Source organism: Halichoerus grypus, chromosome 3, assembly GCF_964656455.1.
Source record: "Halichoerus grypus chromosome 3, mHalGry1.hap1.1, whole genome shotgun sequence".
Classification (NCBI taxonomy): Eukaryota; Metazoa; Chordata; class Mammalia; order Carnivora; family Phocidae; genus Halichoerus; species Halichoerus grypus.
In genome coordinates, this window is record NC_135714.1 from 13,615,604 (window position 1) to 13,903,961 (window position 288,358).

At 35.8% G+C, this 288,358-nt stretch overlaps 3 protein-coding genes across 15 annotated transcripts; 1 reads left to right on the forward strand and 2 right to left on the reverse strand.

The window, feature by feature from the left end:
* Positions 1-10,504: 10,504 nt before the first annotated feature.
* DCAF16 (DDB1 and CUL4 associated factor 16) lies at positions 10,505-13,257 on the reverse strand. Its single transcript, XM_036072095.2, has one exon. It carries the CDS (start codon positions 12,994-12,996, stop codon positions 12,346-12,348), a length of 651 nt encoding a protein of 216 aa, XP_035927988.1. The 5' UTR covers positions 12,997-13,257; the 3' UTR covers positions 10,505-12,345.
* Positions 13,258-22,185: 8,928 nt separating this feature from the next.
* NCAPG (non-SMC condensin I complex subunit G) lies at positions 22,186-73,277 on the forward strand. The gene is made up of 21 exons (XM_036072093.2): positions 22,186-22,443; positions 23,358-23,561; positions 24,256-24,484; positions 26,641-26,786; positions 27,071-27,155; positions 28,375-28,567; positions 29,043-29,192; positions 32,943-33,083; positions 34,069-34,192; positions 35,382-35,468; positions 35,786-35,965; positions 38,304-38,414; positions 41,500-41,619; positions 47,994-48,221; positions 67,063-67,244; positions 67,520-67,694; positions 69,518-69,679; positions 69,972-70,110; positions 70,508-70,594; positions 72,049-72,118; positions 73,057-73,277. The coding sequence occupies exons 1-21, from the start codon at positions 22,333-22,335 to the stop codon at positions 73,178-73,180; spliced, it is 3,048 nt and encodes a 1,015-aa protein (XP_035927986.1). The 5' UTR covers positions 22,186-22,332; the 3' UTR covers positions 73,181-73,277.
* On the reverse strand, positions 71,091-239,562 carry LCORL (ligand dependent nuclear receptor corepressor like). 13 transcript variants are annotated; one of them, XM_036072083.2, is made up of 8 exons: positions 239,210-239,562; positions 196,288-196,353; positions 184,733-184,812; positions 183,716-183,845; positions 131,915-132,166; positions 110,543-110,636; positions 90,324-90,350; positions 71,091-75,851 (listed from the first exon to the last, which is right to left on the reverse strand). In XM_036072083.2, the coding sequence occupies exons 1-8, from the start codon at positions 239,358-239,360 to the stop codon at positions 75,671-75,673; spliced, it is 981 nt and encodes a 326-aa protein (XP_035927976.1). In that variant the 5' UTR covers positions 239,361-239,562; the 3' UTR covers positions 71,091-75,670. The 13 variants fall into 13 exon arrangements, with proteins under 13 accessions (XP_035927976.1, XP_035927977.1, XP_077924565.1 ...); XM_078068439.1 differs by lacking the exon at positions 90,324-90,350 and adding an exon at positions 101,856-102,553 and having other exon boundaries at positions 75,697-75,851; XM_078068433.1 differs by lacking the exons at positions 71,091-75,851; positions 90,324-90,350 and adding exons at positions 102,418-102,553; positions 108,295-109,201.
* Positions 239,563-288,358: the final 48,796 nt, after the last annotated feature.

Sequence of the window (288,358 nt, forward strand, 5' to 3'; positions counted from 1 at the left end):
CCTATTTTTTTTTTTTAAAGATTTATTTATTTATTTGAGAGAGAGCGCATGCATGGGGAAGGGGCAGAGGAGAGAGACTAAGTGGTCTTTAATAATTTTTTAACACTTGATTACAAGATCTTTCCTTGTAGGGGCTTTTAGCACTGGGCCTATGATATATATATTGCAAACATTTCACCTAGTTCGTGATTTATTTCGGCTTTCTTATGCTTGGAAAAGGAGATTTCCAAGGTAAAGCAAGCAAGCTTAGCTAAGAGAGTCTCTTTTTAAAATAGGGTTGGGAGGGGTTGCCTGGGTGGCTCAGTCTTTTAAGCATCCTATTTTGTTTTTTTTAAGATTTTATTTATTTATTTGACAGAGAGAGGGAGAGAGAGGGTGCACACAAGCGGGGGGGAGCAGCAGGTAGAGGGAGAGAGAGAAGCAGGCTCCCCGCTGAGTAGGGGGATCATGACCTGAGCAAGGCAGATGCTTAACTGACTGAGTCAACCAGGCACCCCAAATCTTACTCTTGATTTCAGCTCAGGTCATGATCTCAGGGTCATGAGACCGAGCCCCCAGTTGGGCTCCATGCTGAGTGTGGAACCTGCTTAAGATCCTCTCTCTCTCCCTCTGCCCCTCCCCCCTGCTAAAGTGTGCACTCTCTCTCTCATTTAAAAAAAAAAAAAAAATATATATATATATATATATATATATAGGGTTGGGAAGCCATAGGTTATGCATGTCCTCAACTTAGAAACTGTGAACTTTTCAGCTAGCTGCAAGCCCTCAGCCTGGACTTAACTTCCTCCTCACCATGACACCTGAATCATCTGCACTCTTCACTTCCAAAGAGTCAATGTGTTTAGCAAATTTCAATCCCTCATTTTCAGATTAATCCAACCAATCCCAGTTACCCTAATTCCAATCCCTCCTTTGCATAGAGAACCTGAATGAGAACTACACTCATAGCCTTTTGCCTATATAACTCTGCTCTCTGTCTTCCTTGGAACACAATTCAGGTTTCTATCTGAATCTGTGTCTCCCAAATTGCAATTCTAATTGCCCAGATAACCGTCTGTTTGCTCAAATTTTCAGTGAATTCTTTTCTTGGTTGACATGCTCTATAAATATTTTCAATTTTTATGTAGGCAAATCTATCGATCTTTTCTATTATATTTTCTGGTTTTTACATCATGCTTAAAAAGCTTTTCCCATCTATTAGTTTCTCCTAGCACTTCTGGGGTTTTTTTCTTTTTTCTTTTTTTTTTTTATGGTTACAAATTTGATCTAGCTGAGAGTTATGTTGATATATGGAGTGAGGTTGGAATACAGACCTGTTTTTCCAGATGGCTAGGCAGTTGTCTCAACAGGTATTGAATAATTCATCTTTACCACACTGATAATCCAAGTGCTGCCTTAGGTGATCTCTTTAGTAGAAATTTACTAATCTTTTAGCCTTTGCTTAGTCAGAGTTTTCTTTCGTTATCAGTTAAGTAGCATGGGTAACTTGATTGTCATTACTACTAATATACTTCTACTACTCATCTAAAACCAAGATCACATTCTTCAGTGTTTATTTCACTTAATCTCTTTAAATAGAAGGCGATTTTCCCTACTCTGCCTTATTCCTACTGTTAAAAAGAAAACCACAGGCCCAAAATGGCGTCACTTAGGTCAAGTCACCAAACCAGGGCTTAATGTCTAATATTAATCGTGGTTTCAAGCTCCCCCACAAATACTGTCTTAACTGGTCAGTCAGGAATTTTCTGTTAAGAACCAATAAGGTAATCTGCATGAAGACACCCCCTGCCATTCCCCCGCAAAGGGAAAGTGACCTTGCCTGGAAGAATCTTTTCTTTCTTTTGCTGATAACTTCCTTGCTTCACGCTCCTTCCTATAAAAACCTTCCATTTTGTACTACAACTTCAGGATTCTGCCTAACTCATGAATTGCTTAATAAAGCCAATCAGACCTTCAAATTACTCGGTTGAATTTTTTTTTTTTAACACTACTCATCTTTCAGACTAGTTTGTAAGTCCGTAAAATATGTGCTCAAGGCTCTGCATTTTTGGGTAGCACCTATATCATATTTTTAAAAGCTAAAGTTCTCTCTCAAAGATCCCCTCCTTTTTGAGGGAAGAATGCAAGAAATGAACACAGAGCTTAAATTGGCACTTTGCCTATATTGTAATTCTCACACACATTAACTAGTACCAGGGTTTCACTAAAGGTAGTGTAGAGGCTGCTTTCAGGCAACAAGCTTGAGCAATGGACATCTGAGTAAGGTAAAAGGGCCCACAATGACCACCAAGCTGAATGCAAACAGGCTCATTCAGTGACCCACCTTGAAACTGCCATAGTCCCTAACTGACTAATTACAACCAGGCACAGTTACCAAAAAAGGGAAAATTCCATACGTTCCCATACCTCCTCACTCTGCCCTATATAACTCTAGCCCCTCACCATCGCCTTGTGGCAGACAGCCTATCCTTCGCTGTCCTGCTCACTGCCCCCTTGTAGTGTATTCAATAAGCTTTTATCTCTCTCTTTTTTTTTTAAGATTTTATTTATTTATTTGACAGAGAGAGACACAGTGAGAGAGGGAACACAAGCAGGGGGAGTGGGACAGGGAGAAGCAGGCTTCCCGCGGAGCAGGGAGCCAGATGTGGGGCTCGATCCCAGGACCCCCGGATCATGACCCGAGCTGAAGGCAGACGCCCAACGACTGAGCCACCCAGGTGCCCCAAGCTTTTATCTCTTTTATTCTGCCTTGGGTGAATTCTTTCAAAGGCCTCCCCATCAGATCGCAAGTCCCACAGGTAGCCTGGGATCAGGTCTTATATCTCATCTCCACAGGAGTAAAATAAAGACAAAACCCCTTGTCAGAAAAATGACAACACTTGCACTGATATTATAGTTATCTCAACATAACACCACAGGACATGACACTTTGGAATAAAATGATTTGTGGCAATATTATAGACGGATCATATTGTTGCAGGGGTGTACAATGCAAGGGCCAAGAAAGAATTCTTGAGACATTGTATGGTGCAACCTAGTAAGTTTATTTAAGTAAGTAGCATGGGGCCAGGACTCCTGGGCAAAGGAGCTACACTTACGCTGTATGAAGCTGGTGGTTTTATGCTTAGTGTTCAAGGGGGAGGGGACGTGCAGGGAGTATTAAATCTTAAATGTCTTCTTCAAATTTTTACTCGTAAACCAACTTTTGAGAGATTTCTCTGGTGCTTACCGTTCAGTTATACATGCAGTCATGAGATCCTTTAAGAATGTAGCCATCAGCAAGTATTTGATCCTTATCAGAATTATATAGGCTATAGGTCAGCCTTCTGGGCTAAAGGTGAACATTCTTCTGCTTCTATTTCTCATCAATATTAATATTAATATGAACACCATGAGCTCCACATGGTTCTGGAAACAGCTTGCGGGAAATGAGTCTAGGAACTCTAGCATTGGTAGTCATTTTTTTTCCATCTTCCTACCTTAAAATTGTGTTACTGGTAACAAAGGTGTGAAACACAGAGATAAAAGAAGAGTTCGGTACAGGAGCTAAGAGCAGTTTGTGGCAGAAGTAGTCTTTTTTTTTTTTTTTTAAGGTTTTATATATTTATTTTGAGAGAGAGAGAGAGATCACGAGCAGAGGGGAAGGGCAGAGGGAGAAGCAGGCTCCCCACTGAGCAGGGAGCCCGATGTGGGACTCAGTCCCAGGACCCTGAGATCATGACCTGAGCCGAAGGCAGACGCTTAACTGACTGAGCCACCCAGGGGCCCAAGAAGTAGTCTTTTCAATACCTGAAACGGTTAACAACCAATTTGCAAAGTACGTCCAACTTTGCCTTAGGGAAAAAGGTAGGAAGTGAATCCAGCGTCAATACTGTTGCCTTTCTGGTCTTTTTCTGGAGTTCAGAGATAATTAAACAATACAACTCTCCAACACTCAAAAAAGGAATGGAACTGATGCTTTTTAATTCTCTTGATTACATAGCAGTAGGGTGCTCAGTACTCAATGGACATGCAAATGTTTTTAACTGAGTTAAGTATTGGTAATATGGCTGACCTATCTATGGTTGAATATTTCAATGTAGCCATTTCTCAATTTCCTATTTGGAATTGATCACTTTGCCTCTGCAGTACAAACCCAAGTATTGTCTAGAGTATTTACATGGATTTAGAACTTTTTTTTTTTTAAAGTAAGCTCTATGCCCAGTGTGGGGCTTGAACTCAGGACCCTGAGATCAAGAGTTGCCACGCTCTATCGACTGAGCCAGCCAAGCACCCCCAGAGTTAAAACTTCTTAAATTCTGGTTAACATAGAAATTACCATGAACTTGGTAAAAATGAGCATTTCAGACTCCCCATAGCAGAAATTTTGATTTAGGAGGTATGAGTAAGGCATTTAAACAACCACTTCAGTGATGCTGTTGTGGATGGTACCAGGTCCTACTTTGAAAATTGCTTTAATGGCTCTAACAAACCTTCTCAGTTCCCTCTAGGTCTTGCTTTATAATGTCCTTCTTGTCCTCTCTCCTATTTCAATCCTGTCAGCTGTCAAGTTTCAGCTCAGATCACACTTCTGAGGCAGTCCTGACCTGACTATTCTAGTCAGATACTCTCTCTGAGCTCCCTGGCAATCAGTATAAAAGGGACATCTCCAAACTTTGACCAAGCAATCCGTCAGCAGGAACTTTTTGAGCATGCATTCCCAATAATGTACTTCTTAACCTAGGAATCAGTATTATAGTGTACTAATATTTTACATACACTATAAAATATACACAGAAGTTAACAGATGAATTAAAGAAAATAGGGGTGCCTTGGTGGCTCAGGCAGTTAAGTGTCTGCCTTTGGCTCAGGGTCCTGGGATCGAGTCCTGCATCGGGCTCCCTGCTCAGGGGGAGCCTGCTTCTCCCTCTGCCTTTCTCCCTCTGCCTGACACTTCCCCTGCTTGTGCTCTCTCTGACAAATAAATAAAATCTTTAAAAAAAATACAAGTGTATACATGTGAAAAATCATAAAGTACACTTAAGATTAGTGTACTTTTATATTTTACTGTAGGTATGTTACTCCTTACTTAACAAAAAAAGGCAGATAGACAAATTGACCTGGCATGGTTTACTCAACAGATTTGATGAAAGAGAAAACATATATCACCACACATAATAATTTGCAATTAAATAAAATTTTATTTGATTATATAATAATAATATAAACAAATTATGGGGAAAATCCTCAATCGTAACTCAGAGAAAAGCCCTAAAGCATTATCTGGGAATATATTATGGAGCTGTCACTGGATTTAACTATATCTTGATAGCAAAAACAGTATGGAAGATGAAAAACAGTATGAAATTTCAAAATATTTTTAAAGTAGGTAATTCCTTATGCTTTTGAGTCAACAGAGGCTAAAATTTAAATGAAAGTGCTGTTGACAGTACTGCTATAGACTACACATCATTTCTGTAAATAAGAAAATTCTGAGATTTGCCTAAGCAATGGACAAAGTTCCTTTTCCAAAAATGTTATAATAATAATAATAATAAATATATATATATATATATATTTTTTTCTTCTTTCTGAAAAAGCCTTCTGCAGTGCACGGCTTACTGGAGCATCTATTGCAATTGTGGAGTATGAACCTGAAGAAGCAATCTAATTGCTGACACGACCACAATTTTACTATATTTTTAATGTCAAACTTCTGAAATCTGACTACTAAAATTGTAATAAAATAACTAATGAAATAAAATAAAACTGAAATAAAATTTGAGATTTATATTTGTGACACAGTGACACTCCAGAATGTGTCCATCATCCAAAATCCAAAAATGTGTATTTGGTGTACTTCTAATTGCCTCATTTTAACATTAACCTAGTATCCCATGTACTCATCCTTTTGATTTTCCCCAATATTCCAACATCTGTCTCACTCCTTTCTGCATTTTCCATGTACTCACTTTGTTCCCAGTTTCCTAGAGACCTACTTCCCAAAACCCCCATCCTACTTACTTGACATGGTAGCCATCCCAGCACTTTCCTTCATTGCATTCCTTAGTGAGGTCTTGTTTTCAGGATCCCAAGCCTTCTTATTTAGATTTACTCCTTTGTTTTGGTGAAGCACATTCTCCAGGAGCCTCCTAAGAAAGGGTACATGGTAAGATAAAATTTTGAGACTATGCAAGTCTAAACTTTATTTTAGCCCCATACTTGATTGGATTGTTGGGGTACAGAATTCTACATTGGAAATAAATTTTCCTCTTATATTTGAAGGCTTTGCTTTCATAGTCTTCCTTCAACCAGTGTTGCTACCTAGAAATCTAAATACCAGGGGTGCCTGGGTAGCTCACTTGGTTAAGCAGCTGCCTTCAGCTCAGGTCATGATCCTAGGGTTCAGGGATTGGGCCCTGCATGGGGATCCCTGCTCAGCGGGGGAGTCTGCTTCTCCCTCTGCCTCTCCCCCTGCTTGTGCTCTCTCTCAAATAAATAAATAAAATCTTAAAAAAAAAAAAAAAGAAATCTAAATACCATTGTGAAAATTTTTTTTAAAGATTATTTATTTATTTAAGAAAGAGAAAGAGAGAGCAGGGGGAGGGGCAGAGGAAGAGGGAGAGAAAGAATCCTTAAGCAGACTCCCCACTGAGGGCAGAGCCCAATGTGGGGCTTGATCCCAGGACCCTGAGATCATGACCTGAACCAAAATCCAGAGTTGGATGCTCAACCGACTGAGCCACACAGGTGCCCCATGAAAATATTTTATGTAACTCTTGTTTCGTCCCCTTTGGAAACTTTTAGGACCTTCTTTAATCCTGTCATCCTGAAATACCATGTTATGCTTTTCTGTGTTTTAATTCATTGTGCTGGGCACTCAGTGGATCCTTTCAATTTATGTGACTCAGGTCCTACATTTTGGGGAAATGTTCTTTGTTATCTCTTTTCACCTCCTTTCTCTGTTCTCATTTTGGAGCTCTTACTAATCAGATGTTGTATCCCATTCTGATCTTCTAATTTTCTTTTCTGTTCTTTCCTATTCCCCATCTCTTTCTGTTCTACTTATTGAAATTTCTTCAACTTATCTTCTAACACAACTACTGAATGTTTAATTCAAGCTCTATTTTTCCAATATTTTTATTATCTGATTGTTCATTTTTTCTAGCATCCTGTTCTTACTTCATGGATGCAGTATATTCTCCTGTTTCTGAGAGTATTTTATGTGCCTTGCATTATTTCCAGGTTTTTGTTCATTTATTTGTTTTGGTTCTTTTGTTTTGGTCTTCATGTTTCATTGTTGAAGTTATTCTCAAATGTCTATTGATCCTTGGCTATCAGTGTGTCATGATTATCAGAGACTGGAAGACATGTACAAGTGGGCAAGGCTTGTGGGCTATGGGTTTCATTGCAACCAATAATCAAGTGGCAAGTTGTTTTTATACTTGTTCATCTCTCTGGGTGGGGTGGGCAGGGCTGGGTATTTAAACTCAGTGCCAGATTCTGTAGCCAGGTGGAGAAGGGGACTGAAGGCTCATGTTCAGAATACTGACATTCTCTCCATCTCTTGTTTTCAGTATAACACCTCACTGCCACCACTACTCTCCCCCAAGTCCCAGTTCTAATCTGTTCGGTTTGATTTGTCCAGAGAATAAGCCTCCCATCTTTGGCTAGAAAGAGGGATAAGTAACCTGCTTCAAATCCTTGAGTCTTTGGGGGGTTCTGGAAATGTTCCAATGTGTGGATCTTTTCTGCAATGCAGAATGGTTGCCCAAAATATCAAGTATTTTTTTTTTAAAGTAATGCTTAATCTTTTCCTTCGTGATAAAGCAAAGTGAGAAATTAACTGCTTAGGGGCACCTGGGTGGCTCAGTCGTTAAGCGTCTACCTACGGCTCAGGTCATGACCCCAGGGTCTTTCTGGTTGTTCAGGGTGCAATCACAAAGCCAATCTAGGGTCTTTCATAAAAACTGGCCATACCCTTGGACTGTTCCAAATGTTTGGGTGCCTCCCAAAGGAAGTTGTCCCTTCCAGACTATTGCCTAATGAACACATTGTAAAACATCAGTTGATACACTGGGGTGTCAGGTCCCACACTTGACACCAGGGATGGAATGTTAGCATTAAATAAGCATAACTTTGGCGGTTAACCCAAATGTAATTTTCCCTGAAGTAACAATGAGCTCCTGAATTTACAAGCTGCAACACTGATTCTGACAATTTTATCTGGTTTCTGCTGAAATCTAATTTGATACCACACCAACTTGGTTTCTGTGTATACTAGGAACTTAGTTTTAATCTAGTCAGGCTGACCAGGATCCTGAGTCTCCTAGATGATTACAGATCATGTTCTACTCCAGGGGAACAGGGCATCAATTCCCAAATGATCCCAGGAATTTTCACATTGTGTGTCAGGGTCATCTATGTCTTCCCAAATAAATTGCCCAAACTCCAGTCAACTTGTTTTATGATCCAACCCTAAATTGTCACTAGCATTTTAAACGGATTCCATGCTGTTTGGAAGCAACAATTCTGGGACCCTCTGCTTGCTATATTAAATTATTTTTAAAATCAGGCATTCCTTTCCCACATCTCACTGAGGAGCTGGCCATAGTTCTCACAGCCAACAGGAGTTGGGTAGCCAGCAAGTGTCAGGTCATTGTGTTACCTTCATCCTTTCCATTTTCTTGGTCTCACATCCAAAACTGTTATATAATCCCACTGATGCCACCAATTGAAAGGAAGGATGTAGAGGACTGTATACAGTGATTGGACTCAAACATGTAACTGTTAACTAAACTTTGTTTAAAATTGGCAAAGATACACCAGAGATTTTCTTTTTGGTAACAGCAAGTCGACACAGGAGAAATACTGGTGGTTGGTGTCAGCTAATACAGCTCCCTCAATTTCCCTCAGTCCAGTGGATATTGCTCACTGGTGGGCTCATATGCCAGGAGCTTGCATAGACTTGTATCATGAAGTCTGACAAGTTACCCAAACTTTCTGGGCTTTTCTATGTACCCCAGTCATATGAGCAAAACCCTCCTGGCCCTGATCTTTATGCGCCATTGCCTCGTGAACTTATCAAATACAACTTAAATCTGGGTATAAAAGGCCTCTTTATCTATTCCCTTAGGTGACTACCCCTTTTGGGGTTTCATTGTTGGAGTGTGCCCTCCATGTAACTTTCCACTACACTTGGATGGCCACACATTTACAAATATCTAAGGGTCTGTATAAGGATTAGGCTAGTTTAATGTGACCCTAGAGAGCAAAAACAGCATCAATGGCCAAAAGCTTTGGGGTAGTTTACATTGGTTCAATATATATTATTATTTTTATTATTTTAAAAAAGATTTTATTTGAGAGACAGAGAGAGCAAAGCAGGGGGGAAGTGCAGAGGGAGAGGGACAAGCAGACTCCCCACTGAGCAGGGAGCCAGATGCAGGGCTCAGGCTTGATCCCAGGACTCTCAGATCATGACCTGAGCTGAAGTCAGATGCTTAACCGACTCAGCCACTCAGGCGCCCTGGTTCAATATATTTTAAAACTGATTTCTTATGTATAGTATCTTATTTAATTTTGCACTCCCAGGGTCTGGATTATAGTAAGCACTCCATACTATTATTAGATGAATGACTAAATTTCTAACAAGAGACATTTAAAAGTAATGGGCTGCTCCAAAAGGCATTAAATTCTCTAATATGGAAGCCAAAAGTAGAAAATAATTTATTAGAGACAGAAGAGAGAATTTATGTATCAGTAAGAAAATAACCCAAGTGATTTCTAAATTCCCTAACAGCTTTAATAATCTACTCTAATAACAGAACATTATATTCATCATAGAGAAATTTTTTTAAATGGATACTTGTGATAGGAGCCCCAGCAGGATAATCCCCGAAAGGCGACTTAAATCTGTCCCTCATCAGACATGTATCAATTTTTTCCTTCTCTTAGGAAAGCTGATGGGTTTAAAAGACATGATTATGGTCTTCTGTGCTCAAAGTATCTGGACCGCTTTAACAAAAAAAGGCTGCCTATCTGCATTGCAAGAGAACAGTACCTTTATAACATTAATGTCTCTTGGTTTAGAAATCCTGTTTCCTTAGATAAATATTTCTATGAAAACACAGTAAATTTGTCATTTCTCCTAATCCCTTGGAGGGAGAGTGTGCAAGTGGTAAATCCACCCCTAACCCCACGTCCATGGCACACAAAAAGAAGTAAAGGCTTAAGGCTTTTCCAGTTATCTCTCATTTTGTGTAACCCGTAATTACCTAACATATACAAACAAATGGGTTCAAATCCGGGTCTTGACTGAATATCTGACATTTTCTTTTACAAGTACGTTTCATTATCTAGAGCTCCCAAGTCACCTCCTATCAGAGACACTATATTGTATGTATGTATGTATCTATCATCTATCTGATCAGTTGACTCTATTTAGCATTTAGTGAATGTTGAATATGCCTTAAGCAAAGCAGGATCTACTTCATTTGTTGAGAACAAATGACCATACTCTTCAGCACGTACAAAGCTGTTGGTTTATTCAGCTGCAGAGCTGGGGAAAGGCTTCCTTTCGGAGTGAATAGCAAAAATGCTTCAGGAGCAAGGCACTTTTATATACACACACAGAGAAAAAGGAACATATTATGGTTACATAAACATCAATATATTTTAATTTTCAGACCTCCCTACCTCTTCCCACCTTCCCCTTAAGGAAAAAAAAAAAAAAAAGGGAAACAGGTTTTTATAACATTTAAAAAACCCAATTTCACAGAACATCTCTACATAGGAACAGTTTCTGATACATTCAATTACACTAACAGTATGGTATGTTTTCAGTTCAGTAATTTTCCATTCACAAATATCTTTCCTACCTACTACAGGTCCCTCTTTTTTCCTTAAGACATGACAACTAAGGCTCAGCAGAAATTCTCATTGGATTATAAACATTCTCCTCTCTCCTTAAAGTTGCTATACATGTATAGAATTTGTGATTCCATTAATGCTTCCATTTTTTTGATGCCACATCATATACAGCACTTAATTATGGAGAATAGGAAAAAAGTAAAAGTAAAATGAAAGGATATAGGATCTTTAACAATCTATTTTCTGATTCCTTTTAGATGCCCAGTCAACCAAGATCACACACACAGGTTTCACTCTATTGTAGGTGTGTGAAAAGATTTATTGGTCCCATGAATCTTCTTTTATGTATGATTTCTATGTTTTGACTCATTTAAATAAATGCAGCAAGATTCATTTATAAGGGTACATACTCTTACTTGTTGAGCTAGAAGAAAATCTAAAGCTAATCTATGTAGAAAAACAATGCTGCTAAAAACTCCAACTTCTGATTGTATTAGGCTGAGATTTTCTGTAGTGCTAAGTTCTTTAAAGTTAGAAGAGTTCCTGAAAAGTTTGCAATGGATGTAAACACTGCATAAAGTACTGCTGAGAACATTATGCAGATGAAATATTTTAATTCATTAGCAGTTAATATTGAAAGCATAAATGCTTTTAATCCTTTCCCATTGGTCTTTTAAAATGTGATCTGCTCTTGACCAAAGTCTGAATGCCCAGATGCAGGAAACCTATTCCCTGCAGAACAGGTGTCTGTTTAACCCCTGGTTACAATTTTTAGGCCAATGTAGCTAGAGACAGCCTGGTGGGAGCTTAATGTATAAAGGTTTATACTGTAACTGCAGGTACTGTAAGAGGCCTGAAGCAGTGCAGCCTTGGTTTGAAACTTCACTCCCTCCCCTCCAAAATAGGAACCCTAAAGGGTGCCATATATAGGCCTATCTGTATAAAAGCTGGGAGATAAATTCATAGCCCCACCATTTTCTTTTGTCTAAGGAATTCCAATTAATGCAACTATCTCATAGAAATTGTTAGAAAAGAGTATGCTCAGAGAGGTGTTATTGGGAATAGCTAAGTTCCCTCCTCCCCAGTGGCTATTCTGAAGATTAGGTAACAAAAGGGGTAGGGACCTACTACTTCTTCCTTCCCGTTCACAATGAGATATCTGGTTAAGAGTCCATTCAGAAAGGCAGAATAAATTGGGCGGAGAGGGAGAACTGAGTGTGGACAACAGTCAACTAAACTTTTGTAATATGGTCCCTTTTGTCTAATTTTCTACTCAAGCTTTCATTTTATCCACAGGGTCTGTCAAAGGGCATGATCACCATGCATTTTTTGTAGCTGAGTTATGGTACCACTGTACTTGGTAGTACTTAAGGGCTTGTTAGGACAGGGTATGGTTTGGTTGAGAAGGCATTTGCTTCTCAACTATGGCATGTGTGACTTTGTACTTCCTTCTCAGTTAGCAATATGAGAGATAGCAGAACAAATGGTGGGTCTTTAGAGTGATGCAGTTAGGAGTTTGTTAACTGCCTTCTGGAAGTCAGTGTACGAGTAAGTAGTGTTGATGGGTTCAGTGCGGGTTGTTTCCTTAACTGTTTTAGTTAACCAGCCACAGCAACAACCAGAAACACATGAATTAGGGATCTGTTTTAGGTATTCAGGTATGGGAGTGGCTCTACTCAATGTCCGGCTTAACTGTTTGGTGGCAAACTGCAGTGCTCCGTTTAGAGTGGCATGATCTCTAGAAAGCCGACTGGCATTTGTAAGGGGCCTTTGAAAAGGTGGGACTCCACAAGAAGCCAGAGGAGGCCATTCGGGAATTGGTTCCAGTTTGGGTACACAATGGGAGCAATGGGAGAGTCTTAGACCTATCTCCCGAAGTATATGGACTGGTGTGCTTGGATCCAAGAGTTTAGCGTGATATAACCAGGAATTAGGATTTAAAGGTTTCCAAGTTGTAGAGTATTTTAAAAGGCACTTAACCTGCCAGGCAAGACTCTCAAGAGGTGTGAGGTTGGGCACCACAGGGTCTTCTTCTTCAGAGGAATCCCACTCTTGACCAGAACTCTCATTTAGGTAGTTAGCATTTTCTTCTTCCTCACTTTCTGATTCTGATAAAGGGTCAGGAGAGGGATTTCTGGGACCCATTAGATTAGAAGCAGAAACCAGAAAAAGGTAACAATCTAAGCCAGCAAAATACTGACTAAAACTAGCAAATAGAAACAAAAGATGAAAAATCCTTCAACAAGATTAATTTGTCAGTCCATTACACACACACACACAGTATGCCTCTGGCTCATATCACTGTGCAGTTCTTCAAGATTATGTTGTATATTCTTCACTTACAAAGAAGACATCTCAGTTCTCAGGACCAGTTCAGTGTGTAAAAGTGTTAAGTCACTTACCAGTGGTACAGGTCAGAGTCTCTCCTTCAAATCCTGGCTACCCAAGAAGAGAAGGGGTCCTCATCTAGGCAAGCTGATTTTCTTAGCGTGTTCTCAACTGGTCGTGATACTGTGAAGAGACACTTTGTGTATTGTTTTGTTGGCAGGGATGTTATATCTACTTGGTAATAAAAGAAACAATGGTTGCCTTTCTTGTCTGCTGTTGGTGCAAATTTTGTTCAGGGAGATGGTGGGATAAGTTGTCAGGGACATCTGGTGTACACGGATCCGACGTTTTCCATAGGTGGTGCAAATGCCCTTGGAAACTGGTGACTTAGTTGTTGAACTATCTGGAAAGGTAGCTTTAACCTGTGAATGAGAAGACTAGAGAAATGATATTAAAGCTTGAAAGCAATGGGTAACATTATTGTCCCTCTAACTTTATATAGTATCTAAGAACACAGATGCTGAACATGAACACTTACTGGGCTTTTCCATCTCTAGCTCATAGTCTTAGGCAGATTTTTCTACTGGGAATGACTCCTGGGAAGGAGAGCCTGGTGTCATTCTAATCATTTATTGGTACATATCTGGGTCAGTTTATTTTTTAGTACACTGTTCTAGCCCAGAAAATTACTTCTGCAAGAGCAGTTCCCTTATGCCCCAAACTCAATAGAGAGCTGTAAAAGGTACTTTTTTCCCTTTAGATGTGCTTATTGGGATTAGTTTTAGGGGACCTGTCCTGGTTATAGAGCTGCGTACGACTCTTGTTGGGACCCAAAGGTTGTGGTCATATAACCATACTCTATAGATATGAGAGAAGATGGCAGGTGTAAATTTTTTTTTTCTTCCAGGTGTAATTCTTAATATAGTAGAAATTACAATGAATATAAACAGTTTAAACTCACAGTTAAAAGACAGACACTCTGATTGGATTAAAAAAACAAAACAAGATTCAATAATATGCAACTAACAGAAGATACTTCAAAGCAAAAAGACACAGAAAGGCAAAAAAATAAAAGAACGAAAAAAGATGTATCAGGCAACTGTGGACCAAAATAAAGCTGAGATAGCAATCTTAATACCCAACAAAAAAGATTTCAAGTCAAAACATATAAGGGACAAAGATGGACAATAATATCAGTAAAAGGAACGGAATAAAATTATATAGTACTCATCATAAATGTTTATGATCCTGAAAGCACATCCTCAAAATTTCTCAAGTAACAATGGACAGAACTATGTAAGCAGGAGATATAAGAAGCCTGAAAACAATCAAAATATTAATACACTTTAGGTATTATATCAGTAGTCAGAACTCTATACCAAACTGAATAGATGTTTGAGAGTGCACATATACACACATGAAAATAGATCATGTATTAGGTTATAAAGTATAACCAGTTCTAAAGGGTCTATTTCGTTCAGACTAAATTCTCTGACCAAAATGCAATAAAGGTAAATATTAAAAGATAGTTAAAAGTAATCCTATGTTGGGAAGCTAAATAACTCATGGGTTAAAATGGAAATTATAAAGGATATTAAATACTAAAACCGAATAATATAAACCATACAAAGCAAAATTTGTGGGACATGGGAAACACATACCTGAAAGAAAATTATAGCTTTGAATACACTGATGAGGAAATGAGGAAGTTTAAATATCTACAAGTTAAGCATTCAATTCAAAATAATGGAAAAGAGCAACAGCAAAATAAGCAGGAAGGAAAGGCAGAAATGAAATAGCATATGAGAATAGAAAAGACTGACAAAACTAAAAGATGGTTTTTGTGAAAATATGAATAAGAAAAATGAACTAGTGAAACGTACTGAGAGACTTAAGAACACAAAAAGAGATTAAAAATAAAAAAACAGAGGACGTCTGGGTGGCTAAGTTGGTTAAGCGTCTGCCTTTGGCTTAGGTCATGATCCCAGGCTTCTGGGATCAAGTCCCGCATTGGGCTCCTTGCTCGGTGGGGAGCCTGCTTCTCCCTCTGCCTGCCGCTCTCCCCTGCTTGTGCTCTCTCTCTGACAAATAAATAAGTAAATAAATAAGTCTTAAAAAAAAAATAACAAATATATACTAAATGTGAAAATCTAGGTGAAATGGCTGAATTCTGGAAGAAAATACTAAAACTCACATAGGAAGAAGTAGATAACTTGAATAGAACAAACCAGTAAGTGTTAAAGAAAATGAAAAGGTACCAACCTCCTTTTAAAAGCACCAGGCCTATACGGTTTTATAAGTGAGTTCCACTAAAATTCCAAGGAAATTAACACCTATTTGTTTCTGAAAAAAGAAAAAAGCATATAAACTGACAAACTCCTTTTATAAGGATAATGGAATATTAATTCCAAACCTAAAGATGAACCAAATAAAAAAAGTACAGACTCATTTCACTTGCAAAAATTCCAAATATTACCTAACAAAATCTAATAGATTAAAGAAAAAAAAGAATATGCTATCACATAGAACTTATCCCAGGGAAAGGAAGAATACCTCAACTTCAAAAAATTTATAAATATATGTCACCATATATTAATTATTAGTAAGAAAATAAAGGCAAAAAAAAACCCAAACAAACGATTATTTTATCAACTGTGTATATTTAACCTTTCTTAGTTCCTTCAAAAACAAAACAAAATACTCTTACCAATCTAGGAAGAAAAGTTACCCTCTTAACTTGGTAAAGGTTATCATCAAAAACTTTCAGCAAATATAACCTGAATGAGAAATTTTAGGTATATTCCCTCTAAAAGTAAAATCAGATAAGGATAACCATGATGCCTGATATTGTGTGATCAGTACCAAAAGTCCTAATCAATGTTACAAAAATAAGAATAAAATAAAAAAAGAATAAATGACAGGTGTCAGAACTGGAAGAAAAGAGATATGGTCATCTTGGGTACCTGGGTGGCTCAGTTGGTTAAGCAACTGCCTTCGGCTCAGGTCATGATCCTGGAGTCCCTGGATCGAGTCCCGCATTGGGCTCCCTGCTCCACAGGAAGCCTGCTTCTCCCTCTGACCCTCCCCCCTCTCATGTGCTCTCTCTCTCATTCTCTCTCTGTCAAATAAATAAAAAATCTTTAAAAAAAAAAAAAAAGAGATATGGTCATCTAATTAAAAAAAACTAACATATAAACAATTAGAGCTAATAAAAGAGCTCAACGAAGTTCCTGGATTTAAGAATAATCTATGGATATACATTATTATTTAGTATATACCACTCACTATTCTAGGAATTGCAAATGTTAACTCATTTAAAATTCTCCTAACAACCCTACAAGACAGGTACTTTTTTAAGTACCTCATTTTAAACATGAGGTTTAAGCTACCTGCCCAAGGCCATACCTCTACTAAGTGACAGGATGTGGATTTGAACCCAGGAACTTTTAACTTCTACACAAGCAGTACTAACTAAAAAAATGTATTACACATATACCCTTCACCACAGTGAGAAAAAAAAAAAAAAACCCCAAACTTCTCAAGGATCTAGGAACTACTTAATAATATATAAGACCTCTATGAAAAATGTAAAATTCTAATAAAGGACATAAAGATGATTTAAAAATCTTGGATGGAACAAATGAATATTATAAAAAGTTTCTCCAAATTGATTTATACAATCCCAATATGAAAAGAATAAAATTGCACATGCAGCCAAACCAATGATTTAAACAGAAGAGTGAAAGGGGTTCTTGGCCTACAAGATATTAACACATACTACAAAAGTCACAGAAATTAAAAGAGGGTAGAGTTAGTGTATTGGAACAAATAGTCCAATCGAACAGAACAAAACTCAGAAATACAGCCATATAAAGTTTTGGAATGTAGTACAAAATAAAGTTTGCAAATAAATCAAGGGGTAATGAAAGTATTTAGTACATAGTATTGGTAAAGCTGGCTCATTACATGAATAAAGACCAATGTTTAGTGTTTATATATATATATAATTTATATATATATAATGCTACATACAAAGGAGAACTCACGTTGGATGAAAGACCGAAGTGACTGGTAAACTATGAAGTTAAAGGAATATAATACATGAATATAGAGTATCATTGTGACGTGGGGCCAGGGAGACTTTTATTTTTATTATTTTAAGATTTTACTTATTTTAGAGATAGAGACGGAGAGAGAGAAAGAGAGAGCATGAGTGTGCGGAGGGCAGGAGGAGCAGAGGGCGAGGGACAAGCAGACTCCACATTGAGCAAAGAGCCCCACGTGTGGCTTGATCTCATCACCCCGAGATCATGACCTGAGCCGAAATCAAGAGTAGGCGGCCCAACTGACTGAGCCACCCAGACACCCCCCAGGAGACTTTTAAATCAAAAAACCATAAAGCACAAGACCAAAAAATGATGAATTCAATCACATCAAAATTATTTCTGGATTGAACTAAAGATATCAAGAACTAAGTTAACTACAAATCCACAACAAAAAGATAGCAACCTCAATAAAGAAAGGGCAAAGGACAAAAATATTCAATTTACAGAAGAGAAAATCAACCGGCCATTAGCCATATGATGAGTAAAGAGTTATCACATTATTCTATTTGGTAAAAATTAGAAAGCTGGAGACAATGCCAAGTGTTAGTGAGGAGACAAAGGAACAAGACCTGTAGGAACCAGTACTGCTGGTGATATTATAGTCTGGGGAAGAGAAATCTGGCTGTACCATTTGGCCAAACTATTTGCACATCTCATGATCCAGCAATTCTACTCTTGTGTATATATATAGTAAAGAAGTTCTCCATAAGACCAACATGTACTCTGAAGCTTCATCTTTGATGGTAAGGAATTAGAAGTATTGTAGGTTTCCGTCACTGAAGGAGTGGATAAGCAAAATGTGGTAAAAGCACACTAGACGTATACGTCGCAACATGGATGTACTAAAGGCAGAACTCTAAATGAAAAAAGCAAAAACCAAAATATCAACATCCCATTTATGCCATTCTGTAGGAGTGATTTTCAAAATGAGTTAGTAAACATCTCTAGTTTCAAATACACACTGAATTGTGGTAATAACATCATATGGTATGGCTTCAGGTCAATACTCCTCTGAAGAACATTTCTCTGGCTTCTACACATTCTTTTTACTTAACTCTGTTCCCCAAAATGTCTGGCACATATTACGGCTTAGGATGTCTTTTGAAAGAAAATGAGAGAATGACAAAGGTCTGCTGTAAGTAACTATACAAGCATGTTCTATTTTTATTCTATGAAGATAAAAATTCCCAATTATATTCAGGTGATTGGGTAATATGTTGCACAAAGACAAATGAAAAAAATTTTAAAGCAGGATCAATATTGCTACATTTTTTACTAGATTCCATCTGCAAGATTATTATTGGGCTATTCTTGTTATTGTGTTACTCAAAGCGTTCTTTAAAAGGCCCACTCTACTTTTTTAGCAGAAATAAGACAAAGTCTCTTTGGGGGCACATGTAAATTCTAGAGTGAACCCATCACTGTTACTCCTTTATAATCCACGTGTATAATTTTCCCACATCAAAACTGAATTAAACACAGCTATTCCATTTATTCCTATGTATAATTTACCTTTAAAGAATGATTTTACCATAATTTCAGAACTACATAGCCTTACCTTACAAAATCTTCAGTTTTGTTATATCTTCAACTAAACTAAGTTTACCAAGGACAGGAAGAAATTTATTCCCAGGTATCACTTGTTCTTTTTTCCCACAAAACTAAAAGCAAAACTCAAGAAACAGGTGAGCTTTAAGGTAGTGAGACTAGAATGTTTAAGTTTAATATAGGATCTTTTTTTTTTTTTACCAGCTTTGAGGTATGATTGATAAGTTGTATATATTTAACATGTACAATGTGATGTTTTGATACATGTATATATTGTGCAATGATTACTGCAAACAAGCTATTAATACATCCATTACCCCACAGTTACCATTTTCTTGTGTGTGGTGAGAACACTTGAGATCTACTCTCAGCAAATTTCAGGTATACATACATTATTACTAACTGTAGTCACCAGGCTGTACATTAGGTCTCCAGAATTTATAACTCCAAGTTTGTACTTTGTCCAACATCTCCCAATTTCCTCCATCCTCCAAGCCCCTGATAATTTCCATTCTACTCTGTTACTAGGAGTTTGACTTTTTTAGATTCCACCTATAAGCAGGATTATACGATATTTGCCTTTGTGTCTGACTTATTTCACTTAGCCGAATATCCTCTAGGCTGACCCATGTTGTAGCAAATAGCAGGATTTCCTTCCTTTTTAAGACTGAAGACTATTCCATTATATATAAATCATATCTTCCATTGATGGGCACTTATCTTGTTTCCATATCTTGGCTACTATGACTAATGTTGCAATAAACACAGGAGTGCAGATACATCTTTTGAGATATGATTTCATTTCCTTTGGATATATACCTAGAAATAGGATTGCTGGACCACACTGGGATTTCTCTTTTTAATTTTTTGAGGAAACTCCAGACTGTTTTCTATATAATGGCTGTATCAATTTACATTCCCACCAACATGTATAAAGGTTCTCTTTTCTCCACATTCTCACTAACACTTTTTATCTTTTGATTTTTTTCTAATAGTCATCCTAACAGGTGTCAGGTGATATCTCATTGAGGTTTTGCTTTGCATTTCTCTGGCGATTAGTGATGTTGAGCACTTCTTCATATACTTGTTGGCTGTATGTCTTCTGTGGAAAAATGTCTATTCAGGTCTTTTGCTCATTTTTTAATTGGGTTTTTGCTTTTTTGCTATTGAATTGTAGGAGTTTCTTATATATTTTGGATACTAACCCCTTAAGGGAAATATAGTTTGCAAATATTTTCTCCCATTCCAAACGTTGCCTTTTCATTTTGTAATCCATCTTTTTATGTTCAAAAAATACTAAACAAAAACATGTTATTAAATCCTAAAAAAAGCTAATCAAAATAGTTAGGCTGACCTCTGGTGGCCAGATGCCTCATCCCTCAGTAACTGACAAAATGATACAAAGTCATCTCTCATTTGTGGAGAAATCACCAAATAAAATACAGTAAAGGAAATAATATTGTTAGAAACTTCACATTCAGAGGAACATAGGTAGCAGGGACCCAGGGCATAAAAAGAGCTGAGCAATTAAAGGCCACAAAATAAGAAAAATGTCTCCAAATGTTAGTTTGTTCTAATTTTTAGTTTGCCAATTTTACATGAAAAACAAACGGCATATACAGTGGTTCTCAAAATAAGAATCGTTTCACACTATCCAATAATGTAGTCACTGGCCCCATGTGTCTATGGAGCACCCAAAATGTGGCTAATGTAAAATAACACCGAATTTCAAAGACTTAGTAGGGAAAAAAGAGAATGTAAATCATTTCATTAATAATTTGTTGATTATATGTTGAAATAATAATATTTGGATATTTGGTTAATAAATTAATGCCCTTTCTAGCTTTCTCCACAGCTTTCCAGGCATTCTACATTTTATCTATAGTGAGATTATGTTAGCAGTATATCCTATAAATTCTTGGGCCTCTATGCTTTTGTTCCAGCTGATTAAGCTAAAATACTCATCCTTTTTTGCCTTTTCAGAATTGGACCTCCTGATAATTTTGAAATTATAGGCAACCCAAATGCTACCATAGTCGTTACTTTAACTAGCATTTGAATACTTATGTTGTATGTATATATAATATGAAGCAAGAGAATGGATGAATAAATTATCAAATATTCATAGAACAGAATACTATAGAAACCCGTCTGTGCCTCAGTTTCCTCATCTTAAAAGAAGCTAGAAGTTACCTTATTGGGGCTGTTTGTAAGGACTGAATGAAGTAAAGTGCTTACAACAGTGTCTGGCAAATAAGGGTCCATAAGGTGTAAGTTATTATTATGAAAGTAGCCATATGAATAAACCTCAAAAACAATATTAATTGAAAAAAGCAAGTTGCAAAGGATTATTTTGTTTGCAAATGATGATTTATATAATGTTAGAACATGAAAACAATACAGTATATTTATTCAGAGACTTATTCATATGTCATTAATACATAAACAGTTGAGTTCAGAAAAGCCGTTAATGCTGGAGAAAGAAGGTAATTCAAAAGGAAAAAGGTATACAGGCGGCTTTGTAATCTTCTATTTCTTTGGTTGGCTGTGAGTACAGAGATGTTCGTTTTTGTCTGATATAATACCATTTTTTCTTTTTTTTAAGTTTAAAGACCTAGTTCCTGCTCGAAGGCACTACAAATTTCTTTATCTTTACCACGACCCTAAACACCATCCCCTGTGTTCTCCTTTGTTGAATACATTGTCGTCATGCACCTTTGTAAACTAGGCCTCGAAAGCTGGTGCCTCTAGAGTAAGCTAGGTCTAAATTAAATCATGCCTCTCTTCGCAGCTCTTCCCAGACTGCCTCCCTCTTGCAGACCCTCCGCCAGCCGAGGTCCTAAGGTTTAAAATGACAGAGGCCCGCTTCCATCAGGACACCTCGTAACGTCCCCCTCAGCAGATCGGGAACGTCCGCTTTCTCGGTGGAAGCCGGGACGCTGCCCAGCCTCCAGCACGCCCTCTTTCCCTTCTCGACGGATCTCCACACGAACCCTTACGCCCGGGATCCCCTGCTCCCCTTTAGCCGGAGCAGGAATTGTTCCCCTCAGCAGATTCCCTGTTCTCACCCATGGAGGATCCTTTCTTCTTTCTCGCCCCACGCCCAGCTGCACGACCCAGCTAGGTCTAGCACCACGAGCTCCGTCCGGACGGTAGCACCACCGCTCGGCAAGTAGCCGACACCACTTCCAGACGAGCCGACGCCCCCTCCCCTTACAAACGCGACTTCCCACTCGGAAAAGCGCGGCGCAGATCCTAAGCGCATGCGCCCAAACTGCCGTAATTCAGGGAGGGATCCATCTCTTCCCGCTCTCGCGGCAGTCTCGCGGTATTTCCTTCTTCCGCGGGAGTTATTTGAACGCTCTGGCGGTAACTCCACCGTGGGTGCTCAGCTGCCGGCTGACCGGAACCCGAGGCGGCTCTGTAAACTTGACCTGCGGGCCGTAGGGACCCTGCAGCCCGGAGCGGACGAGGCTCGTCCCGGCCGGGTGCCGGCGCCATGGGGGCGGAGAAGAAGCTGCTGCCGGTTAAGGAGGCCTTTCAGCTGGCGCAGCAGCCGCACCAGAACCAGGCGAAGCTGGTGGTGGCGCTGAGCCGCACCTACCGCACGGTAAGCGCGGCTCCGGGCCTCGGCCGCCGCCCCTCGCCCTCCCCGGACCAGCGTCCCCCAGGGGCCTCCCGTGGCCCTCCGGACTCCAACCTTCTGAACCTCCCGACCCAGTTCGGGGAGGTCTGGAGACCTGCCCCAGGTCGCCCGGGCACCGCCTCTCCCCAGCGGCCTCCGGCGCGGACCGTTAATTCTTTGTGAATTTGGAGAGCAACGTTTACGAGCACCGGGGCGACCTGGCGCCAAGTGTTGGGCCGCTGGGTGGATCCTGAACGGGGTGGTTCAGCGGTTGTTGTCCCTCAGGTCACCGCCCACATCAGGGACGCCAGATTATTCACAGTTAAATAGAATCGAATCACCAAATAACAAATTAACCATTAGGACCCGGCTCTTCCTATTTAAGTAAATACTGTTTTGAGTGGTGCCGTGAGAAGAATAGGACAGTGAGTTTCGGGAAAATTATCTTGAGGTCCAAGAAAAATTGTAAGTCAATATAATCGGATTTAAGGATATGAGATAGGATGTGAACGTTATATCAAAAGGAAATCGCTGTGTAAGAATAAGGCTAAATGTGGTAAAATATGAAAGCCGTTGTTGATTTTGAGTTGTTTCATGAAGAAGCATATTTTTACTAAACTGGCACCAAGGCATATTGAGAGTTTAAAGGGTATTAAAGTCAAAGGGATCCTTTCACTGTCAACATTCACATTTGTTTTCTTCCTTGGAGAAGTACATTTCTCTGGAGAGAGATTTGTGCAATTTTTTTTCCTTTGATAGTTTGGAAACTCACCTGAGAGTTTACTAAATAATGATTTTAGTTTGAGTTACGACTAGTACTTTAAGCAGTCTTAGGGTACTGTTGGGAAGAAGGGATTGTATCAGTGCAGTTTGTGAAGGGTTTCTCTTTTGTCTTTCAGATGGATGTTAAAACAGTTTTTCATGAGGAGTTTGTCCATTATCTTAAATATGCTATGGTGGTCTATAAACGTGAACCAGCGGTGGAGAGAGTAATAGACTTTGCAGCCAAGTTTGTTACTTCATTTCACCAGTCAGATACGGAAGATGATGAGGAAGAGGAAGATGGTGGCATTTTAAATTATTTGTTTACCTTTCTTTTAAAGGTATGAAAACTGGAACTTTGGGGAAGTGTTGTAGAAAACTTTATTATATTAAAAGGGCCATGGGAGTTTGTATGTTTTAGAGAATGAAGTATTTAGTAACTGAGAAAATGTGGATGAGTCTGCCTTTTATAGGAAATACTAGAACTGTCATTAAGATTAAAAAATGGACTTAAAATAAATGCAGCGTTAAGTTTTTAATGACCTCTCTTTGCCAGTTCTCACATCATTTTAAATGAGTTCTTTATTTTAGGGGCGCCTGGGTGACTCAGTTGGTTAAGCGACTGCCTTCGGCTCAGGTCATGATCCTGGAGTCCCGGGGATCGAGTCCCACATCGGGCTCCCTGCTCAGCAGGGAGTCTGCTTCTCCCTCTGACCCTCCCCCCTCTCATGTGCTCTCTCTCTCTCTATCTCATTCTCTCTGTCAAATAAATAAAATCTTTAAAATAAATAAATAAATAAATGAGTTCTTTATTTTAGAAGTAAAGTAAAAATTCCTACAAAGAGAAGTATGCTCTTGTAATTTAGCTTATACTTACTTTGGATTGTGTATATTTTAATACTTTTAGTATGCATATGGATTAAGGTAGCATTGTAGTTTCTCTGCGAGTAATGAATTACTTTTGTAACTTCCTGAATTCTAAACAATTCAAATGGTATGTGATTGTAAATAAATTTTGATTTGTTCCTGTTTCAGTCTCATGAAGCAAACAGCAATGCAGTTAGATTTAGAGTGTGCCAGCTCATAAACAAGCTCTTGGGAAGTATGCCAGAAAATGCCCAGATTGATGATGATTTGTTTGATAAAATTAATGAAGCCATGCTTATTAGATTGAAAGATAAAATTCCAAATGTGAGGATACAGGCAGTTTTGGCTCTTTCACGACTTCAGGATCCCAAAGATGATGAATGTCCAGTCGTTAATGGTATGTGTAGCTTCCTAAAATCTTTTTCAGTTTCCTTGACTTCGTTAAATTCTCAGTAGAGAGGTGTTTTGTTTTTTTTTTCTCTATGTGGAATAGTATAGGTCATATATATATATATATGATTTTTAAAAATACTCAAGTAGCCACCACCCAACTTAAAAAAATAGAACATCATCAGTGCCTTTGAAGCCTACCTTACGTCCCACCCCACTCTCAGAGTTAACGATTATCCTGAATTTTGGGTTAATTACTCTCTTGTCTTTCTGTTTAAACAATTAGCCACATGTGTGTGTCTCTAAAAAGTTTTGCCTATCGTTTTGTATGCTATATGAGTCATACTTTTCTGTGCTTTCTAATATTTATAATTGTAACATTCATCCATGTTGATATATTTACTGTCTTACAGCATTCTGTCGAATGAATTGTTAACACAGCTAATTATTCTAATAATGACAGACTATCTGGTTTCCAGTTATTTTGTTCTGAAAAAAATGGTGTTGTTGCTATGAACTTCCTTATCATGGCTTCTGGTGCACAGCTTAAATAGTTTTTTCTGGGGTGTATACCTAGGGTGGATTTGTTAGGATATGTGCACATTCAGCTTTATTAGATAAGGTACAAGTGTTCTACAAAACAGTTTACTAATTAATACTCCCAGTAACAGTGCATAAAAACATTCATTGATCCATATTCTCTCCAGTGTTAGATATTGTCAGATTTTAAAATTTTTGTTTATCTGGTTGTATGTATGAAATATATCCTTTTATGCATCTTTTCATATATTTAACAGTCAATTGTATTTCTTCTATATAATGCCTATTAATGTGTTCTCATTTTTCTGTTTGTCATATTGATTTACTGGAGTTCTATATTCTGGAAAGAAATTTTGGAGTTGTGTGAATTGTAGATTTTTTTCAACTTTAGATGGCTCTTTGTTTCACCCTCTTTGGGATATCTTCTGTTAGACAGAAATTCCTAATGTCAAAATTAATCAGTCTCTGCCTTTATGACTTGCACTTTTTTCCCTTTTCTTCCTTTCTTTCTTTTGATTTGCACTTTCTTTTATTTAAGAAATTTTTCTCTACCTCTGGGCTCATAAAGATAGTCATATTCCACTTTTCCGTCCATGCCTAGCTACATTTTGGGCACATTTTCATTTTTCTCTTTGTCCCTGTTACTAGCTTTATAATCAGTTTTGATAACTGATGATAGTTAATATTTTTTGGTGTTAAATGGTACACATAATAATATTGTACAAAATAAATGTTTAATAGTCAACAAGTACTTAATTATAAAGCTGGGGAAAATTTGAGAAGTAGAGGTGAATAAACATTTAAATACAGGAAATGGATTTTGTTTCAGGGAGTAAAATTAGAAGTTACATCCTTCTTTAGGACTCATTAAAAATCAAAATAATGAGCCCTTTATAAAACCTTATTACTTTAAAATAAACTGCCTGCTATACTAGGCTTTCTTTTAGATCTTGAAGAGTAACAAAGACATAATCTCGGGGCGCCTGGGTGGCTCAGTTGGTTAAGCGACTGCCTTTGGCTCAGGTCATGATCCTGGAGTCCTGGGATGGAGTCCTGCATTGGGCTCCCTGCTCAGCAGGGAGTCTGCTTCTCCCTCTGACCTTCCCCCCTCTCATGTGCTCTCTCTCAAATGAATAAATAAATAAAATCTTAAAAAAAAAAAAAAAGACAATCTTATTGATGGATTTTCCATGATCTTTAGGGCTCTTTGTTTTTAGTTTTAGACTTTGTGCCTAGTCTATTGACAAATTTCTTAATTTATTTTTTAAGGGAAGTTGGCAGGAAAAAAATCTTCCGCTAAAATTAAATGTGTAAGACTAAAAATTGATTATTATTTTTTTTCTTTTTTTTTTCATTTTTTATTGTTATGTTAATCCCCATACATTACATCATTAGTTTTAGATATAGTGTTCCATGATTCATTGTTTGTGCATAACACCCAGTGCTCCATGCAGAACGTGCCCTCCTCAATACCCATCACCAGGCTAACCCATCCTCCCACCCCCCTGCCTATCTTTATTATTTTAAAGATATTGTCAAATATCAAAATGTGGGCTATCTTATGACTGTGGTTAAATAAATAATATTTCTTTAGTGTACTAAAATGTATTGCTCTATTTTTAGCATATGCTACTTTGATTGAAAATGATTCAAATCCAGAAGTTAGGCGTGCAGTGTTATCATGTATTGCACCATCAGCAAAGACTTTGCCAAAAATTGTGGGGCGCACCAAGGATGTGAAAGAGGCTGTCAGAAAGCTGGCTTATCAGGTAAATAAGCCTAATAACTTGTGTAGACATATTCTTAAAATACTTTTGAAAAATATTTGGCATGTAATAATGATTTCTTCAATTTTTATGGATTTTTATGAGATTTTTATGGATAGAAAGTATAGATAATTTAGGTATACTCTTATTACATTAAATGTGTTACCAGATATTCGTTTTGGAAATTCTGGGTTATTTTCTTAGATGAAGGAGATATTATTAGTTATGAAATATGTAGACTATGTTGAGTTTAATGACCACCTTATTATTATTACTATCTCTTTAAGGTTTTAGCTGAAAAGGTTCATATGAGAGCTATGTCCATTGCTCAGAGAGTAATGCTCCTTCAACAAGGTCTTAATGACAGATCAGGTAAGATAGACTTCTGTATATACAAAACATCAGTAGATTTTGGTTTAGTAGACTTAGAAGATTTAGAAAACATGTGTCCTTAATTATATCAAGTAAGCCCATCAATGACACAGCCTGTCAAAATTTAGCTTGGTACACCATGTAGAAAACATTTCAAAGGGTTAAAGATCCTGGTAGTTAAAGGAGCAGTGTTTGTTTTAATTTTCCTGTGTTTTACAGATGAAACTATATCTGAAGGCTATATAGCTAATTTATATCAGAGGGCAGGAACTCTTTTTCAACTCTCTCTTCTAAAAAAGTGCTATCTATTCCCTTTGTGTATATCTTTTCTTTCTTCCTTTTTTTTTGTATTTGAGAGAGAAAGAAAGAAAGCATGAGAGTTGAGGGAGGAGCCAAGGGAAAGGGAGAAGCAACCGCCCCGCCCCAGAAGGCCTGATACAGGGCTTGATCCCAGGACCCTGGGATCATGACCTGACCTGAAGGCAGACTCTTAACTGACTGAGTCACCCAGGCACCCTCCCCTTTGTTTATAGCTTGATAAGAATGTGTGCTGTACTGTGGAGACAGAAATTAGGAATGATCAGACTAGCATAATTTTCCTTTTTTTTTTTTTCCTTTTTCTCTCTGTTAAAACTAGAGACTGCTCACAGAATGATGAGGAACGATATATCTTAAATTTCCAATCCCCATGAGAAGACTAAGATAGCTTAATTTTGCTGTAGCAAGAAAACTTGAGTTTCAAAACATTGTCAGAGGACTAATGACTGGGAGGATGACTTCTTAAAAAACTAAGAATAAAGTTTGTTCAGTCATAAATGCTTGTATGATTCACTACTGCAAGTAACAATCGTGTAATAGATGAAGTCAGGCATCAGGTGAAATAATCGCTATCATAATGTCAGGACTAACACTGAAGCCCCGTGAACCCTGGGGAGAAGGAATGCAGATATTTTTGTAGGCCGTGATAGTGATTGGGTATTGGTTTGGGCCTTTTCCATTTTTATTAGAAGTGAGCAGCATAGTGATTTTTGCAATATTATTGTACCTTTTTTTTTCCTTCGGTATTTTTCTTTGTTGTTCTTAGTCTCCTCTCATTTTTATTATAAATACTGATTTTATGTTAACATTAATCTGATAAAAGGTCATTAATACAGACAAAATATAGGAAATGGAAGCTAGAGGGAGCCTCTGTTCACTTATATTTCAAATGACTTAACAGATGCTGTGAAACAAGCAATGCAGAAGCATCTTCTCCAAGGCTGGTTACGTTTCACTGAAGGAAATATATTAGAGTTGCTTCATCGGTTAGATGTGGAAAATTCTCCTGAAGTGGCAGTCTCTGTTCTCAATGCCTTATTTTCAGTGGCTCCTCTTAATGAACTGGCAGAAATCTGTAAAAATAATGATGGCAGGTATACATTCGTTACTTGAAATGTGATACTCGTGAACTTCTCCAATTAAAATTAGTCCTTTTCTGATTACTTCGGATTGTTTCAATAGCTTTTATCTACCTCACTTGTGTTTTCTTTACTCTGATGGATGTCTTTTCTCATTTATCCCTCTTGTGTAAGAACTCACTACCTTATCATAGACTACTTTAGCTGCATTCTTTTTTTTCCCATTTTGTTACTTTGATTTTTGCATTAGCTTACCATGGAAAGTCCAACGACATGCTTCCCTATTGTATGCTTGCTTGTTTGATTCTTTTTTTTTTTCTTTTGCTCTAAATATTTTCATTTGTGTGTGGGTGGATAAGTTAATGACTTTGCAATTAAAAGGATGCTGGTTATAAATCAGGTCTGCTTTTTATTTCCCATTTTTTATACTCCATTCAAATTTTTAACTTTAAGATTATTCTTTCTCTTATTCTCTCCCTTTTAAATGAAGGAAACTGATTCCAGTGGAAACATTAACTCCTGAAAATGCTTTGTATTGGCGTGTCCTTTGTGAATATGTGAAATCAAAAGGAGATGAAGGTGAAGAATTTTTGGAGCAAATTTTGCCAGAGCCCATAGTATATGCAGAGTATTTACTAAGGTAAAATTTTTTCTTTTTGTTTGGATTGTACTTTTGTTCCTGTGTGTGTCAACCGTGAAGCCCCCTCCCTCAAAGTCGTGCTTGATCAGGGGTCAGTTATTTGGCTAGGCAGGGATAAATAAGAATGTGCATTGAGTCTTTCTGAAGAATATTCTGTGCTGGACAGAACACTGAAAGAGTAAAAAGTCAATATGTTTAGGGACATTCCTTAAAACCGTTAGGATGTGATTATGAACATTTCTCTGTAAAGTTGATAATGATGATATGTTACTCTTTGAAATTGGTTGGCAAACCTTTTCTGAGGGTCAGATAGTAACTATTTTAGTCTGTGGACCTGTGTCACAATGACAGCTCTGCTGTGGGTGTGCAAAAGCAGCCAAAGAATATATGATGAATGATTGTAACTGTTTTCTAATAAAACTTCTTTCAACTTTTATAGACACTAAAATTTTAATTTTATGTAATTTTCATCTGTATATATTTTCAAATGTATTTGTATATACATCCTGTATAAATAAGCTTCCATTTAGCTTGCAAACTGTATGAAAACAAGCAGCGGGCTGTATCTGGTGCGTGGGCCATACTTTTCCAACTGACAAGGTGAACCTTTTTGGCTAGTTTAATATTAATTAAAACTGTCACCATTTGGCTTTTTGTTTTTTAAAAAGTTTTTTCAAAATATACCTTTTTCTTAATTATTCTCATTTCACTTTAAAATTACCAAGTAAAACATGAATGCAATTCTTGTCAAAATTCAAATACAGAAATATATAGAAGAAAAATGTGGAATTTTCCTTTCATCTCCTAATTCCTCAATTCCATTTATCTTAGAGTTAACAATTTGGGGTATACACTTTCAGACCTCTCTCTCTACATTTATATACACATATATTAAAATACATAAATATTTTTAAACATAGCACACTATACATATTTGGGTTTTTTCCCCAGCTACTTATATCTGCGATCATTATATGTTGGTGCATATAAATTTATCACACTCTTAACAACGTATCATCCCATAGTACAATGGCAATCAGTTGGCAATCATAAAATCAATTTATGATGGCAATTAATTTACTTCTCTGTCAATGGACGTTTAGCATGATTCCAGTTTTCACTGACAAAGTTGTGTTAGACCATACATTTTATGTATGTTGGGATTTTGTGGGGTTGATTCCCAGAAGTGGAATTGCTGGGCCAAAAGTTATATATATTTTGATAGATTTTGGTGTGTAGATTTTTAACTTTATGCTTTTGATGCATTTTTTAAAAAGCTTCTTCCATATAACATGAATTACAGGCCTGAATTCCCTTTGTATGGAATGTAGTATTCTGCTTTTGCTTATAATGATTCCATGTAAGTTAGGAGGCAAAACTATAAGTGCATTTTAATTTGTATGCAAAATATTGAATCAAGGATAAATATCTTAAATGTGAGCCAAAATGGAAACTTACAACCTGAGTTCATAGTAACAGCATAAAAAATATGTGTGAATCTCCTGTTTCAATAGTAATTATTTCAGATTTCAGTATTTAGAGTATTCGTTATAATGCTGTTTGAGCCATGTTGTAGTATGTCCAAAACGAATGAGTTTGATGCAATGCTTAATAATATGAATTAATATAAAAGTAATAAATGCTCATAGAAAATAAAGAAAATATGAGGAAATAAATATTTAAGTAACAGAGGGAGAGCCTCTCCTCAAGGATTACTTCACAGATTAACTCTTAGTTACTGAAATCAACAGGTAGGGAGCTTGGTTCTTCTGGCTCTGAGAAGTCAGGGATTCTTATATTTCCTCTGTCACTTAATCTGTGAGTTTTGAAATAGGTAACTTTTAATCAGCTTTTTTTCATTTATAAAGAAGAAAACTTTAAAAATTGTATTTTAATTATTATTGAAAAATACTTGAGAAATAGAGTGGTTTTCTTTTTGGAGCAACATCACTAGATAGGATTAGCTTATTCAGGTACAGAAACAAAATTAAATGGAAAAACTACTTCCTGATAATCTCAGAGATATATTTTCAGACATTTTGTAGCAGAAAGAGGTAGTGACTCAGAATTCTGATATGAAACAATTTCCTGTTAACTGAGGTATTCACATAAAGGAAGAAATCAGGGATATTAAATTAGGCTTGTCAAATTTGAGGAAGAAAAAGAGACACCAACATAATTTTTAGAAAATGACCTTAAGTTTAAATTCTTGGAGAGAGCTTTAAGAATAAGAAAAAGGCTTTCTTATTCTTGAGTGGTCTCTTCATTGTAATGAATATGTTTAAAAATGGTTAAAAAGATGCTTTCATGGTAATTAAAATTGGTGGGTACATTTTGAGTTGTATTTATGCAGTTCGAGATTTGTAACCTATTAATGAAACAACTACTCTTTGAATTTATTTTAAAAAATACCCTCTGTCTTAATGCATGCATTGTGCTAAAGCTAGAGTGGAAAAGTACTCAAAAGGGGAGGGGAGGATTCAAAGATGAGTGAAGGTTTTTTAGCTTGTCAGAAACCAGCAACTACTAAGCTAATGATTTTGATAATTATTAGTTTCTTTCCTTTAGTTTTCTGCTAGAACCCAGAGTGCTGATACCATTGAAAGTCCTAATCTCATGGCCAGAGATTTGTGAGCTTTTATTTACTCTTGGTTGTCATTTTAAAGACAAGTCAGTTTATTCATCAGACATAGTTCTGCAGTTTTTATAGCTTGATTTTTGTTGACATTTTAAAAATGACATTTTTCATCAGGATTGTTTTTCATATTACTTTTAGCCTAAAAGCACCTACTTGTCTAAGCTTAAACTCCTAATTCTGCCTTTAAGTAACTTTTTTTTGATCACACAAAAAAGGGAGACCTTTTGATAGGCTGTTGAATTTTATCTAGGTGAGGTTTGTAAAAGGCTTTAATTTGGGCAGTGATAGTAAGAATAAAAGGGTAGTAGATGGTGCTTGTTTAGGAATATCTACACTAAAATAAGAACAATACAGGTATTAGTAGGGCCCCTAAGCAAGGATAATACAAATTCATGAAGGTCTATTTTTCTGATTTTTTTAAAAGGTCATTGTATTCATGGATTACTTGCATAATTGGTATTAATTATTACTATTCTTTTTTTTTTTTTTTAAGATTTTATTTATTTATTTGACAGAGAGATAGAGAGAGAGCACACGTAGGCAGAGAGGCAGGCAGAGGGAGAGGGAGAAGCAGACTCTCCACCGAGCAGGGAGCCCGACGTGGGGCTCGATCCCAGGACCCTGGGATCATGACCTGAGCCGAAGGCAGCCGCTTAACCGACTGAGCCACCCAGGTGCCCCTAATTATTACTATTCTTTTAAGCAAAAGAATAATGGTCAGGGATGATGAGTGAAGACTAGCTCTTTATGAAAAACTGAGTTTTTATTAAAGGGATCCAGGACTAATTGAAAATATTGGTGACATTGAAAAAATGTTATCAATTTGAGAGACATAAATATGTGCCTTTTGAAAATTTCCCATAAGAAATTTGAATCTTTATTGGGTATATTTTCCAAATTCTTTTTGATTCAAGCCCATATGTTTGTTTGCAAAAATTCATAGCAATAGCATAGAGTTTATTCTTTAGGCCAAATTAGAATAATGTGGTATAAACATCCATATATTTGAAGTAATATGAACTGAAAAAGACCCTTTTCTGACCTCATGGGGAGCTGTCTAATGTTTTTTTTTTTTAACAGATTTTACATTTTATTTTTTCTGCTTGTTTTAGTTATATTCAGAGTATCCCAGTTGTTAAAGATGAAATGAAAAATGATTTTTCTTATATTGGAAATTTGATGTCAAAAGAATTTATAGGTCAACAGTTAATTCTAATTATCAAGTCTTTGGATACAAGTGAAGAAGGAGGAAGGTATGTCTAAATATTAACCCTTGCCTAATTTGCTCTTCTAACATCCTGTATTGAAATATAGTCTTGTTACGGTATGATTAAGTATATTTATATTTAACCTAGCTCTCTAAAGTACAATAAAGAGTTTTCTTTTTCCTCTTACACATGTAATATCTAACAGGAAATACACCCTTTCTCTCTCTCTCTCTGTCTCTCTGTGTATATACATACATTTATGTGTGTGTATATATATATACATACACACACACATACATACATATAATTGACTCTTGAACAACACGGGGAGGGGGTAAGGGTGCTCGTCCCCCATCCCCCCTCTGTGGAGTCAGAAATCCACATATAACTTTTGACCTCTCAAAAACCTAATTATTAATAGCCTATTGACTAAAAGCCTTACCAATAAGCATAAACATAAAAATTGACATAAACAGTTGATTAACATGATTTTCTATATTGTATGTATTATATACCATATTCTTAAAATAAAGTAAGCTAGAGAAAAATGTTATTAAGAAAATTTAAGGAAGAGAAAATAAAGTACTGTATTGTATTTCTGGAATTGTGCTATACTATATTTATGGGCAAAAATATGCATATAGGTAGACCTGTGCAGTTTGTATCCATTTTGTTCATATATATGGAAATACATGCAATTTTTTCAGAATAAATCAATAAAATTGCAGATTTTGCTTCAAAATCTCTATTACAGAGAAGGCTAGTAATGCTCTCTAAAGATTTGATTCACTTCTGATGTTTTTCATTTCATCATGTTGATTTATGACAGATTGTAGGGTCTTTATAAAAAATTTTTTTTTTTTTGCAGAACATAAATTTTTGACCTAGTCTATACATAATTTTTTTGTACCTATGGTGATAAAAAAGAACTGAGATAAATAAAATTAAGTCTGCAGAATAAATGAAATGTTAGAGATAAAATGTGTTTCTACCATCATGTTTAAGTGAAAATAGTTCTTTTTGAATGCAGGAAAGGACTACTGGCTGTTTTACAGGAGATTCTTACTCTACCCACAACCCCGGTATCCCTACTTTCTTTTCTTGTTGAGAGATTGCTCTGCATCGTTATGGATGATAATAAGAGAACACAAATTGTAAGTAATTTTCTTAATTGTTCATAAAGGTTAAAAGGTTTTGGTCAATGATATTGAGGATTGTCTTGTTTTCTTTTCAGTATTTTTTGCTTTATTTATCTTTAATTGCCTTTTGTTTTAGTCTTGTATATTAAGTTTTCAGACTTCTTAAAACTAAATCTCTCTCCCACACACACATTTGAAAAATCATCTCCTTCTCTTCCTATCATTCTGTTGAATCAGTTTGAAATAGAACAAGTTAGGGAAGAGGGGACACATGTGTCTTAGTCACTAGAGTGTTTGAGAGCTGGCTCAAATTAGACGCACTTAGGTTCAGATCCCTTCTGCTACTTTCTAGCTTTGTGACTTTGAGCAAGTTACTTAATTTAGCCTTTTTACTTGTCTGGAAAATGAGAATAACAATAAAATCTACCTTGTTCAATGAAATAGTGTTCATCAAGTGCTTGGTAAATACAGAAATAAATGTTATCTATTATAATACTATTGCCAAGTATTACTTTTTCTGGGCTAGCCAAAAAGACACGTATCAGTGCTTTTCATCAATTCATACAATCTCTCAGTTACAAATTAATTCAGGGTTGTCTTTTCCAACCCCTTCTTATACATACTTACACATAAATCCTTTCTACAACATGCAACATTCCCAGTTAGTGGTTATCCAACATCTGCTTAAGTACCTTCATTTGGGATGTAGCCTTTTCCTGAATCAGCCAACTGTTGTGTCCCAGTGGCTCTGAAAGGAAAGTCTTTAGTTATGCTGTCATTATTTATGCATTGTATACCCAAAGGAAGAATAAAAGAGTATTCTGTTTTTCTGTATTTAACTCCCGTGGAGCTAAACAAGGGAGGGAGTTGAGGATTATAGACAGAGAATTCTAGTTTTTGGTGCCTAAGATTAGATACTATATTCATTTTTCTTTGTTTTTAAAGCATTATATGAGAGAATTTATCTTCAATGTCTATGTGCCTGTTTACCTTCTCATAATCTTAGAGTTTTTAGTCAGGTATATTGTTTGGTCATTTCTTTCCCCAAAATTGTCTAACAAGTAGAATGTGTGCTGTTTTACTCTGTTTTGCTCTATTTTTAAAGAGATTGTGGATACTATTTGGAGTTCTGTGTAGCAGTTTGATTTCATTTTATGATATAGAACATATATTAAAGCATGTACTCTGAATTATAACTTATCAGGTTACAGAAATTATCTCAGAGATTCGGGCGCCCATCGTTACTGTTGGTGCTGGTGATCCAGCTGATGCAAGAAAGAAAGAACTCAAGGTAAATTTCTTCTAAATTAAATAAATGCTTGAGTATAACGTAGCCGTGCAAGTCTTTTCTTTCCTCTTGCTCTACATTTTCAAAATTGTTCTCACAGAGTCAAATTATTGATTAACTATTAAACTATAAGAGTATCTAAAATGTTACCAGATTATGCAGTCTGGAAGATTTGCCCTTCTTTGGATCAGGAAGACTACGACTTTTTTGTATATGGCTCTTGTTGTATATGGTTGTCATGATGTTAAGTATTACTCTTTAGTTTGCTATAGATGTTCATAATAATAGTTTTTGTTAAAGCAATTTATATCTTTCCTTAGATGGCAGAAATAAAAGTTAAACTTATTGAGGCAAAAGAAGCTTTGGAAAATTGCATTAACTTACAGGATTTTAATCAAGCATCAGAATTAAAAGAAGAAATAAAAGCATTAGAAGATGCCAAAATAAACCTATTGAAAGAGACAGAGCAACTTGAAATCAAAGAAGTCCATATAGAGAAGGTATAGATTACTTTATCATACTAAATTTCAGCTGTTATTAATCATCTCAACTACACTTTGTTTTCTTTCTTAACTCAGAAATCTGCCAGAATATATTTATTTGGAGGACTTTTTAGCAGTATCATGAATTAACATGAAAATAATTTTTTTCTCTTGTTTCTTTTTATCTTAGACTTTGAAAGGCCTCAGTTAGCTTTAATTATTATAACTAGGACTTTATTTGCTCCCTTGTCATGCTAATCTCTGTAGTCTATATAGTCTTTCTTCCTTGCTAAGGAAACTTACCTTCTAGTGTTTTCCTTGTGTGTGTGTGTGTGTGTATGTGTGTGTGTGTGAGAGAGAGAGAGAGAGAGAGATTGAGCGAGAGAGTGTATGTGTTTTGAATGCTTTAGAAAAGGAATATGCATCTATCTATCCATCTTTTTCTTTGTGGAAGACTCCTGACTTCTCTGAGCTAGGAAAAGAATTTCTATAACTATACCATTATACATGTAAATTTTTAAAGCTTAACTACACTTTTGTTTTTAGAAAAAGCTAAGTAGTTTTGTTATTTTAAATGAAATACTAAGCATTTTATCTAGTAACACTTAAAGCTGAGTTTCAGCATTCATTTTTTTTTAACCTTCATTGTGTTTGATAAACTTGTCATATTTTATCATAAGATAGAATGGTATCAGTATAATATTTGATGTTAACTTTCAGGGGGTCTTTTAGAATTTTGCCTTTTGTAGTAAACATCATTATTATTTTACTTCAGTTTAGAAAGTGCTGATTGGAGTATGCTCATAAGTAGAATACTGAATAGGGAAGAGTTTACTATACAGGAGCATTTTGTAAGTTGTGCTATGTCCTTGTGCTCTCTAGCCATAGACATCCCTGCTCAAACACTCCACTTTTGAGTATGCCTGAATTTTATTTTCCTAGCTAGTACCTTATTTTGTTTGACAAAGTCTATGGATTATTATAGGTTCTTTAATTTGAGGAGCAGATTTAAAGTGAAAAATGAAAATATAAACTGAAAAACAATATAAACTCCAGGTCTGAATTGGAAAAATATGAACAAATATGTTCTATCGTGATTAATATCATCTGTTTAACTTGACTTCCTTTGATCTTTTGTGTGTTCATTTGTCCTATTTAAGGGTTATAAATTTATTATAGTATAATTTACAGCATGGCATAATAGATGGTATAGGCGGGGAAGTTATAGGGGTTGAATGGAGAGGCATCTAACCCAGGTAGGCTGTTGTTGGCTTCCCCAGGGGAAGAAATGTTTTCACTTGACATTTGAGTAAAAATAACAACGTAAGCTAACATTTACAGGATGCTTTTTCTGTGGTAGTCACTGCTTCAGGCACTTCACAAGTGTTTGATTCTCACTATAACCTTATGGGGTGGTGCTATTTTCATTTTATAGAGGAAAAATAACTTGCCCAAAGTCACACAGATAGTAAATTGTAGAGGCAGGATTCAAATCCAGGCAAGTCAGGCAAGTGGCTTTAGATTTGTGCCTTTAATGCACTCTGTTGTCTCTCCCTGATGAATTGTTAAAGGAATGCAGGCAGATGGAAAGGCATGTGTGAAGGCCCAGAAGTTAAAGAGTACCTGCTGTGTTTGAAAACTTCAGGTCCACATGACTAGAGAATTGAGGGGGGAGAGGTAAGAGAGAAATCTAGTGGAAAAATTAATGGCCAGGTCTTGTAAGGCCTTATATAAGCAATATTGGAAACTTTCTGCCTTAGCCAAGGATCATGGTGAACCACTAAAGGTTTTAAGTGGTAGGATGAGATTTATATCTTCGTCAGAAAATGGGTTGCAGCGTGATAAGAGCCTAGGCAGGCATAGTAGTTGAAGACTGTTAAATTAATGTAGGCTTGATATGATTACAGCCTGAACAAGATAATGATGGTGGATGTGGAAAGAAGTGATGGATTTGAGAAGTATTTAGGAATTAGTAACAGGGAGAAGAGTGAGTCAAGAATGTATTGTAGGTCTTTTGGTTTGGACATTTGGGTAGATGGCAGTGTTATTTATGGAAATAGCACAAGAAGAGGGATTGGGGTAATGATAAATTGGTTCTCTTTTGGACATTTAAGTTTGAGAAGCCTGTGGAACATACAAGAGGAAATGTCTTATAGCAATTGTATATATGAATCTGAAACTTAAGAAATAGCTGGGTCAACTCATGTATTGTAAATGGAGTTGGATGATTGGATAAGATTGCCAGGGAGTGTGTCTAGAGACAATATGCCTTAGACAAAGCCCTGAAAAAGCTAACATTTAAGGGATGGACAGAAGATATTCTTACTAATGCAGAATATTTTGTGTTTCATTTTAGAATGATGTTGAAACACTACAGAAGTGTCTTATTTTGTGCTATGAACTGTTGAAGCAGATGTCCACTTCGACTGGTATAGGTGCAACCATGAATGGCATCATTGAATCTTTGGTATGTTTGTGGCCTTTGAGGCTTTATGTTTTAGCCCATTCCTTCCTCATTTCATAAGTAATATGTTCCTTGGAGTTCCAAAGAAGAAAAAGATGACCATCTTAAACATCTGATAAATATAAGTGGTAAAAAAAAATTATATAGTGACTACTTCATATTGTGAAGATTAAATTAAGATAATGTATATAAAAGACCTGGTATATAAGTATACTTATTCCTTTAAGAAGTATGAAAAAATTATGCTAGAAAGAGATGTAGAATATCTTCATTCTTTGATAGTAAGGGGAAATACTGAAACACATCAGGAATATTTAAATATTGGAATCTTGCTATATAGAAAGACTATGAGACTGTTGACATTGTGAGTCCCATGAAAGGAATTTGTTTTTTCCTGTATATTTAAAGGACTTTATACTTAAGTAGCTCTTCAAAGGTAATTTCCATATTATTGAGCATAGGGACATAAATACTGCAATCTGTAGTAAAACAACATTGTCTGATAACAATGTAATGCAAACCACATGTAACTTTACATTTTCTGTAGCCACATTTAAAAATTAAAAAGAAACGGGTGAAATTAATTTTAATATATTTAACCCAATATACCCAAAATGTTTTAATGGCATCATTTACTCAATATTAAACTACTGAGATATTTTACATTCAGTTCTTCATACTAAGTCTTTTTTTTTTTTTAAGTAAAAAAAGCATGGAGCCCAGTGCAGGGCTTGCTTGAATTCACGACCCTGAGATCAAGACCTGAGCTGAAATCAAGAGTCGGACGCTTAACCAGTTGAGCCGCCCAGGCGCCCCCATACTAAGTCTTGATAGCACATCTCAGTCTGGTGTAATCACATTTCAAGTGTTCTGTAGTCACATGTGGTCAGTGGCTACAGAATCACGTAGTGCAACTCTAGGGTATTGTTTTTACCAGCACTACTTATCCAAAGCAAATTTTGAATGTATCCAGGCTCTTCCAGGATTCTCCCCCAATTGTTTTTACTTGGGATTAATGAAAAACAGCCAATGAATATAATCTAAAATCAAGTTCCTTGGATTGTCATGAGTTTCTAAAGTCAGTAAAGAAGACCAATTATTGTTTACAACAATGTAGAACTTCTGATTGAAAGAAGATTTTACTAAGCCATTAGAATTTTAGCTTTATTCTTAGTGAAGCAAATGTCTTTAGTGAAAAGTAGTACTTTTAAAGTTCTGTTTGCATACTTTATGTCTGGTCCTGTTGCAAGAGAATGGTAAACTATTGTATATGACACAATTGAAGTAGTAAATATGAAGACTGTATACTTGTTGGAAAAGATACACAATTTTGAGTGAAGAAAGAACACAAAATTGAATGATCATAATGATTTTAAGTATACAAAAACAATTTATGTCTAAAGATGAAAAGAAACTAGACGGGGGTGTCTGGGTGGCTCAGTTGGTTAAGCAACTGCCTTCGGCTTGGGTCATGATCCTGGAGTCCCGGGATTGAGTCCCGTGTTGGGCTCCCTGCTCAGCAGGGAGTCTACTTCTCCCTCTGACCCTCCCCCCTCTCATGCTCTCTCTCTCATTCTCTCTCTCAAATAAATAAGAAAGAAAGAAACTAGAGGGATGTAAATGAGTAGGGTATTTAGAGGAGTTATAATATTTTAATGAAGTTACCATTTTTAAGTAAAAACCGTAAGTTACTAATTGAACAAATATTTATTGAACATCTACTATATACTAAATGCCAGTGATAGAGTGTACATGGTATACAAAACATGTAGACTGCCCTTGTAGATCTTCTGGTCAAGTGAGAGGGACATCAATCAAATATAAGTAGAAGGTTATGCCATTGATAAGTGCTATGAAAAAGAGCTATATGGTCATATGTGAATTTATAATAGTGGGATTGGCTCTATTCAGGGAAGATGACATTGATCTGATTTTTGAATAGACATTAAGTATGTGAAAAAGGGAAGGAAGAATATTCTAGATTTGCTCTCTCCAGTACAGTTGCAACCAGCCACATGTGTCTATTAAAAACCTGTGTCTAGGGGCGCCTGGGTGGCTCAGTCGGTTAAGCGTCTGCCTTCAGCTCAGGTCATGATCTCAGGGTCCTGGGATCGAGTCCCATGTTGGGCTCTCTGCTCAGCAGGGAGTCTGCTTCTCACTCTCCCTCTGTGTACTCTCTTTCTCTCAAATAAATAAATAAAATCTTTAAAAAACAAAACCTGTGGCTATTAACAGTTAGTCCAAACTGAGATGTGCTGTAAGGGTCAAAATACATTGGGTTTTGAAGACTTAGTACAAACAACACAATGTAGATTATCTCAATTTTTTTAATATTGATTACATGTTGTAATGTTAATAATTTGGTTATATTGGGTATAATAAAGTACACTAAAATTAGCTTCACATGTTTCTTTTAAATTTTCTAGAAAATTTAAAGTGACCTATGACTTAACATATTTCTGTTGAATAGCACTGAATGGAAGGCATCAAAATCAGACCATTGTATAAGCAAAGAGCAAGGGGTAGCATAATATAAGATAGTACTAAGAGAGACTACACAATGAGATATATGTCATGTAAGGGAGTTTTATCTTTGTCCTGTGAGCACTGGGAAGCTATTAAGTCACTTTTAGCAGGTGGAAGGGGAGGTGTCTTGTGATCAGACTGTATTTCACTCTGGCTACATTTTTCTGTTTTAGCAATTTAATATTTACCTTTTTTTTTTTTTTTTAAAGATTTTCTTTTTTATTTATTCATTTGAGACACAGAGATAGAGAGAGAGTGCATGAACCAGGGGGAGAGGCAGAGGGAGAGGGAGAAGCGGGCTCTCCGCCGAGCCAGGAGCCGGACGTGGGGCTTGATCCCAGCACCCTGGGATCATGACCTGAGCCGAAGGCAGACGCTTAACCATCTGAGCCACCCAGGCGCCCCTACCTTTTTTTTTTTAACTGAAAATTGTTAGACAATATGGATAAGAAGTAGATCTGTGATATCATACAGAAATTATCTATTTCACCATGTTTTTAATATACTGTTATGAATTTCTTGTCCTCGTCAAAATTATTTTAATTAAATTTATTTAATTTAGATTCTTCCTGGAATAGTAAGTGTTCATCCTGTAATAAGAAATCTGGCTGTTTTATGCTTGGGATGCTGTGGACTACAGAATCAGGATTTTGCAAGTAAACACTTCGTATTACTGTTGCAGGTAGGATTTATCCTATGACAAAATCTTGGTTGTATTTCCTGAAATAAGTACTCAGAATCTGTGGTGATAATTTGAGTGCTCTGAATTTAATTTATTCCAGGGCTTATTAATGATGATGACTGTTATGGATGACTTTTAGGGACTGGATGATTTTTATCTTTAGATTTCTTTCTTGTTAAAGTAGAAAAAAAGATGAAATGTCAATTATTTAAGATATTTTTAAAAAATTAAACATATAGCATATTCTGTGCCCAGCATTATTCTAGGCTTGGAAAATAATAAGATAGGTAATGAAAAAAACCAAGATAAAAGTTGCTGTCCTAATGAAGCTTACATTTTAGAAAGGGAAACACAATGAAAAATAAACAATACATAGCGTGTCAGATTGAAAAAAGCAAAGAAGAGGAGTAAGGAGTGGAAATAGGGAGAAGGATCTATTTCTTAGAGAAAGGCCTCACTAATAAGTTGAATTTGAGCCAATACCAGAGGAAAGTGGGAGAATGAACAATGTAGATATCTGGGTAAGATGTTTCTGAGGAGAGGGAAGAACAGGGGAAGGGCCCCTGAAGTAGGACTTTGTTTCACATGTTCAAGGAGCAGGGTAACTACGGCTAGGGCAAATTGAGCAAAGAGGAAAATAGTAGGAGAAAGGATTTGCAGGCAACAGGATGTCCGTATCTTCTAGGGACTTAAGAGACTTCACTGTGAATGAAATGGGAAAGAACTGGAGGATTTTGAGTAGAGGATTATTATGATCTGACTGGGGTATAGTGTTGATGTAGACCAGGGGTTGACAGACCTTCTTTGTAAACGGCTAGAGAGTAAATATTTTTGACTTTGTAGGCCATATGGTGTGTCTCGAGTACTATTCTGCGGTGCAAGTGTGAAGACACCCAAGACAATATGTAAATGAATTAGTGTGATAGTAGTTTAGTAAAAATCTATTTATGGACAGTAAAATTTAAATTTCAGATAATTTTCACATGTAATGAAATTGTTTTTTTTAACCATTTAAAGATGTGTAACTCTTCTTAACTTGAAGTCTGTGCAAAAACAGGCAGCAGACTGGATTTGGCCCCTTACCCATAGTTTGCAGGTCCCTAATATTAACTGTAGGGGTACAAGTATGGAAGCAGAGATACTCATAAGGAAGGTATGCAATTATCCAGGAAAGAGATGATGATTTGGACCAGTATTCAAGTGGTTATTGGGGTTGTGAGAAGGGGTGGTAATATAAGTTTGGAAGATGACATCTTTAGAATTTGGTGATGAGGGGCGCCTGGGTGGCTCAGTCGTTAAGCGTCTGCCTTCAGCTCAGGTCATGATCCCAGGGTCCTGGGATCGAGTCCCACATCGGGCTCCCTGCTCGGCAGGAAGCCTGCTTCTCCCTCTCCCACTCCCCCTGCTTGTGTTCCCTCTCTCGCTGTGACTCTCTCTGTCAAATAAATAAATAAAATCTTTAAAAAAAAAAAATAGAATTTGGTGATGAATCTGATGTAACATGTGAGAGAAAGAAATTGAAGATAGCTAAGAATTTTAGCCCAAATAATTGGAAAGATAAACTTGCCCTTTCCTGTGATAGGGAAAACAGAGGAACAGGTTGTATGGCAGGTGGATGAGATAAGGAGTTCAATTTTGAGCATGGTAAATTTGAAGTTTGAGTTCCAAGTGGATATATCAAATAAGACATTTATATGTGAGTTTGGAGATAGGAGGGAAGTGCAAGTTGGAGAGATTAATTCTAAGTCTTTATAATAGTATCCAGTGCTTAGAGATTGGATGTTATGTGAGGGATGAGTGTAGATTGAGTAGAGATCTTGACTTTGTAGTTCCCTAGGGCTTAGGCCACATTTCAAGGAAAGGGGAGATAAAGAGAACCAGTAAAGGCTAAGGCGAAGTAGACAGTAAGGGGAGAGTGTGATGTCATTCCTAGAAGGCAAATGAAGATGATATTTTACAGGGGCTAGCATCACCCGACTGTCCAATGCTGGTGACAGGTTGATAAGGATTTATAATTGACCATTTGGGGCAAATAAGGAAGTGTTTGGTGACTTTCATGAGAATAGCTTATGTGAAGGGCAAAGCTTTATTGGAGTGGTCTGAAGAGAGAATTATGAGAGAGGAATTGGAGATAGCCAGTGTAGACTACTCTTTCAAGATTTTATTTTTGTTAGGAGAAATAGAAATGGGGAGGTAGCAAGAGAAGGGTTTGGAATAAAAAGAAGAGGTTTTTGGTTTTGTTTTAGATTTTTTTTAAGATGGAGAAGATTACACCATGTTTGTAATAAATACTAAGGACAATGGCTCTGTTGAAAGGAAAAAATTGATAATACAAGAAGAGAAGGCACTTGCTAGAATGCTACTGAATAGACAAGAAGGATGAAATCTAGTGTACCAATGGAATGTATTTGACTTTTTAACGTCTTTGAACATCTATCTTTTAACATTTGGGCCTGGCTTAACTTCAAAAATATACCTCCCTCCACTTCTCCATATGAAAAGACAATGTGACTCAGGTAGCATCTAGTATTGCCAAATGTAATGGTATAAAAAAGCTGCAGGGAATTTTAGTGCAAATTGCTTGCCAGCGGTAAATGGGAGTGCTTTGTGTGCTCAGTTTGAAAATAACGTGACAACACAGATCATCATTTTCATGAAAAGATTATTTTAAAAGACTGAACTCTGGGGTGCCAGGTGGCTCAGTTGGTTGAGCATCCAACTCTTTATTTTGGCTCAGGACATGATCTCTCAGAGTCCTGAAATCTGCCAGTGTTGGGCTCCATGGGAGTCTGCTAGAGATTCTCTCTCTCCCACTGCTTTGCCCCCTGTTCGCACGTGCTCGCTCGCTCTCTCTCAAATAAATAAATAAATGTTAAAAAAAAAAAAAAAAAAGACTGAACTCAAGCAATAGTAGAGTATTCCCTCAGCATGAAACCCTTATCTTGGAGCATGCTTTAATTTGCAATCACATTACCAAGGGAAAAAAAGCATACAATTAGAACTTGGGGAAGTCATGTGTTCTGGAAATGGTCAAACTGCTCGTGGCTTTTATCAGAGGAAGAAAATTAAAATCATACTTACGTCAAAAGATAGTCATTAGGAATTTCAGGGTTTTGTTTTAGTTTCCTTTTTTGGAGCATTTGGCATCTCATCAATTTATTTACTGTGCAGTGATGAAATTCCTGTTGATGCTCTGTTTATATTTATCATCCCATGCTGCTGTTGTCTTAGAAAAATTTCTGTTATTGTTAGATCCTTTTGGAAACTTGAAATGTCAGTATTATCTTTTTTATTATTATTATTATTTTTTAAAGATTTTACTTATTTGACACAGAGCGAGAGATAGCGAGAGCAGGAACACAAGCAGGGGGAGTGGGAGAGGGAGAAGCAGGCTTCCCCCAGAGCAGGGAGCCCAATGTGGGACTTGATCCCAGGACCCTGGGATCATGACCTGAGCCGAAGGCAGACGCGTAACGACTGAGCCACCCAGGCACCGTCAGTCTTATCTTTAAAAATGATGTGAAAGTTCCTTTCTCAAAGAAACAAAAATTTTGGTACTTTGTCCAGATGAATCATTTATAGTACTTGGCCCTACATCTGGTTTTGCTCTAAGATGTAGAGTGAATCTGCATGTGTTATAGTCATTCTTTCTCAGTCAGTTGGCATCAGTGATTCTGTTAGTAATTAGAAGGAAGTCTTGTTTACTATTGTGAAATTTTTTGGCTTAATATAGGTGCCCAGAGAATAAAATCCTGTATTTTCAAAGAGGTTTTGCTAAGAAATACTGTATATATAGTAAGCTCTCTACTTGGGTTTCCTGGCTTCCTAGAAGATGGGTCTTGAAGTGCTAGATTGATCTCTGGTCATTACTCTTAAGTGGAAGAAAAATCTTATTAGAACATTCAGTAGTGAAGAATTCATTTATGTCTAGCTTAAGTAGTTTTTTTTTTTTTTTTGGCTCTAAAAATGGGATAAAACATTCATTAAGATATTCTATATACCATTAAGAATGCTGCTGAAAAATTGTGAGTTGTAGTCAGGTTGGAACTCTAATTGAGGAGATTAAAGGTAGACAGTTACATAAAATTTCTAGTATTGCAGCAAAGGAAACACCATAGAACTTTTCTAAAAGATAATTAAGTTCACTTAGCCTTTGAAGATGAAATGTGGATTTTGATCCTTTTAATTTTTGCTGGCCATAACATCAGTAATAAGTGCTGTGGTCATTGCAGCCAAAGAAATATAGTATGATTGTAATGCTTAAGCGTGTCCTGGAGCATTCTGATATGTTTAATACTAACTCATGCTCCACTTGACAGAGCGTATAGGAGCCTTGATACTGTTTATTTTTATATTTGTACTTCTCCGTCGTGGAAAGGAATTGTCAAAATCAAGCAGGTGTGAAAGATAAATGATGTTTCTTATCAAGACCATTCCACAATTTTACCCTCTTCCAAATCAAACCAGTCAATAGAAAAGCAGCCTTGTCATGGAATTAAAGTTTTAAAGAATTGAAGTTGCCCCCCTCTTTTGTAATATAAACAACTGAGATCCCTAAACTTTTTTTGAGGACTAGCTATTAATATTTGCCTGAAAAAAAACTATATCTATACATATATATATATATATATATATATATATATATATATTTTTTTTTTTTTTTAAAGTAGGCTCCATGCCCAATGTGAGCCCAGTGCAGGGCTCAAACTCATGACCATGAGATCAAGAGTCAGACACTGACTGAGCCACCGTGAATATCAGGTTCAAATGCAGTAAAATAAATTATATGTAGGGGCTTCTGGGTGGCTCAGTCAGTTAAGCGCCTGCCTTGATCCCAGGATCCTGGGATCAAGTCCCTTGTCGGGCTCCTTGCTCAGCAGGGAGCCTGCTTCTCTCTCTCCCTCTGCCCCTCCCCCTGCTTGTGCTCTCACTCTCGCTGTCTCTCTCCCTCTGTCAAATAAATAAATCTATAAAAAAAAAATAAAAAGTTATATGTAAAATTTTGTCCTTTTTTTTTTGTATGTTATTCTGCAGTGGGGTTTTAAGCTCTTCTCATGTCCTTAAAAGGGTTTATGATCAAAAGAAGTTAACCACTGAATGAATTCATTTGTTCATAAAGTTACTTTTTGGGCTCTCATTAGAAGATTTTAAATTAAGGGAAAATAGCTATCTTTTGGGGGAGTAAGAAATCAGTTCTTTTTTAAATCAAGCCTTAGTAATACAAATTGATTTAAGACACGTATACACACTTGTTAGAAAGGTAAGAGAGAGAAATCCTTCCTTCCTTCCTTCTTGGCTTCATGCCCAACATGGGGCTCAAACTCACAACCTCAGGATCGAGTCACATGTTCTACTGACTGAGCCAGTTAGGTGCCCCAGAAATTATTTCATTTTAAAGTCTTGCTTAGATAAATACAGTATTGAGAGCTATTGCTAACCAGTAAGGAACTGAGAAGGACAAGGAAAACCAAGTTGCTGCTAAAAGAGTAGCATGTTTAGAAATCTTATAGAATAGTCCTTACATTGCATTTGTCTCTGGGAAATTTGCAGGTCTTACCATCATAGATAACATTTTGAAATTTCTTTCAAAGATTTGAGCTATTTTTCTCAATTCACTAACTTGACCAACTTGTGATTTTTATTCATTCTAAAGGCTAAGCCATATAGCCAAGTAGTGGATCAATGTCCAAAATTTAAATGCATTAATAATAAAGCTTTTCATAATAGAAATATTCAGCTCTATCTTTTTCATGGCTTTGAAATTTAGTATATAGGAATTCAGTGTTCTTAACCTAGGACAGACTCATACAAACTGCTGGATTTTATAGTTTACCTCCTTTTATAAAGGAGTCCAGTTCATTGAGAACTGAATTTACTTTTAATGAAATTTGAATTTATTGAACTAATAAAGAAAATTTTATCTTTAGTAAAGCTTGCTAACCTGGAAGAGTACTGATATTCTAATGAATGCTTTTTATTGGTTAAAATGTAATGTTTTTTACTTAATGGATGGCCATAACAATTACAATGTAATTGAACAGTTTTTCTAGATCTTAAAAAAAAAATCATATCCAATATATTCATTCTTTTTCAAATAAAAGGAACAAATAATATAATACAGCCTGATTCTAGTTCTAGGAATTTTTTTTGTACTGAAGATGAACTTTTCCTGAATGAAATAGAAGTCTAAGTGTTATGGTACAAATGAAAATAATAACGTTAAAACAAATTTTAATTTTTGAAAAATGATGTTTCATGTGGACTTGACTGTTGGAATTAGACTAAGAAAATAAGGTACATGTTAATTTTATACAGCATAGACAATGAAAAGTTTACTGAATTTACTTTTTTTGGCGGGGGATGTTTCAATTTAGGTTTTGCAAATTGATGATGTGACAATAAAAATAAGTGCTTTAAAGGCAATCTTTGACCAACTGATGACGTTTGGTATTGAGCCATTTAAAACTAAAAAAATCAAAGCCGTACAAAGTGAAGATGCAGAAATAAACACTGATGGAGACCAAGAGTTCAAAGAAGCTGAAGAAGAGACTGCTACAGCCAAGAATGTTCTGAAACTCCTTTCTGATTTCTTAGATAGTGAGGTAAGAAATAATCACAGCCTTGTTATTATGAAATTTCTTTTTATTGTGTATGTTTGTGCTCTTTATTTTTTTTAGGCTGAAGCTTAAATTTGACCAACATTTAAAAATTTTGCCTTTTAAATATGATTAAGTTCCACTTTCATTCCTAATATACCTTGTTTCTCACTGTCGGATTGTATATGCAGAGAATTGAAGTGAAAACAAAAATGACTATTAGAGGGGGTTCCGGTTTTTTTTTGGATTTTTTTTTTTAATCTTTTCCCATGTCTTTATGATTTATGACTTAAAGTTTTTCCCCGGAGTCTTAAGAAATAATTTAAAATAATTTTACATTGGGTTGGTGGAAGGTCTGAGATAGGGTATGGAATTAGATTTTTTTCCTTAAGGTACCCCTGAACTACATTTTTATAGCATATATAAGCAATAAAAAAAAAAATTTTTTTTTTTAAGATTTTATTTATTTATTTGACAGAGAGAGACACAGCAAGAGAGGGAACACAAGCAGGGGGAGTGGGAGAGGGAGAAGCAGGCCTCCTGCGGAGCAGGGAGCCCTATGCTGGGCTCTATCCCAGGACTCTGGGATCATGACCTGAGCCGAAGGCAGACGCTTAACGACTGAGCCACCCAGGTGCCCCAACAATCAAAAATTTTTTGTATTTTTTTTATTGAGGTGAAATTGATATAAACAGTTTTAAAGTCGACAGTTGATTGGCATTTAGTACCTTCACAATGTAATGCAACTGCCACCTCTATATAATTTTTAAAACATTTTCACTATCCCAAAAGGAAGAACTGTATCCTTTAAGCAGTTGCTCCCTATTTCTCCTTCTCCCTGTTCCTTATAGTCACCAATATGCCTTTTGTCTCTATGGATTTAACTTTTCTGGATATTTCATATAAATGGAATCATATAGTATGTGACCTCATGTCTGCTTTCTTTCACTTAGCTTCTTTTCTTTCTTTCTTTTTGGATATATTTGTTTATTTATTTGCTTTATCTGTAAGTCCCATGGGGGAGGGGACTATGCTTGCATGTTTTTGTTTTTTTGTTTTTTAAATAGCCAAGGTATAGTACATCATTAGGTTTTGATACAATGTTCAGGATTCATTAGTTGAATATAACACCCAGTGCTCATCATATCACATGCACTCTTTAATTCCTATCACCCTGTTACCCCATTCCCCCACCCACCTCCCTTTCTGCAACCTTCGGTTTGTTTCCTGTAGTCAAGAGTCTCATGGTTTGTCTCTCTCAATGATTTCTTCCCGTTCAGTTTTCCCTCCCTTCCCCTATTGTCTTCTGCATTATACCTTATGTTCCACATGAGTGAAACCATATGATAATTGTGTTTCTCTGATTGACTTATTTCACTTAGCATAATACCCTCCAGTTCCATCCATGTCGATGTAAATGATAGATATTCATCCTTTCTGATGGCTGAGTAATATTCCATTGTATATATGAACCACATCTTCTTTATCCATTCATCTCTTGAAGGACATCTCGGCTCCTTCCACAGTTTGGCTATTGTGGACATTGCTGCTATAAACATTGGGGTGCGGGTGCCCCTTCTTTTCACTACATCTGTATCTTTGGGGTAAATTGCTGGGTCGTAGGGTAGTTCTATTTTTAACGTCCTGAGGAATCTCCATGCTGGTTTCCAGAGTGACTATACCAGCTTGCATTCCCACCAACAGTGTAAGAGGGTTCCCCTTTCTCCACATCCTTGCCAACATTTGTTGTTTTCTGTCTTGTTAATTTTAGCCATTCTGACTGGTATAAGGTGGTATCTCATTGTGATTTTGTTTTGTATTTCCCTGATGGCAAGTAATGTGGAGCATTTTTTCATGTGTCTGTTGTCCATTTGTGTGTCTTGGAGAAGTGCCTGTTCATGTTTTCTGCCCATTTCTTGACCGGATTATTTGTTTTTTTGGATGAGTGTTGAGTTTGAGAAGTTCTTTGTAGATCTTGGATACCAGCCCTTAATCTGTAATATCATTTGCAAATATATTCTACCATTCCATAGGTTTGTTGATTGTTTCCTTTGCTGTGCAGAAGCTTTTTATCTTGATGAAGTCCCAAAAGTTCATTTTTGCTTTTGTTTCCCTTGCCTTCAGAGATGTGTCTTGGAAAAAGTTGCTTTGTCCAAGGTCAAACAGGTTGCTGCCTGTGTTCTCCTCTAGGATTTTGATGGATTCCTGTCTCACATTTAGGTCTTTCATCCATTTTGAGTTTATCTTTGTGTATGGTGTAAGAGATTGGTCCAGTCTCATTCTTCTGCATGTGGCTGTCCAGTTTTCCCAACACGCATTTGTTGAAGAGACTTTTTTCCATTGGATATTCTTTCCTGCGTTGTTGAAGATTAGTTGACCATAGAGTTGAAGGTCCATTTCTGGGCTCTGTATTCTATTCAATTGACTTATGTGTCTGTTTTCATGCCATATCATGCTGCTTTAATGATTACAGCTTTGTAATAGAGCTTGAGGTCAGGCAGTGTGATGCCCCCAGCTTTGGTTTTCTTTTTCAACATTCCCCTGGTGATTCAGGGTCTTTTCTGATTTCATAGAAATTTTAGGATTGTTTGTTCCAGCTCTGTGAAAAATGTCAGTGGTTTTTTGATAGGGATTGCATTGAATGTGTAGATTGCTCTGGGCAGCATAGACATTTTAACAATGTTTATTTTTCCAGTCCCTGAGCATGGAATGTTTTTCCATCTCTTTGTGTGTTCCTCAATTTCTTTCATAAGTGTTCTGTAGTTTCTAGAGTACAGATCCTTTACTTCTTTGGTTAGGTTTATTCCTAGGTATCTAGTGGTTTTTGGTGTGATTGTGAATGGGATCGATTCCTTAATTTCTCTTTTTTCTGTCTCATTGTTAGTGTATAGAAATGCAACTGATTTCTCTGCATTGATTTTGTATCCTGCCACGTTGCTGAATTGCTGTATGAGTTCTAGCAATTTTGGGTTGGAATCTTTTGGGTTTTCCCCATAAAGTATCATGTCATCTGTGAAGAAAGAGAGTTTGATTACTTCTTTGCTGATTTGGATGCCTTTTCTTTCTTTTTGTTGTCTGATTACTGAAGCTAGGACTTCTAGTACTGTGTTGAACAATAGTGGTGAGAGTGGGCATTCTTGCTGTGTTCCTGACCTTAAGGGAAAAGCTCTCAGTTTTTCTCCATTGAGAATTATAATCGCTGTGGCACTTAGCTTATTTTCGAGGCTCATTCATATTGTAGCTTGTATCAGTACTTCATTCCTTCTTATGGCAGAACACTCATTTTATGTATATATCACAATTTCCTTAGCCATTCATCCATTGAAAAATATTTGGGCTGTTTTCATCTTTTAGCTATTGGGTATATAATCCTGTTATGAACATGTGTGGGCATGTATTTTCTGTTCTTTGGGGTATATACCTAGGAGAGGCTTACTGGGATTTATGGTAATTTTTTTTTTTTTTAATGATTCACCCCCAATCTAGTTAATTAACACATCCCAACAATTCACATATTTATTTACTTGTTTTAGTGAGAACATTTAAATTCTACTCTCATAGCAAAGTTCAATTATACAATACAGTGTTACCAGCTAAGGTCACCATGTTTTACATTAGGTCTCCAGAATTGTATTTATTTATTTATTTTTTTAAGAACTTGTAGCTGAAAGTTTGTACCCTTTTACCAATGTTTCTGTATTTCTCCCAACCCCCAGTCCTGGCAGCTACTTTTCTACTCCATTTCTATGAGTTTGACCATTTTTTTATATTTACTTTTTTTTTTAAGATTCTACATTTAAAGTGATACATACAGTATTTATCTTTGTCTGGGTATTTCACTTAGCACAGTGTCCTGAAGGCCTATCCATGTTGTTGATGGTAGGATTTCCTTTTCTTATCTGCAAATATATTCTGTTGTATATATTCATATATATACCACATCTTCTTCATCCAGTCATCCATCAGTGGGCATTTAGGTTGTTTCCATATCTTGGCTATTGTAAGTAATGCTGCAGTGAACATGGGAGTGCAGATATCTCTTTGAGATTCTGTTTTCATTTCCTTTGGATATATATCCTGAAGTGAGATTGCTCTGTCATATGGTAATTCTATTTTTAATTTTTTTTTTTTTTTTTTTAGGATTTATCCGTTCATTTTACAGAGAGAGTGTTTGTGTGAGCATGGGAAGGTGCAGAGGGAATGGGAGAGAATCTCAAGCAGACTCCCTGCTGAACGAGGAGCTGGGTGTGGGGTTTGATCTCAGGACCTGAGCTGAAGTCGGACACTGAGCCACTCAGGCACTCCTGTTTTTAATTTTTTGAAGAACCTCTATATTGTTTTCCACAGTGCTGCACCAGTTTACATTCCCACCAGCAGTGCACAAGGCTTCCCTTTCCTCCACATCCTCACCAATACTTAGCTCTTGTTTTTTTGTTGAAAGTCATTCAAACAAGTTGAGGTGATAATGCATTGTGGTTTTGATTTGCATTTCCATGATGATTAGTGATGTTGAGCACTTTATCGTGTGCCTGTTGTTGTTTCTATGTTTTTGGAAAAATACCATTTCAACTCCTCTGCTCATTTTTTTTTAAGTTTTTATTTAAATTCCAGTTAGTTAGCATACAGTGTAATGGTAGTTTCAGGTGTTCAATATAGTGATTCCACATTTCCATACAACACCTGGTGCTCATCACAAGTGCACTCCTTAATCCTCATCATCTATTTAACCCATCCCCCACCCATCCCCCTTCTGGTAACCATCAGCTTGTTCTGTATAGTTAAGAGTATTTCTTGGTTTGCCTCTCCTCTTTTTTCCTTTGCTCATTTGTTTTGTTTCTTAAATTATATGTATGAGTGAAATCATACAGTATTTGTCTTTCTCTGACTTATTTCACTTAGCAAATACTCTCTAGATTCATCCATGTCTTTGCAAATGGCAAGATTTCATTCTTTTTGATGGCTGAGTGATATTCCACTGTATATATATACCACCTCTTTTTTATCCATTCATTAGTTGATGGACACTTGGACTGTTTCTATAATTTGGCTACTGTAGATAATACTGCCATAAACATTGGGGTGCATGTATCCCTTTGAATTAGTATTTTTGTATTCTTTGGCTAAATTCCGAGTAGTGCAGTTGTTGGATTATAAGGTAGTTCTATTTTTAACTTTTTGAGGAACCTCCATACTGTTTTCTAGCGTGGCTGTACCAGTTTGCATTCCCACCAACAGTGCAAGAGGGTTCCCCTTTCTCCATATCCTTGACAACACCTGTTGTTTCTTGTGTTGTTGATTTTAGCCATTCTGACAGGTGTGAGGTGCTTTCTCATTGTAGTTTTGATTTGTATTTTAATTGGATTGTTTGGGTTTTTTTGCTGTTGAGTTATATGAGTACCTTATATATTTGGAATATTAACCTGTTATTAAATATATAATTTGCAAATTTTTTTTTGCAATATGTAGGTTATCTTTTCATTTTGTTGATGGTTTCCCTTGCTGTGCAGAGCTGTTCAGTTTGATGCAGCCCCACTTATTTTTTGCTGATGTTGACTTTGCTTTTGGTGTCAAATCCAAAAAATCACCAAGACCTCTTTTCTTCTAGGAGTTTACGGTTTCACGTGATAATTTCTTTAACTTCTTTGAGGAACTGTCAAACTGTTTTCCACAGCAGTCAAACCATTTTACATTTTACAACATTGTACCAGGGCTTCAATTTTCCCACATTCATATCAACACTTGTTATTTTCCATTAAAAAATTTTTTAGCCATTTTATTTATTTATTTTTTTTTTTTTAAAGATTTTATTTATTTATTTGAGAGAGAGAGAGAGCGAGAGAGAGCACATGAGAGGGGGGAGGGTCAGAGGGAGAAGCAGACTCCCTGCTGAGCAGGGAGCCCGATGCGGGACTCGATCCGGGGACTCCAGGATCATGACCTGAGCCGAAGGCAGTCGCTTAAACCAACTGAGCCACCCAGGCGCCCCTTTAGCCATTTTAGTAGATTGAAAAGATACTTCCAGTGGTTTTGAATTGTATTTCTCTAATGACTACTGATGAGTATCTTTATGTGCTTGTTGCCTATTTGTATGTCTTATTTGGAGAAATGTCTTTTCAAATATTGGGTTGTCCCTTTTGGAGTTCTTCATATATTCTGAGTAGTAGATCCTTATCAAGTATGTGATATGCAAATATTTTGTCCTATAGGTTGTCTTTTCTTAAGAATGTCCTTAGATAATATAAAACATTTGTAATTTTGATAAAGACTAAGTTGTGTTTTTTACCCTTTTATTGCTTGTGCATCTTTTGGTGTTCTAAGAATATATTGCCAATCCAAGTTATGGAGATTTGTCTCTGTGTTTTCTTCTAAGAGTTTTATTTTTAGCTTTTTATATTTAGGCTTTTGATGAATTTTCAGATAATATTTCTACATGGTGTGAGGTAGAGTTCCAACTTCATTGTTTTGCTTGTGGACATCCAGTTTGTCTTAGCACCATTAATTGAAGATACGATTTTTTTCCCACTGAATTGTTTTGGCACTTTTGTTGAGAATCAACTGACCCTACTTGTGTGAGTTTATTTCTGGACTCTCAATATTATTACATTATCTGTGTCAATCCAGTACCAGACCATTTTAATTTGTGTAACTTCATAATAAGTTTTGAAATTGGGGAGTTGAGTTCTCCAACTTTGTTCTTTATTCTCAGTATTGTTTGGCTACTTGGGGTCCTTTGCAATTCTTCGTGAATTGGAGGATTGGTTTTTCCATTTCTGCAAAAAAGTCCATTAGAATTTTGATAGGGGTTGCATTTGGACATGTAGATCACACTGGATAGTATTGCCGTCTTAATAATGTTAAGTCTTCCAATCCATAAACTTGGATGCCTTTCCATTTATTTAGGTCATCTTTCATTTCTTTCAAAAGTGTTTTTGTAGTTGTCAGGTTATAAATCTTTGATTTTCTTGGTTAAATTTATTCTTATATATTTGGATGCTATTGTAAATAGAATTGTTTTCTTAATTTCCTTTTTGGGTGGTTGGTTCACTGATTTTGTATAGAAACTTAATTGGGTTTTCTGTGTGTTTATTTGATTTGGTATTCAACTTTGCTGCATTCACTTATTAACTCTTGTAATTTGTGTGTGTGTGAATTCTTTGGGATTTTCTCTATATAGAATCGTGTCATCTGTGAAGAGACATTGTTTCAATTCTTACTTTACAATTTGTGTTTTATTTCTTTTTCTATTTCATTTTCTTTTTCCTGCCTAATTGCTCTAACTGGAACTTTCAGTACATTGTTGAGGCAGCAATGTTGTTTCGTCTCTAATCTTAAGGGAAAATTTTTCAGTCTTTAACTATTTAGTGTGATGTAGGTTCTTTATAAATGACCTTATCACCTTGAGAAAGTTTCCTTCTATTCTTGTCTGGGTTTTTTTCATTGTTTTGGCTTTGTTTTGCTTTTGTCATGAAAGCGTGTTTAATTTTTCAAATGCTTTTTCTACATCAGTGAGATGCTCATATGGGTTTTTGTTCATTTGTTTTATTGATGTACGTTACTTTGCTTGATTTTCTTCTGTTGAACCACCCTTGCATTCTTGGGATAAGTTCTACTTGGTTATGGTGTATATGGTGTATAATCTTTTTAATATGTTGTTGGATTTGATTTGGTACCATTTTGTTGAAGATTTTTATGTCTGTATTCATAAGGGAAATTGGGCTGTTGTTGTCTTGCACTGTCTTTGTCTGCCTTTGGTATCGGGGTAATACTGACTTCATATACTGAGTTAGGAATTGTTTGTTCCTCTTCTGTTTATTGGAAGACTTTGAGAAGATTGCTGTGAATTCTTCTTTTATTACTTGGTGAGAATTTACCAGTAAAGCCATCTGGGGTCAGACTTTTCTCTTGGGGAGGTTTCTGATTACTTATTCAATTGGAGTATAATTAGAGGTCTATTTGGATTTTTTTTTTTTTTTTACTGAATCAGTTTTGGTAATTTGTCTTTCTAGGAAATGTCCATTTTATCTAAGTTACTTAATTTTTGGTGATCAGTTTATAGTATTTTACAATTCTTTTTATTACTGTAAGGTCAGTTGTAATGTTCCTGTTTTCAGTTCTGATTTCAGTTGTTTGCATCTTCTTTCTTTTATCTTTGTCACTCTAGCTGAAGGTTTGTCAGTTGTGTTCATATTTTCAAAGAACCAACTTTTGGTTTCATTGATTTTTCTCTTTTTCTCTCTCTGTTTTGTTTCTCTTCTCTAATCTTTAATATTTTCTTTCTCCTTCCTTCTTTAGGTTTAGTTTTTTTTTTTTTAAGTTCCTTAAAGTATAAAGTTAGGTTATTGAGGTGTTTTTTTTTGTTTTGTTTTGTTTTTTGTTTTTTTAATTCCAGTGTAATTAATGTACACTGTTATATTAGTTTCAGGTGTACAGTATAATGATTCAACAGTTCTGTGCTTTACTCAGTGCTCATTATGATAAGTGTACTTTCAGCTCCTTTCACCTATTTCATCCACCCCACCCCTCCCCCCTTTCCTCTGGTAATCACGAGTTTGTTCTCTTTATTTAAGCGTCTGTTTATTGGTGTGTCATTTTTTCATTGTTCGTTTGTTTTGTTTCTTAAATTTCACATATGAATGAAATCATATGGTGTTTGTCTTTCTCTGATTGACTTTTTTCTTTTTCCTTTTTTTTTTAATATTTTTTTTTTTTTTAAAGATTTTATTTATTTATTTGAGAGAGAGAGAATGAGAGACAGAGAGCATGAGAGGGAGGAGGGTCAGAGGGAGAAGCAGACTCCCTGCCGAGCAGGGAGCCCGATGCGGGACTCGATCCTGGGACTCCAGGATCATGACCTGAGCCGAAGGCAGTCGCTTAACCAACTGAGCCACCCAGGCGCCCCTCTTTTTCCTTTTTTTTAATGCGGGGCTCAAACTCATGACTGTGAGATCAAGACCTGAGCCAAGATCAAGAGTTGGACACTTAACCCACTGAGCTACCCAGGCACCCCACTGATTGACTTATTTCATTTAGCATTATACCTTCTTGATCCATCCATGTTGTTGCAGATGGCAAGATTTCATTCTCTATTTTTATTTTTGGTTGAGTAATATTCCATTGTATGTATGTGTGTATATATATATATTTTATCCATTCATCTACTGATGGACACGTGCATGGTTTCCATATTTTGGCTATTGTAAATACTAGTGCAGTAAATATGTGTATATATCTTTTTGGAATTGATGTTTTTATATTCTTTGGGTAAATACCCAGTAGTGGAATTACTGGATCATATGATAATTCTATTTTTAATTTTTTGAGGCACCTTCATACTTGCATTCCCACCAACAGCACATGAGGGTTCCTTTTCTCCACATCCTTGCCAAACTTGTTGTGTCTTGTGTTTTTGATTTTAGCCATTCTTACAGGTGTGAGTTAATATCATTGAGGTTTTGATTTGCATTTCCCTGATGATAAGTGATGTTGAGCATCTTTTCATGTGTCTGTTGGCCATCTGTATGTCTTCTTTGGAGAAATGTCTGTTCATGTCTTCTGCCCATTTTTTTTTTTTTTTCTTCTGCCCATTTTTTAATTGGATTATTTTTTGGTGTTGAGTTGTATGAGTTCTTTATATATTTTTGATACTAATTCTTTATCAGATATGTCATTTGCAAATATCTTCTCCCATTCAGTAGGTTATCTTTTAGTTTTGTTGATTATTTCCTTTGCTGTGCAGTAGCTTTCTGTTTTGATGTAATACCAGTAGTTTGTTTATTTTTGCTTTTGTTTCCCTTTCCTCAGGAGACATATCTAGGAAAGTGTTGCTGCTGCTGATATCAAAGAAATTACTTCCTGTGTTCTCTTCTAGGGTATTTATGGTTTCAGGTCTCACATTTAGATTTTCATTTAGCATTAGCATTTTGAGTTTATTTTTGTGTATGGTGTAAGAAAATTGTCCAGTTTCATTGTTTTGCATGTAGCTGTTTAGTTTTCCACTTGTTGAAGAGACTTGTCTTTTTCCCATTTGTGTGTTTTTGCCTCCTTTCTTGAAGATTAATTGACCATATAATTGTGTGTTTATTTGTGGGCTCTCTATTTTGTTCTTTTGATGTTTGTGTCTATTTTTTGTGCTAGTGCCTTACTATTTTAATTACTACAGCTTTGTAGTATATCTTGAAATCTGGAGTTGTGAAACCTCCAGTTTTGTTCTACTTTTTCAAGATTACTCTAGTTTTTTGGGGTCTTTTGTGGTTCCATACATATTTTAGGGTTATTTGCTCTAGTTTTGTGAAAAATGCTATTGGTATTTTGATAGGGATTGCATTAAATATGTAGATTGCTTTGGGTACTATGGACATTTTAACAATATTGTTCTCCCAATTCATGAACATGGAATCTCTTTCCATTTGTTTGTGTCATCTTCAGTTTCTTTTATCACTGTTTTATAGTTTTCACAGTACAGGTCTTTCACCTTCTTGGTTACATTTATTCCTAGGTATTTTATTCTTTTTGGTGCAATTGTAAATGGGATTGTTTTCTTAATTTCTCTTTCTGTTACTTCATTATTTGTGTATATAGGAATGCAAACAATTGCTGTATATTGATTTTGTATCTGACCTTCCTGAATTCATTTATCGGTTCTAGTAGTGTTTTGGTGGAGTCTTTAGGGTTTTCTCTATAGGATATCATTTCATCTGTAAATAGTGAATTTTACTTCTCCCTTACTGATTTAAATGCCTTTTATTTCTTTTTGTTGTCTGATTGCTATGGCTAGGACTTCCAGAACTATGTTGAGTAAAAGTGAGAGTGGATATCTTTGTCTTGTTCCTGATCTTAGGGGAAAAGCTCTGTTTTTTTTGTTTTTTTGTCTTTTTTTTAACCACTGAGTATGATGTTAGCTGTGGGTTTTTCATTTATGGCCTTTAGTATGTTGAGGTATGTTCCCTCTAAACATACTTTGTTGAGGGTTTTTATTATAAATGGATGGTTGTACTTGTCATATGCTTTTTCTACATCTATTGAAATGATCAGTAGATCAATAGAACATTAGCCTTTGTCTTATTGATTTGATGTATTGTGTTGATTTGCAAATATTGAGCCACCCTTGCAACCCAGGAATAAATCCCACTTGATCATGGTGAATGATTTTTTTTTTTAATTTTTAAAAGTAAAAAAAATTTTAATGTACTATTTCCATTTGCTAATATTTTGTTGAGGAATTTTGTATCTATGTTCATTAGCTATAATATATTATTTTGTAGTGTCTTTATGTGGTTTTGGTATCAGGGTGATGCTGGCTGGCTTCATAGAATGAATTTGGAAACTTTCCTTCCTCTTCTATTTTTTGGAATAGTTTGAGAAAAATAGGTAATAACTTATCTTTAAATGTTTGGTAAAATTCACTTGTAGGGCCTAGCGGCAAGTGGCCCTGAACTTTCGTTTTTTGGGAATTTTTTTTATTATTGACTCAATTTCATTGCTTGTAACTGAACCATTCATATTTTCTATTTATTCCTGATTCAGTTTTGGGAGGTTACATATTTCTAGGAATTTATCCGTTTCTTCTTGGTTGTTCAGTTTGTTGGCATATAATGTTTCATAATATTTGCTTATCATCTTTAGTATTTCTGTGATTTGCTTGTTATTTTTCTTCTTTCATTCTGATTTTGTTTGAGTCCTCCTTTTTTTCTTTTTCTTTTTTTTTTTGATGAATCTTGCTAGAGTTTGTCAGTTTTGTTGGTCTTTTCAAATAACAAGCTCCTGGTCCTGGCTTCATTTATCAGTTTTATTAGTTTTTATTTCATTTATTTTTTCTCTAATTTTTGTTATTTTCTTTCTTCTACTGGTTTTGGATTTTGTTTGTTCTTCTTTTTCTAGCTCCATTATGTGTAAGTTTAGGTTGTTTGAGATTTTTCTTCCTTCTTGAGGTAGGTCTGTATTGTGATAAACTTCCCTCTCAGAGTAGCTTTTGGTGCATTCCCAAAGATTTTTTTCCTTTTCATGTCTCTCCATTTTACTTTTTGATTTGTTTGATTTCTTGGTTGCCTCCTTAATTGTTTAGTAGCATATTATTTAACCTCCATATATTTGTCTTCTTTCTAGATTTTTTTCTTGTGGTTGATTTCTAGTTTCATAGCATTTTGGTTGGAAAAGATGCATGGTATGATTTCAGTCCTTTTGTTGAGATTTGTTTTGTTGGCTAACGTGATCTTTTCTTGAGAATGTTCCATGTGCACTTGAAAACAATGTATATTCTGCTCTTTTGGGATGGAATGTTCTGAATATATATCTATTAGATCCATCTTGTTTAATGCATCACTGAAAGTCATTATTTCCTTGTTTATTTTCTGTTTGGATGATGTATCCATTTCTGTAAGTGGGGTATTGAAGTCCCCTACTATAATTATATTGCTATCAATTACTTCCTTTTTTGTTGTTGTTACCTTTTGATTATGTATTGTCCTTTGTCTCTAGTTGCAGACTTTGTTTTAAAGTCTGTTTTGTCTGATATAACTGTTTCTAGCCCAGCTTTCTTTTCACTTCCATTTGCAGATAAATGTTTTTCTATCCCTCACTTTCAATTTGCATATGTCTTTAGATCTGAAAAGAGTCTCTTGTAGGCAGCATTTTTTTTTTTTAAATCCATTCTGTCACTATATGTCTTTTGATTGGAACATTTAGTCCATTTACATTCAAAGTAATTATTGATAGGTATGTACTTACGGCTCTTCTTTTACTTGTTTTGTGGTTGTTTTTGTAGTTCTTCTCTGTTCCTTTCTTGGTCTCTTCATTCACGGTTTACTGGCTTTCTTTAGTGATATGCATGGATTCCTTTCTCTACTTTTTGCTTATCTGTTACCGATATTTGATTTATGGTTACCACCAGGTTTACATATAACCTGCTATATATGGATATGGCAGTTTATATTAAGTTGATGGTTGCTTAAGTTTGAACCATTTTCAAAGTACTAAATTTATACTCCTCTCTCCCCACATTTTAGATACACGGTGTTATACTTTATTTCTTTTCCTTTTGTGAATTCCTTGACTGATTTTTAGGTATACTTAATTTTACTCCTTTTGTGCTTCCTAGTTTTCTTACTCCTGCTTATGGTGTTTCTTTTCCACTAAAAGAATCCCCTGCAACATTTCCCATAAGGCTGGTTTATGGGGATGAATTCCTTTAACTTGTTTGTCTGAAAAACTCTTTATCTCTCCTTCTATTCTGAATGATAGTCTTGCTGGATGGAGTATTCTTGGTTGCAGGCTTTTTCTTTCAGCACTTTGAATATATCATGTCATTCTCTTCTGAGCTGCAAAATTTCTGCTGAAAAAGCAGCTGATATTCTTATGGGGTTTCCCTTGTGTGTAACCTTCTTCTTTTCTTTTTCTGCTTTTAAAATTCTCTTTAAAGTCAATTATCATATGGTTTCACTTATTTATGGAACATAAAGAATAGCTTGGAGGACATTAGGAGAAGGAAGGGAAAAATGAAGGGGGGTGGAAATCAGAGGGAGAGATGAACCATGAGAGACTGTGGACTCTGGGAAACAAAGTGACGGTTTTAGAGGGGAGGGGGTGGGAGGGATGGGTTAGCCTGGTGATGGGTATTATGGAGGGCACGTATTGCATGGAGCACTAGGTGTTATACACAAACAATGAATCAGGAAGACTACATCAAAAACTAATGATGTACTGTATGGTGACTAACGTAACAGTTTAATAATAAAAATTAAAAAAAATAAAATTCTTTATCTCTACTTTTTGCCAATTTTTAAAAGATTTAATTATTTTAGAGAGCATGTGAGCGAGGGGAGGGGCAGAGGGAGAGGCAGAGAATCTCAAGCAGACTCCATGCTGAGTGTGGAGCCCGATGCAGGGCTTAATTCCATGACCCTGAGATCATGACTTGAGCTGAAAACCAAGAGTTGGGCACTCAACCGACTGAGCCACCCAGGCGCCCCACCACTTTTTGCCAGTTTAATTACTATGTGTTTGGTGTGGACCTCCTTGGGTTGATTTTGCTGGGGGCTTTCTGTGCCTCTTGGGTCTGGATTTCTGTTCCTTTCCCAGTTTTGGACAGTTTTCACCTATTCTTCAAATGAATTTTCTCCTCTTTTCTCTCTCTTCTCCTTCTGGGATCTCTATAATGCAAATGTTATTATGCTTGATGGTGTCACTGAATTCCCTTAATCTATTCTCATTTTTTATTATTTTTTCTTTTGTTCATCTTGATTATTTTCCATTACTCTGTCCTCCAGTTCACTGATCTGTTCTGCTTCCTCCAGTCTACTGTTTATTCCCTCTAGTGTATTTTTAATTTCAGTTATTGAGTTCTTCATTTCTGATTGGTTCTTTATTTTTTTCCATCCTTTTGTTATGGGTCTCACTGAGATCTTCCACTCTTTTCTCAAGTCCAGTGAGTATCTTAGTGACCATTACTTTAAATTATCTATCAGGCATATTACTTATCTCCTTTTCATTTAGCTCTGTTGCTTGTGATTTTGTCTTGTTCTTTTATTTGGGACATATTCCTCTGTCTCATTTTGTCTAACTCTGTCTCTGTTTCTATGTGTTAGGAAAGTCAGCTCTTTGTCTTCTGCTCTTGAAAGTAGTGGCCGTATGAAGAAGAGGTCCTGTAGTGTCCTGAGTGCAGTGTCCCCTGCTCACCAGAACCTGGTGCTTCAGGGGTGTCTCCTTTGTGTGCTACGCACCCTCCTGTTGTGGCTGGGCCACGTTTGCCTTCAGTCCAGTCATCTGCAATGGTTCCCTTTGCTTGTTGGCAAGCTTTAGTCCCTATATTTTTATGGGCCAGTCTGGGGCTACTTTAGGCTTGATTGGGTCAGCGTGGGTGTTTGTCAGAGATGTGTTCACAATGAACTGAAATGGCTCTCCCGGTGTTGTCCCCTGGGAAGCTTTCATTGGTAAGCAGGGCTGGCAGTCAGATTAGATGTGTGCCTTCACCCCACTGCTTTAGCTGCTTTGGAGAATTCCTGTTGTGGGTGGGTTGGAATGGGCAGGTCTGGAGAATTCAGGAGTAGGGTGTGCTGTTAGCAAGGTAGGTGGAACATGTTCATCCTGGGCTGATTCCCTCAAATGTTGGGTATCTGGGCTGGGGGCCAGAGGAGGGAAGTGGCACTGCCAGCTCTTTTGTTCTTGGAGAAGTCTCCTAAAGATCCCTGTCCCTCTAGCACACATTCTGAGATTAGTAAATAAATCTTCCTGTATACTCCAGGCCTTTTTCAAATTACTGCTTCCATGCTGTATCTTAGCAGTGTTCTTTGTTATGCTCTCTCCTTAAGGGCAGGGACTGAGTTTCCTATCTACATTTGTCTCTCCCAGAGCCCAGTTGGCTGATTTTTTAAGGTTCCAGGTGTTAAGCCCCACTGATTATAAGCACTCACAGTGTTAAGTCTCTCTGGTTTTCAAAGCCATATGTTACAAAGGGGATTCTTCCTTCCAGTGCAGTTCTCCGGTACCTGTGGTGCATGGGGTGGGGTCTGCTCCTCTCCTCTGTCCAGGGGCTGCAATGTCCCTCCTGTGGACAGTCCCATGGGTCAGTTTGGTTCATGGCCATGTCTCCACCCTTCGTGCTCTTCTCTACATTTAGCTGTGGAGAGTCTGGGTCGTTTTCTGGGTGATTTACAGTGATGTGGGTATTACCTAGGTATATCCATGGGAGGAGGTGAGCTTAGGATACTCCTACTCCACCATCTTCCTGGAAGTCCAAGATTTTTTTTTTCTTTTTCACTGTAGGCATTTACTGCTATACATTGCCCTGTGAAGACAGCTTATGTTGCACTTCCTAAGTTTTGGGTTTTTGTATTTTTCATTTTAGTTCATTTCTAAGTGTTTTCTAAATTTCCTTTTTATGTCTTCTTTGACTCATTGGTTTGTAAAAAATATATTGTTTACACATATTTGTGAATTTTATAGTCTTCTTCTGGTATTGCTTTCTAGGTATATTCTCTTGTGGTTTGAGAAGATATTTTGATGTTTTAATTCTTTTAAAATTTATTTCGAGTTGTTTTTGGCCTAACATAGTGTCAGTCCATGAGGATATTCCATGTGCCCTTGAGAAGGAAGTGTATTCTACTATAGTGAGGTGGAGGGACTACATGTTTGGTGGGTCTGGTTGGTCTGTAATATTGTTCAAGTCCTTATTGTTGTTTTCCTACTGATCTGCCTGGGTGTTCTGTCCATTCCGGAAAGCTCTTCAGTTATTATTGTTGAGCTATTTCATTCTGCATTTCCGCCTATGCTTGTTTATGTATTCTGAGGCTCTGTTTGTTTTATCTATACTTTTAATTATCTTTTGATGAATTAACCTTTTTAATATCAGTATTTATCGTTCTTTGTCTCTTTTAACAGTTTTTGACTTACCACATTTTGATTGCAAAATTGTGGTAATCAGTCCTTCCTTATCAGTGATTTAAGTGTAAATAAATTAAACTCACCAATCAAAAGGCAGATGTTGGTTTTAAATTTTGAGTTAATATTCAAGCAATATACTAATTTCCTGTTGGGAATTACCCAGTGCTGTGGGCTTGCTGACATTGCATTGGTAGAAAATGACTGAGCAGTAAAACTGTGTGACAAAGGAATGAAGCTTTTTTTTTTTTTTTTAATAGTACTGGTACCTTAATCTCTTTATGGCTATATTAGATTCTGTGATTTTAACTTTATTTTTGTCATTACCACTAAACAAAATCTGACTTACTTCACTGCCCTCTGGGCCATAATAAGAATTTTTTTACATGCTTTAAAGACTTGCAGTTCTGTTTCATTTCAAATTCCTGACATTCAACTTCAGATGGATCACTATTGCTATCAGGAAAGTATGTCACAGTTAAACATTTTAAAGAGATGGGGAGCATGCAGCCTTTGAAGTTGTAGACTTGTACATTTGTGTTCTGGTTGCATTTGTGTGAATCTTCAATAAGGTGTTTACTGTCTCTGGCTTTTTTCCTCATCTGCAAAATGGGGATAATGACGCCTATTCACTGGATGGTTCTTTAATTAAGTCAACAAATATTTGAGGGTCGGGGGCACCTGGGTGGCTCAGTCGTTAAGCTTCTGCCTTCGGCTCAGGTCATGGTCCCAGGGTCCTGGCATCAAGCCCCACATCGGGCTCCCTGCTCCGTGGGAAGCCTGCTTCTCCCTCTCCCACTCCCCCTGCTGGTGTTCCCTCTCTCTCTGTGTATCTCTCTGTCAAATAAATAAATAAAATCTTAAAAAAAAAAACAACAAATATTTGAGGGCGAATTATGTGCCAGTCACTATGTTCTTGAGAGTACAGTGCTGAGTGGAACAAGGTTTCTGCCCTCTGGTTGTTGTGAGCCCAAAATGAGTTAGTGTGTGGAAAGCACGTGCTAGTGCCCTAGCACTTATTAATCTTGTTGGCCTCTAAATCTTTATTTTTGTGTTTTGGAAAAATTTTTGATATAGTTCTTGTATTTGCTTGTTCCATTGTTTTTACTTCTGTCTCTAGTTTAGACTTGTTTTACATTCGTAGATTATAATCTGCAAAGATAATTTTCCTAAAATCTCATATAAGTCTTTATTTCTCTGCCATTTCAAAAACCTTAAGTGGTTCCACATCCTGCCTCACTACAGCTGAATGTTTTTGCCTGATTTTCAGGATCTCTATAATGTGATCACTGAGCAAATTTACTGTTCTTCAGTAATAATAAACAATAACTGATATTTGTTGAGGATTTACTATGTGGCTAGCACTTTTTAAAAAAATATTTTATTTATTTATTTGAGACAGAGCGAAAGAGTGGGGGAAGAGCAGAGGGAGAGGGACAAGCACACTCCCTGCTGAGCTCTGAGCCCAACTCAGGTCTGGATCTTGTGACCCTGAGATCATAACTTGAGCTGAAACCAAGAGTCAGACACTTAACTGACTGAGCCACCCAGGCACCCCTATGTGGATAGTGCTTGTAAGAGTTTTATTTGTAGTATTTCTTTATCTTTGTAACTGTAATTTTATTATCCTTTTTTAAAATTCAGAACTTTTTATTTTTGAATGAAAAAAGTAGGGTACATGGGGTGCCTGGGTGGCTCAGTCAGTTGAGCGTCTGACTCTTGATTTTGGCTCAGGTCCTGATCTCAGGGTTATGGAATCAAGCCCCACATTGGGGGCGCTGCACTTAGCGGGGAGTCTGCTTGAGATTCTCTCCCAGTGCCCCTTCCTCCACTCACATGTGCTCCCTCTCTAAAATAAATATGTAAATCTTTTTTAAAAAATGGGGTACAAAGTTAATATGCACAGGATCATGCAGCTAGGAAGTGTCGGAGGCTTGACTTTAATAATTCAGTCTCAATAACTAGTATTTTTAGTTACCTGTCTTTATGCCTGTACCTGCATTTGAATATCATTGTATCTTCTTTTCCATTTTCTTCTCTAAGCTTTGCTTTGGTTACTCTTTCTAGGAATTCCTTTTTCCACTTGTACACCTTCTATTCCCATTTCCCCTTTATTCATACACATTGTCACTCCCACCTCTGGAGATTCTGTTTATAGGTCACCTTCCTCTCATGGTAGGGATTATTACTGAGTGTTTTCTATATCTTATCTCATGAGAAGCATGTAATACATTACTGTTGTAACTTTTGATTTCTTCTAAAAAAATTTTAAGGGAATTGAAGTTTTCTTAGCTAGACTAATAATTTGTCATATAGTCTTAACCTAAAATCTTTTTATGTATCTTTAACAAATTCATAGTATGAGTGATTTTTTGATAGTTCATGGAAGAATATTGTAGGACAGGCTACATTGTAAGGCTTTAGAAGGAAATACAAATTTAAAAAAATTTCTTTTAATGAAAGTCATTTTTATTAGGTGTCTGAACTCAGGACAGGAGCTGCAGAAGGACTAGCCAAGCTGATGTTCTCAGGGCTCTTGGTCAGCAGCAGGATTCTTTCTCGTCTTATCTTGTTATGGTACAATCCTGTGACTGAAGAGGATGTTCGACTTCGACATTGCCTAGGCGTGTTCTTCCCCATGTTTGCTTATGCGAGCAGGTATTTAGTTATATTGATAAATCCGAATCTGACTTGAAGTTAAATTCAGGCTCCCCATGAGTTATATCTATAAATATAATTTTGTTATTGTTCCTTTTTTTTTCAGTGGTTAGTAATGAAAATGAGAACTTACCTAGATTTTATTTACCTGAATTACTTGTCTCTTTCCTAGATGAAAATATACTGTATCTTGATGGGGTGAATTTTATACTTTTTTTTTTGAGAATCCTATGCCTTTTCTTTGCTCACATACTTTTCAAATTGTTTTTCAATAGGACTAATCAGGAATGTTTTGAAGAAGCCTTTCTTCCAACTCTGCAAACACTGGCCAGTGCTCCTGCATCTTCTCCTTTAGCTGAAGTAGATATCACTAATGTTGCTGAGTTACTTGTAGATTTGACAAGACCAAGTGGATTAAATCCTCAGGCCAAGAATTCACAAGATTATCAGGTGGGTGGGTATGTTAGCCTATGGATGGTAAAGATGATGACTATCATACAGGTCACTGTTGTTTTTGATAAAATAATCCTTTTCATAGGTTCTTAGAAATAGAGGCCACGGTTTGATCTTGAGATTTCTGGTCTGTATGGTGGCACACAACACAAAGGAAGAAAAAGATCTTTTGGGAAATGTGATAATCATATAAAGATAGAGATAATTTGCTACTGAAATTCAGAACTTAGCAAAAATTCATCTCTCTCACTACCCCCTCCCAACCTAGTGCTGGCTATATTTAACATTCTGAAAAATGTCCTGTGTTTATCTAGGACTCATTGAATCTTCAAACATTGGCTTATCTGCTTTGTTTCTGATACAAGGAAGGAGAATTCAAAGAATGAATTGGTCACCTCAAGCTCATTTTTGTTTTTAATTCAAAGAAGATAAGTTAACTGCAAACTGTCCCATAAATTAAACTTAAGCTGGGTTTTGGATCCTTTAACTTAATCATTTAATTAAACTTGTTACCATATTGAAAATTAATGTGTTATTAATGATTTCAGATGCCAGCTAATTAAGTTGAAAGTATAGCTTTTTAATTTAATTAATTTAGTGACTGCATACTCCATTCAAGTCATTATGTTACATGTTATTGGAAAGATGATTATAAAGGATATTAAGGCAAAATATAGTAAGGGTAGGTGATAGAGCTACTAAGTGCTTAGGACTTAAGAAGAAGGCAGGGTTCATGTAGTAGGGGTGACGAGTACAGCATTACTAGTAAAATTCACTTCGGTCTTATTGGGAATGAAAAAGACTTTAGGTAAAAGTGATTAAATGTAGCTGGTTGTCCAAGTCATGCAGGGGACTGTGGAAGAATCATTCTGGCTAAGGAGCCAGAATGGCCCTGTTGAGGGCAGAACATTAAGGTGTAGGGAATTTGGAGTTGGCCGTATTTGCCATAATGATGTAGGGTATATATTGAAAGGCTTAATGGGATGAAAATTACCTATTAGGAAGATCAGTTTGGTGGTCAGTATTGTTATATGAGGTGAACTGGTGAGAGGAATAGAGAGTGAATATTAAGAGAGCAGTTGGAAATCTGTATAATTAAGAGATAAAAAGCTTATAGAAAAAAGATAATAGCAATAGAAAGTAGAAAGAAAAGAATAGTAGACAGTGACATGGAAAAAAAAAAAGATGGGTATAAAGACATGAAGAAAGAACTTAGGGAGGCAAGGAAGATGGAGTCCAACCAAGATAATTCTTAAGGTCCTGAGTATGGGTTACAGAGGACTTCAAAGAAGCTGTTGACATCTTTTAATTGCAAAGTTTTCTCCTGATCAACATCCTGGAGGAGTGAGGGAAGTAGGTTGGGGCAGAGGAAGAACTTGAACTGTCATGCAGTCTTAAAGCCCCAGCTCATCCCACAGGAAGCTCCAGAACTGGGAAAATCCCTTGAGTTGTTCAGATGGAGACAAGGCTGGGCTGTTGACCTGCATATCTTCCAGCCACTGAAGGAGGACTAACGTGGCAGGCCCCACTGTCTCCAGCCTAGATCAGTTCTGCACCTGAGAACTTTTAGCCTCCAGAATGCAGAGTAGCTGGAGATGATTGCTTCATTCATGAAGGGGGTGGATCTGGACCCTGTACCACAGGATCCTCTATAAGAAGAGGGGGAGTTCAGTTTGGGAGGAATATGTTAAATTTGGATTTAGACATTTTGCATTTGAAATTATGGCAAGATAATTAGTTGGAAATGTTTGTTAGATATGTAGGAACTATATTGTAATACCATTTCCAGTTTACAAAACCTTTTTCTCTTGATTTTCTAGGCCTTATCAGTTCATGACAATTTGGCTATAAAAATTTGCAATGAGATCTTAACATGTCCATGTTCACCAGAAATTCGGGTCTATACGAAAGCCTTGGGTTCTTTAGAACTCAGTAGCAATCTTGCTCAAGATCTTTTGGTTCTGTTGAATGAAATTCTGGAGGTAAAGTAGTTTCTAATTACTCTGTATATAAATTACTGTGAACAAATTTTTTATTAAAGTAGAATTTACATGGTTGTATTAAATTATTGTTGTATTAAATACATTACATGGTTGTATTAAATTATACATATGTCGGCAAATTGTGTCTGCTCATTTGAAGTAAATATTTCCTTCATAAATTTAATAGAATTTTTTAAATGTTTTTAAACATCTTGATACCCATATATAGCTTTTCTGAAAGAAGATTAGAAAATGCTGCATTAAAAAACATTAATGATGTTTTCTATTATAGCAAGTAAAAGATAGGACATGTCTGAGAGCTCTGGAGAAAATCAAGATTCAGTTAGAAAAAGGAAATAAAGAGTATGATGACCAAGCGGTAGCAGCACAGGATGCCAACATGACTATGACTGCTTTTCAAATTGAAGATGGTAATAACATACTAACCTGAGTATTTGTAAGATTCTGTCCTTTGCATCTTAAAGAGGCACTTTTTTTTTCTCCTCTAACATGTGTTTGGATTTCAGAAATGAAAGAAAAATGTTTCTAATTAATTCCCTTGGAAAGTGTATTACTGATAAGTGTTTATTCTACTTTCGTAGTTTTTTTATGTGTACATTTTTCACCATATGACCATGCATACTGTCTTAGGTTTTGTTTGCTTTCCAGTATTCACGTTTTTTGGAACACTGATTTATGATAATTTTCAATAGCTGCTAATGGTACTGGTGTCATTTCTGTTTTATGAAAAATTGACTTGGAAAGACCATTTAAAATATTTAATGAAGCTTTTTAAAATTTACATTGTTGTGTCATTTCCTTTAATAGAAAAAAGTAAAGAAGCATATAAAACTCCTCTCAGGGATGTAAAAGCAACCCGAGCATCAAAATCCACTCAGCAAAAGACTAACAGAGGTAGTATATGGATCTTTATAATAAAACTTTTCAATTTTGTTTTCCAATGAAATACTCACTTTGCAAGTTTCCTTGTTGATAAAGATTTTTAAATGTCTCAGGTATCCTTTATTTTCAGTTCTTACAGCTGATATTAGGTTTTGCTTTGTGTCTAAAAGATTCTAATACCAGTGTTGCTCCAAGTGCTTTTGATTGAAAGAGTTATGATGCAATGTATCATATTGCAAAGGACTATTTGGGTTAAATTAAGATTTTTTTTATCAGATGATCAATGATGATTTTCTATTATTAGCTGGTTATATTCTGTCGTTTATATGATTAAGCACTTTTGAAAACCTTTTATCCCTGTAGTACTTGTCTGGGCTTCTGTTTTCCTTTTTCCCATTTTATTTCATAATTTTTCAACATCATTTATTTCCCAAGGGGTATCCAACAATAGGGGATTTGTTGGAATAAAGAAAATGTTGACAATTAGGGGATCACTTGGAAAAAAATCTGAAATTCAACATCTTTTTATTGTTTTATTATTATTACAAAAGCAGTTCATGCTTATTACAGAAGAATCAGAAAATACATGCAAGCAAACTAATATAAAGAACGCTAATCATCCCACCCACGAGCCAACCATTATTTTAATTCTTAAAAAACAATTTTGAGGCCCTATGCAGATTTAATTTTTTTCTAAATGGAATCTGGCCATAATATTTTTGTAGCCAATCACTTATTTACATGCTTATTGTTGGGTATTGTTCCAAATTAGTCCCATATTGTTGGATGTTTTCTTGGGGCTAGCTGCATTATGAGCAAATATGTAAGGTTGTGGAGAAAAACAGTTAAGTCTCACATGAATAATAAATAGGGTATATAAATTTCAACCAAATGTTCATACTGAGCAATTTGATCAGATTCTCATCATAAATGAGGGAGCATCATGGGCTAAACTTTATCTTCTTAACCTTGGAAGTTGCTAGCAAGTAGAATTTTTGCAACCTTCAGCATATTGTTAGAAGGTCTAGTTTTTATACTGAAAAATGTTTTATAACACATACTTGAATTGGCCATGTATACATTTGAATATTTTGTAAGAAGCCATTACCTTACTGATTAAAGTTCTCTCTCTCCCGGGTCTGCTGATGGGCATACCCCACTTTTCTCCCCTTAATTTTCATTAGTTTCTCTGCAGGTCATGTGCTATAGCAGAAGTACTTCTCTTTACATAGCATGTTTTTCACATTCTTCTTTCTCCCAAATATATTTAACTAAAATTTGCCTCCTTATAATTTGATTTCCATATTTTCCTTTGCCTATTACCCAAGCTTACAAAAGAATAAATGGCTGGAAACTAGGAAGAAATTTGTTGCAGAGGGAAAATGAAGGATTTGGGTAGGTCAGAAAATAGAAACAGTAAGCAATTGAGAATAAATTTTGATAATGAATTATATACTGTCTTGAAGGACGGAGAAAAGTGACAGCTTCAGCTAGGATGAACAGGAGACGTCAGACTGTGGAGGTTGACTCTGAAAGGTATGCCATGTACATCTAGAAAATGGATGTGGTGTTTTTTTGGGTTTTTTTTGGTCTAGGAGTAGAAAAGAAATTGTAGTTTGCTAACACTGTGAAGGAGAGAACTCAGTATGTATAAGATACTCAGTGAAAACTGTAAATCGCAAGGTCTTGGATATATATAGTCTAGAATTCCATTATCAAGAGCATTTGACGTCCCATGTCTTGTGTGCTTTTCCTACTGGGATGGCCCGTAGTCTTAGGTGGTCATCTTTAATATGTCCTTTCAGTTTATATATCCATGTGTGCTTCTAACTACATGATTGTGTGTATGGCTCTCCGATCTTGAATTAGCAAACTCTTAAAGGATTTAGATTTGGGTTCTTGGCATTTATAAGCAGGATTACTCTATCATTGTAAATTATATATATTTGTCGTGTAGTGTTTATTTTTAGATTCTGCCAATTAAGCCACTGTCGTAAGCTGAAAGTTTGTAGTTGCCTTGTGTTCATCTATTGGTAAAATTGTAATGTGTGTATTTTCAGTATATAGCTTTAGGTTAAGTTTTGACTAAATTTAAAATGTTTTTTGGAAACCTGCTGTTTACAGAGTGTTTTAAGAATGTATTACCTAAATTAAGAGAATGTAAGATGTTTTTTCACTTTGTGTTGTCCTCCAAAATTCTTTTGGGCAGTTTTCCTGTTTAATCACTTCATTACAAAATGTTGTTTTTCCTTATAATACCAGGTTCCATATAGAAATAAAAAGCAATTAGCTAGGTTTTCCATGATTTACTTGGCAGGATAGCCAATAAGTCTTTTTTGGTTTTAGTTTTAAAAACTTAGTAAAATCAGGATATCAATTACACACTGATAAAATGACAGAAACAAAGTTTTATTGATAAATAAACTTGTTTTAAAGCTTGTATTTAAATTGGTGTATTTTCAACATCCATTTAGTGACCCTGAAATTCCAGAGCCAGAATCAGAAATGAAGATGAGATTGCCAAGACGAGCCAAAACAGCAGCACTAGAAAAAAGTAAACTTAACCTTGCAGAGTTTCTCAATGAAGATACAAGTTAGAAGAGATGATGGAGGTGAAGTCCTTTTAACCATGTCCTTTAAAATTATGTTCAGTTTTCTGCTTTAATAAAGTTACCCTTGTATCAAAATCAGAAAATGCCTGATAGCTTGTAGGACTTTGTGCTGTGTGACTCCATGTTACTTTGGCCTTTACTGAAACATTAGGACAGCACCTGGCTGGCGCTCCACAGAAGCCTGCAGCGGACCCGGGGGTGTAACCAGCGTCTAAGGTGGGCCTAGGAACCTGCTTTGCAAATCGGCTTCTCAGGTGATGCGTGAACTCTCACATTTAGTATATGGCGTTCTGGACAGCTTCTCAGTGTAACTAGCTAGTAGCTTGCATTTGAGAAGCTTATGATTTAGATGGGGCACATCCAACACAGATGAGAACACTTCAGAACACATTTAAAAAGGGACATCTCAAGGGCAAATGAAGTACCACAAACTGGCTAGAAAGGAGCTTGCTTTCTTTTCCTTCAGGGAGGAGGACTACTACAATGACTCCAAAGTTCCCAGCATCTAAGCTGAACAGTTATTTTGATAATTTTGTGATTCTTACACTAAAAACATTTTGGTAATGCTATCTGAATGGATAATAATTTCTCTTCTTACAATATTTGCATATGAGAGCTCTAGTTTTCTTATGTTTCTGATGGCGTTTCTTGGGTTAGGAGATGTTCACATGTACTTTTTTTTTTTTTTAAGTAATCTCTACACCCAGTATGGGGCTCGAACTCATGCCCCAAGATCCAGAGTCACATGCTCTCTCTACTGACTGAGCCAGGCAGGTGCCCACACTTACACATGCTAATTATGGAGTTGCTTTCTACGTTTTTGGCATAACAAAATAAATACTGTGGATAATAAAAGACAATTCTAGTAGGAAAAGCATGACAGGAAGTCCTTTATATACTAGTTTATGAGCACTGTTTCTTCATTGTCAATCTCATTTTTCTTCCCAAATTGGCACTTGCCTCAGTTGTGGAACGGAGTATGAACTCAGTCCTCTTTCCGTCTGCAACACCCAGCAAAACATGTTTTCTTATCCCTCTGATTACCTTTTCTCTTTATTATCCAGAATAGAAATGTCCTAACATTGGATCTGTTTTATTAATAATTGTGCTTTTTAAGGTTTATTTAGGCCATTTATTTAAGGTGATGTTCTAAGATAGAGCTAAATTAAAATCATTGTGCTTTTTAGAACCAAATTGCTATATTACATACATATATGTGCTTTATAAAACTCAGAAATATAAAAGGAGTCTGAAAGTTACAAAGTAAGAATGCTTATTAAGCAAAAGGAAAAGGCAGATGTGGTCGTAAAAACAATAAAAAATAGATGATTGTTTTTCATTCTGTTGGCTCTGTGTCTTCCTGTGCTTCAAATTCCTTATGTAAGTCTTATTTTGTTAAATCCCTGTCACTTTAAAAATAATTTTTTGGGGTGAGGGATAGGGAGAAATAGGACTTAAAGTGTACACAGAATGTGCTATAAGGAAAAGTGTTTAGAAACACCATAGACTAAATCCCATTTACCCCACAGCCAGGCTATCCAAAGGGAAGGAGCCATGTTCTTACATACTTCCATGGACCACCATACCAGAGCTTTTTTTCTCTGGCATGGGAAAAATAAATTTAAGCACCAAACCTTTAGTATTCTTACTATTCAAGTTTTAGACACAATCACGTAGCCATTGCTGAAGCTATGCTTTTGCACTATTATAGTTAAAGGTAAGGAATTTTATCCTGATTTTAAAAGACATTTTACACTTAAATGGCTAAAATACAATAAAATCAATAGATGTAAATCCATTTACCATTTTTTCATTCAAAACTGGTAACTTACACCAAACAGTATTCTTGTCTGCAAGAGGCACAGCTTTGCTGAAGAGTAAAACATGCAATTGTGCCACTGATCTTACAGCCCACAGATTTTATAGGTTTAAAAGTACAGAGAAAGAACTGATCAGCTCAAATTCTATGAATGAAAACATGCTACTTGGTGATAAACTATGATCAATTTTTCTATACATATATAACTTTGAAAGAGATATACTTCTAAGAGATACCTTTGCCTTTTACCAGTTTGCTTCGAGGTAGTTGGTATCCACCTATTATACAACTGTTCATGGTCAGGTCATCACAAATCTTTACAATACTAGCCTTCTAAATCACATAATGCAGTATATATTAAAACTTTGTGCACAGAAATAAAACCGGGGACAATTATGTATTTAAACTTAGGGCATAAAAAAATTCACAAAATACCTTTAAAAAGAGAAACATCAAAATCCATTTGTACTGCAAAATTCCACAACGGTCCGGTGTAAAACGTAAAAAAACATACAAAGAATATAATCCAAATGATTAATGCTAATGATTATATTTAATATAAAGACATCACAGGACTAGAAATATTTCAAGATCAATTGATAAATGCAGAAAGAATACTGATGTACAAAATAAGGATAGTGCAAGAAGAACTGCAATCTATTTCTCTTCACTTTTGAGGTTTTGGTTGTGAACTGTACAGCTCGCTAGAGATGCTGCTGTCAAATTCAGATTCCATTCAATGGGACGATTAAGGCACATCTTAATGGGGCTCAAAGGGCAACTTGCTGTATTCCCATCGGACAAATTCAATTTCTCATCAGTTTTCATTTGTAGCATGCTGGAAAAAAAAGTGCAAAGCATTTTAGTTTAACTTCAAAGAAATTATCAACCTTGTAAAAGAAAATTCAGTCATTTTTATTGTTTGGACCTCTAAACAGAGTAGATAGGGCATTTTATTACCCTGAAAGTACAAGAGTTTTGTTCTGTTTCTTAGCTCCAGCCTCCTTACTGAACTGAATACATTACATATAGCCAGGTACTTAAGACGTCACCCAGATAGCGCTGGACGACAAAACCACTGTGTATGTGGATTCCATAAGTATACTCATGACATTTAACCTACTGAACTTGGCAGGATTCAACCCTTTTCATTTGTCCTTTAACTTACCAGGATCAGAGCCACTTTGAGACAAGAAGGAAATAACCTTTGTTTGAAAGTCTACCATGTTCTAGGCACATTCACATGTATTATCTCATTTAAATTTCATAACAACCAAGCAAGGTTGGTATACTTAACCTGATGATAAACAATAAAAGTGAGTCTCAGACTCAAGTACAAATATGTCTGAAGTTATAGAGTCACCCAACGAATTGGAATACGGTCCTTCCTCTTTCCCTTATGCTTGTCTACTAGCTCTCTGATGAGAATCTTTAGAAACAGAAACTTAAGAGTCCAAAGGGTAGCTAGTCCACATGTAATGGACATGTAGTCCTGAATCTTAAATAATATTCATGATAGTCTATTCACGTTTTCAGATGTGAATCCTTATGTTTATAAACTAATAGCTTGCTGTACAGTAGCTCATTTGATGCTTAACTGATTAGTTTGGTTGGACTACATCATTCCTAACCTTTCTCCAATGACAGATCTAGGATTCTTTCTATTAGTGAAGAGGAAATAGGCATGTAGTATTTAAGTGACTTGTTACAAGCGGCAGCTTCCTCCAGACCTCAGTAGCATTTTCCTGATCTTTCCTTGCAACGTCAAAAACGGACTCATTTGCCATTCAATAAACCAGAGAGATTTAACCTGTTATAGCATATTTCAATGGCTATCATGTTGCCACTGAGTTCTCCCCAGGCAAATGGTCCCAGTTTCACTGAATAACATAGTTTCAGCTTCATAGATATGAAGCAAAATGACAAACTACAAGTAGCTTCAAAGGTTACTCATCAAAAATAGAAAATCACTTAAAAAGCCAAAAAACAGAGGTGAATACATAAGAATATATTTAAAGTAGGTCATGGCCTGATAAATGACAAAGAGATCCAAAATACAATATTCTCATTCATATCAGAAATCTTAACTGATTTTTGAAAATATTTGCATCGGTTACTATTATTAGACTGATGGCCTCATGGACCTCAAGATTTTTTGTTTTTCAAGTTAGCAAAGCTCAGATAAAGCAGTAATGTTTTTCCTTCTTCCAAGGACTGCTAGCCTTCGTATTTGTATTATTTGTATATATACCTCTTTGAGAAACTCTAAGGCAAGCTATAAAAATACAAATATATTTATTAAGATAGCTTGGTAGATCAAGTATCAATGCCAAAAGAAGATGATGGCATGAAGCAACAAATGGTGATAAAAACAATTTTTGCTAAAAAAAACCTAAAAGACCCCGATTTTTGCTGTTTGATTGACAAAGGTATATTCATCAGAGAATAATACTTTAATAACTACATTGTTCTTTTTAAGACCTTCAAAAACATTAAAGTTACTTTTCTAGAGAGTGTACTCCAAATTTGGGTACACAAACTCCAGGAGTGCACAAACTATACACATGCATGGGAAGAAAATTCCAGTTTTAAAAGAAATATGTTAGTACTAATACACAGATTGACATACTTAATTCATAAATATACACTTAAAACTCAGTGTGCAAAGTTTGGGGCTACTAATCTATAGAATACTAAGAGTAGAAGAATATACTATCTTCAAGTGCTAGAAACAGAGGCATTAGAACAATAGAGCTAGAAGGGACCTTTCTAGACACCACCCACCCACCCCTTTTTTAAGATGGGGAAACTAAGGTATAGGAAAATAGAAAAATAAACTTCTTTTCTCAGAGTGTTCCAATCAGATGTACGTGGACTAATATAAGAACCTGGATCTCTTAAGTAATCTAGTAATAACCAAAGCACTTCTCAATTCCATTTTCTGTACCAAATTATTTAACATTGGGTACCCACTAGAAAGCACCTCTGAGGTACAAAGATGAGGGAGCATACACAGTGCATGCTTTCAAAGAATTTGCAATCTAGAATTTTTAACAAATAATCCTTTATATTTGGAAGTTGCAAAATTGACTAGTTAGGTTTAATGTCAGGAATTTGTAGTACAATCATACATATTTGTACCAAGTGAAAGATTAAATATTCCTCAACTTTTTTTTTTTTTTTTAAGTAATCTCTACACCCAATATGGGGCTTGAACTCACGATCACAAGATGAAGAGTCCCAAGCTCTACTGACAGAGCTAGCCAGGTACCCCCTCAAATTTTCTTGATGTACTTTTTAAACTCTTTATTTTGTATGTTTTTAAAAATTAAGTTGAATACTCTTGTATGTGTCTGTGTATTCAACTGTATCTATAGGGTTGATGTCTAGGAATAGGATAAATTGAGTCACAAGGTGCTTTTAAAGTTCTGATAGATATTACCAAAATATCCTTCATGGATTACGTACCATTTTACGCTCTTGCCAACAACGTGTGCAAATGTCTTTCATTTTCTTACCAATAATGTATAATAAAACGGATCTTTGAAAAAAATGATAGGTCAAAAAATGATATTTCATTGTTTAATTTGCATTTCTCTTATGAGGAAGGTTCAGCTTATTTTCATATTGATATGTAGTTAAGATTGGTGCTCTGTTCTATGTGATTTACAATCCCACTCCCCTCCCTACGCGGCCTAGTTCATTAGTGTTTGTATCTGCTTATGGTGATTTTGTCATGAATCCATTCTAAATTTTGGATCATCAAATGTAGCAGTCTTTTATTTCATGGCTTCTTTGCCTTACGTATGATTAGAAAGTTGAAGCAGCAGCATTTAAACTTATCAGATCAAGTGGCTTTATATATCCATATCAAGGATTCTACTGAAAGCTCAGTGACAGTGTATAAAGAACTGGGGAGAGGAACATAAAGACTTGAGTCCCAGTTCTGAGAAGATCAATCATCAGCCTTATGACCTTGGACAAGTAACCTTAGTCTCTTTCATTCTCCTTTTCTCATCTTTAAAAAAAGATATTGAGGGGCGCTTGGGGGGCTCAGTCAGTTAAGCATCCGACTCTTGATTTTGGCTCAGGTCATGATCTCAGGGTTGTAAGATTGAGCCCCGCGTTGGACTCTGTGCTGGGCATGAAGCCTGCTTGAGATTCTCTCTCTCCCTCTTAAAAAAAATGAAACATCATCCTGTTTACCGTTACATTTCTGAATGATTTAATGAGAGCCATTTAACATGATTTAAAAACCATACGGAGCTATCGACAAATGCAAAGGTTTAATTTAACACTGTGTCTTTTGGTGAATGGGGGACAAAGCTGGAAGAGAGGTACTCACCCTAAGGCCTCTTCTATCAAACTAGCAACCGAGACAGACGGTAGGTGAGGAGTGAATGAGGACAAGGAAGGGGCACTGAAATGATCATCTGGACATACAAGCCTATTTTCAATACTTCTGTAATTTCATCCACCCTAAGTAAGGTAGAACGTCTCTCCAGAATGTGAATGGAGGTTTACAAGAATATGTGCATTTGGGAAGTATAAAAGATGAAAATCTTTTGTGGGTCATGGAAATCCAAACAGTTACAATGTGTGATTTAAATTAATGATTACTGGGGTGCCTGGGTGGCTCAGAGGGTTAGGTGGCCAACTCTTGATTTTGGCTCAGGTCATGATCTTGGGGTCTTGAGATCAAGCCCCACATTGGGCTATGTGCTTGGCGCCCAGTCTACTTGAGATTCTCTCTCTCCCTCTCTGCTCATGAGCTCACGAATACATAAAATCTTTAAAAAATATTTTAAAAAATGATTACTGATAATTCTAACAAAAAAATTTTAATATATCTAGCCGTAATAATTCACACTTGTTTTACTTATTACCAGAGATATGGGATAGTTCATTTCTGTCATAGAGACAATAAACTTTAATGTAAGCTAGCCAAATCGCAGGAAACAAATTTTAGTGTGAGCAAGACAGTTCTGAAAAGATCATTTCTAGAGCAGTTGCTACATGCTAGGCACTATGCTAAAAATCTTTCCGATAATATTGCATTCAATTCCAAAAACCACCACTGAGGCTCAAAGAAGTAAAATGATGCATTAAGGTTCACTCAACTAATAAATGCAAGTTCAGAGTCTAGGATTTATTACCCTATCCTGCATACTAACTCTTGGGCTGTAATTCTGTCATGATTCTCCCTTTATGTTAATACCCATTTATCTATTTCTTCAGAATACTTAACATATGATAAGTGCCTGGTCTACAGATTTCAGACAGACAGACATTCTGAAGGGCTACAGCCACAACCGTATCTAGGAAATTATATATGTAGAGCATGAAGTTTCCTCATATTTAACTAAATAAGTAGTAGTCATATCTTTCAATTTCTCAAGATAAAAAAAAGAAAATATGTTAGGGCACAGACATGTTTTTTGAGAGCTATCATAAGAGTGTTTTTTTTTTTTTTTAAAGATTTATTTTAGAGAGAGAAAGCTGTGGGGAAGGCCAGAGGGAGAGGGAGGGGGAGAGAGAGAGAATCTCAAGCAGACTCCTTGCTGATCTCGGAGCCCCATGCAGGGCTCGATCCCACAACCCTGAGATCATGACCTGAGCCAAAATCAAGAGTCGGACACTCAACTGACTGAGCCACCAAGGCTCCCCTACCATAAGAGTATTGTTTAGGTTAAAGGTTTTAAGAAACATAAGTTCATCTTTTCAAAGGGAGAAAAGTCAGCTGTATGCATGGATAAACAAATCTGGTATAGGATTTAGAATGTGAATAGTTACTATAAAGTACCCGAAACTATCGAATTTGAACTCATCTATTTAACTCCAAATTCTGAATGACTGGTTTATTTCCTCTGGCAATAGCGTCATCTTATGTTGTGAAAATTTACTGAATAGCTATTATAGCTATACCCTTGAGCCTGATTCTCCACAAGTCTATCCAAATACCACAATAGGGTTGTTAAATGTGTAAACTGGATCAGAGAACATTTATGAAGTCAACAAGCATATTCCCATGGTTTTGATGTAGTAAGAAGTTATAAAAATGAAATCCTTGGTCTAGTGGACTCTAAATTTGATAATTCCAGGGTTCCCAGAGGCCAATACCAAGGACTTCGCCACCTATCAAAGTGTTTCAGTTCTATGACGAGCTGGCATGCATTTATAAGCCAGGTCGGCTGGTTACCAAAGTTAGTATTCACTCATTCTTCCCTCAAATCCTTAACCAACACCTACCTAATGTATTTAGAATATAAAATACTGTGATGGTGTCTGTCTTCAAGGGTTTTGCAGCTTGGTAAGGAGGCAGAAGGGAGAAGTATTCATAAATTATCAAAATAAATATATTTATTTTATTATAAATAGATATAGAAGAGGTAACTGAAGACTAAGGGATTACAGAGAAGGGAAATTAATCCCAGCAGTGGGGAGGTTGGGGAAAAAATATTTGAAATAGGTCTAAAGTAAATTCTTTACTAAAGGATTTTAGTAAATTGGGACAGAGGGAAGCTTTCATAGAGCCTGAGTTTTGATTCCGAATTAAATCACTCACCTGCTAAGTGTACATTCCTTAACCTCTAAGCTTCAATTTAACTGAAAAGTGAAGATAATGAGAGTACCCACCTCTTAAGGGTAATGCGATTATTACATGAGTTTATGTAAACAAAGCAGTTGGTATAGAGAATGCATGTAAAATGCCTGGCTGGACACATAGTAAGGACTCGATAAATGTTAATATTAGTACTACTAACAAAAAGTCAAAAGGTACACATGTGGGGATACAGGATGACAGATATGTGTATGATTTGTTTTTGCACTAGTACAGCCATTTAATTTTAAATCTCTGGGCTTTAAAGGGGAGGAGGATTCAAATGAAAGAGCCATAGGGATCTAGCCAGTTACACATGGTCTACCAGTGGAACATGATGTCTAACGTAAATCCTTTCTCTTGTTGGCAAACTCTGTAAGAGTTAGGTTATACAGGTTTTTTGTTTTTAAAGACTTAATTTATCTCAAGAGAAAAATTTCTCTTTGGTAGGATACTGGTGAATTTAAGGGCCCTGGCAGATTAAGTGGTAGATTTTAAGTCGGACATTTTTTCTGACTTGCTTTTGATTATTTGATGTGGTTATTTGGAGGAACAGAAGAACCTGGTGGTTAAGAGTAAGACTTTGAAGTCTCATATTTTTGGATTAGAATCGCAGATTTGCAGTTTACTCCAAACAATTTCAGGAGAACTACTTTTTTTAATATAAAGATTAGCATAGTATGTGCTTAACTAGTAAGTGCTATCATGATTAGTAGAGCAAACCATAAAGATTCACAAGAAAACATCTAGAATAAAAAGAATAGTTTCTCCTGAGAAATAGGATATCTACCTGAATTTTTAGTTGGATGGAATAAAGGAAATTATAGTCCGATTAAAGGCACAAAACCAATTCTCTTCAGAAATCAATGAACAGTTTGCAGTGCTATGTGATTTACAAGTGATCATTGGCCAGGTAGGGCCAAAAAGAATTTACCTGAATTTCTTAATTAACTTGTATATTAAATTAGTATAATGCAACTGTGCCTAAAGCAGTATCTTAAATATAATAGGTATTCAGATATTCAATAAACACAAATGTGACTCACATACATTTATAAAAATAAAATAGGAAATTTTAGTACTAAATTAAAAACACTTAGCAAGCTATTGATCTAAAATAATGCCAACCGACTAACTGTGAAAGAGTGTGGAACCTGACAGCCCTTAGAAAGATTTTGGATCCTGTTCCCATTTGCCTTCTGAGGAACTTAAAAATGATTATAATCAATGATCATAATCAATGATCCCTTCCTTTTTTTTTTTTAATATAGCTGCATCTACAGCCCAAATTCTTCACCCCTCCCTATATTCATCTCTTTGCCCTATTATTTTGCAATGTCCTCTCATTCTAGCCTCACCCATGTGACTTGCTTTGGCCAACAGGATGTTAGCAAGTATGAACTCTAAACTGGCTGAGGCCAGTGCAAGCTGAAGCTTGAGAAACTACTTGGGCACTTATGCCCCCTTGTGTATTTCTGTTTTTGCCATGAGAACAATGCCTGGGCTGGCCTGCTGGATGGATGTGAGACGCAGAGAGGGGCTAACCTGGCTCACCTGATAGCTAGCTAGTACAAGGCATGTGAGGGAACCCAGCCAAAGCCAAAAGAACCTCTTAGCCTTATTTGCCAGTCAGAGATACAGGAGTGAAATAAGTGCTTAATTTACTTAAGGGAGTAAGTTTTGGGGTGGTTTGTAAGGTAGCACTGTTGTGGCAATAGATAAATACTAGAACATGTCTTCTCCTCACCATGATGTGCAAGGTCTCTCATTCCTTAAAAATAAAAACAAACAAGTGCAAGGTCTCTCATTCCTAAAAACAAAAACAAAACAAAACTTCACTCAATCTTTTATTTTCCTCAAAATAACATTTTTAGAGCTAGGTTATTTTAATGAGTTATCCTATACTTGCTATCACCATTTTCTTCTCTCTTATTCTTAACCTACTCCAATCTGGCTTCCAGGTCTTTCACTCCATGAAAACAGCACTTACTAAAGTCACCAATGAATTGATAAGTCTGATGAATGATCTTTAATTTTCAACTTTTTTGCCTTCCTAAGAACATTAAACACTATTGGTCATTTCCTCTGCTATAGACTGAACTGTGTACCTCCCTGTTTTATATGCTGAAGTTCTAACCCCCTATATTAAGAGATATAGGGCCTTTAGGAGGTAACTAAGGTAAAATAAGGTTACAGGGTGGAGCCCTAATCTGATGGCCTTGTCTCCATAAGAGGAGAAGAAGATACCACAGAATGGGAAGGTAGCCATTTGCAAACCAGCAATAGAGACCCACCAGAAACTGAACCCTCCAGACCTTGATCTTGGACTTTCCAGCCTCCAGAACTGTGAGAAAACAAATCTCTGTCATTAAGACACGCAGTCTAGGGGTGCCTGGGTGGCTCAGTCGGTTAAGCGGCTGTCTTCAGCTCAGGTCATGATCCCGGGGTCCTGGGATCGAGCCCCGCATTGGGCTCCCTGCTCAGCAGAGAGCCTGCTTCTCCCTTTCCCTCTGCCTGCCACTCTGCCTACTTGTGCTATCTCTCCGTCAAATAAATAAATTTAAAAAAATCTTTTAAAAAAAAAGACACACAGTCTACAGTATTTTGTGATGGCAGCCTGAGAAGAGTAAACCTCTTTCTTGAAACTCACTTTTTTTTTTTGGCTTTTGAGACAAAACACAATATTGGCTTTCTTCTTCCTCTTCCCTTCACTGCAAGTCATCCTCCTCTTGGATGGCTTGGAATTTCTCAAGCCTAAGTCCCAGGCTTCCTTTTCTTCTTCTATAATCTTTCTTTAGGGGTTCTCATCCATACTCAGTTTCAGTTATCAATGACATCTCAGACATCTCAAATCCTCCCACTGCTCACCACATTACTTCTTCAAAAAGGATTTCCCTGAGTACTCAACCTAAAGTTATTACCACTAGAAACTCTTTAGATCATCTAATTTCATTAACACAGAACTTACAATTGCTTATGTTTTTCCTCCCTCCCATTAAAATACGAGCTTGATGACAGAGTACAACATATTGGTCTTGTTCAACATATTATTTCCAGTACCCTGCATATAGAAACTGGATAAATATCTGTCAAAAGAATAAATCTAGGACTTCTGCTTCCGGCTATGATGAAGTAACAGGAATCAGATTTACCCTCTCACTTTAAACAACTTAAAAAATAGACAAAAATATAAGCAATATATATAGTAGGCTCCACATCCAGCATGGAGCCCAATGTGGGGCTTGAACGCACGACCCTGACATCAAGACCTGAGCTGAAATTGAGAGCCAGATGCTTAACTGACGGAGCCACCCATGTGCCTCTGAAATATTTTTAAGACAATGGATGAAAGAAAGTACCGGGTGACTGTGATCCCTGAAAGAAGGGAACAAAGGAGGGAAGTCATAAAAATTGCTCTGGCTTACTGCCTGAAGAATTTCCAGCCTGCAGTTTCAAGAGAGGGACCAAAAGGAGCTTGGAGATCTTCCTGAGATGAGAGGACAGTTTGTTGCTGAGGGAGACCAAAGCAACCAGAATCTGTGGGGCAGAGATCTGCACTGGCTTCCCTCGAATATGTAGATAAATACTGATCAGTGCATGATAAATGTTGCCCAAATCTGTGAAAAAGACCACTGAAAAGGACCAGGCGGAAAATCGCTAGAGGCCATACAGGACTGGATATAATTTGTGTTCCCACCAGCAAGAACGGAAAGACCCCCTGACACATATGACAGTAAATAATTATTGGTAGTGCCTCACTAGTGGGGTAAAATTAGCACTACTGACATTTGGGGCCAAGTGATTCTTTATTGTGAGGAGCTGTCTTATTATGCACTGTAGAATGTTTAGCAGCATCTCTGGCCTCTACCCACTAAGTATGACAATCCAAAATGTCTCTATACATCCTCAAATATCCTCTGCAGGTCATCCCCAGTTGAGAACCACTGTCCTAGACCAAAGGCTGTTCCAACTCTGCCTATCAATGCCCAAAAGCAAGATTTGAAACAATAAAGTTTTCTTAATGAGTTAATAGTGTCTCAGAACAGAGCCACAAAACATTGAAGACACTGGAAAAACAAAACAAAAAAACCCCAGCATACAAGGTAAAATCGACAATGTCCAGCATCCAATCCAAAATTACCAGGCATGCAAAAAACAGGAAAATATGATCCAAAATGAGGAGAAAAATCAATCAGTAGGAACTGATAGCACACAATGTAAAATTGGCACACAAGGATTATTAGTGCAAGTACTTTCAAGAAGCTGAGGAAAGCATAAGCATGAGGAGAAATATAGTAAATACAAAGAAGACTAAATTTATTTATTTATTAAAAGGATTTTATTTCTTTATTTGTGAGAGAGAGAGACATAGCAAGAGAGAGAGAGAGCACCAGCAGAGGGGAGAGGGAGAAGCAGGTTCCCTGCTGAGCAGGGAGACCAACATGGGGCTCGATCCTAGGACCCTGGGCTCATGACCTGAGCCGAAGGCAGACACTTAACCAGCGGAGCCACCCAGGTGCCCCAGAAGACTAAATTTAAATCTCTGGAGATGAAAATATAATTTCTGAAATGAAAATATCCTGGCTGTTACTAACAGCAGATTAGACAATCCAAAGAAGAGTTTATCAAACTTAAAAACATGAAATAGCATAATCCAAAATGAAACAGAGAAAAAAATGTAGAAAAATGAACAGGTATCAGTGTTCTATGCGGCAAAATAAATGTGATTGGAATCCCAAAAGGAGAGTAGTGACAAGAGAGATAGAAACATATTTCAAGAAAATATAGCTAAAAGATTTCCAAATGTGATAAAAACTAAACCCCCATATCCAACTAGTTCAAAAAACTCCAAATAGAAAAAAACATGAAGGCAACAATGCCAAACCCATTTATAATCAAATTGCTGATAACCACTGATAAAATCTTATAAGCAACTGGAGGGAAAAAAAATCCAGTACATACAGAGTAGCAAAAAGAAGAATGACAGCAGACTTATCTTCAAAATCTGGAAGGCAGTGGAGCAACAGGTTCAAAGTACTAAAAGAAACATATGGTCAAATCTGAATTTCATATCCAGCTAAAATATCTTTTCAAAAACAGAAGTGGGGGGAAAAAAAGTGAAATAAGACTTTTTCAGACAAAAAGGCAGGGCTGAGTGAATTAATAAAGAGCAAACCCACACTACAAGAAATGCTAAAGGAAGTTATTCAGGCAGAAGTAAAATAATATCAGATAGAAGCCTGGATTTGTACAAAAGAATGAAAAGTACCAGAAATGGAAAATTCATGGGGAAAATACTTTTCCTATTTTAAAAATCTCTTTGAACAACTGTGCAAAGGAAAAACAGTAACAACATATTGGGAAGATTATAACATTTATAGAAGCAAAATGTATGACAATAATAATAGCACAAAGGCTTGGAGGGAGGAAATGCAAATGTACTGTAAAGTTCTTAGACTATACATGAAGTGGTGTAACATTATCTGAAGGGAGTTACTGCTAAGTTGATATATAGGGTAAACTTGACAGCAAGTACTTCTTAAAAAAACAATTAAGAGAGTAAATAGAATAATAAAATACACTCAGCTTATCCAAAAGAAGGCAAGAAAAGAGAAAAAAGGAAGTAAATAATAGCTGGGACAAATAGAAAATAGAAAGTTGGATGGCTATTATCAAAAAGATAAGAAATAACAAGTGTGGGTGAAGATGTGGAAAAAAGGCAAACCTTGTGTACTATTAGTGGGAATATAAATTGGTATACCCACTATAGAAAATAGTATGGATGTTCCTCAAAAAATTAAAAATAGAACTACCATATGATCCAGCAATTCCACTTCTGGATATCTATCCAAAAAATGAAAACAGTAAACTTGAAAAGATATATGCACCCCCCCTCCCCGTTTTCACTGCAGCATTATTTACAATAACCAAGATATGGAAACAACTTGTGTCTATCAAAGGATGAATGGATAAAGAGAATCTCTCTCTCTCTCTGTCACACACACACACACACACACACACACACACACACACACATCCAGCCATAAAAAGGAAATCTTGCCATTTGCAATAACATGAATGGACCTTGAGGGCATTATGCTAAGTGAAATAAGTTAGAGAAAGACAAATACCAGATGATTTCACTTATATGTGGAATCTAAAAATAACAAAAACTAACCAAGCTCACCAATACAGAAAGCAGATTGGTGGATGCTAGAGGCGGGGGCAAAATGGGTGAAGGGGCTCAATAGGTACAAACTTCTAGTCATAAAATAAAGAAGTCATGGGAATGTAACATACAGCACAGTCGCTGACTATAATTAATAATACTGTGTTACATATTTGAAGGTTGCTAAAAGAATAGATCATAAAAGTTTTCATCACAAGAAAAATTCTATGGTGACAAAAGTTAACTAGACTTACTGTGGTGATCACGTCACAATACATAACAAATACCAAATCATTATGTTGTACACTCAAAACTAAGATGTTGTATGTCAGTTATACCTCAATTAAAAAAAAAACAAAACAAAGTTGGCTGACTGAAACTCAACCACATCAAGTCACATGAAATGAAAATGGTCTATTAAAAGGCAGAGATTGTCAGATTGGGTGAGAAAGCAAGCCTCAACTGTATGCTGCCTAAAAGAAACTCACTTCAAATACAGAGACATATAGATTAAGAATGAAAGTGTGGGAAAAGATATACCATGCTAAAACTAGTGAAAAGTAGCTGGAATGACTATAGTAATATCAGACAAAAAATGATTTCAGACCAAAGAATATTTCCAGAGATAAAGAGGTTCATTTCATATGAAAAAGGAGTAAATTCATCAAAAGTACATAAAAATTCTAAATGTATATGCACCTAATCACAGAGCTTCAAAATACATGAAACAAAACCACAACTGAAAGGATAAATAGGAAAATCTAGAATCAAAGTTGCAGATTTCAAAACCTCTCTCTCAAGGATAAATAGAATAAGTAGACTGAAACTCAAGAAGGATGTAAAAGAGTTGAATAGCACTATCAACTTGCTTAACTGACAAGACTCCACCCAACAGCAGCAGACTACACATTATTTTCAATAACACGGAGAACATTCATTAAAGTAGATCTGGATAGGCTCTTGACCATAATAAAAAATCTCAATAAATTCAAAAGAATTAAAATCATACAAAGTATATTTTATAACCATAACAGAATTAAACTAGAAATCAGTAACAGTATCTGGAAAATCCTCAAAATTTGGAAACTGACCAATATATCTCTAAGTAATCCATGGGTTAAACAAGAAATCACAAGGGAAATATGAAAATAGTTCTAATTTAATGAGAGTGAAAATACAGCAGAGCAAAATTTGTGAGATATAGCTAAAGTAGTGTTCAGAGGGAAATTTATAACATAATGATCATATTAGTAAGGAATTCATCTTCTTTCTACTACAACCCTCTACACTCTATACCAATAGTTCTCTAAGTGTGGTCCTTGGAGCCCAACCATCTCTTTTTTAATAAGCCCTCCTGGTGATTCTGATGTACACTAAAGTTTGTAAAGCATTGTTGTAAAGTAGTACAGTTCTCATTTGGACCACATAACGGTCTATGCCTTCACTCTTGCAGTCTACCATTCATTTTCCACAAGGCAGTCAGAGAGATCCTCTAGGGAGAATCTGATGATGTCATATATCTTCCCTATCCAATCTCTACTCTAAGAGCAATAGGAAGCCACTGAAAGTACATAAACATGGCTTATGGGAATCTACATGGTCTATCCTTCATTTACTTCTCAATCCTCACACCTGATATCATGCTCCTCCTTTCTCTTTTGACTCAAGACACACCAGTCATTGTCTTACCTGCAAAGAATACCATGCTGCAGTTTTCCCACATGCAAGTCTTTCTTTCTGGAAGTCAGTCCTCCCCTCCCAGTTCTTTGCTACTTGGCCTAATTAATTCCTACTCACTCTTCACAGCTCAGTTCAATGGCCATTTCCTTAGAGAAGTCTTCCCCCCCATTTCTCTGACTTGATAAAATCTCCCTATAAGGAATTCTTATAATACCACCTACTAATTAAGAACTTGTAAGATTTGTGTACTTACTTACTCAATGTCTGCCTCTCTTAATAAACTTGAACCATGAGGGCAGAACAATACCTGGTTTTGTCCCCCATCCTATCCTGTATGTCTAGCATATTGCCTGGCACACAGGAGACATTTTTTAAAGAATAAGTTAATGAGGTCTATCTAGCTTTCTGTTTCTATGTACAGAAACAAAGTAGAAAACAAATGAAATGTCTAGGTTGCCTGGGATTGGAATGGGAGTGGGGTAGCAAAAAGAAGCCAAGGTCTTATTAAAATTAAACAAGAACAACCAAGAAAAAACCTGGCAGGATGAAATCATTCAGACACCTGCTCTGTCCCCCCCGCCCCCTGCACGTAATTAAACAACAGATGAATTCAATAGACTTAACATTATAATCACAGAATGCTCAGCTCCACTGCAAACTGTTTACTGCCCAGGAAAAATGAGGGTGGGGGGGAATGGTAGCCGGGAGAGCTGAACCAAGAATTCTGAATCCCTAAGTGAAGAAATTGAGAAGAAAAAAGGAGAACATTTGAGGAAGGAATGTAAAGCACTGAAATCAATCTTTCTAACAGGTGGTAGCCACCGGTGAAGGAAGAGAAGAAGGGCGACCCTTGGACTTACCTCAGATAGACAAAACAGGTCTGGAGGCTGCAGGGAGAGAATAAAGATTTACAAAACAGAATAAACTGCCACTCATGGCTCCCCCAGCACCACTCTGCTGGATAAAGATAGGTCTTGTCCCATACAGATAAAACAAAACAACTACAAGTCAGAAATATATTGCATTGTGTGGGAAGAGGGAGAGGATGGGGTGTTCAGAATAAACTGGATATAATAACTTTAATCTATTTTTAAACAACCCAAGGACTTTCTAGCCACATACCAAAATTCTACTGATATATACAGGTCAGCAAACTTTTTTCCACAAAAGGCCAGGTAATAAGTATTTTAAGCTTTGTGGGCTTTATGAAATTACTCAATTCAGCTTCAGTGGCATAAACAGCAATGACAACACCTAAGTGAACTTGGAGTGTTACAATAAAACTTTACTTACAAACAGGCCATGGGCCAGGTGCCCCAATTTAGAGAATTAGTTTTATGTTTGAAAATAGTTCTGTACTCCATATCCACTAGTATGGAGAATCAATCAAATTATCTTTCTTCAAATTATACTGTGCTGCCAAAGTAAAAACAATTTGACATACTTTTTTATAAGTTCCCCGAGTTCCTCTGTGACTCTAATGTCTAACACAAAGCCTAGTAGATCAAAAGAAAAAGTATCCAATTTGTTGAGTAAATTAGATGGTTTTCCATGAAAGATGTGGGGTAATTAGTCAAGTAGAATACTGTGAAAAACTCAGTAATGGTTAACAAAGCAATAGGATATAAAATAGTCAAGAAAAACTCTAAGAAAAAAAAATCAAGACAGGAGATTATCAAAGTAGCTCTTCTATATTTTAATAAAGCATTATAGCAAGAGTTAGAAATGCGTCAAAACCTAAAACTCTTCTCCTTACTCAGTTCCTATGAAAGTTATGCTGATAGGGAAGAAACTCAATTATAAATAGAATGGATTTTTATTAAAAATTTCTGATTTCATTAGAATACTTCAAATAACCAAAAGTTTTAACAGTTTCACTTGTGGCACTGTCAATTAGTAAAGAGGTAATATGAAGTCCAAATAAAAAAGAATATGCCAATGAGTTTTTTCATTTTTCCATTAAAATATCTATCTTCACTTCATCCAGTTCTGACCAAATTAAGATGGTGTAAGGTTAATTAAGACTTGAGGAGATACTGATGTCATATGAAATTTAGACTTGACAAAACACTGATCTCATATGTTTTCCTAAATTCATAAGATATTTTCTCATGGTTTGTAATATCTATGGTAAAGCTACCTGAATTGACTGCTACCACCACTCCTCCTTTCTTAACATGAAATGAAAATCTAATATACAAAAATGAGATTTACAAAATGGACTCATTAGAATGTGATCATCTTTGGCTTATAGGTATTTACCACAGTGTTCTTTTAATGGTGAATGTTAATAAAGCACTTACAACTTAATTTTGATTACTCTAATTTATGTCCAAGAACAAATCTAGTATATAAATTAACATGTTTTTATAGTCATTGCATTTTTCTGGGAATATGACAGTAAATATAAAGAAACCCTAGCAGGAAACTATATAGAGCAGTGTTTTCCAATTATGTTCCCCAAACTGTGGGACATAAAAAGCTATGATATGATATATGATATGATATGATATATAAAGTTTGAAGAATGCTTAACATGTTAATGGGGCATAGTGATTCAACAAGCACAGGACTGAGCATTTCCCAAAGTTATTAGACCATAGAACCCTTTTCCCACAGAACATCTTGGAGGACTAGTGCTTCTTGGACTATATCTCTGGAATGCTTGTGTGGCAAACTAGATGAAGGTGACGAGTCATCTAGCAATGTGTTTCTGTCAAAATGAAATTTAGAAAATCATCTACTCTATGCTACATAGTTCTTCCATTAAATGATAATTATGAAGCTGAATAATAGCACATGAAGAAATGCTAACTCTAAATTTTATTTAAACATGTTTAAGGATATTCTGTGCCAAGGTTTGCCTCAACCATACAAATTTAAAAGGATATTTTGAGTTAGGATGCAAAAAATGTGGTAAACCATTCATGAGCAGGACCAGAGGAGGATGCATGGTTGGTTTCAGTTTTAGGTAGTTGAATGAGTATACTATTAATTAAAAATCACCCATCAGTTAACATACCTGTGTGAAAACCACAATTCTAAATGGAAAAATTGTATTCAGTCATTTTTGAGGATAGATGACAAAACAGGAGAAGCTGACAAATTGACTTTTTTTCAGTCAGCTCAGAATCTAATTCAAAGTATCAATTTGAATTCTGAATTTTTATGGCAAAATTCAATGTTTTAGGATGAGTACAATGAGTATAGCTACCTCAAGTCCACATTAGTTATTCTAGTCTTAAAACTTCCTTAGATGTGTCCAAAGTAAGCTTATTTACATCCAGATATTTATCAATTAGGAAAGGCACACATTTACTTCGGTAACTCAAAAGACACTGATATGCAAAAGTTCTATATTATTATTTTCAATAGTCACTCCATTTTAGGCCATTATCACCTCAAAAATCATCTCTTGCAGCTAGCCTTTCACACACCCCATTTTGTCCTTCCCCTCAAAAATCTATACTGTGTGCTATCATTAGAAAAGATTCCCTAGAATTACACTTTATTTAGTTTCTCACTATTCACGGAATGAATTCTCGGCCTGATCTCTTTGTCCTTTTGTTATACCCACTTGGTGAACCCAATTAACCCAATTAAATCTAAGGGCCCACCTTTCTCCAAGCTTACATTCTGGCGGCTGAGATAAAAATCACAAAACTGTTCAACCCCGTTATTTCTTGAGAGAGTATTTCAAACGTTATCTACATTGCACAATACCCACCATATTATTCTTAAATTACCTCTGGACTCATAGAAAATATCTCTAATATTCTCAATATTCTGCCCATGAATTTGTGAACTAACGTGCATTCCCATATATTGTTTCCACTGTTCTCATGTTTTAAGAGAGAAGTGATTCTTCTCACCGAAACTATCTAATGATGGCCCATAATGTCCAATAATTCACTCTGGGGCTTCACTCCATTTCCACTGCTTGCCATCTTGTTTGTATCTTCAACCTTTCATTCTCTACTGGCTTCTCATTGGCAGCTAAACTTTTTTTTAAAAAACAGTCTTCATGAGGGCTTCCTCTCACTATCTCCCTATCTCCTCTCCAGTCAGAGCCATTTAGTTTTCTGTGCTAATTTTCTTCATTTCCTCTTCCTGCATTAACTCAATCATAAGATTTCTGGCTGCGTACCAAAACTACGCTCTCCAAAATCATTACAATAACCTTTTGTGCTATCTTCAGTGGAAACATTTCAAGGCTTAATTAACCTCTTTTCAACATTTCACACTGTTGTTTTATCCCTTCTTAAAACACATTTCCTTTCTACCACACTCTCCTGGCTTTCCTCTTACTTCCTGACTACCCTCACCAGTCTCCTTTTGTGTACTTTTTTTTTTTTTTAAGATTTATTTTAGAGAAAGAGTGAGTGCGCGTGTGCACTCGAGTGGTGGGCAGGGGCAGAGGGAGAGAATCTCAAGCAGACTCCCTGTTGAGCATGGAGCCTGATGCAGGGCTCAATCTCACGACCCTGAGATCATGACCTGAGCCAAAATCAAGAGTTGGGACACTTAACCACCTACGCAATCCATGTGCCCCTGTGCACAATTTTTTTTTTCCTCTATATCTTTGGGGCTCTGAGGTCCTAGGCTCTTCCCATTTTACACTGAGCAATCCATTCCACTCTCATGGTTTCAATTATTTATGGACTCCAAAATCTTTATCTCTAGCTCAGACCTCTTTTCTGAGAAACAAACACATATTAACCAAAGCTGACCTCTTAATAAGACAGGTTTAAACTGCGTAGGTCCACTTACACGCAGATTTTTTTCCCCATAAATATACATACAGTATTGTAAATGTATTTTCTCTTCCTTATGATTTTCTTATAAAATCTTCTTTTCTCTAGCTTACTTTATTATAAGAATACTGTATATAATACATATAACAGAAAATATGTATTAACTGTTCATGTTATCAGTAAGGCTTCCGGTCAACAGGTTATTGGTAGTTAAGTTCTTGCGGAGTCAAAAGTTATATGTAGATTTTTTTAATGCACAGGAAGTTAGCACCCCTAACCTCTGCATTGTCCAAGGGTCAACTGTGATTGCTTCCTAAACATCTTTTCTTAGATATTCCACTCAAACTGCTTACGTCTAAAACTGCACACTCTTAATGTTCTCTTATATCTCAGTGAATGTTACTACCATCTATCACTTAGATGTTCAAGCTCAAACCTGGACATTACCCTTTATTCCTCTACTCTCTAAGATGTACTGACTCTATCTCATAGACCTCCATCAAATGTATCTGTTCTCCATTCCTGCCACACTAGGGCTCCAAACACTTTTTCATTAACGGATGCTGGCCTCACAATTTGGGCTATGCTTCCCTCAGTAGCTTTATCTTTTGCCATTTTTCTGTCCACCCCCTGCCCCTTTCTTAATTTCTCTTTTATGCCTCAGCTATATGAATTAAATTACTCAGAGTTCTATAAGCCTGTTCTGTCGCCCAAATTTTCCACATGCAGTTTGCTCTTCCTGAAATACTTCTCCCCTGACTTCTAATACTTCGGCATCCTTCAAATCTCAGCTTAGATGTAACTATGTAAGAATCCCTGCCTAATTTTCTAAACCTGGGTTCAACCTCCCTCCTTGGTGCTCTCCCCAGTCACAGTACTCTACTTTCTACTGGAATTGCCTATTCACTGTCCCCTATGAAATGATAAGCTCCATGAGAACACAAACCATGACTTTAGCCATTCTATCCCCTTAATGTAATTAATAATATCATATCTCACTTAAAACATAAAATATACTCTATTTACTGAATATATGTACATGATGCAAGTCTTGTTTTCTTACTCAGATGGAAAGGGAACTTTCTGAACTTTCTACAGTATCTAAGAGCATGTTGTAGGCATTCATTAAGTATATATTGAATTAAGAATAGGACAGAATTGCATTTCTTCTTTCCTTTCCATGTCTACAGTTGATACACAGCAGTACAAATGTAGTGAAGTATAAGTTTTAAAACTCCTATGTATTAAACTATATCTAGACAGTAAATCTTGAAATCTACAAAAACAAGACGTTTATGGCAGAAGCAAAACTTTTCATCAATAGAAATATTCCCTAATTCATTATATACATTGCTTTATGAATTTTTCTAGAAAAGTCCTTGTTGTTAAAAATCTCTCTCAAATCTCCAGTCACTAATTACTCTATGACGAAGAAAAACACATATAAAACTGATAATGAATTTTAGTGTCATTTCCAAAAAGGCATTAAGAAGTATGGAATACCAAGAATAATGAGAAAAAAAATAACACCTTAAGAAACATTTTAAAATCAGATAAATATAACAAATGCTACTATAAATACAACTTTGTAAAAATAATGTCCTTGATTAAAAAAAAGAATGTTAAATAAAGAAGGAAAGTTATCAGTAAAAGATAAATAAAACTTTAAGCAGAACAGGAAATAGTACTAGTAATTTTAAAAATGAGAAAAGGTGTAAAACAACAATGCTAAATTTTTTTTAAAATCACAAAAGGATTTTGAGATTAATTTGAAAAAGTAATAATGAGGCATTTTCCATCTGATTTTTCCAGGGTGATCTCATATTTAGTGAGATAAAGAATCATATTAATATAAATTTTATATTCATACCTTAGGAAGATACAATGGTTAAGAAGCTAGAAGGACAAAATACGGTTCTGTTGTAAACTACCTTTGGTAAACGCTAACAGCATGAAATGAGAATGAAAGAATTAAAAGTGAAACACTGCACTTTCTACTCCATTCATGACAGTCTTTCAAAAAATATGTGTATATATTTTTAGGTGAATTATAAATTTTTTTTTTTTAATCACTATCAGGCTTCTTCCCTCTTTTTTCCTGACATGCTATTTGTCATGTTATTTTTAGTTATCCTAAGGACAAGAAACAAAGGACATTATTTTTCAATTTGATTCATCTTTCATAATGGAGACTCTAATTTGATTAACATTAAAGCTTTAATTGTCACATGTTACAAAGTTAAAAATTTTTAATTAATGCATGTTAAATATTACTGAAATAGGCATTTTAAAGTCATTCAATTAATTGAATGTTGGGGTCATTATAATCATCTAACCTATTAAAACTTGAGTTTATTGCTTTTAATATTTTAATAGAAAATTTAATAATTGTTTCTTAGCTTTTAAAAAAGTTTTAAAAAGGTAACAAAAATAAAGCCATCAATACCTCCATAAGCCCCTAAAATATACAATGTAACAATGCAACCATACAATAAAATAGCCTTAAATTTACAAATGTAACCTGGCACTCTCTCGCATGTCCAGGAAGCAATGAAATGAGCATTACCATACTTCTACAAATCCTGAACTGTCTAGCACCTATCAATAAGCTGAGATGGAACTGGCTACATTGGCAACTACAGTGTTCATATCCCATCTTGCTAGGGTCTGAGGGGAACAGTCTCCCTGAGGCACCAAAGTCAGGCCAGCATAACTGAGTAAAGCACATAATTACTTACTAAAGTAATTTCAGTTTACATTCTAAATTTAGCATTACCTTAACAGCATCTGCATATGATTTTCTCCCTTGTTACACTATAGATTATCTCTGGAAAGAAATCCTCATCTTTGTATCTGTGGAATCTAGTTCAATGTCTCATCTGAAAAAAACCTATTCAACAAGTTTGCTTATTTATTGAAGAAAATATCTTGTTCCTTGACACTGTTTAAATAAGCAGAGTCTTAAAATGGTTCTCAAAGCAGTACCAGAGGGCATTAACAATTTGATGGTGAATGTGAGATTGATTTACTAGAATTATTATATATGTTACAGACCTCATCAACTTAGCAGAGACAGTCTTTACTTCTTTCCACATGGTCTCAAAGCTATTAATTTATCAAGACAATGAATACATATTATCCTGTAGTGTAGCAGTTAATTTTTAGATAGCTCCTTGGGCATATTTACCATTCACACTGTTTTCTATATTTTATATTAGATCAAATACAAAAACAGATAATATAACTTGTACATTAATGATATATGTTTAGGAGCTTTCTATGTCTCTACTAAATATATTTTAATTTGCTTAAAATCCTGGACACATTAAGATGTAGGGAAGTGCATGGGTACATTTAGTAGAACCTAATTTCGTGAGTTTCATACTAGGTGCCAAGAAATTAGGTTGTCCAAATATTTTGGAAATAAATTGAAACTAAATCAGCTGTTCCTTTTCTACCCATTATCTCATACTTTACTCAAGGCACCTACAATGAAACTTTAAAATTAAGTAGAGAAAAACTTACCTAGTTGGGATTTTGAATAATAGTTTGCCATTTGTCCACTGTTGCAAGACTGTCGTTTATGTCTTTTTGTTGACATTTCTGTGGTCTTCCATGGTGGTCTTTTTCTTTTGTTCAATTTGCTAAGAACATCAGAACTATCAGGATTCTTGTCATAGTTAACACATTTATTTAATTTACTGTTGTCAAGTTGGCCAGGAAATTTATTGGTTGAAGGACTATTTGTTTTAGCATTTTCTATTTCTTTAGATTGCTTTTTAAAAGAATTTTGCCTAGCAGAATGGGATCTTAAGGTAAAGCACTTTGATTCTTCTCTATGAGTCTGATGATTACTTCCACTGTCAATAGATTCAGGAGAGTAAATGATTGTATTTAGCTTAAAAGTATTTCTGTGTTCAAGATAGTTGATCTTCCTCAAAAATATTCTACAATCTTTTAAGGTTTTTGACCTCCAATTATTTGGACATACATTTCCTAGTCTTGGTCCCTTTTCAAAATCTTTTTGGCTGCAATTTGTTCCATTCTCCTTTGCTTCTGACTTAAAGTTATTCTCTAAACTAGCATGTGTTTTCAAGTCAGACATCACCACCTTCTGTTGCAGAGAGTCATCCCTGATCTCAGGTGGCAAAATAAACTGATTATCTATTGTGTTTTTTCCTTGGAGTGGGATGTCAGCCTTTGTTCCCCCCTCAGTCTTATTTAAAAATTGGTTCTGGCAGAAAAATCTTAAGTTCCTCCTTTTAGAGATCCAATCAATTGTTCCATGGTTGTGCAGCTTTCCCTCTCTTTTCCACTTTGCATGTTGCAACCTCTTAAACTCAGTTCTTTTTAATCTAGCTAATGTTAAATTACTTTTCACATTTAACAGTGGAGAGCTAACCATTTTATGCAGTATATGCAACTTCCCTGCTGATTTTGAAGGAGAAGATAGTGCAAATTTTTTAAAGTGCTTTCTGAAGGGGCTGATATTAAAATTAGAATATTTGGTCCCTAATTTAATTCCTCTGGTATTTATTACTTCCAAAGGGTTTCGAGCATTTGCTTTTCTAACTAGTGAAAGAGACTGTGTTTCTGTTGTTTGCATAAACCAGATACAGAGTTCATTCAAATCATACTTTTTCCGAAAAAGCATTTTTACAGGTGAAACTTCAAGTTCTAAAAGACAGGTTTCCAAAGGGTTTGCTATTTTGAAATTATCATTTTCAGTGCGTTCTCTTTTTTTATGAACACAGTTTCCAGCTTCATCTCCACTCACTTGTACCCAAGCATTTGTTATTTGCTCAAATCTATTGTTTAATTCCTCTAATAAGGAATCGTTTGAAGTAGAAGCAGCCCACCACCTGAGCAAAGGATTTGATGAAATTATAGGGTCCAAGGATACTTCAGAAATGGGTATTAATTTGTTATCTTCCAAACACATTTTTGCATTCCTTGAATTTCTAGTTGCTGGGGTACCTTTCGAAGCTATTTTTATCCTTGACTGCCTATGTTTTTCCTTCTGACTTTTACCTTTCTGCAAATGGAGTTTATATGATTTACGGAGCAGAGCATTTCTATAAATAAGTGAGCTAGACGATGCTAATGGATGTAAGAAATGGAGAGATGGTTTGCTATCCCTAATAGAATGTCTCAAAGGTATAGTAGCAACCATACTTTTTGATCCATTCTTAAATATGTCAGCTTCAGTGTGCCTTGTATCCATCTTACTGCATTGGTAATCATACTTTTCTTCAGCCAGATTTTTTTCTAATGTATTTTCTTGTTCTAAAGGAGGTAAGCAGCTGCTAATACTTACTTCTCTCTCCTGAGGTGAAACTCTATTAATAGTCACAGATATGCCAGAGATTTTCACTTTTGCAGGTCTACCAGGCTTCCTAATTATTGCAAAAGGCTTCTGATTTGGTCGAATAATGTTCTTGGAAGGTTGAGGTATCACAGACTTGTTCTTGATAGGCCTAACATATTCAAAGCCAGACCCCAAGATCTCACTTTCAGTAGTCAAACTTGAAACAGCACTTCTTTCACCTGAGTCAATTTTGTATTCTCTAATATTTCTGAGACTGTTACATTCAGTTGGAAAATCAGCAACATTATTGCTGAAAGACATAATATTGCTTATGTTTACAGTTCCTTCAGAAACATGCCTTCTACTTCTTCTTGATCTTCCATAAATAACAGTTACGGTAATACTCTTTTTATAAATACCTTCTTCTACTTCTGATAGGAGAGATTCTGGACTTTTCTTTCCAGCACTAGAAGACTCATTTTGGCAAATGGTGATGTCTGTTTGATCAGTTTTAGGTTTTGGTGGTCTTCCAATTGGCCGCTTAATTTGTTTCACAACCTGGGGACCTATTTTTTTAGGTCTACCTGGTTTTCGTTTAAAAGATGAATCAATACCATTGCTTGGATTTTCCTTAGGTTCATCTTGTGGCTTATCACTATTCATATCATCTATAAACATTGCAGGGGATTCTGTAGTTTCTTTTGCACAATTAAATTTGTTTAGTTCTCCCTGTAGAGTGTCACTATCATTAAGATTAGAACTATAATTTTCAAAGTTAGCATTTGGGACATCCTTATTTGTTTCTGTTTTTTTTTCAATTACATGATGAGTTGGACATTTTTCAGAAGGAAGATCAATATTTGATTTGGAAGTACCAACTGAAGTTAAAGTATATTTGACTCCTTCACTGCTTTTAACCTCAGATAAAAACATGAGTTTGATAGGGCTAGAATAGCTGGAAAAAGAGCTTTCAATGGCTTCATATTTTGTTGGCACACTTTGAACATTGGAAATCAAGCTACTCGTATCTAAAATAGATGACTTTTCCAGATTATCAAGTCTTTTGCTATTCATATCTATTGTAGGAATATGACTGCTTTTGATATTGCTGGCTGCTACCACAGATTTTGATAAACTCTGTTCTTTGCATGTCGTTCTGCTTAAAGTAAGAGTCATACTTCTACCTGCAGTTTGATCTTTACCATTAATTTCTATCAATTTCTTGGATGCCTTGCATCCTTCAGATAATGAGTGATTATTCAAAGACTTTTTGGCCATATTTATTGTGTCTTCCAAACGCTCCACAACAACTTGTAAATTAGAATTCATTGCAATTTTGTTTAGATCTATATTGTGTGAGCTTTCAATTTGAATATTTTTCACTGGGTCTTTTTTTTTTGTAGATTCAGAAAGTTTTTTGGCCTTAGGGGATTTTTTAAAAACATAATTATTTGTTACATATATAGAATACCACCCTGGGGGCACAATATTTCGTTTAGTTCTGCTCAAAAGTCCAGGAACATCACTTTTCAAAGGAGTTTGAGTATTCTCCAGTTTTGGATTCTCCTTGTGATTTTGCAAAAGTTTTTTTCCAGCTGCAGATTTCTCCTGTGACTTTATGCTCATTTTCCCAGGGGAAGTTGTTTTAAAGCTTTCTGAAAATGCATCAAAAGCCAAGTTAGTTTCTAAACTATGAAGAGGTAGTTGCAATGATTGTAATGCACAATCTGGTGAAAATGATGTTTCTGCATGATTATTATCTTGTAAGCTTTCAGAATTTTGTAAAGACCCTTGGCAATGATAGAATTCCTTTTTGTCCGTGGAAAATATCTCATCATTGCATGTCAACTTCCTTGAATTTTTTTCAGTGTATTTTTTTCTTACAAAATTTTCATCAAGACTAGCAAGTTCTCTTTTTATTTGTAAAGACTGCCTTCTAAACATGGGTGAATCAGGAGAGTTGTGCATTGAAAATAAGGTTTCTTGACGCTTTCGAAATCTTGTCTGAATAATTTTATTTTCTACCTTTTTATCATGTTGACTCAGCAATTCCATGAAACTGTAATCACTGGCCTTGGCATTATTCAAGAGTGAGGATATTAAATCTCTCAATTTTAAATCATTATCTGTATTACAATCACTGCTAGATAATTTTATAAGGTTTGTCACATCTGTAGTTTCTATTGATTTTAGTTTTTCATTAATACGATCCATTAAATCTTGAAAAATTATAGTAGTTTCACCTTTTTCACGATTTGTAGTACAATTATCGCTGTCTTCCAGAAGCAAATAATCAGAGTTACTGGATTTTTTAGTTTTATGTATTTTACCTTCAGGATCACCCTTGTCACTGTTTATTTCTGCTGGTATGAGAGATGGAGGCTGGTTAATGTTTATTTCGAGTCCATTATTTTCTAAGGCTGAAAGCTCTGAGACGACATCTTTCAATTTTTCAAATCCTTCAGTCTGTACAGGTGATAATGGTGGAGGTGACGGACTTCGAGATCTACAGAAATCCTTAAGACTGACTGAAACATCACATACTTCCCTTGATGAAAGAGGAGCATGAAACGTTGATTTTGTAGAGTGAATGTTTGGTAACAGTCCAGAACAGCACCTGTGAGAATTAGAACTGTTTGCAATTCCTCTATTCACTACTGTCTTAATGTGTTCAATAGTTACAGTTTGGCAAGATAAACAATGTAAATCTTTAATACAGACTGGCAGAGGCACAAAACCAGGGCTTTGTCTTTCATTTTGTAAACACCCTCTTTCTGCCAGCCTATATTCATAATTACAGAATAGACCATGTAAACCATCTTCAATTAGGGGCTTTTGAGATTCTGAAGACACAGTATATGATGTATTACAAGAGCAAAGAGAAGCAGCATTCTGCTCTTGGACTAATTTCAACATGGCCAAAACTTGTTGCTGGTGATGTATGCACAAAGATTCCAAAACTTTGCTTAATGCTGATTTTCCTTTTTCCATTTTAGTAGCTTCCTCTGATTTTGCATCAACAGTTGAACTAAAAATAAAAATCAAACAAAAAATGAATTACAGCAAAAATACCAGTATTATAAGGAGTTACAATTTTAACAGAGTTTGAACAAAAGAAATTTTGGTATTGCTGGACTCCTAACTCCTATAGAGCTGCACTAATGACATCTTGATTATTGTTCAGCAAAAATATAATGAAGCACGATGATAATTAATTTCCCATGGCAAGTATCATAGTCAAAGGAAAGCCCTAGTTTTGTGATATAAAAACTGATTATAGGTATGATTATATTTATAGATTGCTAATGTTTAGTGCTTTGGATGTATTAAGAATATTTAATGGAAAGTGCTTCAGAAGGAATTACATTTTTGAAAGTAGACATTTTGTAAGTTATTTTGATAATTATCAATCCGTATTAGTGCAAATAAGAAAAATAAGATGTAGGAGAAAATCTTATCTTTATTTAAAATAGATATTTTTTCAAGGTAGTGAAAATAAAAATTATTGATAAAAGAAAGCTTTGCATACTCACAAGGAAAATTAAGGAATTTAGATTTCATATACATAACAGAATATCTTTTCTAAGATTAAGCTGCAGGCATTTTAACCTAATAATAAAAAATCTAAGCTATTTAAAAATAAAATCTATTTTTAATTTATTTTAAATACTAAAGTAATTACATGAAGACTAAAGGCATTACTTACCTAATTATTTAATTTCAAATGCTGGAAAATGTCCCACTGAAGAAACTAATATACATCTAATTTTAACTAACACCCAGGATTACTTAGCAACCAAGGCAGAAGTCTACAAAAAAAATTTTTTAATCCAATACCAGCAGCAAGAAGAATAAAATATATTAAAAGAATTCTGTTTCAGAAAAGTATCTATTTAAATTAAACATATCACCAAACTCTGTACATGAAAATAGCCTCCCATTTATGATTTCTTATATTTGCTATTATTGTTAATAGTTCCTGTTTTGTAGAAATTTTATTTAGGGTTGGAATTGGGATATACTGATTATGAATTGCTATAGGAGATTGTATTTTGTTTAAAGGGTTATTATATTCATATATATTAAAAAGGATTTTTATTTTAAAATGAAAAGTGAAATTAATTTTATTTTGCTCTCTAAAACTGACTTAACCTGGTTCACAGATAAGTATGCAATATTTTATCTACATTTTATAAATATTGTTGAGTAGCAAAAACACCAAAGCAAATTCTGAACATTAGATCAAAAATTTTCTAGAGAAACAGTAACTTTACTAGATTCAACCAATATTTCACCAAAACTAATATGTGATTTGACAAAAAGCAGTTATCAAAGTGAGAAAAAGAAAGGAAATTAATAATAAAACGTTTAAGTCCACAGACATGACCCCAATATCCTTTCCTTTCTGAAAATACTTTTTTTTTTGGTCAGTTTTATCATGATTGGGAGTAAATGATGGAACTGATTCCCAAGATTCACTATTAGATAACTCAAAAAATATATGGAGAACAAAGACATGAGGAAATGTTAACTATCAAATATGAAGATATAAGTGATATTATACTCTTCTAGCAAATTAAAAATTATAATTTTCACATAAGCAAAAGGAAACCCAAGAGTTCTGATAGATGCACTTCAACAGTTTCTTTAAAGTTATGTTATGGCCTATTAAACATATCTGTGATTAAATAAAAAGAGATTTTGTTTCTTAGAAAAATTCATTGCATCATATTTTAAAGATTAATTTGCTTAGTTCCTAAGTTTTCTAAAATGCTTAAATGTTTTTTCTGTTAGCAAAGTCAAATAGAAAGTAGAAATAATTAAAACTAATGATTAGTGTTAACTATTCTGAAAACCACCCCAAGATTTTTACATTTGTCTTCTGAGATTTCAAGGAAGTCTATACTTTAAAAAAGTTTCTTATTCAGTTAATTACTTTTGGGGTTTTTTTTCCCATTTTATTACTTTATTATAATAATGGAACTTCCAAAATACCACAGTGGTCAATAATTTCCATGTAATGGTATATGAAGAATAGCTTCATAAAGTTACTAATTGGATATTAAGGCATTAGATTATATCTAATACACACATATCAGATATTAGCTAACTAAATTCTCAAATTATAAAATTCCATAATGCTTATTTGGCTCCAAATTTTTCTTTTTCATATTTCTTGCACGTTAGAGGCTCAAAGAAAAACCTAGTATGAGTAAGTAATAGTTGAATACACATAGGTCTCCAATCTAGTATTCTCAAGTAATTATGTAAAGGTTCTATAATTATATCTTTCATAGCTCCCTTGTTTCTAATGTTAAATTTTTTTCTAACCTTTTCCAGTTTGATTTATAAACCAAAACATCCTGCCTATTTTTTATATGTTACTATCGGTTTTGCTCATCACAAGTTTTGTTGTTCTTTGGAGAAGTCAATTTTTCATATTAATATAAATAAAACTCATTCCTACAGTGAATCAAAAAAGTCAGTGTAGTCAGTTTTTTTCTTTTCTTTTCTTTTCTTTTCTTTTACTGAATGAGTAAATCAATCACACACCAACAGTGTTGTAAATTTAAGTGCAAAAGCATTGAAGTGCTTTACTACAAATTACAACCTAGAAACACGTTAACTGAACAATTAAAATTCATACAATCAGATTTAGATATATAACAACACAAAGTAGGAACAGAATTACAGTACATTTACAACACAAGACAGATACATGAATTCATTAGAAAATATTGTAATAAATAATTCATGAATTATAGTGCAATTGATTTATGCATAAATATAACTAATTGCCTAACAATCAGTTTATATTAACAAAATCTGTCAAAATCAAGGCAGCCACAGAGTTTTACTAAATTACTGCGACAATGGAAATACTGCAATTAAAAAACAAATACAAGTATTTGTACTGTAAACAACTAAAAAAATCAGTCTCACTAAAGTTAGTATACAATTTAATATAAAATTGTCATTAGCTACCAGAAATGGTTTAAACAACTTTACTGAGCAGTAGTTTTCTAAAAACAGAGGCACTGTTTTTTCTTTTCCTTCTTTTTTTTTTTTCTTTTAAATATAAAATACTTGAGGAACATTCAAATAAGTAGAAAGCATATAAGGGTTGCTTTCACCTTCATTAAAAGTCTGCTGAAACTGGATTTTTCAGAAAACTGTCAATTAATAAGTAGTAACTGGTAACTAAATTTATAAAGTACTTTGAAAGTTTAACGTAAAGAACATCTTAATAGAATCACTGGGGAGAAGGGGAACCCATAAATTTCCCTGCCTTTCCTAGTTTGTATAATCAAAAGTTAACTCAATAATTAGAAACATTTTGTTTCTTTTAAAAGTTATGGGTTGATCATTACCTATAAACTATCAAAAAATATTTAATTTACTATTTCTGACCAAAAATAAATAATACAAATACTAAATGCTGCAAATTAACTATAATATTACCTATAAAACTACTGATCACTGTGAAGTCAATAGCAAAATGATCCCTGATTTTATGAATCCTGTAAAGTTTTTGGTCAGGTCATCTTTTAAATGATATAAAAGTGTTCTGTAAGTATCCCTTTACTATAAACTTCTCAATCAATTTATTAATGTAAATATAGTGTGAGGAATAAAAAAGCTCAATATAAATATTATGTAATGCATTCAGGCCCCCAAATTTTTGCAAGTAAAATTCTGTATAAAGAGGTCAATAAAATTGTGTTGAAACATTTACTTTATTTTTTAAATTTGTTTTTCAATGGGGGAGGAGGGGAAATATATTAAATAATCCAAGTTCTGGCCCTCACAAAATATGGCTTAATTCTTTAAAAAGAAAGATGACCCTGACATCTGCTGTTTTGCAATCTATTATGTATACTTACTTGGAAAAAAAAAAAAAGAGAGAAGAGGATTCATACCCTAGTATGCAGGTAACGTTAAGCTGAAGAGGGTTCAGTATAGATCTAAGAGACCAAATAACTACCTGGTTGTGTAGTGTCCCACTCTTCAGTTTTTTAAAACATATGTAAGCAGTTTTTAAATGTAATAGCTGAAAGTCTCTTTAGTATTACACGTATATGTGATTATTAGATACACACAAACACAAGTGTAAAAACACAAGTATTTGACAAGGTGCACTTATTTTTTAAATTCAGCTTTAAGTATTCCTTTTGGACTTAGGAAAATTGGCTTAGAAAAATGATCAGAACCTGAATTTTAACAGAGAAAAGGGGCACTCGGAGAATTCTGAATATACGAAGCAAATCCCCATTCTTTATATGGAGGCACATGCTTTATAACATTTTACCACTAAAACTGCATACTCCATAAATCCAACATGGATACTCTGAACCACATTTTAAAACTGCTATATAAAAATTATTGGTCTCTCTTATGAGTCTAGTAAAAGTTAAAATGCACTGCCCAGCTTCTAACTACCCAATTAGTAGAGAGTTTACATTACTGAAAGTTCAAAACAGCTTCAGTGTTAAATATCTGTAAATCTATTCAAGACCCTGAACAAACTGCAAATTTGGTTATTAGCAAAATGATAATGTATCGCCCACCAAAATGAAATCTGTAATTCATTTTGATAAACTGAAAATGTTTTGAAATGTCACAGCAGCAAATATATTAAAGTTACACTGAGGTTTTTCAATAGTAGGAGTGTGTCACAATCCTTAAAATTTAAAGTAGTCATAACATCAACTAACCAGCACATTTAAACCAAATATCATTCTCAAGCTTTTTCTGTGCACATTATAAACATGCTCTAAGTTGCATTCCAACTTTCTTTTCTAACCTTACACATTAGCTTATTTTTCAAATGAAAAACAAAATTAAATTATTTTAATAATTAAATTTAAATTACTTTTTGTTCTTAGTATTCCATCTTATATTAAAGGATTCTATAGCTGCTGGGGTTAACTATGTGTCAGTTTTTTTTTAAAAAGTATATACCTTATAAACCCCAACTTCCTGTAAATCAACTATTAAATGATAAATATTAAATTTCATTATACATATCATTTAAGGTTTTCTTTTCTATTCCTGGTGGATGCACTTGAGTGCATTTCATATTTCATAGAATACACTGTAGTGTACTAATACTGTATATATTAATTTTTCTTAGTATGGAGATAGCTGTCTATTTAAACTTTGATTGGTTGTTTGATGTACTTACAATAGCTGTAAGTGCAGTATGTAAAAATGTTTACAAACTATTAATATCATATTTCCATTATAAGATGGTTCAACTGAATGGCTGGAGTGGTCTTTCACCAATAAAAATGTTTCACTTGACAATTACTTGTTTTCCCACAAAGCTTTATGCTATTGACTACTAAAGAAAACCTGGATCTTTTTCACCTATTTATACAAGGATTAAATACAAACTATGAGAATTTAGTAAGCAACTATATAATTCTGTCCACAGTGAAAACCCTGAATAAAACTTTTTTTTCAAAGGCATGTAAGTGGTTTTTGAACTGTAAAATTTCATGTCTCCTGTCAGAGTGAGCATCTGTAATTCCGTGTGTATATAGACACACAAATACACACCTGTGCACATACACACACACACACACGCAAACACACATACACACACGCACATACACACATACAAACATTTTCCTAACAAGTAATCTACACAGGCTTGCTGTTTTTGCAGCTGCCAGTCCCTGAATCTGTCATATTATATAACCCAGTGTCTGGTAATCGGAGTTTCTTCTTCGGAGGAGTCTTCAGTGTTCCAGATCTTTCTTTTACCTTGTATTCTAAAGTGCTGTGAGGTACCCCATAAATTCCTTGTGCTTTGGAAACACTCATTTTTCCGCTCATTACCATTGCAATAGCCTCTTCCATTATTTCATGATCATATTGGCGATAACGGCCACGTTTTTTCCTGGGCTGTTTGTTATCTTTTCGATCCAGTCCATCTTCAGTATTTTCAGAGGTTCCATCAACTGTTCCATTTTTAGAATTAAGACACAAAGGAGAGAGGTCCCCATGTAGAAAATAAGAGTCAACACTTGAGTGAGTTACAGGCCCAGAACATTCTATTTTGTTCTGTTTAGGGAGTATATTTTTCAGTTTTTGGAGAGCTGATCCTTCTAGGACTGGAGAGGTTTTGGAAACTTGATACATAACATCCAGCAGACCAGGACCATCAGGTTGTGGTTTTGAAACAGAACTTACTCGGAGCTGAGGAATTTTTAACTGTACAGTAGGATGTGAAGTTTCATATTGTAGGCTTTCATTTTTTTCTTTAAATTGAGTAACCATTTTCTGTAGAGTTAACTGATGGAGGTAACTGGAAGCTGTTGGGAATTTTAATTCTGAGGTTTCAAGTAGATTGAGTTTACTTTTTTCTGTGCGCTCTGCTTGAGCTCTTGCCCACAAGGCTACTTTTTGCAGCACTGCACAAGTTTCTTTACTGTCTTTATATGAGTAACTATCATTGAAATCTCGAGTTTTGTTTTTAAAAGATGCAGGCTTCCCTGCTGGTAAGGCTTCTAAGTGGAGAAGTAAAGTTTTTTGAGGTATGCCATAAAGTATGCCTGCTTTATTTATGTCCAGTGCTCCAGACTGAATGTCTTTCAAAGCTTTTGAGAGCAAACCATCTGCAAACTCAGCACTTCTTTCCACATAGTCCTCTCTGTTTCTGTGTAGTCTCCTGGATGGATGGAATGAAACGATGGTAAACTGATGCATGAGAGACTCTCACACAGCTATGGAAGGGGAGGGTCCACTCCTTTATTATACTCCTTGCTTAGGTAACATCACTGCTTATGACTCTTTTTAAGTCTGTGAGATGTAGTAGTTACTCCTTATCAAAGCAAACGCTACAGTCCTGGTAGGACAATGTGTCAATCATACGGTGGCCTCAACGGGCAGACCTTCCAAGAACTTAAAATCCTAACTCAGTATTTGTAAAAATATTCTCATGATGTTGCTATTCCTCTGACAGATGCTTGCAGAGCAACACTTATAATTTTTATTTGTACAATTAGAGTTCCATTATAAAAAATACCCAAATCCTAAAGGAGTTTTTGTTAGTAGAAACGTGACGTTACCGCTAAACAAGTAATAAAAGAGTCAACCCCTTTAAAGGAAATTTGTAGCAGCAAGAATATTTCCAAACACAAACATCCCATATTTCCACAAGACTAATTTTTCTCTAGACAAAAACTTAAAATTTTGAAACAAGTAGATAAGTTATATTTGGGTAAAATAATTTGATACTATAAATGTTATTTCTATTTCAAATATATCATTGTAATTTTCAGTTTCTCAAACAGAAGCTAACTATACTTTATGACTCAAAAGCTACTACAGTCTTAGTTGAAACAAATCACACTCTATATCTAAGATTTAATTGTGACAAAAAAGCTTCCTATGCAGTTTGTTAATGGGAAGATGCAAAAGTTACTAAATAAAAATCCAAAAATCCAACAGAACAGCATTTCACTGCTAATTATTTATTTAATTAATTTAATGAGAACTTTCAAAGCATGAAAGGACTTTCTGTGGTGCTTACTAGATATATATTATATATATTATATAAAGTTTGCCACCACACCTAAAGCACAGTGAAAAAAATGTAAACACTATAAGCTAGCTCTAAGAATTAGTAAGTATGGTACTTTTAAAATTTGATTGTTTAAAAAAATTAAATAGTGAAATCACATATTTTCCTTAAAATTGCCTCCTGAATATTGAATTTTAAATTTTCTTTACTCGTCCCGCTTCTTAGTTTGTAGCCTATGATTAAGTTGGTAGTTCATTTTAGTAACATGAACTAAAGTTTGGTGATTGTTCTGATAACTTTTCTTTAACAGAAAGAATAAAAAAGAAAGAGAAAGGACAAATGAAAGGTATGAGAGACACACACTTATGAGTGACAAAAATTCTGGAAGAAAGCTATATATGTCAATCTACTCAGAGTAGTATTAAGAGTTCTCTGTAGAGATAACTTTATATTAATATTAAATTATATTTCCTAGATATTGCTTACCCAGCCATTGAATTTTCAGAAGAAGGATCACATATGGATGACTCTTCAGATTTTATGCTGGTTTTCTTTGTAGAGAGATCTAACACTCCATCCCCTATAATTTTTGCAAGAGAAAAAACTTTATATTTGTGACAGATAGGTAATCCTTACATTTTAACATTTCATATTTTTGCTGATCTACTAATTCATGACCTAAAAATTAACACTTGTATTTGACATGTGGCTATTCCCAACTCATCTTGTGGTTTTAGGAACAGGACATGACTGGGAAGGCACTACATAGGAAAAAAGAGCAGAGAAGGCATTGCCGAATGATATGAAGAAACAAACAGGCTATGATATAAAATCTGTTTAAAATCAACCTTTGGCCACTTTTCCCAGTGTTCTGCTATGAACAGCCATTAACTGCCTATCCACGACTTTTTTCTAATCAAGGCTGCCCAGATGATGCTTCAAGAAAGTAGGAATGATGTAAGTTGTACAAAACAGAGACCACAGAAAAAATGATGATGAATAAGAGAACAATAATTAGCATTTACTAGGACTAGCAATATGTGGAACATATGCTTTAGGTAAACTGTGACTCTATATATAATCAATGTATTTTTTAGAACTCAGTGTAAAATTTTACTATTTTAAATAACTGAAATATATAACAGTTGAATCACTGCTTATGTAATATATTGTGTTTACAACTGTGATTGAATGAAGACATAACCTATAACAATATAACATTTTAGGAAAAATAGGCTGTTAGAAAACAACTGCCTAAGTATTTATTAAAATGTAGTTGTTTTTATTACTGTTATAACATTGAATTTACATAAATAAAACCAATGATTCAGACATGTTAATCTGAAAAACTTAAGGATCGAAAAGAGTAAAAATAAACTATGAATTTAAAACACAGCACTAAGTAATACTGTGACTATTTTTTTACCGATAGCTAAAAAATTGAAAATTTAAGTTATAAAGAATCATTATAAGAAAACACATGTTTAAAAAATATAAAAATTCAAGTTGGTTTAAAAAAAAATCAACTGGGTTTTATTGTTACCATATAAATTTACCTATCACTTAGGTGCTCTGGCAAGACACAAAGACATAAAAATAAAATGTCTATCTCACAACCTGCTATATGTAATTCAATAATTTTATTGAGTGCCTACTATGTGCAAAGCACTATTTTAGGAATTTGGAAGCAGCAGTAACAAAGGCATAAATAGTACCTATTGTCATGATGCCAACCATGACCAACCAAATATGTTATCGGGGGAAAGCTTCTCTAAGGAACAGTGTATGCAAGGGCTGCGACACGGAATCATTTCTGAAATGTCTGAGGAATAGCAAAGAGGCCAGGGTGGCTGGAAGCCAGGCTGACTGAAATGAGATCAGAAATGTACGAAGGCAGATCACATTAGGCCTTGTTGGCCATGGTAAGAAATTTGTATTTTGAGAGACAGGAAACCACTGGAGGATTCTGAGCATAAGACTGACACGATTTTAATTTGTGCTTTTAATGGATCAATCTGCTGTGGGGAGAATGACTGCAAGGGCTAGAGGTGGAGTAGGGAAACCTGCTGGGAAAACACTATCATATTTCTCAACTCTGGGTTTCACACTTTCTTAGTTTCCTCTGTTAGAAGACTCCTAATCCTTTCCTTCTATCCCCACATTCACCCTAATTCTCACCAAATCTTACTCATCATTCAATCATTCAGGCCACAACTTGAATTTGGTTGTCATTATTCTAGGTTCCTATACCTGCCACACTTACCTATATTATTTAGCATTTAGCATGCTATATTCTAGTTGCTTACATACTTACCAGTGTTAGCCATGCAGACCATCAGCTATGTGAAGACAAAGACCATGTCTATTTTATTCACCCATGTATCCCCACTGCCTAGAATAGTGCCTGGCATTCAGTAAATATTTGCTGAATAGAATTTTGAAGAATTAAAAGAGAAGACTGGAGAGGTAAACAAAGCATATGGTACACAGTACCTTGAAAAATTGTTAAATGAAGCATCTTGCCCCAGGTTATCTGTCCAGCTCAATTTTTTATGCTTTGTCTCCAACTCAACCCAACCCTCATACTTCCCGTGTATCTAACCACTTACAGTTCCTCAAACATGCTACTTGGTGTCAGGTCTCTCAAATTGCAGTTCATGGTTCCCTCTGCCTAGAATGCTCTACCTTTTCAACTTGTCAAACTCCTACTCATCTTTAAAGATCCATATGCCCCCAAGTAGAAGCTGATTACTGTCTCCCTTGTGTCGACACTTATAACACTTAATGACACTTATGATACTGTCTTGCAATTATTTATTCCTGAAGACTGAATTCCTCAGGTCAGGGATCTTATTTACTTGTATTTCATAAATAGTAGAGTGCTGTAACCTACTAAAAGAAAAAACTGAATGTTGTCTTCTCTTTTACTATCTCATTTCTCTCCTTCAGCAATTAAAATTTTATTATTTCAAGACCTTATAAGATCATCTTCAAAAAATCATTACTATCTAATCCATATTCAGATTTACCCCTGAATTCACCAGTTTTGATTCTGCTCATGTTTTACGTAGTATGCAGCACATAAAACACACTCTCCATAAATCTATTATTCCTAGTCAATGTTACAAAATGAATTAATGAAATTTTTCCAATTCTAAACTTTTACACTTTTGATAGTCAATTTAAAGTTAATTATTTCACAGACCAGAAATAAGAAAAGGAGGTCTGGGAACTCCTCTCTCTCCTTTACATTAACTATGCAAATTAGGCTATAGCTCCCTATCTAGGGCAATAAAGGTATTCTTGTCCTTTTTGGGCCATTCCTAGACACATGGCCCTGTTTAGGGATAATTTGAATCTGAAGGATGAACTAGACCTAAGTCCTGTTTCATCTTTAAGAGAGCTACTCAAATCAAGCTTATACTCCTGACTCTTCTTTCAGAACTCTAAACAGTTGACCGAGGTGAGAGATGCTTTAATTTTTTCCCCACAGCCTTGTCTCCATACTTAGGCTACCTATGTTAATAGTTTTGCTCTAGAAGTAACACACTAATCTGTTATCTAGTGAAAACAAAATATACTCCCTCAACATATTTCTACCACACAGTAAAATTATGTAATCAATGAGCATCTATGTAGTGAATACAAGATACATAAATATATAAGTAAAGAACTTTTAGAGAAATTTTAGTTATCATAGAAAATCTCACATTTTGTTAGCAGTGCTTTGGCCTATACTATTTTGCTGATACCATTACTCCTTTATACATCATAAAAGCTGTAGCTCAAGAGCCAGAAAAATCACAGAGTTATCTCTAGGATTATCCAAATTAGAAAAGCAAAAACAGTAACAGAAGGGAAGAGATAGCCTGGGAACAAGGATTCAGGAAAAAAAAAAAAGATCAGGAATGGGGATAAAGGGCATTTTCTTGCTCCTGCTGCTGATTTAGATCTAGCTGAAGTGATTACATCTATAAGCATCACTCCTTCAACAATGGAGATAGCACATCATAACTAGATTATTTCGTGTATATATTTCCAAAGTACTAATGATTAACTTGATGGATAGAAACTAAGCACTTTTTAAAAAAAGATTTTATTTATTCATCTGACAGAAAGAGAACACGAGTTGCAGGGGGAATGGCAGAGGGAGAGAGAGAAGCAGGCTCCCTGCCGCAGGGAGCCTGACATGGGGCTTGATCCCAGCACCCAGGCACCATGACCCGAGCTGAAGGCAGATGCTTATTAACCAACTGAACCACTCAGGCACTCCTTTTTAAAATATTTTATTTATTTATTTGAGAGAGAGAGCAAGAATGAGCAGGGGTGAGGGGCATAGGGAGAAGGAGAAGCAAACTCCCACTGAGTAGGGAGCCCAACATGGGGCTTGATCCCAGGACCCTGAGATCATGACCTGAGCCGAAGACAGATGCTTAACCAACTGAGCCATCCAGGCGCCCCCAAAACTAAGCACTTATTATGCTCTAGGGCAATATAAAATAAGTAGAAGACAAGGACTGAAATTTATTTACCATTCAACTATTGGTAGGTACCTAGGTTGTTTTTGTTTTACACTTTACAAAAAATACTGAAATGAAAATCCTTTTAAATGCTTTCTTGTGTGCATGTATAAGAATTTTTCTAAGATATACACCTAGAAGTGTTAAGTGCTGGACTTTACATTTTGGAATTTAGTAGGTATCACCAAATTTCTTTCCCACATCCTTGATGACATTTGGTGGTGTTGAGATTTTTAATTTTTGCTCATCTGGTAAGAAAAGCAAGTTGTAGGAATAAATTAACAAGAGTGCATCTAGTATGCATTATTGTGAATTTTTAAAAAACACAAAACTATTTTACTTATAAATGCATAAACAGGCATTATCAGAGGTTGCTTCCAAGACTAAACAAAAGGATGTGATAGTTCCTTAAGAGAAAGCATTATCAGAAGCAAACATGATCAAATAACACATTTATTAGTTCTGGGTAACAGGAACATGATTATTAAGCAGTATATTTCTCTATATTTGAAAACTACTTAATAATAAATACAAATTATTCCCATTTACTGATTATAGACTGGGTCTTAAGACTATAATTTACTTTTGATCAAACACTAATGCAAAATGTATAGAGAGGCCAGTGGAATCTTTCAACAAGGTCAGGTAATTGTATATACTACCAGATATAACTTTTAAAATGGACTGATCCTTGAAAAACTGAAACCATGACCAAACTGGGCAATTTCTTGATATCAATACTTCACTGGCTTAATTTTTTTTAGAATTCACCTTCTGTTAAAATCAAGATTTGAATTTTCATTTACAAATTGTTTTCAGTTCCGTATTTTCATGCAAATTCCTGATCAAGGATCTATTCAAAGCAGACAAGTGCAACTGTCATAATACAGAATTGTTTTTCACACCTCCAAGGATACCATTTTTACTTTTTTTTTTTTAAGATTTTTTTATTTATATATTTGACAGAGAGAGAGAGAGACAGCGAGAGAGGAAACACAAGCAGGGGGAGTGGGAGAGGGAGAAGCAGGCTTCCCGCAGAGCAGGAAGCCCGATGCAGGGCTCGATCCCAGGACCCTGGGATCATGACCTGAGCCGAAGGCAGACGCTTAACAAATGAACCACCCAGGCACCCCGGATACCATTTTTTCTTATCTCTCATCTTATGGCCTTTGTCCATTCTTCAAAGTAGGTTCTGTGTTCTCTTGGCCTGGCAAGTTAATTTCTACACATCCTTCAGGATCATCCATCCCCTCAAATATTTTCCAAATTTCCCAACACCCTTTATATTCTTCTATACTGTATTTATGATGTGTTATTATAATTTGCTTAGTTTAGCACCTCAAGTCTAATATGGGAGTTAGTAACTACTTTTAGAATCTATTTAAGATTTATATGTAATTAAGCATAATTACCTGGCTGATTTTCTCACAAGACTCCCTCCCTAAGCCAGGGCCTGAAAGGAATAGTACCTCAGTAAAAACTTATTCACTGACTCATCAATATCTTGTTCAATTTTGTCACAACAATCAGCATTGCATACAAAAGACTCTGACTAGCAAAACAGTCATGCAATCAACTAACTTTGTTCAGCTATCCAGAAAACAACAACAGTCAAAAGGCTGATATCTATACAGAAGAGAGGGTTAGCTGCACATAGAGAAACTCCGCTTAAGTTAAAGAACCTAAGAACGGTTTTAATCAATTACTGTATTTTTTAGGTTCTAATAATCATACAGATTTTTCTTCAGAAATTGTCAAGACTGATCATTAATCACTTAATTATGAATATTATTAACTCCTCACAATACTATTGGTCTTCAGTTGCTGCACGAGACAAATCATGAAGCTCAGTCCATAGGAGGGAATATGAGATAAAAGGTCTTTGAAACCAAATTATCTCTCATCAATATTAAATATGTAAATATTAGTAAGATTCAGTATATGAAGGCAAGTGCATTTTAATGAGGAGAAAATATCACATAAATTTTATATTGTCTAGAAGGGGGAGAATATTCCAAATTAAATTTCACAGAAATGGCAATTATTAGCAGTAAAACTTTCATCAAAATCACTGCTACTTAACATTTAATAATGTTTGATGCAAACTGCAAACTTATGCTACAGTTTTAATAAATACCTTAATGTTATTTCTACCTTACATCTCTCATCATTTCTTGTCCATCTCCTTATATGGATCTTGTCTTTTTTTTTAAAAAAGATTTATTTATGAGAGAGAGAGAGAGAGCAAGCGCACCCACGGGTGGGGAGGAAATAAGAGGGGCAGAGGAGAGGGAGAGTGAGAATCCCAAGCAGAGTCTGTGCTGAGTGTGGAGCCCCATGCGGGGCTTGATACCATGACCCACGGCCATGACCTGAGCAGAAACCAAAGGTCGGATGCTCAACTGACTGCACTACCCAAGCACCCGGGGTTTTGTCTTTATTTTAGCCCCTCAAGGTATTGTCCTAGTCAGCCTCTGGCTCTTTCTGGTCTTTTCTTAACGTTACTCTCTAGGAGATTCCTATGATTTAAATTATTAATCCACTTATATTCAACTGATTTCTAAAAAATATTAGTAACTCACAAAAAATCTACATATATAAAACTAATATTTTTCTATAGTGCACATAAAGTGTGTGAAACACTACACTAAGAGCATTTCATGTCTTAACCCATTTAGTGCTTACACAACCCAATACAGAAATAGGTTTTACTAATTTGCAAATTTAAATGATAAAACTGAAAGTGAAAGAGAGGTTAATTGTCCTACCCACGGTCACACAGTTAAGTAGTGAAAATGCCATTCAAACTCAGGCAGCCACGTCCCAGAGTCTGCGTTTATCTACAGTTCTAATCTGTGATGTTTTGAAAAGACAAATTACAAGGTTGGTAATGGTGTAATAAACTTGGCATGGTCAAACATTACTAGTTCAGGAACACAACCCTTTTGGAAACATTACAGCAATATGTCATCAAAAATCTTAAAAATGTTCACACTTTTCTAGGTATCTATTTTAAGAAAATATTTAACAAGGAAATGTTTTCATGTACAAAGATATACCAAAGATTTCAATATTACTGATCAATACAATTTTTTTTTACAACCCTGAATATTTAAAAAATGGTTATATAAATTATGGTAGTTTCACTTGTTTGAAAATTAGGTCTAACATATCCATTAAGGTAATTAATAAAACACTGAACACTGCAACTGCTATTACAGTTTTTTTTAAAGGTAGGATATAAACTTGAATAGAGATATGGACAACTAACCATATAAAAAGCCAAAAAAATCAAATATAGAATAAAACCTGGAAGTAAATATACCACATGACAACAATGCTGATCTTTGATAAGGAGCTGAGCAGTTAAAATATGTGTGTGGGCCATACTTGCATACACATACGAAAACTTATTAACACACACTTAACAAAACTTATTAACGCAATAATACCAAAGCATAAAAGCATTCTCTTGGGTTTACCCAAATTTTATTTTTAAATTGTTTTTATTGTTACTGGTTTAACCAACGAGTTAAAGTTTCAGAGTCATGGGGGAATAACCAATAAAATATTAGAGTAGCATATCAATTAAGTTTTAACATTGGTTTTTCTTCCCTTATTTGCCTCCCTCGACAAGCAAGCGTTCTAAAAAGGGAAAGTTATAGTCTTCCTGATGTTTTATTTAGTGCATATATAGCTGAAACCCATAGGATTCATTCATCTACTATTTATTAATAAAAGACAATATAAATTGTGAACTTAGGATGTAAAAATTAGCTAAGCACTTCCACCAAATACCATTTTAGAATTTCATTGCAGTTTTTTTCTTTCTTCAGTTATTCCTATAAGTACTGAATTGAAACAAAATTTCAAAAAGCTTCAAGTCCATACTTAAAAAATATTTTAAAAAACAGGTTCTCTTTTTTATCCCATGTATTGCACTACCTTATTCTATAAGTTCAAGTTTTAACCAAACATTTTACTTAAAACGTGGGATGTATACTTATTACAACAATGTCATACTGGAAGACTTTACATTTGTTGACCATACATTTGATAGCCTCTGTCATGCTTATCCAAAAATGATTTATATTTTAAAAAGCTTTTTATTGAAATATGACATTCATAATAAAAATGCACACAAGTATAGTTTAATGAATTTCCACAAACTAAACAGTCCTATGTAAACAGCACCTAGATTACCACCATCAAGCAAGAAACACCCCCCATCCTATTTTCCCTCTGATCACTCACTCACTCCCACACTCACTATCTTGACTTCTAACAGCTTTATGCATGTGCATCTCGATGCAGCAATTTTACTTCTAGGAATGCGTCCTATGGTAAAAATTAAGATTGAGGGCAAAGTCTTAGCTCACGCATGTTTACTTATATACCTAGAGACAGAATTAAATATGTGATACTTCCACACAACAGAATATTATTCAACTAAGTAAATGATTTTGTAGAAAGGTATCTAGTAACAAAAGGATGTTTAAAAATATTATTTTAAAAACCATAAGTTGCAGAGGATTATATAACGTAGATTTGTGGGAGTGAGCTCTGGGAAGACAGAGAGTATATGTGTCTATGTATTTTTTTCCCAGAAAATGATTCAGAAGGATTGAAAACTTAACAGGAGCAGTTACTGCTGGGTAGGTAAGAAAGGATAATTTTTATTTTCTTCGTTTATTTTCTAGTTTTCCTATAATATATAGCTTTTATGTTCATTTATTCAATTAATACTTATTGAATGGATACAATATGCCAGTCATTTTTTTAGGCACACAGGAAACAGTAAGGGAACAAGATAGAAAATGTTCCTGCTTTCATGGAACTTACATTCTAGAGGGGAAGACAAAGAAAAGATAAACAAATCAATAAAAAAAAATTTCCCAAGGTGGTAAGACTTATAATGAAAATAAAACACAGTAACAGGACACAGTGGCAGGTGGAAAGGGGTTACTATGTTGGAATAAATTATTAGGCAAAGCCTCTGAGAAGTGATCTGCTTTTTAAAAAGATAAATTTTATTAAGATAAAATTCAAACATACAAAAATATAGAATGATTCTCCCTTATATCCTCTCTTCAGTTTCAACAATTACCTAGATTTTTGCTATATTTGTTCCATTTATCCCTATTTACCTAAGTATTTTAAAGCTAATTCCAGATGTTACATCATTTCAGTGTCATGAATCTTTAAAACATATAAACATTTTCATACATAATTATACCAATTCCTTGCTATCGTCTAACACCTGGTTTGTACTGAAATTTCCTCTAGTGAGTCTTCATGACACTTTTTCAAGTTTATTTTAGTAATCTCTACACCCAATGTGGGGCTCAAACTCACAACCCTGAGATCAAAAGTCACATGCTCTTCCAACTGAGCCAGCCAGGTGCCCCAACACTGACTTTTTGAAGAAGCTAGGTCATCGGTACTACTAGAGAACATTTTACATTATGGTTTGTTCTGTCTCCTGTGATGTCATTTCCTTTGTTCTATTTACCAGTAATTCTGATAAACTTGGAATTAACTCTAAAGCAAATGGTCTGTAAGCTTTTGGATCTCATAATTTCTTTTTACTCTTAAAAAATACTGTGGGGGCGCCTGGGTGGCTCAGTCCGTTAAGCAGCTGCCTTGGCCCAGGTCATGATCCCAGGGTTCTGGGACTGAGCCCCAGCATTGGGCTCCTTGCTCAGCGGGAGCCTGCTTCTCCCTCTCCCCCTCCTTGCCACTCCTCCTGCTTGTTCTCTCTCTCTCCGTCATATAAATAAATAAAATCTTAAAAAAAAAAATACTGTGAACTTCAAAGAGCTTTTGTTTAGGTGAGTTACATCCATTTATATTTACCATATAAATTAAACTAATAAGTTTAAAAAATATTCCTAATTGATAACAATAACTATAAATGTTAATGTTTTTAAAAACATTTTAATGAAAAACAACATTTTCAAAGTAAAACAGTGAGATTTTTAAATAATTTGCAAATCTCTTTAATGTCTAGCTTAATAGAAGATAAGCAGATTGTCACATATGCTTCTGTAGTCAATATATTTAGAAATACTAGTAGTCTCTGGTGGACTTAATTACATACTTGTGAGAGAATGAGAGTGAAAAGGACAAATAACATATTATTAGTTTTGACCTGGGGTATCCCCTGAAAGTTTCAGGGGCTCCAAGAACTTCCTGAACCATATTTGAGAACCGCTGGCCTAAAGAACTGCTTAGATTCCTATTCAAACATATTCTTGTTTTTGGCAAGAATACTTCAAAAGTGATGCAACATATCACAAGGCACATAAAGTCTAATCTCAATGATGCTCAAGTGATCAGTGTGTTCTGATGGTGATAATCTGACCATGCCCTACATTGTACAGTTCCCCAAATAACCTTTCTTCTAATAGTTTTATCTTCTGATGATGATGTTTGATTCAATTATCTTATTAGGAGTTGCAAAGTAGTACTATTTTTAATCTATCATGTTTTCCATATTTATTAGCTGAAATTCTTTAAGAATCCTTTTTTTTTTTAAGATTTTATTTATTTGAAAGAGAGAGTACAAGCAGGGGGAGCAGCAGAGGGAGAGGGAGAGGCAGACTCCCCACTGAGCAGGGAGCTTGGGGCCTGGCTCTATCCCAGGACCCTGGGATCATGACCTGAGCTGAAGGCAGCTGCTTAACCCATTGAGCCACCCAGGTGCCCCTTTAAGAATCTTTTTTTTTTTTTTTTTAAAGATTATTTATTTATTTATTTATTTGAGAGAGAAAATGAGAGAGAGAGAGAGAGCACATGAGAGGGGGGAGGGTCAAAGGGAGAAGCAGACTCCCTGCCGAGCAGGGAGCCCAATGCGGGACTCGATCCAGGGACTCCAGGATCATGACCTGAGCCGAAGGCAGTTGCTTAACCAACTGAGCCACCCAGGCGCCCAAGAATCTTTCTTAAATGATGGCTATTTGGTCCTGAAATACAATCTGTAGAAAGAAAAGAAAAGAAAAGAAAAGGAGAGAGAGAAAGAGAAAGAGAAAGAGAAAGAGAAAGGAAGGAAGGAAGGAAGGAAGGAAGGAAGGAAGGAAGGAAGGAAGGAAGGAAGGAAGGAAGGAAGGAAGGAAGGAAGGAAGAAGAAAGAAGACGAATACTTAACTTTTCCCTTTAATTGCTCATTTGCGCACTACGGTACACTATGTATCCCCAGGGTGGACTAAAGACTTTGAGGGGCACTTCTGTTTTCTGATTATCATAAATGAATGGATTTTAAAACATTCAGCATGCTTCAGTTGCAACTGTTCGTTTTGATGCTCAAATGTTCTCATACTGGCCAATGGGGAACTCTTAACATTGGCTTCTGTAGTCTGTTGACAAATTAGTCTTTGGAGCTTCCTTGCTTGCTGGCACAAGATGTTCTAGGCTCATTTTGTACACTTTCTGATCCACACAAGGATTGCAAGGAGGCCAGCTTCCTTTTAAAGGAAAATAATGTTTAGAGATCATAATCCGGGTCTAGGTTCAATTGAGCTGTCACTGCTTTTAGAGTACTTCAGTAGTCAGACTAGGAAATGAAAATTTTTGAAAAGAAAAAAAAATTGTGAATTTGCACTGACATTTCAATATTACAGCATTTTTACTTCTTTGTTTTTACTCCTGTGTTTCTTCTCTTACCCTGGAAATCTTGGTTCCCTAACAATGTTACATGATTACATATTATCTAGATTCAAAATAATATACAATGGCAATATTATTACTAATATTACCAAAAAGATTTCTTTGAAGCACTCTTTGTCCTTAGGATATATTCTACTAAGAATGTACAGTCAAAATATTGGCTAAAGTTACCTGACGTAATTCTTTCCTCAGTGTCACTACGTTACTAAAATAATGCAGCCAGATTTGTTATATTCTTTCTCAAATTTTAGGGATTGCTTTATTTTAAAAAATGTATATTCTTTGGAATATGTAGAATATTTACATAAAACTACATAACAAAGTCTATTCACAGCACTTTCATCCTGTCTCCTCTGCCTCATCTACTTCATCCCCTTATAGGGAACCATGCTTTTAGTTTTTATCCTTCCTGCTTTTTTTGCAAATGAGAATATATTTCCAACTCTTTGCTATTATAAATAATGCCCCCAATGAATAACACACACACACACACACACACACACACACACACACACACGTATTCTATATATAAAACAGAGAGGTGGGCAGGGACAAGATCTTAGCAAAGTCATACAAGTCATGGAAATAAATTTTGTTCTTCATGTAACAGAAAACTAAGAGGAAGGTTTTAAATACAGAAGTAATGTAAGCTTTACTTTTATTCAATCTGAGCACAAGAACACAATTTTGACAAACTGATAACTTCAAAGTTATATTAAGATATACATTATGAAAGTTATCTCTTTAGAGGGAAAAGAGATGAAAAAAATTACAAAGGAAACTAAAATCCAAAGTATCGTCACTTAAAAACCATGTGGTGCTACAGTGGCCAACTTTCTATCAAACTATAACAAATATTCAGGAAAAACGTAATGGCTATAAGGAAGTTAATCTTTTTTCTTTCTTTCTGCTTCTTTTTTTTTCTCTTCCTCTCCTTCTTTCTTTCTTTTTATGCTTCATGCAGCTAATTAGGTTAGTCAAGTGTTGGTTTGCTTACATGGCAACATTTAAGGAACATCTGACTGTAAAGCGTATGGCTATTTGTTTGTGATATTCTTTACAAGACAGAAAAACGAAAAATCCAGTTCATACGTTCTGTGACAATTATATTTCTTCACACTTTATAATCTGACTTTATAGAAAAAGCTTTGAATAGTCTCCTGATTTTTAAGTAACTGACACAATCTTCATGCAGTTCCTCAAACATAACTGATCTGTTCCTGCCTTTTTTGCCTTCTGATATTTTTGTCTTTGTATTTGATATTTCTTCTTCCTAGAATCCCTTGCCCTCAGATCTTCATGTGGAGGACTTCTCATTATTCAAGCCTCTGCTCAAACTCATTTCCCTCAGGGAGACATTCCTGACCACCTTGCCTAAAATAATCCTCCTAGTCACTCTTGGTATCTTGCTTATTGATTCTTTTGTAAAATTAGGGGCACGCTGACAGGCATATTTCTAAAAATGTTACAAATAATTCTGGAAATGAAAAATGTAGTAACAAATTAGAAATTCAAGATACAGGTTAAACAGTAATCAGAATAGCTCAGGAGAGAATTAGTGAATTTGGAGATTGCTCTAAATACACTAATCAAGATGCAACAAAAGGAGGCAAAGAGATGGAAGATATAAAAGAGAAGATAAGTGATACAGAGGATAGAGTGAGAAGATCCAAAAAATGTCTCAGTAGATTCTGACAGGTGATAAAGTGAGAATTACAACACATTTGAAAAGATAATGGCTAAAAAAAATCACAATTGATGAAAGACATTTGTCCTAAGTTATAGAAACCATATGATTACCAATCAGAATAAAGAAAATAAATCTATACCCAAACATATCCAAGACAACCTACAGAACCCATAAACAAAACACACATACAGAGAAAGAGAAAGAGAGTTGCTGAAAGTACAGAGTATAAAGATTACCTATAAAGGAAAGCCTACTAGTTGTAGTTATAGCAACAATGGAAGCCAGGACACTCTCAGAGTAGCAGTAAGCCTAAACTTGTGTACCCAGAAAAATAATCTTTTAAGAACATACATTAAAAAAAAAAAAAGAAACTAAAAAAAAAAAAAAACCTGGGAATTTGCTATCAACAGAATTAAGAAAATTCTGTTTATTAAAAGAATTTTTGTTCCTAGAGGAAAATCTGAGATACAGGAAGGAATGGTGAGCAAAGGAAAAGGTCATCATATATGTAAATCTAAACAAAAACTGATGATATGAAACAGTTACAATGCTTAAACTGTGGTGTCATAAAAAGAGAACTAAAGCACTGATAAAATAGCTCTATGTGTCGGGATAGGTGGCAACTTAAAATGCTCTAAGTTATTTATATTAACTGTTCAGCTAATTACACACTTAAGAATTTCTGGTGTAACCACCAACAGAATAGCAGTGAAGTATATAACTTGAAAATCAGCAAAGGAAAAAAAAGTGAAATAAAGGGAAAAATGCAACCTAAAAGAAAATAAAGGACAGGAAAAAGCTTAACAAACAGAAACCACAAAATAAATGATGGAAACAAATAATTAGAAGGGTGATAAGTGCTACAAAAGAACACATGATGCTATGAGAAAATATAAGAGACCCAAACTTAAATTTTGGTGGGAAATTAATAGAATGTACACACACACACACGTGTGTGTGTGTGTGTGTGTACATGCAATTTAGGAAGTGTGAGGGAGGTTTTGTTAGAGAAGTGATGTTTAAAAGACCTGAAAAAAAGAAGAGTAAGTTTTATTTAGAATAAATTGGTGGGGGTAGAGAGTGGTTTCTATAGAGAGGCACGAGCATGTGTGAATGTTCTGAGGCCAGAGTGTATGACATATTGAAGAAAATGAGAGATAGCCAGAAAGAGGACCAAAACGAAAGAGAGACACAAGATGAGACTGGTAGACAGGAGCTGGATTTTGGCAAGTTCAGGATTTTAGATTTTATCCTAAGGACAATAAGAAGCCATTAAAAGATTTTAAAGCAGGTAAGTGGTATGCCTCGATTTGGAATTTTTAAGTATCACCTGTTTCTTCTATGCCTAGAGTCAGAGAATATTAGATTGAAAGCGACATGGATAATCTAGATATATTGTTTTATTCTTCAGGTTTAATAAAATATGGTATCATCTTAAACACAGACATAACATTTTCTTTTATGTCTTTAGCCTTGGAAAACAAAAGCTCAGCACCGAAAAACAAGATGGATAATTTTATTGCCTTCATTGGCGGACACAGAAATACCTTCTGAACTGAACTATAAAAACTGTTCCGTATTTTCCTCATAGAACAACAACAGACTCCATTTATAAACAGCATAAACATCACATCACAAAACCATAAAGGCTCTCTTAATTACAGTTTAACATCTCAGCTGACAACTTCACCTACCTTAATTTCAGCCAAGAAACCAGACTAGTAGTGACAGTAGCAGCAGCAGCAAGAGATACTTAATAAACATATCCGTGAAAGTCATGTAAGTTATTCAATGCAGTCTCTCAAATGCTCACTTGAAGCCTAGTTGATATTAGTCTCATACATAATTTTTTTTTAATCTTACTCAAACTAGAGGATGTGATTTCTAAAGGTTAACTTATTGGTAGCGCTGTGTAGTAGTAATTTCTGAAAATATTTTTTTTTTACTTATCTGTTGCCAATTAGCTTGAGGGAAAATAATTCTAAAATGTCAAGATATTACAAGGCAGTGCAATAACTAATGTTCATCATGACACTTAATGTTTCATGTGTTCGTTTAAGAAAGTATTAAGGCATTTTCCATTCAAAATTATTAAAATAAAAAATTTCATTGCTAAAGAATCATAAATCCAATGATCAAGTCTCAATTCTCATTTTAGTTGTCAGTAGCATTTGAAAACAATGAAGATTTTAAATCTAATAAATTGAACATGTCATATATCATACATGTACTGGGAATACAAAAATGAAAAGACAGGTTCCTGCTTCCAAAGATATATTATAGTGGAAAGATAAACATGGAAACAATTGCAATGCAGTGAGAAATTATAAAGAAAGCTCTAGGAGAGTATCACTGGACCTCATGGCAGAAATCTACACCAACAGGGCCAATGACATGCTGTTTCATCTCTGCCCATATTTGATCTTGTTTTGTATAGGACTGGTAAATTCTTCATGAGTATCACAATAATGATAAAGTCTATAACTTGCAAATTTCTTCCTGTACTTTAGAATTTAGGAGAAGTTTTTAGTTTGGTCCCAGATTAAGAGTGAAATTAAAAAAAAAAAATGAGGGCGCCTGGGTGGCTCAGTTGGTTAAGCGACTGCCTTCGGCTCTCAGGTCATGATCCTGGAGTCCCGGGATCGAGTCCCACATCGGGCTCCCTGCTCAGCAGGGAGTCTGCTTCTCCCTCTGACCCTCCCCCCTCTCATGCTCTCTGTATCTCATTCTCTCTCTCAAATAAATAAATAAAATCTTAAAAAAAAAAAAAATGATATGCGAATGTTATTTCTACCTGTTTTTTAACTTAGTGTGCCAGGGCAAAAAAGAATCATTGGTATAAGCAATGCATGACTTACTTCCTCCCAGTTTCTGAGTCTCAGAGTATTTATACAAATCTGTAGAAATGAAAGTGCACAAAGAAATATCTCTAATATTTCAAATACCTTGTTAGAAAGTACAATGGAGAAGTAAATGCCAATGTTCCCCTCTGGGTAACTACATTTTAAGCCAGTCTAGAGTTTGTAGAAGAGAGGGAAAGGAAAATGAGGAATATGGAAACTGACTTATGAAGAACAATTAAAAAAGATGAAAAGATTTGCCTGGAAAACAGAAGTTTAGAGAGACATAATAGTTTCAATAAATATTTACAGCACTAGTAGAAGGAGTAAATTTTCTCATATTGCTGCAGACAGGGGAAAAATCCCCAAAAGAGAAATCTTAGAGTTACAATAATTTCTACAAATATTTATAGTACTGTTAAGCAAAATATTGTTGCAGATAGAAAAAATATAAAACAAGGGGTGGATATTTCAGAGATATGAGCTTAATTATCAGAGCTATCAAAGATTTTTTGCAAGTACTTATTATCAATCAGTGGTTGAATTACCATCTCTTATATGATAGAATAAAAGAACCCTATACTGGGGCAGAGGCTGGGTAGGATATTCTTTTGAGTATCTTTTTCTTTCCTTATATGGCTAACTCTGTTCTGACAAGTGTTTTGCCTATTTTTCTACATAGCTGTGTTTTTCTCATTCACTGTAGTTTCGTTCTGTTAGTTGAATGGGTTGCCAGTTACATCAGTTATAATACGGTCTCCATTTGAGGCTTGAATTTGCCCTCTGTTCATAGTGACTTTTATAATAGTTAAGTTTATTTTAATACAGTCAAATTTACAAAATTGTATGGATTGTTATTCTTGCAATCTTAAGAAAGTCTTCCTTATTTTGAGTTCATTAGGATTTAATCCTATATCTTTTCTTTTAGTTTTTCTTTTCACATTTAGCCCTATAACCCACTGGAATTACTTTTGTGAGTGGTGTGAGGTAGGAATCCTCTTTTTTGTTGTTGTTGTTGCCCTACATGGATAACCAGTTGTCCTGGAACCATTTATTCAATAGGCCATCCTTCCCAGTGATTTATAATGACATCTCTGTCTTGTACCAGATTCCACTAACATCTGGAGAGTTTCCAGACTGCTAATCTGTTCTACTGATTTGTATATGTCCAACAGCACCATGTTTTAACTGTATTGCATTAAGTAAGTCTTGATATGTTTTAGAGGAACTCCCCCAATCACCTTGACTTAAGTTATGCTTAGCTCTTTAAGTATTGCCCATAAATTTTAGGATTGGCAAGTCATTTTTCACAATAAACCCAATGAGAATTTGACTGGAATGACACTGAATCTACAAGCATATTAAGGATGAAATGCCATCTTTTAGCATCTGTCCATTCATTTAAAATGGAACTTATTTTGGGAGTCTCATTTTCCATCCTTCAATAGTATTATGTTATCCATAATGTTTGAAGCAGTTTATTAGTTTCATTCTTCGGTGTTCTGGTGCATTTCTGCTTTGTTGCTATTGTAAATGAGATTTTTTAAAAACTGGATTGTCTAACTGGGTGGTTGCTGATTTGCAGTAATATATACTGATCTAGTGAGCAGTACCTTTTCTGAACTTTTTATCAGTTCTAAAAGTTTACCTAGATATTCTTTCACACTTTCTACATACACAACCATCCTGTTTGTAAGCAACCACAATTTTGTTCATTCTTGCCTTATAACATATTTATTATTGCTTATTTTCATACTTCTATTTTTTTTCTCATCATGCTACTTAAGTCTATGCTACTCTATGGTCTGGAAAATGTTGAAAATTGGTGATCGTGTGCATTGTTGTCTTGTCCATTACATCATTAGGATATGATATTTTTGGTAGTGGCAGTGCACATTTACTCTTAATTTGATAAACATTTTTTATTATAAATGTGTCAGCTTTTGTAGAATTTTTCTGTAACTATTAGGATGATATGTTTCTTTTCTCTTTTTTTTTTTTTGGTAATGTGGAAAATCATAGAGGTTTTTCAAATGTGGAATCATCTTTGCTTCCCTGTCATCATTTATTATGTTTTTATACTTCACTATATTCATTTTGCTAATATTTATTTAGGATTTTTATACCTATGTCTGTAAGTAAGACTAGTTTGCAACTTTTCTTTATTTTGCTATTTTTGTCTGTTTTTGGTATAAAGATTATACCAACATTTCTCTTTTCTATTCTTTAAAATAGTCTGTAAAAGACAGAAATTATCTGTTGCTTTAAGGTTATATGAAGTTTACCTACAAAACCATGATTGATAATTTAAAGATTTATAAGTTACACTACCCATAAATTATTCACATTATTTATGGTTAGATTAGCCATTAGATTTATAGATTACATTATCTAATTTGAATAAAGTAACACACAGAATGAACAATGGGCTTAAATGAGTAGTGTTAAGACATCATAAAGCGAGAATACTATGAAAAATGTAAGCACTAGCAAATAAAGGCAGAACACAGCTACTGCTAGTATGCTAGTATAAGCACTTAATTGATTATAGGTAAGAACAGTGAAATCAGGCCAAAAATTTTAATTCTTTTTTTAAAAGATTTTATTTATTTATTTGAGAGAGAGACAGAGAGACAGAGCGAGTGAGCACCAGTGGGGGGAGGGGCGGAGGGAGAAGGACAAGCAGACTCCCTGCTGAGCAGGGAGCCCCAACTGGATGACTGGACGACTGGATGACTGGACGCGGGGGCTTGATCCCAGGACCCTGAGATCATGACCTGAGCTGAAGTCAGACGCTTAACCAACTGAGCCACCCAGGCACCCTCCAAAATTTTAATTCTTAGGAAAACCATTTGAAATATGGATTTATATCTTCTATCATCACTAATAAAATTCTCCCAAAGTCTATACTGTGTAATAACATACCAGCAGTGAAGTCACAATTAGCAAGATACTTAAAAATTGTTTATAACATCTTTATTTCAACCTTAAAAATTTTAATTTATGGAAAGATTAGTACAGATATTGGTGTATATACATACACACACACACATGCACACACAAATGCATCAAAGGATATGTGCTCCATTTTTTTTTAGGATTTCATGTGCAAGTATGCAAACTTAGAGCCTACCCAATCTATACCACAGAATGGCTTTATTAAAAAAAAAAAATCTAATTTTATTACTCTCTGCTTGAAGCAATCTGTGGCCCTAAGAAAGTCAAAATCTTTAATATTTCCTGTGTAACTTTCTCATAATCTGGTCTCTATCTATTTCTTTGGCTTAATCTATTAATATTCTCTCCCTTGCTCTCTATACTACAAGCCACACTAGACTAAATGATTCCTATAATCATATAAGATAAGAAGTAATCCACCAAAATCATCAAGAAGACTATTTATTTAAGGTATAGATTTATATCCACTATCATTACTCTTTTTAATCTTCGGATGAAAAGGATGTTCACATATATTATCTGTGTACTTTGCCAAGAATATCACAGTAATTTAAAAAATTTACATTACTTGTTTTCTGTCTATACTTGGGTTTGCCTTATCACTTAAGTTCATAGAATCATAGAATGTAAGGATTGGAAATTGACTTTTAAAAATGTCACTTATTCCAACCACTCATCTAATGCTTTTGAATACCTCTAATGATAAGGCAACCACTTTTCACTTGGAGAAATGTCTGATCCTTAGAAATATTTCTGTTTCCACCTAATTTCTAGATCCTAATTCTACTCACTGGGCTATTTAAAGAAAGTTCTGCCCTACTTTAATGTAATAGCCACACAAATATTTACAGATAACTATCATGTTACTTCTAAGACTTCTCTTCTGTGGTAGTAAGGAAAAGCAGGTACAGAGCATGGAGACTAGTGTTCGACTATCCTTTATGAGTTCGTTACTTCATATTTAATTTTCACATTGCTCTAATGAGTTTGCTATTATTAATGCCAAATAACAAATGAGGAAACTTAAAGCTCCAATAGGTAAAGTTACTTGTTCAAGTAATTAAGTAGCAGAGCTGGTCAACCACAAGTCTGTCAGATACCAAAACCTTTTAGTCTCATTAGAACACTGAACTGCCTTTGACAAAGAGCTCTAAGAGGATATGAAACACGGAAAAGCAAAAAAAAAAAGCAAAATTCTAAAAATCCTATGCCTTCTACTTTCCAAAATTCTGTGTTGATATATTTTTTCCTCAAGCCTCATATCATAGTCATCTTTGACATTTCTGCTTATAAACTGTCTAATTATTATCTTAATATTTCTCAGATCTTTCTACATAAGTAAACTCCCACAACCTAAAATTAGGGAGGCAAAAAGAGAAAATCATTCCATATTTCATCCACTCTCAATTTTAATCTGCTTTATACAATGAAATGACTATCTTCTTTAAACACTGACTAGATACTCTAGAGCCCAAACACACACTGCCCTCTGTGATCAAATCTAATGATGATATTTTCCTGACTCCAAGGACTGACAACACTATCCCTAACCTGTGTTAACAAAAGATACCTGTCCTCTCTTCTCCAGGCAAACAATATTTGGCACCCCCCACAAGCACTCAAAAGGTCCTTCCTTCCTTTCCTCTGTAAATCATGGCTCTTCTTCAATTAACTGTTAGATAAGTCCAACATAGCCTTCATCATTCAGACTTCTTATGAAAAATGTATCTCTATATACTTAATTGCATGATTATATTTATCACATATATTAACTTTTCTTTTTCCTCAGTTACATCATAAATAATTGAAAAAAAAAATCTATTTTTTATTTTTCACCTAAGTGTAAAAAACTGAATAGCAAGTGCTTAGTGTTCTCAGCTATACATTTTAAAAATAATTTATACAGCTATTTGTATTCTTTGCTTTTAAGCTGCTTGTTAAGATTCTCTCACCATACATTTTATTGTGAAAAGAGACCAAGAGCAACTCAAATTTCCTCTTTCGTAAACAAAGTCAAATACAAAATTCAGCACTTCTCTCTAGTTCATATCACATAGGTTAATTGCAAGTAATATTACTTCTAAAATAAATTTTCTTTATGAATGTAAGGCTTTATGTATATTAAATACTAAAACATAAAATTATGAATCACACACACACACATACACCACACACAAAATCTTACCTTGCTGAGTATTTTGTTCTTGCATTCGATTCACAGTGAGGTCTAAGGGGCCTTCCTGTTCTTCCTGAAAGGAGTTTTCTGCTTGATTCATTTGGATACTTTTACATATTAGACTTGGTCCAATTGAACCATTTCTATTTTCTTGAATTTTACCACTTTTTGAAATATACTCAATTGCAAACTGACGTATCATCTTTTTCATTAATTCCTGAGCAACTAAGGGAATGTTAGGATCACAGTTCTGAGGAAGATCTAGGGAAGAAATAAACATGATAGGCATTAAAAAAGAGAAATGGAAAATACCAATACTTAAACTTATTTTTATTAAAAATTAATGGTTTCAGAAGTCTTCAGTTCAGTCCACAATTGCTAATGGCTTCTAGGACTTAGCAATAGAAACCTTGTAGATTTAATTAGTATTATATCAACCCAAACTTGGCATATTTAATCATTTTTTAAAAACAAACATTTTCCAGGGCACCTGGGTAGCTCAGTCAGTTGAGCATCCCACTCTTGATTTTGGCTCAGGTCATGATCTCAGGGTCGTGAGATGAATCCCCAAGAAGGGCTCCCTGCTAAACGCGGAGTCTGCTTGAGATTCTCCTGCTCCCTCCCCTTTTGCCCCCCTACCACATGCACCTGTGTTCTCTCAAATAAATAAATAAACAAATAAATAAAATCCTCGAATGACAACAACAAAAAAACCAAACATTTTCAGTCCCAAACTTAAATACAGACGAAGAATTAGACATAGAAGAAGAACAGCTTATTTTCAGGGTTTTAATTCAAATGTATTCTACTAGATATTAAAACACTTAGAATGTGAACATAACTGGTGCAGCCACTCTGGAAAACAGTATAGAGGTTCCTCAAAGAGTTGAAAATAGAGCTACCCTACGAGCCAGCAATTGCACTACTGGGTATTTACCCCAAAGATACAAATGTAATGATCCAAAGGGACACCTGCACCCCAATGTTTACAGCAGCAATATCCACAATAGCCAAACTATGGAAAGAGCCCAGATGTCCACCTACAGATGAATGGATAAAGAAGATGTGGAATATATACACACATCCACACACTGGAATATTATGTAGCCATCAAAAAATGAAATCTTGCCATTTGCAACAACGTGGACGGAACTAGAGGGTATTATGCTAAGTGAAATAAGTTAATCAGAGAAAGACAATTATCATATGATCTCGCTTATATGTAGAATTTGAGAAACAAGGCAGAGGATCATGGGGAAAAGAGGAAAAAATGAAACAAGACAAAACCAGAGAGGGAGACAAACCGCAAGAGATTCTTAATCTCAAGAAAAAAACTGAGGGTTGCTGGAGGGGAGGGGGGTGTGGTAGGGATGGGGTGGCTGGGTGATGGACACTGGGGAGGGTATGTGTTGTGGTGAGCGCTGTGAATTGTGAATCATAGACTTGTACCCCTAAAACAAATAATACATTATATGTTAATTAAAAAAAAAAGAATGTGAACATAAATTGTAACTACCCAATTTGTAACCTAATATACAAAGTAAGTGCATGCATTAACTATTCAACAAAACATCTAAACTCTTATAACTATTTATTACCATTAAATTGTTCAATTCTGTCAAATATGTATTCCATATATAACCCAAATGTCATCATCAAAAATTTTCCTTTCCTCAACTTATATTGAGAAATTTCAATCATAAAGAAAAAATAAAGAAAATAAAGTGATATAGGCAGCCTCTACCAAGATTCAAGAATTGTTAGTATCTTCCATATTCACTTTTTAAACTTTTTTTAATTTGCAGAACCGCTGAAAGTATAGTGTACAATTACGACATTTCACTCCTAAGTATTTCAGCATGCATCTACTAAGATTCTCCTATAAAACACAGCAATACCCATTGTTGAGGGTCTTAATCAATCCTTGACCCCAAAACATGTTGATCAGCTACAACTATAATGAAGGTCAGTAGTGATACACACTTCTACTTGAAACTTGTACAAGAGATACAACAATTGAATGATTTTATATAATAGAGGTGTAGAATAAGGACAACTTGTAAACATAGTATATAATAATAATAAAGAGTTTTGGTATTGAGGAAAATGGGTGGTGGTGGCTTTTTCACACACACACTTTTGGCCTCACTCTAATCCTTTTATTTACTCTGCTCCTTCAGAGGCAGAACTATAGGTAAATTGGGAAGGATGACTATGCAGATGTGATTAGGCTCCATAACTCTTCCTCTTAGAAGTGAAACTAGAGATACTCATTCTTTGCTCTTTAAATACCTCAACTCAGGGGCGCCTGGGTGGCTCAGTTGGTTAAGCGACTGCCTTCGGCCCAGCTCATGATCCTGGAGTCCCAGGATCGAGTCCCGCATCGGGCTCCCTGCTCGACAGGGAGTCTGCTTCTCCCTCTGACCCTCCTCCCTCTCATGCTCTCTGTCTCTCATTCTCTCTCTCTCAAATAAATAAATAAAATCTTTAAAAAAAAAAAAATAAATAAATAAATAAATACCTCAACTCAGAGGGAGAGACGAACCATGAGAGACTATGGACTCTGAGAAACAAACTGAGGGTTCTAAAGGGGAGAGGGGTGGGGGGATGGGTTAGCCTGGTGATGGGTATTAAAGAGGGCACGTACTGCATGGAGCACTGGGTGTTATATGCAAACAATGAATCATGGAACACTACATCAAAAACTAATGATGTAATGTATGGTGATTAACATAACATAATTAAAAAAAAAAAAGGAAAAAAAAATACCTCAACTCTTACCCAGGCAGAGCAGTGTTATGTAAATAGGCCTGCTCTGATCCAGGGCTGTCTGAGACTGAAGGAGTAAGTCTCTTTAGTTTTGGGGTTCAACATTAGCTGGAGCACATGTCTAAGAAATCTGAAGGCAAGTTCCTCAACTAACATCTACAATTATAGATACATGACTCTAAAATGCAAGATGGTTTGAAAACATGTAATATATGGAGGTGAGGAAAGGCAACAAACTACTTCCACCATGACCACCACTAAATTTGGTAGCAAAATGTGATCTGGGCTGAAATGAATCTATTTATAGTCCTGCAGAAATATCAATACATTTGATCACAGGGTGTTGTTTTGGAGATGTTATAAAATAAACATGCTTATATTACCTCTTTCAAAACAAAAAAATCTTGAATTCTGATAAAACATCTGAGAGAAGAAACTGGGGGCCAAAAAAATGTAACATTTTATCCTTCACACTTATTCTTCCTTTAGAACCCAGTAGGGAAGAAAGGCACTATTGTTTTTACATACTGGGGAAAAAGGGACTTAGCTATAGGTTGGAATCTTAGCCATCCTTACAAACTTAGGGTAGTTACATATCCCTTCCAGGTTTTAGTGTCTCTGTTCATAAAACTGGAAATGATAACAGAACCTTCAAAATAGGGCCTACTCACAGGATATTTTAAGGTTATGTAAGATTGTAGATAAAATACTTAATTCCTGTACTTGGCATTTTAACCGTCTAGTCAACATTACCATTAAGATGTAGATTGAGTAGTTATATTTAAGTCACAAAATGCCAAATAAGTAAAAATATTAACTAGGTTAATATAAAATTATTAGCTAACTGGGAGAATACAAAGGACCTAACTTTTAAGTATATTTGATACTTTTTGGTCCAGAATAGATAGCATTATTAGCACATGTACCCTAAATGACATGGCTTACCAAAACAAGAAATTTCCATGTTGTACATAAAAACTCCCAATTTATATAATTTCTTGATTATTACCTCCAGGCATCTTTGAAGGCTTCTGTGAACATTCTTCTCCATCTTTTTCCAAACCTAATTTTGCTTTGTATTATGTGTTAAAAGGAGATACTGGATTTACTTCTTCTAGATATTTTAACTGTGCTATAATTTATTGACTAATGATACCTTATAAATTCAAAATAATTAAATTTACCAAAAAAGACCAGATACTGGGGCTATAACTTTAGGGTTAAGTTTAGAGCTAAGTTTAAAGCAGAATACATTGTGCTACTCTATTTTTTTTTTCATGTTCTCAGTTTTTGGCTCTTTATATTGGGGAATAAGTATATGTTTTAGTATACGTGCTGCCGAAGCGAGCACGGAATAAGTATATGTTTAATTAATTAAAAAAAGAGAAAGCCAAAGAGACAAAGAAAATGCTGATTAGCTAGAGCCTTCTAGATTATGTGTACAAGCTGTCATAACTATAAAAAAGCAAACGAGTTAACTAGAGATACAGACCAGGAATTTTAATGTTTCCAAAGGTCAGGCAAGTAATAAATATTTGGCTAGAAGAGAGAATGCTACCACATGGAAATAGTGTCTACTATCCCCAAGAAGATAGAAATAACTTATTTTTTGCCCTATCTCTTAATTTTTCAAACCTAACTAATTCAGAAGTTTAACAAGCTTTTTGTAATAGCCAGTTTCAAGATAGTCCTCAATGATTCCAACCTTCTGGCTTCATTCTGTTGTGTAGCCCCTTCCGTGTTGCATCGGTGGTGGTATGGGTCAGTTACAGCATACTAAAGAAGTCTGTCACTTCCAAGATCAAGTTTAGAAGAATGTGATTTCTATCTTGGATACTCCTGAATGTTAGTGTTTGCTGTCACCTCCCTCCCCCATCTCCTACTCCGTCCTTCAATCTCTGTCTCTTATCACTCCCTCTGGAGGAAGCCATACTCTTAGCTCTATGGGGAGGCTCAGGAGAGGAACTGAAGTCCCCTGCAAACAACCAGTGAGTGACCTTGAAAGAAGATATTCCAGATCAATGAAATCCCAGATGACTATAATCCTAGCTGACCCCTCGACGGCAGCCAAATCTCCAGCTGAGACTCCCAGCTCAGAGAAAATATGAGATAATAGTTTTTTTAAACTGCTAAATTTTGGGGCGCCTGGGTGGCTCAGTCATTAAGCGTCTGCCTTCGGCTCAGGTCATGATCCCAGGGTCCTGGGATTGAGCCCTGCATTAGGCTCCCCCTGCTCAGTGGGGAGCCTGCTTTTCCCTCTCCCTCTGCCCCTGCTTGTGTTCCCTCTCCCGCTGTGTCTCTATCAAATAATAAAATGTTTAAAAAAAATAAACTGCTAAATTTTGGGGATAATTTGCTAAATAGTAATAAGATTTTGGTACACGTTAGTGGGATGTTGCTGTAATAAAAGTCTAAAATGTAGGTTTGGCTTTAGAACCAGGCAGTGGGCTTTGGAGAGAATTAACATGGTAAGCCAAAAAGTACCTTGAAGAAGTTGTTAATAGGAGCTTCATGGTTTTTGATAAGATGTGTAGGGTGAGGATATGTAGGACAATGAGGTAAATGTTACTGGAAAGTAGAGGAAAGAATATACTTATTTTGTAGTGGCAGAAAGTTTTATAACACTGTTTGCAGGGCGCCTGGGTGGCTCAGTTGGTTAAGCAACTGCCTTCGGCTCAGGTCATGATCCTGGAGTCTCAGGATCGAGTCCCGCATCGGGCTCCCTGCTCAGCGAGGAGCCTGCTTCTCCCTCTGGCCCTCCCCCCTCTCATGTACTCTCTCTCATTCTCACTCTCTCAAATAAATAAATAAATCTTTAAAAAAAAAAACAAAAAAAAACACTGTTTGCAGTAACTTCAAAGGTAGAAAATGTGCCTAATAAATTGGTTGATCTATTAGGGAAATTTCTAAGCAAAGCAAAGTGCCCTCTGGTTTCTTCTTGCTAATTACAATAAAATGTAAGGAGGGAGATAGACTAAAGGAAGAATTGTTAAACATAAAGAAACTAGGTCTTGATTATTTTGAAATTTTTCAGATACACATATAGCAAATGAGGCTAAAATTAAGAAAGGTTGAGCTAAGACCAAATCAGGGGAACAGCCAGGAAAACAGCTTCAAAAAAATGATGGTTTTTCTCCAGATCTGACTCTCTTGATAACGTTGTGGGACTCATGTGGATTTTTAATTTTAATTTTTTTTGTGTGTGGGGTATCATTCCTTTAAACAAAAGAACTCTGGAGTTAACCAAATCTTGGCTAACTCTCAGTAAGAAGAGTAAGCTGTATACTGTTTTAAATTGCTTTATTCCCATCCTCCTTCCCTACTTTTGAGGAAGCCTGTCCCAAGGCAAAGACTGACAATGTTATGGTTCTAGATATCCCTGTCCAATCATTAGCTGACCACTAAGTTAACTAAGCAGAGATGTTAATAGCCACACAATACAAAGAATACTGACTTTACAAAATTAGATCAGAAAAGTCATTAAACAAACAAACAACACATAGCAACAAAACCTGAGGTGGGGGATAATCTGATTTCTACCACTGTCACATTGTATTATTTAAAATATCCGGGTTTTTAAATAAAACATTACAAGAAATGCAAAAAAACCCAAGAAAGTATGGCCCATACACAGGAAGACTAAATCAACAGAAAATGTCTCTGAAGAAACCCAGATACTGAACTTACTAGACAAAAACTTTAAATCGGACATTTTAAATATGTTCAAAGACCTAAAGAAAACCATGTATAAAGGACTAAAGGGAAGTATCAGGAAAATATCTCAGCAAATAAAAAATAAAGTTTTTAAAAAGAAACAGCTAGAAATTCAAGAGAAAAATACACTAATTAAAATACAAAATTCACTAGGATGGATACAACAATATATTTGAATTGGCAGAAAAGAGAATCAGTGAATTTGAAAATAGGCCCATTGAGATTACCCATTCTGAGGAAAGGGAGAAAAGAAGGTAGAGCAGGAAGGAGCGGGGGGAAGGAGGGAAGGAGGGAAGGAAGGAAGGAAGGAAGGAAGGTAGGTAGGTAGGTAGGTAGGTAGGTGACGGGAGCACACAGGAGGGGAGGAATAAAGAAAAAAAGAAAGAAAAATAAACAGAGTCTCAGAAATCAATGGAATACCATCAAGTGTACCAACATTCACAATGGCAGTCCCAGAAGGAGAGGAGAGAAAGAAGCACAAAGGATAACTGAAGAAATGACAATGTCTCAAATTTGGTGAAAAACCATTATCTACATATCCAAGAAGCTCAACAAACTCCAAGTAGGATAAACTCAAAGAGAACCACATTTAGATGCATCCTAATGAAATGGTCAGAAACCAAAGACAAAGAGCAAGTCCTAAAAGCAGCAAGGAAAAAAACTCAATTCATCACATGCAAGATCCTCAATGAGATTAACAGCCAATATCACACCAGAACCCATAAAGGCCAGAAGGCAGTGAGATGACATATTCAAGGAACTGAAGAAAAAAGAGTGTCAACCAAGAATTTTATATTCAGCAAAAGTATCCTTTGAAAACACAGGAGAAATTTAGATACTCTCAAATAAACAAAAACAGAAAACTTGCTTCAAGCAGACCTGACTTAATAAAAGGACACTGGACAGTAACTCAAATCCACACAAAGAAATAATAAGCATCAGTACAGTAACTATATAGGTAAAATACAGTATAAATGTATTTTTTGTTTGTAACTTTTTTCCTATCTAATTTAGAAGATAAGTGATAAAGCAGTAATTACAAATCTCTCTCAGTGGGCAATGTATAAAGATGTAATATGGAAGATAAAAACAGCACAGAGGAGGGAAAATGAAATGGAGACATACAGGATCAAAGTTTTTCTATACTATTGAAATTAAATTGGTATTAATCTGAACTAGACTATTGTCTATTAGGATGTTAACTGTAATCTCCAGGACAACCACTAAGAATATACCTGAAAAAACAGAGTAAAAGACACAACAAAGGACTTAAAATGGTACTTAAGTCCACCAGAAAATATCTATTTAACACAAAAGAAAGTAATAATGGAAACATAAAACAAAAAAAACATATTGAAAACAAATAGTAAAATGACAGATGTAAATCCTACCTCATCAGTAATTACATTAAATGTAAATGGAAAGGCAGAGATTGGTAAAATGTATTAAAAAGAATAACCCAACAATATGATGTCAAAAGAGACACTTGAAAATTTTTTTGTAAAGATCAAATCTATTATTTGCTGTTCTTTCTCCAGCTCCTTTAGTTGTAAGGTTAGGTTGTGTACTTGAGACCTTTCTTGTTTCTTGAGAAAGGCTTGTATTGCTATGTACTTCCCTCAAAAGAGACACTTTAAATTCAAAGATCCAAATATGTTGAAAGAAACAGAATGAGGGGAAAAAAAGACATTATGAAAACATAACCAAAAGGAAGCTGGGGTGATTCTACTAATATCAGGCAAAATCTATTCTAAGACAAAAATTGTCAATAAAAACAGAGAAGGTCACTTTGTAATAATAAAGGTTCAATCTCTTAAGAAGATTTAATAATTATAAACATATATGTACCTAAGAACAGAGCCCAAAAGTACATGAAGAAATAACAGAATTAAAGGAGAAATAAAACATTCAATATTAACAGTTGGAAACTATTCAATAAACCACTTAAAAAAAAAAAGACTTTATTTATTTATTTAGAGAGCTCACACGACTGGGACAGGGAGAGAGAAAATCCCAACTAGACTCTACACTGAGCACAGAGCCCTACGCAGGGCTCAATCCAGGACCCCAAGATCATGATCCAAGCCAAAATCAAGAGTCAGACACTTAACTGACTGAGCCACCCAGGTACCCCTAAACCACTTTCAATAATGGATAGAAAATCCAGAAAGAAGATCAACAGATAGAAGACTTCAACAACACTAAATTAACTCTATCTAACAAACATATGCAGCACTCCATCCCAGAACAGCAGAATATATATTTTTGTTAAATTCATGTAGAACCCTATGACACAGCAATTGCACTATTGGGTATTTACCCCAAAGATACAAATGTAGCAATCCAAAGGGGCACCTGCACCCAAGGTTTATAGCAGCAATGTCCACAATAGCCAAACTATGGAAAGAGCCCAGATGTCCATTGACAGATGAATGGATAAAGAAAATGTGGTATATATAAACAATGGATTATTATGCAGCCATCAAAAAATGAAATCTTGCCATTTGCAACGACGTGGATGGAACTAAAGGGTATTATGCTAAGTGAAATAAGTCAATCAGAGAAAGACATGTATCATACAATCTCACTCATATGTGGAATTTGAGAAACAAGACAGAGGATCATAGGGGAAGGGAGGGAAAAATGAAACAAGAAGAAACCGCAGAGGGAGAGAAACCACAAGAGACTCTTAATCTCAGGAAACAAACTGAGGGTTGCTGGAGTGGTGGGGGGTGGGAGGGATGGGGTGGCTCGGTGATGGACATTGGGGAGGGTATGTGCTATGGTGAGCGCTGTGAATTATGTAAGACTGATGAATCACAGACCTGTACCCCTGAAACCAATAATACATTATACGTTAATAATAAAAAATGCATGTAGAAATTCTCTAAGACAGACCAAATGTCAGGCCACAAAACTAAAAGATTAAAAACATAAAAGGTATGTTCTCCAAAATCAAAGGAATAAAACAAGTAACAAAAGGAAATATGGGAAATATACAAATGTAAAAATAAAAATAAAAAACATATTCCTAAACATCTAATGAGTAAAAGATTGGGTCACAAAGAACATTAGGACATACTGAAAGTTTAATGAAAAGGAAAATACAACATACCAAATGGTATGAGATGCAGTTAAAGCAGTGCTTAGGGGCAATTTGTAGCTGTAAACACATATATATATATTTTAAAGAAATTCAAACCAACAACCCATTAACCTACCTGCCTTGAGAGAAAAGGAACTGAAAACTAAACCCAAAACAAGCAAAAAGGAGGAAATAAATAAAAGGTTGGAGCAGAAAAAAATATAGAATAGAAAAACAACAGAGAAGATCAATGAAACTAAAAGTTGGTTCTTTGAAAAGATCAACAAATTCTCAAACCTTTAGCTAGACTGACCAAAAAAAAAAAAACTAGAGAAGATTTAAGTTGCTAAAATCAGGAATGAAGAGACATCACCACTAACCTTAAAGAAACACAAAACAGAATCAGAAAATACTATAAAAAATTATACACCAACAAATTAGATATCCTAACTCATGTAACACTGTATGTTAACTTATACTGGAATTAAAAAATAATAAAATTTTTAAAAAGAAAAAAAATTACAATCCTAGATGAAATGGCTAAATTCTAGAAAGACAAACTACCAAACTGACTCAAAGATGTAACAGAAAATGTAAATAGACCTATAATAAATAAAAACATTGAAATAATAACTAAAAAACTTGCCACAAAGAAAGCCCAGGGACAGATTTACCAGTGAATTATATTAGACATTAAAAAAATTAATGCCAAATCCTTCACAAACTCTAAGAAAGAGATGAGGAAGGAACACTTCCCAATTCATTCTATGACAGCAATATTAGCCTTATATCAAACTAGAGAAGGAAATCACATAAAAAGAAAACTACCACGCCAAATGAAAACTATCCATTATGAAGAGACACAAAAATCCTAAATAAAATACTATCAAACAGAATCCAGCAACACATAAAAAGAACTATACACCAAGAATTTATCCCAAGAATGCAAGGTCAGTTTAACATATAAAAATGAATCAGTCATTGTAATAAAACATTAATAAGAGATAAGAGCCAAATCTCCATAGATGTAGAAAAGTACTTGAGAAAATCCAGTAAGCTTTCATGCTAAAAACACTGAACAAGTTAGGAATAGAAGAAAACTACCTCAATTTAAGAAAGGGTGCCAATGAAAAATTCACAAGTAACATCACATTTAATGGTGAAAGATAGAAAGCTTTCCACCTAAGATCAGGAACAAGACTAGAATATATGCTCTCACCACTTCTATCCAACATATACTTAGAGGTTCTAGGCAGGGCAATTAGGCAAGAAAAATAAAGGCATTTAGATTGGCAAGAAAGAAGTAAAGCTCTGTTTGTACATAACATAATCTTTTAAAAAAATTTTTAATTCCACTACAGTTGACATACAGTGTTATATTAGTTTCATGTGTACAATATAGTGATCCATAACAATCTTATGTATAGAAATTTCTAAGGAATCCAAACACACAAAATTTTAGAGCTAATGATTAAGTTTAGCAAGGCTACAGAAAATCATATCAATAAACAAATATCAATTTTACTTCTATACAATGGCACGAAACAATTCCAAAATGACATAAGAAAATAATTCCATTTACAACAGGACCACAAAGAATAAAATACAGGAGTAAGTTAACAAAGGAAGTAGACATTTTGTATGCTAAAAATGATGAAACTTAAAAACAACCTAAATAAGGAGAAATACATCCTGTGTTCATGAACTGCAAGATGTAATATTAAGACGGTTAATACTTCCCAAAGAGATTGAACACAATCCCCATCAAAATCCCAGCTAGCATTTTCGTAGAAATTGGCAGGTTGATCTAAAATTCATATGGAAATGCAAGGAACCCAGAATAGCCAAAAAAAAAAAAAAAAAAAAAAAAAAAATCTTGAAAAAGAACTAAATTGAAGTGTTAGCATGTCCTGATTTTGAAAATTATTATAAAGTGCAATAATCAAGACAAGGTGTTACTGGCATAAAGTTAGACATATAGATGAATGTAGTAGAATTGAGCCCAAAAATAAACCCTTACATTTGAAGTCAATTTATTTTTGATATGGGGGAAAGAATAGTCTTTTCAACAAAGGTGCTGGGACAACTGGATATTTACATACAAAATGAAGCTGGATCTCTACCTCATACAATATATAATAATTAACTGAAAATGGATCAAAGACCTAAACAGAGGAGCTAAAACCTTAAAAACTTTAGAAGAAAACATATGTGTAAATCTTCATACCTTGGATTGAGGCAACAATTCCTTATATATGACACCAAAAGCACAAGCAACAAAAGAAAAAAATAGATATACTGGATTTGATCAAAATTGAAAACCTTTGTACTTCAAAGGACACTATCAAGAAGCAAAAAGACAGTCCACACAATGGGTGTTAATATTTATAGATCATGTCTGATAAAAGTCCAGTGTCCACAGTATATAAAGAACTCTTCTTATAAATCAACAATAAAAAAACAAATGCCCAAATAAAAAATGGCAAATGATTTGAGTAGATATTTTTCCAAAGAATGTTACTACTAGCCAATAAACACATGAAAAAGATGCTTAACATCATTGCTCATGAGGGAAATGTAAATCAAAACCACAAGGAGATATCATTTCATACCCAAAAGGAACATTATAATAAAAAATGCAGATAAAGTGCTCATGAGGATATGAAGAAATCTGAACCCTCAAACACTGCTGGTGAGAATGCAAAATGCTGTAGCCACTTTGGAAAACACAATGGCAGTTTTTCAAAAATGTAAACATATGATCCAGCAAATTCCACTCCAAGGTATATACCCCCCAAAACTGAAAACATATGTCCAAGCAAAAATGAGTGCATGAATGTTCATGGTAGCATTATTCATAAGAGACAAAAAGTAGAAACAACCCAAATGAACATGAACTGGTGAATGTATAGATACATACAACAGAGTATTATTCAATCATAAAAAGGAACGAAGAAGTGACACATACTAAAAGGATGAACTTTGAAAATATTATGCTAAATGAAGGCTGCACATTGTATGATTCCATTTATATGAAATGTCTAAAACAGGCAATCTATAGAGACAGAGAATAGATTTAGTGGTTCCCAGATCCTGGGGGAGGATAGGAAAGGATGAGGAATGAGTGCTAATCTGATAATGGGTTTCTTTTTTAGGATGATGAAAATGTTCTAGAATCATAGTAGTGATGGTTGTAAAACCTGGTGCATGAGTATACTAAAGCCCACTAAATTGTATACTTTTTAAAAAGTTAATTTCATAGTACCTGAATTACATCTCAGTTAAAAAAAAACAGAAAGGAGGGATAACTCAGCAGAATATGACAGATCCAAGAGCCATAAGGAATTATTCTTAGACCTTAAGATCTAATCAAAGAATTCTCAACTTCTGCCCAGCTGGATCTCAGATTTGCTATGAATAGTGACCTCTGTGTGCACCCCTTTCCCCAATTCTAAATAGGAGTATTTACAGTGGTTATCCTATGCCTGTCCCACCACTCTATGTGGGGTGTGTGTGGCAGGTAGCTTGTCTTATTACTTTTAAAGGTCTACAGATCAAGATGAACTGTACTTGAAGTGCCGTGCTTAAAGAGCAGCACCCAAAGAACCTTGTTTGCACCTGGAACTAAATTAGTATTGTGAGATAATACTGTAATACCAGTAAGACTTTTGAAGGTCTTGGGCAAAGATGAATATATTTTGCATATAAAGAGAGATGTGAATCACTGGGAACAGACTGATTCCAACTTCCTTGTATTCACACCTTTGTTTAGTATTCTCCCACACTGATAGCTAGCATATAATGCCATTGTTTACCGAAGAGGAATAGTGGCTCTTGAAATCATTCTAAGAATACGGATTGGGTTGTCTCAATTATGAGATCATCAATGTGGAATTTATGTCATTAATCCAATAAAATGTTTTAAAAGTCATGATGGTGGCATTTCTGTAATCTTCTCCCATCCCCATTTCCCTTCTCTCCATGTTTGATAGCTATATTAACAACAATTAACACCGGTTTAGCACTTTATAGAACAAGAAGAACTCTGATGTACAATGGTATCATTTAATGTCAAGAATCATATCAGTACAGATAATGATGTAAGGAAAAATAAAAAGGGAAGCAAAGTCCTATAGAACCATTTATGGTACACAGTTTTTGCCCTTGCCTTTTATCTTTTGCCAAGTATTTTACTTCTAAACATTCCAATCTATAGAAAAATTTAAAGAAGAGTACAATGTACTTCCACAAAATTTTACCTCTATAGATTCAACAACTGTTGACATTTTGTATCATTTGCTTTACATATACACAAGTTATTTAGGGGTGAAGCATTTGCAGATGTCATGAATTCTTAACCTGAAATACTTGGGTAATAAAGAACATTACCATATATAACTATAATGCCATTATCCCTTTCAAGAAATTTAATGCAAACAATAATGCCCTCAACTTTCCCAATTATGTCCTTTACAGCCTTTTTTCTCCCCAATCTCAGGATGCAATAAAGAATCACTTGTTGTATTTGACTGTCATGTGTCTTCAGTTCTTTTGTTTTTCCTTTCATGCCATTTAGTTTCTAGCATGTTCCACAATTTGGGTTACATTCCTCATCATTCAGGTTCAGATTAATCATTTTTTACAGGAATAGTACCATAGGTGATATGCCTCCTTGGAGTATCAGTTGGTCCCAGTATCAGTTGATGGGGTTTTGGATAAGGTGAGGTTCGGTGGGGGGATATCCGGAGCCGATGACCAAGAAAGAATTCTTGGTGCAAAACGGTGGTTTTATTAAAGCATGGGGACTGGACCAGTGGGCAGAAAGAGCTGCTGCACCGGGGTTGAGGGGGTGGCTGATTATATACTTGGGAGTTGAGGGAGGTAATGAAAAGGGAGGTTTTCAAAAGGATTTTCATATGTTAAAGAAGACTCTCAGGATACCAGATGCCATTGTCAAGTTAAGGTTGTTTTTCCTTCTAGCAAGGCATTAATATGAAGACAGTTGGGAGCTTCCTGGATGAATGTCACAGGTAACCTACGGGGGGCAGGGGGGTTGCAGGGTGTCAGCTTATGCTTTGTCTTCAGCTAGCTGCCTGTTCCCTCATCATCAGTGATGCATCCATCACTTGCTTTAAGGTGATACCCAACAAATCTCTCCATTATGAAGTTACCTTCTCTCCTTTGTAATTAGTAATCCATGGAGTAATACTTTAATGGGATTATCCTGTTTGCCAACATTCAACATTCCTCAATAGTTTTAGCATGATTGATGATTCCTGCCAGAATCAATTGTTACACTAGTGATTGCAAAATGGTAATTTTGTAATTCCATTATTCATTCTCTATTTTTATGTAGCATTCTTTAAAATAGTGCCTTCTCGGGCGCCTGGGTGGCTCAGTTGGTTAAGCCACTGCCTTCAGCTCAGGTTATGATCCTGGAGTCCCGGGATCGAGTCCCATATCGGGCTCCCTGCTCAGTGGGGGGTCTGCTTCTCCCTCTGACTCTCTTCCCTCTCGTGCTCTCTGTCTCTCATTCTCTCTCTCAAATAAATAAATAAAATCTTTAAAAAAAAAATAAAATAAATAAAATAAAATAAAATAGTGCCTTCTCTTCTGTGAAAACCCTTGTCTTTTGTTTTTATCACTATGGACTCACGGATTGTTTCTTGTTCTCCAGTGTTATTGTCCATGCCATCATTATTCATTTTAATGTACAAATTGTTCCAAATTTAGCCAGTGGAAACCCCTTCAAGTTGGTCCTTGTATCTTTTTGATGTATCTCCTGTTTGTGGGGACTTCCTTATTTTTTAGCATATAAGAAGATACTCCATGTCCACTTTCTACTTTTCCTGTCCCTGATTTAGAATCAACCAATACTGCAAATATCCTGTTTTTCCTTTTTGTGGTAGGGAGGGCTATTGAGACATCAAGATCTGGATGCTAAGTGTGGTCATTGCTACTGTGGTGTCACTGCTTCTAGAATCTTAACAGTAGGCAAAGCTAATAAATACCATATATGTAAGCATTTTATATGTGTGTGTGTGTGTATCTATATGCATATATGTATATTTAAATCATGAATTCATAGATACCTCTATTAACATAGCACTGTTATTTTTCCTCCCCCATTCCATATTTTTATTCCTTTCTCCAACAGAAAAAACTCTCAGAATTACTACACGAATACTGCTGCCGAAAAATATCAATCCTTAAAATATGTCCCACTGAGAGTACAAAGTAATAGGTTAATTATTTAATTTTTTCCTGTGTTCTGTAGTATCAATATGATACACAGTTAGGTGTATTTGTTTTTTTGTTGTTTGTACTCAATCACAGGGTTCACTGCCCCATCCTTGCTGATTTAATTTTATTTTTTTAAAAATGCTTAAGATTCTCGCTCTCCCTCCCCCTCTGCACACCCCCTCCAAATAAATAGTAAAAAATTAACATTTTTCAAAAGTCAAAACTATACAAGACTCAAATAAGTTTCACTTATTTTCCATCACTCCCAAAGTAACCAATCTCATTAGTTTCTAGTTTATCCTTTTGTGTTTTTGTGTAAAAATAAACAGATTCATATATTCTTCCGTCTTCTTTCTTAAAAGTGAACATACTATATACAATATGCATTATAATTTTTCCTCTTGCTTTTTCCACTTAAAAATATATACCCAGGGGGCGCCTGGGTGGCTCAGCTGGTTAAACGTCTGACTCTTGATTTCAGCTCACGTCATGATCTCAGCGTCTTGCGATCAAGCCCCACATCCAGCTCCGCTCAGCAGGGTGTCTGCTTGAGATACCCTCTCCCTTTCCCTCTGCCCTTCTCCCTGCGCTCTCTCTCAAAAAATAAATCTTAAAAAAAAGAATACATAAACACACACACCCAGGGAATTTCAATCATTCTCATCAGTTCACAGAGATGTTCTTCGTTCTTCATTCTCTAGTTCCATGTCTGTCTGTCCACTATGTTTCTACCACAAAATAGTCAACATGTCTCCTATGGATGGGCATGTCAAGTGATTTCTAATATTTTGCTATCATAAGTAATGCCGAAATGAATAATTTCGTGCATGTTGTTAAAGAAGTACCTTCAGGTAAATTCCAAAAAGTGACATTACTGGATCAAAGGGTAAATACCTATGTAGTTTTAATAGATACTGCCTTATACTCCTTGTAGGAAGTGTATTATTTTGTACTTCTCACAACAATGGATGTAAATGATTATTTCATAGGTATCCCAAAAGAGTGCTGTAAGGCTTTTGAATTTTGGCCAATCTAATAAATGAGAAATGGTAACTCACTAATGTTTTAATTTGCAGTTCAAGGGCCATTTTAATGTCTTATTTTTCTGTGTGTAATATAGTCTGTTCATGCCTTTTGTCAATTTTTTTATTGGGTGTCTGATCTCCCCCCTCCCTTAATTTAAAAAACTTACAAAATAGAGATTAACTCTCTGTGATACACCTCGCAAATATTTCCTCCCAGTTTGTCTTTTGTCTCCCAACTTTGACTATGGAGTTTTCTTCCTTGGCAAATTATTTTTTCTATTTTGATATTAATGACTCTTAAATGTAGTCAATATTTTATTTTATTTCATCTGACTTTAAATAACAGAGAAAGCCTTTGCCCTACCTCTGGGTTACAAGAGAATTCACTGATACTTTTCTTCCAATATGTACATGGTTACATTATTTTGTATTTAAATCTCTTATCCAATTTGAAATTTATTCAAGTACACATGAGGTAATTTTATCTTTTTCCAACTGATTTTCCAGTTGTCCTAAGACCATTTATTAAACAGTCCATCATTTTCCCCACTATTTGTAACACCATCATATGAGAATTTCCCTGGGTATCTAGGTCGATTTCTCAATGGCTGCTTGTCCATTTGGTTGACAGTACTACAATTTTAATTATAGAGGTTTTAATACCTGGAAGACCCAGTGCCAGCACTTTAAAAAAAATCTATTCTTCATATTTGTATTCCATATATTAGCTCCAAGGAAAAGTGGGGGATGGGGGAAGGAGAACTTTAAGGGATCATATGAAATTTATATATTAATTTAGGGAAAACTGAAATTATTTGTATGTTTATTCCAAAATATTGTGGGGTTTTTTTTGCTATTGTAAATGGTATTATATCATCTGATTATGTGTATATGAAAGTCATTGATTGTTCATTTTATGTATCTTGACTCTGTGCTGAATTCTTTTACTGTTTGAGTTGCTATTATTATCAATGCTCCTGGTTTTCTATTATCATTTGCAAAAAGAACTAGTTGTATTTCTTCTTTCCCAATTTGTATGAATCTAAAGCAGTCCTCTCGTCTAATTGTCCAAACCTTTAACACAATGTTAAGTAGCGGGGACTGAGAACAATCCTGTCTTGTTCCAATTTTAATGGGAATGCTGCCAGTCTTTCCACATTAAATGTTATGCTGTATTTAAAAATAGGGTATATGTGTTTTATTAAAGAAATATGCATCAATTCCTTTTTTATTATTTTTATCATGAACACATACTGAATTTTGCCAAAGGTCTTTTCAGCATCAATGGAGACGAACTCTTTTGTTCCTCCTTAGATTAACAGGTGAATTATATTAATGGATATCCTAAAACAGAACCATTCTTGCATTACTGGAACAAATCTCATTTGACCATGATGTCAATCATTTTCTTATTGTAGCACAGAATTCTGTTTGACATTTTATTTTCTTACTGTAGCACAGAACTCTGACATTTTTGTGCTGATAGGAGACTGTTCTGTAGTTGCATATGTGTTAACTATCTTAATGAGATTTTTATCTAGATCAGTTTCATACTCATGTTAAAATAATTAGGACACTTTTTGGCATTAAAACTGGCTAACCTTACGTTTAGTAAAATATAACTTTTAAATTTTCTGGGCTGGTGTTTTGTTGAGCTTTTTGATACTTTTTCCTACTTAAAAAAAAAGTCTTGTTTAAGCTTTCTATCTCTTCTCAAAGATAGAAGTCCATCTCTTCTTAGATAAGAATTCTGGTAAATGGGATTTTCCTATGTAATTATCCATTTCATCTAAGTAGTAGAAAATAGAATCTGCAATTTTGTTTTCTTCCCTTTCACCTTAAAGTCATTTCAAAGAATGTTTACATTGCAGGTAGACAGGACTTTGAATTTTTTGTTATTCACATTTCTATACTGTATTATGATTGAAAAAATGTTTTTATGTGTTGTTTCTACTTTATGGAACTTTTTTAGGATTCTTTTTGACTTAGTATATCAATTTTTTAGTGAATGTTCCCTGTACACTTGAGAAGAAAGTGTATTTAAATTACCTGAGGATAGAGTTCAATATATACCCATGAACTATCCCTTACTATTAAGTTCTCTATATCTTTACTTATTTTAAATTCACTTCACCTATCTTGGACTCAAAGTGACATGTTAATACTCCTATGTGTTTGTTCTTTCCTCTGAATTTTCTGTAAGCTTTTGCTTTATGAAGTTGCTATCTTATTTGGTACATAGATATTAATAAATGTCCTACCTACATTTTAAGTTATAACCTTTAACAAAGTCTTTTGTCCTCAAGACAAAGTCCTCAAGTCAAGACAACCAATATAATTTGGTATGTAACAGAAATATTTTGAGTACTCATATTTAACTGTATTTAATTGTACAGAATATTTTTTTAAATGTCTAAACCAAGGGTTAAAATTTCACAAATTAAAAAAAAATTTATTCCTTCATCAAGGGTATTCTTATATAATGGTCCTTTTTTACTACAATGTGTGTGGTGCTGAAGAACACTACTAGGTATGATTTATCGCCACTGACTTGATTCATGCTAAGGTGCCAGCAATTTTAACCAGTGTTGCTTTTGTACCATCAGTGCAAATGTCAACATGGCAAAAGTGGCAAATAACATCTTAGAATTATATTTTTAAAAAATAGTTTGGACCTTGCAGATTCCTTGAATGAGTCTCAGGGACCCCAGGGTTCCATGTATCACATTGGAGAACCACCATCCTATGAAAACCTAATATATCTCTACCCCGTAATGAATAGTACACTGGAAGGCAATATAGAAGAAGGGTTGGAAGTACATCCTTGTGGTCAGATATACCTGGGGGGCGCCTGGGTGGCTCAGTTGTTAAGCGTCTGCCTTCGGCTCAGGTCATGATCCCAGGGTCCTGGGATCGAGCCCCGCATCGGGCTCCCTGCTCAGCGGGAAGCCTGCTTCTCCCTCTCCCACTCCCCCTGCTTGTGTTCCCTCTCTCGCTGTGTCTCTCTCTCTCAAATAAATAAATAAAATCTTTAAAAAAAAAAAAAAAAAAAAAGATATACCTGGAATCAAATTTCAGCTGTGTTGATTATAGGCTTTGTAACTTCGGGCAAGTAACTTCATAAGCCATAATTTGTTTACCTGTAAAGTGATTCTACTACTTGCATCTGAAGGAGTTGCTTCAAGGATTAAATGAACTAATACATATAAAGCATGTATCCAGTACCTATTACATAGTCCTCAGAAAGCACTAGCCTAATTATTTAATTTTTATATAATACAGTTATTTTCTAACAATCCCTATCAGGAGAAGAAAAATCAAAGACAGTAATTTGGGTAGTTTCTCTAAATCAAAAGCTTAAAAAATGAGCAAAACCTTTGAAGCATTAAATTCCTAAAATTTCAGAATATAAAATTTCAGATATTGGCATACTGTGACATTTTAAAGCCTTTTCAAAAAATTGACTTTTTAATCTTGTCTATCTTCTCCATTTTATTTATTTTTTTAAAAGATTTATTTTAGAGAGAGAGAGCATGAGTGGGAGGGGCAGAGGGAGGAGAGAGAATGTGAAGCAGACTGCGCTGAGCACGGAGCCCGACATGGGGCTCATCTCTCAACCCTGACATCAGGACCTCAGCGGAAACCAAGAGTCGGATGCTCAACCAAATGTGCCACCCAGGTGCCCCCTATCTTTATTTTACCTTTGCATTCTATTTCATTAATTTTGTTCATATCTTTGTCTTTCTCCAACCCTTATTTATTTAGGGTTACCTTTTTTTTTTTTAACTCCTTCAGTTAGATGTATGGTCCACTCATTAAATTTCCTTCTCTTTCTAATGTAAGAATTTAAGTTTATAAATTTCTTTTTACCAAATAAGCTTGTCCAATAAGTTTTAAAATTTCTTTTTAATATCATCCAGTGCTAAATATATTCTAATAACTATTAGTTCTTCTTTATCCCCTGAATTACTTAGAAATGCCTATTTCCATATATTTATTTATTTAAAGATATCTTTTTGTTATTGATCACCATCTTAATTGAGCTGTATCAAGGAATATGGTCTGTATATCAGTTTTTACTTGATATTTCAATGTACAGAATACAGTCAATTTTTATAAAATTTCAAGTACACTTGAAAAAATGTTTACAATGTTTACTCTACCAACTTGATGATGGTTGGGTTCAGGGTTCTATATATGTCTATTAGCTCAAACTTGCAAACTATGTTGTTCAAATATTCTTTCTTCTCATTAATTTTAAGTCTATTTGACGTAACCAAGACAAACCCTCCCTCTACAATGTTCTGCTTATACATTTAATAACTTCTGCTTCATATTTTCAAGCTATGATATTCTGGTATACCTATTCATAACGGTCATGGTTCCCTGGTTAAAAGTACTTTTTATCATGATATTAAAATCCTATTAATTTTTAACACTTCTCTTTGACTTTATAAAGTCATTATATTTGATGTTAATATGTTGTTACATGTATCTGGTCAGGCTTTCACTGGCATATATTTCTTCCCAGGATTTTACTTTTTCAAGGAGTCTTTTAGGAAAAACATATAGTGGATTTGAATTTTTAGTCTATCTGATCATGTTTTAATTGGAGAGCTCATACTCTATTTAGATAACTGATATTTCCATTTACTCCTATTTTTTGCTCTTATACATTCCAGTTTTTCTTTTAAAATTATTTTTTCATATGATTTCCCCTTTTCTACTGGTTTGATCTATTACTTGGCCCAGAAATTTTCACATGCATACTTTTCCTTGTCAAAGATTAAAGTCCAATTAATATATATGCCCTATTAAAAGCACTGTACAATGCTTTACTTCTAGTCACACCACTCTAGGCTTACATGTTCTTATTGTCAGGTATTACAGAATCTTTAATCCCACAAGTAGATATTATTTTTATTATTTTATGCAATCAGTTTTTCTTTAGATTTACCCCAATGATTATCAATTTTTATTTTCACTTCTCCTTGTAACTCAGACTTTCTTTCCAGGATTATTTTGTTTCTTCCTCAGGTATAAACCTCAAAGATTTTTTTTGTTTTGTTTGTTTTTAAAGAGGAAGTCTACTGGAGGTAAAGCCTCTGTTTTCTTTGTAACCTGCAAATAAATCTGTTCCTTGAAAGACCTTTAACCAGAATATAAAATCCTAAATTGATAGTCATTTTTCTTTTGCAGGTGTCCATTTTGCTTAGAAGTCAACTGTTAGTCTATTGTTTGACTGTAAGTAATCAGTCCTTTACTTCTGGCTGTTTTCAAGATTTTCTCTTTCTCTTGGTCTTTTTTTTTTTTCCTCCCCCCAGTCTTCTTTAACTAAGTCTAATGTGAATTTATTTTCTTTTATCCTCTGAGGTAACACTAACATCCCTGAATATAATGATCTTATCTTTCATAAATTCTAAAAAATTCTCAGGCAGTATCTCTTTGAATATTGACCCTATTAAAGTCTCTTTATAATCTCCACTTAAAACTCTGGTTAGACATATGATAGCTCATTTCACTATATCCTCCATGTCTCTTAGCATCTTTCACATTTTTCATGTCTTTGCTGCATTTCTTTGTGGCTTCTTCAGATCTTCCCAATTATCAATTACCCTCACTATTTATAACTGGCTATTTAAACTTTAAGTTTTTAATTTCCATTATTTTTTCATTTTTAGACAGTATTTGGTTATTTTTTATACATGTTAGTTTTTTACAGTCTCTCGCTTTTACTCATGTTTTTAATTTTTAACTTTGTATTTCTATTTAAAAGATTAAAATATACTCCTTTTATATTCTTATCTTTTAATTACAAAATCCACAGTCTTTGAAGGCAGGGTCCCATTTTTACTGTTTTTGCCAATTACTGCAAACAGTGCCTTGTTTGCATGTGTATTTTATAATTTATCTTATTTTGGGGGGAATGTGTTCATTTTTAAAAGAACTTCATGTTTGAGACTGTTTTGAGATTTAAGTTTTGTATATGTTGTTACAGAGTCCGTGCCTTTGGTTCTTCTAGGTGCCTGGAGGAGCTACCAAACCACGATGATTTAAAAGAAATTTTTTTTATCATGGTAAAATACATATAACATAAAATTTACCATCTTAACCATTTTAAGTGTACAGCTCAGTGGTATTATATACATTCATAATGTTGTTCAACTATCACCACCATCCATCTCCATACTTCTTTTCATCTTTAAAACTGAAACTCCATACCCATTAAATAACCTCTCCTTATTCCCCTTCACCCCTGGCAACCACAATTCTACTTTCTGTCTCTCTGATTTTGACTACTCCAAGTACCTCATAGAAGCAGAAGCATACAGTATTATGTCTTTTTGTGACTGGCTTATTTTACTTAGTGTAATGTCCTCAAGGTTCTTCCATGTTGTACCATATGTCAGAATTTCCTTCCTTTTTGGGCTGAAAAAAATTCTATTATATGTATACACCACATTTTACTTATCCATTCATCTGTCCAAGGACACTTGAGTTGTTTCCAAACCAAGATGATTTTAAATTAAATTCTAGAATTATGAATTAGTATGAATTTAGATTCCTAAAGCCTGTGTCAAACAGTCACTGGCTGAAAATTACTAGAGGAGATTTTCTCCTTTGGATATAGATATAGGTTCTTATTTTCTATTTATTTTAAACTTTGTTTTTCAATCTAACATTTTTCATTGTTTAATGAGAATTTCTTATTCCTAGTCTTCTCTATTTCTAGAAATAAGAAATCAGATCTCCCTTGCCTATAAATTTCCATTCATATCAAAGGTCATTTGTAGCTAATTATACACATTTTCAAAATAAATACTTTTTTTTCAAAATAAATACTTTTAAACTAACAATTCATTTAAAAACCAAATTATTCATATGCCTTACTTTTAAAAGACATAACTCATTTAAAGATTCAGAATTATCTTTTCAGACAATATAAATATACTAAAATGACTTATGAAATCTATACTGAAATCCTTCAATAATTGAAGTTTAATGATATAGTGAGACATTTAAACTTCCTATGGGACCACTATGAGCAGCCCTAACCCTGTGGGAAAATTTGAAAAGTCTAAATGTAGAATAATAAGCAAAAGAGCTAATGGTTTTTCAATGTTGTCATGGTCTCATGACAATTCCTGGAGATTCATTGTTGAATCTCATAGGAAAGGATAAAGATGGCTAAATCCTTACAGGAAAACTCTCCTTGGGGCAGTTACTCACCCGGATAAAAAGCAACTCTGCTCCATTTCTGCTATGTCTCTATGTTCCAATGCTAAACAAGGTCTAAAAATTTACAGCAACAATTAAACTAAAAATCAGATTAAGGAAAAGAATCCATGATATGCTTTCAGAATTTTTTCTTCCTTAAGCCATTCAAGTAGATATCAGAGAAATTTCAGAATAAAAGAGTTCAGCTTATATTCTATGCCTTTTTAAAAGTTAAAATCAACTGGTTCTTTGAAAAGATCAATAAAATTGATAACCCCTAGCCAGGATACCAAGATAGAGAGGGAAAACACAAATTAAAAATACCAAAATAAAAAACAGCCATTGTTACTTATCTCATAGACATTAAAAGGGTAATAAAGGAATATTATGAACAACTTTGTACCCAGAAATATAACTTACATGAAACAGACCAATGTCCTAAAAGACACAATCTACCAAAAACACAACAAATGCTGGTGAGGATATGGTGCAACAGGAATTCTCATTCATTGCTGCTGGTAATACATAATGGTAGAGCCACATTGGTAGACAGTCTGGCAGTTTCTTACAAAACAAACAGTTTTACCATAAGCTCTTAATTACAGTCCTGGATATTTATACAAATGAGTTGAAAATTTACATCCATTTATAAACCTGTTAATTTTAATAACACCTTTATTTATAATTGCTAAAAACCTGGAACCAAGATGTCCTTCAACAGGTAAAGGGGTAAACAAACTGGTACATCAATAGCATGGAATATTATTCAATAATAAATGAAATGGGCTATCAAGCTACGAAAAAACACAGAGGAACCTTACATGCATATTGCTAAGTGAAAGAAGTAAATCCAGAAAGTGTATCTAAAAAGACTACATACTATATGATTCCAACTATATGGCATTCTGGAAAAGACAAAACTATTGAGACAGTAAAAATATCAGTGTTTGACACAGGCTGGGGGCATGGGGTGGAGTACAGGGGATTTTGGGGGCAATGAAACCATTGTGTATGACACTGTAATGGTGGATACATAAAATTATACATTTAGTGAGACCCGCACAACTTTACAACACACACAGAGCGAACCTAATATAAACTATGGGCTTTATTTAATAATAATGTATCAATATTGATTATCAATTGTAATAAATGTGCCACAATAAAAGATGATAACAGGGGAAACTGAGTGGAGGGGAATATGGGAACAACGTATTTCTGCTCAATTTTTCTGTAAACCTAAATACTGCTCTAAAAAATAGTCTATTAATTAAAAAAAAAAATCAGATTAACTGAAACACCTACTTGATGTCACATACTTTTCTTCCACTAACAAACTATGCAGTAGATGGCACCAGAGATCCTTTATAGGAATTACAAGATGTATTGTACTATTCATAATGCTTGGTTTTGATGTTGATGATACATACTTTGAGATTGTATTTATTCATGGAATAATATAATTGACTTTTTAAAAAAAAGATGTGTTAGAGACAGCTAAATTCAGATGTAAATTATATCATCCCATAAGTAAGTAAATAATCACAGAAATCTAGGAATGCAGATCTGAAAAATTATGGAGCAAAAGTAATTCAACATTATGGGTAAATAAAAAAGGTGCTACATTAAGCTATTTAAAAACCAAATTCCAACTCACATTTGACAACTATATAGCACATCCATTTGACACCTCTTGACTACTGTGAGCAAGTATCTCATTAGTAAATTGTCTTTCTCCATAGACTAAAAGCATTCACTAAATGTGGCATCAAGGCATTTTAAAATTCATTTTCTCCTCAAACTGAGACAGAAAACAAGTATTATGTCTTTCTAAAAAGCAGAGGGTGAAAACTTGTTAATTACCCACCAAGCAACTATGTCTATCCAACCCCTGGCATTCAAGCTGACATAATATACAGTTTTGTAGAGAACAAATGAAGTAGCCCTGATTTATAAAAAACAATCTATTCTTGTATCTTAATTTATATCAGCTTAAAGTGATACTATACAGGTACCTGGCTATTATGTACTTTACCCATTAATGGAGCCAAATATTATATACTGCTACTTTGGTGGGGATAGGAGAGAAGAGATACAAGGTAAGAAGGAATCAAAGAATCATCTGGAGAGAAGAGTAAAATGTATTTTTATTTTTCCAAATTCAGAATTCAATTTTCAGAAAACAAATTATCAACAATGGCAGCATGTGGCCAAAATGGTAATATAAAGAGGTATACTATACTTTAATTACCATTATGGTCTTCTCTATACTTGAGAATTACTATTTAACATTTCCAAGAAAAAAATATTACTCAGAGTTCCAATCAAATTAATAAATTTTTAGAACACAGTTTAACTGCAGTTGTGGAACAACAGAAATAGAATAAAATTAAGTCCAAGTACACAGTAATTGAAAACCAATCTTGGAAGTAAATACTCTGAAAGTCTACTACACATTACTAGTTAATACAAAATTATGGACACTGATGGATCTCTGATTTGTCCAGAATAAGTGTATTAATCTTAATTTGTAAGAGAAAACTATGGTCACCTACACCTTGCAAAATAAACCTTGCACAATATATGGCATAGTGATTTCCAATCTTTTATAACTGAATTCCTGTTTAGTTTAATTCAAAGCTATGCTAATAAGTTGTTTTGTCTGGTAAATTTTATGAAGAAACAGTAGTATGAATCTGAAACAAATATAAAGGAAACTTTTCTTTGGCTTACAGTCATTACCAGTAAATATATGACTTCTTACCAACTTTTGGGACTATTAGACCTCAGGCTCCCTCAGGCTGAGAGGCAAAATCTAACCCAACCTCACAATTTTACAAAGAAGGAAACAAAAATCCAGAAAGATCAAGTGGCAGGGTTTAGAACATCAGTTTTCTAATCTCCCAAACGGTACCTCTTTACCTGACCACATGGTCTTATTACAGAAACAGTAACACAAATATCACTCCTTATTCAAATTTATTTGGTTCTTGAATTCACACAGTTTGAAGAGGAAGTTCAGGTAGCAAGGGATGTCTACAATTATTAGAACCTATTTGATTCTGGGGCACCTGGGTGGCTCAGTCATTAAGTGTCTGCCTTCGGCTCAGGTCATGATCCCAGGGTCCTGGGATGGAGTCCCACATTGGGCTCCCTGCTCAGCGGGAAGCCTGCTTCTCCCTCTCCCACTCCCCCTGCTTGTGTTCCCTCTCTCGCTGTCTGTAATAAATAAATAAAATCTTCAAAAAAAAAAAAAAAAAGAACCTATTTGATTCTGAATTTGCAATAGAGAGAAATTTATTTGAAAATTTATCTGAATTTATGCCATTTCTGAGTTCAGATAATGAGAGTTCAAATAAAGAAGACCTATTTTGTAAGAAGATGGGAAGAAAAACCTGATCCATCCCTTTTCTTTTTGGGCATGTGTTTATAATTCTACCCCACCAAGTCTCAGGAGTCACAGTCACTGAAATGTCTCTATTTTTCTTAGGGTAATATTTAGTTTAATTAGTGAAGACTGTAGTTTCCCCTCAACTCCAAACCTTCCTTCACATAGAACATTATAGAAGGTTCCCAATTACCACCAGCAGAAGTATAGACAATAGATTAAATAGATTAAACTGAACAAATATGTTACAAATCAACATGCTCGGTATGCATGTTTCAGTTTACATTATTTTATAATAATCTCATAATTCATTATATAAATTTTATAATCATTTATAATTTACATATAGGGTTAAAGAATTTCTAAATATGTGATGACCTTTTAATCTCCTCAAACAATTCAGAGGTATTCATTCTCATTTTAGGTTGGGTCTCTAGTCCTCCCACATATTCCTTAATGCCAAACCAACATTGCTCTGGGATAATATTCTAATTATTTTAAAGTTTTTCAGACAAATTTTCCCAACACTGTGTTGCAATTGTTTTCCTAGCATATTGTAACACGCTTCTACTGCTATATATATTTCAACAAGCTCTAGCATCCATACTGTACCAAACAACTAGAAAAAAATATTTTAAAAGAAGCATTTATTAATAAAGAAATGTTATCATCTGGAATCACTGTACTATGTTATCAAGAAAAAATAATTCCTCATTATAAAGAGCAGTATTAATATATCTAACTTTTTAAGCATTTGTAAGAGAATTTAAGAAGAACATGGCTAACTGAATCTCTGAGATTAAAAAAAAACAAACCTGATTTTCATTAATGATTTCATCCTTACTTTACCAAAAGTCTCTTGTGATAGAGCAATAAATGGGAACACCTTACAGACTTAGATTTCCTCTCCCTTTCCTAATCAGCCTCCAAGAAAAGATGTTAACAAGCATGACACTTAGAACACCAGAAGACAAACAGCAGCACACACTCTTGCCCACACAATTAAAAGGCACAGCTAAGACATATAAAAAGGAAACTTCTAAGTCATTATATTATCAATTTATCCATTGATAAGCCTAGCTACGTATTTCTCAAATAAGAAAAAGAACTAGAGTAATAAAGCGCAACAAAGTCTGGTCTAGTCTTTTTTTTTTTTTTTAAAGATTTTATTTATTTATTTGAGAGAGAGAATGAGATAGAGAGAGAGCATGAGAGGGGGGAGGGTCAGAGGGAGAAGCAGACTCCCTGCTGAGCAGGGAGCCCGATGCGGGACTCGATCCTGGGACTCCAGGATCATGACCTGAGCTGAAAGCAGTCGCTTAACCAACTGAGCCACCCAGGCACCCTGGTCTAGTCTTATATAAAGCACGGAAGTAGCCTGGAGAGTTATCTGACCTGGGCCTTACATTTTCAAATTTGCTACACATGTAGAATTTTAATATCATCTTCAAATGAGGTTATGCGTTTATATATGACAGGACTAAAAAAAGGCTTTAACCTTACAACTTCGAATTTCCACTCCTGGAAATTACAAATTAATATTGTATATTAACAAATTAATACATTTTATAAACCTAATAATGACCTTGTAAATACAATTTTATTTCATTTTGTAAATGTGTTTAAGGCTTAATTTGTTACACAAAACATTTAAAATAACATGATAATTTGCCCACCTCAAAAAAGGAAAGTTGCTAAACCTCTCTCAACTTTTCAGAGATCCCCTTTTTATTTTCTTAGTTTTCTTAGTCTTAGCTTAGTTTCATCTGTCTAGTTTCTTTAGCTCCCACATGGAGGATATTAAAACTATGTCTTCAATCTCACAAGGCTGAACAAATTAGGAGATAAAAAGGTACTTGGTTAAAGCACTATTCAGACATTATGAATGATGACTGATCATTCTGATAAATGACTTGTATCCAGAATTTATAATAAATATGTACAAATCAACAACAGAAAGCAAACAACCCTATGAAAAAGGGGCAAATGACTTGAACAGATCCTTTAAAGAAGATACACAAACCACCTATAAGAACTTGAAAAGGCACTCAACATTATTAGTTATAGTTATCAGTGAAATGCAATTTAAAGTAAAATGAGATATCATTTCATACCTACTACATTAAATAGTAACAAAGACCAATAACAGTAGTTGTGCTCTAACAGGGATGTGGACTAACTAGAATTCTCATACATTTCTTTTTTTTTTTTTTAAAGATTTTATTTATTTATTTGACAGAGAGAGGGAGTTAGCGAGAGCAGGAACACAAGCAGGGGGAGTGGGAGAGGGAGAAGCAGGCTTCCCGCCTAGCAGGGAGCCCAATGCGGGGCTCGATCCCAGGACCCTGGGATCATGACCTGAGCCGAAGGCAGACGCTTAACGACTGAGCCACCCAGGCGCCCCAAATTCTCATACATTTCTAATGAGTCTGCAAAATGATTAATTTTGGAGAACGGTGTAACAGTTTCCAATATATTTAGAAATATTCATTGACATTATGACCCAGCAATTCTACTCCTATGGATCGTCCCAAGAGAAATAAAACAGATGTCCAAAAATTGTAAGAATGTTCATAGCAGCCTTATTAATAATCCCTAGCTACTTATTAATAACCCCTTTCAGAGGAGGTAGTAAGAAAGAACAAAGAGTCAAAAATGATCCTTGCACTTTAATTCTGAGCGAGTGGGAAGGTGTCAATGGCACTAATTGATTGGGGAACACAGGAGGAAAAGGTTTAAAAAGGAAAATAAGTTTAGTTTAGATTCACTGAACTTAAAATTCCTCCCACAATATATATGTGAAGAAATCTAGAAAATAGCATGGAATTTGCAGAGGTGCTATGACTCATCTAAACAGAGGTTAAATGTTGAAGCTGGGAAAGGGGATGAAATCTGGAGGGGGGCGGAAAGGAATATGTGTATGTTCATAAATATATATATGTAAGTATATATAAATTATAAGGACATGGTCCTTAAGGTATAACATTCTGGGGACAGCATGAAGATCAAATAGTAAAAGAGGTAGACAGAATTCTTAAACCTTTTTGTACGAGGACTCCTTCAGTCAGCAGTGTGGTCAAAACTATGGGATCTTACAGTCATGTTTTAAAAGCACAAATATATAGGATTACAAAAGAAATCAACTATATTGAAATACAACTGTCAAAAAATTTTTAAAGTGAGATACTGCTATATATGTGTTTTTTTCTTAATGCATTAAAATATAAGATGTAGTAGTAAGTTTAATATCTACCATAATTTCAAAGTAGTGAAGTGAAAACTAAATAATAATTTAAGATATGACAAGAAAACAGCTATGGTTTTTATTGCTGGGACAGGTATTATTACTACTACTGTTGTTTATTGTCAATATTTATATCTGAAGGAAATATTAAATTTCAGGTAGGGGTTAGTGAAAATAAAGATGTCATTTTTTTTTTTTTCCATGAAATCCTATCCATGAACTTTTGAAGGAGTATCCCTGGTTAAGAACCCCTGAGTTAGGAAGTAAAATTAAAGAGACATAAAACCTCAATGAAACAGTATCATGGAAATTATAGCAGCAAAAGAGCAAATGCTATTTTTAAACTGCCATGATAAAATCCTGTACCCACTGTTTCTGCTTCATTTCTTACAACTGTGAAGCAGGATAAGAAAGATCAGAGAGCAGTATGTTAAGCAAAGTAAGACAGAAAAGATTCAAAGGTTTCTGAGTTATTTCCAGTAAAATAAATCACAACTGTATTTAAACTGATTTTAAAATATGTATCTCCATTAGGAATCACTTCATAAACCGCCATAACCACAGACTGCCAATACAATAACCATTCTACGTACCAGACATTCCACTCCCATCCTGCTTCATTCCACTTCTTACCAAAATCTACTGATATGTTCTGCTATGCAAGCCAGGGTCAGAACAGATGAATAGTAATGGCATAAGTCTTTTCAGCTGGCCTAACTGCTACCCTAGAGATACGAAACAATTTATTATGATACTGAACAGGAGAGGTAAACCATTTTCTTCTTATAGGGATGTGGTCAGACATGTTAATCCAGGTACATTATCTTACAGCTCATATTTCTCTACATTAAAAAAAAAGTCTGTATTGTAGTAAAAATTTGACTAGAAATCATTTGGAATGCTGAGTCACTTCTCATGGAGGGCACCTGGCTGGTTTTTTCTGCCTCTCAGCAGCTACGGCACTTGCAATTAAGTAGTACCAATCTCTGACCTAACAAAGTAGTTGTTTAGATGATACCTTATTCTTCCCACAGCCACCTTCAACAGAGCTTAGAAGTTACCGTCCAGTCTTACTGTGGGGGAATTATGGCACAAATGTATGTAGAATATACCCACTGTAGAACTCTCTGCTGTGGGATACCAGAGAGATACCAACATCTCCAGACAAGCTTTTATTTATTTACTTTTTTTTTTTTTAAAGTAATCTCTATGCTTAATGCGGGGCTCCAACTCACAACCTCAAATTAAGAGTCACATGCTCTACTGACTGAGCCAGCCAGGTGCCCCTCCAGACAAGCTTTTAGATCTACTAGAGCTGGGGCATTCCTGGGAACAAACAGAAACAACTAGAAAAGTAAAAGCATTATAAAGCCAACTCCCTACCAAAGAAAATCTAATACTTTACAATAGAGTGACATCAAAATAAGGTTGTAAAAACTATTCTAAAACAGTAAAGTTTGATAAGGACTACTATAGTATATACTATATAGTATATAATATATTCCCATCTTTTAATCCTATAGTAGGATTTGAATGTATTATACTCTGGACATGACAAGATCATGTAGGATATCTAATGTTCAGTAACAAGCAGAAAATTAGGCTGAGGAGTGAGGCTTAATACTCAACTAGTAAAACTATTATTGCTCTTTCTTGTCTACTCAATATGAGTCATAAAAGACCCTCCCAAATGTTGCTTTTTTACTTTATTATTTTTCACTTTAAATGGAATGAGACTCTAAACAAAATGCAAATTAATTACTATTAAAAAGTATTTTTAAAACACTATCTAGAAAATAATGGGATAGCTACAGAGGCACAGAGCCATGTTTTAACTGGAGAAAACTTTTGTTAGAGGCAAAGTTATTAAAAATCAGTTATCAAGACTAATAGAACTATGATTACTTACTTGCTCAGGATAATAAAAGAGACACTGAGAAAGAATACATATTTTTGGTTCTCTAGGTGTTAGCAATCAGTATGGAAAGATACAATGTAAAGATCGTATATTTCTTGGAAGAGCACTCTAAGGCTCATTTGGTCTTCAATTTTAACATTCCTGAGTAGAGTACAGGAGGTTAAAGATGACATATGAATCAAGTGCGCATGAACTACTCTGTTTTATCTCCTCTTATCCTACTATAACATGCCAGTGTCCTCCTTGAGACTAAACACTGTATTTTACTCACTTACCTATTCAGTGATCTACCACGGTACCACACACAAGGTAATTCAATAAATTTAATAAATAAATGACTCTTCACTCTTTAAAGGGAGTAAGGACTGCATGAACAATTCAGCAATAAGCTAATTTTTTCTTTTAATTTAAAGGACATAGAAAAATAAGAATGTGGAATTTAAAGGGAGGGAAGGAAAAATAAGATGAAATCAGAGAGGGAGACAAACCATAAGCGACTCTTAACTATAGGAAACAAATTGACGGTTACTGGAGGGGAGGGGGGTGGGGGGATGGGGTATAACTGGGCGATGGGCATTAAGGAGGACACGTGATGTAAAGAGCACTTGGTGTTTTATGCAACTGATGAATCACTAAATTCCATCTAAGAAACTAATAATACAGTATATGTTAATTAAATTGAATTTAAATCAAAAAAATTTAAAGGAAAAATATGAATAAGAAAATATTCCTTTACTCTCTCACACTTTACACAAAAGGTTCCTGAACAGTCATTGAAGGAAATTATTAGAGAAAAATGATTTTTTTTTTCTGGAAGTCTTACAAGTTAGTTGGCTCAAAGGCAGGAAAGAATGAAGACTTAAACATTGCTTATGTTGCTTTCAGTTTGTTCACTGTGTCCCTACTAAACACGCACTACAAAGGATTAATACAAAATCAAAGATCAAAAGAATGGACATGGGCTTCCTGAAGCTTCTTCTTATTCCACAGATTTAATGGTCTCAATTGTCCATGTAGAATGAGGAATCCGCCAGGTCAAAGGGACATAGAGAACACAGAACCATAGGATCTCTCTCTCATGACACTTTAGGGTTTGGGGGGGGTGGGGGTAGGGAGAAAGGAGAATAGAATCATGTGACCATAAGAATTTACACCATTATCATAAAAGGAAACTCTTGCAGTTATACTTCCCAGTTGAGGTTTTAGTTTTAGTTTTAGTAAAAGTCATGGCCTACCACAGCTTAATGTATCTACTTATCTATACAGTTTTCCTTAAAAAAGGATATGGACATGTTATCATCTTTTAGTCCTAAATCATTTTGCACCTTCTTATTCATCCGGCTCCCTGTGTTTTTGCCTCTTTAAAGCCATGAACTGACCACTATATTTATGAATCTCCTAGCCTTGTTAATGCAAAAGTCCAACATCCCTGTGACTACAAGTTTCCCTATTAGATCTTTTAGCAATTAAGTCAGGTCACCAATTCTGGACTTAGAAATAATCAAGCTCTAAAATATATCTTCACAGCAAAGTTTTCAAATTTTGTTGAATATTTAACCTCACCAATTAACAAAATTGAGAATGTGCCTTTAAAATATGTGTATTATTTATAAATTACACAGTCACATTCTTATTATGAGCCAAACATCTCAAAGCACAGCATATACCTGGAGGAAGGTTCATCAATGATAGAATCTTTTAAGGCCAACTTATCTATTTTTTAGTTAATTCAGATAAAACTACATAGCAGAATACGTATATCCATTTAACTAGGCCATATAAACTGCAATATATCACAATACTCAGAATGCAAACCAAAGAATGAGGACTCCATTAGCAATTCCTCGTGTGAGGAACTGAACTCTTAACTCATCTCCCAGGACACTAGGTCTCCCTTATATGACAAGGGCCTTCTGATATAAACCCCAAGTAAGGGTGCTATTGTCAGTCCATATACCAATGATAGTAAATATTAACTTGTTTTTATTATGTTTTAAAAAATACTTTAAATTTTGAAGTAATTTTAGACTACAAAAAAGTTTCAAAAGCAGTAAAGTTCCTATATATTTTTCTATCGGCTTTTTCCTAATGTTAACTAACATCCTATATAACCAATTATCAATACCAGAAGTTAATATTGGTATAACACTATTAACTAAACCATAAACTTTATTTGAATTCACTAGTTTTCCCACTAACATACTTTTTCTTTGTTTTTTTTAAAGATTTTATTTATTTATTTGACAGGGAGAGAGAGAGCGAGCACAAGTAGGCAGAGCGGCAAGCAGAGGGAGAGGGAGAAGCAGACTCCCCGCTGAGCAGGGAGCCTGATGCGGGGCTCGATCCCAGGACTCTGGGATCATGAACTGAGCCGAAGGCAGACGCTTAACCAACTGAGCTACCCAGGCCCCCCTAACATTCTTTTTCTGTTCCAGAATCCAATCCAGGATCTCACAATGCACTCAGTTGTCGTATTTCCTTAGTCTCCTCTAACTAGTGAAAGTTCCCCAGTCTTTCCTTGTCTTTCATGATCCTGACATTTTGGAGTAGTTCTGTTCAGTTATTTGGAGAATGTTCCTTAATATATATGAAGCTTTTTCATGATTAATTTCAAGTTATGCATTTTTGGCAATCTACTGTGAAGTAATGTGCCTTTTTAAGTGCATCATATCAGTGCACCAATGACTTAATATGTTTTATTACTGGTGATATTAACTCTTGATCACTTGGTCAAGTTGTCTGTTGAATTTCTATGAATTACACTGTTATTTATTTTGTTGTTCAAATAGCTCCAGTTTTGGCCATTAGGAGCTCTTTTACATTGGCTCCTATGTCTTACCCAACACATTCCTATCCTTTTCTGAGCACTTCCTTACTTTCTGGCACCACAAAATGTTCCAAACTCATTTTATATTTTCCCAATCCCAGCAATGGATGTAACCACTTCTCCAAGGAGACTTGGTTCCCTTCACTGCAGAAGTCTTATTTTATTAAGAATGTGTAACGATGTAAACAGACTTCCTGTACTCCAGTGAATCATCTTATTTAACCACTGTCTTCATGCACAAATGATTTTGGAAAGCTCTGTTCTATAGCACTGCTCCATGATGATAAGTATTTTTTTACTCTACCAAAATACTCAGCAATAATGAAGGAACACTCCTCTATTAATAGTCTAAAAGATTTCCAGGGTTAGTAAGAATTAAGTCAAAGAAATAGATGTAACAGGAAGAACCACAGACTTGTCAATAGGATCCAGTTTTATCTCTATACCTTGTACACATGCGAGACCTACAACTCTGAACTCCAAAACTACAAGAAATGATGATGTCAGAGGTACATAAACATACTTTAGTCTGGGTAGGCACTGAACATTATTCCACCAAAGACAGTGTTTCTTTTACAAACAACCTCAATCAGTATCGTGAGAACAGTAAGTGTGCTTTTTAGAAAAATATGGATAAAGTCTCACATGAAAAAAAAAGCTAGCATTTAATGGGCTCACAGATGGTTTTGTAGAACTCTAGAATTTTTTAAATTGAAGGAATGAGGTATATGCAAAGTAAATCAAGAGCCAGTATGGCATACCACACCCAAAAGGCTTTGGAATTCAAACAATACCAGATAATTAGAGCATATGATCAGACTCACTAGCATATTTGGCTAGCACCATGGTTCCAGTTGCTCATCAGAAACACTAGCAGCCTGATTTAGTGCGTTCACAACAGAAGTAACTCTAAAGCAAACCACTTTAACACCTTGCTGGCTTAAATTAAAAATAAATTTTCTTAAATACGCATAAAAGCATTTTAACATCTTTCTAAAAAGATTTATTTATTTATTTGAGAGAGAGAGAGCACAGGCAGGAGGAGGGGCAGAGGGAAAGTTTCTCAAGAAGCAGGCTCCTGTGGGGCTCAACCCCAGGACCCTGGGATCATGACCTGAGCCAAAGGCAGATGCTTAACTGACTGAGCCACCCAGGTGCCCCACATTTTAACATTTCTAGTTAAAGTATACTCTCCATTACCCATTCTTAAAGTAAAAACCAATCTAACATAATAAATAGTCCCCAAATCATTTATATTTTGCTTTAGAAAATGTGTCCTTTCATTACACAAATATATTCATACAAGATTTTCACGTTATTATTAAGTTAATATTTTTGGCCAACTTTGCAAATTTTTTATGATGAAATTTTCCCTCAAAGTGTCTCACATGACTATTGAAGTTTGGTTGGTGAATATGTCTGTAAAATAATTTTTTCAAAAAAATTTTTTTAAAGATTATATTTATTTGACAGAGAGCACAAGCAGGGGGAGTGGCAGGCAGAGGGAGAGGGAGAAGCAGGCTCCCTGCTAAACTGAGCCCTCAGTGGCGCTGGATCCCAGGACCCTGGGATCTCCTGGGATCATGACCTGAGCTGAAGGCAGACGCTTAACCAACTGAACCAACCAGGAGCCCCTCAAATATTTCTTTATACTGTTTCACTTCCTGAATGCTACATAGACTAATTATATCAACATACTTTAGCAAAAAGTTTTCCATTTTATCAACTAAGAAATTGAAGCACAGAAGTGACTTTTTATTTGTACAAAACAAAGAACATTGTCATTTGTATCCTATTTAGCTGATAATTCTACTCCCTCAGAGCATCCAAAGAGTACTACATTTACTGCTGACAGTTTTGAAGCATTACTACTCAATTTTGAGACTGTATGATACCTTACAACTTGATGTTAGTTATTAATTCATAGAATCCTAAGGACAATACTCTAAACAATTAGAAGATTCAATGTGGCAACAAAACTCTCAGTGATCTCCCTTTGTTGATTTAGTGTCATTCCCAGTAACTGATGATGATAATGATAATAAATAACAGTAACAGTGGTTTTGGATTATTGAGTCTTTACATACATTATCTCTGCCTCCCCAACTTATTGAGGTATAACTGGTATACAAAAACCGCACATAATATATACAATTTGGTGAGTTTGGATCATTAGTTCTTTTAAGCATCGCAATAATCATCTTGAAAAAATCATTAGAATTACTAGAATTATATATAATGTATAATAATAATTCTAAAATAATTAGAATTATTCCTACTCTATAGAAATGGAAACAAGTCTTAAGGAGGTTAAAAAGTTTGCCCGAGGTCACACAGGGCTGAATGTAGTTCAGCCAGGACTAGACTCTTGGTCTAATCCAAAATCTGACCTTTCAGCCACTATGCCTCAGTATGACTAGAGCAGGTCACTTAGATGCCAGTGCCTAGTTTTCTCACACAACAAAAGCAACAAAATTAGTGCAATCCACCATGGAGTTACTTTTCACTGGAAGCCCATTATAAATATGGCACTAAGTTAAAACGTTTCATTTACATTATATTAATCTTCACAATGATACAGTATTACCAGCTTAAATAACCTGCCCAACATCACAGCTAATTTAATGGAAAAAAAAAAAATGCAAGCAACACATCCAGGTTTGACTCCACAGCCCAGTCTTTTTTCCACCAGAAGCTACTAGTGAACACATAATATACATATCAATAACTAAAGCATTAAAATCTAAACTATTATCTTCTATTTTAACAAAACTATGTTTTTGGTAGGTGAGGACAGACAACAGAGTATAAATATCTATAATTATTGTGCCTCTTCTGCACATGAGAAAAGTAAGTCACAAAAAGGGTATGGAGTTTGTCACAATCACATAATATATGGTGAGGCAGATTTGGATCTATACCTGTTCAGTTGTAAAGCTTATGCTTTGCTCCTTCTATTGAGGATAGAAACATTTTAGAAGACGTCACTAAAAACATTTTAAGTAGGAAAACTCACACATGCCCATAAAAATATAAATCCATATGGAAAAAGGCAGGGGTTAACTGCTAATTATTACTAGCAAATCAATATTACTAATTAATACACCTTATAAAACAGTCTGATCATGTTGTGGATATAATGCACAACTAGCCAAGAGCAAATAGTAAACTGTAACTGACAGTTTAAATTATATGCAAGCTAAAAATGGCAAGATGGCAAATTTTGTCAATACATACAAATAATGTATTACTTGTTTCAGGGGTACAAGTCTGTGGTTCATCAGTCTTACACAATTCACAGCACTCACCATAGCACATACCCTCCCCAATGTCCATCACCCAGCCACCCCATCCCTCCCACCCCCCCTCCACTTCAGCAACCCTCAGTTTGTTTCCTGAGATTAAGAGTCTCTTATGGTTTGTCTCCCTCTCTGGTTTTGTCTTGTTTCATTTTTCCCTCTCTTCCCCTATGATCCTCTGCCCCATTTCTCAAATTCCATGTATCACTGAGATCATATGATAATTGTCTTTCTCTGATTGACTTATTTCACTCAGCATAATACCCTCCAGTTCCATCCATGTCGGTGCAAATGGCAAGATTTCATTTTTTGATGGCTGCACAATATTCCATTGTATATATACACCACATCTTCTTTATAAGATGGCAATTTATAAACTAATTTATCACATTTTCAAGTACGGTATTTGAAAAAACCCTCTGTTAGAATCCTAGACGCCTTGCATGTTGGTGAGTAAGAGAAATTCAGAAAAAATGAGTTCCAAAGTACCACAGGGAATGGTAATTCTTTAAAACAGAATTACATATCCTATTAAATGAGGTAGAGAGGAAAGCCCATGTGTTAGAGCATGTTTAATAAAGTGCTATTTCTAAAAAAATTATAATTAAAAATGATCTTTATGTGAGAATAAGAAACTGAAAATATCAGATTCAAAATTATGAGAAGACAGAACTTCAACCTTTTATAAAACATTAAGAGATTATAGACTGATTCAGTGCCTGGCCTATAATTCAGGTGGTTTTTACACTAGATTTTTTCATTCATAAAACTACAGTATATGGAGAAAATTATCTGGAAAAAGTTAGCTGACTAGCAACATACTCCTTTTCCTTTTTTTGTCAGTTCAGTACACATGAAATACTTCAGTCCTTGGCTAATTTCTTTGGCCATTAAAAGTTTACTTTTAAAAGGCCCCAATCCTGAGATTCTAATACCACATAATTTAGTATGTTGGGCTGTCTTAAATTTGCAGGCAGACTGCAATCAGGTTTAACCTCTTACAGCTATCAAGAGGAAATATATTTTTTTTAAGTATTCTAGAGTTTTAGACATGTTACTTACAAGAGTAATGACAATTTTCTATATTTATGCTTTAAAATGACATCTTTCAAAAAAAAATGGGGCACCTGGATTGCTCAGTTAGTTGAGCGACTGCCTTTGGCTTGGGTCATGATCTTGGAGTCCCGGGCTCCCTGGAACGTCAGGCTCCCTGCTCAGAGGGGAGTCTGCTTCTCCCTCTGACCCTTCCCCTTCTTGTGCTCTCTCTCTCTCTCCCATTCTCTCTCTCTCAAATAAGTATTTAAAAAATAATAATAATTTAAAAATGGAGAAAAAATTGCCATAGTAGTTTTTACCCTAAACTCATCTAACAACCTGCTGTCTTTAGGTACATAACAACAGAGATAATCACTGTTTTAAAATTATATAAACTAGGGGCACCTGGGTGGCTCAGTCGGTTAAGCGTCTGCCTTCGGCTCAGGTCATGATCCCAGGGTCCTAAGACTGAGCCCCACGTCAGGCTCCCTGTTCAGTGGGGAGTTTGCTTCTCCTTTTCCCCCTCTCCCAAATAAATAAAATCTTTAAAAAAAAATAAAAATAAATAAAATTATACAAACTAGTAAATGTTATGGCTTAATTTTAAAAAGTTAAAATACCATGAAGAACTTGAAAACTTAGAGACAAAATTTAAAAAGAAAAAAAATCAGAGAAAAGCAGACCTCCAAGACATAGATTTTTCCAAAAAGTTTAAAAAAAACAAATCTTTATTTTCACAGCATCTAACACACGCACAAAATTTGTGGCAGAAGAACTGAACGAATTCATACATATCAGTTCTTACTTAAAAAATCATAGAGCAAAAACTTAAGACACCTGAAATACAGCAACTGAGAAGGTGAAAACTGACCAGGAAACTACTTTTGCATCATCTTTTGAGTGGGCTCCTCTTGTCTTTGTCTAGACATGTGGCAATACTCCTGAACCATGATGCTATATGGTATCTTAAAAACTCATAAGGCAGCTGAGCCATGTTATTCCATCATACACATGAATGCAGTATGCATGAACATGCATTTTTTAAAAAGATACTGTTTTTTCATCATTTTATACCTAAACGCATAATCTAAATTGTTCATAAATTGAGTGGTAAATGTATTTATCACATGTTGAAGAGTGTCTTCTGTGTTATGTCTTTGACCAAAACTATTAAAAAAACAATAAGTATTTATAAGGAACTGAAAAGGTAAAAAAATTAAGATGCTATTTGCCTCCAGAGTTCAAAATATACTAAAATCAATACTCTTAGGGAATGTGATAGAATATTTAAAATTGACAAAGATAAAAATCATTTTGTACAATCAAAATTATCCTTTAAAATCTCTTAAATAGCCAATGGGTACAGTATATACATCAATTAAGATCTACAATCTCATACATTATGTATTATGAATCACACATCTTTTTGAATATGAGAATCATGCTCTATTTGCAGAGATGCTTTGAAGTACAGGAGATGTGTAGAAACTAGAAGCTATTAAAAGAATAGTAAATTCATTTATCTCCCATCTCATGGTCACTTATGGGGGGCTATATTCTGACCAAGTAGAACAGTGGATAGATGCCCACATGATACAGATTTTTATTTTTCACATCTGTTATGAATATATCTGATGTGGGGTGCTGATGCATTTGACATTTCTGGATGTAGGATTTATGAAAGAGTTTTGATAAAAAGACAGTCTAAGTGAATCAGGCTTCAGAAAAAGTATCACAACAAACAATGAATGAAGTATGAAAGAAACTAGCATATTTTTTGTTAACTTCCAGAAGTTAAAGGAAATGTTGAATATAAAGCAAAAAGTTTTACATTTTGCTAAGGAGGCTAGATTTAATGACGTAGTGAAAATGTTAAAAGAACTGCTAGCAACACATAGCGAAGAATTTATGATGGAGAAAATCTTTCAACTTGATGCTCATCATTAGTCAGGCAAAGATAAAGGAGCCACAAATACCTGACACCCAATCTTTAAGAAATTTTTAATAATACAGATAAAATATTTATGGCTAAAAGTAAATTTGATTATGATATGAGAAGCCTCCTTACATTAAAAAATGAAACTGCAAGGAAAATCTTAGGTGACCAGGAGCTGAAAAACTGCAAGTGAAGGGAACTTAAATAGTTCATCCATTTATAGTTTTTTTTTTTAAATACCATTGCTTTTTCCGTGGATTTAGACGTTGATGAACCTCAGGCATTTAATTGCCTGTTTACTACTTCACCAGCTACTCTGACTTATATTACTCACCACCCAGCAGCAACAGGAACTAAAGCTTCCATTTCTTTTCTTAACCATCAAACCTTATCCAGGCAACTCTATAATCCATTAATCAAACAATTTTTAAAATGCCTTTTTAAAAATTTTACTAGGGCGCCTGGGTGGCTCAGTTGGTTAAGCGACTGCCTTCGGCTCAGGTCATGATCCTGGAGTCCCGGGATCGAGTCCCGCATCGGGCTCCCTGCTCGGCAGGGAGTCTGCTTCTCCCTCTGACCCTCCCCCCTCTCATGTGCTCTCTCTCATTCTCTCTCTCTCAAATAAATAAATAAAATCTTAAAAAAATAAAAAAAAAAAATAAAAAATAAAAATTTTACTAAGTGCTACTGGTAATTATTATCTTACATTATTTCATTATTTACTTAGTACATGTTCCTTGGTCAACTTATTTAACTGTTATTTCTTTGTAGATACAGGAACAGAAACAATCTCTAAATCCTCTCCCTGTTTTAAAATGCCATCATTTTAGATTGGTCTTTAAAAGGAAAATACTCTGTGAAACTGAGGAATGGGAGTGGCAATCACTATATAATTTTTCAAAACTGGTATTATCTTTAACTTTTGAAATGTATTTCCCCTAGGATTTCAGTAGTTTGCTACCCTGTTTTTTTGTTTTTCACATCTTTGCTCAAATGTCACCTGACTGCCCTTTATAAAATTGGGATCATCACCTCTATCCTGGCATTCCCTATGCTCCTCTACCTGCTTTGTCTCCACAGCACTTATACACACACACACACGTGCATACATATATTCATATATGTCCAGCAAGTGTGTTAGAGGTATGTGTGTATGTGTGCATGTGTACACACACATGCACATTCAACCACAAATACAATTTGTTTATTGTTTGCTTTCCCTCACTAGAATATAAAAGTCCATGACAACTGGGATGTTTTTGGTCTTCTGTTAATTGGTATGGTACTGGCATGTAGAAAAAAGCTTAGTAGATCTTTGCTAAATAAATGAACTTCCCTAATCATGGACCAGAAATATGTTTTAGAAAGTCCAACACGCCGGTCTTGCTTTGGGAAAAGTCATACTCAGGGGAAAAAAAAGAACTAAATTAGTAGTATTCTATAAAAGAACATATAGGTGATGACACAGTTGGTGAGTTTATGAGTTACTCAAGAAAACCAGGAAAATATTATAAAAAGATTTAAAAAATAATGAGTTGGGTGCCTGGGTGGCTCAGTTGGTTAAGCGACTGCCTTTGGCTCAGGTCATGATCCTGGAGTCCCGGGATCGAGTCCCGCATCGGGCTCCCTGCTCGGCAGGGAGTCTGCCTCTCCCTCTGACCCTCCTCTCTCTCATTCTCTCTCTCTCAAATAAATAAATAAAATCTTTAAAAAAATAAAAAAATAAAAAATAATGAGTTAATCCTCAATAGTTGTACAGCACATATTGGTTCTTCTGTTACTTCCACATAATAGTGCTTTTTCTTATTCAGTACTCTGGTTATAAAGTGTTTTGAATAGCACACAAAGATTACTACATATAATATATGTGGATACAGGCTAGTTTAATTATCTGACATACTAGAGACAGAGCAAAGGGAAGAAATATTATCCAAGGACAGATGGTAATTCAAAAAATAGGACCCCAAGTAGAATTATACCTCTTCTGAGAATTAGGTCTTCCTTCTCACCTAGTAGACTATATTTTCTCAACTGAAGGAGAACATACAAAGAAATAATTTAGACAAACTCCTAAAGAATTATATAAAGATAAATGGAAAAACCGTTGCTTCTCCAAAATTTAAATCATGTTCTCATAAGGTTATTAGGATTGTGCAAAACCACTGAAAGAATAATTCAATGAGTAAACATTTCTGAAAGGAATTTAGAATCACTTATATTTTTAGTATTTTTGGCTGATTCCTAGAACATCTTAGAATATTGGCACTTGCTTATTACCTACAAGGACTCACTAAAAATTTTGTAAAGGTCTTCATACTATGGCTGTGAATCACATTTTAAAACACTGTGGATAGACAATCATGATTTTAAAGCATTGCTTTTGATCTTTAAAACATTCCTTTTCTAAATGATTTACATGCACTCCATTAAGTTATTGAGCATTAACTATACCAGGTACTATTCTAGGGAGTGGGGATATACAAAAACAGACAAAATCCCCGTTTTATTGGTTCTTATATTCTAGAAGTAGCAGATAACAGACTTTAAAAGAAAGTCTGGGGAAACAAACAAACAAGCAGAATAATTGAAAAGAGAATGACTGAGATGAGTTATCATAAATAAGATGGTTAGGGCATGGATGGTCAGAGCCAGGAGTTTGGTGATATGAAGGAGTGGGCAATGTTCACTGTGGAAACAGGATTCTAGATGGAGGTAATAGCAAATATGAAGACCCTGAGATAGGAACAAGGTTAGCACATCTGAAGAAAAGCAAAAAGCCATTGAGTGTGCAAAAGAATGAGCAACAAAAAATGTGATCAAAAAAGAGGCACAACTAGAGTCCTTGATATATTTTATTCTAAGTGACATTCAAAGTCATTGGAAGATTTTGGGCAGAGAAATTAATGATCTGGTTTAGGCTTTCTTTGTTCTTAAGATTGATTTCTTTATTCGAGAGACAGAGACAGAGCATGCGAGCAGGGGAAGAGGCAGAGGGAGAGAGAGGGAAGGAGAGAAACAGAGAGAGAGAGAGTCTTCAGCAGACTCCCCACTGAGCACAGAGCCCAACATGGGGCTCAGTCTCACAACCCTGAGATCATGACCTGAGCTAAAACCAAGAGTCGGACACTTAAGTGACTGAGCCATCCAGGTGCCCCATGGTTTAGGCTCTAGATACATCAATTTGCCTTCTCTGTATAAAAATGAATTGGTAGGGAAGGGAAAAGTAGAAGCAGAGACACCAATCAGGAGACTCCTTAGTAGTATATGCCAGAGATGACGCGTCTTGGATTAGGGTGGTAGAAATGGAAATGACAAAACATGGCCAGACTTACAGTAGATTTTGAAGGCACAGCCAATGAACCTGATGACAGCTTAGATGTGGGTATGAAGGACCCTGAGAAATCAAGAAAGGCTCCTAGCTTTTGAAGCTGACCAACTGGGTCAAGAATGATATATTTTACTAAGATGGGAAAGTCTGGGGCAGGGGAAGATTTTAGGGGAGTAAAATCAAGTGTTCTGTTTTAGACAGGTCATTCTGAGATGCCTATTAGATATTTTTATGAAAAGTATATCAAGTAGGCAGTTACATATAGGAGAGTAAAACTAGAGGAAAGGTTAGGATTAGATATAATATTTAGGTGTCATCAGCACACATACGATAATTAATGCCATAAGATAAAATGAGGCCATCAACTAAGTTAAGGTATATCCATAGCAAAAGACAGCTGAGGACTAACTCCTGAGGCTATTCAACATTTAGAAGTCAAGAAGAACCAGCAAAGAGCATGTGAAAGCAGCAATATGTGAGAAAAGAGGAAAAAATTAAAAGAATATTATCTCCTAGAAACCAAAATAAGGAAGTGATCAACTCTATCAAATGATGCTGAAAGGTTAAGTAAGATAAGAACTGGTAACTTCCCTTTGAATAGTATAAGATGGAATTACCAATGAAATTGATAAAACAATTAATGAAGTGGTGAGAAAGAAAGTCTAATTGGGACGGGTTGAAAAGAAAAGGAGAATTGAGAAGTGAAGACAGTAAAAGTATAGATGATAAATATTTACTAAATGTTTACCTACTTTGTGTCAGATGCTTGAGATGTTAGTCAACAAAAATACAAAATCCAATCCCTCATGGTGTTTTCTAACAGAAGAAAAAAGACAATGAACAATAAATAAAAGAAATAAGTAAATTATATATGTTAGAAGGTTAATTGTACTACAAAAGGAAAGGGTGATTTTTAGTTGTTGGAGAGATAAAAAAAATATAAAATAACTACCTGAAAGAGAAAAAATTGACTAAATGAGACTCAGAAGGTCAGCATAATTGGGTGTTTTACTCTAGTCAGGTTCAGCTGGTCCAGGGCAAGTGTGTAATAAATGAGGAACTGGACACAGATAAGGTTCTAACAAGCAAATATGACAAAGGAAGAGAGAGGCAACAGAGTCAAGATTTTATATGAAAGATGATCACAGTGATCAAGCACAGTATCTGAGCTGAGTAAGGAGAGAAGTGAAGTCATAAGTCATGTCCAGGAGACAATGAAGAGTGACAATTGGTGTGATCAATAGACTGGAAATTGCAATGAGGTTAAAAAAGGGGGAGGGGGAAGAGTATTGGAATAAAATTGTAGTCAGAGAAAGAGATGGATGAGATTAGATTTGAGAGGTGGCAAAAGTCTAGGAATAACCATGGATAATGATGGCTGGACGAGAATGGAGGAAAAGATCATTGGAAATGAAGAAATCATATAACTGAGAGGCCAGAGTGTTGAATGTATCAGCCACACAATTTGAAGTCACTAAGAACTGTGATGGGAATAATATTTGGGAGGAAGAAAGTGAAAAGGCTGGTAGAGGTCCACAACATGATAATGTAGATGGAACAGTTTCATGTCCTATGCTTCAAAGAAGCTCAGGGTTTTGAGAAGGGCGAATAAATCATGGGAAAGCAGCTATAAAGATATTAGAGGTTACCTGCTAATGGTATCACCCTATATTACATAAAGCAAGGAATTAAAAACAGAAAGGGAGAGGGCTACAAAAACAGCCTTTATGAGTATGTAGGTCTGAGTTACAGAAATAAAATAAAGGGAACATTAAGAGAAAAGACAGGACATAGGAGATTTTGCTGATGAAAGACCACAAGTTCCAGAAGACAAAGTAGAAATATGGGTGCTTGTAAAAGGACAGCTGACTCAAATTCAAGAATAAAAAAGATAAAAGGAGATAAAAATCTAGATGATAATGAGTGACCTGACAGTTGGCCCCTAACTCCTGTTATGGATGGTATTGCAAGTAGAAAGGTGATTTTACCAGAAATGCAAAAATCTTTTAAATCCAGTTATAATTTTAAGTGTATTTTTTAAGAATTTCATTCATAGCTTCCAGGTATATGACAAAACAAGAAAAATCTTTTCATCAACACCTTTGAATGTGGTCCATAATAGTGTGTGACTTATTTTATGGCACTAATATACAGTTTCCTGAGAGTTCCAAAAGGCAGCCCATATAAGAGAAATTCAATGTATGACCCACAATGGTCTCATAAAGGCACATTTGTATAAGAAACACTCAGGGCTTGAATGAATCAGGTCAAATCTACATAGTCACTCAAGGATGCCTGCATTTATAGAAAAGCAATCTAAAAGATCAACACTCCTGTTTCTAAAAAATCAAATGCTTTATTATCTATCAGTCATAACCAAATGGTTAGTGAGCCATATTAATATTTATTTCTTGATATAGAATAAAACTTAAAAATTAAGAGTTTAAAAGGAAAAGGATCTGTGTTCAGAAAAGGTTGAAAGACTTTATATAAAACCTGGCTACCAATTAATTTAAGGGGAAAGGGTTGGTTAATATCAGCTTTCAACTAACTGCATCAAATACATCAGGAAAGCTCTTTGAAAACAGGGATGCCTGGGTGGCTCAGTCGGTTAAGCGGCTGCCTTCGGCTCAGGTCATGATCCCAGGGTCCTGGGATCGAGTCCCACATGGGGCTCCTTGCTCGGCGGGGAGCCTGCTTCTCCCTCTGCCTGCCTCTCCCCCTGCTTGTGTTCTGTCTCTCTCTCTGACAAAGAAATAAATAAAATCTTTAAAAAAAAAAAAAAAGGAAAGCTCTTTGAAGACAAAAAAACAGATTAGGAATTACATGAATGCTAAATGTATGTGGGGATAAAAGATAAAGCAGGAAAAACAGATTATATTTTGATCAAGAAATATTTCATTTTATCATATATTTAGCAGTATGATTCATTCAACTACTATGTGTATACTAACTTTCCAATTTAGTCAAGTAGCCTTCTTTAATTTAAAAATAAAAGATGAGACATCTTCCTGAATCATAAACCAGTAACTTAAACTGCTTCAGGTAATCAGAGAATGTGAAGCTAAAAGTCAAAATAATTTAGTTTACATATGATGGGGATACTTTGGAAAAGGCATTTTATATCTATAAGCCTATGTTTCTACACACTTCAAAACAAACTGCCTGATATTCAAACTATACACAGTAATAAACTTAAGTACAAAGTAGGGAAAGATAAACTATATGTACATGCTAATTTAATTTCTTTCTCCAAATAAAACAAGTACTAATACCAGAGTATGTAGAGAAACTGGAAGATACCTGAACAGTTTATTAGTACTCATTCTTATGGTCAAGAAATATTTACTGAAGACAGATATGACAAGTACTTCTAAATACTGAGGATACTGCAATTAACAAAACAAAGTGCCTATTAGCATGGAGCTTTCATTCTACTCTATAGAGAATTTTAGGGTTAACCTCTAGAAGGAATTCAATTCTGAAAAATTTCTCAGGAATATTCAAAACTAGTTAAAAGTTCAGCTCTGTACTAAAATATCACCCTCCCCCATTCTATTTACTCAACCCTGAAGAAGTATTTTTGACTAGCTTTTAATTACAAGGGATTGGCCAAACTGTATTTAGTATATAAGTTTCCTCCAATCTATTATTAAACTTTATAAGGAAACTAATCACTAAAACTGTTTCTAGTTCATTTAAAGGAAGAATGGAAATGTATAGAAATACAGCATTTCTCATAGGTCCTCTCTAGTCTGCCTAATTCGATTAAAATAATTCTAATCCTAGGTGGCTAGTAGAGAATAGGAAGGTTTTTCTACTTAGTACATAAAAGAATCTAGGTGCTTCCCACATAGAACACTTTACAACTTTTTTTTTTTTTAACTTCTTGAGGACTCAAATGTTCATAACAGAACTAAAAGACACATTACTTAACTTTTCTGTGTTTCATTGTCTCTACCTGTTAAAATGATAACAAGAGTACCTGTCTCTCTTAACACTGTTTTTGGATTAAATGAGATTAAGGCATAAAAAGGTTTTAGTGCTCAATCAGAACTGATGACCTCAATCATCATCATTATCCTGTGTAGTGGGTTCTTAATAACAGCTTACATTTATCATTATCATCTTCCCAAAATCATAGTGAGGAGAAATAATAAGCTACAATAAATCTATTAAGAGATTTCTTTATATTTTGGCAAGATGATTAACATACATATGTTCCTCAAACTGAGCAAAGGATCAGTATCTGTAAGTATCAGTAACACTAATGTTACTAATATCCAGAATTCCTGAAAATGGCTGAATTTGGGAAATTTTCAGGAATCAAATAAAAGCTTCACCAACAATACGTTTGATCAATATTTTAGTTGTTACTCCAAAGACTCAGAAGTGTTTATTTTTAAAAATATGTTTATGCCTTTTATTTCCATGTAAAGTTAACAGTAGAATTATCTAAACAAATGAAGGAGTTATCATCACTTAAAGATACTGCTATTACCTTTTGGCCTTATCCTAGTTGGATCATACTGGGAAACATCTAAAATTATTTTATTCAAAGAAAATTTAAAAATAAGGAACAAAACAAAACCAAGTAAATGAGTAGAAAAATCCTTACGTTTAATTAAATCTGGAGAATCACGTTGGACTACAAATAAAGGAATTAACAAAGGTAAGACCCCGAAGTAAAGCAAAAAACACTAGTAAGAATCTTTCATTTAAAAACTCTGCAACCCTTCAAAGATCTTGAAGAAAACCAAGATTATCCCCAAATGGAGAGGTCACTAAATATCCATGAACACTCACCCAACCTTTGGTAGGAGACCTCTTGAAGACCCAGATGCTTGAATCAGCTGAAATAGTACCAAGTGTTTTCTGATTACTCTTAATAGGGCAATGGAGCACAGGTTACTCCATACTATCAAAAATTACAGGTCATTATTATTGATAATTCTAGCTACTACCATTACAAATCACTCAAGGAAAAGGAGACTGAGTAATGAGTTGTAAGGTGAGTGAAACTTATTGTGCGCATGTATAAATGTGGATGTTTCTTCCAGTTCTCTTAGTGATAGAAGTCTGATAACATAATTCTTCTTATAAGTGTAAATACACTGGCAGAACAAAATTTTCTAAATTAATGTTATAAAGTTCTTAAAGAAAGCATGTAAAATATTTTTAATATTGGTTCAGATAAAAAATTTCTAGGGATGCCTAGGTGGTTCAGTTGGTTAAGCATCCAACTCTTGATTTTGTCTCAGGTCATGATCTCAGGGTCGTGAGACTGAGCCCCACAACAGGCTCTGTGCCGAATGTGAAGTCCGTTTAAGATTCTCTCTTTTCCTCTCCCTCTGCCCTTCCCCCCATTTGCACTCTCTTTCTCTCTCTCTCAAATAAGTCTATCTTTTAAAAAAATTCTAAAAAAAGAACTTGTTTTTTCAAGACAAATGCCAATTTCTCAACTTAAAGCACTTCAGTAACACACAGGAAAAGATTTTCAGTCTCCTACACTTAAAAAAAAATAAAGTTCTTAACATTAGGGTTTTTTTGTTTTTTGTTTTTAAGATTTATTTGAGAGACAGAAAGAGAGAGAGAACACACAATGCATGGGGGGAGGGGCAGAGAGAGAGAGAGAATCTCAAGCCAACTCCCTACTGAGCGCGGAGCCTGACAAGGGGCTCTGTCTCATAACCCTGAGATCATGACCTGAGCTGAACTCAAGAGTCAGACACTTACTGACTGAGCCACCCAGGTACCCCTTAACTTTAGTTTTTTTAATGTAATGATTCTTCTAATCACAGGATTCTTATATTTCAACATATAAAAGAACTCATAACACTGAGGACTCAACAAAAGCCTCCTTGCTCAAAGATGATGACTATTTTCAACATTATTGGTTAAAATTTGGAAGTTATCAATTTAATAGAAAAATATCCGATCATAACCTAATTTCAAAGAGAAGTAAAGCAGAGTCAACACCTAGATGAAATATAGTAATGTTTTTCTTGATCTCTGGAAAGTGGGAGGCAGAATGATAACTCCTCCCAACCTGCATTCCCCTTATACCATGACTCACTCCAAGGGCCTATGTGGTAAAAATTAAGACACTCTACTACTGCAGAAATTGCCAAGAACAAAAAATGGAAGGTTCTATATTTCTAAATTTTTCTCAAGTAACTAAAATATAAAAAACTACTTCTCTCTGATACATGTGTATCAAGTTAAGGGAACAAGTGAAACAAGCCTCATTTGGTTTAAATAGTTTAGACAGACAGGAAGCAAAAAAGAACATTTGACATTTAATGTTAAGTAAGCATACTCAAGCTACCAAAGAAACACTGAAACCCCAAGCCAGCAAATATACTCTAACCTGGCTGATAAATGATTTAACTGTTACATTTCTAAAGACAGCTTTGTAGTATATCTATCACTTACTGAACATGAAAGAACTTTTGAAGTCTTAAGAACAGCAACAAAATAAGGAAGACCAGAGCATAAAAAAAAAATTTCCTGTCTGCCTATAGTAGATGAGGAAAATGTCTGATAAAGTCAGGGAGAGATCTGAGAAAAGAGGGGTGAAAAGGAATGGCCAATAGAAGACTAGCACTACAATAACTGAGAATCCTAATGTCCCTAAAAATATGAAGAAAAACTAAAGATAAAAAATAATAATAAAAAATGGAATTAAGACTGGCATAAAAAAAAAACTTGTGTGTGAGAAAAATACAAACATTCTAGATCTCTACTGCTAATTTTGAATGACAAGGTATACCAATATTACCTTTCTTTCGAAAGAGTGCATTTAGGTAATTTTCTGCTTGGCATTCAATCTTTTCAGTGTTGGACTGGCCCTGAGATGATAGTTCCTCCGTTGGTGTTGACTGTGAAGAATCAAGAGATGGTATACAATCCTAAAATTATAAGAAAGCAACATAAAAAAATCAGTTTTAATTATACATGCAATTTCATTAAAAATAGCAAAAAAAAAATTCTCTAAATGCTCATTTGTTCTATTTTACAAATTATATAGAGAGAACATAAAATTTGGGACAGGAGTGAGGAGAAAAGAAATTTAGCTCTGATACCAAATTAGCTTTATTTCTTAGTAAACTATAGCCAAAAAAAGGGGGGAGGAAGTGTGGATAAAATGCATTGCTGAATAAATTCACTATATAGCATGCCAGTAATGAGAGTTTTAACAACAAAATAGGTATGTTTACCCACTAATCTGACCAAAATGGGTACAGGTTCTCAAGTTCTCATTTCTTCCCAGCCTTTCTCACAATAGTAAAGAATTAGGACTTCCCGCCATACAAGAAGATGCTGCTTGTCTAGTTTATGCCGTTTATAGTAGACACTATTTAATCATTTACCAGGAAATAATTCTGATATCCAAAAGACTTCAAGAGAGTAAAAGGCTAAAAAGTAGTACCACATTATCCTCCAACTATAGATTCCTAAGAAATCAGACTATAGGGTGGTCTCAAACCAAGCTAGGCCTCCAAGCTCACCACTGTCTACCTAAATTCAAAACAGATCTAAACTGAACTTCATAAGTCAGGAAGCTATAAGGAAGAAATGTGAAATAAGCAAAAAAGATGAGTGTTTTGTGATTTCACCTGCAAGTTAAGCTAAATGTTAGACTTCTAACATAAGACTTTAAAATATTCTTCTCATTACCAAAATCAAGTATTTAAATTTCCACTGTAAGTCATCAATTTTCAGAACAAATTAAGTTAAAAAAATTGTTACAATTGTGCGATTAGTTTAGAAATAATTTCGTAGCACTAAAACTTACACTGACTGCTTCTCTCTGTAGGTTACAAAATGAACATTTTTCATCCATAGACCAGTCAGTCAGCTCTTCTGGTTCACAGTCTTTAAAAGAGGGAAAAATATTCATTAAATACACTAACTTTATTCAAACAAATAAAATTACCACTCTCCACAGCAATGGCTCATATAAAAAAAACTAACTACTAATAGTAAGGGGAAAAGGCCTGACTTTAAAATTAAAGTGATGACATCTAGAAAGAAATAAACAGAGAAGGCTGTAAGGAGAGTAATTTTGCACTATTATGGGACAAAGTAGCAAGAACAATGAGCTGGTTATAAATTTATTTTCTAACAATAGGGTTTTAAGTATCATCTAACCTAAAAGATTCAATTTATCATTAATTTTTAATTTTCACTATGAAAGAAATCAAAACAAGGAGGTATGGGGAAAAATAAATTTTACACATCATGAAAGCAACATAAAACAGAGAAATGGAGTAGAGCACCAGAAAAGCCCACAGATTTGAGAAAATGAAATGCTGTTCCAAAAAAAAAAAAAAAGTAGAAATCCATAGCTAAGAAGTCCAATCAGATTTTTATTGTATTGTTTAAAGGTGTTGTTGTAAAAGTTCGAGTAAAAGGCAGGTAAACAAGCCTTTATTCAACACAAAACATGAATTCTTTTCCACAAGAATGTTTCATATAATCCAACTGTAGTAATGTATTAGAAAGTTTGTGCAAAACAAACATTTTATGATGAAGAAATTTTATGACAATATAACAACACTGCCAACCTAACTATACTTGGTACAAACAGTGATTTTTCAAACTTACTCCTTGCAGTAAAACTCCCCTTAATTTCCTTTCCCAAATAAATTCCTATATAGAACCTCTAATATATGAAACAATTATCATCTGAGGCAGTTACACAGGTACTAATTTGAAAAGCACCAGTATACCACAGTTATTTTCTTTCATACTTTTGAAATAAGTAAGCTGAATACATGTTTATGTTAAACTACACAGAAAATAAGCTTACCTTTTTTGGAATGGTAATAAATAAGTACCAGTTAGGATCAGCCCCCAAGAAATTCTTGCATCAATTGAGATATACAAGTCAGAATAGAAGATAATGTAATCTGTTGGAGTATAAAAGTGTAGTGACAGCTCCCTTTGGCTTTGGCAATGGTCTAGAAATATTCCTAATATTTATCCAAACTTAGAAATGGTAGGAAATGGGAGCATGAGACCCAGCATAGGGTAATGGAAAGATAATTGGATTTAAAGTCTCCATCTGGAGTAGAACCTACTCGTTGTAACCTTGTCAAGTTACAAAGTTTTTGTTTTAATTTCTATATCTATAAAATAAAGATCCCATCACCTAACTTACTTGTGGATCAAATGAAAAAAGTGAGAAAATATTTTATAAACTATAAAACACCATGCAAAGGCTAGTTACTAAAAAAGCAGGATCATCAGTCATTATTTTTTAAATCCTGCACAATCACAAATGTATTTAAAACAGTTAATTTGCAGAAGACAGATAATTTTAATATACCAGTTTAAGAAAACTAATCATTTTTTTTGCAAATGACCTGATAAATCAAAAAGTTTAAGCAATCTAAACAATTAAAAACCCAGAACTGTAGTTATGCAGGTTTATAATTTTCTTCAACCCTTTGGCCTGTCACTATAGTTAGAATAATACATTCACACTCTTGAATGTGGAATTGCGCAATGTCTCTTACTAGGAAGGCAGAGCTTTCTGATTAGTAGAATGAATGTGGGGAAAGTGACGTATATATTCCAAGCTGAGGCTTTAAAAGGTATGGCAAGTTGCCCCAGTTCTCTTGAGTTTCAACCATCCAACATGAAAAGAATTTGCCCCACACAGCTATTACTCCTTCAGACTGGGACCTGCAGTCATCAGAAGTGATCCCTGAAGTCCAGTGAATCAAATCACCCATAAGGATGCAACAGATTTTAGAGCTATTTGTTAGGCAGTATTACTGTGCAAAAACTTGACTCATATGCTAAGCATAACAATTTTGGTACATCAAGGAAATCTTACTGCTTTTTTTTTATTATGGCTTCATGAATAAAAGATATGAAAGGAATCTAGCATTAGAATTTTTTAAAAATAGCTGGTAGTCCTGGAAAAGAGGTATTTTTGAAAAATCACTGTAAGGTTTCATGAAGTTTTAGTGATAAATATGTTGAATCAAGGAACAACAACTTTGGAATAATTAAAACAATTACCAGTTGTAAGATAAAATTGGGCATGCTGAGATTATCCCATTTATTTTAGTTATTTTAGAAGTTCTTCAAGGAAACATTAATTAAAATAAATGCCTATATGGTTAAATAAATGGCAATGAATAATCAACAATTATATAAATGCCATTAAATTTTGCTGGGTAAAAAAATCTACAACTTTACTTACCAATATTTAATAACTATTCTTTCTACAGAACTTTTGATTTTGAGTCCAAATAAATGATGCTGAGATACATCATTTTATTTATTGGAAAACAAATTTTGAAAAATCAACTCTAGGCCAGATTTCTCTGTCCAGGTTATCTTTTCATGTCATAAAAGTTAAGTAAATACTACAGACTTATTTTATTTCTCAAACAAAATACGATAATAAATCAGATATCCCTAAAATACATTGTCTCTCATTTTGCAGTTTTAATACATGAAGTTGTATAAGCTCAAAAGGATCAAATTATGTACCTTACAGAAATAGTCTTATTAATGAAAGGCAATGTCATAATGAAAACTAATAGTAGGGTGTCTGGGTGGTTCAGTCTGTTAAGTGCCTTCAGCTCAGGTCATGATCCCAGGGTCCTGGGACTGAGCCCCGCATCAGGCTCCCTGGTCAGCGGGAAGCCTGCTTCTCCCTCTCTCCCTCTGCCTGCCACTCCCCTTGCTTATGTTTTCTCTGTCAAATGAATAAATAAAATCTTTAAAAAAAGGGGGGGGGGGGAGAAAAGAAAGGAAAACTAATAGTAAATGACTAACAAAAGATCAACCTTTTAACCATGGATATATATTTGTGGTCAAAGTCTGGTTCCAATCATTTTACCTAATCTGTCTTGGAAAGATAACAGACTTTGAAATTAAAAAGCCTTGGTACTGAGATATCTTTCCAAATACTAGATGTGGCCTTTGGCAAGTTACTTTCTCTGGGCTTCAATTTCCTCATCTGTTAAAATGAGGATAATGATTGCATCTTAAGGCTGTAGTAAAAATTAAATAAGAACATATGCAGAACACCTAACAAGTTCAATAGGTGTTACTTTCATTTTCTTTTAGATAATTGTACTTCTTTTGAACATTTTTATTCTCTTTTGTACACTTTCACCCTAAGAAATAAATTTAAAGTTCCCAAAGACAAAGCCCAATGAAAAGTGAAAAAAGAGAATACTGAAATAGATTTCTCATGAAGGTCATGAAAAAGTGGTTATAACTATGTTGATTTTGAGGAAAGATACTGAACAGTGGGCAATGTTACTGAAAAATAATTTTTCATTTAAAACTACGTATTAACTATACTGAAAACTACAAAGGAGAAAAAAAAAAACTATTTGTAATCCCATCATCCAGAGATAATGATTAACATTTTGCAATATATCCTTCTAGTTTATATTCTATGCCTTTTTAAAAATTAGCATTAGCTGATTCTTTGAAAATATCAATAAAATCGATAAACCTTTACCCAGCCTAACCAAGTAAAAAAAGAAAAAATATCAGATATTAAAATGGGCCATCACTGTTGATTCTATGAATAATAAAAAAATAACAAAAATACTATAATATTGTTGCCCACAAATTTGGTAACTTCAGATGAAATGGACAAATTCCTTGAAAGACACTATCTACCAAATCTCACATAAGAAATAATAAATCATCTCAATAGGACTATATCTATTAAAAAAAATTAAATCAGGGACGCCTGGGTGGCTTAGTTGGTTAAGCATCTGCCTTCGGCTCAGATCATGATCCCAGGGTCCTGGGATCAAGTCCTGCATTGGGCTCCTTGCTCAGCGGGGAGCCTGCTTCTCCCACTGCCTGAGGTTCACCCTACTTGTGTGCACTCTCTCTCTCTTTCTCTCTCTGACAAATAAAATCTTTTAAAAAATTAAATCAGCAATTAATAACCTTCTAAAACAGAAAGCTCCAACCCAGATGGTTTCTCTATAATCTGTTCCAGAAAACAAAAGCAGAAGTATTTCCTCATTCTATCATTATTACTATCTATCATCATTATCCAAGTACCAAAAACGGACTGAACACCTCACCCAAGAAGATATGCAGATAGCAAATAAGCTTATGACAAGATGCTCAATAGCATATCCCATTAGAGAACTGAAAATTAAGATGAGCTACCACTACACACCTACTAGAATGGCTTAAGTCTGAAACATGGACAACGTCATATGCTGGTGTGGATGCAGATCAAAAGGAACTTCAATTCATTGCTGGTGAGAACACAAAATGGTATGGCCAATTTTGAAGATAGTCTTACAGTTTCTTCAAAGTTTAACAGAATCTTTCCATACTATCTAGCAATGGTGCTCCTAGGTATTTAGGCAAATGAGTTGAAAAGTTGTATCTATACAAAACCTTGCCCACAAATGTTTAAAGCAGATTTATTAATAGTTACCAAAACTTGGAAGCAAACCAGATGCCTTTCAAGTAGATCAATGGATAAGCAAACTATGCTACATCCACCCAGTGCAGTATTATTCAGTAATAAAAAGAAATGAGCTATGATGCCATGAAAAGACAGAGAGGAAACTTACATGCATATTATTCAGTGAAAGAAGTGAGTCTGAAAAAACTAAATACTGTATGATTTCAACTATATGACATTATGAAGAAGAAAAAACAAGAGAGACAGTAAAAAGAGCAGTGTTTGACATGGGTTGGAGACGGGAAATAACTAAAAAGCTGGATCTGACATTAGTGGTAGCGATATTTTTCTAGGTATATCTCCTAGGGCAAAGGAAACAAAAGCAAAAATAAACTATTGGGACTACATCAAAATAAAAAGCTTCTGCAGAGCAAAGGAAACCATCAACAAAGCAGAAAGGCAACCTACTGATTTTTAGGGCAGTGAAACTATTGTATAGAATACTATAATGTGGATATATGACTACGAATTTGCCAAAATGCACGCTACTGTACAACACCCACAGACTTAGCTAATGTAAACTATGGGGGCTTTAAGTAATAAAATACATCAATATTGGCTCAACAATTCTAACAAATGTACAACAGTAATGGAAAATATTAATATAGAGAAACCTTGGAGGGGGGAGGGTATATGGGAAATCTTTGTACTTTCTTCTCGATTTTTTCTGTAAATTTAAACTGCTTTAAAAAATGCTATTTAGGGGCGCCTGGGTGGCTCAGTCGTTAAGCGTCTGCCTTTGGCTCAGGTCATGATCCCAGGGTCCTGGGATCGAGCCCCACATCGGGCTCCCTGCGCAGCGGGAAGCCTGCTTCTCCCTCTCCCACTCCCCCTGCTTGTGTTCCTGCTCTCGCTATCTCTCTCTCTGTCAAATAAATAAATAAAATCTTTAAAAAAAAAAAATAAAAAATGCTATTTATTTTAAAAATTAGGATATTATACACATGCTTATTTGTCACAAATATTTCCTATGCTCAAATATACTTCTAAATAATTTTTAATAAATAAGCATGGTCCATCAAACAGATACATAACTTACTTAATAAATATCCTATTGTTGGATATTTAGCCTGTTTCTCTAATCTTGGTATTACAAGCAGCATGATGAATACACTCAGATAAGTTTTTGTGTGCACATTGATAAGAGCTAATATAATATATATAACTATAAAATAGAGCAGTATTAGATTCTCTGGTTTTAAAATAAATAATCAATCCATCTTGGAAAACTACTGACTTAATACTAGGCCATGAATTCCTAGAAGAGATCCTACTTACTCATTTTTCTTTCCTCACTGCTCATCACAATTCCCGACACAAAATAAGCAGCCAAAATAGTTCATCTAACAAAAGAGGCAAGAATACACAATAGGGAAAAGACAGTCTCTTCAATAAATGCTGGGAAAATTGGGCAGCTACTTGTAAAAGATGAAACTGGACCACTTTTTCAGATTATACACACAAACTCAAAATGGATTGAAGACCTAAATGTGAGACCTGAAACCATAAAAATCCTAAAAGAGAACATAAGCAGCAATTTCTCTGACCTAGTCATGGCAATATTTTTCTAGATATATCTCCTAGGGCAAAGGAAACAAAAGTAAACTATTGGGACTACATCAAAATAAAAAGCTTCTGCAGAGCAAAGAAAACCATCAACAAAGTAGAAAGACAACCTACTGAACGGGAAAAGATATTTGTAAATAATATGCCTGATAAAAGGTTAAGAGGTTAACATCCAAAATAGATAAAGAACTTATTCAACTCAATACCAAAAAAAACCCAACCAACTAAAAAATGAGCAGAGGACCGAAACAGACATTTTTTCAAAGAAGATATACAGATAGCCAAATGGCACGTGAAAATATCCTCAACATCATTCATCATCAGGGAAATGCAAATCAAAACCACAATCAGATATCACCTTTTATCTGTCAGAATGGCTAAAATCAAAAAGGCAAATAAGTGATGGGTATTAAGGAGGGCACTTGTGATGAGTACTGGTTGCTATATGTAAGTGATAAATCACTAAATTCTATACCTGAAACTAAACACTGTATGTTAACTAACAAGAATTTAAATAAAGACTTGAAAAAAAAGGGTAAGAAATAACAAGAGTTGGAGAGGATGTGGAGAAAAAGAAACTCTTGTACGCTGTTAGTGGGAAGACAAATTGGTACACCAGTGTGGAAAACAGTATGGAGGTTCCTCAAAAAATTAAAAATAGAAATACCGTATGATCCAATAATTCCACTACTGGGTATTTACCCAAAGAAAACAAAAACACTAACTCAAAAAGATATATGCACCCCTATGTTTATTGCAGCATTATTTACAATAACCAAGATATAGGAAGCAATCCAGTGTCCATCAATAGATGAATGGAAAAGGAAGATGTAAGGCTAAACACACACACACACACACACACACTCTCTCTCTCTCACAGGAATATTACACAGCCTTAAAAAAAGGATGAGACTGTGACATTTGCAAGAGCATGGATGGATCCCAAGAGTATTACGTAACTGAAATAAGTCAGACCAAGAAAGACAGATACCATATGATTTTACTCATGTGGAATCTAAATCAAATGAGTAAACTAAAAACTGAACTGGAATATAAATACACAGAATAAACTGATGGTTACCAGAGGGAAGGGGAGGGTGTAGGGAGGATGGGCAAAATGGACTAAGGGGAGTAGGAGATAACAGGCTTCCAGTTATGGAATGAATAAGTCACAGGAATAAAGGCACAGCATAGAGAATATAGTTAATGACGTTGTAATAGCAGTGTATGGTGACAGATGACAGCTATACTTTTGGTGAGCACAGCATAACATGTAGAGAAGTTGAATCACTATGTTGCAACACCTGAAATCAATGTAACATTGTGTGTCAACTATACTCATATAAAAAAATTTTTTAATGTTTTACCTAATAAATCTTATTAAAAAGTAGTTTTGTTGTCTCTATCATCATAGTGTTTACAGTTGAAAAAAAGATATTAAGTCAAAAATAGTAAATTTCAGTCAGTGGTACACTCGGGTCAGCAAACCTTTTTCTATAGTAAGTATTTTAGGTTTTGTAGGCCATACAACCTGCCACATCATTCAACTCTACTGTTGTGGTAAAAAAAAAAAAAAAGCAGCCATTGACAATGTTTCAACAAATGAGAGGGGATGTTTTCAATAAAACCTTATTAACTGAACAATTAAATTTGAACTTCACGTAATTTTCATATGTCACTAAATGTTAATCTTTTTATTTTTTCAACTATTTAAAAATGTAAAAATTATTCTTAGCCCACAGGCCATTCAAAAACAGTAAACAAGCTGGATTTGGCCCATATGCTATAGCTTGAAGAACTCTGACATAATCTCCCCCTTTGGATCTATCAGTTTACACAGGTCGACCACACTCTTTCCAAATTTTTGTAAATATCCATAGTCATGGCAAGTAAATCAGATGATTCCCACAGGTGAAAGAAACCAGCTCACAAATAAGACATGAGAAAGGACTGACTAAAGTAGAAAAAAAGAGGGAATTTTTGCTTAAAAGTGCTGTGGCATCAGGAAAAATAAGTTTTGGAGAGATGAGAAGGAAGAGAGGCACAGAATGTAAGGAACTTTTCTGGGCATACATAAAAGTTTGAAGTTTATGACATTCAAACCTTCTTTGGAGACTCCCCCCACCCCCCGCCAAAATAATAGTTATATTTTCCCCAAAAGGAGAGAAAGTCACAAAACATACCAAAGAAGATAGAAAACAGGGGCTTCTGTTTCGTTTCCAACAAAACAAAAATTAGCACCACTCAAACGCTTCCTTCAAACCATTCAATCTGGAGGTGGTTCTGAATCAAATTCAAGAATTAAAATACAAACCTCTCAAAACATTAATGTATATGATACAAAAGTCTTAAACTTAAAAATATGCTCTGTGCCACAGCTGATTTTTTAAGGTAGCAAATATGAAATTTAGAATATATTTTCCACAGAAACAGCAGTAGGTATGCAATGTAGTCTATCTAAATTAACGCATTATAAAATTAAAATACTATGTATTTAATTTTATAACAAAAAATAATTTAGAATAATATACAAGAATCCTTTGCTAGCCAATATATTTGGTTTCTGAGTTTTGGAAAGTGAGTTAACAAAGGTTCAGATTTCCAATGATTCATCTAAAAACATACACTAATCTATTTGATTCCTGCATATAGATTTGCATAGTGAGAAATACTTAGAGTCCCAGCATCTAAATATTAAACCATTTTTAACAATGGCAACTACAAAGAAAGCATACTTATTTATAAGAGGATAAGAAAGAAGATGGAGATGTCTATAATGCATAGTTTCTACAGAGCCTTTTCAAGAGGCTCTACACTTTTGATAGTACTGATTTAATTTCCCTCAAAATGTATGACTGTCTTCATCCTTGCACACAGATTTATTGCAGTAATTAATATCACCATTCTTAAGGCTACAATTTAATTAGATGCTATTTTTTAATTCAAAAAAGGAAATAAAAGGAGGAAGAATTTACCTAAGAAACCTGGAGAAAGAATATTTGGGGTAAACTAAGGCAATGAATATGTGTCTATACGCAAGTTTCAAAGCTTAGCTAATTTTGTTAACTCCCCCCACCAAAAAAAAGCACTAAAAAGGGCATAAAGTACAAGATCTATCTGAATTTTTTTTTTTTTTTTTTAAAGATTTTATTTATTTATTTGAGACAGAGAGAATGAGAGAGAGAGAGCACATGAGAGGGGGGAGGGTCAGAGGAAGAAGCAGGCTCCCTGCCGAGCAGGGAGCCCGATGCGGGACTCGATCCAGGGACTCCAGGATCATGACCTGAGCTGAAGGCAGTCGCTTAACCAACTGAGCCACCCAGGCGCCCAAGATCTATCTGAATTTAAATAAACTGAATGAGATATACAGCAATGGGTTATTAAATTAAATAAGTAATTATGAATAGATCTACAATGAAATACTGTGCAGCCATTAAGAAAGATGGTCTAGACTTAATATACCCAAATGATATACCAGTGAACACAACAGGCACAGAAATTACACATACTGTGCATATAGTATATACTACTATAATTAAAGAACAAATACAAACGTAGATCTTATATTTACATAAAAATGTTTAAAAGTTATCTATGGATCATGGGAGTAGGGGTAATTTTTTCTTTCTGGCTTATCTGTATTCTTGAATTTCCTAAAATAAACATACAACTTGTATACTAAAGAAGTACTAGTCTAAAAACAAAATACAAAGCATTTATTTCCTTAGAACATTCTGCCCTTTGTATAATAAACAATTTCTGAAGGAACATAAATATATACAGATATATACAACTATATAAATAAACACATGTAAGTGGGGGAAGCAACAGGCTGAGTCACAAGCTGTAATTTGGGTTGTCAGAAGGCAACTAAGTATAATGCTGACTTCTGACATGAATGAGGACAGCAGGTTAAGAACGGAAGGCTGAAGAAATGTCAGGCTTAGGTTAAATTCTTGTTTTTTTTAGATTTTTCCTTTGTTCATTTGTAAGCTCAGAAAAATATGTGAAACTACAATTAGAATTGCTAAAAAATATATCAGGTAAAAATAATTCAGTGTTGAATTATGATAAGATGAGAAATGATTAAAGTTAAGAGAAATTAAAAAAATGATCTTAGCCAGAAGAATGATAAAACACTAGAACAAGCACATTTTGGAGTCTCCATTCTTAAAGTCATATTTTACATGGATATCAATTCATCTCAACGAAGACAGGTGGTTGGGACAAATGATCTTTCATAGATACTTTCAGATCTATGATTCCTAACTCAATTATTCTGCTCAACATTAATGAAGAATGGGCAGAAAACTTTTGACTACTCCACCATCATTCCCTCACCTCAACAGACTTATTTACACAGAAGAGAGAAGCACCTTTAGAGATGTCTTGGGTCTTGGTAGAATGGAAGGTACCATAGTAGAATAGAAGATAAAAGTGGACATAAAACAGACCAGATACAAGATTCAGAAATAATTCAATCAAAATTGAAGTAGAAAATCTATACCAGCGTTACCTATTTTGTGAATAAACTGTACTATAAAATTTCAGAGGTCTACAAAAGCGTTCTCCTACTGCTCTACATTTCCAAGCAAGCAATAAAACAACTAAACTATGGTATCACAGCAATCATATCACAAATCAAAATCTTCCACTAGGATTTATGCTACAGCATTTGAAAGAAGTGGCTAATAAATAATAGCATTATACATAAATATAAAACTCTGAACACACATGGTGGGATTTCTCAGAGCGACAATCTGATTTCCAGGCTACCTGTTTCATGAGCAACAGGAAATATTTACTTAATTGAACCCTTTGAAATCCTCTTTAAGAATAAGCAAGGGTTGGGGCGCCTGGGTGGCTCAGTCAGTTAAGTGTCTGCCTTTGGCTCAGGTCATGATCCCGGGGCCTGGGACTGAGCCCTGCGTCAGGCTCCCTGCTCAGTGGGGAGCCTGCTTCTCCCTCTCCCTCTGCCTGCCACTCTGCCTATCTGTGCTCTCCTTCTGTCAAATAAATAAATAAAATCTTTAAAAAAAAAAAAAAAGAATAAGCAAGGGTACGTTACAATAAAAATTAAATTTCACCATTAAGCCAAAAACAAGCTTCACTTTCCATTTTGGTCAGTGTACTAAAGATTATGATAACGTTATATAATAACAAAAACAATATTTAGATCACTTTATTTAAAAATACTAATTAAACAAGACCACAAATTCATGTTTAATGTAAAGTTAGCACAGAACAACCATTTTTCTTTGTTAAATGGGACAAAAAGTCACAATTTTAAAATAAAACTTAAAAAGCATTACCTTCAAATAAGCTGAGGTCTCTTCGTAGCCGTGGTCCATAAAGCCCTTCTAAAATACTCTCAAAACCTGTGTTGTAAAAGAGAGAAAAGTATATAACCTACTGGAAAAGTTAAATTTCACAATAATCAAAAACCATAATCCCAAATGAATTAGAAAATTATAAATTTAAGTAACTATGAGGCGTCATTTTTCCTTTAGGTGAATTAAGCTGAACTAGGCAATACACAAAACAGTAAACAATCATACAATGACTATCAGAAATTACATGATTGTGAAGAATTTAAAATATTCAAATGTAAATATTCACTACTAAAACAAGTAAACATCTTTGTTATTTAGAAATATTCCAAGGTTGAAATATTATAGGCAGATTTTTTTGGTAATAATTTTGTAGAGGAGAAGAATGAAAAAAGACACGTATTACATTCCAGTTTATGTCTGTAACAAAAAATGTTAACATAAAACAAAGTAGCATCTTTAACCTCAGTTACAAGAATAAGTAAATGAGTATCAATGGGGAGAAAATCTTGCTGTGAAAAGTATGATGTACAAAATTTAAACCTACATACTTATAAAAATTAGAACACAATAATTTGTTCATGGCTATGGACTACCTTGTTTTAAGGAAAAAAATACCAAAAATCTTGTCAAGTTAACAAGAATCATGAATTTGAAAGAGTATTCTACCTTTTGGATATACTGATTTTAATATTTTACAATTTTCTTTTTGAAGGCTGTATCTTACTCAATTTTAAGCAGCTTACTGATAAAGTAAAAAGCATCCCAAGAAAAATGACCAGGATGGTAAAAAAGGAAACCAAAAAAAGGAATGAATTTAAGAGTGCTTAAATTAGGGAAGAAGAAAAAAAAAAAGGTAGCATGATAGGTATGAAAAATGAAAGGTAAAGATTTTTTTCAGTGGTATTCCTAAATTGTAAAACAATGGAAATGCTTCTACAGAAATGTTTCATAAATCATAAAATGCTTTAAAAAACATTTCAACATCTTTGAAATCAATATGCATATTAAAATCAATGGTGTGTTATAGCCAGAGTGGCAACATTTTTTCATTTAGTAAAATGTGAAGAAATGATGCAACTTAAAATTAATGATGCCTTAGATTTGACAAAATAATGTAGTTATCATAGTACTTAGTAAATATGTAGTTAATAAAATCTTTGTGAAATGATTCAGTACTAGTTCCTATAAGTGGAAATTTCAGGCAGAAAAGTGAATGAATCATCATCAGAGAGAGCTTTCAAGAATGCTATATAAAAGACTTTCATATTAGGTAAAGACTCAGACTGAAAGAACCCCAAATCTTTATTACTAAGATATTTTATTTATCAATGTGCTCCAAAAATACTGTAAACAACTATTTTAAGATGTTATCTGTATTATATTGGACAAAATATCATGCCCCCCCTCCTTACAAGCCTACTGAATTTAAGTGTTGCACATTTCCTAGATTTAAGTCTGAAATGAAGAAGGCAAACAAGGACTTACACTTTTGTTCTACTGGGCTTCTAGGCTCCTCCCTAGGTAAGACCAAGGTCTTATGTATATCCTATTAAGATTTAGTCATAGTACATAGTGTTGGTGCTACTGAAAAGTTTTGTTTCTTGTAGGTTGATAGAAACATAATTGGTGTTTGTATATTGACTCTGTTATCTAGCGACATTGCTAAATTCTCTAATTATAATAATTCATCTGGATACTCTATGTACACAAATACAACATCTATAAATAATAGTAGTTTTGTTTTTTCCCTTCCAATCCTTACTGCTTTCTTTTTTCCTGTTCTTACCTTACTGCCTTAGCTAGGATCTCCATTATTATGATGCTGAAAATTAGTGATGATAGCAGACATCCTCGACTTTGTGAAAATTAATAAAAGGAAATCTCATTTTTGGAGTCAGGAGGCCAGCAGGGGGAGCTCTCACATCCTACCACTGGTTGTCAACTGCAGACTCAAAGAAAGAGAGGGATCTTGCATGTGGATACTACTTGACTGTCCCAGAGGGAGGAAAAAAGGATTTCCTCCTCCCCTGGCAGCAGTTCAACCAATGAGAGACTGTCACAGTTCTGCTAATGAAAGGCCACTCTACTCTGAACTCCTAGTATAAGAGCCCACCCAGCTTCCCTCCTTTTCTCTTTAAATAAACCTGTTCAGGGTACTTGCCTATGGTTTTGCCATATCTTGCTTGTCCAGGATGGCAATTTTCTGCTATTACTGAATAAATCCATCTTTTGCTGGTAAAATAACTGGCAGTTTTATTTTTAAGCTTAACTACTTATGCCCAATCTAAATGGGAAAGCATTCAAAGTTTCATCATTAAATATACTTTTAAACTAAACCACTTGGGAAATCTGGGTGGCTCAGTTGGTTGGTTAAACTCTTGATTTCAGCTCAGGGCATAATCTCATGGATGTGGGATTGAGCCCCCTGTTGGGCTCCGTGCTCAGCGGGGAATCTGTTGGAGATTCTCTCTCTCTCCCCCCCACCCTTTGCCCCTCCCCCACTTGCATGTGCACACATGTGTGTATGCACGCGCATGCTCTCTCCCCTTCTAAAATAAACAAATCTTGGGGTGCCTGGGTGGTTCAGGTCATGATCCCAGAGTCCTGGGATCGAGCCCCGCATCAGGCTCCCTGCTCAGCGGGGAGCCTGCTTCTCCCTCTCCCACTCCCCCCCACCGCTTGTGCTCTCTCTCTCACTGTGTCTCTCTCTGTCAAATAAATAAAATCTTTAAAATAAAACAAAACAAATCTTTCTAAAAAATAAAATAAACACTACTTATCACATTCAGGGAGTTCCTTCTACATCTAGCTTGCAAGGAGGTTTTTACTACCATCAACAGATGATGAATTTTATTTTTCATCTATTGAGATAATTGTGTCATTTTTTCTTTCTTTATCTCTTAATATATGTTAAGCCAACCTTTTCCCATTCCTAGGAAAAGCCAACATTATCATGAGGTATTTTTGCTGGGTTTCCTGTCCTACAGTTCCTTTAAAATTTCTGCATCTACGGTCACCATCAAAACTGGTCTATAAATTTCTTTTGTACTTACCAAGTTCTGATATTAATGTTGTGCTACCCTCATAAAATGAATAGTAATGTTCTTTTTCTTTACCACCTGGGAAAAATGAAAAAATGTAGATGTCTTGCTTGAATATTTGGCAGAAATATGCCAGGGATGACACCTGGAAATAAAGTCTTTCTAAACAGGCTTATTACCAATCCAATTTATTTAACTGTCATAGGACTACTCAGGTATTCTATTTCTTATGTTAGCTGTCAATTTCAACTATATTTCTCAATTTATTTGCATCAAATGTTTCATTGTATGCTTTTATCTATCTAACGTCAACAGCATCAGCAGTCGTGTCCTCTTCGCTTTTCATTCCTTACTTTGGTTATTTATGCTTTCTCTTCTTTCTCAGTAAAGCTCATTAAAACTTTCTCAATTGTTTTAATTTAAAAAGAATCTTTTTGATTCCTTGGTCTTGTTTCGTATGCATGTTTCCTTATCCATTAATTTCTGCTTCTGTTTTTATTTCATGTCCTCTATTTTTAGTTTATCTGGCTCTTATTTTTTTTTTTTTAATTTTATTTTATTACGTTATGTTAATCACCATACATTACATCATTAGTTTTTGATGTAGTGTTCCATGATTCATTGTTTGTGTATAACACCCAGTGCTCCATTCAACATGTGCCCTCTTTAATACCCATCACCAGGCTAACCCATCCCCCCACCCCCTCCCCTGTAGAACCCTCAGTTTGTTTCTCAGAGTCCATAATCTCTTATGGTTCGTCTCCCCCTCCGATTTCTCCCTCTTCATTTTTCCCTTCCTACTATCTTATTTTTCCTTTTTGAAATGGATGTTTTTATCTCATTAACTTTCAGCTGTTCTTCTTTCCTAATTTATGTATTTAAAGCTATCAATTTCCATCTAAGTATTCCTTTAAGCTACATTCCACAACTTTTGATACATACTATTTTCTCATCATTTGGTTAAAATATTTCCCAATCTCCATTATGACTCCTTTTGGGATTCATGGTTTTTGGAAGCATATTTTTAAATTTACCTGAAGAAAATGCCCCATATAACTTCAAGCCTTTGAAATTTCCTGAGATTGTTTTTATGGTTGATATACACAACTTCTGAAAATTCTCTGCATATACCTGAAAAGAACATGCACTCTAAAACTGCTGAATACAGCATTCTATATTTGTTCATTAGGTTAACATGTTACCTGTGCTCTTTAAATTATCCTTATTCAGTTTTGTTATTTTACGTCTCTTCTACTGATTGTTGAGAAAAGTATCTAAAATCTTTCATAAAATTGTGACTTTCTCTATTTCTTTGAACTTCTGCTTTATCTATTTTCAAGGCTGTATTATTCTTTATAATTTTATAACTGTTATAGCTTCCTGGTGAATAGAACTTTATCCAATTATGAAGTGACCTATTTTATTTCTAGCAATGATTTTTGCCTTAGACTATATGGTCTAATATTATACAGCTATAAAACATTTTTTGTTATTGTTTCTATGATATGTCTTTTCCAATTATTTCTTTACAATCTTTCTGTATTGTTAATATGGGATATCTTTTAAAAACACTGACAAAAAAATAAAATAACACTGACATTTTGTGAGAATTTAGTAATTTAAATTTAAAAGAGTTACCAATAAATTTGGTTGTTGTTTTTTTTAAGATTTTTATTTATTTGTCAGAGAGAGCATGCGCACAAGGAGGGGGAGTGGCAGGCAGAGGGAGAAGCAGGCTCCCCGTTGAGCAGGGAGCCCAATGCCAGACTTGATCCCAGGACCCTGGAATCATGACCTGAGCGAAAGGTAGGCACTTAACCGACTGAGCCACCCAGGCTTCCCTATATTTGGGTTTAAATTTTTTATCTACTTTTGTTCTATTTGTATCAAGGTTCTATGGTTCTATTTCTCTCCTTTCTTGCAAATTTTGGAATTGACTATTTTTCATTCCATTTGTTCTTCCCTATCAGTATGAAAATTATGTCTTTTACTTCTATGCTTTCTGAGGTTAGCCCTAAAATTAGGATGTAAGTCTAAAGTTAATCAACATCTTTACCCACCATTGCAGAGGTTTCCTATTTATGCTACTGTTCTGTGTACTTTACTAAGCATTATGTTCTATTATGTTTAGACATATATTTACCATTGTCTTTGCTCTTCATTACTTATTATATCTCAGAGTATCCACCTTGGATTACTTCCCTTCTGTGTAAAGTAATTCCTTTAGTGAGCATCTGTTGCTGATAACACCCTTTGTAAGACTCTGAATAAAAGTGTCTAAGTTGTCCTCACTATATACTTTATGTTACTCTCTTCTGTATTTTACATCTCTTTCACTTAACTGCATTCTGGTTAATTTCTTCTACTGTATATATATTCCATTTTACAAATTCCCTTTATCATACAATCAGCTGACAAACACATCCTCTGATTTTTTTTTTTTTTTAAGATTTTATTTATTCATTTGTCAAAGAGACAGCGAGCAAGCACAAGCAGGGGGAACAGCAGGCAGAGGGAGAAGCAGGTTCCCAGCTGAGCAGGAAGCCCAATGCAGCACTCGATCCCAAGACCCTGGGATCATGACCTGAGCCGAAGGCAGACACTTAACTGACTGAGCCACCCAGGCATCCCGTCACCCTCTGATTTTTTTTAAGTCAACTTTAAAGAGATATAATTTTCATACAATACCATGTGTCCATTTTAAGGATAAAGTTCAGTAAGTTTTGACAAATGTATACTTTCACTTAATCAAGAACACAGTAAATTGTGTAAATTGCCTGACAACCCAAAGCCCTAAGAAACACTCACTTTCTGTCATTATAAACTAGACTTGTCTTTTCTAGAGCTGCATCTAAATGGAATCACAAAACATATACTCTTTTGTGTCTCACTTCTTTAACCAGCAAACTGTCTAAGATTCATTCATGTTGTTACACGTATCAGTAGTACTTTCCTTTTAATTGTGGAGATGTATTCCCTTATATGGATATATGACAAATTGTTTATCAATTCTCATGTTCATGGACACTTGGGTTGTTTAGAATGTGTGGATATTATAAATAAAGCTGATATGTACATGCACGTATTAAGTCTTTATAAATATGTTATCACTTCTCTTTAATAAATATCTAAGAGAGCTATTGCTGGGTTTAGTGGTAGAGCTGTTTTGGTTTGTTGTTAAAATTTTAAGAGTTGTTTTGCAAAATGTCTGTAGTCTTTTACATTCCCACCAGTAATATGCAAGAGATCCAGTTGCACCAGAGCCTTATCAACACATAATACCGTCAATCTTTTTTTTTTTTTAAGATTTATTTATTTATTTGACAGAGAGAGACACAGCAAGAGAGGAAACACAAGCAGGGGGAGTGGGAGAGGGAGAAGCAGGCTTCCTGCCGAGCAGGGAGCCAGACCAGACGTGGGGCTTGATCCTAGGACCCTGGGATCATGACCTGAGCCGAAGGCAGACACGTAAGGACTGAGCCACCCAGGCGCCCCAATACTGTCAATCTTTTTAACTTTAGCACTCTAATGAATATGACTGGGTATCTCATAGTGGTTGTAATTTGCAATTCCTTGATGACTAATGACTGTTAGCATCCTTTCTATTGAAACGTCTATTTTGTTATTTTAACAGGGTAATGCTGGCCTCATAAAGCAAACTGAGAAGTAAGCTTTTCTTCTCTATTTTCTGCGTTTGTGTGTCTTAATATTTATTAACTATAAACCAGACCTGGAGTTTTCTTTATGGTAATGTTTTATTTATTTTATTTATTTTAATTTTTTTATTTTTTAAAGATTTTATTTATTTATTTGACAGAGAGAGACACAGCGAGAGAGGGAACACAAGCAGGGGGAGTGAGAGAGGGAGAAGCAGGCTTCCCGCTGAGCAGGGAGCCGATGCAGGGCTTGATCCCAGGACCCCGGGATCATGACCTGAGCCGAAGGCAGATGCTTAACGACTGAGCCACCCAGGCGCCCCTATGGTAATGTTTTAAATTATGAATTGAGTTTTTAAAATCAATATAAAATATTCAGGTTATCTAATTCTTAACTGAGTCACTTTTGGCCATTCATATAAGTTATAGTATTTATGTGCATAAAGTTGTTTGAAAGATTTTATTACCCTTTAATGTCTGTAGAATCTGTAGTGATATCCCCCTTTCATTCCCAATACTGGTTTAAGTATCTCCTCTCCTTTTTCAATGCTCAGTCCAGCCAAAATTTTAGCAGTTTTATTGATCTTTTCAAAATACCACTTATGGTTTCAATGATTTTCTTAATTGTCCGTCCATTTCTGTGATTTTGATTTCTAATCTACCTTCATTACATTCTTCCTTCTAATTACTTTTCATTTCACTTGCACTTATTTTTCTACGTTTTCCAGGTGGAAGCTTAGATCACTGATTTTGTCCATTGTCCTTTTCTAATAAAAACACTAAACTGTAAGTTTCTGTATATTCACTTTAGCTCCATCTCATAAATTCTGATAAACTGTCTTTCCATTTTCATTCAGTTCAAAATGTTTGCAATTTCCTTTATGATGTCTTCTCTTACAAATAGGCTATAAATGTGTTGTTTAATTTCCAAATATTTGGTCATTTTCCAGAAATCTTTGTTACTAAATCTGACTGAATCCCTGCAATCATAAAGCATGTTTTGTAAGATTACAATCATTTTAAATTTACTGAGATTTTTATTTACAAGTAGCATATGATGTATGTTAGTGAATATTCCACATGCACTTGAAAAGAATGTGTGTCCACAGCTACTGGGAAGATTGTACCATAAATGTCTGTTAGACCTACTTGACTGATAGTGTTCTTTAAGTCTTCTATAATCCTTTGCTTTTTTAAGTATTCTACATTTCTATAGATCTTTCTCCTTTAAGTTCTGTCAACTTTTGCTTCACGTATTTTGAAGCTCTGGTATTAGGTGCATATATTTTTTATTAGGTCTCCTTTGTGAATTGATCTCATCATCATTAAAAAAATGTTCACCTTTACCTTGTTCTAAAGCCCTGTTCCTTGAAGTCTACTGTGTCTGATGTATCAGTCACACCAACTTTCTTATGATTGGCATTTTTGTTATCTTTTTCCATCCTCTTTTAACCTATGTCTTTATACTTACACTGAGTTTCTTGTGGACAACACACAGTTGAATCTTCCATTTTTATCCAGTTTGTAAATCTCTACTTTTTAATTGAAATGTTTAGACCATTAACATTTAATGTAATTATCGATATAGCTGGGTTTATATCTACCATCTTGTTCAACCTGTTTTCTATCCGTCACATCTATTATGTATTCGTTCCTCCCATTCTCACCTCCAACAATATCCTTTTAGGTTAAATAAGAATTTTTAATTTTCTATTTTATTGCCACCATTAGTTTATTAGCTATCCCTCTTTAGATTTTTAGTGCTTCTACAGGGCTGCAAAGCTTTTCTCTTAAAAGTTTTAGAGACTGAAGTTTTACATTTAGGTCTACAGTCCATTTTGATTATTCTTTGTGAATGATGTGATAAGGGTTGATGTTCTTTTGTTCTATATTGACATCTATTTGATCCAGCACCATTTGTTGAATCATTTGTTTCCTTTTTACATTCTCCATTTCCCTCTTCATTATGTTTATGTTATCCCCTGGTCCTTGAGTACACTGAGCAAATTTTAACAGCAGTTTTAACATCCTTATCTGCTAATTTCATAATCTGTTATTTCTAGTTTAATTCTATTAACTGATATTTCTCCTGATGAGATACATTTTCCTGTTTTTGCACATTTAGTAATTTTATGTGGATGCCAGACATTATGAATTTTACATTTTGAGTCCTGGATTTTTTTTTTTCTTTTAAAGAGTGTCATACTTTGTTTACTCAAAAAGTTAAAATACTTGAAGATCATTTTGGGACTTTTTAAAAAAGGTTTCTAGAACGAAAGCACAAAAGTCTTCCCACATTATGTTTAGCTTTCATGGATCTCCACTGAGTAACTCTGTATTCCATGATTGCTCTTACTCTGATTGGTGGGAACCGGAATGACTCCCAGCCCTGTGTGAGTTCTAGCAATTGTTCAGATTACAGTTCACTGGTAATCATTCTTTCCTAAAAGTGTTATTTATTAGCTCTTGTGGATGTCCGTCCTACATATGCATTAACTGGTTTCCAAAGATTCAAGGGTAACATGTACTGGTTTCTTGAGCTCTTTTTCTATGTAGCTCCCGCTTTTCTGGTACTATGCCCCCACAAATTCTACCACTTAAAATACTCTGAATGCTGATCTCTGTCTTCTCAAGTCAGTGAGACCACTGGGCTCTTTTGGGGATCGTCTTGCCTGTGCTACAGTCTGGAAATGACCTCCAAGCAAAATGGTGGAGTGATCACAGAGCCTCTATCATTAATTTCATTTTTCTTAGGGACCACAGTCTTATGCTACCTGTTTTCCAATGCTGGAACAAATTTCTTTTAAATATATACTCCAGTTTCCGAGCTGTCTACACCAGAGGATAAATCCAAACCCTCTTATTTCTTCATGGTCAGAGGTGGAAGTTTATCTGCTGACTTGTTAGTTTAATAATTTTATTTATATAAGTTTTATTACGTTCTTTTTCAAATATTTAACATTTTTTATAGCTCCCCATTCCTAGCAAATATTTAGGTCTGTCATTTTTTTAAATATGGTAAGCGTGACCATTTTAAAAATCAGTATCTGATCATCCCAATATCTTATTGTGTATGAGTGTGTTCTGCTATCTCATGGTTCTTGCTCATCCTACCTTTTTATTTGTGCACTTATTAATTCCATACTTACTGGCTTCTGCCCTCGAAAGATTAAAAATTCCAAGGCCTAGGATGGATGTACCCTCCTCCAAAGACGCTTACTGTTTGCTTCCAGAACCCACCTAAAGGCACCATCAGTTAGAAACCATCTTGTGGTAGGTAGAATGAATGGCCTCACAGAAATGTTCATGTTCCAATACCCACTACCCATGAATAAATTATATTACATGGCAAGAAGGCATTAAAGTCACAGATGGGATTAAGGTTGCTAATTAGTTGATCTTGTAATAAGATCATACTGGTGGACCCACTATAATCACAAAACTCTTTAAAATGGGAAGAGAGAGGTGGAGGAGTCAGAATGAGACGGCATCATTAGAAAGACCCAACTGGTCACTGCTGGCTTTGAAGGCAGAAAGGATCCACAAGCCATAGAGTGCTGGCAAACTCAAAAAGTTGGAAAACACAAGAAAATGTACTCTGCCCTGAAGCTTTCATAAAGGAATACAACACTGCCAACAACTTGATGTTAGCCCACTGAGGCCCACTTCAGACTTCTGACCCTCAGAACTGTAAGATAAGAAGTTAGTGTTCTCTTAAGCCACTAAATCTGGGTTAATTTGTTACAACAGTAGGAAACTAATATACATTTCTTAGTCCACTCAGGTGGTTATAACAAAGTAACAGAAACTGGTAGTTTATAAACAACAAACATTTATTTCTCACAGTTCTGGAGGCTATACGTCCAAGATCAGAGTGCCAGCATGGTCAGATTCTGGTGAAGGCTCTCATCTGGGTTACAGAATGCCAACTTCTCTATGTGTCCTCACATAGTGGAAAGGGTGAGCTAACTCTCTGGGGTCACCTTTAAAAGGGTACTAACCCCACTAATCCCAATCCCATGAGAGCTCCACCCTCATGATCTAATCACCTCCAGAAGGCCCCACCTCCTAATATCATTAGTTTGGGCATGAAATTTTCAACATACGAATTTTGAGGGAACACAAAAATTCAGACCATAGCAACACTTCAAACCAATATTACAGCTAGAGGCAACTTGATTGTCAGGATACAGATCTGCTAGAAGGCCAGTCTGTGACCAATTCAATCTCAGGTTTTTTTCTCCTTTTACTTCTTCCTTTTCCTGCTCTGCTCATCAGGCAATGTTTTAGAACTGCAGAGAGGAAGGATGATTTTAGATTTGGTTGCTTTTACCCTGAAGGCATGGCCTTTTGAAGTCTAGCTTAATTTGCAGAAGATATCCTCTAAGAACGTCTACCTTGGACAAGCCCTAAGGCTTGAATTTTGATCCTTTTGCCTAGTTAGCCAGGAAAACACAAATAAACAATATTAACAAAGGACTTCAAGCTTAAGCAGCTTTGCCTCTTATTTTCTACTTACCTCTAACATTAGCCTCGGTATTCCCAACTGTCTTTTCAGCTCTAATTTTTTTTTTAATCTAACATTTTTTTCATTGCTTTCAGCAACAAGAGTTATCTATATAACTGAGATCAACCTTACCAAAAGACCAAAATTCCTCGTGCATTCAGTTTGACTATAATATAGAGTTCATTTATATAAATACATGCAATTTATCCACTTCTCTATTGACAGCTGTGTGACTTTTCACTTTTTTGTTATTATGAACAATGGTGCATTAAAAATCTTGATGAATGTGTCATCCTGTCCGAGTGTTAGTTTCTTCTCGACAGAAATCTGTAAGTGGAATTACATGGCCCTAAGGTATGCACACTTTCAACTTTACCAGATATTACATTATATGATTAAATCATTTTATAAGTCTATCAGCAATGTTTAAGAGTTCCTGTTTTCCCCCAAATAACCAAAACTTGGTATTATTAGACTTTATATTTGTCAAACACATTAAAATAAAATTTTAATTTAACATATTAGGTATAGCATTTTTTGAAATGTTCTACATTCCAATTGCCCTTTTGCCACTTTTCAACTGATTGTTGGCCTTTTAAAAATTCAGTCACAGTTTTATGCATTCTGGATGATAATTGTCAATTTCGTGAACTGCAACAATCCCCCAACTATGGCTTGACTTTTCATTTTGTTCTCTCGCACAGAAGTTTGATTTATTTTTTTTTTTTTAAGATTTTATTTATTTATTTGAAAGAGAGAGACACAGTGAGAGAGGGAACACAAGCAGGGGGAGTGGGAGAAGGAGAAGCAGGCTTCCCGTGGAGCAGGGAGCCCGATGCGGGGCTTGATCCCAGGACCCTGGGATCATGACCTGAGCCGAAGGCAGACGCTTAATGACTGAGCCACCCAGGCACCCCAAAGTTTGTTTTATTTTAATAAAGCATACATACTTTTTTTTTTGTATCTTGTTTTATGGCTTACAAATTTTTTCTTGGATAAAAAATTTTTTTGACAGAAATAATTATTTTACCTGTGTATGTGTGTGTATAAAATTCTGAAGTTTTGCTTTCATAAAGGAATACAGTATATTCATATGTAGTTCTTAAATCCATCAGAATTCATTTTTTAGCAACAGTCTAATAAAGAACCCCAACTGTATCCCAAGCATTATACTATCTCAAATGAGGAGCACCTTGGTGGCTCAGTCAGTTAGGTGTCTGACTCTTGACTTCAGCTCAGATCATAATCTCAGGGTCCTAGGATCAAGCCCCACATCAGGCTCCACACTCAGCATGGAGTCTGCTTAAGATTCTCTCTCTCCCTCTCCCTCTGCCCCTGCCTCCGCTCAGGCTCTCTCTCTAAAAAAATTTTACAAAATAAAATTTAAAAACAAATAAAAAAAATATTACCTCAAATGATTAGTAAGGCTACCTTTATGTCCCTGAAGTCCCTAAATGTAAGTCTATATTTTTTTAATTAATAGCTTTATTGAGATATAATTTACGACCATAAGATTTATTCATTGTAAATATACAATTCAGTGATTTTAATAGAACTCTGTATAATCATCACCACAATCTAATTTTAGAACATTCCATCACCTTGAAAAGAAATATTATACCCATTTATGAGTCACCTCATTCCTACTCCAGCCCTAAGTACCTATTAATCCACCTTTTGTCTCTATAGATTTGCCTTTTCTGGATATTTCATATAAATAAAGTCATGTAATCTGTGCTTTTTTGTGTCTGGCTTCTTTCACTGAGCATAATATCCTTCAGATTCATCCATGTTGTAGCATATATTAGTACGTCACTACAATTGTATATCCATTTATCAGTTTGATAGAACTTTGGGTTGTTTCCACTTTTTGGTCACTGTCAATAATGCTGCTATGAACATTTGTGTCCAAAGTGTAGACACATATTTTCATTTTTTTTTTTTTAAAGATTTTTTATTTATTTATTTGAGAGAGACAGAATGAGAGAGAGCAAGCACATGAGAGGGGGGAGGGTCAGAGGGAGAAGCAGACTCCCTGCCGAGCAGGGAGCCCGATGCGGGACTCGATCCAGGGACTCCAGGATCATGACCTGAGCCGAAGGCAGTCGCTTAACCAACTGAGCCACCCAGGCGCCCCATATTTTCATTTCTATTGGGTTGGTACATAGAAATAGAATTGGAATTGCTAGTTCATATGATAATTTTACGTTTAACATTTTAAGAAATTACCAAAATGAAAAAAAAAAAAGAAAAAAATTACCAAACTGTCTTCCAAAGTAGCTGGACCATTTTATACTCCCACCAGTGATTTCTCTACATTCTTACCAACACTTGCCTTTTTTATTATAGCCACTCTAGTAAGTATGAAGTGGTATCTCATTTTCCTAGTGACTAATAATGTTGAACATCTTTTTATGTGCTTATTGGTAATTTGTATATGTTCTTCAGTAAAAAAAAAAAAAAAGTCTATTCAAATCCTTTGCTTACATTGTAACTGGGTTATTTGTCTTTTCATTACTGAGTTGTGGAAGTTCTTATGGATATAGGTCACTTATCAGACACATAATTTATCTGCAAATATTTTCTCTGCTTTGTGGGCTCTTTTCACTTTTTTGATGATGTCTTTTGAAGCACAAAGGTTTGTAACTTTGTGTAACTAAAGTCCAGTTTATTAACTTTTCTTTGTGGATCTGTTTTTAGGCTCTCCATTAATGTTTGTCTACTAATAAGCAAATATCACAATGTGTTAAGCATTACAAGGGCCTTAAAAAATATTAAAAATAATAAAAAAATAACATTTAATTTTTTAAGAAGTATAACATATAATTTGTTGACACTGTTCTTGCTTACTTTATGGTTTTCATGGACACCAAAAATTTTAACTTAAAAAAAAAAATTCTTTTTGGTGTACCCAATGGATATGGTCAACATATATCCAGTAAACTTGCTAAACTCCTCTACCCATTTTAATAATATATCTATTGACTCTCTTACATTTTTCCATACAGATATGTGTGGAAAGCCACAAATGTAATTCCTCTTTCAAATTATTGTGCTTTTCTTCACCCCTAATTCTGTTGCTTCAGTTAAGGCCTCCAGTTAATGTTCAACAGGACTGGTAATACTCTAAATTACATACACAAGAACAAAGGTAAGAATTATAGCACATTTCCCATCCAAAACTGTGCAAGCCAGAAGACAATGGAGTGACATTTTTAAGTACTAAAAGAAACTATCAACCCATAATTCTAAACTCAGTAAAAATATCTTTCAAAAATGAAGATGAAATAAAGACATTCAGACTCCCCCCTCAAAAAAAAACTGAGAAAATTATCAGAAGACCCGCAATACAAGAAATATTAAATGAAATTATTCAAGCAGAAGAAATACAGACCCTTAGATCTGTACAAAAAAAAAAAAAAAGAAGATTCCTCAAAAATTGTTAAGATAAAGGTAAATAAAAAAATAAAGGACAATTTTCCCATTCTCAATAACTCTAGAAGATAATCAACTATCTAAAGTAAAAATAGTAGTGATATTGGTTAATAGCATATATAAAATTTTTGCAAATCATATAACTGATAACAGACTTGTATCTAGACTAAATAAAGAACCCTCAAAACACTAAGAAAACAATTTTTAAAAAAATGGATAGAAGATTTAAACAGGATCAGCAAAGAAGACCTATGGATGGCAAATAAGCACATGAAAAAGTGCCCAACATCATTTATTACTGACATGCAAATCAAAATGCCAATAAAAGATCACTATACACCTATTAGAATGGCTAAAAAGAAACTGCTAATACTACATGCTGGTAAGGATGTGGAGCAACTAGATTTCTCATAAATTGCTGGTAGAAATGTAAAATGGCACAACTTTAGAAAACAGTTTGACAATTTCTAGTAAGTTAAACATATACTACCACATGATCCACAATTCCACTCCTGGACACTTACCCAAGAGAAACGAAAATTATATTTACACAAAAACCTGTACGCAAGTGTTCATGGGGTTTCATTCACAATTACCCAACCCTGGAAAAAACCCAATGTTCTTCAACTGTTGAATGGATAAACCATGGTACAATGGAATACTACTCAGCAAAGGGAACAAACTACTGATACATGCAACAATATGGCTATATCTCAAATCCATGTTAAGTGCATTGTTAAGTGAAGGAAGCCAGACTCAAAAGTACATACTGTGATTCCATTTATATAACATTCTAGAAAAAAGCAAAACTGTAGGGTCAAAAAGCAGATCAATGGTTGCCAGTGCCAGAGTATAGGTAAGGAGATGACTACCAAGGAGCACAAAATAACTTCTGGGGATGGGGTGCACGGGTGGCATAGTCAGGGTCATGAGATCAAGCCCCGCATCAGGCTCCCCACTCAGCACAGGGCAGAATCGGCTTGAGATTTTCTCTCCCTCTTCCTCTGCCCTTCCTGCTTGTGCTCTCTTTCTAAAATAAACAAATAAATCTTTATTAAAAAAAAGAACTTCTGGGGTTGACAGAACTGCTCTATATCTTGACTGTGGAAGAGTGGGTCATCCAACTGCTTGTGTGTCAGAATTCATAAAATTGTTCTCTGTAAATTATATTTTAACAAACCTTGCTAAATTTTTTAAAAATAGCATAAGAGGGGTGCCTCGGTGGCTCAGTCGTTAAGCGTCTGCCTTCAGCTCAGGTCATGATCCCGGGGTCCTGGGATCGAGCCCCGCATCGGGCTCCCTGCTTGGCAGGAAGCTTGCTTCTCCCTCTCCCACTCCCTCTGGTTGTGTTCCCTCTCTCGTTGTGTCTCTCTCTGTCAAATAAATAAATGAAATCTTTAAAAAAAAATAAAAAATAGCATAAGAGATTTAAAGCAGAGAAAGGTGAAGGCCATTACTGAGAATTAAATGAACTGTGAGGTTAGATGGTTTAATGGGTTATCCTTAAGAACAATAAAGTCAACCACAAATGATGTCAGGGTTTAAAGTAAAGATGGAAGACTGAAAATTAGTCATCAGTCATCAGTGATGTGGAAAGGTAACTTAGCTTCCCACATTTTCATGACATACCAAAAATCCCATGATCCTCAAAAATAAAGAGTCTTCTGTATGGGGTAGAATAATGATTTGAAAGCAAAAGCATGACACAGAGTATACACAGAGAAACTACTTAAAAAAAAAAACAAAAAAAACAAAACCTAAGATTCCAGAAGCAAAATATACCAAGAGATGGTAAGATACAGGAAGTAGTGGGTAACTAAAATAGAACAGAGGTAAAACTTGCTGATGGTAAGTAACCATATTATAAACTTAAGGGTAGGTACTATGCTGATGCTTTCTGCATTCCCCACTCTGCTTATCATAATGCTATTATTAAAGTTGACCTAAGGGCTACAAATCTAATACTGTATTTTTGTAATGAAAACACACCTGATTATAATGTTTTCTATCTGTAAATTACCTTTAGACAGATTCTTGAGTTGCTAGATTCTATTCTATGTTTTAAGTCTTATTAAATGTAGCAAGTCTAGTAACTTTGACCTATATTACATACAAACTGTCTTTTCCTAAGGTCACAATTATTTAAGGAAATGCTTTAGTCAGTACTCAGATGATAAATCCATTTAAGTGTATCTTTACTTCCATGGTGGTAAATCCATGCACTACACTCAACATAAAGCTATACTGAGTAAAACTACAGTTTACACAAAATTTCAGTACTTTCTATCTGCTAGAATCTTGCTAATAAACATTGATTCCTGGACTTAAATATAATAGACATTAAGGGAAAAGGCAAGAATTCAGACTTCAGCATTGGAGGATATAGAAAAAGATGGTGTCAGGTAAGGTTTTCCAAAAATGGATGACACCCAATCTGAGTCTTAATGGAAAAAGGGAGTTAGTTGGCAAAACAAGGAAAGGCACATTACACATATAGAAAAGGAGATTAGCATATAGAAAGACATGGGGAATAGAAAGCTTAATATACTCAAGAACAGCACTATCCAATAGAACTGTTATATAACGATAGAGATGTTCTATATCTGTGCTGTCCAATACAGGAGTTGAGGAAGAAATTTAAAATTTTTATTTAGTTTTAATTAATTTAAATTTAAACAGCCATGCCTAGAAATTGAAAAACTATGGCAAAAATAAAGAATGTGATGTGAAGAAAAGGGAAATATAAAAGGCTGGAGAGATGAGCGTAACGCGGATCCTGAAAGGCCTAGTGCATTTTGTCAAGTAGTTAATTTTTACCTTGAAAGTCAGAATGAGCCATGCTAGGTCTTTACGTAGTCAAGAGACAGGATTAGCTTTACATTCAGAAATGATCACTCAAGCGGCAAGTGGCATACAGACTAAATGGGTAAAGAATAAAGATACAAGGCTAGAAAATTTGCAGAAATACAGCAGAGAAAAAAACAAGAACCTAAGTTTAGGCAGAAGTTTACCTAAGAGAAAGAAGATAGCTCTAAGTGATATAATACAATTAAGTGGAAATAATAATTAAATGGTGACATAGCTTCATTATTTTAAGGTGAGGTTGAGTGGAATTAAGATTTCTGGCTTGAGAAATTGAGTGAAGAAACATTCACCGAGACAGAAAATCCACGAAGTGGTTTTGTTTTGGTTTTGTTTTACATAATTGGTAGACATAAAAAGAGTTCACTTTTGGATATGCTCTCTTGGATATGTGAGCATAAATCAAACAAAAACATCCAGACGCAGAAACATAGACTTAGAGGTCATCAGTACATAGATGGAAGATGGGAGTCCCATTTTCTAATTAATTAAAACAGACTTTCTTCAAGTATCAGAATAAAAAATTTTTAAATTACCACTTAAAAGCTTTTTTCTATTTAATTGCTAATACTGTAATGTTATCATTGTTTTTTACTACAAATATTTAGTATTTCAGTACACATAAACAAAAAGTCAATATACCATCTGGTACCCTCGCCTCCCCCAACCCCTGCCAACTCTCAAGACCTAAAAAATGCTACATTATATCCCACCGCCAGCATTCACACAAAGCTGTTCCTTCAACCTACAATATATTCCAACCCCCCAGTTTTACCCCCAAAACATGTCTGGATAACTCCTACTAATTCTTAAAAACTTGGTATTAAGAATCAGTAAGCCATAAAACTCCTAGAAGAAAACATAGGGAAAATACTCCTTGACATTAGTCTTGGTGATGAATTTTTTTTATATGATACCAAAAGCACTGGCAACAAAAGTAAAAGTAAACATGTGGGACTAGACCAAACTAAAAAGCTTCTGCACAGCAAAGGAAATGACCAACAAAATGAAAAGGCAACCTACAGAAAGTATTTACAAACCAAGTGGTCCAGTTTTATATGATAAGGGGTAATGGCTAAAAACAATCCAATTAAAAATGGGCAGAGGAACTGAACAGACATTCTTCCAAAGACATACAAATGGCCAATAGGTACATGAAAAGGTACTCAACATCACTAACCAGGGAAATGCATATCAAAACCACAATGAGCTATCACCTCACACCTGTTAGGATTGCTGTAATCAAAAAGATAAGAGATAACAAGTGCTGGTGAGGAAGCGGAGAAAAGGGAACCCTTGTACACTACTGTTGGAAATGTAAATTGGTGCAGCCACTACAGAAAACAGTATAAAGGTTCCTCAAAACATTAAAAATGGAATTACCATATGATCCAGCAATTTCACTTCTGGGTATATATCTGAAGGAAACAAAATCACTATGTTGAGGAGATACCTGCCCCTCCCCACTTCACTGCAGTATTATTTACATAGAAACAACCTAAGTGTCCCTCAATGAATGAATGGATAAAGGAGATGTGGTATATATAGATAACAGAATATCATTCAGCCATGAGAAAGAAAGAAACCCTGCCATTTGCAACATGGCTGAATCTAGAGGACATCATGCTAAATGAAATTAGCCAGACAGAGTAAGACAATAAATCTGTGTGATCTGATCTCACTTTTATGTGGAATCTTACAAAAAAAGAAAAAAAGGTCAAATTCCTAGAAACAGAGTAGAATGGTGGTTACCACCGGCTGGGGGGGTGGGGGAGATGGAGAGATGCTGGTCAAGGAGAACAAGCCTTCAGTTAAAAGATGAAAAAGCTCTGGGGATCTCATCAAGAGCATAGTAATACTGTGTTGCGTACTGGAAATTTGCTAAGAGTAGATTTGAAGCTTTTTCATCATATACACACACAAAAGGGAACTATGTGAGGTAATGATGTGTTAACTCTATTATAGTAATCATTGCACAAAGTATACATTCATCAAATCATCACATTGTATACTTTAAAATGTACAATTTTATTCACCAATTATATCTCAGTAAAGCTGGGGGAAAATACTCACTGCCTCAATTTAAAGCTCCGTCTAATCTAATCTAGCTTTAGACTATACTAGATCCATTGTTTCATGCTTCATATTATATAATACCTGTATTATTCCCTTTGAAGCACTTATCACAATTCTAATTAACCATGTATAATTTTTAAAATGTCTCTTCCCGAGTAATCAATTATTCATTTACCAAATATTTACACATGAACCAGGTGTTCTAGAAGCTGGGGATACATTGGTAAGTAAGAAGAGACAAGTAGTAAGAAGAGACAAGTATTCTGCCCTCAACTCAAACTGGGAGAAGGGGAGTAACAGGGAAAAAATTCACATAGATAAATATTTGATATTTTTATTTGATAAATGCCATGAAATTTTAAAATCTCCAAGAAGTAAAGTACCATGTCATCTTGCTTGCTATACTAGCTCTAGTGTCTGGCCCACATAAGGCACTCAAATATTTATTGAATAAATGAGGAAAAAATTTAACCGAGACCAAAGACAATTATTCTCAAAAAAAAACTTTTAGAACACAGCCCAATTATAAGTTAAAAACTACCTGTTCTTAATAATTATCTTTCTTTACATTAAGTTTCTTTCTGAAATTCACAGCCATTTATTTATTTATATCCTATCTTGTTCTAAGAAGAAATACTCATATTTATGTCTTGCTTAGTTTAGTGCTTTTTCTATTTCTTACAACCTAAGACACTAGTTTCAATGTAACCACTGCTGCTTTTTTTTTTTTTTTTTTAAAGATTTTATTTATTTATTTGAGAGAATGAGGTAGAGCGAGCATGAGAGGGGGGAGGGTCAGAGGGAGAAGCAGACTCCCCGCTGAGCAGGGAGCCCGATGTGGGACTCGATCCCGGGACTCCAGGATCATGACCTGAGCCGAAGGCAGTCGCTTAACCAACTGAGCCACCCAGGCGCCCCACCACTGCCTCTTTCTTAAGCTGTGTCTATTGTTCTTCCTGTAAGCCTATGTCAAATATATTTTCTACTACAACTTAAGGATTGTGGTGCCTCTATTAATAAACATGTCCCTATTACAAGGTCTTGAAGTCTCCCTAATCTCCAAACATGAGCATATAATTGGAACCAGTGGTATCTACTAAAATCAAGGATGCTACTAAAAATGTCCTACAATGCACAGGACAAAACTCCACAACAAGGAATTGTCCAGCCCCAAACGTCAATAGTGCCAAGGTTGGTTCAAAACTCAGGGTTAGGAAAACTGTGTCAATATGTCTGAATATACACTAAAAGAGAAAAACCCAAAGAATATCTTAATTATCCACCTCTTTCTCTGATTTACATTTATGCAACAAGTGTAAATCAAACTAGTCATAAAGAATTACCGGGGAATAAGCACATGTACAAAATAAATGGTTACACTGTACAAGGCTTAAACACAGTTGATTTGATACTATAATAATTATTTCACTGAATTTAAATGCTTGTTAGTCACTGCTGGGGAAAGTGATCTCATCCTCTCATTAAAACTATTAGCATTCCCTGATTTTTATATCTGAGTCTGTTTTGCCCTCTCATAAATACACGATGATAATGGATATGGAGTTAAGATCCAGGTTGGAGTCCCAGATTTCCCAACCTATCAGCTATATGATCTTGGAAAAATGACCTAACTTACCTAAATCACTAATCTTTCTTCTGTAAGACTTGGAATATTATCAACACTTCATATGTTGAAGATTTACTTATTATAATCAAACATTTAATAAGACTCATATATCCCAGGTACAGAGTCAATTTGTATAGAATTTTTAGTGAAATGTAAAGCAATAAACAAAAGCTAAACACTATTCGCAAACTAGAAATACACACAGGTATCTGAAATAGACTTTACACCTACTTGAGAATATATGGACAAACTCAGGAAATATATTCTGACCACTGTGTGTCCATATTATTTCCCTTTATCTTTTATTGTTTGTAAATTATTTTTATAGAGTTATAATACTAGAATATTCATAATTTATAGCATTGATGTCTGATTTTAATCAAGACTAATAGGTGAAACAACTAGATTTATATACAAATGAAAAGACAAAATATGGGGTAATAATATGCTCTAGGAAGAAACTTACAATAATTTAAATAAGAAGGTTTGTGGAGCATTTAAAATAATCCAGCACAGAAAAATTCAATGTGCAACTTTTACGAAAGACACCTTTGTACATAAAGTATATCTGACTCTCACTTTGAAATCATTTGTAGAAAGTAGACTATGAACGCTTTAAAGAAGAAGCAAGAGAAAAATATATACGTCCAGGAAGATGGAAAGGGAATAGGACAGGCAAACAATAGATGAGAATTTCGATTTCATCTGTCATGTTTTATTTCTTTAAGATGGAAGGTACTTGGATATACATAATACTACACTGTAAATTTTCTGGAGGCCTGATACAGTTCACAAATTGAAAAAAAAATTATAATTCCAAACAGTGAAACTGTTACCTTAAAGATTCACCTCTACTGAACATTATTCTCAGCAATACAGAAAATGTTAAGTTTACTGGAGTAACTCTCTGATTACTAAGGCTCTTATAATAGATATCAGAATCATTATTCTAATCAACTTTCACCATTTAAAAGAGCATAAGACTTTATTAACTCCACTTAAAACTCTTTGGTCCCTACTCCTTATAGGATAAATTACAGATGTTCTAAAAGAGCATACATGGCCTTCTCTGATCTAACCTCTACCTATTCTCCCACCTCATTTTACATAACTTCATCATAATTAAATTACAACATTATTGCCTTTGTTGTATTATCCCCAGTATCTGTCATAGTGATTCCTCTAATAAAATGTAGTTGAGGGGCACCTGGGTGGCTCAGTCAGTTAAGCATCTGCCTTCGGCTCAGGTCATGATCCCAGGGTCCCGGGATCAAGTCCCACATCAGGCTACCTACTCAGCAGGGAGTCTGCTTCTCCCTCTTCTGCTCCCCTTGCTTGTGCTCACTCACTCTCTCTGTCAAATAAATAAAATCTTTAAAAATAATAATAATAATAAAATGTAGTTGAGGGGCACTTGGGTGGCTCAAATGGTTAAGCGTCTGGATCTTGATCTCAGCTCAGGTCTTGGTCTCAGGGTCATGAGTTCAAGCCCTGTTTAAAAAATAATAATGTAGTTGAATTTCATGGCTGACAGAGGAGAGCTGTCAAGGGAAAGAGGGACCATCGATACTTAATACTATTTCAATAAAGAGATAGAAGTTTAAAATAATAAGATGACTAATATAAAAACAAACATTTGTTGCAAATGACAGTATTTTAGAGAAGACTAAAACAGTGACAAAGTCTTCATTTTTTTCAAAAAACATTTTTGTTAAACTCCTAATAGACACTTGCCTTAAAGACACAGTTTAGTGGGGAAGAAAGGCAAAGCAACAAACAAGATCAATAAATATTACATAAAATGTGTGAGATGAGCAAGACTAGAGAGCTGAAGTCTAAGAGAAAGTGGGAGAAATAAAATAGCAAAAGGTATACTATCATTATTATTTAATCAGGGGAGGGGAGAAACGAGTGTTAGTAATGAGCATGGTAGTTAAAGCAAAGATGTTAATTTTAACATCAGAGAAGATAAATACAAGATGAAAAGCAAACACTCTTCCAAATAAATGATACTCAAGTATGACATAAGTAACTTGCAAAAGAAACCAGTTTTTAAGGGACAAGAAACTCAAAAGCAAAATATACTATAAACTCCGGCTTATCTCAGTGGCTTAACTCTACTTGAATTTAGTGACTTAATTCTGTAAAAAGAAATAGGTTTTTAAGCCCATAAGGGGAAGGGGACAGGAGAGGAGAGTCTATATTCCTGAAATCTTAACTCACTGTTGATACAGTTTATCATTCATCAAAGTCCTGTCTCGGCTCCAAATGTCTTCTGGCTATTTACAAAACTCAAGACCACCCTCAAAGGAAAAATAATATTACTTGCCACAAATGGGGTTATTAAGTATGCTATGAGTGATAAAAAACATTTCCCAAAAATACTTTACACAAATAGCTGTATGAAGAAAAGTACAAAAGGGACAACACAGACGCCTGACAAATTAGAAATTTTAACATAACTTTATTATTTTAAAGTAACTGCATATCTAAAGAGAATAAAACAAAGGCAAAGAGTATTAACTGTATTATTCAATTTCCATTAGATTTATGTTTATATTTATTTTTTTAGCAATGGAAGGGTGAATATACTGAAAAAACGCATTCACTCAACAATTATTTAAGTACTCAGCGAGTACCAAAAAGACAGGGAAAGAGAAAACATGGATTTTCTTTGCACACAGCACACACACTTTGAGTGCACACACACACATACTTTGAACGTGGTGTTATATATAAATAAATGTTTATGATAGAGGAAGGTGAGAGTGATATCAGTGCACAGAAAAGGGTACCAAATCCAAACTTGGAGAGGCTAAGAAAGGCTTCTTGGGAAAAGTGAAATCTAGTCAGCTAGGATGAGGCAGAAAAATAATCCAGGAGTTGAACCAAAATTAAAAATGTATAATGTGGGGCACCTGGGTGGCTCAGTTGGTTAAGTGTCTGCCTTTGGCTCAGGTCATGATCCCAGGGTCCTGGGATCAAGCCCCGCATCAGGCTCCCTGCTCAGCAGGGAGTCTGCTTCTCCCTCTCCCTCTGCCCCTCCACCCTGCTCATGCTCTATCACTCTCTCTCAAATAAATAAAATCTTTAAAAAAAAAGTATAATGTATAAGAATGTTAACTGTACTGTTTGAAATAATGCAAACTGGAAACAACCCAATTATCCTTCAAAATGAGAAAAGATGAATGTTATACATATTTATATATCAGGATATTATAGGGCAATGAAAAGGAATAAACTGTATCTGAAGGCAACTACATGAATGGATCTTACGGATAGAATGTTGAGTTTAAGAAACTAGACACAAAAATATAAATGCTATATAATTCCATTTAAACAGTTTCCTAATAACAGGCAAAAATAATCCACGGTATTAAGTTGTCAGAAAATTATATTTGAGGAGGGAGGTGAGATTAGTTACAGGGAGAGGTTATGAGGGAACTTCTTGGGGAGGGGTTCTATTTCTTGATCTGGTGGTGGTTGCACGAGTATGTTCATTTTGTTCACTGAAGTTTATAGTCTATATACTTTTTTCTATGTAGTTATACTTTTTTTTTTTTAAAGATTTTATTTATTTATTTGACAGAGAGAGAGAGAGCGAGAGCAGGAACACAAGCAGGGGGAGTGGGAGAGGGAGAAGCAGGCTTCCCGCCAAGCAGGGAGCCAGATGTGGGGCTCGATCCCAGGACCCTGGGATCATGACCCGAGCCGAAGGCAGATGCCTAACGACTGAGCCACCCAGGCGCCCCTCTATGTAGTTATACTTTTTAAAAAGTTTGTAAAAAGAAGCAGTGAATAGCAACTATTGGTAATCCAAAAGGAGAAAACAAATATGCAAAAGCCCAGAGGTACAGTGTCTGAGAACCCCAAAGTAGTTCAGTGTGACTCCTCTGTAAAATGCTAACTACAATATCAATACTCAAAGTTATAATGAGGAGGGACAGAATAAATATAAAGTACATACCTGGTACAAGTATTAATAATCAATAAATGTTAGCTGGCAGTATTTCTATACTACTACTACTGAGCTACTGATGCAGCTGATTGATGGTAGTACCCAAGGCAGAATGACAAAAAGGGTAAGGTAGTACAGAGGCAGCAGGTTACACTGGGCTTTCCAAGCCAGGTTATGAATTTAGACTTTATCCTAAGGTTGACAGGAAACCAATGAAGTTTTTTACACAAAGAATCATGTGATCATGTTTGAGTTTAGGAAAATTATCCAAGGAAAGATGTGAAGCTTTAAAAAAAAAAAAAAAAGACAAAAAAGATATCAAGAAGAAAGAGACTGTCAACAAATATTGCAGAGAGGTCCACTACAGAGAAAGGAAGAAGAACAACAACAAAAAAATCCCTGATTTGAAAATCAGTAGGTAACAATTTGTACAACACGGTTAACTGACACCTAGAATAAAAGGTACTCTAAATTTACAATTTACTACAAAAATCTCGATTTAATATTTTTTATATAATTGTAACTTTAAGCACACAAATGGCAACAGGACATCCTGTTCATTAAAATTAAACTAAAAACACATTTTTTTAAGTCCCCTGGAATCATGACAATTTTTACCACTAACGACAAGTTATACACATAGGCGAATATCTATATATCTCCATCTAAATCTCATAAAGTTCAGATTTTCTAAGCCATAAATTAATTTGCTGTGGTTCTTTTAATAAACACTCAAGACATAAGCACCAAATTATCATGAGTGTTGACATATATTATAACACTAATGTGAAAACAATTTAATAAGTTATTGTTATTTCAACAACAATCAAGTAAGAGGGGTGCTCTGAGGGATTTTGACATATTAGCTATATCACTGTTAATTCAGTGGCTCTACAAGATTAAAAAACAATGAACTGCTCTTCAGCATATTCAATGAGTCTATTAATAAGCAGTACCTTCTTTGGTTTGCTTGATGAATAGAAAATGTCAGACAGATCCAAGACATAAGCAGCAATGGTTTCTTACTGGTTTTTAAAGCTATTCAAAACACAGAGGATAAAGATGGGAGGAAGAGAGGGAAAAAGAGGGTAAGAAAGAAAAAGTATGACAGAGAGAAAGAAAAATAGAGAAAAAGAGAGTAAGCTTCTGGGTTCTAAATTTTTTTTGGCTCATAACCAAAGCATATACAACCAAAAATAGTTTAATATTAAGCCTAAAAGCAGGAGGTAAGATGTCATATATATCATATTTTCCACAACTCTTACATAAATCCACAATTACTTGCACAAAATGTGTAATCTGGGATTATTCATATTAGAACAAGAAATGGGGGCACCTGGATGGCTCAGTCAGTTAAGCATCTGCCTTTAGCTCAGGTCATGATCCTAGGGTCCTGGGATCAAGTCCCCCATCAGCCTCCCTGCTCCAGTGGGGAATGTGCTTCTCCCTCTCCCCTTCCTCCCCACTTGTTCTCTCAAATAAATAAACAAAATCTTAAAAAAAAAAAAAAAGAAAGAAATGGATTACAGCATTCAGACAACCAATACATAAAATGTTTTGTTTTGTTTTGTTTTGTTTTAAAGATTTTATTTATCTATTTGAGACAGAGAGAATGAGAGAGAGAGCACATGAGAGGGAGGAGGGTCAGAGGGAGAAGCAGACTCCCCGCCGAGCAGGGAGCCCGATGCGGGACTCGATCCCGGGACTCCAGGATCATGACCTGAGCCGAAGGCAGTCGCTTAACCAACTGAGCCACCCAGGCGCCCCAGAAAATGTTTTGTTTTGATTAAAAATTTTAATATTAGGGGCACCTGGGCAGCATAGTTGGCTAAGCATCTGACTCTTGGTTTCAGCTCAGGTTGTGATCTCATGGTCGTAGGATCGAGCCCCATGTAGGGCCCCGCACTCAGTGTAGAGTCTGCTTGGGATTCTCTCTCCTTTTCCCTCTGCCCCCCTGCTTGTTCACTCTCTCTTTCTCTCTCTTACAAGTGGATAAATAAATTTTTAAAAGAAATTTTTCTTTAATATTAAAAATTAGGCCAGAATTTGTAATACTGTTAAAGCTAGATCAAAGGAATATGGAAATTCATTATGCTTTCTTCTACTTTTGTACATACTTAAAATTTCCCATAATGATTTTTATAAATTATGCCCAAGTTTTCAAATATTCTCCTGGGAAGGTTACTTTTGATTTCCACAAAGAAAGAGTAATCATGGTTTGCATAGGGTTGGTCTAAAACAGAGAACTGTAACAGTAAATTCATTGAATGGAATGTAGAAAGTAGCATTCCTATGACCTTCCAAACTTAAAAGCAAGTTAACAATAAGGTCAGTTGAATCTCAATTAAATAGCAGAACAACAATATTTTTAAAAAACAAAACTATTCACAATCTGCCCCTCAAGCCAATTTTTGTATTCCATGGTTTCTGCCACACTGCAACTCTCAGGGATCTATAATAATTTTTGGAAAAAACAAAACAAAACAAAAACAGAGGAAGATCAAGAGTTCAGTTTTAGGGGCATCTGGGTGGCTTAGTCTGTTGAGTGTCTGACTTTTGATTCCGGCTCAGGTCATGATCTCAGGGTTGTGGGATCCAGCCCCGCATTGGACACTGCACTAGGGAGTCTGCTTAAGATTCTCTCTCTCCCTCTCGCCCTCCCTCTGCTTGTGCATGCTTGCTCTAGCGCTCTCTCTCTCTCTCTCTCTCATAAATAAATCTTAAAAAAAAAAAGAGTTCAGTTTTAGGTATGCTATATTTAGGATATCTGAAAGACATACAAGTAAGTAAAGAAAGATCAAGTAAATCAAATATTGAGATAGGTTAGTAACTGGAAGGATATAGAGAAAATGAAGGTAAAGGAAGTGTTTGGGATTTTGTTTAAAGATGGAATCATTATGTCAAAGCTATGGGGGGTCTAAAACCTACAGTGAACCATGTTACACTCTAGCAACTTCGACACAATTAGGGAAAACCGATCTGAGACAGTCTTTCCAAATTATGTTTATTATAAATTATTAACAAACAACATACAATTACAACATAAAATTACTCAGTCTATCTAGGCTAAATTTTCGTGACAGATAATGAGGAATCAAATTTAGGAGGGAAAAAACAAAATACCACACACACAATAATAATCAAGGCCTAAAGCCACCTCTAGGCCTTCAAATGTTAAAAAAACAAGAATGCACAGGCACCACATCATTCCTGCAGCAGAAGTAGGAGCCTCTGAACTGTGAAATATGAAAAATATGCTGCTCTATATCCTATCCTGGATAACTGTCTCACAATCCAACTAGGCCTCCTAAAAGAAGCCTGAAAATAATTTTCTCTATTCTTCCTTTTTTTTTGTATGCTCATGGCTCATCAAGATCTAAAATCTGTTGACTGTAATGCATCATATCTTTTGAATTTTTCCTTCTCCTCCATTACTACTACTCTTATTTCAGATCCTCATAATCCTCCATTACTACTACTCTTAATTCAGATCCAAGAGGATCCCCAAGATCCTCTTGGTTGGACTATCTTGACGTCTCCCTGGTTGATTTGCCTGTCCTATTCCCCTATTACTCTATGGGCAGAATAATCTTATAAAACCACAAATGAACCTACGTCACTCCCATGCTTAAAACCCATCAATGGTTTTCCACTACCTATGAGTTATTTAATGGGGACGATAAAAATAGTTCTTATTTATATAACTGTTGTGAAAATCAAATGAACTCGAGTGTAAGCATTTAATGCCTAATCCAAAGTAAAATAATTAAAAATAACAATAATATTACTATTATATTCCACTTAGAAGTTTCTTCATGACTCATCTTCTCTCTTTTCTCATATCCCACAATCATCCTATGACCATTCTTGGACAAATACAAGGAAACCTGATCACTCTCCTCCTTTGTATCACAACGTTAATATTGTATATGCTTCTATTACAGCATTTATTATAGTAAAAAAACCTTGTGTAATCTACAAGCCTGTGCTTCATGAAAACAATTTAATGCATCTGAGTCCCCTAACACAATGCCTGACCCTGTAAATACTTACTGAAAAAAAATTATGAGGAAGAGATGTACAACAGGATCATAGCAGAGGACCATGCTTCCTTCAACACTGAAAATCCTATTATTCCTGATATAAAATAAAGGGGCAATTTTAGAATGGGTCTAAAGAATGAGAGGGTCAGCAAAAACTCTGTAACAGAGGATGAAAGGATCTGTGGGTTCAGACTGATGAGAAGAGTGAAGATAAAGAAGATAACTTAGTAAGATAAGTTAGATAAATAAGCTAATGTATACTCATAGGGATATTCTATCCCATTTGTAAGTTATACTGATGCCAGAGCGGAAATATTAAAAGGTCAAGTAATAAGGCAAAGGAGAAAAAATAGGTAATGATTAGGCTGATGTCATAATGTTGGTGTGTTTAACAACAACAACAAAAACTTACCAGGCACTATTTTCCTATACTCTAAATGGGTATAGGGGAACAGAAGCAAAGGGGAATTAAAATGAAACGATAAATTGTCATTAGCTATCTTCTATTTGATCATTTACCATTCTTTGGAAAAGTTCAAAAGAGATGGAAAGGAGATGGTCATCATTCTTGGAACTGGGATAGAGAACAACTTTATATCCAGACTAAAAACACTGACAATCTGTGCTGGGGAAAATCCTTGCCCCACTAACTCCATGCTCTTACCACCCGCTATTCCCAATAGATGACAAAGAAAGAAATTTGGGTATGTTATTTCTGATTAATCTACCTTAATAGAACCTTTAACTCAGATATGTGTATTTAAATAACAGAAGGCCCTATTCTCTCTTATTCTCTCACCAAGAACCAAGTGCTGAGGTGGTCTAAATCCGGAACACTTTTCCCTACCCTTGAAACTCAGGGTTCTGAAATCAAAGAGAAAACAGCACTATCTTACTAAAGCTTTAGACCCAACTATCTGATTAGGAAGGATCAGACTTGTTAATTTTTTAACCAGGTTTGACCAAGAGAGTAATGAAGACCTGGATGTGAATTCTACCTTCATATTTCCTACATGGGAAGTCTTGGGCAGCTTCTCTAAGCCTCAGTTTTCTAATCGGTAAAATGAAGATAAAAATTGTATTATTTCACATGTGAAAACTAAATGTGATTAATACACATACACATAGTATACGACACATGGTAAGCACTCACAGATATTAGCTATCATTATTTCAAAAGGCAATTCTTAGTGTTGGAAAACCTGTAAGACAATTTATATATTACTGTGTGGTTTTTTAAGGGCTGAAAGCGATTAATTCAAGAGAATGTAATATTTTGACTCATAACATTGCTTTTAAATACTTACTTTTACTTTGTAACAACTGTATTTATTTTAAAGATTTTATTTATTTGAGAGAGAGAGAGAAACAGAGAGAACAGAGGGAGAGGCAACGGGATAAGCAGACTCCCTACTGAACAGGGATCCTGATGCAGGGCTTGATCCCAGAACCCTGATACCATGACCTGAGCCGAAGTCAGACGCTTAACCGAATGAGCCACCCAGGCGCTCCTGTAACAATTTTAAATTTATAGAAAATGTTTTAAGTACGATACAAACTTTTATTTTTCCAACTATTTGAGAGTAAATGGCCTACATCATGTCCCACCACCCTTGAATTCTTTAACAAGTAATTCCTACAAAAGCATTCTCTTAGGAATATAACCATTAAAATCAGGAAATTAACAATGATACATTATGTACAATGTTATTGGACTGTCACTGCTCCTAGGCCCCTTCTCAGTGAACAATAGGGCATAAGCGTGTATATATACACACACATTTACTACATTTCTAATCTATATATAATGAAAACCATGCGTTCACACCAATATCTCATTTCCAGTCCAACGCAGAGAACTTTCTAGTTTTCTCCAATTCCATATTTGAAACTCCCCTCTCAGACAGTGAGAGGCCTGGCTCCCATTATCTTTAATATTTATTTTTTTGACCAGTCTCCCTGTGTATAACCAATCTCCAATTGTGGCTGTCTCCCCTTCCCTACAGGGATACTTTCCTCACCCTTCTCACGCCTCCTCCGTGTATATAACTTCCTCACTTTGTTCAGGCCCCTATTCCTCATGCCTGGCACCCCCCCACAAGAATATCCTCCAGCTGCTCAGGCTCTAACATCCTACCTATACTGAGCTGACCCTCCATTGGGATGCCTTCCTCTCCCCACCCTCAGGCTCTGACATCTTACACTGGGATGTTTCTATGCATCAACTCCCTCCTCATCCAACTGAGCCTCAATACACCCACATCAGGCTACTCTCCTACACGGATGCCTTTCTTTCCCACCCCACCTCCAAGTAGATGCCCTCTTTATCCTCTTACCCTGTTCAGGTCTGGACAACCCTTAATAGGAACAATCAACCCTCCCTCATACCAAGTCTACTATTCTTCACAGATACCCTGCTGGGACTCTGACAACTTGCACCAGCATGCCCTTCTAGGCACACTACTCCTCACCTCTTGAAACTCCATCAACCCACATCGGGACCCTCCTTATTCCTGTCAGCCTCTGGCATTCCACTCCTCTCTCTACCACATATACCATCCAGTGTAGACACCTACCCTTGCTTGGTCCCACCTGATGGTTTTACTACTGAATTGTTCAGAAGAGGAAGAGGAAGAGGATAAAGAATTGATAACATTTTAAAGAAAGAGATACCAGTGAATAAACTACATAAGCACCCATAATCAGAGCTGATTAAAAGCATAATCTATTTATCAAACTATCTGCTTTTTTCACTTAAAAAAAATAGTGCTCTATTCTTTCTAAATTTAAAGTCACTTGATAAAGAAGTTAGTATTGTCTTTCCTTTTTCACCAAACATGGATTTTATTTAAGTATCTTACACAGGTAGAAAATCTAGTTCATTAAAAAAGAGTTTAAGAAATATGGTTGTTTCAAACACTAGAATTAAATATTTCTTTAAATATCCAGAATATGAATTTTGACTTTTCAGTATAATAACAGTTGAACTTACCTACAGATATAACTGCAAAAAAGCCTGGATTGTTGGAGGAATAACACCTTTTCCTTGCTCCTTGTTTCTATGAGGAAGGATTCTTCACAAGCACAATATGAGCCTCTTTTCACCCCTAGGGAAGTGAACTAACTGCATGATCTGATTGGTGATTTTGTAAGGAATAATTGAGTAGACAGAGCTAAGTTCTGCTTCCTTTCCCCTTGGGAGTGAACTACTGGGAAAACATACCTGCAGAGAACTCGTATTTTGCTCTGCTTTCCTAGTATGCCTAGGACTAGGTGGATAAGTTGGCCAATGCCAGACCATAAGAGCTCCCACCAAGCTCTTCCTCTATCCTGGTCTCATCAGCAGAAGTGATATTTTGGCTCCCATCTTTTTCCTTATTTTTTAAGTTGTTCAGAGCCCAGGCAGAAAAGAAGGGTGCCATTTGCGATTCAGCTATCCAACGTCTTAATTAATATAGTGAAGTGGAGATTGCTCATTTTCCCAGTTTTGACTTAAAAGGGCTGCTTCAATTTGAGATTCTTAAAACTATTACAAACAAAAAAACCCCTCAAACCTGAACCAACAGCAGATGTTCAAAATGAACATAAGCCAACTTATCTGATCATGCTTATTACCCGTTAAAAAAAAAAAACTTCAAGACTAATAATTTCTTCCTTATAGAGGCCATAATTTATACTTCCAGTCCCACTCCCTACTCCCACCTTATACTCCAATGACACTAGAATGCTGAATATTTTCAGAATATATCATTATTTAAACTTCTATACTTTTGCTTATACTATCCCTCTGCCTGTTCCCTCCACCCTACTCTCCCGCTGGATCATTTAACTTAGGGATAAGTGAACTATGATCTGTAGGCCACATCTGGCTATTTTTGTAAATAATTTTTTACTGGAATACAGCCATGTTCATTCATTTATATATTGCTTTTGCACTTTAACAGTAAAGTTGAGTAGTTGCAACAGAGACCAAATTTATTATCCCACACTTTACAAAAAAAGCTTTTGTACAGCACAGGAAACCTTATCAACAAAACAAAAAAACCAACCTACTGAATGGGAGAAGATATTTGCAAATGATATATCTGATAAGGGGTTAAAATCCAAAATATATATGGAACATAAACAACTCAACACCCCTCCCAAAAAAATCCAATTAAAAAATGGGTAGATCACCTGAATAAACATTTTTCCAAAGAAGACATACAGATGGCCAACAGACACAAGAAAAGATGCTTAGCATCACTAATCATCAGGGGAATGCAAATCAAACTACAATGAGATATTACCTCACAGTCAGAATGGCTAGTATCAAAAAGACAAGAAATAACAGAGGGATGGGGTGGCCGGGTGATGGACATTGGGGAGGGTATGTGCTATGGTGAGCGCTGTGAATTGTGTAAGACTGATGAATCACAGACCTGTACCTCTGAAACAAATAATACATTACGTGTTAATAAAAAAAAAAAAGAAAAGAAAGAAAGAAAAAGAAATAACAAGTGTTGGAGAGGATATGGAGTAAGAGAATGCTTAGGCACTATTGCCTGAAACGTAACATGGTGCAGCCACTGTGGAAAACAGTACGGAGGTTCCTCAGAAAACTAAAAATAGAAACACCATATGATCCAGTAATTCCACTACTGGGTATTTACCCAAAGAAAACAAAAACACTAATTCAAAAAGATATATGCACCCCTATGTTTATTGCAGCATTATTTACAACAGCCAATCCAAGTGTCCATTGATGGATGGATGAAGATGTGACACACACACACACACACACACACACACACACTAGAATATTACTCTGTCATAAAAAAATGAAATCTTACCATTTGCAACAACACTGATGGGCCTAGAGGATATTATTCTAAGTCAAGTAAGTCAGACAGAGAAAGACAAGTACCACATGATTTCACTTATATGAGGAATCTAAAAAACAAAACAAACATAAACAAACAAACAAAAAAACCCAGACCCTTAAATACAGAGAACTGGTTATTGCCAGAGGGGAGGTAGGTGCAAGGATGGGCAAAATAGGTAAAGGGGATTAAGAAGTATAACCCTCTAGTTATAAAATAAATAAGTCAGGAGATGAAAAGTACAGCATAATGAATATTAAAAAATATTAAATAAATAAATATTTTAAAAAAAGTTTGCCAACTCCTGCTTTCACTCAATCTCTGGAAGCCTCATCATTTCAAATCAAAATTAATTGCTCCCTCTTCTTTCTATTATACGAGCTCTAATACTTAACATCCCTGATAACTGTCAGTGCTTTAATAAAAGCAAAGTCTAAGCCCTATTCCTAGTGTATACAATAAGCTTTTTACCCACCCACAGTCCCCACCTCTCCCAACAATTTCCACATGGTTAGGGGAAGTATTTTGAAAGAAGCTTCTGCCCTTTTCTCTACCCTTTATTCAGGCCTCCCAAAGCAAAGAGGAATGACTAATATTGGCAACATCTTGATAGTTGTTCCTAGTGGGATGAATTAATGTTTTAAAGGTCATTCTTCATGCATGGCAAGCCTCCGTCTCACTCCGCCTAGATGGTCATACCTACCAATAAGCAAATCACATGATGAACTTACCAAGCTCTACCAGGCACAGAGTTCCCTGCTGGCTGCTCTATCTTTGATAGGTTGGTAAGTTCAGTTCAGGAGGACAGGGAGTAAAGAAGTCTGATTTGGCCTCAATTCCAAGCCACGTTCTTCCATACTACCTACTGTTTAAAAAGTTAGTATTTTAATCTCTGATTCCTAAGTCTATTTCCAGTTCAGAACCCAGTAAGGAAGAAACACAGAATCACACCCCATCAACTGGCACACAGTAGGGCTCACGATATTTGATGACTAACTGACAACAGTAAATTAAGTGGAAAAAAATCATTCCTTTAAATTGTGTGACACACTAATTCTGCACATATCTTAGTGATGAACTTAATTAGGAAAATATTTTTTAAAGAAAAAAGAGATTTTTATTTTTTTTTTTAATTTTTTTAAAGATTTTATTTATTTGACAGAGAGAGACACAGCGAGAGAGGGAACACAAGCAGGGGGAGCGGGAGAGGGAGAAGCAGGCTCCCCGCTGAGCAAGGAGCCCGATGTGGGACTCAATCCCAGGACCCCAGGATCATGACCTGAGCCAAAGGCAGACGTCTGCTTAACCGACTGAGCCACCGGGGTGCCCCAAGAGATACTTTTATAGTTCACATTCAGTGAGTCAAACCCAGCCCATCCTATTTATCTGTCTCAGTATCTTGCTGCATTCAAGCCTCAAATAATATAAAAAGTAATCATCAATTATTGATTCAAAAAAGCATTCCCCATCATAATGGTTATCTCTCACCAAACCAACAAACATCCCTAAACCCCAGGTTCTTCCAATTACTGCTTCATTTATCTGTTTTTCCTCAAAATGTAGCTTCTCAAATGAGCAGTCTACTACAAATGTTATCTCCTCTTATATACATCTTAATTATTTTCTAGCCTATTACAATATGGCTTCCTTCCCCACCACAGTGCTGAAATTACCAGTTAATGTCACCTAGAACCTACATGTTGCCAAAAACAATGTATACTTCCCTGTTTGAAGGTACTTAACATCTCAACAACATGTAACAATCCTTTCTTATTGTAACACTCCTTAGATTTGGTGATACTACTATCTCCTGGTTTTCCTACTTATAGCTAATTGCCTTACTTTTTAGTGTAAAAGTTCAGTGGACTTATTTTGAGGCTCCCCTTCTGTCCAAAGAATGTTAAGATTTCTTAAGGCATGGTATAGAGTACTCTACTCCTTTCTACTTATACTATCCCTTACCCCTAGGTGATCTCATCCATTTCCATGGATTTAAGTTATATTCTTTATGCTGCTAATACCTTAATTTATACCTAATACCTTAATTTATATCTTCAGCCAGAAACCACTACTATATAAGTATTACAAACCTTTCCCAAAAACAAAAAAGAGTGAACATATGAGGACAGATATTATCCTAGTTTACAGATGACTTGTGCCAAAGGCTATAATGATTAAAGCCAAGAAAAAAACCATATTCTCTCAATTCTTAGTCCTTTCTATCATTTGTGAAGACCCAGTCCCTTGTCCCTAAATGGCTGACTACTTAAATATGAAGACTACTGGACAAGTTACTTCCTACATACACACCCTGCACATACCCATCAGAAAAGAACTGGCCAATCTGAATGAAGAAAGGTCTCAAACTTGTTTTTCAATAAATAGAAAAGACTCTAGGTTATAATTGATTTTTAAAAGTGACTGAGGATGCAGGGTAGAAGATATAACTAAAAAGATAGTCAGGAATTTGGGGCAATGTGTACAAAAGAGAAGTAAAAGCAAATGAAAATGTATGGGCTGTAAAGAAGAAGCTAGACAAATGGGGGAAAAGCAGTCTGGTAAACTGTGATCAACTAATTGAATATGATTATGAGTTTTCACTTGATGAAGAAAGACAAATGGGAGATGCTACTGCTTTGTAAACTAAAAAACCAAAACAGGTATTCCAAATAATGACTAAAATAGATTATAAGCTAGACTGAAACACAATAAAACCAGCAATGCAGATGATCTAGTATGATACAGATTTTTAAAATGAATTTAAACTTATTTCTTGTATTCAGGTACTCCAAAGCCAAAAGATTCCTTAGAATGTAGGAAGGCATCATTCTTCTGATCTCCCCATATATGAAAAGACAGGATTATGCTAAGTGATATACTGTGATTCTAAAACTCTGACTCTTGGGGCGCCTGGGTGGCTCAGTCATTAAGCGTCTGCCTTTGGCTCAGGTCATGATCCTGGGGTCCTGGGATCGAGCCCCGCATCGGGCTCCCTGCTCGGCGGGGAGCCTGCTTCTCCCTCTCCCACTCCCCCTGCTTGTGTTCCCTCTCTCGCTGTATCTCTCTCCGTCAAATAAATAAATATTTAAAAAAAATAAAAAAATAAAAAAATAAAACTGACTCTGTGGCTCTAAAATAACCCTGGAATATTGATCATGCAAGCCCTCACTCTCTTTTCCTCTAATATGCCTCATGATCCTTTTATTGTTTATCAGCATTCCCACCAGAAAGAATCTATTGGCAAAAACATAAAGCTCAAAGCTGCTAATAACCTCTGTAAATCACTAATAATAATACTTACTATTTATGGAATGCCTTCTATATGGTAGACACATATTAACATATATCAACATAACTAATTCTCAAACCAATTTACAGATAAGAAACTGAAGTATAGGGAGGTTAAGTAACTTGTCCACATTGGTAAGTGGTAACACTAGGCTTCAAACACAGGTAGTCCAGCTCCAGAGCCTATTTATTTGCAGTATTTTCTATACAAATAAAAGATCTGGAGAAAGATAAATTAAGTTGTGGGTTTGGTTATTATCAGCACATTTGAAATAAGTGGTACCATGGTATCAAGAGTTGGCTGGAGCTACTATACTATAGAATTATGTTGTCCAATGAGGTAGCCACCTGGCCACATGTGGCTATTAAGCACCTGAAATGTGGCTAGTTCAAATTAAGATGTGCTAAATGTATAAAATGCCTAACTTCAGAAATTTAATATTTAAAAAAAGAATGTAAACTAACTCATTAATAATTTTTGTATGGATTAATGTTAAAATATTTTGAGGATATTGGCCTAAAAAATGTGCTTTTCAAATGTGGTTACCATAAAATTTTAAATAAAATATTTGGCTCCCATTATATTTCTACTGGACAACACTGGTATGTAGAAAAGAAACTGGAGTTTATAGAATGATTCTAATCAAATCTTTGCCATTTTGTTTTGTTGTTGCAACCTTAGGCAAATCAGTTACACTGAGTATTAGCTTCTGTATCAGAAAAAATAGGGTTTAAAAACAGTCCTGGGGCGCCTGGGTGGCTCAGTCGGTTGGGCGTCTGCCTTTGGCTGGGGTCATGGTCCCAGGGTTCTGGGATCGAGCCCCGCGTCCGACTCCCTGCTCGGAGGGGAGCCTGCTTCCCCCTCTCCCTCTGCTCTCCTGCTACTGCTCTCTTGCTCACTCTCTCTCTCATTCTCTCTCTATCTCAAATAAATAATTAAAAAACAACAACAACAACAAAAAGTTCTGGAACCTACTGTTCAGTTTTGGTATCTAAATCTATTCTCCACTAAAAAAGAATGGAGGGTTCTTTGGAGAAATGGTTTATGTCGGGGCTGGGACAGGTTAAGTACAAGATGAACCCGGAATATCTTGTTTTGGCAGGAAGGAAGTGCTCAAAAAGTCATTTGAGAGATGAGGGTGAGAGGGGTTGTAAGAGGTGAGACTTGTCAAAAAACATTGGAACCAGCTTGATGAGGCTCCCAAAGACCAAACCTGAGACAATCTGGGAATCAAAGTAATGACAGTAATGGATTTAACCATTAAATAAAGAATCCATGAGTTCATGCTGATAAAAATAACTGGATAAATAAATAAATAATGGAGGAGATAAGAAAGATTGCTTTATGACAGAATACCAAGTACTAATTAGAGAAGGAATGACGAAGTTAGAAAATCATGAATGGATATTAAAACTTGTGGATGAAATATTGGTGAGACTATGTTAATATTCTGTTCCTCAAAATATTTTCCCACAAATTACATTATTAATTACAAAAGGATAAATAATAACTTTCAGGGAGAAATATGGAGAATACCACCTTAACCAAATTTTCAAAGCCAGCATCACCAACATCGGGACAAACCAACATCATGAACCTCAAGATATGATGTACTGATAAAGAGAGAACATCTCTTTAGAGGTATTCTGCCAAATATGTATAAGCAATCTAGTCATGAGAAAACAACAGACAAATTCAAATTAGGGACATTCTACAAAATAACCATACTGTACTTTTAAAAAATGTCAAGGTCAAGAAAAACAAGAAAGGCTGAGGAAGTGTTCCTGATTAAGAGAGACTAAAGAGACAGTACTACCAAATGCAATACATGATCCAGGACTAGGAGGTAGGGGGAGCTTATAGATAAAAGAGATAAAAATTGAGCATGGATTATGAAATAGATAATAGTATTATGTCATTTTTAAATCTCCTGGTTTTAATAATTTACACTGTGGTTAGGTAAGATAACGTCCTTGGTTTTAGGAAATATACACTGAAGAATTTAAGGGTAGAGAGGTATGATGTCACTAAAGTATCCTCAAATGGTTCAGAAAAAAATAGATATAAGGCAAGAATGATAAATGCTGCATAATGTAATACAACTGGTGAATGTGGGTAAGGGTACGTAGGAATTCCTTGTACTATTCTTCCAACTTTTCTTATAAATTTGAAATTTTATCAAAATTAAAAGTTAGCAAAAAGTAGAAAAACAAAAAACTTGGCCTATCTCCCAGACTGAATATCCTAATAGACTATATAAGACCTGGTAATATTTAAAAATATGCTAATGCATTTCTTTTATGCTTGACTTTACTTTGTTTTAAATTTAATGACTTACCAGATACTAACTGCATTATATATTCCATAAGACCCAAGACTTTATCCGTTATCACTCGATGTCATACTGAGTATTAGGATGCTATTTACTATAACCAATAAGCATGCAAACATTTGTTAGCTGAGCATACTCAAAATTATAGCACTGTATAGGATGATTATAGAAAAATAAATTATAAAAAGCACATTATAAACAGAGCTATTAATTAGGACATAAGAGTTTGTAGAACAACTTTTCAATTAAACTGTAAAAAAGAAAAACCAGAATAAATCAGAGTAGTCACAAATCTAACCTAAAGACATGAGTTCCACAAATAGAGAAAAAGCAAACATCACTTTCCTTATCAAGAGTTAAGCATCTTAGCTAACAACCACCAGCAGTCATGACAACTAAAATGAACTTTTTCCCTTATGAAATTAGAATATTATATATGAGTTATAAAAAAAATCAGATTACTTTAAAAACTTGGGCTAAGAATTGAGATTTAAAACTTCACTACCGGCTCAATACTAATTTGCTGTATGAGCCTAGGACATTGCTTACAATTTCTGTCTCATAAAAATAAGACTTTTGGATCATTTTCTTTTCCAAATTATAGAAAGTATAATTTATGAAAATGATTTCAAGCAATAAGAGCACTGAATATATTCAATACAGAAATATAAACATATATAATATATATAAATACACATATAAATATTCACACACATGCAAAAGGAAAAAGATTTGGGCTTTTTTGTAAATATGTTTACAAAGTTAAGTATTGAATATAAGCACGTTAACAGCAAAAGGTAATTTAAGATAATCACACAAACTACATTTAATCCTAATTCACACTATGAATAAGTGCTTCGCATATACAATACTGAAAAAAAAACAATCAACAAGTGTATATCCTGTTTAAAAGAGTTTTAATGTTTATGTAAAAATAACAATGACAAAAACAAAGTATGAGATGGGTTTTACTAGGTCTCCTGGCTGGGACTATGGGAAACAACTCTCAAATATAGTTAAAGCCCAGGAAAAAATGTCCTCTTAAATACAGTACAGTTATACATCACATTAAAAATATAATATAGAGATTGCATGTTAGACATACCACATCAACTCAATTTTCAATGTCTTCCAATCTTACTTGTGTGTCTTAGTAGGTAAGGCAGAAAGATATCTAAATCCCTTTTTCCATCAAATCCAATATCGTGTTTAAAATCTGACTATTTTTCAAAACTACACATATTTTTGTGATACAGAGCCATACTTAATGTATCTAAACAAGAAGAAAAGGGAAAAACCCTAAAGTATTCCAAAATATAAAAACTGACCGAAGACATCTACAAATCACTGTGTGCCTCGGTAAAACTTAACACAATTATATCGTTAGCCAGTGTTTCAATGCTGTCATCCTGCCTGATTCCCACCAAAGGAACTCAACAATTTCTAAACAGGTTGTCAGTGGAAGAGATCTTTACGTAAGCAATTATAAAAATGGGTCCATTTTGTATTCAGGAAGCACTAGCAACACTTGGCTTAACATTTTTATAAAAGAATACCCTGAGGGTTTTAATTTTTTTTCCACTTTTTCTAAGAACTAAAATCACTTATAAATACTTGACTAAAGCTATTTCCCAAAATATTTCCTTAAATAAGACCAAAATATATTTTATAAGGGTAAAACAGTTTATCGCTTAAAGTGAACTTAAATGCTCCTAGACGGAGCAAGCTTCCTTCTTGTACATTTTCCTATATCCACCGTATTCTGCAGTGCACATTTCTAAGCTGAAGCTGTACTAGTTTATTCTACCACGGTCTCCTTTTCACTAGGGAAAAACAAGAAAGATCTTCAGGCGCTAACCAAACAAATCTGAGGGGGGTGTGGGGAAAAGGGGCGCGAGGTGGCGCAAGAACAGATGGAAACAAGGTAAGAGAGTTGTTTTCTTAAGGCAATAAGGTACTCCTCAACTCCAAATGCCAAGATTTAATCGCCAGTCGAGCAAACTGCTACTGCTACCCATCCACTCCTTAAGACAATGCAACCTTCCTTTCTACCTCTATTCCTACTCTCCAACCCACAACCCCCTTCCGAAACAAACAGGCACAACACACCCCATCCCATAACCCTCACAGTCCCTTCTGTGCCCACTAAACCAACCTGCTGGGTAACAGCTCCTCGCACGTCTCACTCAGACAAAAAAAGCGACCGCGGCACGGTGGGGAGTTCCCACAATCTCCTGCCACCCCGAGCAACCCGCAGAATGACAGCCCCAAGCCCAGAAGTTTGTAGCAAAACGATTCCGACCCCACCAAAAGGGAAGACGGAATTGCAAGAGAACGGGGATGGGAGGTGGGGAGGGCGATGTGCGTGTATGTGCAGGGAAGGGTCCATCACATGACAGTACAAGAAGACCAGAGTCGTCCGGGCGTCCGCGAGGGGAAAAGGAGGGGGGGGAGGAGGGGGGGAAGGGTGCCGTCGTCATGGCAACACCCCCCATCCGTCCAGACTTCCAAAGAGGGAGGAAGAACTTCAAATCCCAACCGTCAGCGCTCGAGCAGCTCCTTCTTAAAGGGGTACACACAGCGCCGCCGCCGCCGAGCGCGAGAGGGCAGAGTTGGGTGCCCCCGCCCCTCGGGCGACGCCCCCGCTGCCCCTCGCCCCCCGCCGGCCCACCCGCGACCCCCGCCCCGCGAGCGCCCGGGGGGTCGCCCCGGTCCCAGTCCCCGGGAACTCGGCCGCGTCCGCCAGCCCGGCCCCCGGCGGCGAGAAGGGGGTGTGTGTGCGCCCGGCGGGGGCGCGGACCAGCCCGCCTTCCTCCCGCCGGCCCTGCCAGCCGGCTCCCCTCTATCCCAAGGCCGACCCACCGGGCCGCTGCCTGCCCCCCGACAGGGTGGACGGCGGGCTGCGAGGGGCGCCGCGGAGTTTCGGGGAGAGCGCGAGCGAGCGGTTTCCTCGGGGGCTCAGCGAGCGGGTCCGAACTAACAGTTCCTGAGAAGCCCAAGAGCTGAGAAGGGAAGGAGCGCGAACCGCGCCGGGCGAGAAGCCCCCAGACAAAAGGCGAGCGCCGGAGCCGCCGCGCCGCCGCCGCTCCCATCGCGCTCCCCCATTGAACTGACCCGAACGGGAGATTCAACTAACCCCCTCAGCCACAAACTCCTCGGGCTGCGGCAGCCGTCGCCGCGCGGAGCCGGGGCTCCGGCCCGTGTCTCTCTTACCTACACAGTGCATGAGGCGGTGGCGCCAAGAGTCGAGTTCCCGCCGGAATCCTCTCCTCTCCGCCGCGCACCGAGGGCTCCGGCACTGAGCGGCGGCGGCGGCGGCAGCAGCGGCGGCGGCAGCGGCCATTCTCTCTCTTCCCTTGTCCATCTGCGTCCCGCGTCACGCGCCCTCATTTACATACGAGCGGCGCAGGCACGAGGCAGGGGCGCGAGCCCTCGGCGCGAGCCCCGGAGCGCGCGCCCCCCGGAGGGGGGGTTGATTGACACGTGTCACTACCTTCCCTATGCCCTTCCCTCCCCCTCCCACCGCTCCCTCAGGGAGAGGCGGGGAGGGAGCGTGAGGAGAAGGAAGCAACCTGCAGCTTCCGCTGACCCCGCCTCCCCATCCACTCCCATCTCCCTCCTCCCCCCGGAGTTTACTCAAGCAAGCCATACTGCTCCCGCCGCCGCCCGCGAAAATCCTGAGCGGGAGCTAGAGGCTCGGAGCCCGGCCAGAAACCGGCGTGGAGCGGACTAGCAACGCCTCCCTTCTGATTTCGCGACGCGACTCGGGCCGCCCGGAGACTTCACTTCCCAGGCTCCGTTGCGCCGGGGTCCCGGAGCGGAGCTTGCCGCCGCTACGCGATGCATGCCGGTCCTTGTAGTCCAGCAGGAATGGGCACTCACCAGTTCTCACAGTGGGCTTGCAGACTGGCCTTGACTTCTTTGCGCTGTGCAGCTTGTGCGCTTAGCTTCCAACTCGCTGAGCACAGGACTGCGTAGCCCGCGTCGCCGAATCTGACCCAGTCGCCTTAGCTTCCCTGGGCTCCTCGATAAGAAGAGCGGTGGAAACCGCCAGAGTTGTCTGCCCTTTTAGGGTTCAGGCTGCGCTTTGTGCCTTAAGTGCTGGAAACTTTGGGGGTCACTGTCATCCCGCCACCAAAGGGAAAGATCAAGCCGGCCATTCGGCTGCATCAGAAATAACTGCCATATATCCAGAGAGAGATCCCACAGTGACTTCAGCTTCCAGGGTGAAGAGATCTAGGAAAGAGAGAATATTTGCAAGGATTAGGGAAAAGATGAGGGGCTTTTCATTGAAAATTGTTTACCGGGGGATTGGGTGTGGCTGGGTGAAAACTCCAAAAAAAGAAACTGTTATGCTCCGCAAAATGTAAACTCCTGTAGGACAGCGACCCATTGAGACGTCCGTATATTGGCATCTCTCACTTTCATGACCTTCGTACAGTGGGTGGCACGGGATTTAGCACTTCACAAATGTGATGAAATAAATTCTACGCTGTGCTAGAGAAAATACTTCTTCTTCAGAGAGAGGGAAAACTTTTTCTTTATTTGTTTCTTTCTTTCTTTCTTTCTTTTTTTTGTGAAAACTTTTGATTGGATATAAACTCCAATGACATTTTTTTCATTTCTGCACCAGAGTGCATGGGTTTCTGTATATGTGCAGGTGTCAAGCCAAAGCTAAGACTCCCAAAGTTTGCTGGGAAGTACTGTGTATTAGTGGAAATTCATGCACAAGGCTTTGGGAAATATGCTTTACTCTTCTTGGAAACTCCTATGCATTCAGTTTCACCCTCCCTTTTTTGTGGCTTATCCTTATTGGCCTGCTTACTTGCTTGCTTGCTTACTTTTTTTTTAGGAGAAAGTATTTCATTGTTCATCATTACCTCTCAATAGTGAAGATGTAGTTTTACATTTCACAAAGAAAAAAGAATGAAATTTGAATTTCACAGTCACCTTTTCCAGAATGGTCACAATTGAAGAAGCAAGTGAAATCACTAGTGAAAGTGCTTTGGGAATTATCAGTGGATGATTTCAGTTACAGATTCCACTCAATTGCCAAGATGATCGGCCTTTGAAGTTTTCATGATCACTTTTACAGTAATCTACATTAGTTAGGATGGGCTAGGTTATAGTGCAGTAACAAAAAATCTAAAAATTGGAGGGGCTTAAAACAGCAACAAAAAAGATATTTCCTGCTTACCTGCCTGCTCATGGGGAGCTGGGTTTGGGGTGGGGAGGCAGAGGAGTTTCACTACAGATGGTTCTCACCAAGCAACCAGAAGGCTTGAGAAGGTTCCAATCTCTAGAACTTCCCCACTTGCATGATATGCAAAAAGAACATGAATGGCAAACTGGTTCTTCCTGAAAGTTATACAAGTCAATTCCACTCACATTTCTTTGACAAAAGCAAATCCTATGGGCATGCTAACTTCAAAGGGACAGGGAAGTATAATTCTATTTGTCCAGAAGGAAGATAACCCAAATTTACTGGTGAACTGACCAATGCTTACTGCAATTCATTCTTCTGGTCATCAATTTACAGTTATTCAACTTAAACTACAAAATACTTTAACTCCTTTCACAAATGAGACAATCAAAAATTTTATTCAGTAATGGCATTAATTTCAAAGTTCAGCATCTCTGGGTGATGCTTGGTAGTCCCTAAATTAGAACAGGATAAAGCTTCTCTTGTTAAAGAGAAAGTATCTATCCTCCCTGTTTATACACATATGCACACTCAACATGTAGTGCTGGAATAGGGACAAAATAACCACGGTAAACATTCCTATTTAGAAAGGGGAAGAATGGGAGACACACATGAATAGTTTTAGCAAATATTTTACCACAGCCAGCATGGATTGCCAACTTTCCAGACTCTAACAATAGTCTCCTTGCCACCACCCACTGAGTTTCTAAGTCACTGCTACATATTTTAAGTTTTCTGTCATAACTATACCTCCTGGGTACCAATTTCTACATTAGTCAGAATGGACTAGGTTATGCTTTAGTAACAGTAAACCCAAATCTCAGAGGTTTAATACAAAGTTTTTTTTTTAATTTCAAGTTTTTATTTAAATTCTAGTTAGTGAGGGCGCCTGGATGGCTCAGTCGGTTGAGCATCTGCCTTCGGCTCCGGTCGTGATCCTGGGGTCCTGGGATGGAGTCCCGCCTTGGGCTCCCTGCTCAGCAGGGAGTCTGCTTCTCTCTCTGCCTCTGCTGCTCCCCCTGCTTGCTCGCTCTCTCTCTTAAATAGATAAATAAAATATTTTTTAAAATTCTAGTAAGTGAACATATATGGTAAAATTGGTTTCAGGTATAGAATTTAGTGATTCACCACTTACATATAACACCCAATGTTCATCATAACAAAGATTTCTTACTTAAACTGTATGTTCTCCAAAAGTCAGTATCAGGGAGGATGGGGAGGACTGTCCCATGTCCATTAAGGGACCCAGGTTTATGAAACCCCACCATCTGGAAGCACCCTAGTCACCATGACAAGAAAAATAAGATGCTGAATCACAGTCCAGCTCTTAAAGGCTTCTGCCAGAAGTGACATAGTTCAGTGGATGAAGCAAATCATGTGGCTGTGCCTAATTTCGAAGGAGTGATATATCAGATGGCTTTAAGGGCATAACAAACCACTCCAAAACTTAATAGCTTAAAACATCAACTATTCATTTAGCTCATGATTCTATGGAATGGCAATTTGTATTAGGCTCAGCCAGACACTTCTGCTGGTCGGCGCTGCACTTCCTTAGGTATCTGTGATTAGCTGCCTGTCAGCAAGGCAGCTCTTTTTCTGGGAGTGGGCTATCAGCTGGGACAACAGAGCAATCAGGCCAGGTGTCCCTCATCATCAAGAGGCTAGCCCTGGCTTGTTCACAGGGTTGCATTCACAGTGTTCTAAGAGCAGCAAGAGAGCAAGACCCAGTACACAAGCACTTTATAAGTTTCAGCTTGAGTCACATTTGCTACAGTTCCAACGGCTAAAGCAAATCATATAGCCAAGCTATATTAACACAAAGAGCTGGAAGACAAATTGCAAATGGATGCAGATAGGGGAAAAGAAATAATTTGCCACTTTTGCAGTCTACTGCATATGGGAAAGTGCAATGCTACTGTGTTCCCCTGAAGAATGAGAAATAGAAATATCAATGAAGAGAACTAATGAATATCATTGCTGAAGAATTTCTGGAGAGAAGGGAAAGATCATGGCCATATATAATGAAATACATAAATGGAGCCAACTTTGGAACTCAGCTTGACTTAGAAGAGCAAAGAATTTTCCATGGCAAGTACCACAAAGTATATTATAATAATCCAATAACTTGACTTTAGTGTAAGCTCAATAAACATAGAGATAGGAGTCTAGCTGATTCACTCTTGTATTCTCAGCATCTAGTGCTGTTCCAGGGACTTAACTGGTGCCTAATATTTTTTTATTGATTTGACAAATGTTTAGGATATCTATAAAGCCAAGGATAGAAAAAGGGTCATATCCAAGATGGTCCCCTACACTGAAAATCTAGTTACACAAAGGAATTTTCCTATAACAACAGATACATGATATGAAAATATTAATGTTTGGTGTGCCTGGGTGGCTCAGTTGGTTAAGTGCCTGCCTTCAGCTCAGGTCATGATCCCAGAGTCCTGGGATGGATTCCCGCATCAGGCTCTTGGCTCGGCAGGGAAACTGCTTCTCCCTCTGACCCTCCCCCTCTCATGCTGTTTCTCTCTCTCTCTCTCAAATCAGTAAATAAAATCTTTTTAAAAAAAAGAAAATGTTAATGTTCTTTGGAAAGATGTTTTTGTTCTATTTCCTACATACATTATATCAGTTATTTATTGCCGTGTCATAAACCAATCCATAACTTAGTGGCTTAAAAGAGCAACCATGTGTTATTGTTCAAAAGTCTACAAGTCAGATTGCCATTTCTGCTGATTGGAGAGGCTCTGCTGATCTTGGTTGGAATTGCTAATCCTGGAAGCTGCATGATCCAAGGTGGCCTCACTCTGGTCTGGAATTTGGCTCCCTGTTTGCTGGGGTAATGAGAATGACTGAGCCATGTCCCATCATCCAGAGGCTGGCTAGAGCTTATTTACATAGTGGCAGCATGTGAAGTACAACAAGAGAGTAATATGCAAATGCTTTTCAAGACTTTGCTTGCGTTGTTTACTTGCCACTGTTCCATTGGCCAAGGCAAATCACATGCCCAAGCCCCAAATCTGAATAAGAGGACACTAACAAATGGCATGGATATAGAAAGGTGTGAGCGAATTGGGGTCATTATTATAATCAAACCACCATGAATATCCATCCAAGTTCACTATTATCTACCTAAAACAGATATAGTTTACTTGTTTGTTGTTTTTAGAGAGAGAGGCTCATGTGGGGAAGGGACAGAGGGGGAGAGAGAGAGAGAATCTTAAGCAGTCTCCACACTCAGCAGCACCGAGCCAGACACGGGGCTCAGTCTCATGACTCCGAGATCGTGACCTGAACCAAAATCAAGAGTTGGGCGCTTAACTAACTGAGCCACCCAGGCGTCCCAGCATATCAATAGTTTTCATATAATACCAAGTATAGACATAAACTGCTGGCAGAATTAATAGTTTCTTGATTTATGTGATCACTGGGTATTTAATTTTTTTTTTTTTTTTTTAGATTTTGTTTATTTATTTGAGAGAGAGAGACAGATAGCGACAGAGAGCAGGAGCAGGGAGGAGAGGAAGAAGCAGGCTCCCCGCTGAGCAGGGAGTCCAACGTGAGGCTCAGTCCCAGGACCCTGGGATCATGACCTGAGCCGAAGGCAGACGCTTAACCTCCTGAGCCACCCAGGTGCTCCTGGGCAGTTAATTCTTAATCTGGGGTACATTTTCACAGAATATGATGTAAACATACAAATAAATTGGAGTAGTTTGAAATATTCATGTTTCCATAGTAGAGAAATATAAAATTTACAGAGGGGTATGACTAGAGTCATATTTTTTGAGATACTAACCAAAAATGAAAGCTATTCTTTTACTTAGGAACAAAAAAACCCCAATATACTAGTAGGATTGTAAAATACCTACTCAATTATGAATTATCAACATGTAACATACAAACATAATATACATTTCTAATTTAATAAAATCTAAACACTTTTGTATGAATTTGATATTTTTAATTATAAGGCATAAATATTCAATGCCTTAATTAACTATAAAATTATTCATAATTCTGAGAAATCATTTTTTCAGTAAGTTTTACTAGCTGCTTTAAAAATAACACAACTTGCTATATTTCCTTTAGTTCTGAACTCTAATGCACTGCACTGATCAGAGACCGAAAAATCAAAGACAAATTTGATCAACCAATTATTTAAGGCATGGAACATAGCCCCTTCCAGAAAATTTCTAATCAGCCACATAATCATATTATGCTAAATTTTATGCAAACATCTTGGATTCATCCGGGTTTATGAGCCAAAGATTTCTCAGCATTCTTTTTCTTTTGTGAGAATGGACTCCAAGGATATCATCATCTCAGATATACATGCTGTGCATTTAATTTCAATGCTTCGGTTAAATAATTAGAGATATCTAAAATAGATGAATGATTTTGTCTTCTTGATGCATTTCCAGATATCATCAACATCTCTTTTGCACATTTTATAGGGAACAAAGATAAAATTTCATAGCAGGGAATAAAAATTGAGAAAGCAGAAATAGTGATGCACCTCATTTTTTACGTTATAATGTCTACCTATTTCCTATTCCAAGACTATTCTTAGTATATATAAAAATGGACATGATAGTTGATCCAATATTGTCACTCATCTCAGGGTGGTATCTCAGATTTTTTTCTTGGTGTTCTTTGTTTAGTTATATCATTAGGTATTTTTTAAGCATTACTATTGTACCCTGTTACCATCTTCATATTAAATAACTTTTTGTTGGACACAAATTTCACTGAGATTTAGGTCCTAAACTGTCAGGATAACCAATATGAAATTAGAGTAAGCATATTTTCTAATTTTTTTTTTTTAACAAAATCATACGCCTTTGAGCTTGGCATCTGAATTTAATACTATTTACCATCTATTTGCTCTTGTATCAAGGCAGATGATAATAGGAGCTAATCTATCACTACTCTTTTTTGTGTCCCCTTGAAACCCCTCCCCCAGCCCAACTCATTATTATCGCTTTCATTTTTAGCCTTATAATAATTTCAATGTATTATATGCTTAATGATGGCAATTTGATCCAATTTGATCCAATTGCATAGTTTAGTATCAAAATCAAATAAAAATGTCATCCATATCACCTAGACTATTATAGTTTAGAGAAAGTACAGATCTTACAGGTCAATTCCTTATTTTTGCAGATATGGAAATTGAGGCCCAGAGAGGATAAGCAGTTTGTGTAGGTCACACAGTTTATAAGTAGCAATACTCAAACTAAAGATCAGATTTCCTACTTCCTAATCTTGGCTCCTTTTACTATAATGATAGCCACCATATTTTGGAACACTTATCTGCATTATTAATTCATTTAACCTTTACCATAACCCTATGCAATAAGTACTGTTATTATTATTCCTATATCTCAGAGAAGGAGTTATAAATTGGCTCAGTGAAGTTAACTTGTCCAATGTCACTTAGCTAGTTAGCGGTGGAACTGGAATTTTCATCTTTGTCTTTCCAAACTTAACCTCTACTTTACGTTGGCAAAGCAGAAAAGAAGGTGATAAAGCTGCCTCGTAAGGAATCAGGAAGTGAGAAACATGGACTTTACCTGATTTTCATGAGGGACTGCTGTTGATTTGGAAGAAGATAGTAACACAAACACAGAAGTGTGGTCCTTATCATCCAGCCAAACTAGGCTTTCTGCTGCCCCCCATCTGAGGCTTCCCTTCTTGTTCAATACCTCCAAACAAAATCATAGTAACTCCCTTCCATGTTCTTGAAACATTTTATTTATACTTTTTCCCATGGGTGTTATCACATTCTTCCAAGTATTATAATTATTTGTGGATGTATCCTATTGTTCCACTCTGTCACCTTGCAGATTGTGAAGTCAAGGCCTGGGTTGTCATCATTTCTGTATCCCTGCATTCTACACTTAGTTTGTACCAAAGAGACATTTGTTGAATTGAAATGAAATGGTAACAATTTGGGTATTTTAGAAGAAAATATGAAAGATGTAAGACTTCTTTCACCCCCCACCCCACCACCATTCTCAAGCCCTACTCATAAATCCAAATTTCTTTTCATCCTTAATGTTGAGACAGTAACAAAAGGAGATGGCATGGTTGCATTTTACAGAGGTTATATTTGAAACCAAGAAATTAACATCATTTGGCATTTCTGCATATTGAAACTCCTGGTATAGAATAAACCATAATGTCTTATACGAATAAATCTCATTACTTTACTTACTAAAATGACATAATGAGCAGAAATAGGAAAAATTTGCGAATTTGGAATTGTTTTTCCATGCTGTTGACAATAGCTAAGATTTGGTTCTCAGTTTCAACATATAGAATATATTTGTTTCGATATGAAAATAGTACAAAATACCAATACTTCATGAAGAGGCCCAGCAGTACACCTCCAAAGTGAACTCCAGTGGATTGAAGAAGTTTATTTGAAATATTATCACAAAAGTTTATTTAAACAATGAATATGATAGTGGCTCATATTAATATCCACCTAGAGAATAGAGGTGAAATAAAAGTAGAAAAGAAAGAAGCCATTAAATTATACTATGATTTACCTTCATAAAGAAATGGGAATAAAAATGTGAAGTTGGTATAGCTTTAGCACCTTTTAACTTAGTAGTAATTATGTCAAAATGATATCATATTTGAAGATTTAAATTATAATATAAGATTTAAATTGTAATTAATACTCACGTATGGAACTATGGAAGGTAAAGAACAGTCTAATATTATCCTGTTATAGGCTTTCAAATTTAATAGGCAAAATCACCTGATCTTATTCTTACCCACTAAAGTCATGAAGCTCTAAATCGGAAATCTGAAAGAAAAAGAAATCTAAATATAAAACTCAGCAACTATTTTGAATATCACTGGTCTCGGTGATTTCTTTCTCCATTGCTCCCAGGAAATAGAGACTAACAAGACAGACGGTTGAGGTGGTTGAGGTGGGAAATAGGGCCAAAAGCCTGGGATTGGCTGAAAGATAGTGTAAAGAGCTGTGAGAACTACCTCCTTCTCTAGACTCCCTCCCCACCAGATACAGCTAGGCTTTATCCCAATTCTGGCAAGAGATAGGCTATTTGTTCTGTGGAGAAATTGGACTGGAATGATTATGGATTTGAGGACACCGAGTATAGCAGCAGTGGGGCTAAAGTTACAAACTGAACACAGATTATTGAGCAAAAGTTTGCTAAATTGCTCCCAGCTTGCTCCTACAATACCCATAACCAAATTTGTACTTTTTAACAGGCAACTGGAGATCCTTCGCAAGAGAAATTCCAAAGTATCACAGAAAAGACTTACAGATGCTGACATCTGAAAATCTCCCCAGTGAAAAACTGGCCTTTTGCCTGATCACATTTTACTCAGAGTAAAGTCCACCAGCCACACAGCCCACCCATGTACACGGAGCCTCCAATAAATGTTTAAGGGTTTCATTCATAAGTATGCATTGACTGCTAAGAGCCCTTAGACGTTTGAGGAAAATATCCAACTTGAAAGAGACCAAAACAAGCAGGTAAAAGCAATTCAGGGAAAAAACAGAAGATTCACGGAATAGAAGAAAACTTCTAATTAATTATAATTAACATCCTCAAAGAGATAAGAGAAGATATTGCACCATTAAAACAAGAATTACTTTGAAACAAGATGCCATGGAAACCAAGTGCAATGAGAAATCAAGAAAGAGCTCTTGGAAATTAAAAATATGTCAGAGGAAATTAGACAAAATTCAGTGGAAATGTTGAGATAGAGTATTTCTTCAAAGTAGCATTAAAAAAAGATATGGGGACAGACAATAGGAGATAAGAAAATTTCAAGATCAATCCAGGAAGTCCAATATCTGACCAACATGAGTTCCAGGAAGAGAGAACAGAGCAAACTGAGGGAACGGTATTATCAAAGAAATAATGAAAGTTAAGCCTCTAGATTAAGAGGAATCACTCCAAGACACATAATCATGGAATTTTAGGATCCCAGGAATAATGAGAAAAGTTTAAAAACTTATAGAGGGTAAAAGTAGACCATGTACAATGGCTAAAGAACGGAATACTATTGGACTTCTCAATAGATGACAATGGAGCAATGTCTTCAAAATTAAAAATGACCTCCAACTTAGAATTCTAAAATCATCAAAACTATCAGTCAATTATGGGAATAAATTAGATATTTTTCAGGCTTGCAAGGTCTCAAAATATTTACCTCCCATATACTCCTTTTCAGGAATTGTGCTTCTTCATAACAAAGAAACAGGGAATCCAACATAAGAGAGGGGTCAAAGGAATTCCTAAGATGAGGAAGGGCAGTTACAGAGGAGAGTTGGCAGCAGACCCTGAAAGCAAGTCCAAATGTGAATAGGATGGTGGAAAGATCCAAGGAAGAATTTCCTGGGACAAAATGGAACAGAAATTATATAACAAGTTTAACTTATGAAAAACTGGAAATTGGAGTGCTATTGGAGAGAGCAAAAAGAACTAGTCATAGGCCCACAGATAACTTAGAAAATAGAAAGATACTCAATGTCTGTCACTTTGAATTTTTATTTCTGTTTCTCCAGTGTCTAAAATAGTGCCTGGCATGGAAGAGGATCTCAATGATGCTTACTCAGTAGATGGACAGATGGATGGATGGATGGATGTTAATAATAAACAACTTTGTGCTTCCTCCATCAGCACTCAACACAGTTGCTTGAACACAGACAAATCTCTATGAGTGTTCATTGAATTGTATGAATGCAGATTGTTTACTTATTTGATAATCCCTTTACATTAGTCAGATTTCTTTGTTTTGAAGGACAGAAATTAAACTTAAGTTTGTTTGATCAAGGAAGGGAATTTATGAAAATTCTGAAAAATTCCAGATGGTAGCTTTAGTCATAGAATGGATCCAGGTACTCAAAAATATTCTGCTTCTGTCTCTTACCACGGCTTTCCTCTTGGTTGTTTTCATTTTTAGATCAGCTCTCCCCTGGCTAATGTGGCCATGAGTAGTTAAAGACTTAATCCGCCAGATTACCAAACACCTCTTTTTTAGTAGTCACCCCAAAATCTAGAGCTGATTCACAGTTGACCAACTTTTATCAATTTCCTGAGCCAATTATTATGACCAAGGTAATGAAATATTCTGATTGGTTAGGACTGGGTCACATGATGAATTCTAGCATCATGAATCAACTTCATCAAAACCACATGGACTCAAAATGAGGGAGAGATGGCTCCTCAGGGGAATACCAGGGCACCATTACCAGAAGAAGGGAATATAGATATCCAGACAGGCAAAAACAAATAGCTCCTTTACTGAAAAAAATTTACCTACTTTACCCTGACCTCTATAAGAAAGACAAATATTCCTCCAAATATGCCTTTTGGAACAGAAATAACATTTGAGAATGCTTGTTAGATGTGACTTTATTTTTCCTCATATCTCATCTGACCATTCTCATTTCTTGGCATGTATATTGTGGACTAGCTCTGTTCAATAGAAACATGGTGTGAGACACAATGCAAACTACATGCACTATTTTAAATGTTTCTAGTAGCCACATTCAAAAAGTAAAAGTGAGATTAACTTTAAGAGTATATTTTATTTAGTCCAATACATCTAAAACACCATCGTTTCAACATATAATCAATATAAAAGTTATTACTGAGGTATTTTACATTCTTTTTCTGTCCTGAATTTTTGAAATTGTATATGTATTTCACATTTGCAGCATGTTCCAATTCAGATTAGCCACATTTCATAGTTACACGTGGGGGCGCCTGGGTGGCTCAGTCGTTAAGCATCTGCCTTTGGCTCAGGTCATGATCCCAGGGTCCTGGGATTGAGCCCCGCATTGAGCCCCGCATCGGGCTCCCTACTCCGCGGGAAGCCTGCTTCTCCCTCTCCCACTCCCCCTGCTTGCGTACTCTCTCCCGCTGTGTCTCTCTCTGTCAAATAAATAAATAAAATCCTTAAAAAAATAGAAATAAATACATAGTTACACGTGGATAGAAGCTACCATACTGGACAGGACATTTCTGGTCTGTGAAAGCTTTTATATTCTATTAAGTAGAGTCTTTATTCTCTCCCTCCCCCAGCAAATATCCTCCCTTAAAAACCTCCTCTTTCCATTCTAGCCATCTTTCTTTCTCTAATCAAATAGTACAATACCTCAAATAGGACAATGTTAATTTATTCACAGTCTTATGATTTGGAAAAGGGAATAAAAAGAAGTGTTTACATGTTTTCTACTTTTCAAGAATAAGAGCTGAAATGACATGGCAAATCACACTGGTGCTTTCATTCAGCATGAGTTAAAGCAATATTACACAGATGATCACATCTTGATGACAATTATGGTTCTATTTGGCAGGAAGACCTGAAGAAAGAATTTGGCCTGTTAGCATTAAGTAGCTGCCCAGATAGGTTCTACAAAGAATAGGATGAGAGAAGAATCAAGTTGCCTACATGCAGCTAATGAAACAGTTGCGTCATGTTGTTGAGAGAAGCTCAATTGCTAAGACAGAATGCCTGTTAGCACACCTCTGTTCCTCAAAGGGGTCTGGTTTGCACATACTCACTCTTGAGAATAAATCTTCAGATGTGCTCTTTATGCATTTAAAAAAGCAGATTCTTTTTTCTATTATGAATCCCTTGATCTGTCTGAGGGTTTATTTTGGCACTTTAAAGATTATGTAAAACTTAATGCCGAAGCAGCGTTTTCTTTTAAAGCATTGGTTGTAAAGCACTCTAAGTTAAGATAGATTTAAAAAATGAAATAAAAAGCCCTCCAAAATGTCAACTTCTTTGGGATGGATTTCTCATGACTTTCTCGGTTCAAATAAAACTGCAATACAGTTGACTCCTGAACAATGCAGGTGTTAGAGGTGTCGACCCCCCTGCCCAGTTGAAAACCCAAGTGTAACTTTTGGCTACCCCAAAACTTAACTAATAGCCTACTATTGACCAGAAGCCTTACAGATAACATAAACAGTTGATGAACACGTATTTTGTATGTTATATGTATCATATTTTGTATTTTTACAACAAAGAAAGCTAGAGAAAAGAAAATGTTAAGAAAACCATAAGGAAGAGAAACTATATCTACAGTACTGTACCGTATTATTTTAAAAATTTGTGTTTAAGTAGACCCATGCAGTTCACACCCATGTTGTTCGAGGGTCCACTCTCTATATAAAAATTTGACAGGATCACCTGGGTGGCTCAGTGAAGTAAGCACCCAACTCTTGATTTCAGCTCAGGTCATGGTCTCGGGATCGTGGGATCTGCCCAGCATTGGGCCCCGAGCTGGGAGTGGAGCCTGCTTGGGATTCTCTCTCTCCTTCTCCCTCTGCCCCTTCCCCGTGGCCCTCCCCTCAAAAAAAATGGCACAGAATTCCACTTTGCTTATCTAGTATGATTGGAATTTACATACAGCTACAGAAATACTGTTCATTTTTTATAGAGCTATCTTAAACAACTTGCATGTGTACAAACTGGATGATTTGGTTTTAAAATGTCGTTATTTGATACACACCTAATCATAAAATATATCTTTTAGTCAGAAAGCAATACCTCACACATAAAAATTCCATAAACATTTTGGGCACCTAACATTTGTCAAGTGCCACTACACTAGTGCTGAGTCTTCAGTGAGAAGTCACGGAATCTGCTCTTGGGATTATGGCAGAAATGTATAGTATTTGTGTGCAGTATTTGCACACTTCCCTTTTAGAAGTTACATCTCGATTTCCCTTTAAGATCAATCCCTCTCCTATTCTCAATTTATCTGCTTCCTATGGTGTTGAATTCATCTCCTGGGAGCAGGTGACCCAGAACAGGCCAATCAGAACATGGTGTTCCCCTGGCATGGTGATTGGCTCAAATATAGGCACATTACCTGCCCAGGGCCAATGAGACACAGTGAGGTTTGGGAAGGCCCTTGTTCTTTTCCACTAAATGTGCCAAAAGCATCTTGCAATGAACTATTTTGGGTTCAAGAGTGAAGCCAACACCAAGGAACAGAGCTCACAAAAGGAGAGAGGGAGGCCAAGGCCTGTAATGAGCTCCATTTAAGCCAATCACCTGGGACAACAGGATGAGAAGAAGAGAGTAAACCAAATGGAGGCAATGAGTTGGGGAGGGGTGGGAGCATGTTGTAGTTTAGAAAAGGAAAGAGCGGGCACCTGGGTGGCTCAGTTGGTTAAGCAACTGCCTTCGGTTCAGGTCATGATCCTGGAGTCTGGGGATCGAGTCCCTCATCAGGCTCCCTGCTTGGTGGGGAGTCTGCTTCTCCCTCTGACCCTCCCCCCTCTCGTGCTCTCTCTCTTTCTCATTCTCTCTCTCAAATAAATAAATAATAACAAAAAAAAATCTTTAATAAAAAGAAAAGGAAAGAGCATTTCAGCCAGATAATGTAAGACTAAAGGCAGATAGAGCATGATGAATGGGGAAAACCTCAATTAGTCTGGGGAAAAGATAAAGTGACAATAGTTACCAGAGAAGACACTGGAGAGAGTCATCTTAGCTCCCACGTTAAGGAACATCGCACAGGGGGTGCAAGGATCATTGACATGGTCATATTTTTATTTGAGACAGAACACTCTAGAGGCATTGCAGGATGTGTTGGAGGGTACTAGAGGCAAGGAAAACATTTAGAAGACTTCACCACAATCTATTCAGGAGCTAAGAAGGTTTGGAAATAGACAATGATGGGGAGAAGGCAAAGAGAAAATTAAATTCTTATTTATTTATTTTATTCAATTGGAGTTTGATTTTTTTTTTTTTTTTTTTTTTGCCAAAGTAATATATACACATGATTTCAGGGTAAACTAGTACTGAGTGTTATTTTTTTAATGAAAAAGAAAAAAGACAACAATAATAGTCTGCCTTGCCCTTCCTCAATCCCAGTCCTGTTCCCCAGAGCAAACTACTTTTAATTTTTAACAGTTAACATTAATATTTATTCTTGTGGCCAGTCAGGGCTGTGATATTCAGTTGTACCCTGTAGAATTTGCATGACTCTATGTGGCAGCCCTCAATTACCTCTGCATCTCTAAGTACTGTGTATCTACCACTATTTCTTGATTTCAATTTTAGATACTATCAAACTACCCATTTCCCCCTCCTCCTATCTTTCATTACAGTTATATCACTATTTTAATATATGTTTTTAAATACATTTGTGATTAAAAATAGAAATGGAAGGAAAACTTCCGAACTCATTTTATGAGGCCAGCATTACCTTGATCCCAAAACCAGACAAAGAGCCCATCAAAAAGGAGAATTACAGACCAATATCCCTGATGAACATGGACGCAAAAATTCTCACCAAAATACTAGCCAATAGGATCCAACAATACATTAAAAGGATTATTCACCACGACCAAGTGGGATTTATTCCTGGGCTGCAAGGTTGGTTCAAATCAATCAATGTGATACAATACATGAATAAAAGAAAGAACAAGAACTATAGGATCCTCTCAATAGATGCAGAATAAGCATTTGACAAAGTACAGCATCCTTTCTTGATTAAAACTCTTCAGAGTGAAGGGATAGAGGGTACATACCTCAATATCATAAAAGCCATCTATGAAAAATCCACAGCAAATATCATTCTCAAAGGGGAAAAACTGAGAGCTTTTCCCCTAAGGTCAGGAACATGGCAGGGATGTCCACTATCACCACTGCTATTCAACATAGTACTGGAAGTCCTAGCCTCAGCCATCAGACAACAAAAAGAAATAAAAGCATCCGAATCAGCAAAGAAGAAGTCAAACTTTCACTCTTTGCAGATGATATGATACTTTATGTGGAAAACCCAAAAGACTCCACCCCAAAACTGCTAGAACTCATACAGGAATTCAGTAAAGTGGCAGGATATAGAATCAATGCGCAGAAATCAGTGGCATTCCTATACACCAACAACAAGACAGAGAAAAGAGAAATTAAGGAGTCGATCCCATTTACAATGGCACGCAAAACCATATGATACCTAGGAATAAATCTAACCAAAGAGGCAAAGGATCTGTACTCAGAAAACTATAGAACACTCATGAAAGAAATTGAGGAAGACACAAAGAAATGGAAAAACGTTCCATGCTCATGGATTGGAAGAACAAATATTGTGAAAATGTCTATGCTACCTAGAGCAATCTACATATTTAATGCAATCCCTATCAAAATACCCTCAACTGTTTTCAAAGAAATGGAACAAATAATCCTAAAATTTGTATAGAACCAGAAAGACCCTGAATAGAAAAAAAGAAAAGCAAAGCTGGTGGCATCACAATTCCGGACTTCCAGCTCTATTACAAAGCTGTAATCATCAAGACAGTATGGTCCTGGCACAAAAACAGACACATAGGTCAATGGAACAGAATAGAGAGCCCAGAAATGGACCCTCAACTCTATGGTCAACTCATCTTCGACAAAGCAGGAAAGAATGTCCAATGGAAAAAAGACAGTCTCTTCAACAAATGGTGTTGGGAAAATTGGACAGCCATATGCAGAAGAATGAAACTGGACCATTTCCTTACACCACACATAAAAACAGACACAAAATGGTTGAAAGACCTAAATGTGAGACAGGAATCCATCAAAGTCCTTGAGGAGAACACAGGCAGTAACCTCTTCGACCTCAGCCACAGCAACTTCTTCCTAGAAACATCACCAAAATCAAGGGAAGCAAGGGCAAAAATGAACTATTGGGACTTCATCAAGATAAAAAGCTTTTGCACAGCAAAGGAAACAGTCAACAAAACCAAAAGACAACTGACAGAATGGGAGAAGATATTTGCAAATGACATATCAGATAAAGGGCTAGTATCCAAAATCTATAAAGAACTTATCAAACTCAACACCCAAAGAACAAATGATCCGATCAAGAAATGGGCAGAAGACATGAACAGCCATTTTTCCAAAGACGACATCCAAATGGCCAACAGACACATGAAAAAGTGCTCAACATTCCTCGGCATCAGGGAAATCCAAATCAAAACCTCAATGAGATATCACCTCACACCAGTCAGAACGGTTAAAATTAACAAGTCAGGAAATGACAGATGTTGGCGAGGATGCGGAGAAAGGGGAACCCTCCTATACTGTTGGTGGGAATGCAAGTTGCTGAAGCCACTGGAAAACAGTATGGAAGTTCCTCAAAAAGTTGAAAATAGAGCTACCCTACGACCCAGCAATTGTACTACTGGGTATTTACCTCAAAGATATAAATGTAGTGATCCGAAGTGGTATGTGCACCCCAATGTTTATAGCAGCAATGTCCACAATAACCAAACTATGGAAAGAGCCAAGATGTCCATCAATAGATGAATGGATAAAGAAGATGTGGTATATATATACAATGGAATATTATGCAGCCATCAAAAGGAATAAGATCTTGCCATTTGCAATGACGTGGATGGACCTGGAGGGTATTATGCTGAGCGAAATAAGTCAAACAGAGAAAGACATGTATCATATGACCTCACTGATATGAGGAATTCTTAATCTCAGGAAACAAACTGTATTTTATTTTATTTTATTTTATTTTATTTTATTATTTTATTTTATTTTATTTTATTTTATTATTTTATTTTATTTTATTTTATTTTATTTTATTTTATTTTATTTATTTTATTATGGTATGTTAGTCACCATACAGTACATCATTAGTTTTTGATGTAGCGTTCCATGATTCATTGTTTTCGTATAACACCCAGTGCTCCATGCAATATGTGCCCTCCTTAATACCCATTACTGGGCTAACCCATCCCCCCACCCCTCTCCCCTCTAAAACCCTCAGTTTGTTTCTCAGAGTCCGTAGTCTCTAATGGTTCGTCTCCCCCTCTGATTTCCCCTCCTTCATTTTTCCCTTCCTTCTTCTAATGTCCTCCATGCTATTCCTTATGTTCCACAAATAAGTGAAACCATATGATAATTGACTTTCTCTGCTGACTTATTTCACTTAGCATAATCTCCTCCAGTCCCATCCATGTTGATGTAAAAGTTGGGTATTCGTCCTTTCTGATGGATGAGTAATATTCCATTGTATATATGGACATCATCTTCTTTATCCATTCGTCTGTTGAAGGGCACCTCGGCTCTTTCCACAGTTTGGTTATTGCGGACATTGCTGCTGTGAACATTGGCTGTATTTTTCCATCAAGTTTGATAACATTTACAATCTATGTTGTGACCATATTGAAATCTTCTGTGCTTTACAAGTTGATCTTAAAAATCGATAATCAAAGTAAGTTGTCTACGTGTTATGGCTATGTTCACTTAATAGCCTAGAAGCTTATTTTTTATATGCCTAAGTTTACTTCTCTCTTCCTCTCCCTCCCTCCCTGCTTCCCTCTCTCTGTCTCTCTCAACTTGACAGACCTATGGGTTTTCTGGGATGAGGTAGGCTTGGCTAGAGTTGCAGGTCTGGTTTATGTGCATTCTGCATGTCTCGTTCCAGACTCTGTGGTTGCTTGGGGAATGGTCTTATCATGAAGATGGCAGAAGTGCATGAGAGCAAACAAGAAAACAATACTTAAATCCTCTTCTTATATCACATTGGCTAACATGCCATTGGTCAAATCAAGTCACACAGTCAAGTCCAAAATCAATGGGATGGGATGATTGTGGGAGGGAAGGAAGAATTTTGAGCCAATCATATAATCTACTACAGCAACAAATGGTCAACTGCCATAGTTTTCCCTGAATTATTTGCTTAATTCCTTTAGAGAGGAACACTACTGTTTTTGTTTTTCCCGGTAAATACCTGCTTTTGTTAATGATCATACACATTTAAAAGAACTTCACATATGTGGAATTATAAAGCAGTAGCATCTAATAGTGCCTTACATAAAGCAAACCCTCAGTAAAGATTTGAATGAGTAAACGAATGAATGAGTGAACAAAAAGAAACTAGTTTTTTTTTAAGGAGCCCTTGGAAAGATAGGGAAGTTTAAAAAATATTTATCTTTTTCTCTCCCAGATAACTGAGATAGTTTCAGAGTCATCTATGAAAATGTACCTTACAGGTATTCACTCTTCTAATAACTGAAGCTGTTCAGTGAATGTTTCATTTTCATCTTTAAAATACTATGGAAGACTAGTTTAAAATTGTTTGCTTCACTAAAAAAAAATACTACCATGCAGAATAATTTGCTTGAAAAATTTAGGATTTCATGGTATAGCTGCATTGGAATTCAAGTGGGAAATATTTCATATTGTCAAAGTCCCCCAAAAGAAATTTTTATCAACTATCTCATTTTAATAGAAAAAGGACTGGCCTGAAATATATGAAAAAAATGAGCCACAAAGGTGACTTTTCCTAATCTTTTTTTTTTTTTAAACAAGGTTTATTTATTTGAGAGAGAGAAAGAGAGATGGAGAGAGACCATGCGTGCGCCCAAGCAAGGGGAGGGGCAGAGTGAGAGGGAGAGGGAGAGAATCTCTAACAGACTCCCCACTGAGCATGGAGGCCCGCTCCATCTCACAACCCTCAGATCATGACCTGAGCCGAAACCAAGAGTCGAACACTTAACTGATGGAGCCACCTGGGCTCCCCTCCTAATCTTTGTAGGATTACATCTACAAGCTTCAATTTAAGCCTGGATTTGCAAACATTCTAGAATTAGAATGTACTTGGGTAATGATTTTCTTTTCTAAAAAGTTCAGAAACAATAACTAGTAAATTGTATTAAAAATAACTTACTTGATTAATCTTTTTAGCAAAGATGAAAAACAAAAACATCATTTGGGCCAGCACCATGCATTCCATTCATGTTATGAGGCTAACTGAACGGCTGCTTTAATAACCTTGGTTTGATTTCTTTCTAAAAGTGTTCTTATGGTAAAATGATAAATTTGATATTTCAGTAATCTCTGTAATGTCAATGGAATGCAAGTTTATATTGCAGTGGTAGAGTACCCACTCTAAAATGTATAGTTTGGCTTTACCGTCTTGCTTACTTTATTTAAATACTCTGTTCTGTCTGCAGATGGAAACTAGTGTTATATGACCAGTAAGTTCTATATTCATATCTTGTTCTGAATATACCTCATCGTCCCTTTGGCCGTTAATATCTTTGTATTTCAACCAGTTATTTTTTTCTCCCAGAGTGCCTATGATAGAGATGTTGGGAGGATCATAGTTGGGTAAAGAAAATTTTAATTTTTTAGTTTTCAAAATTTTGGGGGGTGAAGAAAATTTTTGTTGTCTTGGAATGTTTTAGGTTAAGGAAGCATCTACTCTTGAGAGTTTAGATGGCAGGATTAAGCTTGCCAATCATTGTCTGGCAAAATGCATTTGTGACAGTCATTAGTATCTAATCACCGTGTTTATTTGGCAAAGGTAGTTCTATGGCATAGGGAGCAAGGAAACTGCATAAAGTCAAATTTCTAAGCATGAAGAAATGATTCCACGATACGCTTTTTGTGCAAACTCAGGTGCCAAACCAGCTATATGGTTGTATTAAGAGGACTTCCTTGAATTCACTACAGCTTCTGCCTTGGAATAACGGACTTCTATCCAACAAAGGTGGGCATGGGGGCGATGATGAAGGGGGAAAAGGTATCTGCTAGGTTGACAGTAGACAGGATTTTTGTTTGTTTGCTCATTTGTTTGTTTGTTTCTTTGGGTCTCTATTTATCAGCCTCACCTGACAAAGTAAGAAGATATTAGGCACGTGTATTAGATTCCTAGGACTGCTATAACAAAGTGCCACAAACTGGGTGGCTCTAAACAACATGAAGATATTATCCTACAGGTCTGGAGGCCAGAAGCCAGAAATCAAGCCTTAGGCAGGGTCTTTCTCTCTGAAATCTGTAGGAGGATTCCTCCTTGCCTCTTCTAGCTTCCGGTGACTTGCTGGCTGTCTTTGGAGATTCTCGCTTGTAGCTGCATTACTCCGATCTCAGCCCATATTGTCACCTGGCATCATCCCTGTGTGTTTCTGTTTTCACGTGGTTGCCTTCTTATAAAGACACCAGTTGTTTCAGATTAGGGACTCACGCTGCTCTAACACGACCTCATCTTAACTATTTACATCTGCAATGACCCTATTTAAAAATAAGGTCACATTCTGGTGGTTAGGGCTACAGCATGTCCTTTTTGTGGCAGGAGGAGGACGGGTGAACAATTCAATCCATAACAGAGTATGAAGCAGAGGATGGACTTGAGCACAGAAGTGAGACTTGTCAGGAGAGGGCCTCCGTTAGCCTATATGGAGACTGAGAATTAGGAAAGGTCCTCCCTCCGGGGTGGGCATGGTACATGCCAGAACTCGCAGGTGGAGACAGAAAACAATGGAATAGACATCTTCCTGCCCTTTGGAACTTACGGTCTAGTGTAGAGAGCAGACAGCAAGCGCATTACTGAAAATTGTGGAAAGTGTTCCGAAGAAACAAAGGGGATGTAATGAGAGCTGAAAATAGGGGGATAGAGTAGATATTTTTTTTGGAGAGAGTGATCAGGATAATACCTCAAAGTGACATTTAAATGGAGACCTAAAGGATAAGACTTAGAGGTGATATTGGTCAAAGTTGGGTCAGATGGGATGGGACGCAAAAGATACCTAACCAAAAAAATTCCTGGGCTCATTGATTTTGTATTTCTTTGTATCTTTTTCAATTTAGCCTTTTTATATTACTTCTATTTCCTATAAGTCTTAGAATTCATTATTTTGCTAAGAGTTTTTAGTAGACTCATTGGAAATAAGTTCATAAATATAGCTCAATTTAGCATTATCAGTTGTTCAAATTCTGCAGCAATTGTGAAATATACACATTATCATATAAGGATTTTATTTCCTCAGAAAGCTGGAGACTTGTGGTGCCTGGGTGGCTCAGTGGGTTAAGTGTCTGCCTTTAGCTGGGGTCATGATCCCAGGGTCCTGGGATCGAGTCCCACATTGGGCTCCCTGCTCATCAGGGATTCTGCTCCTCCCTCTCCCTCTGCCCCTCCCCCGGCTTGTGCTCTCTCTAGCTCACTCTCTTAAATAAATAAACAAAATCTTAAAAAAAAAAAAACTCTTTAAAAAAAGGAACAAAGGAAGAAAGTAAGCAAGCAAGCAAGCAAGCAAGCTGGAGCTATCCACGTTTCCTATGAGGCCCAATGATTCTCCTAGAACTGGAATCAGTTGCCAAAATCTCTGATACAAAACTGAAGTTGTATACAATGAAATATTATTCAGCCATAAAAAAGAAGGAAACGTTGTCATTTGGAACAACATGGATGGGCCTTGAGGGCGTTATGCAAAGTGAGATAAATCAGATGGAGAAAGATAAATACTGTACCATCTCATATGTGGAATCTAAAGACAAGCAAACAAAAGCCTCATGCACAAAGATACAGAATACAGACCAGTGGTTGCCAGAGGTGGGGGGGGGTGAAGGGTGGGTGAAATGGGTGAAAGGAGTCTAATGGTACAAACTTCCAGTTATAAAATAAGTCATCCGGTGTAAGGTACAGCATGGCGACTATAGTTAATAATACTGCATTGCATATTTAAAAGTTGCTAAGAAAGTGGATTTTAAAAGTTCTCATCATAAGAAAAAAAATTCTATAACTATGTATAGACTTATTGTGGTGATCATTTCACAATGTATAAAAATGTAGAATTGTTACGTTGTACACCTGAAACTAATACAATATGTCAATTGTACTTCCATGTAAAAAAATGAGGACAGGTTTGTACTTGTTATGCTCCCACAAAGTTCCCCATACCTTGAACTCCAGAACTGGTCTCAGTCACTCCAGGTAGGATACTGGGTACCAAAAGAGTTAAAATGAAATTTGTGTTGGGGCGCCTGGGTGGCTCAGTTGGTTAAGTGACTGCCTTCGGCTCGGGTCATGATCCTGGAGTCCCTGGATCGAGTCCCACATCTGGCTCCCTGCTCAGCAGGGAGTCTGCTTCTCCCTCTGACCCTCCTCCCTCTCATGCTCTCTGTCTCTCATTCTCTCTCTCGCAAATAAATAAAATCTTAAAAAAAAAAAATGAAATTTGTGTTTACTGAACCTCCTCTTAGTTTTGTTACATTACGTTCGATCTAAGATGCAGCAAGGAAAATAGACTTTTTTAAAAATAGTATGAACCGCCTACAAGTTTTACATTCAGATGTTTTTTTCTGTGCTCAAATACTACTAGCAAAAAAATGGATTTGGAGTATCAGCAATTAAAAAATAAGGAATTTAACATAAACCTTGGCCAAGTTTATGGCCACAAGGGATTTTATGGCTGAGAGGCACATACAGTACTCTAGGCTGGTCCTTATCACCATTTAGATCTCACTCGGTGTCACTTCTCCAGAGATCTGGGACTCACTGAGTAATCTGCTATCTCCATCACTCTCCTGTTGCTCTGTTTGCTTTTCCTCATAGCACTTATCAGTGTTTAAAATTATTACCTTATTTATTTGTTTATTGCCTGATTCCATACAGTAAAACTCAAGCTACATGCAGAAAGGACCTTGTTTGTCTTCATAGCTGTATCCACAGCACTTAGAACACGGCACGTAGTGGCTGCTCAATAAATACTAGAGAATAAACGGAATTCAGGAATAGAACACTCCTAATGACAAGAGCACTAAAAGGGTATTTACTCAAAAATGGCCAAATGTTTTCTACATTAAATGGTTCTTCTGAGAAAATTATTCTGTTATGTAAGCCACTTACATTTAATTCATTTAAAATATTACTGTGTATAATTTCACATAATTATACCATTAAGGAGACCATGATTTTCCATTCCTCTCAAGTCATTTGTAGATTGTGCATCCATGAAAGCAGAAATTCCTTCTAATATTCAGTAGGTATTCCCTTGTAGTGTATCACATTGCTTTGCACATTGCAAATAGTGTTATTAGTAGTAATACTGATAATAGCTAATATTAAGCACTTACTACACGAAAGACACGGTTTTAAGTGTTTTTATAGATTATCTTATGTATATCTCACAACAATCCTATAACTTGTTCACAGTTACTCCATTAATAAGTGACAGAGCCAGAATTGGAACCTAGAAAATCTAATTCCTGAACTTATCTTCATAACCTTATTTATACACTAACTCTAGGAATATATGCTCAAGAAACAAGTCATTACTATTAAACAATTAAGCCAATTATTTAACACACAATGAATATTTAGTGAGAATTCTTCAAATTTCATGTGTGTAAGTTATGCATCTTTGAAAGACTTTGGTTGTTAAAATTTTTTTTAAGGATTAAGATATGCCATTAAATGTAAAATCATGACCAAATCTTGGAAGACAATTCTAGAGTAATTATCTCAAAAATGTCTTACACAATGAAAGAATGATTAGAATGGGATATAGTTTCTTTTCTTAGAGTTTCTTTATTTGCAAGTAGCAGAAACCCACACAAAAATAGCTTAACATAAGGGGCAATTTATTTGAAATAAACAAGAATATCTTGAAGAAATCCAAATACACAAAGTAGAACTGTGTTTTGTAAATCCAAAAGTGGGATTTGACAAATGATCAAAATTCACTCTTTCTCTTTCTCTATAGCCACAAAGTCAATTAGAATTTGCATACCTGCATCATTAATTCTCATTCCCTTTTTAGTTTTTCTACTTTTCTGTGAGCATGGTGGTGGGGAGGAGGGGGAAAGATGGCTGATCAAAAACCAGAGTCCTGCCTTCAGTATACAAGCTCAGTACCTGCAGATCACTGATGTGTGCTCCTTATCTCAGGTTGTCAATCACAAATTCTGAACAGGGAGAGCTCAGTAAACCACCTTGTCTCAGTGTCAACCCTGGTCTAATTGACTGTGGTTGGATAACAGAATTGACCCAGTGTGAAGGCTCAATACTTAGATGAAGTGGTATGGGCTTGGGAGTAGTCCTCAGAGAACGGGGGCAGGAACTGAGCATATGCTTTAGAATAATACACCTTTCAAGATGACAACCCTGGGGGAGATGGCCACTATGTAAAAGTATAAGTTCTTGAACGCAGATTCTTTATTTTGTAATATTAAAAACAGGAGAACTTTTATGATGGTATTCCAAATAAGAAAGTTTAACAAGGTAACCAATTTAAAAAGATACAACTTAACCAATGCATTTCCCATATTACCAGGAATAATTACCGAGAAAAAGAGAAAAAAAATGCCATTCACAAAGCCGTAGAAAATAACAGTAATGTTAACAAGAAAGTTTAAGGGTGCCTGGGTGTCTCTGTTGGTTAAGTGTCTGCCTTCCGCTCAGGTCGTGATCTGGGAGTCCTGGGATCGAGCCCCTCATCAGGCTCTCTGCTCAGCAGTGAGTTTGCTTCTCCTTCTCCCTTTCCTTCTGTGATCTCTCTCACTCTCACTCTCCCTCAAATAAATAAATAAAATCTTTTTAAAAAAGTATAATATCTAGAAAACTACAAAACAATGTTGGGAGATAATAAAAGGAAGACATAGAGAGATATACCCTATTCATAGATGAGATGGCTGCAGTAGACACAATTTTGTGAGGCACGCAGAGGTGAGTGATTAATTAAGCCTGGGCTGAATATAGTACTTCATTTCCCTTATTAGGGTAGCTGGTCCAAAAGCTGAGTGCTCAAACCAAACTGGGATGGTCAGAAACCATCTCAGGATTAAAAAAATTGAACTTAGGAGGGTTATTCCACTGGCTTTCCAGTCTTGAAGCTGAGAGAGTAAATCTGGGACTGCTGATACCTATGTTTCCTACCACTTGGAGAAAACTTAGGTGTGGTAACAGAAAATGAAGTCCCGAGAGAGAAGCAGTGACAAGCCTTAAGGTCAGCAATGTCCTGAAGTGTCAAATCTCCAGTTCCAGTTGCTGAGCTCTATAGAGCTATTTTACTCCTTGTTTTACTATTTTTTTTTCATTCTGTGCCTAGTTCAGTATCCTTCCAGTAAATCATATGTCTTTGTTTTTATTTTTTTGCAACATTTATTGAATATCTAGCACATACAGAACAAGTCTCCTTATGCTCATAGAACTTACATTCATTCTAATGGGTGGTGACAAGACTATAAACAATTAAATAAATAAATAAGGAAATACTAGGTAGAGATAAGGGCTGTGATTAATACCAAAAGAGGTGATATAATGGAAAGCGTGGAATATCAGCAGAGGCCTCTCTGATGAGAAAATATTTAAGCCAAGTCCAAAAATGTTAGTTTATTTATGTATTAGACACTTTGGCCATATGGCAGATACTGTTTAATATGATTTACAAATATTAACAATAAGTTTGCACTGGATTTCTTTCACCAGCAGTGGAGAGAGTTCAAATTAATACAAATGTCAGTTGTTCCCAGGTTCAGTTCCAATCAAATTTCCAGTTTTGTCAAATTTAATTTCCGAAGTCTGAAAAAATAGGTAATTGTAATAAAAATTCCAAAGGGATTAATTCATTTTTTTAAATTTTGTAGGAACATAAAATATAAAAATAGTCAAAAATATGGAAAAAAACAGTCCTGGGGAAAACCTGTCAATCAGATAATAAATACATTTTAAATATTGTAATTAAAAATTATTGCATGGAAATATTATAAGAATAGATAAGCTGATCAGTATTAAAGTATAAGCAGCCTAGAAAAAGGATCTTGGTGCATATACAAACATATACAATATGATGAAAGCATAAAAAACTAAGTGGCAATAAGAGGAATTATTAAATAAATTAAGCTTGATAATTAGGCATAGTGGTAAGTAGAATTTGAAGATGACCCTCAGGATTCATGGCTCCTGGTGTGAACACACATTCTCCCAGTTATTCAATAAGCATGAACCTAGGTGCTGCTGTGAAGGGGTTTGGCAGATGTAATTAAGTTCGCAAATCAGTTGGCTTTAAAAATAGGGAAATGATCCAGATGCAACTGACCTAATCAGATGGGCCCTTTAAAGAAATAAGCTCTTTCTGGAAGGAGATTTGAAGCATGAGAGGGATTCCAGGTGGAGGTAGGTTCTCCTTTGCTGACTACATATATGGGAAGCTTCCTAGAGGTAAAAGTGGCCCCCAGCTGACAGTAATTGTGGACCTCAATCCTACAACCACAAAGACCAGAATTTGGCCAACAGTCTGAAAAAATTTGGAAGCAGATTCTTCCCTAGAACCACCAGAAAAAAAGTTAGCTCAGCCAACACCTTGATTTTAGTTCCTTGAGATCCTGAACAAAGAACTTTGTTACATCATTAGACTTCGGACCTACAGAACTATGAGCTAACAAATGGATGTTGTTTTAGGCTGCGACGCTTGTGGTAATGTGTTGTGCAGCAATAGCAGATGAATGTACTAACTTCTTGGAAAAAAAAATAGACATAGAGAATCACCTCTTTGTAATACATCAAGGTAAGTGTCGTAAGTATTAGTGCTTTCAATGCAAAGAATGTAACCATAAAACTAACCTATCTCATCTCAGACTGCAGACACATTTTCCTTAATTTTTTTTATTATGTAATATTAGGTACAAAAAGAGGATTCATGCATTATCTGTGTAAGAGATGATGCATAACCATAGAATGAACACTATTGCGCCCACCACTATAATTTAAGAAATAGAATATTAACAATGCTGTTGAAAGTATCTGTGTTCTTTTAGGACACTTTCCTTATTATTCTGTGCCTCCCCTTCTCTGTCCCAACCAGATAAATTTTATCCTGAAGTTTATGTTTATCCTTTCTTTGCTTGTGTTTGTATTAGCAATAAATTCCATATAGGTATGTTTCCTTAAACAATGTATTGTTCAATTTTGCTTGCTTATGACCTTTATAAAATATCATACTCAATGTAGCCTTCTGTGGTCTGCCTTTTTCCCCCTCAAGGTTGTTTTTAACATTTTATTCTTATTGTTGTATGTAGCTGTGATTCATTCTGTTTTATTGCTACATAATAATCCAATGTGTCAACATATTATAATTTATCCAACCTTCTTTTACGGGACATTTTTGTTAGATCCACTATTTTTGCTCTTAGGAACAACACTTCCATGAATATTTTTAAACATATTTCCTGGTTTCTCTAGGATATATACCTAGGAGTTAAATTGCTAGATTGTAGGGATGTGAATGATCAACTTTACAAGATAATGTCAAATTATTTTCTAAAGTAATTGTACCAAATTGTAATCTCACTCAGCAGCATTCTTGTCAATATTATTGTTATCTTTCCTAATTTCTGTTAATCTCCTGGGTATATCATATGCTTCATCGTGGTCTTAGTTTATATTTCTCTGATATTAATGGAGTTGAGGACATTTTCATGTTTATTGGACTGTTAGCTTTCCTTTGTAGTGCAATGATTGTCCCATATATTTTGGAAATTTTTCTATTGAGTCGTTTTGACTTTTTCTTATTGATTCAGAGAAGTTCTTGACGTATCCTGGTAATTAATCCTTTGTCAGTTATTTGTGTTGCAGTTACCCTCAAAAGTTTGTGGCTTTTCTTTTTACTCTCTTTACGGTGTCTTTTGATGAAAAGAAGTTCTTAATCTTATAGTAGAATTTATGTCTTTTCCTTAATAGTTTGCATCCCATTTAAGAAATCATTTGCTATCCCAATATTCTCCTATATTTTTCTCTAAAAGTTTTTAAAGTTTTACCATCACATACATGTTAATCCATTAGAATTCGATTTTTATATATGGCACAAGGTAGGGATTTGATTTCACTTTTATTTTTTCCATGTGGACTACCAGCTATCCCAGCATCATTTTTTGAAGATTGATTGATTTATGAGAGAGAGAGAGAGAGAGAGAGAGAGAGAGAGAGCAGGGGGAGGAACAGAAGGGGAGGGAGAGGATCCCAAGCAGACTCCTCCCTGAGCGTGGAGCTGACTTGGGCTCTATCTCCCGAACCTGAGATCATCATGTCCTGAGCCAAAACCGAGAGTTAGAGGCTTAACCAATTGAACAACCCAGGCACCCCAGCATCGTTTTTTGAAAAGTTGTTCTTTCAGTTACCTGTAGAATTATCTCTGCCAGATATTGAGGTTCCATATGTGGTTCTGGTTTTTGGCACTTTAATTCTGTTCCATTGATCAGTTTGTTAATCTTTGTGTTCATAAGACACTGTCTTAAATAAAATAACTTCATAATAAATTTTGATATTTGATAGGGCAGTTTCCCACACTTTGCTCTTCTCCAGATTGTTTTTGCCTTTGGCCATACAAAATTTAGAATCTGTTTTTTAAGTTCCTTGAAGAAATCTGTTGGGATTGAGAAAAATTTCTTATTACAAAAAATTTCAAGTGTACATAAAAATAAAGATAATGGTATAATTATTCATTTCTATTGGAGAAAATTATTTTTGTAAGGGAGTGTGGAGGCTAAATTCAGAAAAATAGTTTGCTGGAGCTACAGAAACAAAGTACCACAAACTTGGGTGGCTTAAACTATTGCCCACTTTGGAGTCTAGATGTCTAAAATCAAGGAGTTGGCAAGACTGGTTTCTTCTGAAGTCTGTTCCATGCTTCTCTTCTAGCTTCTGGTGGTTTGCTGGCAATCTTTGGCATTCCTTATAGATGGTGTCCTCCCTGTGTCTTCACATGGTCTGCCTTCTGTATGTGTCTCTCTTTATGTAATGTTCTTTTTATAAGGACAATAGTCATATTAGATCAGGGGCTGACCCTTCTCCAGTATTACCTCATCTTAACTAATTACATCACAATGACCCTATTTCCAAGTAAGGTCATATTATGAGGGATTAGGACTTTAATGTGTGATTTTGGGGGGGACATGATCCAACCCATAACAGATAGTTTGATACCATGATATGGAAGGCCTTGGAGAACATTTGAAAGGATTTCATATTGTTCTGTGGGAAGCTTTTGAAAGTTTATTTAACAGAGTAGTTATATGATTAAAAAGTTATTTCAGAAAAAAATGGATTTTATAGCAGTGTTTTATCAGAGTGTTGTGGCTGAAAGCTAACTTAAACTCAAAAGTCAATTTTTTTGTTGTTGTTGGGGGGCGGCCCACAGGTGGGAAGTCTGGAGAATCAGACTTGGAAAACACAGGACCAAGTACACTCCAGGAGTCTGGGTAGAAGGAATTACCATACAGAACTGTTATAATGTCTTAGCTGAAATAAATTAGATATGACCATATTAGTCTTTGTATTATATCTGGTCACTATCTATATTCCAAGAGGAAGCATGTGCTGGTCTATCTTGGGTCATGGATTTGCTATTGGGTTGGAGGTCATGTCACCTTGATTAACAGTCTCAGATGTGATGAAGGAGAGGTAATTATCTAAAGAAAATCAGAGCACTGTTATTGAAAGAGCAAATGCCCAATAAAATTGTGTAAGAAAAGAACCCAGATGCAGGGGGCCAGGGAGAAGATCATTCATATTGCATCACCATATGAGGTGATGCAATAATGGACTAGGGTAGAGACACTATGAAGAGAGTTTTATAGTACCTCAAAACAGATTGATGATGGGATGCACATATCCCCATATCATGGGATGATAACAAAAGCAATGTGTTCGGATAAGGAAGCTAGTTTTATAGGAAGATGTAGAAATATATGTTACTTTTGGCTGTCAGGTGCCCAAATACTCCTTATATTTTGAAAGGATCCTAAACCAGGAAGGTAGGGTCTTACCTTCATTATGGGAGCCAAAAGTGTGTATGGGAACAGTTACTCTCTAAGTTTCTACATTGAGTAGCTGAAGTGTAACTTTGTGATCTAGGCTGGGCACATCAGATGCTCCCATCTGGAGCTTTGGTTCTTGAGGAAGTGATGGAAGGGGCCAATGGGTGGTTAGAGATAATTTTGGGGGGGAGGCAGCATTGTGAGCCCAGTAGCATGGGAGTGAGTGTTTTGTGGTCATGACATAAGGGCAGCATCCTCAGCAGCCTGGGTCAGTGGTGAGGTTGTGGCTGTGTTTTTTTTTGCTCCCCTTGGTTTCTGCCTATTTTCTGAGGCTGGTTCTCCAACCTTCCACAGATCCTGTGAGCTAGCCCACACAGCCTTGTAGTCAATTCATTTTCTACTTAAGTTGAGAGTTTGTTCCTTTTGTTTGGAAAGATGGATGATGATATACAGAGGCCACAGCAGGGTCGGCAGTGAGTGGCATTTTAGTCATGAGGAGTGAAAGCAAATAGCCTGACAGTCACACAGAAAGGTCTCGAGTCAGCTGGATACGTGCAAGGAGTGCAGGCAAGGAGTTCGTATGGAGGTAGAGCTGGTTGTTATCTACCTGGTTGTGATTAAGGCAATTATGACGTGGATGAGTTTGCTTGGGGGGAGAGGGTACGAAGAGAGAAAAGAATGCCAAGGGGCAATCTGAGAGAATAGGAGAAGAAAGAAATGAATAACTGTAACCACAGAGTTGGGCAGGAAGACAATATAGTTAATAATACGGAAGTTAAGGAAGGAGAGGAAGGTCAAGAAGTCAAAGGGTCAAATGGGTCATGAAGTGTTCAAAGAGAAGGAGAACTAAATATAATTTATTCAATTTGTCACTCATACCATTTAAAAAGTTATAAATATCAAAGCAAAATGTAATCTGTATAGCGCTAAAATTAATTTGAATGCCTACTGTGTGGCATTCCCTGTGACAAGCACTCTATGTGTATTATTGTATGTGAAATAGATATTATCTCTGCCCCATGCATATAAAGAAAATGAGACTTAGCGGAATGAAGTAATATGCTTGTGCTCACGTGGCCAGTGAATTACAGATCTGGGATAGAAACAGGTTTGTGGGATCCCAGAGGCTGTGTTCTTCACTGTTCCACTCTAGTCAATAGACATGGCAGGATGACCATATTTTAACCCCTTAAAGCTGAATTTGCCGGTTTTGTTAAGCCTCGTGATATAATGTACCAATGTCCTGTTCCCTTTGCTGTTGATTCATTTGCACCTTGTACCATTTTATAGCTTCCTGCTATTGGATCTTTACCACTTATAAATGCAATCAGATAGGGCTCAGTTTTAAAAATCAGTTGTGATTATGTTTGGAATCTTTGGATTCACATGATTCCTCATACCAGAAAGTTTAATGAACTTTTATAAAGCATGGAAACCTCTCCTCTCATAATTTGATTGTTTTGACTTAAAAAAAACTTTTACACTACTTTCAAGTTTCCCTAAAATATACCACAAAATTGATAAAAATCATGTATGCAATTATTTACATGGATGTACATATATTTACATGTTTGTCAAATATAGCCCTATCTTTAATACAACATTTTAATTTCAAGCCTCCAAAGGGGAAAAAAAAAAACATTTAGAAATCATCATTTCCCTTGCTTTCTTCTTCTCCCTCCTTCCCATTCTAGCATAATAATTGGTTTGGGGCCTAATGTTAGACTGCTAGTGTTTAAGTCTTGGCTGTGATACTTATTAAATATTTGGCTGTAGGCAAGATATTCAACCTCCATTTCTTCACCTGGAAGTGAAAATCATACTAGTACCTACTTTCTTTGGTTCGTGTATTTGGGTAGAGATAAGAATAGTGCCTGACACATAGTGAGTCCTCATTAAATGTTGGTCATCATTACTCCAAGTTGCCTTAGTCTCAATGTAGAGGACAGGAAAACTTGTTCGCTGGTCTTGGCATGTAGTTTGTTTACAGCCTTCAAATGTCGGCTACCATCTCTTCTTTTCACCAGCTGCTCCATCTTTCCACATTTCCCACTTTTTTTTTTTTTTAAAGATTTGTTTATTTTAGAGAGAAAGAGAGCACACAAACAGGGGGAGGGGCAGAAGAAGAGGGAGAGAATCTCAAGCAGACTCCAGCTCCCCACTGAGTGCAGAGCTTGACGCAGGGCTCTATCTCCCCGCTCTGACATCACGACCTGAGCCAAATTCAGGAGTTGGCTACTTAACCGACTGAGCCACCCAGGCACCCCCCATGTTTCCCACTTTTCATCAAAGTATGATTTTTTAAAAAAATTTTTAAAGAAGATTGTATTTATTTATTTGACAGAGAGAGAGAGAGCACAAGCAGGAGGGGCCAGCAGAGGGAGAAGCAGTCTCTCTGCTGAGCAAGGAGCCCAATGTGGGACTCGATCCCAGGACTCTGGGATCATGACCTGAGCCAAAGTCAGACGCTTAACGAACTGAGCCACCCAGTATCCCCTCATGAAAATATGATTTAGAAGTATTCCTGTGTGGCCATCCTGACCAATCTTACGATATGACCATTTCATTCACTCAAGTGTTTCTTCAACTCTTAAATGAATTGTTTCTCACAGTTGTATTGATTTACAGTTCCTTTGTACATCAAGTTTTATGTGTTGGCAAGTTAGTTTTCCCACTGCTGTCTTTTGTTGTTATGATGTGGTCGAGAGATAACTGGATCAGTGTTGGGAAGTCTAAGTTACAATTCCTTCTCTGATACTAACTAGCTATGTTGCTTTGGACATATCCTTTATCCTGTCTGGATCTTATTTTCAACTTCAGTAAAGCAGGGGCTTGGGCTAAGAATAAAAGCTAACATCAAGTGATTTTTGTATGCTAGGCACTTTTCTATCAGTTTTATAACAACCTATGAAGTAAGCTCTATAATTATGCCTATTTCACAAAGGGACAACTGAGGCTCAGACTGCTAACTAATTTGCTTCAGCTGAGTCAAGCCTGTTCAATGTTTGCATTTATACTTTTCTATCTATAAGGATTCTAGAAGGTAATGAACTTCTTGGAATCTAGACTGATACTCTGTGTTTTTGTTTATTTGTATATAAAATATAATTCTTGTCCAAAGCAGAGCCAATAGTCTTCATGATACATCTACTTGAAAACTAAGAGCATTTAGGTCTCCTTTGAGGAATTGGAGCTAACCAAACTTTGGGTAAATTAAAAAAAAAAAAAAAGCCTGATATATGCATAAGATCACTATCAACATTTTTGAAAGCATGCAATCCATTTCTTTTAACATTTGTTTTCAAAAAGCTTTTAAAAATAGAAAACTCAGATTTTTGAATTCTAAAATTCCTTGAGGATTCTTAGTTCTTTCTATGCTTGTAGAACTAGGCCACTGAGTAATGTTAAAGATTTTTTTGTTGTTGTTCTTAATGTTTAAGAAATTATGTTGACATTGGGATAAAGAGTTGTATTTTTATCTAAAAAATCTAATAAAGATGGTAAATTGGTATTTACACAGTATGAGGAAAATAGACCGTTAGAGCACTCAGAGCTAGACTATCTCCTACAATTGAGCTGGTTAATTTTCCCATAATGTCAGGAAACTGAGCAAAATTTAAAAGAATTTAAGGTTTTTACTTCCTTCTTGAACATCCCTCTCTAATGGGAATTATTCAGACCACTGGATAAAAGTATGAGTGCCTTCAGGGCTAGTCAAGATTCTAGAGAATTCAAACAAAAAACTTCCTAGCCTTTAGAGCAAAATAGATTTGTTTTTGTTTGACTTACTGCGCCTATCGACATTTCTCAGAACGTGATCCACAAAACACTATTTCTTCAAAAGAAGGATTCTGTGTTCAGATACATTTGGGTAACTCTTGAGTGAAGCAAAACTGAAAAAAAAAGTTTCAAACTGTAGTTCTTCTCTGAGTATTTAGTATTGAAAATGCATTTAATTTTTTTTTTTTTTTTTTGATCAACAAACCTTTGTTAAGCCCTTTCCATGGGCCAGACACTGACTAGCCTTTGGGGTATTACAGAGGCCTCATTCCTGCCCTTAGGGAAGTAAGGGCTACGTAAATCTCTTGTCAATCTACAAGCAAATGTAAGGTATGCAGTTTCTCTTACTTTTTTTTGACTCCAAGAACTTTTCTTCCTTCTTTCTTTTTCCCTCCCTCCCTTTTCCCTTCCTTCCTTCTCCCCCTCCTTCCTTTATTCTTTTTCTCCTTCCTTCTCTTTCTCCTTCTTCTTCTTCTTCTTTTGGTGGAACATCTATGGGGACCATTTTTCTGAGGAATATGCTTTGGGAAAACATAGGATAACATTTATTAATAAATTCTCTGGATATTACTTTTTTCAGTGTTTACCTTAAGAGGTCCAGATGCTGGAGAACAAGGCCAGGATGACCCAATAGATGACTTTACATACCAGTGTTGTCTGAGTGCACCTGGCCATGGTGAGGTCAGCCCTAGGAAGACAGGGACAAGATGTCACACAAGTACTCTGAAGTAGTGAAGCTTTTCATGGTTTAATAGCACCAGGGATGCTGATGGAAAGCATTTATATTTTGAAGTTTTCAAAATACTGATTATCAGTTTGAATTCTAATCAGAGGGATTCTGTGGGTACAGTATCTTTTTTCCTTCCTGGAGGTGGGGAGATATGACCAGGACACTACTCTGAACTCATATGATTAAAGGGCTCTGGGTACTTCTTCTTTGTGGAGAAGAACCAAGAAGGCAAAGTTTGAGATGGTGAGAGCAATGGGATAGGATGGGGTGGGAGAAAAACATGAGTCAGGAACACAACTTGGGGAGCTAAAATCATTTCCAACCTAAAGCCAAGTATATAGGTTAACTTATATCTTACCTGTGTAAGGCCCGCTGCCCATAGGACTCTCAACACTGTTATACAAAATGAGTGACTAGTTTATGGCACTGTGACCGTATCAGAAAAGGACAAAGCTTTTGATGTTATCTGTCTAGACCTGGATTTAGAACTAAGCTGCTTTATTTTCTATTGGGTGCCCATGACTTACAATTACTATACTCTCAACTATGTGCAAAGGCTCTGTGAAAGTTACAAAGGTGAATCCAACAGGAACTCTGTCCTCAAAGAGCTTATGATTTGGGGCGCCCGGGTGGCTCAGTTGGTTCAGCATCTGCCTTTGGCTTAGGTCATGATCCCAGAGTCCCGGGATCGAGCCCCATGTTGGGCTCCCTGCTCGGTGGGGAGTCTGCTTCTTCCTCTGTCCCTCATCTCACTTGTGCTCTCGATCTCTCTCAAATAAATAAATTAATTAATTTAAAAAAAAACAGCTTATGATTTGAATGGGATATAAGGTATGTACTTTTACCCATGATATAAAGTAGAAAATGGGGGCGCCTGGCTGGCTTAGTCGGAAGAGCATGCGACTCTTGATCGCAGGGTCATGCGTTTGAGCCCCACACAGAGTGTAGCAAGTACTTAAATAAATAAAACTTCAAGAAAAAAAAAGTAGAAAATGGATAGGATCATGAGAGTGTTATGAAGTGCTACTTAACCCTATATTTTCAGTTTATAATTTCATTCATTTGAAATAATGAGGGCCTCTCATGAGCATCTGGAGACCGTATTACAGCAACTCTAATTTCTTAAGAAAAAATATTTTGTTGCCAAACACATCAAAAGCATATATATCTCCACTTTGGCTGAATTTCTAGCAAGTCTTATGTTTATCTGTTAAAATTAGGCATTAAACATTTAATGCTATTTCTACTAATAAACAATTTGAATAATTTGTATAATACTTCCTAACTTTCAACCTGATTTTACATCTATTTTCTCATTTGTTCCTTGTAACAATTAGATGTGGTAAGAAAGGTAATAGCATTTCTATTTGACAGATGAGAAGACTAAGGCTCAAGGTCATTGGGTGATTTACCCAAGTTCACCAATGAGGTAGATTTGAAAATAAAATCACAGCTTATTGGTTCCAGTTTCTGTGTTCTTTCTTACAGATTGTGGTTTCCCAGCTTTTGGGCTTCACAGTCTTAGAAAGGCTACCCATTTATTAGAAGAGATTAATGAATCCAAATATAACCCAAATACTAGCTGTATACTAAAGAAACATATTCCCACACATATATTCACTATTATTTCTCCACTCAGTTAAGATATTATGGTGACAAATATAATGTAATCTCATTTAAGAATGTAATTCAACTATATGGAGTATACATTATTATTATTAATATTATTATTAACATGGAAAAGGAATACTTGACGCCTACTTCTCTAGAAGGAAAATTACCAACTATTTTAAATAAAATGCAAGTTGGCTGAAAACAACATTGCAGAGAAACTCTTTTTTTTTAACTTCCTGCGGGTCAATCCTTTGGAAGCCTGTGGTTTCTTTGTAGCCCAAAATGCTATTTTTAGTCTGCACCCAAAGGCCTGGAATTCTCATATTGACACAGGTGACCAAATTTTCCTTTTGACCGAGCTGTTGATGAGATAGGATACAGAAGTCTGGGTCTACCTTTATTTTTGCAATTGCTCTTATGAGGTATTATAATATTTATGATTCGGTGATCCAACTAACAAAAAATTTATCTTATAATTTTATATCAGATTAAACAAACTGGTTCTGTTACTATTACCTGAAATGATAAAAATCTTTCCATTTAACTCCTCAATAAAAAGAAGCAGCTTTTGAATTGGGTTTTTTAAAAAATCTGTGTTATCTTGGGCCAAAGCAAAACAACAGTAGACCACTGGGAAGAATCCCCATAAGAGAATGGTGAAATAAAAAAGAGAATCATAGGGGCACCTGGTGGCTCAGTCAGTTAAGCGTCTGACTCTTGATTTCGGCTCAGCTCATGATCTCAGGGTTGTGAGATCGAGCCCCGCAGCCGGCTCCACAGTGAGCAGAGAGTCGGCTTCAGATTCTCTCTCTCTCTCCCTCTCCCTCTGCCCCTCCCCCCCAAAAAAGAGAGAGAATCACATTTGCCCCCTTCTTTCCATCCTCCCCTCCACATGTTCCTCATTGCCAGACACTTTTGCCAGTGAAAGGAAGTGATATTAAGAACAATGCTGGTATATACTGGACAGTCGCCCCCTAGCAGACTAGGAATCATGGTGCTCTTATTTCTCACAACAAGTAGGTATATTTAAAAACAGTTGAAGTATTTTAGAATTCCTTTTCCACTCTCTCACACTTAAACCTTGACTCCCTATATTAACAAAATGGTACACAAGCTTAGTAGTTGTATTATTCAAAGACTGCAAGAATAGCAATGTCTTCAAATATGTTCGAATGATATTCTCATTAATCTTTGTGTTTTAGCTCTCTCATAAATCTTAGTACTACAGATAAGTGGTTGACAGAAGCAAGTCTTGTCAAATATGCAAATGAGGGAGAATAATTACAAGAAAAGGTTATTTCTTGATGAATGTGTTCTATTTCTTAAGGGAGTAAAAACCAAATTTAATTAAAATATTTTTTTGTAAAAATTAATGTGAAGATAAATTTTCCCAGTTTGTCTTCATTAAACCCACCATTTTGTGTATTCCACTTTTTGTTTTATTAATTTTATTTGGTTGTGTGTTACCACTTCTTACTAGTTAATTATTGGCTAGTTTATTTTAAAAGATGAAAATGGTTGACTATATTAAAGATTAAAAAATAGAGATTCCCCCTCATAAAATGGATGATGTACGAGACTCCTACAGACGGTCTAAAAACATCCCAAACAATAATTTATAATGATTTTTATGTTTATTTATTTGATGATTTTTAAATAAAGAAGAAATGCAATGTGCTTTAAAAGATGACAAATGCAGGGCGCCTGGGTGGCTCAGTCGGCTAAGCTTCTGCCTTCGGCTCAGGTCATGATCCCAGGGTCCTGGGATAGAGCCCCGCATCGGGCTCCTTGCTCAGCAGGGAGCCTGCTTCTCCCTCTCCCACTCCCCCTGCTTGTGTTCCTACTCTCACCGTCTCTTTCTCTGTCAAATAAATAAAATCTTAAAAAAAAAAAAAAAAAAAAGATGATGAATGTGATCACATGCGTAAACCTTAGCATCTTTTTAGGAATTTAAAAAAGCCAGAACTGGTAGATTATGTTTAGAACATTTTTGATATTGAAAGAAGAGATAAAGCAGCTGGGATAGTTTCAAGAATATAGCTGGAATTTTTTTCAGGCTTTTAGATGATTTATCTTTTAATCAAAATTATGTATATTTTTAAAAGTTTGTGCTGTACTTGAGGGCAAACAATATTTAGTCTACTCTCATAATTTATGGTGGTTATTTCTATAAGGTCGTGTGAACACTGAATTAGTGAATACCAAAGCTTTGCTCTAGGGGAAATACAGGATCAGGTTCCTGTGAACCTCTGGTCACAATACTTTCAGCAACTGATCAATCCATAACCTTGTTTTTGAATACACTTTTGAATACCTTCTGTTTGAATACACTTTATTTAATATATATTGATGATTTATTAACATTGAACTCATAGTCAACAGCACTACAAGTTATGCCTGAATAAGGCTTATCTAATACCCGCATTTTCTTCATAAGGGCACATCATAGCCTTCCTGTGCTCACAAACACTAGATAGCACTACAGTGTTATGCTTGGAGGCCGTTGTAAACACCACCCCCTAAAAAAAGGGCACAAAAATGAGAAAAATATGGTACTAAATAAACAATGAAGCAGACTCTTGTTTGTTTACAGTATGGAAGATGAAATAAAAAGGCAGTGCCTTGGGGTGCCTGGGTGGGTCAGTCGGTTAAGCATCTGACTTTGGCTCAGGTCATGATCCTGGGGTCCTGGGATCCAGCCCCACTTTGGGCACCCTGCATAGTGGGGAGTTTGCTTCTCCCTCTCCCTCTGACCCTCCCCCCTGCTCGTGCTCTCGCTCGCTCTCTCTGTCTCTCTCAAATGAATAAATAAAAAAAAATCTTTAAAAAAAATAAGGCAGTGTCTTCTTGTTTGCTCTCATTGGAAATATGCATATCAGATATCTCAAATTTTTCCAATCTGTGCATGCCTGCAAACGACCATGAGTACTGATTTTAGGGTTACAAATAAATTTTAGCAAGGAGTCAAATTTGCAAATACAGAACCCAAGAATAATGACAATGGACTGTATCTTGTTCACCTTAGCCTTGCTTGTAACTACAATGTTGCCTGCCATATAGTGGGAACTCAACACATGTACGTTGAATAAATGGAATAGTATACCTTAATTTTTCAATGAATCCCAATTGTATTGTTTTATACCCTTAAGAATCTTGTGTTATACTAAGTTTATAAAAGTGAACGTTTTAGAATAATAAGAGTACTTATTTGTTTAATCATTTCCCCTTAGAACTTTGAAGATACTACTCCCTTATGTCTAGAATCTAAAATTGATGCCAATTCTGATGCAAATCTAATTCTCAGTCCTTTGTGGTGGATCTCTTAATCCTCCCCTCTCTCCACATCACCCTCCTTTGGAAGCTTTCAGATTTTTTTTCTTTTCCTTGGAATTCTGAAAATTTATATTTATTTAGAGTCTTTGGATTGGAAAATTTATATCTTTCTTTGGTCCTGAGAATTTTTCTTTTATTTCATTGATTATTTCTTCTACATTCTCTCTGCTATTATTTACAGAAATCTTGTTAAATTAGTTCTAACCTTTGAATCTAGTTGACATACTTCTTGAAGTTTCTCTCATATATTTAACACATTGTCCTTTCATACTGTGTTCTGGGAGCATTACTTGGCTCATTTTTATCTTCAGTTATGTTCATTAGGCTACTCAGTCCATGTGTTGAGTTTTAAAAAGAATTACACATATATATTCATTTTGAGTTAATTTTTATAGATGATATTAGGGAGAAGGTACTACCTCATTCTTTTGCATACGGATATCCAATTGTTCCAGCACTATTAGTTAAAATGATTATTCTTTCCCCATTGAATTTTCTCGGCACCCTTGTTGAAGATCAGTTGACCATAAACGCAAGGGTTTCTTTCTGGATTCCCAATTCTATCCCATTGATCTATATGTTTGTTCTTATGTCAGTATCACACCGTTTTGTTTACTGTAGCTTCGTATTAAGTTTTGAAATCAGCAGGGTTTCCAATTTTGTTTTTTGTCAAGATTGATTTGGCTTTTCTGGTCCCTTGTGTTCCTATGTGAATTTTAGAATTAACTTGCAATTTCTGCAAAAATGTTGCTGAGATTTTTATAGGGATTGTGTTGAATGTGTGGATCAATGGGAGGAGTATTTCAATATTAATAATACCAAGACTTCCAAATTCATAAACATATGTCTTTCCATTTGGTTAGATTTTCTTTATTTGTTTTGAACAATGTTTTGCAGTTTTTAGTGTATAAGTCTTGCACTTCTTTTGTTAAATTTTTTTCTAAGTATTTTGTTTGTTTAGATGCTATTATAAGTGGAATTATTTTTTTAACTTTATATGTGTATTGTTCATTGCTAGTATATAGAAGAATAAGTGATTTTCATAAACTGATCTTGTATCCTGCAACATTGTTGAATGCATTTATTATAATAATGTGTGTGTGTGTGTACTACTTAGGACTTTCTGTGTACATGGCCATGTCATCTGTGAATAAGATAATTTTACTTCTTTCTTTCCTTTTATTTGTTTTTCTTGCCTAATGTCCCTAGCTAGAACCTTCAGTACAATGTTGAATATAAATGGTGAGAGTGGACATCTTTGTCTTATTCCTAATCATAAGGGGAAAAACATTCAGTCTTTCACTATTAAGTATGATGTTAGTTCTGTTTTGTTTTGTTTTTCAGAGTTCCATGATCAGATTGAGGAGTTCCTCTCTATTCCTAGTTTGTTGAGTATTTTATCCTAACTGGAGATCCAGTTTTGTCAAATGCCTTTTCTACATCTATTGAGATGACATGAATGATTCCCAGTAAAACCCTTGGACTCCAAAATTTGGGTGAGCTTCACTGTTGGGCAATACTCAGCAAATGTTGTCACAGTCATTGTTGGGAAAGTTAAGCATTGTCCATGTGATCCCACTGGGGGAAGACAGATGGAAGCTTGTCTCTCCTGGACCCTGCCCTATGTGTTTTTTCCATTCCTGATTTTAATCTGTATCTTTTTTCTGTAATAAGATGTAATCATGAGTATAACAGCTTTTCTGAGTTCTCTGAGTCCCTCTAGTGAATCATGAGCCAGAGAGTGGTCTTGGGGACCCTCAACACAGCTGCTTTAAAATCTTTGTCTGGTAAGTCCAATGTTCAGACTTCCTCAGAAACAGTTTCTACTACTAACTGTGTGTGTGTGCGTGTGTGTGTGTGGCCATACTTTCCTGTTTCTTTTGATGTCTCACAATTTTTTGTTGAAAATTGGACATTTAAAATAATGAATGTGGCAATTCTGGAATCCAGAATTCCCGCGTCCCCGTGGCTTGTGTTGTTTATGTTTGTTGTTGTTGGAGTTTGTTGTTGTAGTAATTTTTCTGAACTAATTCTGTAAAGTCACTATTTTTTGGTCATGTGTGGCCACTGAAGTCTCTGCTCAGTTAGCTTGGTGGCCAACTAAAGATTAGGCATTTCCTTGAACGCTCTGAACCAGTAATTCTCCCTGCCTTTGCCAAAGGGTTCTGTGTGCACGTTTGGCAGTTTCCACATTCTGGTAGTTACAACTCTGCCTCAACCTTCACTTCCTACTTCACAGAGTCTCAAGCTCAGTCAAAGGTCAGAGATAAGGGCCTTCTCAGGTCTTTCCTGGGTATGTACACAGTACTCTGCATGCACTTTGCCGTCTAGATTTCCAGGAATATGTGGGAGCTTTCAAAGCCCTTCTATCGACATCTCATTACTTAGATTTAAAAAAATATTTTTTTGAATTTTTTTAGTTAGTTTCTTGTTTGCCACGGCTGTTAATCCCAACCCAGGCAGCTGTAATATTAAAGAATTGCCACTGATTTTTTTTTTCAATAAGTGCACTATAGGAAAATCTGTTCACATTGATTGAGCTCCTGAGTCAGGTCAAGTAAAGATAAGTCCTGTGAGTGGGGATTTCTAGGTATTTTAAAATTATACCTGGGATTTAGTTCATAGTGATATGACTGAATGATGACATGCAGAGGCCAATGCCACTGAAAGAAGAACTTTTTAACGTACATTTCTTGATAGAAGGGGGCCCACCATACCATGTAGAGCCGTAGGGAAAATACCAGGGTTGGTTAGGTAGAAGCAGGAATGAGGGTAAGACCTCAGATGGAACATGTATTGAGGTTTCTGAAGGCAAAGCAAGGCAAGGCAGAACAAACAGTTTAGAACTGGCCAGTATGAATAATTCTGGCTTACCCTGGGCTATAGGTGTGGTCTCTAGTTGCCTGGTAACCGGCCCTAACATGATTTAGGGCAGGGGAAATATTGGCTTGGTGTATGAGAATCAGATAAGAAAGTGGGTAGGGACCCAGGTTTGGATCTGCACATGAAAGGAGAATTTCAAGGAAGCTGACATGCAGGAGAATGAGAAACATGTGGCTGATGGTTTGGCCCTATGACTAGTGAATGCCCAATAGACATGCAGAGTCTAAGAACACACTGTTAGAACACCAGGGAGCTGCCAGGCAGCTCAAATGATGATAATTCTCTTGTAATGGAGATTTTGGGGGGATTTCAAGTATATTCTGTCCCTTCCATTGGCTGTGGGATGCTGTTTTTCATAAGTACTATAGTTGCAGGGCTGTTGGTTTTCAAGCCTACTCTGGAGCTAGGGGGCGGGGATGGGAACAGGGTAAGTTAAAGCACCATAAACTTACCATTCTTATTGAAAACCAGTCATTTTTCTTTAATAAACACTCCTTGGGTTGTTTCAAGCCTTTTGTTAATTTTCAGAGTTCTGAAAATGTTAATTTAGATAATATTTGCCAGTGTGCTCATTGCTTTTATGGAGGAGCAGATTTTCAGAGATGCTGCTATTCCAGAACTGTTTTCCCTTCTCTTTTGTTGAGTTCGTGATGTTTAGAGACGCTTGCTGGCTGTTTATCTTTGTGTTTGAGAAATCCTTAGTGCTTCAGTGCGAATCATAATTTTGGGTACAGAATTTGGTGATTATGGGTGAAAGGCAAGATGCATATACAGGCAGGTTATGTTGGACTTGTGGATATGGGGGCTTGGGTAGAACTAGCTGTCTGGGCACTGTCCTAACTCTCCATCACAAGCATGTCCATAGACCAGAGCCGTGAATCTACTGTTCATTTTTCAGTATGAAGAAGCCCAGAGAAGGGCTGACTTGCATAGCTGCTCTGATTATAATTCCCAACTAACACTCTGTTGGGAGCGAAAGGGCTTCTCCTGCTCCTTGTACTAATTATATCTGACCTGGAACACTGATAGGAATTCCATAGCATTCTTCTGAGTATATTTTGTGCCGTGATTTCCTTTGCTTTTTACCTTTCAGTGACTCCTCCAAATTTCTCGTCTACTGATGACGTGCTTACTTCTGGTCCACAGATAAAAAAATTATTTCTTCATCCTTTTCTTTTTCTTCTCCCTTTTCATCCCCACTGCTCTTCTTCATCCCCACATTCTCCTCTTCCTTTCCCCCTCTTCTTGCTATATATTTCTTCTGTCATTTCTAGAGATTTGGGGCGGGGAGGGGGGAAAGCTAGCCTGGTCCACCATCTTAATCCAAGTCTGAGCATTCTGTACAATAATGAAATATAAAAAACACCCTCAGTGAAGAATGATTAATTAAATTGCAGTACACAAACATAGTGATACATCATACAACCATGAAATATATATGTTCGAAGAATGCTGAAATCTGTGCTAAATGTGTGATACATGAAGTATAAAAAGAAGCTTCAAGACTGTATTTATAGTACGATGATAATAATAAACAAAAGAAATCATTGCTAAATTCCTAGAAAAAAAAACCAGGTGGGATATGCCAGAATATTATCCAAACACCAGTCATGTTATTGTAAAATACGTCCTATCATTTAAAGGTTAATGGCTAGCGGTTAAGCCAATTCCTGTAACTCCTTACATGCGGTGGTCCCAAGATAATCTGTCATTTCGTTTCTGACTATTCTCCCCCTTGCTTGTGCAGCTATGGCCACGCCGACTTCCTTTCTGTTTCTTGAACATATCAAACTTGCTTCTACCTCAGGGCTTTTCTCTTTATGGTTTCCTATGCATGGTACGTTCTTTCCCCAGGCATTCCCATAGCTTAGTCCCTTATTTCATTCAGGCTTCTGATCAAGCTTCACCTGATCAGACCATTCCATAAAAATAGCATTGCTGCCTTCAGTATCACTCTCTGCCCCCTTCTTTCCTTTGTAACACATTACTGTTTAAATAGATTTCTTCATTTCTTCCCCCATTAGAAGATGTATGCTGTGGGGCGCCTGGGTGGCTCAAGTCGTTAAGCGTCTGCCTTCAGCTCAGGTCATGATCTCAGAGTCCTGGGATCGAGCCCCACATGGGGCTCCCTGCTCCGCGGGAGGCCTGCTTCTCCCTCTCTCACTCCCCCTGCTTGTGTTCCCTCTCTTGCTGTCTCTCTCTTCAAATAAATAAATAAAAATCTTAAAAAAAAAAAAAAAAGATGCATGCTATGAAATCAATGACTTTGTTTTGTTCACTGTTCTGTCTTCTGGTCTTAGAACAGTGCCTGAACATAGTAGGTACTTAATAAACGTGAAATAAATTTTTTTGTGAATGAATATCTGACATAAAATAGGCAACCTGTTACTTTAGCCTATTGTTTTAATTAACAAAATATATTTGGAACCTAACTTCCTATTGGTCTGAGGAGTTAATATGTAGTATGGAAATAATAATGTTTATATAAAATGTAGATATTTAAACTCAGTTTTTTTCTTTTTCTTTCTTTTCTTTTTTTTTTTTTTTTGAGAGAGAGAGGGAGGGACAGGCGGAGGGACAGACGGAGAGGGAGAAAGAGAATCTTAAGCAGGCTTCACGCCCAGCACAGAGCCCGATGTGGGGCTTGATCTCACAACCCTGAGATCATGACCTGAGCTGAAATCAAGAGTTGGACACTTAACTGACTGAGCCACCCAGGTGCCCCTAAACTCAGTTTTTACAAATCATACTTTTTCTAAGAACTGCTAGCAATGGATAAAGCTCCGTCCTATTACGGGGTTGGCTTTTTGATTTGTCAGAAAAATTAAATAAGGTAAATGAATATATAATCATTTGTTGAGCGCCCACTATATTGTGTTTTTATGTATAATCTTAATTAATATTTGTTGCACACATGTGAAACAGAGATTATTACCCCCAATTTGCAGATGAGGAACTTGAGGCCAAGAGGATAAATCATTTGACAAAAGTAATGAAAAAAGTCACAGAGTCTAGATTCAAACCTATGTCTTCAAGTTCTAAATTCATTGCTTTCTCCCTAGATTGATTCACTGATTTAGAAAATATTTATTGACCTCCTCTGTGCCAGGCTCTGTTTTATACAGTAGGGATATGGCAGTGAACGAAGCAGAAAAAAACCTTGTGTGTTGTTATATTCTAGTGTTGGCAGCACAAGAGACAGAAAAACAACAGTAAGTTAATAAGTAAAAAGTATATGAGATGCCCGATTAGATGGTGACTAGTGCCATGGAGAAAATGAAGCAGAGAAAATAGGAGGTGCTGGACGGGGTATTGATGGTGATGGAGTTAGCATTTTATTTTTATTTATTTATGTTTTTTTAGAGAGGGAGAGAGAGCGAGAGAGAGGGAGAGAGAGAATCCCACGCAGGCTCCATGCCCAGCACTGAGTCTGATGCAACCCTGAGATCATGACCTGAGGGGAAGTCAAGAGTTGAATGCTTAACTGACTGAGCCACCCAGGTGTCCTGATTTAGCATTTTAAATAATGTGGTTGGGAAAGACTTAACTGAGAAAATGGTATCTGAACTTCGATCATCTGGGTGAAAGAGCATCCTGAGCAGAGCACTAGCAAGTGTAAAGGCTCTGAGGCTACTGTGTGTTTGATGTATTTGAGAAAAATCAAGGAAGCCAGTGTGGCTGGAGTGGAAGAAACAAGGTGGAGAGTAATAGGAGATCAGTGTCAGGCAGGTAAAGGAGAGGGAATTCGATAGTTAAAGGCTTTGTAGGAGAACTTAAGGACTTTGGCATTTACTGTGTGAAAAAACAGAGGAGCTTTTGGACAGGTTTGAGCAGAAGAATGAGGTGATAAGATTTATATGTTAAAAGGATTCATGTGATTTATGTTTACTGAACAGATGTGCCTTGGAAGACCAAAAGTTTAGTTTTTATCCATCTTAAGTTTGAGATGCCTGACATCTCAAGTAGAAATATTGAGCAGGCAATCAAACACAGAGTGTGGAATCCAAGGGAGAGGTCTGAGCTAGAGATATAAATTTGGAAATTGTCAGCATACTGATGGTATTTAAAGTAATACATTTGCATGAGAGCACCTAGGGAATGAGTGAAGATGGGAAAGAGGTCCAAAGATTGAAACCTGGGGCTCCAACATTAAGAACTATAGAAGAGCCTGAGAAGGAGCATCCCAAGAGGCAGTAAGACAACCAGGACAATGACGTGTCCTAGAAGCTGAGAGAAGCAAGCGCTGAAAGGAGGAGTGAATAGTCAACTGGGTAAAATGGCCCAGAACTGGTGTATGTGGAAGGAAGAGGAGAGAGAGAAATATTTGGAGATGTGTCTCTTTGTTTCAGCTTAGAGAATTTTCTTCCTCCCCAAATCCTCTCTAAGTTGAGCCATGTGGTGATGTAAGGTGATGGGCTGGGTTGGGTGCCATGGTTGACTTGTTTTTGGTATGTGTAATCCCCCTGTCCCTTCTCTGCCCTGATTACTGAAGATCCTGGCGAGGAATATATCCGTGGGGATCTGTGCATTTGCTATGTCTGGCTTGTAGACGAGTAAATACAAATGCTGCTTTATCAATTTACAGTACAATTGCTCTGTGGCCAAAAGCAGAGTTGGAAGTCAGCCTCCAACTGCCTCCAGGATAGAGGCCAAACTCTTCCACATGCCATATCTGTCTTCATCAGATGGCTTCATTTGTTGCCATCCTCTCACTTTTCCACCTCTTCTACCTTCCCCTCCTTCTTTTCCCCCTACCACACACCCCCTTTGCTCCATTCACACTGGACTTCATGCTCTTTCTAGGCACACTGTGCTTTTCCACTGCTCTGCCCTTCACACATGCTATTCCTTATGCTTGCAATGCCCTTACCTGCTTTTCTGTTCAGGAAAGCATTACTGGTCCTTGGAAGCCCAGCTCATTTGGTATTTCTACTGTGAAGTCTTTCTGATCCCCAGGCTGGAATATTTCTTTCTTTCTCTGCTTACTCCTCTATGGAATTTTCACAGTGTATGGATTTGTTTATGTCTGACATTTCTCATTGGATTTTATGGTCCCCATAGTCAAGGATCTTACTAATCTCAATGTTCCCTACTCTACCTGGCACATAGGAAACACAGCAGAGATTCTTCTAGAAGGAAAACACCCACTCTAGGGATGCTCTGAAATTATGACTCACTTCCTGGGAACTACATGGAAAGGAAGATGTGAAACCCCATTTTCCATCTATTCCTTAGGGATCTGCATCCTTTGAACTTATTTTGTTGTGTCTGCTTCTCATCTCTTTTTTTTTTTTTTTTAAAGATTTTATTTTATTTATTTGACAGAGAGAGAGAGAGAGACAGCTAGAGAGGGAACACAAGCAGGCGGAGTGGGAGAGGGAGAAGCAGGCTCCCGGCCGAGCAGGGAGCCCGATGCCAGGACCCTGGGATCATGACCTGAGCCGAAGGCAGATGCTTAACAACTGAGCCACCCAAGCGCCCCATCTGCTTCTCATCTCTTTGTTGGAAGCAAAAGGAAATAGGCACCTCATGCTTCTTCATTGAACAAAGAATCCCCCACCCCCTACCCTCCAGCCCAGGACATGTCCAGGTCTTTTAATATAGCAATTCCAGCGTATATCCCATTTCTGATGAGCTAGTACATTTATATGTCACTCAAATATTCACTCCTATTACAAATGCTCAACTTCAGCCAGCAGGCTGGGAGCTGGTGATACTCATAACCCAGTGTCCTGTGCCAGGTTCTGGCTATATGGGAGCCCCCTCGACAGGTCAGCTTCCCTGCCAGGCTGCTTTTGTGGGCTGGAGGCTATTTCTTCACAGCAAATCCTCTGGAATAGTTGCCCAGGGCTCCGCTCTATGGCAAGGGATGAGGATGGGGACAGGATTGCTTCTCATCGTTCCTTCCACTGCCCATGCTGCTTTGGGTTTGCCTGCCAGAGCTGCTAATTGCTGGTAAGAAACCATTTCTCCCAATTGTTGAAAGAACTAGAATTGGTAGTAAAAATGAAAATATAATAGGAGAAATCTCTGATTCTAGGACTGGGGCAGGAAATAATACAAGATGAGCCTGGTGCATCTTATAGTGCCCCAAAGTAAGGAAGAGCCAAAAAAAAAAAAAAGCTCCCTTAAAAACCCACATTGAAAGATGTATGTCATTGGGGCACAAGAGGCAATTGAAAGAGATGCCAATAGCCAAAGCTGGAACAATTTAAATCAAATAAATTTAATTGTAATAATTTAAAATAATTTAATTTTAAATAATTTA

Coding starts and splice junctions, on each gene's coding strand:
- LCORL (XM_036072082.2), bottom strand. CDS start 239,360: ATGGACAAGGGAAGAGAGAGAATGGCCGCTGCCGCCGCCGCTGCTGCC. Junction 183,846..184,732: donor TACAGAGAGAAGCAGTCAGT/GTAAGTTTTAGT, acceptor TTATAATTTTAG/GATTGTATACCATCTCTTGA. Junction 109,202..110,542: donor TCTGAAAATTCAATGGCTGG/GTAAGCAATATC, acceptor CCATCCATCCAG/GAGACTACACAGAAACAGAG.
- NCAPG (XM_036072093.2), top strand. CDS start 22,333: ATGGGGGCGGAGAAGAAGCTGCTGCCGGTTAAGGAGGCCTTTCAGCTG. Junction 28,568..29,042: donor TGTAAAAATAATGATGGCAG/GTATACATTCGT, acceptor TTTTAAATGAAG/GAAACTGATTCCAGTGGAAA. Junction 34,193..35,381: donor ATAATAAGAGAACACAAATT/GTAAGTAATTTT, acceptor ATAACTTATCAG/GTTACAGAAATTATCTCAGA.
- DCAF16 (XM_036072095.2), bottom strand. CDS start 12,996: ATGGGTCCCAGAAATCCCTCTCCTGACCCTTTATCAGAATCAGAAAGT.